Source organism: Macaca thibetana, chromosome 14, assembly GCF_024542745.1.
Source record: "Macaca thibetana thibetana isolate TM-01 chromosome 14, ASM2454274v1, whole genome shotgun sequence".
Classification (NCBI taxonomy): Eukaryota; Metazoa; Chordata; class Mammalia; order Primates; family Cercopithecidae; genus Macaca; species Macaca thibetana.
The window spans coordinates 21,646,756-21,935,113 of record NC_065591.1 but is presented as its reverse complement, the minus strand read 5'-3'; the positions used below and the strand labels follow the sequence as shown (position 1 = coordinate 21,935,113).

At 39.1% G+C, this 288,358-nt stretch overlaps 3 protein-coding genes, 1 long non-coding RNA gene and 1 pseudogene across 4 annotated transcripts in view; 4 read left to right on the top strand and 1 right to left on the bottom strand.

The window, feature by feature from the left end:
• LOC126936437 (proline-rich protein 36) overlaps positions 1-14,479 on the bottom strand; it is a 19,910-nt gene extending 5,431 nt beyond the window's left edge. Inside the window, exons 1-2 of the mRNA XM_050759231.1 lie at positions 14,051-14,479; positions 12,437-13,054 (exon numbers count right to left, since the gene is read on the bottom strand). Coding sequence (XP_050615188.1) covers positions 12,437-13,054; positions 14,051-14,479 — 1,047 coding nt within the window. The remainder of the gene's footprint in view (positions 1-12,436; positions 13,055-14,050) is intronic.
• Positions 14,480-74,011: 59,532 nt separating this feature from the next.
• Positions 74,012-96,060, top strand: LOC126935990 (uncharacterized). The gene is made up of 2 exons (XR_007719364.1): positions 74,012-74,096; positions 95,664-96,060. It is a non-coding gene; the product is annotated as an uncharacterized LOC126935990 (long non-coding RNA).
• A 2,972-nt stretch (positions 96,061-99,032) lies between these two features.
• On the top strand, positions 99,033-267,539 carry HSD17B12 (hydroxysteroid 17-beta dehydrogenase 12). Its single transcript, XM_050758246.1, has 11 exons — positions 99,033-99,457; positions 169,012-169,058; positions 172,166-172,241; positions 211,454-211,561; positions 228,322-228,386; positions 229,244-229,288; positions 243,484-243,518; positions 250,823-250,904; positions 252,476-252,541; positions 265,646-265,795; positions 266,073-267,539. The coding sequence occupies exons 1-11, from the start codon at positions 99,298-99,300 to the stop codon at positions 266,175-266,177; spliced, it is 939 nt and encodes a 312-aa protein (XP_050614203.1). The 5' UTR covers positions 99,033-99,297; the 3' UTR covers positions 266,178-267,539.
• LOC126935989 (60S ribosomal protein L23a-like) lies at positions 134,838-136,686 on the top strand (annotated as a pseudogene).
• On the top strand, positions 136,718-169,005 carry LOC126935988 (prohibitin 1-like). The gene has a single exon (XM_050758247.1). It carries the CDS (start codon positions 151,270-151,272, stop codon positions 151,963-151,965), a length of 696 nt encoding a protein of 231 aa, XP_050614204.1. The 5' UTR covers positions 136,718-151,269; the 3' UTR covers positions 151,966-169,005.
• Positions 267,540-288,358: the final 20,819 nt, after the last annotated feature.

The window sequence follows — 288,358 nt, the reverse complement described above, 5'->3', positions numbered from 1 at the left end:
TCTTGCTCCCTTTTTGACAGTCACGTTAGGTCTTTTGTCTGAGAAGGATTCCGTGTCCATCACTTAGTTTATCAGAGAATGTGTTTTTAAAGGCTCCTGAGAGCAGGCAAGAACGATTTCCCTCATCCTGTTGCTGTTAAGTGGGATATACAACCATTCTGATGCAAATCTTTTTTGGGAGAGGAAGGTTATCCAGGCTCCATGACTCTTCTATAAAAAGTTTAGGTCCTTTAATGGCGGTGACTCTAGATATTTGTGGGAAGAGAATGACTGGAAAGCTAGAACACATTCAAAATCCAAGGGCCAGAAAAATTTCAAGCTCCAGCCTCAGCCTCAGATCTCCGGGGACCAGCCCCATAAGAACCATCCATTCTAGTCCAACTTGCAAATGGAGCCCAAGAGTTGAACCTCGGCATGGGACTCAAGATGTCTTTAAAGTTCAGAAACACCCGGATTATCTGAAAGCGGAACTGGGTCCAGGTCCTGTGCTGAGGTCTCCAGTTTTCTCTAAGTAAAAGGTTTCTAGTGGAGAAAAAGCCTGTGGCCTCTGGGCAGAGATTTGTTCTATAGAGAAACGAAGGAAATGTGCAATAGAGAACAGTTTTGCTCTGGAGCTCCCTCTACTGGCTCTTTGATAGAGATCCATCGCAGTTATCCCGCCCTGCCCTCTGGGTATTAATTTAAAGCATCCGAGCATCCTGGCACCTTGAAGCAAGGAGAAAAGGTGTCCTGAGGTGCCAAGGAAGATGAAACTGCAGATACTGGCTTCTTCTGCCTCCTTTACAATTTCATCTAATGTTTTGGGGGTGCCAAGATAATGCTGAGCATTTTGTGTGCATTATTTCATTTAATACTCACCATAAACCTGCATTTTACAAATGAGGCAGCTGAGACCTGAAGAGATTAAATAAGGTCCTGGCATCACCATAGACTAGTAGACCTCCTTAGTGACCCTCATCATTCTTATTACTCTCCTGAGTGACAACTCAAGAGAAGCAAGAGTCAATGGACAATGTGAGGTTGGAAGTGGCACTTGCTCTCGTCACCTAATATAAAGAGGCTCTGAGATTGCACCATAAACTTCCTGGTCCTACAGAATTTCAGCCCTGTTTGTTTTTTTATTCTTTTATTTTATTTTATTTTATTTATTTATTTAAGATGGAGTCTCACTCTGTTGCCCAGGCTGGAGTGTGCCGTGGTGCGATCTTGGCTCATTGCAAACTCCGCCTCCTGGTTTCAAGCAATCTTCCCACTTCAGCCTCCCGAGTAGTTAGGATTACAGGCGTGCACCATCACACCTGGTTAATTTTTTCTGTATTTTTAGTAGAGAATGGGTTTCACCATGTTGGCCAGGCTGGTCTTGATCTCCTGACCTCAAGTGATCCACCCGCCTCAGCCTCCCAAAGTGGTGCTAGGATTACAGGCGTGAGCCACTGCACCCAGCCCCTGTTTTGTTTTGTTTTTTAATTCATCCCTCAAGGCAATTAATTACATGGCAAAGCTTTGTCCAATCTGCACTCTCACTGTGATGCCCAGGTTGAAGAAAGCAGGGAACTACCATAGTGACTGAGAAGAGTTTCCATGACAGAAGTGAGGCCTTTTAAAATTTGTGGAACATGTTCATGCCTCCTTTTAAAATAAAATTCCATGAGATAGGTAGGGCAGATAGTAGCCCATACATTTTACAGATTGGGAATTTAAGATACTGAGTGCCTAGTTCCAGGTTTTGTTTAGGGGCAAACGGCAGAGTCAAGGCCAGAATTGTCACTCTCAGCTTAAGTTCTGACTTTTTGGTTGGTGTTGGTTGGAACTCAGAGCCTAGCATGGGATTTTTAATTATATAAAATAAAGACTGTGAAGCTACCTTCTGTTTTACATCCAGATCCTTTCCTGAGTCTCTCTGTTTTGGGTTGGTTCATAATTGAGCTTCCTTGATATTGAGCCATTTGGGAATTGGGAATGACATAAGCCACTCATCTTATTACTGTTGGTCTCTCACCAGGTCCACATTTTAGAGATATCTAGGTCCCTGAGAGAATCCCAAATATTATTTCAGTTCTCCAGTAGCTCATGAAGCCGTAAATATTTCACCTCACCCAGGAGAATCAAAGCATTTTCACATTGGTTCTTATTGGGGAGTTGAGATATGGGTAAGTAATAGGAGTCCCATTCCTGCTTTGCCTGGGGTTTGGGTCTCCAATTTCGCTGTCAGTGTCTCTTTAAATCTACACAGTGGGACAGTGGCTACACCAGACATTACTCAGCTCCCACCCCTGACTCAAGATTTTCCACTAGCTGCCCCTTCCCCTAAAAACAGAGTGATGTTATAATGGTATCAGAATGGCACCTGCTGATAACAACACAGAGATTACAAGAGCAGACTTTCTGCAGTGCCTCCTGAGCAATTGGTTGTCATTGTCCTAAACAGAAGAGCTAGGTTAAAAAGATTTATCCATAATGTAACCTCCTGGACCTCAGCTATGGGTGGAAGCAACACTTTCTGGTTTGACCTCCTAATACCACAAACTCCACTTTGCCAGAAAAGTGACTTCTTAATGAATAGTCTGTTCAGACCGGCCAATTTGGAGTGTATTCATATTTCGCCACCTGCTGGTAAGACTGATCATCCCCTGGTCCAACTGTAGCTTTGAGCATCTGCGCCCCTGTTGCCCCCCTCCACCAGGAAAGCCAAAATGGTCTCACTGAAGAAGGGGAGGGGAGAGCCTGGAACTGAACACTCACAGGGAATTATGAGTGATGGAATGTGGATTGCTGACACCATGTCCCTTTCCTCTTGCTTGTTGTAGGAGCGTCAACGACCAAGAGGAGACCAGATGAGTTTTCAAAGCAGTCCTCACACACCCAGGACACACCTCATCCTTTGCCTCGTGCTTTCTGCAATGTTGCTGTTCATGTTCATCTTCCTATTAACATTTGCCATAATAACCCCTTATTGACCACCATTATTCCTCCATCCACCACCCACTCAGCTCCTTCTCTGAGGTGCCCTCTAATGGGCAGTGACTTTGGTCTCTATTTGGCAAATTATGTCCAGGTGGTTAACATTAATTTCTCTTTCTCCTATTTCTCCCTCATGCTAGACTTAGTCCAACACTCAGCCCCCTGTCAGGAAAACCATAGTAAATCCTACTTTCTGCCATAATGAAGTTACAAGACACTTTTCCAGAGCAGTCACACTCAATGAAGGGACCCAGAGTATATCTGAGTGTGATGTAATTGAAACCACATGGAAAGACTAGAAATACCTTGCCCCCAGTCAGATACAGTGAAAGAGCTTACTCAAGACTGGACTAAGATTTAGAATGTAGTGGAGCTAGGGAGGAGAAAGAGAAAGATCTTCAGAAGTGGATTGTCTCTGAATACAGGATGAAATCATCTAGATTTTTTTCTCCAATTAAATTTGCATTTCATTCAACCACATTGCAATGGCTTCATACTGGGCATTTTCATTTGAGACCCAGGCTTTTCTTCATGGGTCCTGAGCCACAGGTTCCTGGATGGTGAGGTAAGTGGCATTTGCCTGCACTGTCTAAGGTGATTTGTAGTGCTTTGATAAACCCTGTGCTGATGAGTCAGATCCACCCTGTTACGCCCTAAGATTTGTCCTCTATTGGTCCCTCTTTACCCAAATGCTCTTCAGGGATCCCAGCCCAGATGTAGATGTTAGTCCAGCCTCACAATGTTAATTTAGACCTCTATAAAACCAAAACAGATCCTGAGGATTGATCAAACCAGAATTTGTTGACGTCGTAGTAATCTCTTTCTCAAAGACAATCACTACTACAAAAAGTGTAGCTCTCTGAAAACCCACCATATGTAGAAGGTGTATTTTCTCCCCTCCCCTTTTCTTTCTACTTTTATAGGTAAGCTAGCACTGATGGAAGATACCAGGTTTTCAAATGTGAGCTGAAGGTCTCTCTTCTCATGACAAGATTCAGATCCAATTCATTATTTAACTAATAACCTTTCCAATAAGTATAAAAAATCTTGCCTATCCAGCAGATATGTTAGTCCATTATTTCTCTATGTCTCACAGCCTATACTTATTGGACTAGGAATTAAAGAAATACAATCCCCATTCTTTACTCTTGGCCTACCAGATACAGTGATCCAAGCTTAGTAGATGAGCAGCTAATTGCAAGGCTGCTTTAATAGTGAATGAATAAAAAGTTCTGCTAATTCAGACCTACCCAATACCCATGAATTTGTGATTGAGCTATCTCTCGACCTGCTGAATTCAGGAAAATAAACAACTGTCCTTCAACCACAAGGTTAAGGCCGAACGCATGCAGGTATCTCTAAGCATGCTTCAGATTGTTCTTTTTTCTCTGTGGCCATGCTTTCCAACCCCTGACACCTTTCTATTTAGCCTCTGCTAAGCTCAAGTGTACTGGAATCCTGATACCTGCCCCAGCCTCAGCCCCCTATCATGTGCTTGCTTTGGCTCCCCTGTCTTTGCTGAGATCCTCACCATGAAACCAACTCTAGATATCCCTGAGTGACTCTCTAGGTTCTCATTCTCCCAAATGTGCCTTTTATCACCAAGGCATGGGAAAATCTATCATCTGGTTCTCCAAGGTGTCCAGCAGTTAGAATGGCTGAGAGAACAAGGGCATTTAAGTTTGCCCATGGATAATGGGGTTGTGCGAAAAGCAGATGTTGTCTCAACTGTTCTGAAGTTGAACAATGTAACTACTTTCAGGTGAATAGACTGTTGAGACTATTTTGAGTTGTTGATGGCAACCAAAAAAAAGTGGGGGAAGGGGTGGAATTCCAACCACTTTCCTCCAGCAACCAGTGGTCCTTAAAACTTTCACCCTCAAATCTCCAAATATGCTGGCTTCTAAGAAGTGCTTCCCAAGACCGAATATACCTCTTGATCAGGGTAAGTGATGAAAATGTGTATTTAACAGGGGGAGGGGATCTTAAAATAGCCTGAATTATGCATGCTGTGGCCTATCTACCGCCACTGGGATAATGGCTCAGCCTATAAAGTTTTCAGAATCAGAAAAATGATCAGAGATGCTAGTTTCTAAAGGAGCGTTGGAGGACTAGGATAACTAGCTAACTCAAGGTGCATGTAGACTTTCTGCTGTTCTTACTTTAGGACAGCTTTCTTAGAAGACTAGACCAGGGAGTTCCTAATTCTTCCCTAGCACCATCTCAGGGGCATCCTCAGTGTGGGCGGAAACATGCTTGGATGCAGCAGCCTGAATGAATCTCAAGTTCACTGCATGTCCACCACAAACTGGTTGGTTTCAGACAAATTCCTTGAGTTTTGGATGGGACTGAACCAGCTAGGGCTTTCCTTGAAATAGGATGGAGGGGTCTCTTCTCAGAGACAGATAGCGTTGTTCAGGGGGCATCTATTGGCTAACAGGCTCCTTAGGAGGAATAGATCAGTCTCGTTATTCAGAAAATGTCTGAGAAAGTCCCAGACACCTCCAGCTCCACATGATGGGGAATAGACCTGGAATATTAAAGACCAGAGATTGGAATAGAGGCAACATGATGGAGTGGTGTGGCATGAGTGTTGGAGCCATACAGATATGAATTTGATCTGATCCTTAGTTTTGTAATTTCAAGCTCTAAGACTTTTGGAAAAGCAGCTTAAACGTTATGGTCTCTATTTCCTTAGCTTTCAAATGGGAAAAGTAACAACTGTTTTGGGAGTGATTCCTATGCTCAACAAGCCTAAGGGGTAGGTACCATTATCATAATGACACACAGAGAATTGCCTTAAGGATTAAATAAACCTTCTTATGTAAAAGTGTCCGGCACAGTGTCTGGCATATAGTTGAAGCTGAAAAACTATTGGTTTCTTCTCTCTCCTCTTTTCCTTAGGCCAAAATAGTTCTGCTCCCTGATGAAGACACCTTTAGGAAAAGAGGAATCCCTTTCCTAGACTTCCTCCCTGAGGGACTTCCCTTGGTTGATATCCTGGGAACTGGACTGTTTTTCCTTCTCCAAATCCAGTACCTTACCCAACTGGCATTTTTAGTGGTGCTTGGGGAGGAGACAGTCGATGCAGGCAGGACGTTTCTGGGCTTCGCTCACCCTGAAAGAGAGGAGACTCAGTTCTTTTCAAGGGCTTCGTGACAAGCAGCCTACTCCCACAAGCCCTCTGGGGGAGCATTAGGGGGAACGAGTCCTCTTCATGCTTGGGGTGCCCTGTAATGAGTTGGCAATGCAGAGGCGGTTTTCACCTTGGACAGGTTCCACATCAGTCTATTCATTCGCAGGGTCTTTAGCTTGACTGCTCAGACAGGAATTGGGCACCACAGCCCTTAGCACAGGATGATAAGACAGCTCAGGAAGCCAAGGTCACCAGCTCCAGCCCAGACATCCTCCAAAGGACCTGACTGAGGAGTAGGGGAAATGGAGATGCTAGCTATGGAGGTCTAACTTTCTGCAGATGTTTCTGCGGAGCTTCCAAGCCGCTCTCGCTCTGTCTTGATTACTGGATCGAGACAGAAACAAGGCAGAGAGGCGCCCTCTTCTGGGAGGGAGGAGCAGAGACATTGAATCCACCAGGAAGCCGGCGTTACACTAGCATAATTTTGGCTGCTGCCCTTAAAGTTCTGATGTGTATTTCTTCCATTTCCAACACTACCTTATTTGTTAGGACTAGATTCTGGGTTTGCTTAAAAGCTGTTAGTGATTTTAAATGAATCTGTCTTGATCTCAACATCAGACGCAATAACACTCAGCTACTATATACAGCATAGAAAGCAGGTTACATTCTAAAGTGCCCTGCTCTGTGTAGTTTAGGTAGTCCATACAGAAACCATGTGACTTCTGTGAATGTGCCCACACACATGAATTTATGCTTACACATACCTAATCTCATATCTAAAAACATACCTACTCTGTGCCTTTAAAAAAATGTTTAGCCTGACATTTTCATTAATCCAAGGAGACTTTATTGAAATACTGCCAGTGTCTCCTGTCCGTCTGGCCACATTTGATGACCCCATGTGATAAGTCATCTTCAGTGCAAGAACCAGGGCCGCCTCTCTCTCATTGATATTTCTCCTGACTGCACACCTCCCCACTGCAGCAACGTTCTCACATGCATACATGCATGCAATAGTGAGCTAAAAATAAACAGCTGCTGATGGGCTGCCAGAGGGTGTCCTCCGTACACAGCAGATGTCCTCTGTCTCCCTTTAGTAGGCACAGCTCAAGCCACAGACAGGAATTGAGGGTACTGGACGGGATAAGCTTTACCTCAAATCTCTCAGGCAAGTTACAAAGAGTAGGAGAGCTTGAAAAGGGAGATGACAGCTGAGGCCCATGATCATTCTCTCCCAGGCCTTGTGCCCCAAATCCAAGGGATAACCTCTGGAAAAGTGTTTACTGGCATCAAAGGAAACCATTGCAGGGAAGGTTGATAATTAGGGTTAAGAAACAAGATCAGCCATTCCTCCAGCCATGATTGTAAATAGCTCTCTGCTTTTGGTTTCCCCCCTTTCAGGGCAGAAGTTATCCAAGTGGATCTAGAATATGTGTGCATTTAAGGAGGATGATTTGTGTGCATGTGGTTTTCTTCACATCTTCTAATCTGTAAGAATTCTCCCTACCTCCATCACTCATCAATCAAGAAACCCTTTGTCATGCTGAGGTGTGGCATTTCTTCTGCTGAAAACCTCAGATTCAGACACACCCCACACACCCTGAGACACACACATCCACACACACATGCACACCCTTCCTCACCCTTGGGAAGCAAGCTCCATTCAAATTGGTTTCAAAATAGCACTAATCCATTGAGTTCATTTTTCAGGGACGTTATTTTAAGTAGAAAAAAAGATATCCTGGTCGTTGAGAGGGAGAAAGGGTAAACGTCATCTCGCCTTAAAAAGTCCTGATAATGTCGCTGGAGAGTAAGCATTTGCAGTCTTTGTTGAATTTTCTCCTCCACCTACCATTCAACAAAAGTTGTTTATTCCCGAATACCGTGCCATCTGGGTATTTATAGAGGTGAGTTTCCTCTTCGGGTGGAGAGCAGAAGGGAAAGCCGCAGTAGCAAGCCGGACACTCCCCTCTGGGCACTCCCCACCGCCAGAACTGACGCCTTCGAGGGCGGTGGATTTGTGAATCAGCTCCCCCTTCCCCCACACAGGGGAGCCCCTAAATGGCTGCTGGCCATTTGCAAAGGGTTGTGTGCATGTGTGTATTTAATTGCAGGCTTATTTGTTTCTGCTCTGGGAGTCTGTCCGTCTCTCTGTAACTTGGATCATTGCTCTCTGGGAAGCTGTATAGCTGGCTGATTCCGTGGGAGACCAGGCAGGATGCGTGGGCGCAGGAAACAGAAGAGGGAAAAGGAGGGAGAAAAAGAGAGCAGGAGAGAGAGAGCGGGAGCCTTAGAATCTGTTATTTGCGTCACTTGAAGAGCCGGGGCTATCTGCCCGACAAACAGAATTAATCCGAGTTATAGCTATAGCTGTCTATGCTACAGTGACCAGACGAGAAAGGGCGGGGAAAGGACGCGCGCCGGAGTCTGTGCACGGTCGAGTTTGCATTGGGCGTCTTGGGAGGGTTTGGGGAGGGGGCTGTCCTGCTGGGCACGCCCCTCGGGGCCCCGCTTGCCCGGTGCAGACTAGGCTGCAGCCTGCTCTGCAGCTGCCCAGCCCAAGCCTGGGGTGGCGCCCGCCTCGGCCGCCTCGCCTGCTCAGTGGCTGCGCCGAACACAAAGCGCTGTCTCCGAGCAGAAGCGTCTTCTCAGCTGAACCAGACCCACCAAAGAGGAGAATCTGCACGTGACGTCAGTAGCTGATGACTGACGCAGGCTGGCAAAGGAGACTCAAGGCGGCTGCTCCGCGCTGCCTTCATGAGTCTATTTTCTCCAGCCCCCTCGTAGTGAATTACTAGAACGCAAAACACACACACAGACACACATATGCAGCTTTCAAAATATACATTTCCAAAGGCGGTGTGTTGCAAACACAACGCGATTTTGCAAAGCGTGGGTGGGAAACGTGGGAAGGGTATGGTTTTTTTTTTTTTTTTTTCTCATCTGGGAATCTCCATCGTGGATAGCAATAGCTTCTAGAGCTCTCCTGGGAAGCTCCTCTGGGGAAGGGGCTATGGCCCCCACCCCCTACTTTCCTCAGCATGTAGGGAATCTGATCAATGGAGACATGCAGCTCTAAGAATACAACCACTCCGACGCCTTCTGCTCAGGGAGACTGCGAGGAGCTTGCAACAGGCAGAGACAGATGGAAGTTAACGGGAGGGAGGGAGAATATAAGAAATATTTGGGCATTTTTCTGATTTGAAAAACATTTTCTGCAGTTATGCAAGTGAGTCTGGTGGTGCAGGGAAAAAAAGTGAGGAGGGGGCGCTTAATGCACATTTAATGTTTTGGACGTAAGGTTACAGCGAAATGCCTTTGTGTGTGGAGGTTTTTTCAGTACTTGCTAAAAATAGCATCAGGGTTTGATCTTGTTCCAGAAATAAACCGAGGGCTGTACTGGGATAAAAAGCCAGCGCGGGTGGAAGAAAACCTGGACATCACCGCATTCCTCCCCCCACAACTATGTCTGGAAATTAATTGTTGGATTTTTCCTCTCCTCTCTCCTCTTTCCATCCACTTTCTCTTTTCTCCCCCTGTGTTTCTCTTTCTCTCTCTTAAGGAGTTCCCGTTTGGGTAAGTAATATTATGTCATGTGCATGCCGCAGACTGTGAGTATGAGCTGACGCTTACTTTGTGCATGCTCCGGGGTTCTTTTTTGGCTGCCTTTTTCGCCCCTTCTAAAGAGGATAGTGGGACTGAGTAGGGGGTAAGGGGTGTAGCTGTGTGCGTGTGTATGTGTATAATGAGTTTGGGGCTGCATGCAAAGAAACCGAGAGAGGGAATTCTTGCAGAGCCGGGAATCACCCTCACGAATCTCTGAATCAATAGCGGCTGCAACTCTCTCTCTCGTTATGGGTCGGCGCTGTTGAGCTTGGTTTTCTCGATGGCCCCCTCCCCTCCCCATTTTCTCTGTCTTAAAGGGTGGCCAGACACGACTTAATGGGCTATATCTCTGAGAGATTAATGGAGACTGTGCAACATAGATCAAAATTGCATGGATGGGGTTGGGTAAAGACAGGGAAAAATCTCTACTCCTTTGACAAACCTCCCCGCTGGCTCCGGTCCGGGAACTGAGGACCGCGACCCTAGTTCGGGCTGGCCCAGGACTCGGTTGCTGTCCACGGAAGATAGGTGCTGAAAATGCCTTGGTCCTCCGCGAGTTCAGTTCCGAGCGCCAGGGGGCGGGGTTGGCGCCAGCTGCGGGTAGCCCCGCCCTGGATGCAGGAGAGGGACACGGGGACGAGGGGGTTAAGGATGTTCAAAGGGGATAGTCGTGACTTCTGTGAGAGCTTTGGGGGAAAGGAGGGGTGAGTGGGAAGGAAAGGAAAAAAATTTAAAGGAGGGGGAGCGAAGTGTTAGATTCGAGGATGAGTCTAGGCCGGGCGTTTCAGGAATGGAAGGCCAATGGCTCACCGGCTTTCCCTGCAGAGGCCAGGCACTATCCGGGTCTCCATTCCCAGGATACCGCACCTTCCCGCCAGTGGGTTTGAAAGATTTCTCCTCGGTGATGGTGACTCTCAAAATAACAGGCTAATAGGTTGCTTTTTTCGGACCCTCGTCCCCTCCCACTTCATGCCCCCCGTATCCCCGTATTCTGTAATTCCCGGGAGGTGTGTAAGGTAGTGTGGTGTGACATTTTTCTTATTATTCCCCCTTTTCGCATGCTAGTCATAGAAGCCCCAAGTGAGTTGGTGGAATGAGTGAATTAGAAGCCAAAGCACAGGAGTTGTTGGTGCGATGCGCAGAGAATCCAAGCTAGGGAACATCGCGGGGCGCCTTAAAGCCAAAAGCCAAAGGAGTCTAAATCAGCCTGAAGGGAAATTGGGGAGGAGGTGTTCTCTAAGTTGCCAAATGTTATTGGGAATACCATCAACTCTCTGGGGTTGTGGGCTGGACCCAGACTGAGATTCACTGCAATCAGCTCCAGACACTTTGGCCGAATCTGTGGCCAGACAGGTGAGGAGGGAGGAAGGTTATCAGAGGCAGAGGGGGAATGAATATCACGCGCACACAAAGACATTCATGCTGATTAACTCCAGGAGAGGGAGAATAAAAGTACATCCTCAAGCTGGCCCATGAGGATGGGCTGTAGACAGTGGGAGAAATGAAGCACTCTTGCAGGTCTGCAGTAAGCTTTGTGTGCATGCAGGAATATTTTATATGTTTATTTAAAAATATAAACTTGGGACGGTGAGGTAAGTATTTGTGGTGGCTAGCCTTCAGGAGAGAGGAGACCAGGTCTCTCTGCTTCATTCACCCCTTCCCCTCTGTCAACAGCCTCTGGCTTTAGTGACCTGACCTCCACACAGGGTAACCGGGGTGCAGCCTGGGCCGGGGGATGAGAGGGTGGGTGAGTTATGTTTAGCTCAGAAACCGTCCCTCTCTCGGAAGATTCCCTGGCTGAGACTGAGTATTCAACTCATAATAGTAACAAGGGCTGTTACCGATGTGCAGAATAACACAAATAACGCTGCAACCCACACTTTGTCTTGACAATTCAGTTCAAACCAAAGCTGCTCACAGCCTCTCGGCCCACCCCTCGGCCTCCTCGTCATTCACGGGGACCTACTCCTTCCCTTTCCCAAGCCTCGCCCCTCTCAGCCCTGCAAGTTTGCGTGGTTGTGTTTACAAATTCTGCCACAATTGCAAAGGAAATAGGGGTTGGGGGAGCGGTCGGGGCGGGAGTGGTGGTAGCGCAATAAAACACTTGCAACACGTGGAGCGGTGGTTGGGGGGAGGTGTCCAAGAGTCAAGAACGGGGCGGAGGGACACCCCATGTCCTCATTTCCCCCCCCGTTCTTCCCCACCCCTTCCCATTGCTTGGCACAATGCACAAGTTTACCCCCCGAACTGGATCCTATTAAATAATTCAATGGTAGCGGTGTAATTTTGGTTGGAACCAGCACGGATTCCCAAGTCGTGACTGCAAAAAGTGAGTAATGCGCGCTGGCTGCGTCATGGCTCTAGTCACAGTTCATTCCGAACTGAGAAGGAATCGTGACTTCGCCTGGAGACGTCCCCTACATGGGAGATGGGGGGCTGGGGGGGCCACCAAATCAGTAGGGACGGGGGTGGGGGGAAGACCTATCCAATGAAAACCGCTGCCAGGGGGGCATTTGAACTCCGCCGCTTGCTGTCTCGCTGTCCCCTCTGTGCCCCGCGCACCTCGCTCCCCCCTCCCGGCCGGCGCTCGCAGTGGCGCGCCTGCTCGCTCTCCCGCTACCCGACGAGTCCTCAACAAGTTGGAGGAAGGCAGGAACGCAGGGGTTAAGCTCGGAAAGCCGCAATTACCAAGATCGTGACCCTCCCACACAGTACAGTAACTTATATACTTACCTGGAAGAGCCCGCTTTGCCGCCGGGCAAACACCCGTGGGGGGCGGGGAGGGGCCGGAGGGAGCTGGCCGGCAGGAGAGGTGCTCCTTCCAGCTGGCTGCAGTGCGGACGGGACCGGCGCGCTCCCGTGGCCCCCAGACCGAGGTAAGGAGCAGGGGGTCGGCGCCCGGGTCGGCTGGTGGTCGGTCGGCTCACTGGTAGTCTGAGCAGAACTTTTTTTTCCCAGTTGCCCCGCGCCGCGGCGGCGGCGGGCGCAGACCGCGGAGCCCCCTCCGGCGCGGCGGGCGCGCAGACGCTCGGAGGGTGTGTGCTTGCGTCTGTCCGTCGCGGAGCCTAGGGGATGCCGTGGGAGGGTGAGTGGGTCGCGGAGCTGCAGGAGGGTGATGGTTGGGCGAAGGGAGTGGGTCGACAGGGACTTGAAGACAGTGCCTCCACCGTCTAGAGATGTTTTCTCCGGGCGTGCTGGGCAAGGGTGGGAGTGTGTGTGTGCGCGCGCGCGCCCGCCCGCACGTCGATTCCAGGGTGCCAAAGAACAAATATGGCAACTTTCCCCCCAAGTTCTTGCAATGTTTGCAGTAACCCATCCTGGTGAGGTTTCCCCCACTGGGGGACTGTACTGCTAGGGAGGGAGATAGTCAGGACGTCCCTTAGCCCACACCCTGCTTAGGTACTAATGGGGGGAGGGGCAGGAGAGGACGTGGGAAGGGTGGCGCTGCACTGCGAAGAAGGGCAGCCCCTCAAAGTTTGGTGGATGGGATGGGGGAGGGGACCGAGCGGGATGGAGGAAGAGGGAGGGAGGGAGAGTGAGGGAAGGAGATCTTTCTCCCTTTTCTCTAGTCTTTCCTCCCCTCCTTTCCTCCTCTCGCAGAAGGTGGAATCTCCCGTCGTTTTGGGGTCCGGCAGTCAATGACGGGTTCGCCCCTTGTTGTTCCCCCTAGCATTCTGCAGAATGGGTAGAAAGTTGGTGGGGAGGGGAGGGCTGCAGCTTTGAAAGGGCACCTGAGGCGAATGGGCCATTAGACACCCAATATTGAGACGGTTTTGGGGGAGGATGCGGAGGGAGGAGCTTCACCTTTCTAGTTGAGCATTCAGAACTTTGGGTGGGGAAGGGGGTGTTGAGACATTCTCATTTTTTCTAGAAATAGGCTGACTAGTGTGGAGTTTGGGTTTATTTTATGTTCATCTTTGTCATTTTTCGTCTGGATCTTCTGGCTTGGGTCCCGTTGGGAGAGGTCGCTCTCTTAAACCTCTCTTTCCCAATACATCGCGCTACCCCCTCACCTGGGCTGGAATGGGGAGGGGGTCCTGAACCGCTTTTTTGTTTTTTGGCAACAACAATATTTTAACATGTTCCAATCTAGGTTTTGTTGAATAATTAGAAATGGAAATATTTTTTTCTCCCTCCCCCTTCTGAAAAAAAAGGGGGAAATGTGAGCTCTCTTCTGATTGGTGGGTGACGATTTTAGCCCGCACCAATGAGCTGGCGGCCTCGTCTGTATTTATTTAGTGCTCTGGGGGAGTTTTTCTCTTTACGCAGCGCCTGTAGTCACGGCTGGAACCTTGGCTGGGGGACTAGGAGGGATAAGAGGGGATTCGGGGGGAATCCGAACTGTACCTGTTCAGAGATCGGCGACCTTGCAGCCGTGGCTGGCGGAACTCTGATAGGGGGATAGAGGGATAGGACAGGCAGGCGGGGAGGCTCCGGGTACTGTGGCGACAGGAAAGGGGTGGAGGCTGGGCTCCGGGATCCCGGGTGCCCCTCCGCCGTCCCCTTCTCGTCCTCCACACACTTCTCTCGGGGCTGAGTTGGGGGATCGCGGACGGTCTGGAGAAATGGAGACACGAGTCCAGGGGTGCGGTGGGGCGGGCGGCGCGCGGAGTGGTGAGGCTGAGCCGCGATGGAGCGCGCTGGTGAGACCCAGCCTGTTCGGCTCCGGGGTTCGGAGACATCCTGGGCTGAAGGCGGCGGCGGCGGCGGCGAACCGAAGAAGCCGGCGTATTCTGCCCTTCGTGAATCTTTTTGCGGTCTGGGCTTGCTGTACATAACTCAATAGCCGGAAGCCCTTACCCCAAAAAGCATTCGCGGAGGGCGCACTCGTCGAGAAGACGGCAGCCATCCAGCGATCGCCGAAGCCCGCACCTTCCCGAAGCTGCTCCATCCGAGCCTTACCCGGCCCTTTCCCCGTTTTCCACGGAAGATTCGGCCCTTTCCCCCCTGTCCTTTTGCGTTCCCGGAGGTTTTGGTCACCTGTCTTTCCTCCGAGCGAGTCCCCCGCCCCCAACTTTTTAACAGACTTTGTATCACAGGGGGAACTGGAGCAGGTGGGGTGCGTGTGTTTTCGGAGAAGTGAGAAGAAGCTAAAATGCAATAAAAGTTTACAGAAGTTGTGTCTTCCCCCCAGCCCCCGCCCACACCACGAATAACCCTTCACTCAATGCAAAAAAAAAAAAAAAAAAAAAAAAAAAGAATCTGAGCGTAGGGCCAAGTCAGAACCTGGAATATGAATCAGTTTAGAACATTTTGTGGTCGTTTTTGACCCTAATGATCCGATTCTGCAATATGGGGGTCGGGAAGCCCTTCAGGGAGGGACTAGAGGCCCTTAGTATCTTCTGCCCTGGTGCGGGGGACCCGGAGGTGAGGCGAGCCGCCGTGAATTGGGAAGCTCCGAAAAAGAGGGAAAACACACAGGCACCGCCCGATCCCCGGAGTCTCTTCCTCCCGCGCCTACTTCCAACCTAATTTGGGGCGTTTTGCAGCCTCGGGTCTCCCCCTTCTCCTCTTTTTCAAAACTAAGTAGCACGGAAGGGGGTAAAACAGGCGAGAACTGGGGAAGCCCCCGCAGAGAAGGAGCTTTGGAGAGATGCGGTTGTGCCCGACTCAGACGCTTAGCAGGAGCAGAAAAGCAGCAGCAGCAGCAGTAGCCCCATCCCGGCCTCTCCAGGAGCCGGTCCTGGGGAGGGGGACAAAGCTGCAGGAGGGAAGAGTCTATGAGTCCCCCTCCTCCCCCTCCACTCATTGCAGTCCTGACCACTTCGGTCGCAAGTGGCACAAATCAGGCCTTCACTACATTCTTCTCCCCGCGTCCTTAGCCTGCTAGGAACACTGCTAGACGCCCTTGCCCTTAGGGACTGGGCCAGAAGGACACACATACACACATGAGTGCCCACAGGGACGGAAACGGGTAGAAGACGGGTCTAGAGACACCAGAGTTCAAGACCCGAGGGCTGCAAACCTTCACGTTTTCGGGGAGGGCCTGAATTTCCCCCGTATCGCAACCACCGTTCTTCCAACAAACTAAACGCCCACCGTCATTACCCTGTCCGCTGGTTAAACACCCGGACTCTACCCTCTCCAGAATTAGGAAGGGCTGCAGAGTCCGAGAGTGCTGGACAGAGTCAATCTTTTGTAGCTAAGACTCTGAGAAGGCACAGAAGGCGAGCACTCCAAACTCTAAGGCTAAATCAGAGCTTTCCTCCCCAGATAAAGGAAATTTTCCCTCCCTGAATGCGTTTCCTAAAAGAGTAAAAAGGTTCCTAAGATCTGCAAAGGAGATGGAGGAAAAAGCAAAAGCTCCGGGGATTTTCCTCCCTGCCTCTCACCTGGGGCCGTCTGTGGAGCGATAGCTTTGCGGAGGGAGAGGCATAAGAACCACGTTAGATTAAAAATAGCTTCACCCTGTGTCCCTTCAGCTCCTCTTTTGTCTTTTGCTTCTTACATACCCCTCCTCTTCCCAGCCAGAAAGCCCTCTTCTCTCCCAAAGCCTGAACCTTCACCAGATTTGGGAGAGAGGTGGCCCAAGAGAAGTGAACTTGCACAGAAGAGGTTGAGCCACCGCAGCGCAGGCGGCTCAGGGTTATTGCGACCCTAGCCCCCTCACTTCTCCCTCCGAGGCTAAGTGTGAGTTTAGGGCTCCAGGGCCCAAGGAGCAATGGCCGAACCCGGCGTCGTGCGGCACCGGAGCGAGTCCTCGCCTCGCCTCGCCTCGCCTCAGCCAGACAACTGTTGCTGCCTTGGAGAAGCTCCTGCTGCTGCAGCTGCTGCTTGGGGCGGCTGCACGCCTGGGGCTGAGGCTGCTGACTTTTGATCGGGGCTGCGAGCTTGCGGAAAGGGGTCTCTCATTCTGGGTGGGATCAAAGGAAGGGACCCCTTCCCCCTTCCCTTCACAATAAGTGAAAATAGGTGGCTTTTTGTGGCTTTTGGTGTCTTTCCTTCCCTCCTTTGGGCGGTTATGTCAGTCTGAGCCCAGTGGGAGCTGAGCTCTCCCTCTCTACCCATTTTGTCTTTGCTAAGGAAGGAGGGCAAAGTGGGGGGGGGGTTGCCTTTATGAACCCTCAAACTGCCGATGCACATCCCACTTTATAAAGCTACCTCGCCTTTTGAGCCAGGGGCCTGATGGAAACTTCCAGGCACTTGCATGTGATGCCAACCTCTGGAGGCCCTATAGGAGAGGGAGCAGCAACTCGGGACCCCTCCTCACCCCAGGCTACTCCTTCCGGGGGTGTGAGAAGTGTTCTGGAGGCAGCTGGGGAAACTTCGTCCCCTGGGCCCAGCCAACAAGCTTAACCTTTGCCTGTGGTAAAAATCAAGACCAGGGGTTATCTCTGGAGCTATGGAAGGGTTTCAGGGGACACAGAGTCCCCTCAAGGTCACCTGCCCCCAGTGGGGAGAGGCAGGTGGCTGGGCCAGGCAAGGCAGTTTCACAGGTGGTCTTTCTCAGGCCCATTCTGACCACACCCCAGGTGATCTGCTCTCCTGCCTCTTCTCCGCTCCTGGAGTCTGGAGCCAGATTTCCTCCCTTTGTCGGCCCTCTTGTCTCTTCTATCCTCTTTCCCGGACCTGTGGTTGCTTTCAGTCCTTCTGCCTTGCCTGTCTCACGTTGGAGGCAAAGGCAGAAGCGTGGGTCGATTCAGATGTGCTGGGAAGGCTTGCTATGATCTCAGACCAGGGCCGTCTTCTCTGTCCTGGGGACTTTTCAAACTGGAAGGCTTTGTGGGCATCTTTGAAAGACTGCTCTTGCATCAGCAACCATGCCTTGGTAGCTATTAGATGTGCCCCCTACCCTTTTCCTTTCCTTCAGCCTTCCCACTCCTTGATTTCCTGTGAAATGACCCAGCCACCAATCACTCCCATTCTCCTTCTGAGCCAGCAGAGTAACCCTGCCCATCTTTTGACCTTTTCAGGTGGTCAGACCTGTCCTGACACCCAGAGGTCTGCATGAGGGAAGGCCACTGAAGGAGGAGTTCTGAAAGGCCACAGGTGATGAAGAGCTTGGATGAATGAACTTAGAAGTCCCAGGTGAGTACCAAGATGTCAGCGCATGGTTTCTTCGCCTGAGCAGACCCAAGGGGCCTCCACACATACTTCCCACTTGATGATGAGATACAGGGAAGCCACAGATCCAGTGCTTGGAGACTGTCCTCAAAGGCTTAGTCCTTGGCAAAGGAAGGCACCCATCACAGAGGTTACATGAAAGGGCACAGTACCTACTGCATGAGGCATAGGACTGCATAGGACTTCCTGTCCTATCCTCTAAACAGGACTTGGGCCTGTGTGTTTAGAAGCTTCCAAACCCCCAGTACTGAGGGGTGTAGGCCCTATTCAAGGGGCCCACTGTTCCTTCTTCACCTCCACTTCCTGGACCATCTCGGGCCTCCCAGGGGCCCAGGAGATGGGCAGAGTTGAAGGGTCATTTGCCATGCCAAGTTTCTCTGAGGATACCAAACGTTGTTACGTCTCCTTAACTGGAGTTCAGCCTAGGATGCATGGGAGAAGTTTTAGGCTCTGGATATTTTTTTTGAAGGGTAAGGCATTAAAATCTAAATGCATTTACTTTTCCTATTAACCAGCAAAATCTCTTGCTATAGAGCTTTTGTTTAGCTGCCTTTCTGAGCTTCAAAGTCATACTGTGATTCTTATTGGGGATTTCAGTTCAGAGCTTGGCAGAGAATTTTGAAACCCCAGGGCTGTTAGATTTGTGAGGAAAGGAGAAACCAAGCTACCTGCCTAATCCTTGGAGGTCATGTGAGCCAAATGTGGGAAGCTGCCAGAAATTTTTAGAGGGAAACTCGAGGCTGTGGCAGAATAGAAGCACATTACATGGAAGATCTTCAGATCATTATACAATAGATCTATTTTCTATATTAATTAAATGTCTGCTACACGGATTGTTGGAAATTTTTACATTTTAAAAGTAGAACTTAAATAACAAGTAAATTGACTGGAATCGTCTATACTTCCCAGCATGTAAAGTGTGGATGAGGCCATCAAATTGTTAAATGAGTCTAACTTCTTTTAAGTTCCCCTTTTGAATATGAGGACCTGAAGTTTGCAGCATCTGTCTTTGGGCAATAGTTGTTAATTCCAAGAGTTTCACGTCTTCCTTCTCCCTCCTTAACTGATAGTTCAATTGCACTGGGAGGAAATCTAAGAAAATAATATGATGGGGGGTGATTTTCTTGCCTGAAAGGTAATCTCTTCTAAATTACGTTTGAAAAAATCCATGGATAGACTAAACCTCAAATTTAGATAGAATATGTAGCATGCCAAAGCTGGAAAGAACTGTAGAGTATATTCAGAGAGAGACTAATCTCTTCATTTTATAAATCAAACAGGTTCAGAGAGGTTAAGTGATTTTACCAAGGTCACACAGCTGGGGCTCAACCCCAGGTTGTTTATTGTGTTTTCTGGGTATTTTTTTTCCCACTAAGCATTTCCTATTACTACCAAATCATATAGATAATCCGTAAACATAATCCAGGACAACAGAACAGATTCCCTTTGAAAATGACTGGCATTTAGAATGCCAGGGTTCAAAAAAGAGTTTAAAGAAAGTTTCTTCTGCTTGCAATTAGCATTCTGGGGGCATCATTAGAAGGTTAGGTATGGCTGTCATCTCTTGTCTCTGACATGGCCTAGACCTCAGAGCATCCATGTTGCCTTGGTCTGCTGAGGAAGGCATCAGCCCAAGAAAGTTGCTGTGTCATAGAATCCCAGTATTGGTCTTTTTCAAAACATTTGCTAGCATGAAGCAGCTCCGTAAGGCATGGGTCCCTGTCTCTTATTTCTCTCCTCTGGGTGGCAGTTGATTCTCATCCTTCTTGTCTTGTGGGGTTTGACTGAGAGCTGTTAAGAAGGTAGTTTGACCCAGGATCTCCTTTATAAGCAAGAAGGCCCTCATAAGGAGGTTTCAAATGAAGTGAAGATCTGTTTGATCCTTGTCCCCAAGATACTTTTTTAGAATGCTGCAGATCACCTGCTTGTAGGACAGCTGCTTGGCCTGGTCAGTTTTAAGCTCATGATTTACTGCCAAACCCTGGATTGAACTCCACTATTTCAGCTTTACATATTTCTACCAATATCAGCCACTTCGAGCCCATATTAATCATGTCTTCAGAACATGAGAATAGTAGTCATGGTGTGTGTGCTATCACAAATAAATTATTCTGGTGGCCTTTTTCACAGTCTCTCCCTGCTGTTTGCTCCTCCTACCTCCCCGCGCTTTCTGACAACTTCTAACTAGGAAATAAGATTCATTTCTCTGCTTAAAAAGCAACAGACTGGGAGGAAGAAAAATGAGATGGGGTGAAAGATACAAATAGGTTAAAAAGCAAAACAAGGCTGACAAGCAGTGGAAAGAATTAAAAGAGCAAATTCTATCCAGTCCTAACTACTCACGTTTATGAACTTAAAGAAGCAATTTTATCCTCTCTAGGCCTCAATATCTCCATCTATAAAATTAGGTGCTTTGGGGGTCAGACCCCTTCCATTCATGCATTAATTCAACAAATGTTGAATGTTTATTCAACAAATGTTTATTGAGCTTCTGTACTACGTATCGGGTCTTATTCTAGACATTGGAGATATAAATAAATTATTCTTCCTTTGATAATCTGTTGAAAGCTATGGACCTTGTCCCCAGCAAAAAGGAAAAAAAAAAAAAAAAAAAAAAAAAAAAAAAAAAAAACCAGACATTTTATATACAATTTCAGGGAGCTCAGGACATCCCTAGGTTCCATGGACCCCAAGTTAAAGTTTTTTTCATCAAGTGTCTAAGGCCTACATTTTACAATATGAAGGTTTGAGTTTAGGTTACATAGTCAAATCTTGGTTTTTAGTTGTTCTTTTTTTTCCCCCCCAGTAGTACTTTGTTGCATTTTTATTGTGATTTTGGCCTTCCATTTTTGGAGAATAAATATTTGGAACTTAGTTAATACTGCAAGTGGCTAGAATAAATGCTGAACAGCAGCTCGTAACTGAGAGGCAAGGCAGACGTGGAGCTGAGGACAGAAACAGATGAGAAGTTTTGATGACTAATCTCAGCCTGGTCCTGCGGAATTTCAAAGAGGTAATCCATCTTTTAGGCTAAGTATTCTTGGTAAAGTCGATGGTTCCATGGAGGGAACGGAGGTTTATGTTGGAGCTGGACAGTATAAGATCACAGTGCCAGGGCTCATGGCAAAGATGGATTTCCTCTGGTGCTTTTGACTACCAGGCACAATCATAGCTGGACAGGTCAGGGATTCATTGAGAAGGAAAGACCCGTCCACTTCTGGCCCTGTTGGGTTGGTAGACTGGCTGCTTCCACGTAGTGCAGCAAGGGGCTCTATAGCAGGCAGTTCTGTTGAGATCTTCAGTGAAGGAGAAATTGGGAGGCTGAAAGGCTCAAAACAGACATAGATAGGTCTGTGTGCAAAGGTTTCACCTTAGTTCCCACTCTTTCTGAGCATTTTTCTTCCCTGCTTTCAGCATCCTCAGAATTCTTACTTGCATTGAGGAAGACCAGAACTTTTTCATTTAGGGCAAGGGGCATTTACTGACTTTAGGACTGATCAGCTACTAACACAAACTGGACTTTAGGTGGGGAGTTAGATGTTCTTATTCAGCACTCCCAGGTAAACAGCCAGTGGAAGTCACTGCTAGGAGAGGACCCTAGAAGTGAAGTGATCCATCTTTGAAAGAGCCAGATAGGAATCTGAACTTGTAAAATCTTTGTGTTAGGTTGTGGGAGGACAGGATGAAGTGTGGGAAGAAAGCAACAAGTTGCTGCTGCTGAGGCTAAAGTACAGGAAAATCCATCAAAATATAAACTTTTCATCTTCTCAATTTCCTCATTTGTAAAATGGGGATAATGATAACGCCCTTCACCGTAAGGCTTTGGTGAGGATTAAATGAGATTATACATGTGTAAAGAGCCTAGTCAGTGTTCAACAAATGTTAGCTATTATTATTATTATGGTGTTTTCTTTCCTGTCTGACAAACATAGCAATGTCATACAAGGCTTAAATCATAGCATCAGCAGCTATAGGACCAGAGCTATTCCTAGAGTGACAGATAAAAGATAATCTTTTCTGGAAGCATCTGTCCATTTGCTCCATAGCCTGCCAGTGCCCAGGATTACCCGCTGGGAGCAAATCAGAAGGGTTGATAGAAAAATCTTTTTCTCTACTTTATGTGTCCCTACATGAAGATTATCTCTTTCTTGTTTCATTCTCCTTTTAATTCCTTGCTTTCACATTCCTTTTAAAATCAATTGAATTTAATTACAATTGTTTTTGCAAATCACTCTTTTTGCCTTTATTTATAATAATAATAATTATTATTATTATTTTGATTGGTGAGAAAAAGCGATTCACCTAGGATACTTTTATTTTCAGCATATATCTAGTCCTAAATTTTCAATGTTTAGGAAATTTCCAACAAGGAAAGAAAAAAGGAAAAATAGAAGGGCAAGAATATGTAACAATATTCACTGTCATAAATGTTTTCTCTTTCCTTTTCCTGCATATTTAATCTTCACTCTTTCCTTCTTCTGACTTTACTTTTAGCATCTTATAAATCTTTTTGTCTCCTCTTAAAACACCCCCTGCCTCAAAATCTTTGTTCTCCTCCTTTTGATCCACTGAACTTGTCCTATCAGGCATTTATTTTTAAGTCTTGGCTGCAAACTGCAGGGCTGATTATAGGAAGAATGTGATATGGTCCCTACATTTTCTGGGTAATGCTAGGAGAAAACACCAGGGCCACCATTTGTCCCCTGAACCTGTTGAACACATCTGAGGCCATTCCAAAGAGAAGCAAAAACTATTTTTGTTTTTGTTTATTATCTCTTTATTTTATTCAGTTTTCATAGAAATTGGAGCCTTCCTCATGGACCTTTCTACATTTCCACTTTCCCACATTTAAACCCACAGCCTATGCATTGCTTCCACTTGGTGACTTTTCCTTTTTTCTGTCTTTTAAAAAAAAAATTCTAATAAAAGGTTCAGGGATACATCAAACATGGCCTAGATAGTGGTCTTGCTATCTCTCCTTTTAACTGTTTAAGGGCAGGATGATGAAGGCAGTATTGGAAGGAAGCAGTGAAACCTGTTGGTCAAGAACAATGGGTTTTGAAGACCATTGAGATTTAGGTTTTTTGCCTAGTTCTGCCCTTATCAGCTGCATGCCCTTGAGCAAGTTATCAGCTGCATGCCCTTGAGCAACTCTGAGCCAGTTTCCTCATCTGTAAAATGGGGATATTAAAAGTAACTGATCATAAGATCGTTGAGAAGATGAAATGAGCTGTCAGTAAATACACGTTCCAGTGCATCAGACATATAGTATGTACTCAAGCGAGATGAACTGTTATTATTGTTAAGACAAGTTCCCGCAGATCCAGGTCTAAATATAGTCCAACAGTTGCTGGAGAAGTTGAACCTTGAATAAGGAAGCAGAAAAGTGAATGTAAAATGACTAGGAGTCATGAGATAAGAGAAGAGTCTAAATAAACTCTTGGAATTTCACAAGTGTCCCAATCTTACCAAGATTTTCCAGATGTTGTGAATTGGGCTGGGGCTGAGTCTGGAGCTGAACCAATAACGACTGCATAAGGGGAGTTCGCTCAGGGGTTCCTGGCTTCTAAGTAGTAGACTCTGGTCAGTTAAATTGCAAGGACATTGCACCTTGAACTTTTAATACCTCAACTGGCAAATCATTAACATTAACCCGGTAGAGGAGCCATGATCCCCAGGGTCAACTCATCTTTAAGGCCCAGATTTTAAGTTTAGGGGAAAAAAAAATCAAGACAAGAAATAATTTTACCATTTATTTTGTGGTGGAGTGAGTGATTTTTTTTTTTTTTCTTTTGAGACAGAGTCTCACTCTGTTGCCCAAGCCGGAGAACAGTGGTGCAATCTCAGCCCACTGCAACCTCCGCCTCCCAGGTTCAAGTAGTTCTCCTGCCTTAGCCTCCAGAGTAGCTGGGACTACAGGCACATGCCACCACGTCCGGCTAATTTTTTGTATTTTTAGTACAGACAAGGTTTCACCATGTTAGCCAGGATGGTCTCAATCTCCTGACCTTGTGATCCGCCCACTTCGGCCTCCCAAAGTGCTGGGATTACAGGCCACTGCATCCAGCTCGATTTTTTTTTTTTTTTTTAATTTGAATTTGTGGCCAAGAGCACTGGGCAAAGCATAAGAAAAAGAGGACAGAAAACATGCTTGCTACAGGTGGGGGTTCTATGAACCTAAATGAAATTATCAGGAAAATTCTGTACTTCTCAGCTGATGAAGGGTCAGTAAGTAATTTGATAGCTTATCAATTAATCTCAAACCAAGAGTGAATTAGATATAGCCCTCCAAACTATCTTTCAGATTTCTACCAGCTCTGAACCTCAACACCATGTTTAAATGAAATAATATTTAAATAAAGGAGGAAAACAGTTTTCCCTCAGTTAATTCTCTTATGCCTAATTAAAAAATTTTTTTAAATAAATAGGGTAATGAAATACAGAAACTGTCATTTATAATACAAATTATTAAAGAAATAGATTTTTATTGACAGCATACTGAATTAAAATTTGCTCAGTGTTGTTTATAAAACAAACATTTAAGCAAACATTTTAGGCCGTAATATAAATAGATGTCTAATCTAGTGTTTTCATATATTTGCAGGCTTGTAAAACTCTAAATTGTAGATATTTTCCTCTCAAAGTTATCCTTTAGGAAGTTTCTCTTGAAAAAACCTGTCTTACATAGTTTTACACAAGAAATCTCTGTATTTAAATATGAAGCAATCATGAAAACAGTGGCTATCACTTTAAATAACAAATGAGATTTTAAAAATACGAATGCAAGCTTATTGCTTTTTTGAGGATTAGCTATTAGCTTTTGAGTTTATTTTTTAGTGATGCTTTAGAATTCTGAAAGGAAAATCTTTTTAAAAGAAGGAAAACCTGTTAAAATAAACTGTATAGTTTTATTTTCATTTTATAATTTAAAATCTTGTTTCTTTGTGAGCTACCTCTCAGCTAATCTGAGATTTAAAATGAAATTTTGTGTTTCTTTTTTTTTGTATTTGTTTTCTGTATACTTAACTTGTAAACACTAAAGATAATTTATTCCAGTAAAGATCATCATTTAACTAGAGCTCAACTATCTAAGAAGGTATTTTATTTATGACTATAAAACATTAACTTTCATATGACACAAAGAAAATATGACTTTCCACAGGGAGTTTTATGGTAATTCATTAATATGTTTATTTAGGGGAGGTGCACCACTTTCTTCTGCTCTTCATAAATTCATTCCTTAATTTGAAAATAAGAATTTTTTTGAGTTAATATTTTTGTTAGAAATATAGTTTTCAGTTAAAATATTTTTCCAGGTACGATTTTAAACTGAGAGCATTTTTAAACTAATTTTATTTTTAAGAGCTTATGTTTTAACACTAGGTTGATTTCATCTCAATTTTTTCTTTCTGTATGTGCTCATAGATTATAAAATGTATAGATCTTAATATAATGTATCAAAACAGGTTGTTTTATTTATAATATTTATACTTATGAAGGGATTATACATGACATTAAATAGTGACTGTTATTTATTTACTGCTTTGCTTTTTGGCAAAATTTTGTGTGTGTGTTTTTTTAATGCAGGAAGGCCTATAATAAATTAAAGTAGTAGATTCTGACATTTACTTGAGAATTAATAAAGTTTATGGAAATTTTCAGAAGTAATTCAAATTCACACCATCAAATATTAAAAATAAAAAAACCAGCATAAAAACCTGAGTCCCAGAGTTACTCCAAATTATTTTTTTCCAAAAATTTCACTGAATATTTTTTCAAATACTTCATTGTTTCTCATACCTTGCATTGTGACCACCCACCTGTTGTGTTTAAATATATTATGTGAGCATGGAAGAGAAGCTGAGACGTGAAGTGATTACAAGGATGAAATTTATTGTACTATTGCCTACTTCCTTTTCCCTGCCATTTTTCTGAGCCGACAGGCACAACCTGGGGTATAATCTTTTTGAATACATGGGTCTTTTTCCATCCTTCCTGTTGACTGTTAATATGCAAACTTATGGGTAAAATACGGCTTATAGAGCCATTTTTTTTTAATGGAGGTTTTATGGTAGTCTGGAAGGGAAGTTGATGCCTGCTAATTTTTTTTTCTCTTAAAGGGGATCAGGATCCTTTTTTGATGTCACACACTCTTAGAGGCTAAGATACGTTTACTGAGAAGAGAGGAGGGAGGCTGTGTTCTCAAAAGATCCTCACTGATTGAGGGAGAAGTATGTTACCAGCTAGGAAGTAACTTGGAGAGGACAGGGGACAGAGAGACATAGGGAGCTTATTCCAACTTCTTAGCTTAGCGATGTCATGAAAATCCCGAAATTGTATGCTCAACATTCGTCTGCATACTGTTAATTTCAAGGTCTTTCTTTTGTTTGCATATTTGCACACACATGTGCACATGCACACACAGGCACATATACTCACAAGCAAAGACCCTAGGCCAACTTTCTCACCTGGAAGGTAAAGCCATTTGTATCTGAAGCCACCCTAATGTTAGAACAGTCTCAATTGGCTCAGGCTGACCAGGGCACTAGAATATGATTTCCTCTAAGTTTCATTTCAAATCAAAGTGGAGTCTGTCTGCCACATAAATAAACTAAATATTGACAATATTTTTTTGACATGGGATAGTCTTTTAATCAAAAATAGGTTACCATCAAATCTGAACTAAAACTCAGAACGTTTTTTTCTCTCCTTAAAAAGATTGATTATGGAACTGTGCAAGTATCTGTGTCTGACAATGCTAAATCAAAATACCTTTAAGTAAAATTTTCATCTCCAGCCTTAAGTATAGGGAAATCCCAACTAGAATGGTTTAGCATCAGTATCACATAAAAAAAAAAAATGCAATTCTCAAGCTTCTAAATCCTGTGAAAAGAGAAAGAACTGATTTTATCTTCGTAAACTACCTTGAGAGCTTTAGAAGAAAAACAGTAAGAAATATAATTATAACCTTTAATGTTACTGTGACCATCATTATCTACTGATGATTTTGTGATTAAAAGGTATTGCTACTGAGCAACAAAGAAAAAAAAATCCAGGACAATTAAAGGAAAAATAATTAAAATATAAAAAGAAAAAGGAAAGAAAAAATCTGACTATGGGAAATTAAATTTAGAGGACTATTTGACATAAGTTTAAAACATACAGTATAAATATCACATGAATTTCTGTGCCACTCTGTTCTTGCAGAAAAACACATGCATAAACCAAAATTTATACAGAGGAAATATTTCTAATCGATATCAAGCTTATTTAAAATTTCACTGCTGTTAAATTTGCTACCATATTTGGATAAATATACAAATTAATACTCTCTGAAAAATATTTCTTTTTTTCCAAACTAGGAACAAGATTGAAAGGGGAAAAGGTCAATGCATCCTTCACCCTAATAATTGGATTAAGGGTTTTCTGAGTCATAACTATGGTTAACTTTTTAAAATCTTAATTACTCCATAATCACAAAATCCTTGAAAAAGTAGTAATTATTTAAAAATATCCTGAATAAAAATATACAACTTTGGGGAAGGATCTTCTTTCAGAAAAAAAAAAAAAAATTATAGCAATTTCTGCAAAAACAAATAAGAAGGTTGAATCTAATTTATGTGAAAACACATAGATTTGGAGGGAAAGATTCTCTTAGGGAAAATTCTCAGCAAATAGAAAATACATATTTGATTTTAGGAAAAGCATTCAATATAGTAAAAAAAAAAAAAAAAAAAAAAAAAAAAAAAAAAAAAAAAAAAAGTACCCTGAAAGAATACTATATATTTTATCAGGAAATTAAATTTTAAAAATATTCTATTAAATTTTTTGCTCAAAATTTCATGAACTGATTTGGTTTTCTTTTCTTTTTTTTTTTTCTTTCCTTTTAAAAATTGTATTGCTATAACAACATTGATCTCAAAGCTGTGCTGCTCCTTGTAGACTGGCTGCTAAGTCTGGCCTTCTAAGAGCTAATGAACTGACTACCTGGCTGGTCTCTTATTTCCAAAGAGCTCTCATGCTCCTCCTATGTTTGCATTAAAAATGTGTTTTACCCTGTGGAGTGCATTAGTCACTTGTTTTTCATTTTCATTTTCTTTCTGGATGTTTTCTTTCTCTTCAGAATGTCACATCCACTTGCGCCCACCCTGCCAAAATGTACCCAACCAAAAAAAGATTTTTTTTGTCTTCTTTCTTTTTCCTTTTTCTTATTTAAACATTTCTTTTTCCTGCAGAGCAAATACCTTTACATGTAGCAAACTTGTAATCCTTGTGTAGTCAGAGTCTTTTTATTGGGACCACTCTGGTATTTCTACATTTGAGGCCCATTATTATGTGGCCTTGGGTAAAACGGTCTGGGTGAAATACCAGAACTGCACAAATTTTCAAATATCTGTACTGCACAAATATTACATATAAATAAAGGTGTGAGACTGACCCTGACACTAGCAGCACCGAAGCCCCTGTTTATTCTTGGTTTTCTATAACAGCAGAAGAGTCAAAGGGCTCCGTATATCCTTCAGATCTGAGGTGGGCTCTGCCGACCTCAAGCTGAAGTTCTTGGGTTTTCATGGAGCTGTCTAAAGTGGAGTTTATGTTGCAATGTGTATATGCATGTGTCTTGTATATATGTTGCATCTTTTCACCCAGATCTGTCTGGGAAAGGGGTTAGCCCAGTCTAATAGATAGTTTTGAAAACAATAGTTGAATTCAGATCAGCTGGTAAGTGATACGCTTTCATTGATTATCTGACTAAAATCAACGGCTACATGCACACCCTCTCCCCTGCAGAAGTTGATGCAATGCTGTTGATTTATTCATTTATTTATCCAACAGAATATCCTGTGGGTGATTAGTCAGTTTTAGATGTAAATGAAGAGAGTGTACTTGTTAATGTTATTCATTGGATTCTATACGTCTGTGGATTTTTCAAGTGATCTTCAATTGTAAGATTTATGTATTTAAAATTAACCTTTATTAATTTCTTATTAACACCACCAACAACAAAAAAATGGTAACCCCCAGTGGGGAGTAACCAAGCAATGGTTTTACTATTCATGTATTTATCTGAACAAATGAAAAATAATTCTTGAACATATATGCTCATGGATTGACAGCTTTCCACCTCTCTCCCCATTGTTCATGAAGAGAAACCATTCACAGAACACACATACACACACACAGCGAGCAAGAGAGAGAGAAAGACAGAGAGATCTGCTGTCCTATTGCCATGTTTACATTATCTTCCATATTTTGGTGTTTGCAAGTTGGCCTGAAGAATGAGTCCGTTCTCAAGTCATTTTGATTACACTCATTCAACGTAGAATCTTAGGATTTTGGTAGCACTGATAGGGACCCTCAAGACCATCCAGCCCAAACTCCCCATTCTTTGTTTTGTGTTGTTTTGTTTTGTTTTTTTATAGGGACAAAGTCTCACTATGTTGGCCAGGCTGGTCTCAAACTCCTGGCCTCAAGCAATCCTCTTGCCTTAGCTTCCCAAAGTCCCCGTATTACAGGAGTGAGCCACTGCAACCAGCCTCAAACCCCCCGTTTTATAGAAGGAAAACTGAGGCAGCGTGAGAGGCACCATCTTGCCTAAAATTTGGAGAGAATTCATGATTTAGTGGCTGATCTGGGGTTAGAACTGTTCACCCTGATGAGACCTCACTCTAGGCAGAGTAGAGATGGGTATTGAGTTCTTGGGTAGGGTAAAGAAAAACAAGCAGGAAAAAAGATGGTGTGGTTTTCTGGCTGGGGCATTTTTCTTTTTCTTTTTTTTACTTTTTTGTTTTTCTCATTTGTTTTTGAGACAGGGTCTCGCTCTGTTGCCCAAGCTGGAGTGCAGTGGTGTGATCACAGCTTACTGCAGCCTCTATCTCCTGGGCTCAAGTGATCCTCCCACCTCAGCCTCCAGAGTGTCTGGGACTACAACCATACACCATGATAACTGGCTAATTTTTTTTTTTTTTTTTTAGCTATTTGTAGAGACTAGGTATCACTCTTGCCCAGGCTGGTCTCGAACTCCTGAGCTCAAGCAATCCTTCTGCCTCAACTTCTCAAAGTGCTGGTATTACAGGCCTGAGCCACCATGCCCCACTTAGGGTGTTTTTCTGAGACAGACCTATGAAAGACTAAATATCTGTCACCCTTTTCTCATGCCGTCCAACTGGGCTGATTAGTCTAACTCATTTTCTCATTTCTTTCATCAAGTCCCCCAAAGGAGACATAGTTTAGTGACTGCTCGTCTGAAGAAGTTCAGACATCAGTCTCCCTTCTCTTCGCGGAATAACACAACAAACATTTGTGAACACCTGAAATGTGTGAACACTTTGCCACATATTAGCAACACAGGATAAATTAGATGATATCTGTGGAAGTGCCTGGCTCCTACAGTAGATGTTCAGTAAACATTCATTCACTTACCACCTATAAGGACAGATTTTAGTCAAGGCAGATTTAAACAGCAACGAATTCCAGGCAAAATGAATTAAGTGCTAACTAGAGGTCAAAACAGAGTGCTGTAGCACTGAAAGGAAGGAATGCTTCATTCCCATGGGTGGTTAGGGGGTCGGGAGCGTGTGAACCGTGCCTTGTAAGATGAGTAGGATTTTGATAGAAAGATCTGAATTAGGGCTATGTCTGGCTATGAGAACTCCACAGTAAAGGTCCAGAGTGGTGGGTGCATAGTATATTCAGGAAATGTTGGTGAATATATTGTCATTGGAACATTGGGTAACGGGAACGATAAGGAGGAAAAGGAAGCCACAAAGGTAGTTAGGTGCCAGATTGTAGAGGAAGTTGAGTGCTGAACGAAGGACTTTGGACTAATTTTTGAAGGCACAGGAGAGCCACCGAAGGTTTTAGACTGAGGGAGTTGCTCTTGGGTGATAATAGTAGAATAGTTTGGAAGAGCAAGAAAAATGGAAATGGAGCTGGCAAGTGGCTCTGACTAGTCATGGTCATTAAGAAAGGCCTCCCTCTTTTTGTTTGTTTTTTGTTTTGTTTTGTTTTGTTGTATTTTGTTTTTTGTTTTAAGACGGAGTCTCACTCTGTCGCCCAGGCTGGAGTGCAGTGATGCGATCTTGGGTCACTGCAACCTCCACCTCCCAGGTTCCTGCCTCAGCCTCCTGAGTAGCTGGAACTACAGGCACATGCCACCACAACCAGCTAATTTTTGTATTTTTAGTAGAGATGGGGTTTCACTATGCTGGCCAGGCTGGTCTTGAACTCCTGACTTCAAGTGATCTGCCCACCTCGGCCTCCCAAAGTGCTGGGATTACAGGCAGGAGCCACTGCGCCTGTCCCCCTCCTGCTTTTTTTTTTTTTTTTTGTATCATTTCAAGGGGAGTCAGAAGAGTTGTGACAGTGCTTGATAGAAATTCAAGTATGATGACACCATTCATATGACCAGGAGTGATCTACTCAGTTCCCTCTAGAACTCTGGGTACCAAGTACTCATCAGTGCCCTCCAAAATACAGCCAAGTTATTGGGCATCCTGGGGTAGAAAAGGCTCATAGCTTGGGTGAAAGAATGGCCTCCAGACACCCAATGGCTTCACCCAGAGTTATGTGTTTTATGTGTCTGGTTTCCCAGGTCACTTGTGATTCTTTGCAACTGCTTCCCCAGAGAAGATACTACCCCCTTCTTCCCAAGTGAATCCCGAACCCGATAAGTGTCTGTTTATGTATCATCTCGCCCCAGGTGTGTTAGATGTGGGCCTCTCAGAAAAGAGCTGATTTTTAATCTTGTTTTTGACCCACTTTTATTAGTGAATCCGTTTCTTGAGTGGAGGTTTTTTTTTTTTTTTCCTGCCAAACTCGATCTCGGTGAAACTGATTCATTCTTCTTGCATCCCCATTGCTGTCCATGCCAGTATATATGCCCATAGGAAAGTATCTTTTTGTGGGTCTCAGAGTGGGAACTAGACCCTTCTTTTACTCTGTACATCCTGCAGCTCTCTTCTCTTCCTGCTTTGTTTTCTTGTGCTCTGTGCCTGTCACTTTTCCCCTTCTGCCCCCTAGGATTGCCATCATTGTTCCTAAGCACTCTTCCTCTCTTAATCCTCTTGGTTTCAACTGCCCCGCCTTCTGAAACTTTTCTCATTCATTCGTCTCAGGTCTCTGCTCTGACATGCCTGTGCAGTGCCTTCCATGTCAGAGTGGGGTATGCAGGTGCAGACGAGACTCAGTCAGACCTCAGGATGAGACAGGATCACCAGGCAAGCCAGCCATATATGTACCGGTGTGGGGGTAGCACTGTCATATCACATCTGCACATCACATCTGCCCAGTGGTGTGTGTATGTTAGAGAAGCAAGTATCCTTTAGGATATGGACCCTAAACCAGACGTTTAAAAAATCTGAGTTTTGTTGCCAACTCTGCCACCAATTTCTTACATCACTTTGGACAATATCATAGTTGAGGAATTAAATAGAATCTGTCTGTTAGTAAATAACACATATACTCTCCTTCTGTTTTTTAATATTATTGCTATCTGCTCAACTATCTATCCATCTATCCACTAATTCTTATACCTGGATAAAAAGTTTCTGGAACGATGTTCACCTAATGGTAATGATGGTCATTTCTAGATGGCAGGACTTGGTGTGATTTGTTTTTTTCTAACGTTCTTTTATGCTTTTCTGCGCTGCTTGAATTCCTAATAGGAAATCAGAATGCCTGGAGTGAACGTTAGCTCAGATCACAACAGCCTATGTGACCCTTAGGACTTAATCTCTCTCTTTCTCTCTCATTACCATCTGTAAGGAGATTTTGAAGGTCACATCCTTCTCCCCAAATCCATGATTCTTAATTTCTTTTTTTTAGTTTTTATTTTAAATTCAGGGGTACATGTGCAGGTTTGTTATGCAGGTAAACTTGTGTCGTGGGGGTTCATTATACAGATTATTTCGTCACACAGGAAATAAGCCTAGTACCCATTAGTTATTTTTCCTGATCCTCTCCCTCCTTCCACCCTCCTTCCACCCTCCTGCCTCTGGTAGTCTCCAGTGTCTGCTTTTCCCCTCTATCTGTCAAAAGGTTATTTCCTTATTTATATAAAAATCACTTCCTTGTTTTCACTTTTAAAGATAGTTTATGCTTTTACAAACAGTTTATGATTGTAATGATTTCCTAGGCACAGACAGAACAATGGATAGATAGATATAGACACTCAGATATTATTACTTTTACTCAAAATGGATCACACCGTACCTGCTATTTTTAAACAAAATTATTACATTTAACTTCACTTAAATTGAAATAAGAAAAGGGATTGCAGAAATTACTAAACCTCAAATAAACATTTCTTTTTTACTGAAGATATAATTTCTTAAAATATCCCTTCTAATGTTAAAAAGGGATTATGAAATACCTTAACAGGTTGTAGTCATTATCCTTTACCCTAGGTGATTCAGTGTTCGGCAGTACTGATTTATTTCCAGCTATGCAAGTTGAGAACTTAATACTCTTTTTTCTCTTCCCACCTCCGTTTCCCTCATTTAGATTTTTTACTGTTACATCACATTATTTTGTTATTGATATTTAGTTGTATTATTTTTATTTGTACATTGTCAAATTTTGTATTATTTCTATTTTTATAGGGCCATATTTTATAGCTATTGTTTAGCATTCATTCCTTTTAGTTGTATTCCTTTACCACATATTCTTCATTCTTGAGTTCTTTATTTAGGTGTATTGTTTCAGTGACTGGATTTCATTGTAAACACTTTTTTTCTTCTGAAACAGCCCATTGGTACTGTTTCATTGAGTTCTTTTAAATATGTTGCCTTTTTTTAAAATAGGGATACTATTCTTGTTTCACACTTCATTTCTGTAGTTATTTCTCCATTGTATTCCTGGCGTTAGATGTCGTGGAGAAGGCTGTCAGCATGTGGAAAAGGCTGTCAGCGTGATTATTTCCCTTTGTACATAATTTACAATTTCTGACTAAGTCTGAAAAGTTTTTTTCTTTATCTCTGACGTTATACTTTGGTGTGCGAGCTTTACATTCAGTATTTCTAGAATCCAAGGTGCACTTTTCAATAGGCAGATTCAGTTCTACCTGGCTTAATGGTATTAACTATAAGATCTTAGCAAGTTACTTAACCTCTTCATGCCTCAATTTATTTATATGCAAAATATAAATTATTATAATACATACCCCATAGAATTGTTGGAATGATTTGAGTTAATATAATATATGTAAATTGCATAGAACAGTGTATGGCACGTAATAAGGATTATTTAAGAAGTTGCTCTTGTTTTAGGAAAATTTTCTTGTGTTAGTTCTTTTAATATTTTTTCACTTTATGTGTTGAGTTTTCTGCTTTAAAGATACCGGTTATTATTATTATTGATCATCTTTATCCCCCAGGTCTATTGGCTTCTCTCTGATTTAAGTCTTTTCCATATGCAAATATTTTTTTCAATCCTTTATTCTATAACTGTAATTTATTTTACTGCATCTATTCTGTCCTTTGGTATTTTTATTTATTTTTAATGATGTTTTGGTACCCATTTGTTTCCTTAGAGCTGCAAGCTGCTATTTATTTTTTCATCTCATTCTGTTGTTATATCATCTTATGAACTCATGTTCTTATTAGGCTATTTTCTTGCTAAAGGCACATGTGAAAATGTTTTCTTCTGTTTCTTGAATATTTTATAGGGTGGTTGTTTCTGTGTCTTTTGCATGCTGTGTGTGTGTGTGTGTGTGTGTGTGTGTCTTGTATATACTTGCATTGGTGTCATTCCATTTATTTTTTCTTCATCACGCTTTAGTAGCCCTATCCATAGTATGTTTTCTACTTACTTTTATGGTGTTAGTGATGTCTTGACTCCCATTTCACAGTATCATTTGGTTTTTTCCTTGGGGTCTACAGTTAAAGAACTATCTTTTTTTTTTTTTTTTTTTTTTTTTAAAGTAGCTTGAGGGCAAGGGGAAAAGGAGGACTCACCTGAGAGCAAGGGCAGACTGTTAGACAGCTTAGGCTCAGTTCTCCTTTTGTAGCAGAGTTCACACTGTCTGGTTTGGGTGGGGTAATCTCCTTTTGATGGACAGACACCCTCTGGCTTCAGATTCATGCCCCATTCAGGACCTGATGCTGGCGTCTCCACTTCTGCCAGAGTCAGCCTCTTTGAATACTTCCTCTGTTCCTTCCAAGCAGCTGTTCAGTTATTTCCACTGCTTCCCAGTGAAGAAGAAAAACACTAGGAAATCCTCTCAGTTTGCTTCTCACCAGCTTTAGAATGTTCAGTGAGAATTCTCAGGATTGGCCTGACTTATCACCAGAGCTTTTGAAGAGTCAGGGAGCAGATGGGAACCTTGCCATTCTGTTGCCCAGCCCCACCCCAGAATGGATTTCTTTTCTCAGCTGCCCCTTTTTGAGCTTACAGTTTTGGCCATGCCCCTGTCCTTGTCAGTTGCTGCTGGTGAACTTTGCTGTTATTTCACTAGGTTTTGGGGAAGGAGTTTCTGTGAGGCAATGCTATTCTTCCCTCTTGACTCTGGGCCTTTGTCTGGGTTCATGCACTTCCATCTGTCTTGCTTCAGTCTCTCAGGAATATTGAGGAGCCGATATACACTTTAAAATTTTTTATGGAATTATATTTTGTTATAAAATCAATGCATGCTAATTGTAACCAGTTAAATAATGCAAAGATGTATAAATACAAAGTTTGTACCCCACCCCAAGTCCCCCATTTTCACTTCTGTGAAATAACAGCTTGGGAGTGGGAGGTAATGTCTTTAAAAACACAAGAACCTTTTAGAATCAATGTACAGTGTGAATCTATTGTTCCAATAATGTACGCACACAAATTTGGTCCTTTTGTACAACTCATTAATTTGCAGAGTGTTCTCAGTGTAGTCTTGGGAGACAACAATTTGAGGAAGAATGTAAACTCCGTGAGAGCAGGAATTTGGGGTCTTTTTTTATCCCCCACTGCTATGTCTTCACTGCCTGTAGCAGCTCCTGCCACATAACAGCACTCAGTACATTTTTGTTGAATAAAAAAGCAGATAAATGAATAATAGGCCTCAGATATTTTTATTTTGAAAGGCATTTATGCTATTTAAGGGCAATAGGCGAGGTCTGGAAGAGGAGTAGCTCTAGGCTATTTGAGTTAATGTATGTAATCCAGCTGTATCATCTTAGTTGTTGTAATTGTGGATTTATGCACCAAGAGGTGGATGGAAAACAGCACAGGAACATGGATTGAGGTAGAAGTTTGAATCTGGGCCTGAGTGTCCCCCTGTCAAGCAGAAGTGATCATTTCCTCTCTGGCCTAGGCTTTAGGCTCAATACTAATGTGAAAGGTCAGGGTTACGATGCAATCCTGGATAGCTTGTTTCATTTCAAAGACAAGATTCTCATCATCAAAGCCTCCAGGAAGCTGTTTTCCAGGCACAGGGAGGCTGGATGTGAGATTGTGCATGGCTTTGTGCCCACCCAGCTCCATCCAACACTGGAAAAATGATGCAGAAAAGTTGCACACATCAAGACTGGCGGAATACTAGTTGGGTGAATTTAAAGAGGTACAGCTGCAAATTGACTCCACTTAGTATTTTCTCCTGAGACTTTATTTTTTATTTTTTATTTCTTGGTTCAGAGGACAGTAATATCTGAAGTGCACTTTTGCTGTTAATCAAATTCCATATTTTCTCTGCAGGCATGAACATACATCAGTAATGAGTGAAGCAAATCTTAGTTTGGTGAATTTGAGATCTTTTTGAATGAAAAGTGCTCTATAAATGTGATTTTATTTTTATTAACCACATTATTTAAAAAAAAAAAAACTTTAGGTTGTAATTTGTTTTTTGTGTATGGTTTCCAAGCACTTTGCCTGGTTGAGGTCCTGCATTTTTTGTTCTCTTCTCAAAAATATGAAGGAATTACATTAATTTGGAAAAAAATCATTCTAAGTAGAAGAACTGATGCAGAAGGAGACATGTATGTGCTGGGATTCCTAAAGCACACATATTTGTTGGCTAACTTGAAGAAAAATGTTGTAAGTGATGGGTTATAGAAATGAATTTGGAATAATTATTAATTTATATTTTGAAATTCCATTGCCACTCTTAAAAAATAAAAGCTTCTTTTGTTTCTGTTTTGTTTTTGGTTTTTGTTGATTGAGGTTTTGGTTCTTGGATCACGTACAATCTGTGCCCCAATTATGCTATATTAAGTTTACATAAAACTTTATTTTAATATCTCATTTCTAATAAAAAATTCCTTTGAAGGGATCAGACCAGTATTTTTCCATATTTATTCTTAGCTCAGTGGTAGAGTTATATCAGAATTTAATCCAAATTTGCCGTTTAAAATGTAGATATAATCTGTTAACACAGAACAATACATATTACTGATGTACTAACCTGACAATTTTGTGGCCAATATTTAAAAATTGTGATGCTGTTTGAGAAATATTTGAAATAAATGAAATGGAGCTTTTGTGTTTAAAAGTCATCATTATGTAACATAGGCTTATTTTGGATTGTAATATTTCAACTACATGGTTCATTCTTCTTATTAATTCCCAGATATATTTACCTTATAATATGTGCTGTACCTGAACAAAATGTATTCTTTAAAAATAAAACCTAATTATGAATATTCAATAATTTCTTATTTCTCTTCTTTCAAATTATTCAGAATTTATCATATACAACTAGATATTTATTTTGGTTGACAGTTGTTTAATTTGTGATGCTCAAAGTTTTATGGGCAAATAATCTTCAGTTAAGCTAGATAGTCTTTATTTTATAAAGGAGGACAATGTTGCACTAGCATTAGTGGGTTTATATGATGAAAGGTTCATTTTATTTAGTTGTTGGAATTTTCTTATTTTGTCAGTGTAGACCTATCTGAAAATTGTGTGCTTTAGCTTGTTTTTGTGATTTTTAATGTACTTTTATTTTTTTAAGGGCCACAAAAGTGATTTGAAGGCAGCTGCTGTTGTTAATAAAATAATGATGTCAAAAACTAAAACACAAAAATGGGAAAAATAGTTAAAGCTAAGGTTTCCATCATAATCCATTACTGGCATCAAATACAGGATTCTTCTAATGAGTTAGTCTAATGCTGTGATTCCACACAAGCCTCTTGGATCTGGGATGTATACCAGCTCACACCACAATAAGAACTTGAACTTTCTGTTTTTGAATATAGTTATGTGATCTTCTTTCTACCTCTTAAATGTGATTTAAAAATTGCCTAAAATTCAGAAATTTTTCAATCATGTCTTAGTAGTTACTATGTACTCTACAATGATACAATTTTATATTTTCTATTTATTACAAGTCAAGTTACAACTGCCGTTCTGTAACCTTAGCAGGCTGCTAACTCTGAGTTTTAAGGCAGAGTGGTAACGGGCTTCCTAGAGTTACAGCCTCCTTTTTGCAAGAAGATATGAGGATTTGTTGTTGGGAGCTGCTGTGTTTGGAAGACTCCCAGGTGGCAAGAGTAATACTTGGCCAGGTTTTCTGGGGTCAGAATGGGCAGAATGTCTTGCTACAGCAAAAGCAGGTCTAGGTAACTAGAGATAATTCCCCAGGATTTCTGGGAACTGGAAGGATAAAGAGCCATGTGGGCACTAGACTGGAATTCTTTGTTCCTTCCCTTCCCATTTCTGTCTTAGGTGGTCCATGGAATGACAGGGGATTTTTTTCTGTGAGTGGCGGAAAAAAATTCTGGATTCGGCCGGGCGCAGTGGCTCAAGCCTGTAATCCCAGCACTTTGGGAGGCTGAGGCGGGTGGATCGCCTGAGGTTGGGAGTTCAAGACCAGCCTGACCAACATGGAGAAACCCCGTCTCTACTAAAAATACAAAATTAGCCATGTGCGGTGGCACATGCCTGTAACCCCAGCTACTTGGGAGGCTGAGGCAGGAGAATCGCTTGAACCCAGGAGGTGGAGGTTGCGGTGAGCCAAGATCATGCCATTGCACTCCAGCCTGGGCAACAAGAGTGAAACTCCATCTCAAAAAAAAAAAAAAAAAGTTCTGGATCAAGTATCAGCTCAGGTACTAAACAGGCTGTGTTGTCTCAGGTAACTTGCTCAACCTCTTTGTCTCTGTTTTGTCTTCTGTAAAATATCAACCATAATAATTGCCTATCTGTATCAACAGTTGCTCTGAGATCTAACAAAACAGAGTATACCAGATGATATAAAGTGCTATATAAACATAAATAATTTATTATCATTATAAGTAAAAATTACAGACTTTTTCTGATAAATTGTGTGCCACAGTTCCTTGCATTCTGAGATAAAAAGCGGGCTTGTATTCTTTGGGGAGTGTGTGTTAGAAAATACAGCAAAGAAATTAGACAGTCTTAACGAGTTGCCTTTTGTATTGTGAATACAGCTGATCTAATGGCTGAGGAGCCCAGAGTATCTAAATGAGGATGATTGGCAACACAGAGCAAAGAACTCTAATGCTACAACATCCTAGCAGGACAGAAGGAGGAAAGACCCTTTGAGGTCTTTGACATCTGCCTCTAGTCAGGTCATTTCCTAAAATATTCAAGGTGGAAGGGCCTGGTCTATTTGTAACTATCTCCACGAAGGGGCTTCTCATGAAAGGAGTAGTATAGTAGTATTTAATCAATGCAATCTACTTAGCGAAGTTCTTCCTGATGTCCGACTGTACTCATATCATTACAATTTGAGCATATTTCTGGAGATCAGGTGTTTCAAGATATGGGGGACAATTCACCTGCGTCCTAGTGGAATCTTATCCTGGGCACATCACTCCTAAAGTGGCCCTACTTCGGGGTTCCCTGAGTTGCAAGCAGGGCCATAGCTAAGGCTGCCATTTTGTGGAAGTGGAGTCGGTGATTACTATGTGATTACAGCTGAAGATCTCAGGGGAACTTTCTTTAATGAACAATCATCCTACCCGTTTATGTGGTTCATTAGGATTTATAAGATACTTTCTCAAACATTAGTGCATTTGGCCCTCACAATGAACTCACCTGTCTTTGTCTTCGCTTTGAATATAAAGAGTTTGACACTTGAGGACTTTAAATGTGATCACTGCATTCACCCAGCAATGAAGAGTCAGGATACAGGACTCAAACACAGGACTTCTCCCTCCTAGTGCAGAGCTCTAAGCAGGAGTCCCTGGAGAAGTTTCCCATATCCCCATTGATTCTTTAAGCAAATTAGGGTAGGCAGTGCTCTATGTGAAAGGGAGAGGAAGTCAAACTGGGACCACTAGAGCCTTCCAATGTGAGGCCAAGCAATCAATACGCATTCTTGTCTGTGCCCCTTCTGGAGAATTACAGGCACCCATGTGAAAATCAGATGACTTGAAAACACATACCTTTTCAGCATGGCATTGGGAGTCAATGTGAGCAGTCTGTGTGATCCGGGGTAAGATATTTAGCTTCTCCAGGCCTTGCATTATGTATCTGCAATATGGAAATCCCAGTAGTCACTACTTCAGATAATGGTTGTGGAAGTTAAATGAATTAATATATGTAAAGTGCTTAGTTCAGATAGGAGTATATTCCATATAGTATATCTTAATTATTATTGTGTTGAGACCTTTTGCTTCATTATAGAAATGTTCTAAGTAGGATATTATATCCTAAATTGTCTTGCTTCCTTTGTGAATTTTTGACTATGACAGGGATCATAGAAGAGAGAGAAGAGAAAGGAGGGAAGATGATGGGTGTGCTGGCATGTGTGCTCCTGAGTGTGTGTGTGTGTACTGTGTAGCACACCTCCTGGTATAAACGCCCAAGAACCACAAAGTAAACCAAAGTCTCCAAGAAAAGAAAATAGACCATTCAGTTAAGCTCAAGCACTTGCTTTGCTCATACAAAAGCCGCTCAAGCACTGATTCAGAACCCATGTGCTTTTATTTTATCCTAATATTTTACATGTGTGTTCTTTAGCAAACACTATTTTATATGTGCCAAATACTGGTCCAAACACCCTTACAAATAATAACTTATTTGATCTTTACAATAACCATGCGAGGTAGGAACTAATAATATCCCCACTTCACAGATGAGGAAACTGAAGCATAATAATATAAATAGAAATGCATATATTAAAAATATAAAAGGCATGTAACGGTCATTGTATCACATATCTGTGTAGCACTACATACTTTCTCAATGACTTTCACTTGCCTTTCTTTTATAAATTATTCTAAGTTTTAATTACTGAATTTCTTGGCTCACTGCAGGTTAGAAGCTGTGGGCTAGAAGTTAGGAGTGACGTTGATGGTGATGGAAGAACTGGTTCTGAGATAGTAGATAGAAAGGCTGTAAGATGCAGTCATGACAACTCAGACAGCACCCTGATCTGAGACTGTTCCATGTAGTGGAAACAAACCCTGCACATTCCAGTACATCCTGAGTGCATAGCTCCTGTCTGGACTTTAACTGAGGTTCATGCTGACAGATGGACCACCAGGAAGATGAAGTGATGGTTCCTTCAAGAGGAATATATACGTTTTTGAAAAGTAAAAATAAGTCCAGCTGCGGTGGCTCACGTCTGCAATCCCAAAACTTTGGGAGGCTGAGGCGGGCAGATTGCTTGAGACCAAGAGTTCAAGACCAGCCTGGGCAACATGGCGAAACCTCCACTAAAAATACAAAAAATTAGTCAGGTGTGCTGGCAGGCACCTGTAGTCCCAGCTACCTGGGAGGCTGAGGTGGATCACTTGAGCTTAGGAGGTCAAGGCTGCAGTGAGCTATGATCATGCCACTGCACTGCAGCCTGGGCGACCAGACTGAGACCCTGACTCGAAAAAAGGGGAAGTAATAACCTTTCCTTAATTTAAAAATCAATGCCCTTTCTTTGGAGAAAAATTAGAAAGTATACTTAATCAAAGAGAGGAAAAATAGCTATAATCCTGCCACCCAGAGATAATATCTTATTGTGTGCATCTGTGCATTTTGTTTGTTTGTTTTACAAAACCAGGCTCTTTTATGCATTTTTCACTTAAATTGAGGATAGTCTTCCATGTAATGTTTATTCACTATAATGTAATTTTAGAGTAGAACTCCAATATATGCATGTACCATGATGTATTTAACCAATCCCTTCTTGTTGGAAAATTTTCAATTTAGAATCTTTTGGCTATCGTAGGTAATGCAGCAATGGAAATATTTGTCGCTAAATCTTTGTGAACATCCCTAATTATTTCTTGGACTAAATTATTGCCAAATTGCTTTTCAGAAAACTTGTTCCAAATAGTGAGGCTCTTCTAAGGCCTCCAAATGGGAATAATAGTATCTCCCCTTACTGCCTCATAGGGGCCTTCTGAGGTTTAGAATCTCAAAACTGAGATAACATTTGCACAACCACCTCCTCTGCCTCTTTTTTTCAGACAGGGCCTCACTCTGTCGCCCAGGCTGGAATGTAGTGGTGTGGTCATGGCTCACTGCAGCCTCGACCTCCTTGGGCTCAGATGATCCTTCTACCTCAGCCTCCCAGGTAACTGGGACTACAATAGGTGTGCACCACCACGCCCAGTTGATTTTGTTTTTTTTTGGTATTTTTTGTTAAGACCAGTTTTCGTCATGTTGTCCAGGCTGGTCTCGAACTCCTGGGCTCAAATGATCTGCCCACCTCGGCCTCCCAAAGTGCTAGAAATACAGGCATGAGCCACCACGTCCAACATGCCTATCTCCTTTTTAGAACAGTGAAAAATCTTTATACGGGTAAACTATGATGAATATAATTTAGTATATATATTATATATAGTATATAATTTTATAAAAATACAAAATATATAAAATATTTATACATAATATATACAAATTATATGTGATTTTTTTAGACAGGGTCTAACTCTGTTGTCCAGGCTGAAGTGCAGTGGTGCAATCATGGCTCACTGCAGCCTCAACTTACCAGACTCAAGCAATCCTCCCATCTCAGCCTCCCAAGTAACTAGGATTATAGGTGTGTGTCACCATGCCAGGCTAATTTTTTAATTATTTGTAGAGATGGGGTGGGGGTCTTGTTATGTTGCCCAGGCTGGTCTACAACTCCTGAGCTCAAGTGATCCTCCTGCCTCGGCTTCCCAAAGTGCTGGGATTATAGGCATGAGCCACTGTGCATATATTTAATCTCCAGCAGATCCTACGCCCTGTCTGATAAAGAAAGAGGACCCCCAACTTGGCAAGAAGTCGTTGATTCTAATCCCAGATCTGCCATTAACTATCTCTGCCAGGTGAAGCAAGTCACTTTCCGTCTCTGGAACTGGTTTCTCCATTTATAAGATGAGAGGCTTGTACTACATGGCTTCTATCATGGAGAGTTTGATGTGATCCTCATTAGCAACTTTGAGATAGACTTAGAGCATAAATTATTAGTCCCATAAGGAAAACAAGATCCAGAAAAGTTAAAACTATGCCAACAATTACCTAATTCATGTTTTCATCTGCGCTTTTCTGCAAGGCTGTTAAGGCGGGATAAAATGAGGGGCGTCATGTTTTCTAATCGTTACTGGGAAGAGAAATTTGGAATATGGTTTTCCCACCCCTTTTCCCTAAAGGATTTCTTTCTGAATATATTTTTCCCTTTTAGTCACTTGAATTATTCCATTATTGTTTACTTATGTTGATTCAAATATAAATATAGTTTAAAAAATGGTACCATAGAGACCCAGCATAAAACTATGAGTTTCTTACTACATCACAGGATCTTTTAAGCCAGTTATATCATATGTATCTACATATTCCCGGAGTCTGATACAATGTTAGGCATGTAATTGGTGATTAATGATCACTGTTTAATAAGGCAGGGTGGTGAGCAGATAGGGGTCCAGAAAGAATGCCAGGTACTGTATCTGACTGCTACCAAATTTGTGGTTTCAGACAACTAGCTTAGTAGGAGTCTTGGTTTAAGACCACTAGCCCAATAGGAGTCAAGGTACTTAGAAGGAAGCTTAGGGGAGCCAGAAAAACATGGATTCAAACTCTGGCTCTGACACCAATTGAGTGGCCTGAATTTCAGTTTCCCCATATGCAAAATGGAGATAATAATGCCTATCTCATTGTCATGGATATATGTAATACTAGTAGATGGTAGGAACTCAGTAAAGATGGGTTCCACTTCATGAAAGAAGATGTACGAGATACTTTGGGGGGAACCATAAGCAGCAGGGGAGATCTTTTGTTCTTGGGCATATTTAAACTAATGCCCCCCACAAAATGATATTTTTTTAAATCATTGCTGTATCCATCAGTGGAATGTGTGTGTGTGGACCTGCATGAACATGCTGAGTATGCATCCACTCCTCAATCTCTCATCTATAGATAATACCCGGGGAATATATAAGATCTTCAAGAGGAACATGGTGTTTTTCCTTTTGCAGGCATCTTTTGGCACTCCAGAGACTGCCACCTGGCAGACCGTGAGCACATTTTCTTGGAAGTTCATTAGGGAAGTTCAGTGTTCTAAGAGTTTGAAATTCAGACTTTTCTAAAATCCAGTGCATTTAATTTTCTGTTATTTGCATGCAGACTGCCTATTTGGTATATAGTATATCAAACCATGAACCCAGCCTGTTTTCTTCCTGACACCTCAAATAATTCCCAAAAATCTTTTACATATTTTATTGGTGGACAATCTGGGAATGTAAATTATTTTAATATCATTTTTAAAAAGGTATAACAACAATAAAAATGAAGTGCCAGAAAAGTAAAACTACTTTAAAAATATGTAGGTACGATCCCAGATAGTCTGTGTTATCCTGTGCTTTTGAATTACTCATCCCATAGAAGTGACCTCATTACCCCACAGGTAAATTTTACCCATCCTTCTAGGTCTGGTGCAAATGACATTTATTTTACAAAGCCCTCCTTTTCCCCCGTTCCAGACTGGTTGATGAGCACTTGTGCAGGGCCAGTTCTGCAGCAGCAGACATTAATTTGCAAGTGAGTAAAATACACAATTAAGAATTTACTGTATAAAATTTATGTTTAGCAGAGTTGCTAGTTTTTTTTTTTTAATGTTAATCCTTCATAACTGCAGACTTCCAGACTGGGTTGGAGCCTCACTGATTCTAGCTTAGCAAGTATATAGATCTCCCCAGCAACCAAAATAGCTCTGGTCAGTCGCAGGTGACAGCTGGGGCTGGAGCCACCAGTTGCCTTTGTTGTCAAGATGCCTCTAAAGGATCTGATGTGGGTGATTATTAAAAACAATAGTGATTTTTTTTTTGTTCCTGTCACATACCAGCTACCCATAATACATTATCTCAGATTCTGACAACAACCATGCAGATTTTTACCATTTCAGAGATGAGAAACTGAGATTTAAAGAGATTAGTTTACTTCCCCAAGGTCACTGAACTGGTACATCATTGTATACTGACTTTGAGTGAACTGTATGGCATAGTCTATTTTTGCTTGGACTCATAGTAGGTTCTCAGCAAATAGTAGTTACTATTATTCTCATTATCATTATTTTTGAAAGGGATGAGCATAGGTCTTTTAAGAAATTCCAAATGTTCTTTCTACTATATCAGGGTACTCCTGTCTTCTTTCCTTTGCCTCCTTTCTGGCTGAAAATGATGATAGGAAAAGATGGTCACTCCTTCGGTGTCAAATGATGTAATTCATAGCAAAGTACTTTGAAAGCTGTATTTATGAAATTTTAGGTATTTTATAATTTGGGGTTTTTTATAACAATAATAGTTATTATTATTCCTCTTTATAATTATGAGCCCTTCTGGGTAGTAATCTTATCTTATTCTTTGTATCCACAGAGCGGGTACTTAGGTGATGTTTAATAAATATATTGCACATAATATTTAATACAATTGCATTTTCTTGCTTTGAAAGGTATATTGGGATCTGTGGGAAAGTCTGGGTTTGGTCTGGACCAACCCAGGAGCAGGCTAGTTCAATAGCAACTCAGGCAAGATATATATAGTCTGTCAGAGTGGGGCTCAATTGTTCATTCAGCAAAGGTATAATGAGTGTCTAATATATGCCAGGAACTGCTCCAGACAAAGAGGAGACAGCCATGAACAAGAGAGGTAAAATAGAGACGGGGTTTCACCGTGTTGCCCAAGCTGGTCTCAAACTCCTGAGCTCAGGCAATCCACCCACCTTGGCCTCCCAAAGTGCCGGGATTATAGGCGTAAGCCTGTAAAGGAGGAAGGAGGAAGATGATGCATAAGAAAATGACAGACTGCTTTAGGGAATGAAGAAAATGAAAATGGCTAAAGTGAAAGAGTGTTAAGAAGAAGAGCAGAGTGTGTGGCTACTTTAGATAGGGTGGTCAAGAGAGGGGGTGGCATTTGCTCTGGGACTGGGTGAGAGATGGAGTTGGCCACGTCTAGATCTGGAAGAAGAGTGTGCCAGTAATCATCAAGACCATGCAGCAGAGCTAGGATTGGCATATTCGAGGGACAGTAGGCCAGTGTAGCCTAAGTATAGAGAGATCGGAAAAGTAGCCAGGAACCACGTTCATTAGGCCCTTATTAGCCCCAGTCAAGAATTTGGTTTTAATTCCAGATCAATAAGAAAGCCATTGGAGGGTTTCAAGTAAAAGAATGATATCCTTGGCCGGGCACAGTGGCTCACACCTGTAATCCCAGCACTTTGGGAGGCCAAAGCAGGCAAATCACTTGAGGCCAGGAGTTCAAGACCAGCCTGGCCAGCATGGTGAAACCCTAGCTCTACTAAAAATAGAAAAATTAGCAGGACATGGTGGCGCATGCCTGTAATTTCAGCTACCTGGGAGGCTGAGGTATAGAAACTGCTTAAGCCCAAAAGGCAGAGGTTGCAGTGAGTCAAGATCATATCATTGCACTCCAGCCTGGGTGACAGAGGGGAACTCTGTCTCAAACAACAACAACAACAACAACAACAAAAAAAAAAAACAAAAAAACAAAAAAAAACCCCACGAATTATATATCTGACTTATGCTTAAAAACATCTCTGGCTGCTAGTGGAAGATGGATTGAAGAAAGGTAAAAAATGTAAACAGGGAGACCAATTGAAAAGTGATAACTTTATTTTATTCTTATTTTAATTTTTATTCTTATTTTTCCCAGTTGGCTTATGAATTATTATTCGCAGTCTTACTCATTGTAGCCTTCCATGAATTATGTTTTTTTGAGACAGAGTCTCACTCTGTTGCCCAGGCTGGAATGCAATGGCGTGATCTCAGCTCACTGCAACCTCCACCTCCTGGGTTCAAGTGCTTCTTCTGCCTCAGCCTCCCAAGTAGCTGGGATTACAGGTGCCCACCACTACACCCGGCTAATTTTTGTATTTTTAGCAGAGCTGGAGTTTCACCATGTTGGTCAGGCTGGCCTCAAACTCCTAACCTCAGGTGATCTGCCCACCTCAGCCTCCCAAAGTTCTGGGATTACAGGGATGAGCCACCATGTCCAGCCGCCTTCAATGAATTTATATGATTCCATTTACCTTAATTGTAAGCATTTGACAATGTGATTTTTTAGTATATTTTACTTCTGCATATATTGTAAGCCACACTTTTACATAATTACTTTTAAGGATAGCCACATATTTCTATGATGCTCTTCACTCCTTTGTTTACGCAGTTTTCATTCAGTTTCAAAGGGCTTCCTTGAACATTTCTCATAATAGAGGTCTGCTGGTGATAAATTATCTCAGCTTATGGCTATCTTTTAAAAGTCTTTATTTTGTCTTCAGTTTTTGAAGTAGATTTTCATTGGATATAGAATTTTCAATAAGTTTTTCTTTTTGTTTCAACACTTTAAAAATGTCATTCCATTGTCTTCTAGCTTTCATTGTTTCAGATAAAAAGTCATCAATAATTATATTTTTGTTCCTCTGTATGTGTGTACCTGGTTATTTTCAAGATTTTTCTTTTTTTTCTCCCACAGCACTTCTACTGTGCCTTTCTCAGATTTTTCTATATATCTTTGGAGTTTAGCAATGTGACTACAATGTGCCTTGGTGTTGTGTTTGTGTTTTTACTTCTTGAGGTTTGTAAGTTTCTTAGATCTGTGGGTTGATCTTTTTCATCAAATGTAGGGGGAAATGGTCATTTGGTCTTCATGTACTTTTCTGACACAATTTCTCTTTCTCTCCTGAGACCATTTTTTATTATTCCACAGTTCCCCAGGACTTTTAACTTTCTGTGCTTTATTTTCTTTGGTCTTTTCTGCAGTGTCCAAGCTGCTGTTAAACCCATTCAATAGATTTTTTTACTTTTAGATATCATAATTTTTTCTTTTAAAATTTTCATTTCATCCTGTTTATAATTTCTACTTCTGTGCTCATATTTCTCATTTCTTCACCTATTATGTCTGTTTTTTTTCTTTAGTTCTCGACATATTTTAACGACCTTAAATACTAATTCCAACAACTATGTTATCTCTGGGTCTGTTTCTTTTTATTGTTTTTTCTCCCCTTGGTTATGGGTCTGTTTCTTTGCATAGCCAGTGATTTTTTTCATTGTGCACTAGACATTGTAGATTCTACAATTTGCAAGACTGGATTTATTCATCTTCCTTTGAAGAGTGTTGAGTTTTATTCTGTGGTGAATTGAGTTTTATTCTGAGGTGATTACTTTACTCACAATTACCTTGATCCTTTGAAGTTTGATTTTAAAATTTGTAGGTGGGGTATAGAGTAACTTTTATTCTAGAACGAGAATAGCCATATTCATAAGATCTGCCTTTTGTGGATCTCAATTAAATGCCCAGTATGTTCAATGAGCTCTCTCTTTTCTGGCTGGTCAGAACTCCAATGTCTTCCTGCTCTGTTTAATTTCTGGAACCTCACAGTTTCTTAGTAAGTATTCTCTGCTAGGGCTCACAGATTCTTGTCCTGTGCATGCACAGTTTAGTGTTCAGCTAAACATTCAAGAAGACTTCTATGCATATTTCTGGAACTCTCTCTATGTACAGCTCTTTCTCTCCGGTGCCCAATACACAAATTACAGCCACCTCAGCAACCTTAAACTCCAACTTCTACCTCATCAGCTCTGAGAGATAATTGTCCTCTGCTTAAGCTACCCATTTCTACACCACAGAAGGTTCTTCCAGGCAGAAATATCAAGGTGATTATGTGCTGACATAGTGTGTTTTCCTTTTCTCAGGGGTCACATTTTTCCCCTGACAGTTGTCTAAAGTGTGAAAACTTTTACTTCAGTTTTACATGTGTTTATAGAAGGAGGACTAGTCTGGTACTAATTACCCCATCATAGCTGAAAGTGGAAGTCTCCAGTATAACTTAATAATTTATTTTCAATAGTTCATACTTCTCTCTTAGATGGCTATAGATTTACCTTTGAGAAATGAGATATTTCTGAAAAGGTGTGTGAAGTTACATGTATTTTATAGACAAAAAGCGTGGCCACGGCAATGTTTGTAATTCAAAGTGTTGCTTACAAACTCTAGTGTAATGCTTTTCCTTTAAGTGTGGTTGGTTGTTTTTGTATCTTTGTGTAAGTGAGAGTAACAGTGAGAGAAAATGAGGAGAAGGGGAAAAGAGACATCAAGCAAATATAAAAGAAGAGAAGACACACTGGAACGGTCTGAACCTTTACTTTTTAAAATTATATTCAGCAGGCTGGCCGCGGTGGCTCACACCTGTAATCCTAGCACTTTGGGAGGCCAAGGTGGGTGGATTGCCTGAACTCAGGAGTTCCAGACCAGCCTGGGCAACACAGTGAAACCCCGTCTCTACTAAAATGCCAAAAAAAATTGGCCGGGTATGGCGGTGTGTGCCTGTAATCCCAGCTACTCCGGAGGCTGAGGCAGGAGAATCATTTGAACCTGGGAGGCGAAGGTTGCAGTGGGCCAACATAGCGCCACTGCACTCCAGTCTGGGGCGACAGAGTGAGACTCCATCTAAAAAAAAAAAAAGAAAAAAAAAATATATTCAGCATAAAAGTCATTTAAAACTGAAAAAAAAATGTATAAACTCTTATAATATTAGCTAAAATGTTGAATGCTTGTCATGTGCCAGGCTTTGTTCTAAGTGCTTCATATACTTTAACTTATTAAATCTTCACAACAGCACTTTATGGCAGGTGCCTGCTTTATCTCCATTTTACGGATTATAAAACTGAGATGGTGTAACTTGCTCAAGGCCCATGGTTAATAGGCAGAAGTTGACATTTGATCCCAGGTGATCTGCATCCCAAAAATCCACATTTTTAACCTCTATGCTGCCTTCATATTAGAGAAGCATCTTGTTATTGTCTCCCACACCAATCCTCTGTGCCCAAACTAAAAAAAAAAAAAAAATTACCTGGGTATGGTGGCAGGCGCCAGTAATCCCAGCTACTTGGAAGGCTGAGGAAGGAGAATTACTTGAACCCGGGAGGCGGAGGTTGCAGTGAGCCAAGATTGTACCATTGCACTCCAGTCTGGATGGCAGAACAAGACTCTGTCTCAAGTAAAAATAATAATAATAAAGAAAAAGGAAAAAAAATCCGGGATAAGTTCTGTTAAACTAGACATCACTGGGATTTGGTGCTGGTGAGAGATGCTTGGCAATTAAAGAGATGCACACTCTATTGATCCACTGATTTTTCATACTGGGCTCTTTGAGCATCTTCCATTCATCAGCTTCAGTCACCAGTACTGTCTTTTGATGGTCAAGTGACTTTCAAATATAGACAAAAGTTAATGAGTGACTCAGGGAGATTTTTCAGTGCCTCGCTTCTTAGTCAGAACTGCTTGAGAAACCAGATGATGACAATTGTGATGACCCATCTTTTGGAGTTCGAAAACACTGTCTCCCTGAAATACTAGTAATTCACACCAGCAGACTTTCAGCCTTGTTGCGCTTCTGACTTTGGGACGGTAAGATTGGGAGGGCAGATACGGATCCACACGAGAGGCATGGAGTGTTTCTAGGATGTTTGTTTCCTCATCTTTAGCTGAGAGTTGAGATATCCTTAGGATGAACTTTTCCCGTGATCTTTGAGATTTCAGGAAAGAAAGAGATAGCAGATTGCAGGCTATTATGATGGCAAAATAATTTCTCTTTGGCCACCACACAGTTGTTCCCTGAGTCACAAACTACTCAATTCAGTAGCTGTCGAACTAAACTGCCTTTGAAATTCAGAGGAGAGTCTGTGTATGCCAAAACCAAGTCCCTGAGTCACCCAGCGCACAGCAGGAAGACAGCAGTGAACAGGGTCAGAAGTGGTGCCAGAATCCACCCCTTGCAGCGAGTGTGGACCTTCAAATGCCCGTTCTACAGGAATCATCCCAGGTCATAAAATCTCATGTCCTTGCAGACAGGAGATACCATTGTCTGTTCCCTCTACTGTCTGCAAGGTTCGTGATTAGTGAATCATCTCCCTAAGTATCTTTTTACGTGGACTGAGCCATGTATTATGAAGAACCTATTTTATTTGTAATATCTAAGGAAACTGCATTAGACATTATAGTTTATGAACAAAATAGGTGGTGTTTGTATTTGGAAATGTAACATTTTACTAGGAAGACCTGGATTTGAACAGATCTACCTGGGCCTATTATAGAACAAAAAACTTGGTGTCTTTTTTCTCTGGTCACCACAGTTCTGCAATTATTCTATATAATTGTTGTTTTCTTTTCTTTTTGGAAGGAGTCTCCTGTTGAAGAAAGAATCTAAAGAAATACATAAGTTCCAGGGAATTTTCCTCTAAGACTAATAACAACAAGATAGCTTTGCCTTTATTTATTTATATTCATTATTTTTTACACATGAAAAATACGTGTCTTCTTCAGAGATCCTGGGTTAGAATTTTTTATTTTCCTTGTCCTGATTGAAGAAGAATCTCAAACACTGATGCTGTTTTTTATTATTTCAAGAAGAATTTTGGATGGTGCTTGACAACTTATGCCTTCTATAAAAAGAAGAAATATTCTTTTACACTCTGTATATTAAAGATATTGTCCAACTGACATTTCACCAAACAAAGAAATTGAGCCACCTTGCGCTGTACATTTTTGTTTAAATATTTGGGAGCTATTGTTTTCAGAGTCATCCATGGTAATAATGGCCAACTCAAAAAATGTCCTACTGAAGGGTCGATTAAATATTGGCTCAGTTTCCACATTTGTAGCCCATGTCTTCCCTCCTTTTAGTTCTTCCCAAAACAAGGCAGGGTATGCCTCCCACTCAGAAACTACTTGCAAAATTCCATATCATAAGATGCTGAGCTTGAAATTACGAAACATCATCATCAGTTTCTGAGGACTTCAGAACTAGAAGTCAAACAGAAACTTCATGGTTTAGGAACCAAGGACCTGAAATACAACCTCTAAGCTGGATTGGTATTGGTTCCAAGGTTAAAAATAAAGGACCACAGTTTTATTGTCTTTGAATGTAACATATTCCACATGAACGTCAATAGGGCTCAGACATGCACTGAAGGCAGACAAAGGGTAAATAAATTAAACTGAAGTGACTCAGAAGGCACTTAAGGAGCAAAGATGTGCGGAAGTAACAAGAGACTTCGTTTTTAAGGACAACCCTATTTAGAACTCAAGGGAGAGAACCTAACTGGAAAACTCAAAGAACCATAGTTCCAAAATGAATTTAACTTACAACCTTTCTCAACAGCCAGGAAAAAGTGTGTGTGTGTATATATATATATACATATACACACACATATATATACACACACACACACACACAGATTGGTATCTATCTTTTGGAAGTTCCTGAGCACTTATGCATTCAAGCCAATGCACTTTTTTTTTTTTTTTTTTTTTTTTTTTGAGACGGAGTCTCCTTCTTGTTGCCCAGGCTGGAGTGCAGTGGCGTGATCTCGGCTCACTGCAACATCCGCCTCCCGGGTTCAAGCGATTCTCCTGCCTCAACCTCCCAAGTAGCTGGGATTACAGGCACCCACCACCATGCCTGGCTAATTTTTTTGTATTTTTAGTAGAGATGGGGTTTCACCATGTTGGCCAGGCTGGTCTCAAACTCCTGATTTTGGGTGATCTGCCCACCTCAGCCTCCCAAAGTGTTGGGATTACAGGTGTGAGCCACCACTCCCAGCCACACTTTTCCTTTCAAACCAACAGAATAGCTGGATCATGTATGCTAAGAATGTCCAGACTAAAATATGTCAATGAGACTTTGAGACCTTCCTGCATCTCACTTAACAACTTGCTTCTTGGAACATCTTCCTGTGAGGGCAATGAGTTACTACTGAAGCTCGTCTTTGTAGAATATTTTTTTTATCAGCCTTTATTTGCTTTTCAAACCTTGCTGCATTTTTCCTGTACCAGGACAAGGCCCAGTTGTCCATTGACTTTTGTGAAGGCATCCATGGGAGGTTTTGAAGTCCACTGGTTAAAAGGGAAAACTGCTTTTGTGTTTGATCAGTATAAAGGTAGTTAGAAACAATGCTGAGTCACTTTAAAGCAGCTGCATTGCAAACCAAGAGAAAGGACTTTATCATTGGCTTTGTAGTCAGCAAATCTGGGTCCTGGCCTTTGCTGCATCGAGAGCAGGCCTCTCAATGTCTGTAAGTTTCATCTACCTTTTCTTTAAACACCACCATTATTAAGCATTTACTACGTACCAACCACTATATTCAGCCTTTTATTCACTTAAACCTCACAACAACCCTATGGAGTAAACAGTATTATCATCCCCGTTTTATAGATGAGGAAACTGAGGCTCAGAAAGACTATAAAGCATGCTCAGTGTTACACAGTGAGGAAATTAGAGAAAAAAGATTCGAGTTCTCATCAGTCTGACTTCAGAGTCTGATCTCTTATCTACTCTGAAAGGGGCTAATAATAACATCATTTATTGACACTGAGGATCAAAAGAGATAATGTTTGTAAAAGCTCCAAAGTCACATACACATATAACATGTTATAATGAAATCACTTAAGAAAAGAGAAAACTAAGAAATAGTTACATGTCATGGTCATGGAAAAGTACATTCAAATGCCTATAAACCAGAACTTACTAGTTCTGTGTAAACCAACACGAGATTTCCTGAATACCTTATTTTTCTTAACAGTACCCCACTGAAATACTAAATATGATATGTTACATAAATCAGGCAGGATGGATGGCCACTTTATTTTACATTGATTCCGTCTTTAGAAGGCTGAGCAGCCTAAAAGACAACGAGAACTCTGGTCCATGTGTTACCTGTGAGCTGAGCTGCACTGGTTTGCTAATTTGCTTATGTTATAAAGACATCTGCACAGAAGTTCAGCCTTAACTCCCAGGAACAATAATGTAGGTTACCAATAATGTAGAAAGTATTGTTTACTTGTAGGGTATAAGAGGATCAGAGGCTATGAAAAGGAGACACAATGTTCCTTAAATCACCACCACAATAAAGCATGCACAATATCAAGTTAATCTTACTTTTACTGTTAGCAGGTAGTGCAATAAGTAGAAGAGAAGGATGAAGGTTGGCTGCATCAGGGAGTCAACAAGAGCCCCTTAGTCATTGGCAGGAGGGCTGTGGTTGCATGGGTCAACCAGATGGAGTCTCTTGTGCAAATATGCCTCTGGACAGAGTCAAGCAACTGACGTGCTTTTTCCTAGTTCCTATAGTACTGATGCAATGGATTGAATTGACTGATTATTTTAGGGTTGTGTAGACAGAAATGAATATAAATAAGAGGTAGAACAAGAGCAAAGGGACTGTGGTCACTCAGTACGTCTCAACATGAAATGGAAACCCATGCTGTGGTTACCAGATGTTGAACCCTTTTGGGAGGCTGGGGACTGAAAACTTGGACTTCATGCTTATATCCCTGATAAAGAAATATTTTCAGCTGGGCACAGTGGCTCACACCTGTAATCTAAGCACTTTGGGAGGCTGAGGTGGGAAGATCACTTGAGCCTAGGAGTTCAAGACCAGCCTGGGCAACATAGCGAAACCCCCTCTCTACAAAAAATAAAAAAGCTTGCTGGGCATGTTGGCAAGTGCCTGTGGTCCAGCTACTCCGGAGGCTGAAGTGGATCACTTGAGCCCAGAAGACTGAGGCTGCAGTGAGCCATGATCGTGCCACTGCACTCCAGCCCAGATGACAGAGTGAGACCCTGTGTCAAAACAAAAACAAAAACAAATATTTTCCAAATTCGTAAACTTATTCGTGACAATAATTCTCCAACTAGAAATGGAGATATTTGGGCTGAAGGATATCTTTTTTCCCAAATTACAAGCCTGTTGATGGAAAAAGGTTTTCAGAGTTAAAAACATGCATCACACTTCGTGCATGTTTAATCATTTACTTTTACTCTAAAAGAATGACATTTTCTGAAATTGAGGTTGCACTAAAAAAATCCACACTGAATGGTCTTAATCCTTATAGCTTATCTTAACTGATCTGCATCTGCTGAGTTGTTACTAAAGTGCCTCCTGTCACAGGTTTGGCTGAGTCACAGAATCGGTTATGTAGCTGATGCACCAGCTTTTTCCCCTTTTGTCCAAAAATAGGAAAGGGTTTGCACCCTAAATGATTTGAAGTGGTTTTGTAAAGCTGCACAGGCTCTGTCATTCAAGAGGGTAATATAGAGATGGATTACCCTGGGGAGAGAGACGGGATGACAGAGCTGAAGGAATTGCATCCCATGTAGGGAATAAGGAGTTATATCTTTTAGATCCCTACTGATCCCTGTTGACTTCCCAGACACTCTGTGGCCCCCAACTACGCAATAATAGGTTTTATTATTTAAAGTTGAAGTCTTACTTTGGGAGGCTAAGGTGGGAGGAGTGCTTGAAGACAGGAGTTCAAAACCAGCATGGGCAATTAAAGCAAGATCTCCTTTTCTACAAAACATAAAATAAAATAAAAAAATTTTTTTACTTAAAAACAACAGTTGGACTTTGGAGTCTCACTTTCATTTTATCAGTCAGAGTATTGAGAATTAGTTTTAGAAGAAATAGAAGAGCTATATATAGATAAAGTGATAAGGAAGGTAACCAGATTTTATAAAGAAAAGAACTACAACTAATTGATAGAATCTGCATTTTTTTTTTTTTTTTTTTAGTTTATTTCTGCTCTTTAAGAATTTGCAATTTTTTGGAAAGATGATATTGTGGACTTATTATCCCAACCTCCTGTCCCCTTGATTTTACTGGTTTATGCACTTTGAAGAGAAAAGAGAGCATGAATAAGGAATCAACACGTGAGAAATGAAGAAATTAATCCCCTTAGGAATTTTGTGTGTGGGGGATTATAAGAATACATAATCGAGGTAAGCCCAAACCAAAAGGGCTTATTAAAAAAACCATTTTCAAAAGGCAACCACATGAATTTTAACAGCGATGGCGACTACAGTTCTACAAGGTTTATGGTCAAAACTTTTTTGTTTTTTTTTTTTTAAATCTCAACTTGATTAATGATTAACAGGTCCCATTTATGATGCCAAAAAGAAGTTTTTCAGCAGCCATTTTGTGGGCCTCAATAATACCAATTACAATATCAACAAAAAGGAGAAATAATGTTGCTCAAGTAATGTTTTAAGCCCAACTGGTTAACAAAATTCAGGTGTATGGTTTTTAGATCTTGTGACTGAAACTTTGTTTTCTACGTTTGAATCTGGAGAAAGAGAAAATAATTAATTTAAAATGACTTAAAATGCAGGATTCCATGAAGGTCTTCCTTTATCAGTATAGCTTTAGTAGCTGTTGGAGAAATCAGCTAACATTTATTACAGCTTCTGATTCAATCATATTTTTAACTCTTTCTAGTTAGCCATTAGCCATTTGAAAGAATGATAAGTAAAGCCTTAAGGATTTTTTTTTTTTTTTTGCATATTCCTCAAACAACATGAGTTAAAAAAAAATAATCTGGTTTTTTTTTTTTTTTTTTTTTTTTTGTCTTGTGAAATGATCAGCAATTTTTAAAAAGGCTTCAGCAAAATATAATTGAACAAATCTTATGTTTAACAGATTAAACCATTTCTGCATTCAGTTTTCTTGTCTAAAAAGAATTACATTTAAAGAGTAATTCAGCAATGTATTTTTAAAAGCCCAAAAACATTTTTATTTCTGGCTTTTAAATTTTTGTATAAAGGGGGTAAAACACTTTTATTTGTTCATAAAAACATGAGGGGAAAAAAGAGGCAGAAATTCACATTTTCCTGCCTATAAATACCAAATTAAGAAGATCTGTGGTGAGGTTTTTAAAAAATTAAAAGTAAAGCCCTGGTAAGTTTGAAAATATGTATGTACAGCTCTGGATCACCACTGCATAAAATGCCACAGGATTTCTGGAAGCCCTCAGATGCAAGCCATCAGTGAGGTTACATGTGGAAAATAGTAAGAATTACAATTCAAAATGTAGTTTTTAAAAAAACAAACAAAAGAAAACCCAAAATGCAATTTCAAAAACGATAGTCCTCCCAAGCCTTGTTCAGCCTAGGTTCCTGTCTAGACATGCAGATCGAACTGAAGAGTTGAAGCAATTATTCAGATAATTCAAAGGAAAAAAATAAAATCTTCTCCCTAAAAAAGATTTGAGCAGCCTGCGCTACCTGACTTGTTTGTCCTCACTGATTATTAGTTCACCAGATAATTGTACTTCACCCTGCGAGTTTGAAGAGGGCCATAGGATTTGAATCAGGGAGAAATTTCATGAACTTTTGTTTTTCTGTGCATTCGACTTCAATGAAATGTGTATAATTTGAAGGAAAAGAAAGTCTCTTGGAGAATCCTTTCAAGAAAATATAAAGTTATTCTTATAAGATATGCAAACGTTACATTGGTAATGACTCTCCTATCTCCAAAGCATAAATAAATAAATGAATAAATAAATAAATAAATTCTGAAGACTAACCTTCTAAGTACCTTTCTTTTTCAGATGAGATGACAAGATTTAACACAAGAGAAAAGAGACTCATTAAGCTATCTGTAAACTGGATGTTATTCCTTGCAGTTCGGTTCACATGTCATTTATATATTCTTATGAATTATATAATTTAAATAAAGAAAGAAATTGTTACCTGTGTATCTAGTACAAACTAGGGCAGACATTGATAGAAATTAAAATAACAATCAAGCTATGAAAATATAAAGGTTCCGAAATTCAAAAGTAATTATATTGATCTGGTCAACTTAAAATAGATGATCTTTTGAAAACATTTTGAAAACCCATTATGAATACATTTTTAAAACTTTAAAAAGTAAATATTCACATAAAACTAAACTGGGCAGCAAATTTCAAGGTAAAAATCAAGTAGGTTAATAGTCCATGAAACATATCAGATATTGAAATTAAAATAAAATTTGAAATTCATTCATGCCAGAAATTACTACTGCCAAGGCCTGTCATATGTCCTATTAGAAAATTAGAAGCATAATATTTAAACCAGGAATAGTTAAATGATTATAAAAAGGGAGCTTAGAATTTATCTCCTTTGTTCTTCAAATATGGATCTGTGGTATACATTTACCAGAATAACGTTAATTTTAATACTGCTCTACATAAATGTTCAAGTACAGACAAAATTTAAAGGGCAGTTTTACAAACAAAAATATTATTAAAACAATGTTTCCAAATACCAGACATGAAACGGCTGTTTTATGTTTTAAAAAAGCCTAAACCTTGTGAAAATAGATTAACAAAATATAAGAAAACAAAATCAAAAATTAAATTTTCTCCAAATTTAACTTTTATGAGCATTTATTACAATTTTATAATACTCGAGAGCCTTTTCAAGATGGCATATTTAAATATTTTAAACTCTTAACATAAGGCTTTTATAAAGCCTGTGGTAACATACTGGTCATAATCACTAAATGCTAAACTAATAATATTGTAAAAAAATTACTTAGCAATTACTAAAAACAATTATATTTTTATGTATTTTCAGAATTAAAGTAAAAATAGATAATTCTGACATAATCTGAAAAACTAAACTTTATTAACAAATATAATTTGGCAACTGATTTATTTTAAAAGGCAGATGTGACTAAAACATTTTTAAAGAATCATATGTAACATATTGTAAGCATATAAGACATTTTATCACGTTTATTTGAACCTTATTTTAAAAGAAACAATCAAATTATATAAAAAGTATGCTATCCCTGTAAATTACATTGTTTAGATTTCTGCCAAGTAGGAATATTTTGATGAAAGCAAAATAATAACTATAGAAGTTCATTGTCAGCTTACTCTTGATATCTGGGTCTATAATAGTTCATAAAAATGTTTAAAAGACCAAAACAAACAACTGTGGTCTAATAGTTCACATATGATACTTTTAAAACCCAACATGATTCTTTATTTTCTCTCACAAAGAATTTTTGGCAATTTCTAAATTTTAATATGAAGTATTTCTAATTCATAAATATTTCTAGTTAATAATAAAACTACTGTAAACATTTAAAACTCTTATATTTTTAAAACAGCTTACATTCTTGATATTTGAAATACTAGTATTTGAATTATTGAAAGGAAGATGAAATAATTTTATTAGTTAAAAGTTTTATTTTCACAAAAAGCAATGTTACTAAGATGGTATTAATTGCTTAAGACTTTTTTTATTTTTAATTTTTTTTAAATTGAATTTTTAAAACCCGGTATTATATCTGCTTATAAGACAATTGGAAATTATACATTCTGGATAGAAATTCTATTTTAAAACATTTGCTAAAAATGAAAAGCAATCTTAACTAAATATAAAATTTTTAAAATTATTTTAGTTAAGCTATTTTTAGATTTGTAAAGCAGAAAAACAAATTTACTTTGAATGCCAATCATTTCAGTAATTTGGTATTCTGTTGTTCAGATTTTTGTACTTTTAGTTGGAATATAAACCTTCTATTTATTTCCATTTGTATATAATTCTAAATGTAGAGTATAGATTCTAGAACATGTTACATAGTCACTTGCTGGTCTTGAAAATGCCAATAAAAAAATGCATTTTTAGTTTTACACACAAATAAATGTTTTAATAGCAAGAAACAGAAACTATATGGCACATTAAATTTTTTTGCATTTTATTTTTTTAATAGATGCTAAAACAATGGTTTCAGGAAAAGGAGTATTTTTGTTTTATCTGAGACTTATAGTACCTTAAGTAATGTTTTCGAAAGAAAATAAGAATACTTTTTACAAACTTTCCATTGCAACCTTTACACAAAGGAAACAACTGCAGCTGATTACAACTTTGATGCAAATTGTAACTCAAAATGTAGTTCATAATAATATCTTACTAAATATTTACATTAATATGGAAATAACTTATGCATTTTATGAGGTTAAAAAAGATGCTACACAGAAAATAGGAACTCCTATAAAAAGAATCAATGCAAAGGACATTTTAATACAATTTTAGAACCTTTAAACTCATAGCTAACTAGTTACATTTACTTTACTTAATGAATCTCACAGTTTTAAAAGTTAAGGAGGAGCAGCTTAGTTTTGAGGTGCTGAAAGGTTACATGACTCAGCTCTATCTAACTGACGTTTACAAACATCCAGTTGCTAGACGTCACCCAGATAACATAGCCCTTTTCATTTTTTAAATTTTCATCTAGACATATTGACATTATGAAGGCACATTAATTGGTTTTACAGTAATAATATAGAACTATGACGACATTAAGAGAAATGTTAAGAATAAGCCCTGTTGGTTCCTGAATTTGCTATCTAAATGTTCAAGTATTAGTCTTTGATTTTTTTTTTTTAAAGTAACTTGATAATAATGAACTGCATTTAAGAAAAAAATACTTATGGTTCTGATTTAAAATAAAAGTACGATGATTAGGTAAAAAATTTCTAATGATACCTTATTGAATATGAGCTATAGATAAAAACTAAAATGTCATTTTACTGTTTTATTACTGCTTACAATTATTCACTCACTAGATATTTAAATACTTTTTTAATGGTGATGTTAGATCTATTAGCATGTAATTTTAAATTAACTTTTAAAAACTTCATAGTATTAGAAAATCTGTATTCTAGTCTCTTAAAGTAGTTGCCAAGATCAATGAAAGCTTAAAAATTAAATTGTTTTTATTTCTAAAATATATTTTTCAGATCTTTTAAATGGTATTCCTTTCTTCAGATTTTGATTGAAGAATTCTGAAATAATACCAACGCTTAAGATCCTGATAAATCTTTAAAAAGCTTTTATTTTGCCTGTTATAAAAAAATTTAATCTGTGTTAAAATAGTATTATGAGAGATAATTCAAATGCACTGGCAAAATTTTCTTTTTGCTACTTTTACTGTAAATAATAATAATGTTTGAAAGCTCTCAATATTGGTCCAGAAGTTTCTGTCTTCACGGCATTTTTATTATTTCTGCAAAATGCCATACAATAAGGTATATAAAATTATGGCTTAAAATATTTTGTAGTATGCCACTTTAAATAAATATTACAAAGTAATGATTTTTGTAATTGCTAGGGAAGTTGGACCCCATCTCAGTGAAACTTTCTTTCCTCTTATAAACAAAAATGGCTCTTTCCTTTCTTTTTTTTTTTTTTTTTTTGTCAGTTTCCTGTGTCTTGTTTTTAATAGTGATACCACATTTTGCTGAAGAACTTTCTATTTGTAACTTACCCCCCCATAAAAATGATTTCATTTAAGCCTTCTCAATGACACCATTATTAGTTCTTACTTGGCAGCTATCAACTGTTGTCACTTTTCCTATCCAAATGTTACAAACAAAAACAAAAACCAAAAAAACCCTCTGGTCTTGATCACTTTCCACTGTCACTATTGACTAGAATCTTTTAAAGCATTTTTAATTCTCCGGATTTGTCAAGCATTCACACGAGCAATATACAGGTAGAAAATAAATCAGCTACCCAAAAAGATGTTGAACAAATATAAATGTTAATAAAAATGGACAAGAAGACCACTTCACACATACCCTAACCCCCCAATTTTTCAGGTTACTTTGACTTAAAAACATTGTGTGCTACTACAGATTTGGCTGGATTTTGTCTGCAGAGCTGTGTTAGCTTTCTAATCTTGTTTTCTGTTTTAACCTGCATTATAGCCATGGCTAAAGAAATGAGAAACAAAGAAACGTATGGAAGCATACATTCACATATTTTTGGTTTTATATGTTATTGTGTTTGTGGCTGTATTTAAACTGTGATATTATGCCAATAATAGAGCTATCCAAAACCTCTCTTTAAAAAGTCTGAGATATCAAAACATTACATTGCATATGCCATAGATATTCACAATTATGATTTGTCAACTATACAATTTTTATTAAATTAATAATTTAATAAAATTATTTTTTAAATAAATGCTTTTTCAAAAAGCTTAGAGGTTCATCTAAGTAATTTTTCAACAAGCATTGCTGACTTCTGTGACAGCATTTGATTGCTTAATCAAAAGTGTTATGGGCTATATGATATGAGCATTTAAGAATGCCACTCATCCTAACTGATAATCCATACCATTCATCTCACTACCACATTTCAACCAATGTCTGGATCTATGTTTGTAATTGATGTAAAGCAGTTACTTGGCCAAACATGATCCCATCCGTACCAATTTTTTCCCATTTTGGTGGATTTGGATGTTGATTTCCCCTGGTGCATTTTCTAGGAAACAGGGTGATTATATCTGAAGAAACATCTTTATTCCCCTCCACAAACAGAGAGGAATATAGTTGGAATATATACAGGTCTAGTTAATGGCTGATTCTGACAAACTTATTTGCAACAGCTAGATCTCTTTGAAATGAACAACTTAGACAGACTTCTTGATAAATTATAATGATTCTAATGGGGTCTTGTAAGGACCTGTTATTCAAATTATGGCCACCTGTGATGTTTTTATTCATAAGAGGAGTGAGTCTGGTTCATTATCTCTAAATTTACCTTCAGAAAGCTACCATTACATTTTTGTTTGTCCTTTGTGTTTGTTGATTTTTCCCTGCTTCTAAGCTTTAAACATTTTGTGTGACTCTAACCAACACAGATGATTGTGGTTGTAGTCTGGAATTGTCCAATGGCAGATGGTTAAAAATCCCACAATGGTCCCATTCATGGAGTTTATTGAGCTTGCCTGGTGAAGTTCTCCTCAGGTATCCCAAAGGACATAGTACTTGGACCACAGGCTCAATAGTGTTTAGCATTCATTTTGTTTAGTAAATTCCAGGGGATTGCAGCTTCTTTTTTGTATCAAATTGTTACTATGAAATAAAAAGCCCACAGGGTTGGACTTCCAGCCACAGCAAAACCTGATGTTAGGTCCAGAAGGGAATTTATAAATCAACACATTCCCCTTAACTCTTAAGTAGGGAGGATGCAGTGTTGACATTATTTTTTCAAGGTAACTATTTGTATTTAGTTTGATCTCCAAACAACATGTGTTTGTTTCATTTGTTGAGATACTAAAGAAAAATCATAATATACAAAGTGCAAATGCTGATACTGAATCAGCAGAAACATTATTGTTTCCAGACACCAATAGGTAGAATATCTGATTCTGCCTCAGGAGATGTGACTTTGATTCTGGATCTGGCAGTGACTCTTGGTGTAAACTTCTATAGTAATTTGTCTGGAAAATTGGGCTAATACTCTATCTAGCCTACAGGGTTCCTTATACTATTAAATAGGGTAAACATATGGGTAAGCATTTTGGAAAAGTGAAATTTCAGTCCATGGAAAAAAAGAATTGAATGGGGAGGCCAATTTCAGCTTTTTGGTTGTACGACTCTGGGCAAATCATTTCCTTTCTATGGATCCCTGTCAATTTTAAAAAAGTGAAAATTGGACTAGATGATCTCTAAGTCTTCTTGTAGCTTTGACAACCTGTGTTTTGGGATGATCATTGACAAGATTCCAAGAGGCCCAGCTATACTCAAAGTGGGGATTTGTAGGGTACCTTTTTGTTTTCTGTTTACTCAGATTGATGCCCTACATTCTGTTTGCTACTCATGCCTCTGACTTTGTAGGGAATACTACCTTGAAGCGTACTCCAAAACATGACAAGCACATCTAGGTATCTCTGGTGGCCACTTTTGTCATAATGTCCAGCAGTGAGGTATCTTGCCACAGATTATACTGTGGAGGAAGGTTGGATATTCGGCCACCTCGACTTGGCTGTTTCTACGAAGTTCATCTCCTTTTAAGAACCTAGCTGCATGACTTGGTAATGAAGGGGACAAAAGGATGAAGACTCAAGTGGTTGGATATTTACTGCCTTAATTAATACGTTGCTTCTATTGAAACATTGATCTTAAAACGAGGTCTTAATAGCTTAATAATTTCTTTTTTCTTTTTCTTTCTTTCTTCTTCTTCTTTTTTTTTTTTTTTTTTTTTTTTTTTGAAATGGAATTTTGCTCTTGTGGCCCAGGTTGGAGTGCAATGGCACAATCTCGGCTCACTCCAGCCTCCACCTCCCAGGTTCAAGCAATTCTCCTGCCTCAGCCTCTGGAGTAACTGGGATTACAGGTGCCTGCCACCACGCCTGGCCCATTTTCATATTTTTAGTAGAGATGGGTTTTCGCCATGTTGGTCAGGCTGGTCTTGAACTCCTGACCTCAGGTGAACTGCCTGTCTTGGCCTCCTAAAGTGCTGGGATTACAGGCGTGAACCACAGCACCCGACCAATAATGTCTTTTTTAAAAAATGTAATTTTTTTCTATCAAAAGTCAGGGCTGTTGGTTTCTTGGACATATGGCTTGGACTACAAAGGAGACTGAAGGTTGGTGCATTCAGAAAACATAGTGGATGTTTTGGCCCTAAAAAGAAAACTAAGATTTTTTGAAGAAATATAGGTTGGGCAGAATGTAAGGGATCCCAGGCATCTCTTTATAAGTATTTAATAAGAGAGCTCTGAGATAGTAAAGGATCTTCCAAACATTTCCCTTCAGAATTCCTAAAGGCCTCTTCCAATTTGTCCAGAACATGTCCTATCCTAATAGGCACCAGCCGAGCTCCTTCTGACCAATCCTAAAAAGGAGACACTTAACAGGAATGCTGAGAGACAGTAGGTTCCTATACGAGGTGGCTGCATGAACAGATAAAAGGTATTCTCTCTCTCTCTCTCTGGCTCTGTCTGTCTTTCTCTCTCTCTCTGTCTGTCTCTCCATCCCTCCATCCCTCCCTCCTTCATTTCTTTCATTGTAAGAATTGTTCTCCATTAAACTCGTAGCTGCTGTGGTCTAAATGTATCGTGCAGTTACACATTGCAATGGGCTATGGATTCTGATAGAAAGTAACCACCCTGTTGGTATTTGATAGATAGCTGACTCTCCAGGGAGTTGGTCATTTGTTCTGAATCGCGGCTTCGGCTACAGACCAGGTACCCTCCGTTTTGCCCCTATCGCACTGTTTCCTCTTTGGCCTCTCATCCCTCCTAACAGGCCCACACCTGGGTTGGAGAGGGCTCTGGGGGCAGCTGGTCGGCTATGACTGAGCAGTGTGTGTGAGGGAGGGAGGGGAAGGAGGAGGGGCAAATGGCCCGAATCATTTTTCTTTTAAAAAGTTGTCAGAAAGCACAGATCCTAATCTCTTCGTTTGGGTCGTTATTCTCTATCACGACCCTGGTTTACTATTTGGCAGTTTCCTCTTTTGAGGTCTTTGTCAACTGTTTAAGGAGATAAACAATTCAACACTTCGCGTGGCCTTGGTAAGTCATTTTACTTCTCTTGTCTTCATCTATAGAGTAAATGAATTGAATTAGATTATCTCTGAGGACTCTTCCAACTTGAAGACCAATGGTACCAGAACTAGGCATGTAAAGCTAATCGGGAGATATTTTTTTAAATGAGTAAGAGAGGCTTCTGACATCCTGTTGCCTGAACAGTGGAGAGTCTGCACAGGATGGCGCAGCACGGAACTGCTTATCCTGTGAACTTCGTTTTAAAAGAAAGCTGATGTCATTGGAAGGGGGTAGATTTCCTAGTTTTTAGATCACCATGGATCCTCTATGGCTCTTCTTTCCTACTTATGTATTTGCCATTTTTCTTCCTTTAAAGGATTTATTTAAAAGAGTGGTAATGGGAGGTGGCCAACAAACGAACTTATTTATTGATTTTTCTGGAAAGTTCTTGGTGACTAAAGGAAAATATTTAGAACTGTCTGGATTCCAATGGTCCATGCTGCTTTTTAACCCCATTTTCGGAAGCAATTCATCTTGACTCTATATACAATTCATGTAGATAAGTTATCATGGTACAATGTAGACATTTCTACACATATTTTTGTAAATGGACATTTGGGCATGTGGCACGTCTTTTAGATGAGATTTGTAATGAAGTGGCATATAACTGAGAGTAGATGGGCATGCTTCACTCAATTCTGATACTATCAGTAAATATTTTCTACTTCATACTTTTTAAATTATAGTTCCTTTATTTAAAAAGAAAAAAATTGAGAAAAGCATAATATGGTATGTTTTGGTTATAATGTAAAGAGGAGGCGTTTTTTAATATAAATTTAAGGGGTACAAGTGCAGTTTTGTTGCATGGATATATCGTGTAGTGGTGAAGTCTGGGCCTTTAGTGTAACCATCACCCAAGTAATGTATGTTGTACCCATTAAGTAATTTCTCATCTAAAAGGAGGTATGTTTATCTTTTCCCATGCAGTTTCAGTTCAGTGAAAAAAATGTGTGTTTCCTTAACTAGCTCAGTCATATGTAAATCAATAAAATCACAATTTAAAGACAACAGGCCAGGCGCAGTGGCTCCCACCTGTAATCCCAGCACTTTGGGAGGCCAAGGTGGGCAGATCACCTGAGGTCAGGAGTTTGAGACCAGCCTGGCCAACATGCTGAAACCCCGTCTCTACTAAAAATACAAAAATTAGCAGGGCGCGCTGGCAGGCACCTGCAGTCTCAGCTACTTGGGAGGCCGAGGCAGGAGAATCACTTGCACCCAGGAGGTGGAGGTTGCAGTGAGCTGAGATAGTGCCACTGCACTCCAGCCTGGGCGACAGAGTGAGACCTTGTCTCAAAAAAATAAAATAAAATAAGTAAAAATAAAATAAAATAAAAACAACAACATAGCACACATTTTAAAGGTGGCCTTGTGGATTCTGAGAGAAGGAGAATGACTGAAGGGAGAGGTTGAGAAAGAGTGTTTTTAGCTGTTCCAAGTAATGTTCCCACCCTAAATGGTATGGAAGAGTAGCTATTAAGATAGCTTCGAGTTTCAGAGATTACAAAACTCTTGGCCATCTTCCCTTGTCTGCATCAGTTTTTGAAAGACACATGTGGCCGGGCGCGGCGGCTCACGCTTGTAATCCCAGCACTTTGGGAGGCCAAAGCGGGCGGATCACCTGCGATTGGGAGTTCGAGACCAGCCTGGCCAACATGGAGAAACCCCGTCTCTACTAACAATGCAAAATTAGCTGGGCATGGTGGCGCATGCCTGTAATCCCAGCTACTTGGGAGGCTGAGGCAGGAGAATCATTGAACCCGGGAGGCGGAGGTTGTGGTGAGCTGCGATGGCGCCATTGCACTCCAGCCTGGGCAACAAGAGCAAAAACTCCATCTCAAAAAAAAAAAAAAAAAAAAAAGAAAGAAAGACACATGTGTAATATACCTTAAGATACTTTAGCATTTCTTTAAAAACAGGTAATTTGCAGATGAAATTAAAGAGAAAAAATAACCTCAGATAGGTCACCTGTTTTCTCTTTTCTTCTGCTTGTTTCCTACCAAAGGATGAGGGACCTTTTAACCTGGTCTCTATGGCTCAGCATGACTTAAAATTTAAGTCAGGTAAAACTCTAGTCCTCCCACCAATGCCTCTACCTCTCACCGCAAGAAAAGTCCAAATAATCCAGCTCTTCCACCCCCACAAACTGCTGTAATTTCAGGTTTACTGAATTAACTAAATTGTTAAAGGAAGAATGCCTTATTTTTCCTCTTGAGCCTCAGCGAATTTGACTCTGTAGAAAATTAACACCTTTACGTATAGCACGGATTGGTTTACATAGACCAGTACTGAACTCTTAAGCAAAACAACCCCATTTTAAACTGTGTGACCTCGTTTAAGTTTTGCAGTCTCCTTTTCCCGCTCTCTTTGCTCCCCATGCACACTGATTATTGACAGAAAATATCTATTCGAAATTCCACAGGATCTTGTTTCCAGTTCTCTCCAGTGTTTGATTTAAAGTAACATCCAGAAGGGTGGGATTGGATGATATGAGGTGGTCCCACAGAAGATGGGCTTGGAGCAGTTCAGCAAGGGCATTGATTCTGTAACATAATTGGTTGGAATTAGCCACTTTAGAGATGGCTTCTATTTAAGAACGCATGTGTACTGTCGCTGATGACAGAATAAAGACTTCAGGATATTGATAAGAAAATTAGATTCCAAGTGGAAAAATTAGAATATGGCCTGGGTATTAGAGAATAACTGTTAATTTTGTAGGTGTGATAATGGCTTTGTGGTTATGTAGGAAAATGTCCTTACGTTTGAGATGTGCAAGATGAAATACTTGGGAGTAAAGTGCCATGGTGTCCGCAACTTCCTTTAAAGTACCTCAGCAAATAAAAAAAAAAAAAAAGCTGAAGAAAAGATGATATAATGTTAATAACTATGAAATAGAGATGATATAGATACATTGATGCTTGTTATATTCTTCTACTTTTGTTTGTTTGAAAATTTCCATAATAATAGTGAAAAAACTTTCAGATCCAATATTGTAATGTTAAAAAATACCACACATAAATAATAAGGTAAAATCTTATTGAGATAATATTTTTTGTGCATGCACAAGCGGGGAGCCTGTATTTACAATTTGTCCAGACTGACAGGCAGACTCAATGTTCTTAGGGTATGGTAGCACATAAACTAATAGAGAATGAAAATCCCGTGCAATAATACCACTCATTTTTTAAAATGTATTTTAAATTATAGAATTGAGTTTGTAGAAAAGCACAGGAGACATAAAAGATGAAAACAAAATCATTTTCTTATTATCACTTGTTCGGCTAAGTGCTGAAATGTTTGGGGTTCTGAACCCAGGGGTTGGAAGAGAGTACCTTGAAGATGGTCACAAACACAAAAGGGTTTGAGGACCTTGGACTCGTGCATGGGAACTTGAAAGAGAAGTTAGAGTAGCCAGTATCATGGCATAAATTAATTGAAAGTCTGAAGAGGATGAGACAAGTTTTGAGAACATAAACTATACTAAGATGATTTGATTTTAATGATCTTTGGAATTACCAGATTAATGTGCTTCTTAAAAATGCTTCTTTTGTCTTCTGAATAGTTATGACTGTAGTAGCTATGTTCTACCCAGGTAATGCAATGCTTTTTGGATATGTTGGGATAGCACTTGTTTATCACAAAATGTGTGTGTTTATGTATTGCCATGAGGATACAGAAAGGAAATATACTCAAATAGGGAAGGGCGTGTTTCTACGTAACATTCTGGGGGTACACAGCCCAGCTTCAATGGTGTTGACTTTAGGTCTTTTGATTCATTGCTGTACACAAGTACATGCCCAAATATTCTATATTAAAAATATAAGTATTACCCATATAACCCTTGAAAGTCCCACTTTTGTTTCAACAGGAAAGGACACCTTTCCTTCTGAACGCCTATTTATTTTTCAAATAATAGATATTAAATGGGCTCATTTTAAAGTAGCAAGCCTCTGGTGAGAACTACGTCGCACCAAATCAAACTTACCATGTGACCCTGTACTCAACATGGAGATGGTTTTAGTAGAGTGGAAGCCTTTAGTAGGCTTGCCCTTCCGAAACTGCTGCTGCTGTTGATTTACTGGTAGCAAAGCCGGGCTGTGTCCTAGGAGGAAAGGACAAGTGACTCCAGCGTTCTTGATTCCTTGGAGTTTGCCTTTTAGCAAGAGAAGGAGGAGCGTAGTTCAACAGTTAAGGTCCTGGACTAAGAAACATGAGATAGAGGATATATTACATTCTTAAAATTGAGGCCTGTCTCTGGAGTTACCATTACATGAATAAATGGTCTTCTCAAAAAAAAAAAAAAAAAAAAAAAAAAAAAAAAAAGCAGAAATAGGATATATTACATCTGAGTCCAGATCTAATTTTTTTCGCTAGCTGACTACTGACCTCAGTGTCTTCATCTGCAAATTAAGAGACTCCAATTAAATAATAATTGCTGACATTTCTTCAAACTTTTTACTGTGTCAGGAACTGCTTTGAGTGCTTTCCATTAAATTTTTTAATCTTTAGAACTCTATAGATATTCTTTTTGTTTGTTTAATTTTTTCAACCTACATCATTCTTTGAAGATATTCTTAATATGCCTAATTCATCCATTAGGAGACAAGACATTCTGAGGTAATCAAGTGCTCAGTAATCCGAGAATTTTAGAGATAGAAGGGCACATGGATATCACCTCATCTGGGAGGCAGTGTGTATCACTGCGATTAAGCGGGCCAGCTCCGTGCCCAAAATATGTGCTGTTTAAACTTGGATCTCATTAAGAATACACCTTGAGCAAACGGCGTAACCTTTGTTCTTGTCTATAAAATGAGGATGATAATAGGATCTGCATTATAAAGTTGTTAGTATTAAACATGCAGTGCTTAGAACAGTGCCTGTCACCTAGAAAGTTCTCAGCAAATGTGACAGCTAATGAGGACGAGACTGATGATGGTAGTGACTGGATAAGTAGACACTATTGTTTTTCCTTTTTTTTTTTTTTTGAGACGGAGTCTTGCTCTGTCACCCAGGCTGGAGTGCAGTGGCACAATCTTGGCTCACTGCAACCTCTGCCTCCCAGGTTCCAGCGATTCTCCTGCCTCAGCCTCCCGAGTAGCTGGAATTACAAGCATGCACCGTCATGCCCGGCTACTTTTTGTATTTTTAGTAGAGATGGTATTTCACCATGTTGGTCAGGCTGGTCTTGAACTCCTGACCTCACGTAATCCACCCACCTTGGCCTCCCAAAGTGCTGGGATTACAGGTGTGAGCCACGGTGCCCGGCTGACACTACTGTTTTTCTTAGAAGAATGTGCTACAGCAGTATTAACAGATCCTCTATTGGGTTAGAAACAGGTGCTGCATTATCATCATCAGTGATACAGAATGGTTTTTTAGAGAAAGAAATAATTTATGTTGAAGAAGCAGAGTTAATAGGAGACTGTTCGCCCAGAAAAATGTGTGTTAATTTGTAATTCAGCAACAAGTTCATAGAAACATAGTGTCCGTAAACTAGATAGGTGCATGTATTTTTCTGGTTGTCTTTAAAGCTGTGAAATTTCAATAATGTGTAAGAGAAAAAGTGATATGTAAATACCATCATGGGTGGGGAGGGGTTATATTTAGGTGGTTAATATTAGGCAAGCCAATGAGTAATAATTAGCAAATTATTACCATGGCCCTCTGTGCACTTGAAGGCTCTCTGGTGGAGTCAAGGATAAATCTGTCTCTGTGGCATTTGTCAGAACGCAGATTTTCAGTGAGGGCTCTGTTAAATAAACCATCAGTGTCTGGGAGGGGGAGGGAAAGCAGACTGAGAGATGCAGCAGTAACACATATAGAAATGAAGTCCAAATTCGGGTGCTTATATGGCGATATTCCAGTTTCTCTGGATCATCATAGACACATATAGAATGTTCGTGCTAAATGGGACCTTGGAGATTGTCTGGTACAACCCCCTCATTTTACATTTCACTTTTCTGTGAGAATAGAGTTTGGTGAAGTCTGGCCAGGATTTCAGTACAGTGAAATCAGGGAAGTTTGTGGTGTGTTTAAAGAGAGATTTCATGTTAGGATGAAGGGAGAGTGGACGTTCCTTCAGTTTTAGAGTGATGTCCAGGTAGGAAAGTAGAGTGGGTAAGGCAGTGAATTTTCCCAAATTAATTAAAAGAGAAAGGGGGAGAAAGGGCAAAGAGAGAATCTAATTTTATGCTAAACAGTTTTTGATTGGATTTGTAGCTAATGTTTAAAAGTTGATGAAAAAGAAAACTCTTATTATTTCTAGGAACTTGGTTTTCTTAAAGGAAGTTTGGGGGAGAGCTTAGCAGCACTGATGGTTTCAGCAAATGAAGGATCTATTTGCATCTAGTGTTGAACCTAGTAAGCAGTTTATGTTAATCCCTTACTCTTTAAGATTAATATATCTTGGTGTTTTAAATAATTACTTTTAACTAAGTTTATGCCTAATGCTTTCTTTTAAATAACAGTGTGTCTCAATAGGAACTAATGAGTCAGATTAATTTGGCATGGAATTCTGAGCAGGGGAGGGACTGAAGTCCTCTTTCAGAACACTAAAAATGCTTTGCTATATTCCTTGACAGTTTCCCGAGACAGGGTTGGGTTGGAGGGAGTCTTTCCGAAGATTTAAGGGCTCCCCACTGTGCGAGCTCCCCAGTTCCAATAGTGTCAGGTCTGAATGAGGACACTTGTGAAAGTCCGTATCTCTAGTGTGTCTGTTTACATGGAGAAAAATAAGCCAACAGCCCCAAGGGTGAATCAAAAATAAGATTTTTATGACTCTGTACCCACTTGTGTTTTATTTTTTATAAAAAGCATTGTTTACCTACCACGTCTTTAAGTACTTCAGAAAGAGGCTTTGAGTTTGCCATTGTTTTTAATTTAAAAAGGAAAACATTGCACTTATTTCTCATCTGCACTTTTGTAAGGCGTGGAGATATTAGAGGCTCTCCATATTGGACGCCTCAACCTTGCCTAACAGCACAGCCCGCCCGCCTTGCTGGGAGAAAGGCTTCCGGAAAATGAGTAGAGCCGAGGGCTGAATACCATCTTAGTTTAGGTCATTCTTCTTTTTGCCTTTTGGTTCTGCTTCCCCTGGCTGCTCCCACTTCAGCATCTGCTTGTTGTGCTGGGTAATGGAATCAAGTTAGAGATGAAGAAACTGAGGCACAGCCTAGTTACAGCCCCTCAAGAGCACAGACAAGGCAAAATGAGAGGGAGCACTCAAGCCTTTAGTCTGGGCGGAGAGAGTAGGTCCTGCTGCTTCTGCCCTAGAAATTGCTTGGGCTTGTGATTTGACATCTCTTCTATCCATAGAAGAAACCTCTGCTTAGTACTTGCAAACTTGTATCACAAAGGTTACATCCTTCGGGGGAAAAAACGAAAAAACAGAAAGAAACAAACAAACAAAAAAAACCAGCTTAGGAAACCAAAGGTTGCCAAGAATGGCATAAGGGAAAGCAATTTTTTAGCGTCTGTGCCTGGGGATTTTATACATTCTATATTGCCGGGAAGCACCAGGGTCAGTTCTGAGCAAGACACTTTTTGTGAAACGAGGGGTGGTGTCTGCAGTTGGCATTCTTTCTTGTGGTTCTCACTCAGCTGTGCTCTCCAACTTTATTCACCTGTATGAGAACCCTAAGCAGGATGCCCTGGTGAAGAACAAGAAATTTGCAGGGTCTCGTAAATTGCAAGTCCACAAGTACCTAGTAGGGAGTGAAAATTGGTTATGTTTGGAGTATGGAGAGATAAGCTTAACTAAATTGTGAGTAAACATGAAAACATAAAAATAAAATCAGAATATGCCCTCAAATGCTGGGGAGAAGAATGTTAGGCAAATTTTATTGGTCTGTTAAAAAAAAAAAAAAAAAAAGCTAAGTGGGGAATGGTGGAATCATAGATGAAATAAGTAGAAAACTGGTATAGGAAAAACACTGTGGGTGGGGTGGGGGGGAAGCAGCATAATTAATTCTCATTTCCCCCTCTAGAGTTTGAAGTAGTAGATCCTTATGGGAAATGAAGGGAATATGTAAGAAATTGGAAAATTTTCTAAGCAGAAAATAATTTTTCTTTGGAGAGGAGGCATGTGAGTTCATGAATGTAAACCTGCATTAAAATGGAGAGAAAATTGTGGGCAGAAAGAGGGAGAAGGAGAAGCAGTATAATTGTTTTTAAAAATTCAGCCTAAATTGAGTACTTAGTATTTCCATCTGAGAGTATGCAGGGTTTTAAATATCTCTGTTCGAGGAAATTGATTTGAAGATAGAAAGGCCTTTCGAAAGTTAGAAATTCTAGGGTTTAGATTTTTTTCTTTCATATGTTTATTTGAAGCTTAGACTATAGAAACTATATATAAAATAAGAATTGTTATGTATTAGGAAATATTTTAGGAAATATTTAAAAATAGATGAGGCTAGTTAATTACTTAAATATATTGAAAGTATTAAAACTATTGAGTCATTAATAAGACCCCCAAAATGTGTCAGTGGCAGGGTAAAATGCAGAAAAACTAAGTATATCAGAAACTACTATCTGTGATAAAATTCAAAATGGGGTTTTTAATTGAAGCATTAACTTAATTTAATTATATTTCAGACTTGCTACATAAAATTAGGACACAAAAAATACAAATATCTATATGCCCATCATGATTTTTTACAGAATAGAAGTAATCATAATCATTTACTTGTTTTTTTTATTTCTATAGGAAAATAGCAAAAATTTCATCTCCTGAAGAAATTTGAAGAGTTTTTTGGAGATTCTTTTAAAGGCGAAATTTTTCTTCTTTAGGTAAGAAAAGGTTTTCTATTGTTTATCCATGGGTTGAAAAGAGCATTTCAACTAGACGAAAGAAGTATCATGTACTGAAACTTTGCTTATCTTAACTGATGTAAAACGTCATGAAGATGATAGAACCAGGACTTTTAATTTAAATAAAACAAAAGTAGTTAGAAATTTTTCATTTAAAAAAGATTAATTTGTTGGGGAAAAAATGAGACAGACCCTTTTTTTGCACTTTCTCATAGACCGAATAAGAGGATTCCCATGAGTCATCTTTTAAAAATATTTAAGACATAACCAAATTAAAATAAAAGTTGTGATTCTGGCACAGAGTTTTAAAAAATATTTACCAAATCAAAAACAAGAGAATTTTCAGACATTTAAAATATTCATAAACATAGATGTAAACTAATGTGATAAAGAAACTATTTTGATAAATTTGAAAGACTGGTCATTGTTTTAAAAGCAGGCCCATGAATTAAAGTTAATTAAGATTTGTGCAGTAACAGGGAAGCATAAACTTTGGTATATACTCATATGCTGGGAAAATACTGTTTTGTAGGGTCAGAATGCAAATATAAATAATTTGTTTAATCAGGCAAGAACCTGTACTTTGTGTGTGAACTCTTTTCAGTGTTTGGTAATTGTGTTATGTTGATAACATATGAAAAGGAGACAGACTAACTTTTTAAGCCTATTAGAATATTTGCAACTCATTCTATTTTTGGCAATAATTCTATTAGTGCAGTTTATTTCCATGAACAGTATAAAATACATATGTGAAAATCAGATTTTTGAAAGCAGATTAAAAGTGCAATTAAATTGTCCAAACAAACATTTTAAATACTTTGAAGTATTTTATGAAATTAATAGAACAAAACAAGTAGTTTCAGAAATTATAGAATCTGTTGTAAATATGCAAATTCGCACATTCTAGCTTTGTCACCAATGCCACATTTGGGAAAAGAAATACATTGCAATGTTTGTCTTCTATTAACATATATATATTCTTAAAAGTATACAAAATTTTTCCTAATTTTAAACATATTAATACTGTTACATATAAATATTTTTTAAATCTTAGTATAAAGTTTAGGGTTTTAAAAAAAATACGTTAAAAATTCATGTGGTGAAATAGAATCTAAAAACTTGAGGGAAAATACTAAAATTTTTGGTATAAATTTGAAGAGTTAATTTCTAGAATAAATTTGTTTTCTTCTTATAAAGACATTTACATCAATATTAAGTATATAGATTAAGACCCACTTAAGTTACTTAATTAAAACATACTAAACTTCTAAGTTATTTTTAAAAGAATGATATGGGTAAACTGAAAAGATTATAAAATTATTTCCAATGTAATCTTTACGTAAAGCCTTTTAATATATCAATTTTTACCTCTTATATTTTGAACCATTAAAAGAAAAAAAAATGACTAATCTCCTAATGGAAAATATAATCTTATAGTACTGAGAAGAGAGTTGTAAGCACGTAATAAATATATGAGATCAGTTTCATTTCTGACTCGTTTTCGAGACTTTCTTATGAATCATCATATATTTTAACATCAGGAGAATAATATATAAAATATGCTTTAAAATATTATAGCCTGGCAGCTATTTAAAAAAACAGGGAAAAAAATAGAGCTTTGCCTAGCAAAATACTAACTAAAGAGTTAGGTGAGAACTAGAAATGTACAGATGCTAAACTAGTATAATAAACTAAAATTCCAAATATATATGAATATATAATTTTTTATATCTTGGTATATAGCATTTGTCTTGTTTAGGAAACTACATATTGTACAGGAGTGAAGACGTAAATGATGAAGTATTTTCTCATCATAGTTTACTAGATAAAAAATTTACTAATAAGCTAAATGTAATAGTAAGGGGCACATTTAAAATATAATTTTGTAGAGTTTTACTGAATACGTATCTTTCCAACAAGGCTTTAGGTTTTTGCATGTGTATTAGGATTTCTGAGTTTTGTGATTTGAAATTCATGATACATTTTGACTGCCCTTTCAAATGGCAAATTGTTTCTGTGGAAAAATCAGACATTATGTACATTTCATTTTATATTTGGGTGTGAGAAAAATAGCAGATAATTTGGGAGAATTCTAGTTGTTGCCTTAGTGCATGCATCAAATAGTAAACAATTATTTTTTTCTCTCAGTTATACGTCTGGGCATGTTACAGTTTGTACTGTATGTACAAACAGGATATTGAACTTATACTGATGACACAGTGATCTCTAAACGTGATTGTTAATCTTTACTGAAATTATGGGCAAAGTATTTCAAAAAATGCGTTTTTAAACTCTTATTTTTAATTAAAATGAGAAAAACTTTGAAGGAGTTCATTTATGAATAAAATATGTAATTGTGCAGTCGCCTGAAAGAATGAACTCTTAGTTTATTTTTCAAATTTTATTAAAATGTTTCTTTACCTGCTGCTTGTTGGCATTTTAAAATTAAAAAGTAATAAAGCAGCATTATTATATTTCTGATTATCTATCAATAGAGTGAAAGGGAAACCAAAGTATATAGACACAACCCAGGTTTTCCCCTAAAAAAAAAAACTAACTTCAAATTGAAAAAATATATTGCCCATATTTGATATTTCTTATTAGGACTTACTTGGAGTCGCATAATTTTTTTAAGACAATATATTGGAAGAAATTTGTCTTATAAAATGGAGAGATGTAGAACATTGTGGGCAGTTGTAGGATAGTCTCTCTCTTGTTGCTTCCCAGAAGTTAGAAAACAGATTTTAAATTAATAGTGTTGAGTACACGCATCTCTGGAGTATAATAATTTAGAAAAATGTTGGAAAATGATGAAGGCGAAGGGGAAGATTAATTGAAGTTAAGTGTCCCCTTTTCAAATGGGAAGCATTTGACACTATGAGGAGTGCTCTGGAGATTAACAAATGCTTCTCTGTCAGGGATAATTTTCTGGGCAGTTGAGGTTGTTTGTGTGATAAGGGAAGGCGGCCAGATAGCATAACTGTAGGTGTTTGAGAAAATTTCCGAAGTTACTTTCAGATTGAAAGGGTGAAAGTAGGTGCAACAATTGGCTGTGGGGAGGGGAAAGCGTGCAGGGCTCGCCAGCCCGGCGCCACTACAGGGTTAACCGCGGCGCCGCCCGGTGCACACTGGGAGTTGTAGGCCGCGGGCATTGTGGGAGTTGTCGTAAAAACCTGCTTTTTTTGCCGTGATGGCCGTCTCCGAAGCAGGGAGTTGAGGGTTTCTGCCTTTCGGAGGGTTTGGGGGGGCTGTCGGTCCCGTTAGAAGGCCACCAACAGCCCCCCAGGTTGCCAAGGGTCTGTTAGTTGTGTTCCTGGAAGGTGGGCGAGCAGCCTGACGGGTTAACATTGGGATTTGCCGTCGTTACAGCGTCAAGGGGCCTGTAGCGGCTACAGGGTCGGTGAAGGGTCCCAGCCGGCCGGACCTTGGTCGTCTGGCATTCTGCCTTTGAAATAGCGGGGTGGCCAGCGCCTAGGCATATGAGGGTGTGCTTTCTGTGTTGTGATTTGTAGCTTGCACCCTTCACTGTTCTTAGAGCATTTGGCTCTGTCCATATGGCTGTTGGTACTCATGGCCCAATTTGGGGTTGGACTGGGCTCTTTTTCTTGGGTCTGGTGGGACTTAAGCAAGAACTGGTATTTTGTAAGATGTACAGCAGTGTCCTGGGTGTTGTCTGTCTGGTTTGGGGTGTGAGCAGTTGCAGGAGTTATGAACGTGCCCATGGTCGCGTGGTTGGCTTTCCCTTGCATGTGGTGAACTTTCCCCTCATTTGCTAATGCTGAGAGGCAGTGTCAGGCAGTTCCTACTTGTGAAATGCCTTCTTATTAACTTGGATGTGTTCCTAAATCTTGGGAGCTTTGCAGTTGCTTGTAGAAAGATATGTGTGCAAAACTGAATTTAAAACGAACACCACGGTTGCAGGTACCTTTAGTTCTAGGGAGCCAGCTCGCCCAGGCTTCCCTGGTGCTGTGAAGTTGTTTGAGTTTATTTATGGAAATTAGGTTTGCTTTGAGCTGTGTTGCCTTACTCTTGGCCCAGAGTTTCTCTGCATGTTGGGACTCTGATATTTGATATTGGGTACTCTTTCAACACTTGAGGCTAAATCAAGCACTGTGTACTGATGTGTAATTTCGTGTATCAGAATCTCAGGGTAACAGATAGCCAAGCATGGCAGTACCTGTTTTATCTCTTTACACGAATTGGACCTCATTGTTTCTGCCACCATGTACTGCTCCATAAATTCCACCTTATTTCCATGGTCTGGTTGTTGTCTGTAAGTTTTGAAACCTAACTGGTCATGAAAAGCCATTTTTCGGGCGGTATTTAAAAGCTTTTTCCCACAAATAGAACTGGTATCTAAAACATTTTTTCATTCAGGTTTGGTAAGGTGGGAGATTTGAAATAAGGTACAACAGTGGTTTTGGAAATCAGCTATCAAGTCTTAGTTTTAGGGACCACCACGTGACAGAAATGATTTATAGAGAGAGTAAAACTTGTGTTCCATTTTTCTTGCTATTGTAGTGCATATAAAAACTAAATAAACCACTTTCACATATCATTAAAAAGCCCTTTGATGTTTTGCAATGAATGAGGTTTTTATAACTCCCCTATTGTCTGGGTTTGCTTAGAGTATAGTAATGGGGCCGGGCATGGTGGCTCATGCCTGTAATCCCAACACTTTGGGAGGCTGAGGCCAGCGGATCACTTGAGGTCAGGAGTTTGAGACCAGCCTGGCCAACATGGTGAAACCCCGTCTCTACTAAAAATACAAAAAGTTTAGCTGGGTGTGGTGGCGCATGCCTGTCATCCCAGCTACTGGAGAGGCTGAGGTGGGAGAATCGCTTGAACCCAGGAGGTGGAGATTGCAGTGAACCGAGATTGTGTCACTGCACTCCAACCTGGGTGACAGAGTGAGACCCTGTCTCAAAAAAAAAAAAAAAATTGTTGGGTGTTGTGGCAGGTTCCTGTAGTCCAGCTACGCTGGAGGCTGAGGCAGGAAAATCGCTTGAACCTGGGAGGTGGAGTCGGCAGTGAGCCAAGATCACTTCACTGTACCCCACCCCTCCAACCTGGGCAACAGAGTGAGACTGCATCTCAAAAAATATATGTATAGTAATGGTAGAGAAAGCAGCAAAGCCGGCTGGGTTTGTACATGTGATTCTGTTGAAACTGATTTCAGGTATGGATAGGCTAATATTGTTGGTTTGCTAGTCAGGTCTCAGGAAGGTATTTCCTTCCCTCTAACCTGACCTAAATGTGTCTTAGAATATTAACTAACTTGGCAATTGAAAAAAAAGTTTGAGAAATTTATTTTTAAATGATCCATATTGTCCATATTTGTTACTGTTTGTTGATGTGGTCAAATACTATTGTTCTGTGAATTGGTTTTGTATCTTAGGAAGACTGGATGGCTAGACTTTGTAGATGTGTAGAATCATTAAGAATGAACCACAACCACAGTGCCCATTTGCCTTGAAAGAAGATACATGAATTTTTAATTGCCAAGTTACCTCTAGCTTGAGTTAAACAGAACAAATACTTCATTAGAAGGTGCTTTGCATGGACTTTGAGAGTGGAAAGGTACATACTTTGTTGAGTTTAGAGGTAAACTCATCTCTGCATTTGCATAGAGCCCATCCAGACATTTGCAAGTAGTCACATCTCTACAAAGTGGTGAGGTTTTTGTGTCTAAGAACTTTGGTATTTAATCCTTTATTTGGTACTCTGCTTCCCATCCTTATCACTCCAGTTCTGTTGGTGGTATGAAATGTTTTGTGTAATACACAAAGGCAACAGATGTTTCAGAAAAAAAACATGGTAGAATCGACTTACGTTTTCTGGAGAACATGATACATAAGGTTGTGTTTACCTATTTGATAGATACGTCAAAAGTACATCTTTTTGAAGCCCAGGCTTTGCACAGTTTCAACGAAACTGTTTTCAATGAGATATAACACCAAAGGGTAACTTTCTTGACTAAGGTGTTATGAAAGCCTTTAATTCTTGTGTTCATTCAAAAAAGAAATGGAAACTTATTTCCAAATAATAGGACTTGGAACATGACCAAAAAAAAATTTTCACTTTAGTCAGTAGCCAAAATTTGGAGATGCCAAGAAGGCAACAGAGTATATCTGTTTGGGACCTTTACTCAGGTTCTTTCTAATCTCTTGTTTTCCGCATAGAACTATTCACATTGCTGAAAGTAAGCAATTCTTCATTTTTTCAGAGACAGGGTCTCACTCTGTCACCCAGGCTGGAGTGCAGTGGTATGATCATAGCTCACTGTAACCTCAAACTCCCAGGCTCAAGCTATCCTCCTGCCTCAGCCTCCTGAGTTGCTAGAACTACAGGCATGCACCACCACACTTTGCTAAATTTTTTTTTTTTTTTTTTTTTTTGAGACAGTTTCTCACTGTATTGTCCAGGCTGGTGTCAAACTTCTTGCCTCAAGTAATCCTCCTGCCTCCCAAAGGGCTGAGATGACAGGCATGAGCCACCACACATGACCCTAAGCAGTTCTTATTAATGCATTTCTGCATTTGTGAACATTTGTAAGGGTAAAACTGCATATAAAACAACAAAATCACCCATTCCGAATTTGATCTTGATTTTTCATTAATATTATTTGAAAAGGAAGAATTGTTGATTGTAGTTCGTACACTTAAATTTGGTACGTTTAGTTTTAGATTCCAGTACTCTTAAACATGGAGTGTATTTCCACCCCTCACCCTGACAGTATAGTAAGGTTTCTGAGAGAAAGAGGAATGGTATTTTTAAAACTTCTGTGCTTATTAATGATAAATTTTATTTTTTGATTCTTCCTACATGTATTTCCAGGACAGAATATATTATCTCTGCCCTGCTGGGCCCTGTGTTTTTGAAGTCAGAGTATTGGATGATTTTTATGGGCAGGACAGAGCAAACCAACACTTACTTCAAAATACCTAAGGTAGATTGAAAGATATTCATTTCCATTAAAAATAAAGCAAGATCATATGCATATGTCCTACCAGTTAAAGGATTCTGTATCTTAAAGCCTCAAAAAAAAAATCATAAATGATCATTTTGCTTTGTCCTTTGCCTTCCTTATTTTTCTTTTTGTTCAGTTTTCTCTCTCAGTGTGCCTTTGTAGGGTTCCAGAATTTAAATGACATTTTTGTTTATTTTGGACTATTTTTCAAATTATTTGCTTCAACTTAAAACCATTTTCACCTAAATTATTCATAATAACATGATTTTAATAAGTCATTGTCATATTACATTTTTATAATTAAAATGTTATAAATATTGAATTTCTTTTTTGGGAAAAAATGAGCTAGTTACTTAGACCAGATTCACAAAGTTCCAGAATTTGGCCTGCAAAAAAATCCAGGGATGTATAGCTGTAACTTCTTTTTCTGTTATTAACAGTCTTTAGACAATGAAGAGAGATGCATGATTTGGCCGTTTCAGCAGGAACCTGAAAAGCACTTCTTGCCCAACACTAAATATAATGTGAAAATTGTATTAGGACAGTATAGGGAGAAATCCTTGAATTCACATAAAAGAATTGAAGAAAGCAGTTCTATATATGTTTACCAATCTGAAATTTTTTTTTTTTTTTTTTTTTTTTTTTTTTTTTTTTTTTTAGTAAACCACTTTCTTGTTTTCTTAACTCAGAAATAAATTTATGTGTCTGGATTTGAAATTGTTTTTATGGTTTTTTGTTTTGAGACAGAGTCTCACTCTTACCCAGGCTGGAGTGCAGTGGTGTGATTGATCTTGGCTCACTGCAACCTCCACCTCCTGGGTTCAGGTGATTCTTCTGCCTCAGCCTCCTGAGTAGCTGGGATTACAGGTGCCCGCCACCATGCCTAGCTAATTTTTGTATTTTTAGTAGAGACAGGGTTTCGCTATGTTGGCCAGGCTGGTCTTGAACTTCAGACCTCAGGCGTTCTGCTTGCCTCAGCCTGCCAACGTGCTGGGATCACAGGCTTGAGCCACTGCACCTGACCTGAAATTGTTTTTAAGGAGAATTCATTTTTGGTAGGGAGAGCCATATGTTTTCAATAAAGTTGTAGTAAAAGAGTAGCCAACTTGTGTCTTTTTTTTTGAATTGTTAACCAAAGGTATTGATTATATGTAGTTTATAAGGGGGAAAAAGGGCCCATTGTAGTAGAGGGTTAAAATGAAGACAGTGATTTTTAGCTTTTCTGTGCCATTTGCTATAATTACTTTCTGATAGAATTTGAATTCGTAATATAATGGAGTTAATTTTAAAATATCTGTGATATGGCTTTATATATATCATATTAATTTTTTACACACATAGGATTCTGTAATTGTTTCATCCTAACAGATTTTTAAAAGGAAGTATATAAAGTAAATGAAACATACTCTTATTATATTCTTCTACTTGAGGTAGAAGAATTCTAAATTAAGACTTGGAAAAAACAATTTTTATAGGTGCAGAAGATTTGAGGTATGTACTATAGTTTTATACATCAATAGAAAAAAATGGAAGGGCACAGCCATGACTGGGTAATTCACAAAAGAAAAAATAAAAATGTCAATAAATAATGTGGCAGACTGTTTGCCAAAGGTGGCCACAACTGTATCTCCCAGTTCTACGTATTCTTCTCTATTGTGACAATGTCGCTTTGTCATCAGAGGGTGGAGTCTTTTCACTTTCTTGAATCTGAGTGGGTCCTTTGACTGTTTTGACCAAGAATATGTGGTAGAAGGAAGTTCCGGTTCCAGGTATTGCTCTTATTTCACCTGACAAGTTTGGTTTCCTGCCTCTTGGAAGCCGACCACTATGTAAGAAATGTGATAACCCTGAAATCACTATGTTGTGAGAAACCCAAAGGCAAGTGAAGGAGCCCTGGACATCAAGTGTAGAGGCAAAAGAGCACCAAGGAAGAGGCCAAAGAACACTAAGTGAAGAAGCCATTTCAAAAATGTATCCTCCAGCCCCAGCTGCCCTAGTTGTTATGTAAATCAGATAAATTGCCCATTGGTGCCCTTCCCAATTTCTGCCCCATAAAATCATGAGCCAAATAAAATGGTTTGTTTTAAGCTTCTAAGGTTGTGGGTGGTTTGTTGTGCCTTGACAGGTAACAGGAACAAATACTGGGGGAAAATTTTTGTTTGATAATGGATACAATTTGCTTGTCTAAATCTGGTAAGGAATTAGTATCTATGATAGATAAAGAGTTTTGTTTGTTTTTCAAAGGAAAATAAAACAAACACAGCCAGGTGCGGTGGCTCAAGCCTGTAATCCCGGCACTTTGGGAGGCCGAGGCAGGTGGATCACGAGGTCAGGAGATCGAGACCATCGTGGCTAACACGGTGAAACAGTGTCTCTACTAAAAATACAAAGAAATTAGCCGGGCGTGGTGGCGGGCGCCTGTAGTCCCGGCTACTCCGGAGGCTGAGGCAGGAGAATGGCGTGAACCAGGGAGGCCGAGCTTGCAGTGAGCCGAGATCACGCCACTGCACTCCAGCCTGGGCGACAGAGCGAGACTCTGTCTCAAAAAAAAAAAAAAAAAGAAAAGAAAACAAACACAAGAGTCCTAATAGAAAAATGCCAAGATTATGAACAGGCGTTATTTCAAAGAGGAAATCCAATAGGCTAACAACATGAAAAGATATGCTCAAACTCAGTAATTACAGGAATTCAGATTAAAGCAACAGCAAAGTATCTCTTTATCCCTAGTAGACTAAGAAAAATGAGAAAGATGGATGATGCCAAGTATCGGTGGGGATGGGGGTTAGGAACCCTCATACACTGCTGGTGAGAATATAGAGTAGTGGAGCTGTTCTAGAGAGCAGCCTGGCAGAATTTAGTTAAATGAATATAGATCTTAAATTGTTTCTGGGTATATGGCCTCAAGTCTTACAATGGCCTCTAAAGGAAGAAATGTGAGGTTGTTCATCACATTGTTTTTGATGGCAGAGTCTTAGATCCAACCTGAGATTCTTCATCACTGGAGGAATACATAAGTAAAATATGATGGATGCACACATGTAGTACAGTAGTCCCCACTTATTCACAGTCTCAATTTTTGCTGTTTCAGCTTGTGGCCAACGGCAGTTTGAAAATATTAAATGGAAAATTCTGGAAAAAACATTTAATAAGCTTTATATTTTGCACCATTCTGAGTCGTGTGAAGAAACCTTGTACTTGTCCATTAGTTACTTAGTAGCTATCTCAGTTGGATTGAAAAAACAGGATCTATAGGGTTCAGCACTATCCTTGTTTCAGACATGCACTGAGGGTCTTGGAATGTATCCCATAGGGGAGAATAATATACCATGCATCAGATAGAAGCAAAAGACTACATATATCTACCACGCATAATGTTTGAGAAGTACAGTGTTTCATGAAATAAAAAGTGGAATCTAGAAATGTTCAAAAAGGTATGTAAAACACACTGGAATGAATACCTAAAGGGCAAGGTAATGTTGCCCATGAAAGAAGAAAGGGAGAGGATAGTGGAGAGTGAGTTAAAAGAAACTAAATAAATTGAGAAGCCAATGATGATAATGTGCTGTGAACCAAGACATATTAATCATACTTTCTGGGCTGGAGGTCAAACAATACTCCCTCACTCCAAGAAGAGAAGATTATAATTCTCAAAGTAAACTGAAAAAATAGAACCATTTTTTCAGTCTGCCTCACTTGGAACAAATTTTTAAATGAGATCAGTTACAGACAGAAGTATGGTCAAACAGGCAACCTCATATTTTGTTGGATATGTAAATTGGTATGACCATTATAAAGTACAGTTGTTCATCAAAATCCTTTAAAATGCTCATATCCTAGCAATAAACATTTGTAAATTGAAGTTAAAAAAAAAAATCCATTGATTGAGACAGAGTCTCGCTCGGTCACCCCAGGCTGGAGTGTAGTGGCTCAATCTCAGCTCCCTGCAACCTCCGCCTCCTAGGTTCAAGTGATTCTCGTGCCTTGGCCTCCCGAGTAGCTGGTATTACAGGTGCACACCACCACACCCAGTTACTTTTTACTTTTAGTAGAGATGGAGTTTCACCACGTTGGCCAGGCTGGTCTCGAACTCCTGACCTCAAGTGACCTGCCTGGTCAGCCTCCCCAAGTGCTGGGATTACAGGCATGAGCTACTGTGCTCAGCGATGAAACCATTTAAATAGCACCAGAAAACATGAAATACCTAGGGATACATACAACAAATTATGTGTAAGACCTGAACACTGAAACTACAAAACATTGCTGAGAAATTAAAGAATACATAAGTAGTGAGAAAGATACCAAGTTCGTGGATTGGAAGACTCAATGTTGTTAAAATTTCAACTCTTCAAATTGATCTATAGACTCAAAGCAATCCCAATAAAAATACCAGGTAGCTTTTTTAAAAAATACAAAACTTAAGTGACTGATCCTAAAATATATATGGAAATGCAAGGGCTCTAGGGTAGCCAAGACAAGAAAGTTGGAGGACTTAACATTTCCTGGTTTTAAGACTTTAAAACCACAGTAATCAAGACAGTGTGATTTTGATTATATAAATAATCAAATTTATAAATTTATGCTTTGTAAAACAATAGGTGTGGAAAAACGAACTTTTTCTTGTGGTCTCACATCACACAATAATCAACACAGAGAAGACGTCTGTTATCAAATGTGTGGAGATTTTCCCCCTACACACCAAACAAGCAAGCAATTCTGCAGTAGGCACCAGCTGGGTGTCCTCCAATTCAATTCCGACACTATCTACCTGGAGATAGCCTCAGATTGAGGGCTCAGTCCCACAAGACTGCCATCACCCTTCAGATGCCAGTTGCAAGTCTGGGTCTCCAGAATGTCTGACCAACCACGTTCAAGATAGGGTTCCCACGAACCCCTGTTTGGGTTCAATTAATTTGCTAGCATGGCTCACAGAACATGTATGCTGGTTTAAAGGATATTACCAAAAAAAAAAAAAAAAAAAAAAAAAGACATGAAGAGATACACCGGGCGCGGTATGGAGGAAGGGATGAAGAGCTTCCATGCTCTCCCCAGGCACACACCCTTCAGGAATCTTCATATATTCAGATATCTGGAAGCTCTCCGCACTCTGTCCTCTTGTGACTTCTATGGAGAATTCATTGGATAGGCACAATGAGGACTGTGTGGAAATATGAATGGATAAAAAGAGTATGATCTAATATTAATAAGATCATACTATTCATTACTATTACTGAATGAGGAAACCCAGTAACGCTGGTCTGTTCAGATTCTTGGCCTCTCTGGCAGCATTTTTTTTTCTTCCAGGGTATGGGGTAGCATCCTTCTGAAATGAGGGTCTTATGACCCACAATCAGAAAAGTAGGGGGAGATTAGAGTCCTGCCTTGGGCTGGTGGAAGGAGGGCAGGGGAAGGAAGGTCAGAGAGAGATTCTGTTTTCTGAAGAATCTGTTTTCTTCTGAGGCTGAAAGCATCCCAACATTATAACAAAAGACTATAACAAGGGATATGGGAGTTGTGAGCCAGGAATGGTGCTGGAACAGTTGGATATCCATATGCAAAAAGATGAGTCTTGTTCTGTGCCTCATACTTTATTCAAAGATGGACTTGAAATTACTCATAAACCTAAACATAAGAACTAAAACCATAAAACTTCTAGAAGAAAATAAGAGAAAAATCGTTGAGGTCTTAGTTGATGCAAAAATTTCTTAAATAAGACATAAAAAGTAGGAAGCATAAAAGAAAATTGATAAATTAGACTTTATCAAAACTAAAAACTTTTCCTTCTCAAAATACAGTTAAGAAAATGAAAAGCAAGCTACACAAAAGGAAGAAAATATTTGCAAGACATCTGATGAAGGATTCATCTCCAGGATGTATAAAGAACTCTTACAACTCAGTAATAAAACAGACAACCTAATTAAAAATATGAGCAAAACCTTTCTTATAAGTGAGCCGAAGATGGCCTGGATGTATTGGCTTCTAGGTTGTTTATTTCATCACTGCAGGCTGAGACTTATTAGTTCAAAAGTCCACCAGTGCCAAAGTCAATTTTTTTACACATCTAATTATTTTTTTTTATGTCCAAACAAGATTTTCAGTGCTTTAGAACCTGCCTGCTTGGTATAACCCATGAAATCACTCCACGCCTGCTAGCCACATATAAGATAAGCCCTAGGACCCAAATCACTGCTGCTGCTGTCCTTCAATGTTCTCTGATCCAGAGACTCCCCTGCCATGCTACTGGAGTGTTATCACCAGGGCATGTAAACTCCCTCTCTGATTTTCCTCTTCTCCCAAGGAGTTCCCATACCCTCCCTCTGCTGGAGGGTAGGCCCCTCATTGTTAGCATCCAGAAAGTCTCATGCTGTGAATGGCTTCCTCTCTCATGCACCATTGTTCAAGAACCATTCAATAAAGCTTGCCGTGTGTTATTACTGCTTCGTATCTTTTTCTTTGATCAGCGCCCAAGTCCCTCAAACCCTCCACTTGATTTGAACAGATACTTCACAAAGTAAGATAAACAAATGTCCAATAAGACATTTAAACGTTTAAGCATGAAAAGATGTTCATTATCTTTACAGCAAAGATAATGCTATAAGTTATTAATTGAAGATTAATATGAATGAATTAACACTAAAGTCACATTGAGATACCACTAATATCAATGAGATGAAAAAAGACAATACTAAGTGGTGTTGAAGATGCACAGCAACTAGAGCAAACTGGTACAGCTACTTTGAAAAACAGTTTGGCAGTTTCTTATAGAATTAAATATTTATCATATAACCTGTAAGTTTGTCCGTCACTATTGTTTACCCAAAGGAAATTAAAGCTCATGTTCTACACAGACTTGTATATGAATGTTCATAGCTGCTTTATCTATAACAGGCAAAAATTGGGAACAACTTAAAACATTCATCAGCTGAAGAGTGAATAACAAAACAAAATACTACTCAGCAATAAAAAGGAACAGACTGGCCAGGAGGTTATCTGACTTACGCCTGTAATCCCAACACTTTGGGAGGCCGAAGCAGGTGGATTGCCGGAGGTCAGGAGCTCAAGACCAGTCTGGCCAAGGTGGTGAAACCCCGTCTCTACTAAAAATACAAAAATTAGCTGGGTGTGGTGGTGCATTCCTGTAATCCCGGCTACCCCGGAGGCTGAGGCAGGAGAATTGCTTGAACCTGGGAGGCAGAGGTTGCAGTGAGCTAAGATCTTGCCACTGCACTCCAGCCTGGGCAACAGAGCAAAACTCCATCTCAAAAAAAAATAAATAAATAAATAATAAAAAGGAACAGACTGCCAATACGCACCACAGCTTAATCTCAATGGTAGTATGCTAAGTGAGAGAAGCCAGACACAAAAGACCACGTGCTGCATGATTCCACTTATATGCATTTCTAGAAAGGCAAAACTAGAATGACAGCAGAATCAGTGGTTATGATGGGTTGGGGGTCAAAAAGGGCATTGGCCATAAGGATGCATGAAGAAACTCTTGGAGATTATGGAAGTGTTGTATATCTTGATTGTGGTGACTATACATAAAAATTGTAGATTGTATGTAAATATAATAAAGTGGACTAAGAAAGTTCTTGATAAGTGGACTAAGAAAAAAGTGTTCGTGCAATTTAACCCAGTAAGTGTATGTCTAATAACTTAATAAAAAGAGTTAGAGATGTGAGCCGGGCATAGTGGTTCACTCCTGTAATCCCAGCACTTAGGGAGGCAGAGGTGGGATGATAGCTTGAGGCCTGTAGTTCAAGATCTGCCTAGACAACATAGTGAGACCCCATTCTCCACAAAAAGGGGGAAAGGAATCAGAGATGTGTATAAAACTTACATACAAGGATGTTCACTTCAGCATTATTTATAATAGCTAAATACTTAACCCAAATGCCCAGAAAAAGGACATTATTTAAATATGATATATTCATGCACAAAATATATCAAGCCATTAAAAGTTATATTGAAATTATGATTTGGAAAAATGTTCACTACTTTAAATAGAAAGGTAGAATATAATATAGTATACACTCTAGCTTTTGTTTTTATTTTTAAACTGGCAGTTGAAAGAACAAAAATAATTCACTATCTTATTAATAAATGAGGGTTAAGTGGGATTTTTGTGACACGTAAATAAAATCTGAATATCTGGTATCTCAATTTATACTTTTCTTCTTGTGGGAAATGGATGAAATTAAAATTTTGGCCTGGGCATAGTGGTGCATGCCTGTAATCCTAGCAGTTTGGGAGGCCAACGTGGAAGGATCGCCTGAGACCAGGAGTTCCAGACTGCAGTGTGCTATGATCGCGCCACTGCACCCTAGCCTGAGTTTATTTATTTATTTATTTATTTATTTATTTATTTATTTTGAGACGGAGTCTCTCTCTGTCGCCCAGGCTGGAGTGCAGTGGCCGGATCTCAGCTCACTGCAAGCTCCGCCTCCCGAGCTTACGCCATTCTCCTGCCTCAGCCTCCGAGTAGCTGGGATTACAGGCGCCCGCCACCTCGCCCGGCTAGTTTTTTTTTTGTATTTTTTAGTAGAAATGGGGTTTCACCGGGTTAGCCAGGATGGTCTCGATCTCCTGACCTTGTGATCCACCCGTCTCGGCCTCCCAAAGTGTTAGGATTACAGGCTTGAGCCACCGTGCCCGGCCTGAGTTTATTTTTTTAACTAGAAGTTATTGCTCCTTGCAACTAACTTTACCCTTTTCCTTCTGCCATAATAATCCATTCATTCATCTAATGAATACAGATTGGGTATCCTTTATCTGAAATGCTCGGAACCAGAAGTGTTTCAGATTTTGGAATATTTACATATACATAATGAGATATATTGGGGATGTGACCCAAATCTAAACACAAAATTCATTCAGTTTTCATATACACCTTATACCATAGCCTGAGGTTAATTTCATATAATATTTTAAATAATTTTCTGCATAAAACAAAGTTTATGTTAAGTACTAATACGTGGAATTTTCCACTTGAGGCATCATGTTGGTGCTCAAAAGTTTTGGATTTTGGAGCATTTCAGATTTTTGATTTTTGGATTAGGGATGCTCAACCTGTATTTATTAAATGTATGTGATGGCAACATGGTGAATAAGACAAACAGGTCTTTATGAAACTTAAAGTATGGTTGGGACCAGTATGTGTAAAAAACCCTATGTAGGATGGACCTTGGTGCTTTTGAGGGCTATAGAGAAGGCCCTTAATTCTTGAGTGTGGTGAGCAAGGTAGGAGGTTAGGGACCAGAGCATGATACAGTTCCTTAAGGAACACACACACACACACACACACACAATTAGTTTTCAATTGTTGCTGTTACAAATTACTGCAGATTAGTGGCTGAAAACAATTACCTTACAATTCTATAGGTTAGAACACCAACAAGGATCTCACTGGGCTAAAGTCACTGCACTCTTTTCTGGAGGTGCTAGGAGGAAGTTCATTTCCTTGCCTTTTCCAGCTTCTAGAGGCTATGCACATTCCTGGTCTCCTGGACCCATGCTCCATCTTCAAACCAGCAATGTTGCATCTCTAATCATTCTCCCACAGTCACATCTCTCTCTTTGACCAAAGCTGGGAAAAGTTCTCCAATTTTAAGGACCTCCCCTGGGATTGATTGGATTAGGCTCACCTGGGTAGCCACCCACCTCAAATGTCCTTAATTTAATCATATCCTTATAATATGTTCCCACACAAGGTAACATTCACAAATATGTAGACATGGATATCTTTAGGAGGTCATTATTTTGCCAAACACATATATGTAAAGATAAATATGTAATTAATTTTTAAATTTATATAGAAACTTTTCTCAAACATTTGAAATAAAATAAACACAAATACTATGCGAGAGTTTATCCCAAAACAGAGGCATAATCATTTTGGAAAGAATAGAATTAAAAGTTTTTCAATAATATATTATTATTATATATGTTTTTGAGACAGAGTCTTGCTGTGTCACCCAGGTTGGAATGCAGTGACATGATTATAGCTCAATGTGGTGTCAAACTCCTGGCTCAGATGATCCTCCCACATTGGGATGACCAGTGTGTGCCACCATGTCCAGCTAATTTAAAAAAAAAATTTTTTTAGTGGTGGGGTCTAGCTATGTTGCCCAGGCTGATCTCAAACTCCTGGGCTCAAGCAATCCTCCATGCCTTGGCCTCCCAAAGTGTTAGAATTATAGGCATGAGCCACTACACCTGGCTGTGTATATTGTTAATATATCTCTGATGAGATATTGCCACTGATATTGAAGAAAATAAACAGAGAACCACAACTAGAGTCAACGACAGGAATAATTCTCAGAAACATGATGCTGAGTTTAAAAAAAAAAAAAAGCAAGTTCCTGAAGACTACCCAAGTGTGTGTCGGTCTACCTGTGACTTTCCTTAGGGCTGCTGCAACAAATCACTGCAAACTAGGTGGCTTTAAAGAATAGCAATTTATTGGCCAGGTGCGGTGGCTCACGTCTGTAATCCCAGCACTTTGGGAGGCTGAGGTGGGTGAATCACTTGAGGTCAGGATTTCGAGAACAGCCTGACCAACATGCTGAAACCCCGTCTCTACTAAAAATACAAAAATTAGCTGGGCATGATGGCAGGCTCCTGTGATCCCAGCTACTTGGGAGGCTGAGGCAGGAGAATCACTTGAACCTGGGAGGCAGAGGTTGCAGTGAGCCAAGATGGTGCCACTGCACTCCAGCCTGGGCAACAAAGTTAGACTTTGTCTCAAAAACAAAAAAAAAAAGGAAAAAAGAAAAAGAAAAGAATAGTAATTTATTCTCTCACAGTTCTGGAGGCTGGAAGTCCAAAATCAAGGTGCTGGGAAGGGCTGTGCCCTCTCTGCAGGCTCTCTGGAAGCATCCTTCCTTGCCTCTTCCTAACTTCTGGTGGTTGTTGGCCATTTTGAACGTTACTTGGCTGGAAACTGTATTACTAAAATCTCTGCTTCCATTGTCTCTCCCTCTGTCTCTTTGTGTTTCTCTAAATCTCTCTCTTTTTATAAGGAAACAGACATTGGGTTTAGGGCCCACCTTAATCCAGCATGACCTCATCATAACCTGATTACATCTGCAAAGACCTTATTTCCAAATAAGGCCAAGGTCACAGGTTGTGGGGTTAGGACTTTAACATATCTTTTAGGGAGATACATTTCAGCCCACAACAGTCATGTTTCCCAGGAAACAGACTTGGATATTGGGATTTGCTTGCAGGGGATTTGTAATGGAATACGCTGGGGAACAACATCCTTGAGGGAGGAAGGGAAGCTGGATTAAGCTGAAAGAGAAGTTGAACTGCACTGCAGTATAATGGAAGCTTCAGGAAATTCCACTGGGAGCTCTGAAGCTGGGAAGGGTTTTCAGAGATGCTCATAATTGAGGTAGGTGGTCCAGGCTTTTGTACTCCTGCATCATCCGGTCATTGGATGTAGGCTGCCATTGGGGAGGGGCAAAGCAGCTCCCTTTGCCCGAGGACAAGTCCCATAGAGGGACATAGACCAGGATTGTCAGCAAATGTGGAAATGAAGGTCTTGGTCCTGGAGGGAAGATCTGGGATGCCTTCCCCAGCATCCACCGTATCATGCTTTTTAAATAGAGCTTAAAAATAAGTAAAACGAAACAACATGTTATTATTTCATATATATTTGTGATATAAAGCATATATTTAAAAGCAGTAGAATGATATACAACATTTAGGGCTGTGCTTACCTTTGGAGAATGGGCTAGGGTAGGTTTTTGGTTTTTTGGTTCTTGAGTTAGGTGGTGAGTTTACAGTTTTTCATTATATTGTGCTTTATATAAACACTTACATATTTCATCTAATCTTTCGTATGCATCAAATATATTTTAAAAGATAGCAAGCGAGTCTGGCACAGTAGCTCATGCCTGTAACCCCAGCACTTTGGGAGGCCAAGACAGGAGGATTGCTTGAGCCCAGGAGTTGGAAACCAGCCTGGGCAACATAGCAAGACCTTATCTCTACAAAAAATATTAGCTGGCTGGGCACAGTGGCTCACGCCTGTAATCCCAGCACTTTGGGAGGCCGAGGCGGGCACATCACAAGGTCAGGAGATCGAGACCATCCTGGCTAACATGGTGAAACCCCGTCCCTACTAAAAATACAAAAAAAAAAAAAAAAAAAAAATACAAAAACTTAGCCAGGCATGGTGGCGGTGCCTGTAGTCCCAGCTACTTGGGAGGCTGAGGCAGGAGAAGGGCGTGAACCCGGGAGGCGGAGCTTGCAGTGAGCTGAGATTGTGCCACTGCACTCTAGCCTGGGCGACAGAGGGAGACTCCGTCTAAAAAAAAAAAAAAAAAAAAAAAAAAAAAGCTGGGTGTGGGGTGCTGTGTGCCTGTAGTCCTAGCTAGTTGGGAGGCTGAGGCAGGATGATTGTTTGAGTCCAGAAGTTCAAGGCTGTAGTGAGCTATGATCATACCACTGCACTCCAGCCTGGGTGACAGAGCAAGTCTCTCTCTCTATTCAAATTTTTTAAAAAGGTAGTAAGGGGAATAAAGGAAAGAACTAGGCAAAAGTAATAGAAACTAAAGTAGCTAGAATTTTTAGAAAAAAAGTGTGGGTAAAGATAACAAATCCTTGAACCTATTGCTAAAGTAAGGATTCAGGTAAAGAAAACGTCCTGAAATTCCATTATATTGTTTGCCGTAAGTTTGCTTGCATAACTGTCCTACAGTTATGCTGGAAATATGATGTGAGTAAGATATTATGGTTTACTTCCCTTTCACATGGTTTTATTTTATTTTTTTGAGATGGAGTCTCGCTCTGTTTCCCAGGCTGGAGTGCAGTGGCACCATCTTGGCCCCCGGGTTCAAGTGATTCTCCAGCCTCTGTCTCGCGAGTAGCTGAGATTACAGGTATGTAATACAGGCTGGGATTACAGGCCACCACGCCCAGCTAATTTTTGTATTTTTAGTAGAGACAGGGTTTCACTATGTTGGCCAGGCTGGTCTTGAACTCTCGACCTCAGGTAGTCCGCCAACTTTGGCCTCCCGGAGTGCTAGGATTACAGGCATGAGCCACCACGCTCGGCCCCTTTCACATGGTTTTAAACTGGTTTGTTTACCATGGCACTAATTCCTTTCTTTAAGTAAAAGTATTCTGAGTAAGATTGATGGAACGATTGTTAGATCTGCTGATGCGATAAAGAAAACTAGTTAATGTGCAATATTGATATGTGAAGATTTCACTTTGATATTTTTAATCATATATTATTGAGTGGAGAAAGAAAGTTGTTGAATTATTTTTGCATAATCACAGCTATTACTTCTGAAAAGTATATATGTTTATGTTGTGTATATTATATAGCTTCATACTTAGAAATGGAAATGAAAAGAAAAAGAAATGGAAGAATACTGTACAAATTTCCAACTGTTAGTGGGAATAGAAAATGGGGTGGGATGCTTTTTCATTTCATATAAATCTGTGTGCTTTTGCAACTAAAAAAGAGGTAAAATGTTAAAACTGTATTTTGTAATCACTTGTTTCAGAATGACTGATTTCAGTTTTATTTGGGAAATACGTTTACAGAGGACTATGAATGCGAGTCTAAATAGGTGGCAGAGTAGAAAGAGCCCTTCTTTTTTCTTTTTCTTTTCTTTACTTTTTTTTTTAGACGGAGTCTCGCTCTGTCGCCCAGGCTGGAGTGCAGTGGCGCAATCTCGGCTCACTGCAAGCTCCGCCTCCCGGATTCACGACATTCTCCTGCCTCAGCCTCCCGAGTAGCTGGGACTACAGGCCCCCGCCTCCAGGCCTGGCTAATTTTTTGTTTTTTTAGTAGAGACGGGGTTTCACCGTGTTAGCCAGGATGGTCTCGATCTCCTGACCTTGTGATGTGCCCGCCTCGGCCTCCCAAAGTGCTGGGATTACAGGCGTGAGCCACCGCGCCTGGCCGAGCTCTTCATTTTTAGTGCAGACATCTTGGTTCTAGAAACAGGCCTGCTGCACTAAAGTAGTCCTTATGCAAGTAGGTTAACTTAAAGAGTTAATTTCCCTGTTGGAAAAACGGGGGTGTTATTGTGATGTTTGAATGGGGTAATGTATGTGAAGTGACTTTGAAGTTGATATTGCAATATTAAAGCGTAATAAGTGTTTTTGTTTGTTTTTTGTTTGTTTGTTTTTTTAAGACAGAGTCTCACTGTGTTGCCCAGGCTGGAGTGCAGTGGTGCGATCTCGGCTCACTGCAACCTCCACCTCCTGGGTGCAAGCGAGCCTCAGTCTCCTGAGTAGCTGGGATTACAGGCACCCACCACCACACCCTGCTCATTTTTGTGTTTTTAGTAGAGATGGGGTTTCACCATGTTGGCCAGGCTGGTCATGAACTCCTGACCTTAGGTGATCCGCATGCCTCGGCCTCCCAAAGTGCTGGGATTACAGGCGTGAGTCACTGCACCCTGGCCAATAAATGTTAATCTTCCTTTCTTATGGTAATATTGCTTGTTAAACGAATTACATATTAACTTTTGGGAAACCTCCCAATTTCTAATGCTGAAGACTCAGTTTCTTTTAAATTGGTTTATTCATCACACCACTTTTTCTTTTTAACCCAGGGTTGGACAACTGAATTTAAAGGCAAGTTAAAATTCAATATTTTGAACAATGTTTAAATGAAGATGAGTGGGAAGACAGAACTGTTAAAAGGTTTTATTATACAGCCAAGTGAAGGATTCAGCTGTGTCCCAAAGGATTAAACAAGATGGTATGCTTAATAATTCCTCACTTCTATGAAATTCCCTGATTATAAAGTGTTCTTTCATTCTGTAGAACTACTCCTGATTTCATCAGGAAACTCTGATCTGAAACTCAATTTACAGAAATATTAAAAATAAATTTTCAACTAAATGGGAATGTTTGTATACTAATATGATACAATATTGTTGCTTTTTTATATTAAATACCATTCTAAACTCTAAATTTGTTAATAAATGAAGCTGAAATCTAATGTGATTGTGTCTGAGTATTTTATTTGGACAACAGCAAAATATTTCTAGAGACTCTTCTACTCGCCTTTAGTCTTTCTCTTTTCTTTCTTTCTTTTTTTTTTTTTTTTTGAGACAGGGTCTCACTTTGTTACCCAGGCTGGAGTTCAATGGCGCAATCTCAGCTCACTACATCCTCTGCCTCCCAGACTCAAGCAATTATCCTGCCTAGCCTCCCAAGTAGCTAGGACTACAGGTGTGCACCACCAAGCCCAGCTAGTTTTGTTTGTTTGTATTTTTTGTAGAAAAGTTTCGCTAGATTGCCATATTATAGTTTCGCTATATTGCCCAGGCTGGTTTCGAACTCCTGAGCTCAAGGGATCCACCCAAAGTGCTGGGATTATAGGCATGAGCCACGGCGCCCAGTCCTTAGCCATTTTTTAGATGTTGCTTTCTCTGAGCTAGTTCTGGAGATATGATTTCATAGTCATGCCTTTTTGGTTCAAATTCCAATTCTTCCACTTACTTGCTTCAAGCCTCTGTTTCCTCATTTGTAAAATGGGAATAAGAGTAGTACCTACCTCACTGAACACTTCATGTCTATCTGCTAATCACTGCTAAATGCTTAAGTAGTATTGTTCTCATTTTACAGATGTAGAATTTGTAAAAATACAAAAATTTTGTAAAAATACAAAAATTAGTTGGGTGTAATGGCGGGCACCTGTAACCCCAGCTAATTGGGAGGCTGAGGAAGGAGAATCACTTGAACCCGGGAGGCGGAGGTTGCAGTCAGCTGAGATTGTACCATTGCACTCCAGCCTGGGCGGAAAGAGTGAAAAAAAAAAAAAAAAAAGAAAAAGTGAAAAAAAAAAAAAAAAAAGAAAAGAATCAACGTTCATCCCAAAGTCTTGGGCCTTAGAAAGGGAGTAAATGACGGTATCATTAACAGAAATAGGAACGAAAAGAGGAAGAGGGTGTGTGTGTGTGTGTGTGTGTGTGTGTGCATGTGTTGAGCGCAGAGTTCTAAACATGTTAAGTTTGAAATGTCTATTTTATATCCGAGTAGAGATGCGAATAGGCGGGTGGATATATATATACACCATATAGAAGTCTGGACCTCTAAGCAGAAGTTGAGCCTGAAGAGGTGGCCCCAGCCAAAGGTACCAAATTCAATTAAAATAAAATATGATGTCAGCTCAACTCACATGGCTGAATTCTGGAGGGTAATTGATGGTTTACATTTACAGCCTTAGGGTTAGACTTAATTAATCTGACAAGAGAATGGAGAAGGGGGGGTTGGGCAGCAAGAAATAAGGCTCAAATGGAATCTTATTAAACTATAAAGTTAGCTGCAAGATATGTTGAACTGTTACCCTTAGAATTATTTTATTTTTTATTTTTTTTTATTTTTATTTATTTATTTTTTTTTGAGATGGAGTCTCGCTCTGTTGCCCAGGCTGGAGTGCAGTAGCCAGATCTCAGCTCACTGCAAGCTCCACCCCCGGGTTCACGCCATTCTCCTGGCTCAGCCTCCCGAGTAGCTGGGACTACAGGCGCCCGCCACCTCGCCCGGCTAGTTTTTTTTTTTTTGTATTTTTTAGTAGAGACGGGGTTTCACCGTGTTAGCCAGGATGGTCTCGATCTCCTGACCTCGTGATCCGCCTGTCTCGGCCTCCCAAAGTGCTGGGATTACAGGCTTGAGCCACCGCGCCCGGCCTACCCTTAGAATTATTATCCTTAAGTTCCTGCTTTACAAAAAACACTCTTAAGTCTTGAATCAGCAGCCCCCATTGGCTAAGAACAAATTTTAGGTACTTTTGTGAGCCCAAATCCACGCCAGAGAAGGGAATAAAACCTCTTGAAGAAAGGTAGAGAGTAAGTGTGAAGCACTTTATTGTTTTACACAATTTTTTAAACTTACCTTGTGGTCTTTCTCCTCTGGAAGTTTGCTAACGTAGTTCCCGTGCCTCTATCTGGACTTCACACTTCTGTGCCCCTTGGAAATACCACTCCCCCGCCCCCCAACCAAAAAAGGGAAATTTAAAAAAGAAAATAAAATTTTCTATCCTCCTTTGAAGACAAATTAAAAGATATAATCTCCTTCCAAAACTAATTGTTCAGCAAGCTGTGTTCCTATATTTTTCTTTCATCGTACAGCTCTGATGCCATCGTGTAACAGTTATTAGAGTTATTAGACTCCATCAGGTTATTTGCCTTGGACTCCAGATTGTTGGGAACTAAGTGATGTTTACTGCTCGGCTGGGAGGGAGGTCTGGCATTTAGAGGGTCCTCTGTGAGTGAGTGTAACCCGAGCTAATGCCTGCAGCGAGGAAGGCACAGACACAGAAGACTGCAAGCCTTTATCTGGAAAAGTTTATGGAAACAATGACAGCACGCTTAACAATGATATATTTATTATATAACTATATCATATATGTAAAATATATATTTATTTAATAAAGAGTTGAAAATAAAACCGTGACTCCACAGCCATTTCTTTTCTTTTCTTCTTTTGTTTTGTTTTGTTTTGAGATGGAATCTCACCCTTTCTCTCAGGCTGGAGTGCAGTGGCGCGATCTCGGCTCACTGCAACCTCCGCCTCCCAGGTTCAAGTGATTCTCCTGCCTCAGCCTCCCAAGTAGCTGGGATTACAGGCGCGCGCCACCACACCCAGCTAATTTTTGTATTTTTAGTAGAGACGGGGTTCGGATGTTGGCCAGGCTAGTCTCGAACTCCTAAGCTCAAGGGATTCGCCCGCTTCGGCCTCCCAAAGTGCTGAGATTACAGGTGTTAGCCACCGCGCCCTGCCCACAAGCCCACTTCTTACTACAATCTTTCCATTCACTAGCGGGTTCTCTGATCCCATTTCCTCTTCGAACCTGAGCTCAAACCAGCCTTGATCTGACTGGCCAATCCGAGCACATTCTTCCCCAGTCGCGAGTATGGCTGCAGCCAATGAGAGACCGGGGCGCCTCGGTGGGGTGAGACAGGGCGCTAGCAGGCGGAACCCTGGGGGGCGTGGTGACGGGGGAGTGTGGGCGGGGCAGTGGAACTAGAGTCAGCCAATTGCTGACGCACTACGCGCAGAGGGAAAGACAGATCACCAATAGCGACACGGATATGGTCCCGCGGGGGGGGTTAGGCCCAAAGTAGTGTCGGAGCAGCGCCTATTAGTGTCATCCTCACCGTCACGGCCGGCGCCCCCTCCTGGATTCATTCATTCGCTTTTTTCATTCACGAAGGTAGTGAGGCCTAGTGGAAAGCCATGGAGAGCGCTCTCCCCGCCGCCGGTTTCCTGTACTGGGTGGGCGCGGGCACCGTGGCCTACTTAGCCCTGCGCATTTCGTACTCGCTCTTCACGGCCCTCCGGGTCTGGGGAGTGGGGAATGAGGCGGGGGTCGGCCCGGGGCTCGGAGAATGGGCAGGTGAGTCGGATGCAGCGCCGCGTCTTCGCTCCTGCGGCGGCCGGGACCAGGCCTGGCCCGTGATGACCAGTTCCGGGCTCTGCTCCTGGCCTTCCCCTCCCCAGCTCTCTTCTTTCTCAGGCTCCTGCGTCCCTCGGGCCCCTCCTGGCTCCCTTGGCTGTCTTCTGCTTGCTTAGACTACTTGCAGAGTTTTAAAGTACGAGATACACTGCTCGCTCAATCCTGGGAATCTAAAGCGCAGCTTGGGGTGTAGGAGAAAACTGCCTCAAGTCCCTGGGGCTTCTGTCCTTTAAGCCATTCCGGGTTCATGGAGCCAGTCAGTCGCCCTGCTGCCTCCTCAGTTACACGCTGTCCTCCTTGGTTCGCCCCTTGTAAGTGTTTTTAAAATAAAGTTTTTCGCTTGGTTTGAATATTGGCCCTGTGCTAAGGATGCAGAGCATTCTGTTAACATGTTTGGGCTGAGGACAGAAGACGGGGTGTAGGGACACAGAATTTCAGAAGGCTTTTTGCACGGCGGAATCGTACCTCCCCAGTTACGATTAAGATAGTAATCGCATCAGGATTCGGCCTATTTCATGCAATTTACAAAGCCCCAAATTAAAAGGAATTCTCGCTAAACTGTTCTGGAGTCCTAACGAGTAGCAAGAACTATTGCTTCTGTAAAATGATAACTCATCATGTTAAAATCAGATTTTTTGTTTGTTTGTTTGTTTTGCACAAGGACGTTTGTGGGAAAGAGTATACCCATAAAGAGTGAACTAAATACTTGGAACTTGTAGTCGGAGGATTTTTAAAATGGATGACGAAGGTCAGACTGAAGAAATAGGGAAAATTATCTGCAAGGAAGTTTTTTGCCCCCCCCCCCCCGCTTTTTTTTTCTTTTTCATCCTATTTTGTTTCCTTCTTTGCTTTATTTTCGTCTCTTTTGGACTTTCTTCCCTTTAAACCAAGTGATTACTTATGGTATGCTTGTGGTCGTTCCCTGAGATGATTATTTATTTTGATGTTTTATGATCGAATGTGCACTTCCTAAGCATTTTATTGAATTTTGGGGCAGTTAGGCATTGCCTGCAGACTGGGCTCAGGTAAGATACACTAATAATGTTACTCCATGTTCTTTGTTTATTCAGAAACATTTAAACAACTTAGTAGGAAAGACATATGTTAACCTTTGGGGCTTATGTTAACATTAAGAGAAAACATCTTAGCAGTGGATATGTATGTGAAATCTTTGCACGATGTGGAGCAACATTATAATAGTGTTTCACAATCACCTATTTCTCTGAGAAAGAAAGTGTTCAGCTGGGTGCGATGGCTCACGCCTGTAATCCCAGCATTTTGGGAGGCCGAGGCGAGTGGATCACGAGGTCAGGAGTTTGAGACCAGCCTGGTCAACATGGTGAAACCCTGTCTCTACTAAAAACACAAAAATTAGCCGGACGTGGTGGTGCGTGCCTGTTGTCCCAGCTACTCAGGAGGCTGAGGCAGGAGACTCCCTTGAACCTGGGAGGCGGAGGTTGCAGCGAGCTGAGATTGCACCACTGCATTCCAGCCTGGGAGACAGAGCAAGGCTCCATCTCAAAAAAAAAAGAAAGTGAAGTTTTCAACTTGGTGATAAAAATTAAGATTATGATTTCCCAATTGACTTGCCCACATTCTTCATTGTCCGTTTTGGGAAATCTGTTTGAGGACTTTTGCTGTAGTTACACAAGACAGTTATGCCTTAGGGAATTTTGTCAAGATAAAATTTGTAATTGGTAAGCAAAGACTAATGTTAACAACTTGTTGTTTTCTTTTCTTTTTCTTTTTTTTTTTTTTGAGACAGGGTCTCGCTTTGTCACCCAGGCTGGAGGGCAGTGGTATGGTGGTGTGATCATAGCCAACTGCAGCCTCGAACTCTTGGGTTCAAGTGATCCTCCCACGTCAGCCTCCTGAGTAACTGGGACTATAGGTGTATATCACCATATAAGCTAAATTTTTTTTGGTTTTTAGTAGAGACAAGGCCTTACTGTGTTTCAGAGGCTGGTCTTGAACACCTGAGATCAAGTGATCCTCCTGCTTCAGCCTCCCAAAGTGCTGGGATTATAGGTGTAAGCCACCATGCCTGGATTTTTTTTTTTTTTTTTCTGTTTAAAATTGACCATATTGATTGATTATTCAAATAAGTCCACGTCATCTACATATGAGTCTATAGTAAAAGGCAAGTGATGTAGCATCAGAAGTAACATTTGTGTTGAAAAGATTTGGCCCCAGAGGAAGGATAATTGATAAATTAAGGGAAGTATTTGTATAAGATTTAGATATGAAATTTGAACTGGAACACTGGAACAGCAGAGGATCATAGTATCATAATTGAAGTGAAATGCTGACAGGTTCAATTTACCCTGGGTTGTTTGAATTTTTTTTTTAAGTGCTTAAGCAGAAGAAGTGATCTTAAAAGAAAATACTTCCTTTATCTTCAAATTCTGGAACTCTTCAAAAACAAAATTAAGAGCAGCTCATCTTAAACAGGTTCTTCATATGAGTTAGAGAGGTGAACTGAAATAATTTGAAAAACAAACTAGCAGAGATGACACTTAAATAATTGGAGTTGTGATTAAAAATATTGTTCTACCAAAGTTATGATTTTAGAATTGTTGTATATAAATAGTACTAGTAAGTTTTTTCCTACAAAATTACTATCTTAATCTCAAGTCTCTGTTCTTATGCAGCCTTTGAATCTACTTTCTAGTACTAATATTTAATATTTTCCTCTTTATAACCACTTATATATTTTAAGTATTTTATATTAGCATATGTTGAATTGATAGTATATTTTTATTCTTGTTATTGTTAGTCTCTTCATGCATCTTCATATGAGTATGTTTAATCTGTCTGCCTCAGATTTTAGGATCTGAGGGGCAGAAAGCGTGGATTCTCACTTTGTCTTTTCTCACAAATTGTCTCTTCTAAACTTAAGAACAAAAACTTTGGAAAAACTTGAAATACATGCATGCTTCACAATCAGTAAAAATATTCTAGGTAACGGGTTCCTTAGTGTTGTTAGACTTTGAAGACTGTCCATTATTTGGCCCAGACTCTAATTTATCTCCATCTCCTGGTCAAGAGCTGGGCCATCTCTTTTTCCTAGTTCTCGCCAGAAGCATTCCCACTCAGGTGAATCCCCTGTGTTCCCTACACCCCTAGCAGGTGGGTTTAGCCAATTTAGTAGGTAAGACTTCTTTTTCTGTCATTGTTACCTGAATACTTCCTGTATTTCTTAGGAGAACAAAAGGAGATCCTGTGAATGTGAAGTTTCAGTTGTTTGAAGGTCAGTGTAGCAAGTAATCAAAAGGAGATTGATAACAAAGGTGGTCAGTTTGTATTAAATAAAGGAAAGAACAGTCACTGCTATAGAGCAATAAAAAATGTAATCTGTAAAATGTGGTTTGAGCATAAATACATTTTGCATGTATTTGAGTAGTTTCCATTACTGGAGAGTTCATCTCAAATGATTGCTATTGAAGTAAAGTGGAGATGACAGATGCAAAGGCAAGGTAAGTAGACTTCCAATGTCAAGATATTTTGTAACTTTAAACATAAGACAGCACTCTGAGCACTTATTTTTAGTTTTTAATGAAGAGGATATTGTTCCACGCAGTGAAGAGTAAAGGATCCACTAATCAGTTAGTGAGTTAGATTTTTTAAAACAACTTTAGTGAGATATAATTAATATACCATACAATTTGCCCATTTAAAGTGTACAATTCAAGGTTTTTATGCTCACAGGGTTGTGCAACCATCATCAAATCCAATTTCAGAACATTTTCATCTTCCTTAAAAGAAACGCTGTACCCATTAGACCCTTCACTCCCTGACCCCCACCCGCTCCAGCCCTAGTCAACCACCAATCTACTTTCTGCATATGTAGATTTGCCTGTTCTGGATATTTCATATAAATGGAGTCATGCAGTAGGCATTTTTTTTTTTTGGTGAGTGGCTTCTTTGATTTTTGCATAATGTTTTCAAGTTTCATCTATGAAATCTGTACTTCATTTTGTTTGTATTGCTGAATAATATTCTGTTTTGTGGAGTAAGGTTAGATTTCACAAAAAGTCTTCAACCCTTTGTTTTGCCCTCTGGATATTTACATTAGCAAATCCCTAAGATGTTGTAGCTTCTGGTTGCTGATGGAACTCATTTGGCTTTGTAGTATTCCAGTGTTCTCCTAATTCAGTAGATAGTGAGGACTTAAAAATGGCAGGAATGGTGCAGTTCTCCTCTGGAAAAACCATTCATCAAAACATGCTTTGCTTAGCCATGCTCGAGAATCAAAGAATTCTCAAAATCACAGGTGTAATCACAATTTCTGTTTTCACATTGGTTAACTGCACAGGGTTAACCTCAAATGACTGAAGAATACTTGTGTAACTAGAGCTTGTTAATAGTAGGTGTCTTTCTTTAACAAGAGTTTGTGATATCACATAATTTGAAGAATTATATATGAAATGTTAGTTACTTAAATTGACAACCCAGAAGAATTATTAATAACTATCATTTATTGAATGGGTGCTTGAAATGTGCCAGGAACTTGAGATTATTTTTAACCTCTTTGAGCTGTGCTCCATTGTCCCCAGTGGACAGAGGAAGAATCAGGGGGTTAAGTAAATTGCTTTCATTGTCTATGGTTTCATAGCTATTAAATTGCCGAGTCAGGATTTGAAACCAAGTCATCCATTCTGCAACATTCATACACCATACGTTGGTGATGGGCCTACAGACTGGATGCGTACTTGGGAGTAGATTTCTTTATACCTACAAACTTTATTAAAAGCTTTTTGATTGGCCGGGCGCGGTGGCTCATGCATGTAATCCTAGCACTTTGGGAGGCCGAGGCGGGTGGATCACGACGTCAAGAGATCGAGACAATCCTGCCTAACATGGTGAAACCCCGTCTCTACTAAAAATACAAAAAAAAAAAAAAAAATTAGCCGGACCTGGTGGCGGGCGCCTGTAGTCCCAGCTACTCAGGAGGCTGAGGCAGGAGAATGGCGGGAACCCGGGAGGTGGAGTTTTCAGTTAGCTGAGATCGCGCCACTGCACTCTAGCCTGGGTGACAGAGCGAGACTCCGTCTCAAAAAACAAATATACAAAAAAACCAAAAACCAAAACAAAACAAAAAAATCTTTTTGATTGAAGACACACTTTCCATTTTTAAAATTTAAATTTTTGTTTTATTTTTAAGAACAATCTCAGACAAAAAGCAGGCACAATTTCAAATTTGCACATTCTTGATTTTTCGGGAAGGATTGCAAAATAGTTGGCACATTTTAGGATCAAGTAGCTTGGGATTTTCTTCAGATTTGCAACCATGAATCTTGTTGTGGTATGAGAAAATACTGGAAAGTTACTAAGGTACTTAACAAAGCAAAAGGTTTGACAGTCATCAGAATGGCAGGATTTGACTTCGAATGCTATTTTCTGTTTATCACTCTGGCATTCTTGAATGGATTTAGTGACTCCCTGGAGGCCCAGCTTGGTAAAGGTCATATGCTTGCTGTTGACATTCTACTTCTAGGGTATAGATACCTATTCTTACTGGCGAGCGGATGTTGATCACAGTAGTCATTACATGGGTTATATTTTTCACAGAGGCAGGGAAGGTGAGAGAAGGCAGAGAAACAAACTTAGTCATAAATGTTTTTGAATATTTGTTCATTCTGCCCTTTGGCTCCCAAAAGGGAGTACGTGTGCCTAAATGGAACAAGTTCTGCAGATTAGAGTTAGCAGGGCAACTTTCAAGTACTAGTGCTGGAGTCTACATAAGAGGAAACAGATGCAACTGAAAGATTAGACCTAAAAGCATATCTTTATCTGATTTGGAGGAAAAACCAAAGAGGGAGGTTTCCTGGGATTACGGATCCTGAGTCTACACTCCCTGAATATCTTCTTCCCTCACTCCCCTCCCCACCAGCCCCCATTGCTCCACCCTGTTTGTTTTGTTTGTTTGTTTTGGGTTTTTTTTCTGTTCTTTCTTTCTGTGCAACACTAACTTTCCTATTTAGAGGTCAAACCTGAACTTGGAGACCCAAACCTGGACTTGAATTCTAGCTTCCCTATAGATTTCATAGGCTTATTGTGAAGTGTAAATGAGAATACTTATTCTCTGCAAAACAGATAGTACATAAGTGCTTGATAACTTGTTATGAATAGTTTTATTAGCGTTAGTAACATTGTGCTCTGATTACCTGAGCTAATTGCCAGGATAAGGTTTAGTAAGAAAGAGTTGATACCTGGGTGACGACATTGTCAGATAACTGAGATTACCATTGCTACTTGCAACTGAGAGTGTTGAGCTTTCAAACTAATTTTTTTTTGTTGTTGTTGGTTTTGGTTGGTTGAATTGAGGATAATTTATATCTTTCAGTTTCAAAAAAAATTTGTCAGAAGACTTAGATAACAAAATTTATAAGTTTAGAATGCATGGGTAAATGGATTTGAATAGATCAGTTTCAGTGCCATTAAAAGCTATTTGTAGATAAGGATAAGTTAAATGTATATTTTAAAAATAATGCATCCTTTATTTCATTCCCTTCTTGTCACTCTTAGCAAAACAGCATGTAGAAATTCATATGCATGTCATCTGGGATGGATTGAGATTAAGGTTAGGGAGGCAGGGTGAACAAAGCCCTCACTGGGCTTGGAGGAGAGTATGACGTAACGCTATTCATTTGCCCATTTCTCCACCACAAATACTGTTGAGTGCCAACTATAGACCTTATAATAGTCCAATGGGATGGCAAACAGTAATCAAATGAATAAATTGTGCTACGGTAAGTGGTGAGAACAGGATGCACTTGGTCCTGTGAGAATCTGTGAGGGAAAGTTCTAGAGCTGCCCTGGGGAAGCGATGCCTCAGCTGAGATCTGATGGGTGAGTGTAAGTGAGCCAACTGGAGTGACAGGAAGGGCAGAGGGAAGAATGTTCATGGCAGAAGGAAGAGCAGTTGCTAAATTCCTAGGGCAGGAAAGGGCTGGGCCCTCATGAAACGAGGGCTGAGTGACTGGAGCCAGGAAAGGTCCGACATGAGTGCCATGGAACTGGAAAGGCAGGAAGGACAATGAGCAGGGCCTTCAGCCTTTATCCTGGAGCAGTGGAAAGCAGTTGAGGTGATTTTAAGCAGAAGGGTAACACTGTTGAGTTTGCAACTGTAAGCAGAATTTCTTGTTTCTGTGACTTTCCTAAAGTTATTGCGGGCCCTCTTTGAGAAAACATTGTTACACAGATACAGATCAGCGTAGGTATTTAGATAACCTCAGTTAAAACTGTCTTTTTAAAAATGTCAATTGGCTGGGTGCAGTGGCTCATGCCTGTAATTCCAACACTTTGGGAGGCCGAGGTAGGTGGATCACTTGAGGTCAGGAGTTTCAGACCAGCCTGGCCAACATGGCGAAACCACATCTCTACTAAAAATACAAAAATTAGCCAAGTGTGGAGGTGTACGCCTGTAGTCCCTGCTACTCAGGAGGCTGAGGCACCAGAATAGCTTGAATCCAGGAGGTGGAGGTTGCAGTGAGCTGAGATTACACCACTGCACTCCAGCGTGGGCAACAGAGCAACATTCTGTCTCAAAAAAAAAAAAAGTGAATATACAATAAAATGAGAATTTATGCTTTTTGTAAGGGACGCCACTTTTGTGCACTTCTTAGTTATCGTCTCTCAGAGACCATTTCTCTCTGGGGGAAAGGTCTGATAACTGTAGTATGGGAAGTTCTTCTCTTACAGGGACTACTGAGTGATGGGGTTGTTGAAACCCTGAAACTAGGTTATTGCTTTGTCATGGTAACTCCATAATACCATGGTGTGGTAGTTGAGAAGCTTGCCACAAATCTGTATCAGAAAGAATGCTTTGTTTTATTTGTTGATTTTTGTCTAGCGAAACAATGCCTTCGCCCTATCTCTACCTGGCAATTCCAGGAAAACTATCCAGTTTCTGGAAAGTTATCTTTGCCACCATTTCGTGAAGTTATTTCCATTTAAATAATCTAGTCATTGTGGAAGAGAGGAAGGGCTAGGCAGTTTAAGAACTTGAACAATTGGTGCCTCTCAAGAGTATTACATTGGGAAACAGTATAGCTAACAAACAGATTGGCTTTTGAGTCAGCAGGTGAGCTGTGCCACTAAGCTGGTTGACCTTAGGCAAAAATTGTTAACCTCTGAGCATAACTTCTTTCATTTTTTAGGGGGATGATACTTTTCAGGATTATTATGATAATTAAATGAGATGTAAATGAGGTTCTAGTATAGTCCTTACTATATTTTTATGGATATTAAGTAACATATATTTAAAAGCATCATTTGTTTGTACAGATTACTCTTATTGGATGAAAAGGGATGGTTGAAACTAAGAAATAATTGTAGTTCACTCAGCAGGCATATAGTTGAAAATCTAAAATTATGAACAGATCAATTAGGAGATGACTAGTGTTACTGCATAAAAATTCCTTGCTTGGTGAAAAGATTTACTAAGCCGTTCCTTTACATATAGATCCCCTTAGTGAGTGAATCTAACATAGGAAGGACTTTAAAAAATTTGTACAACTTTTCAGTTACATTTGTAAAAACTTTAGAGTTATCTTTAAGTCTTCACCACATACAGCCTTTTAGGAAATCTCATTAACTCTGAACTTCAAAATATCCAGAATCCAGTGAGTTCTAAGCCACCACAGACTCTTGTCCCTCTAATGACAAGTTTCCTATCTCTCTGCTTCCACCTTGGCTCTCCTGCAGTTGATTCTCACACAGCAGCCACAGTGATCCTTGACAAGCTTTGGTCAGATTATGTGATGCTCTGCCTAGATCTCTCTAGTGGCTTCTCATCCACTCAGATTAAAACTCATTATTTGTCTCGTGGCTTTGAACAAAGGTTATTTTATTTTATCCTATTTTATATTTATGTTTATTTTTATTTTTTGAAGCTGAGTCCTGCTGTGTCGCCCAGGCCGGAGGGCTGTGGTGCTATCTCGGCTCACTGCAGCCTCCGCCTCTCAGGTTCAAGCGATTCTCCTGCCTCAGCCCCCACAAGTAGCTGGGAGTACAGGCAAGTGCCACCACACCCTGATAGTTTTTTTGTATTTTTTATTAGAGACGGGGTTTCACCATGCTGACCAGGCTGGTTTTGAACTCCTGACCTCACGTGATCCACCTGCCTCAGCCTCCCAAAGTGCTGAGATTACAGGTGTGAGCCACTGCACCCAGCCTGAACAAGGTTTTAAACCCCCCGCTTCCTTCTTCCATTGACCTCTGACCTCATCTCCACTACTCTTACTCCGTTCCACCCACATACACCTCTTGCTGTTCCTTGAACAGCCTTGGCATTGTTGCCTTGGGGCCTTTGCTTTTTCCTCTTAAGGAATGCTCTTCCCCCAGATATCCATGTGACTGACTCTTCTTACTCTCCTTCAAGTCTGCAGAAATATCACCTTGTCAATGGGACCGCCCCTCCTACCTATAAACTCACAGTCCTTTCTCCCCCACCCCCACTCCTATCCATTACCCTGCCCCAATTTTCCTTTTTGTCATAGCGCTTGTCACCATCTCCCTTACTGTATACTTTGCTCATTTATGATGTTTCTGTTAGAATGTGAGCAATGTGAAGGCAAGGATCTTTGTCTTTTTTGAATCTCAAGCACCTAGAACAATGTCTGTACATAGTAAATGCCAATGTACATTTGTTGAATTAATGAAAATATCTGTTAAGTAAGGTATTCCTCTCTCTCTCTATATATATATTTTTTTTCTGAGACAGTGTCTTGCTATATTGCCCAGGCTGGCCTCAAACTCTTGGGCTCAAGCAATCCTCCTTCCTCAGCCTCCTGAGTTGCTGGGATTATAGGCATGTGTCCCAGCTGTGTCTGGCTTCCAGTCTTTTTAAGATTAAGGGATAATGATTTCTGTGAATTATCTTCTGTTTTTACATTCTCTTATCAGCTACAAATCTAACAAATATTAGCGGTTTCCCAACCTCTAAAAATGAAATTATTTAATCTAAAAATATAGAGTAACCTCAGAAAGAAGTTCTCCTAATACAGACTCTGGAACTAGATTACCGACTTTTGAATCCCAGCTCAGCTAGTTACAGTGTTATCACCTTAATCTCTGTGCGCCTCAGTTTCCGCATCTGTAAAATTGGGATAATTATAGATTGGAAATATTGATTAAATGGGGCTGAACTGATTTAATGGGTGTGGAATACTTAGACTACTGAGAGCATTACCTGACATTTCAGTAGTAAATACTATAGAAATGATAGCAGATATTATCTGATGGGATGATTCTGACTTTATCCACATGCATCTTTTCCCGACTTTCCCTCCAATTTCTAAAGACACTGCATATTTCCTTCTAGATGAGTATCAAAATCGTCAATTTTAGTATGTCTAAAATTTAGCTTTTCTACTATCTCCAGCCTGTTCTGGACTTCCTTATTTTTACTAATTATGTCATCGTCTTGCTAGTCATGTAGCTCCAAATCAGAGATGGCAAATTCTGATGCCTCAGGCAGGTAAAGTAAAATGAGTGACGTGGACCAGCTGTAATGCATGTCAAGACACTGTCCAGGTAACCAGGCATGGTCTCTAGTAGCACCCTTGAGCAGCACTGGCACAGTCCTCTCAGATTTTCACCAGCAACCCAAATCTAGATTTTCACATAGAAAGTTTCTTAATTGTTTAGAGTTGATGCAAATTTCCCAGGTTTACTCTATGGACCAAATAAATTATGTCAGTGGACAGATGCATCAAGTGGCCAGTTTGCTCCCTCATCGCTCAGATTCTTTAAGTCTTCGAATCATGCTTTCCTTGGCGCATCTAGGTAGGAAATTGCCAAATCTTGCTGAATCTACCACTACAGTCTCTCTTGCATCCATACTTTCCTCTATGTTCTCCTAATACATTGCCTCCCTACCAAATCTTACACTCACTCTGGTGCAAGTTTAATCTACCAGTGAAACCTCCAATCAAGTTACCCCTTCCTTATACCTTAGGCAAACATGTCAGAAGTTTCATAAAGTCTATGCAAATATCAGGCTCCTTGGCCCTTTTGATCTTGGCCTTGTGTCTGTTTCTGATGTCATCTCCTTTGTACCCTTCCTTGGATGCATCCTAAATGACGTCCTGTGTCCCAGACGTGCCTGTGCTTTCCTGCTTCTTGCAGCCTCCAAGGCCTTGCTTGTGCAGAGGCATTTAGTAGGTTTTGGTGGTTGTTGCATGTTGGCCTCACTCTGCCTGAGGTGCTCTTTCTCATATTCCACATTCTTCCTGTTTGTGAAATTCTACTCATGTTCCAGAGTGTCAGTTGTGACTTTTTGTGTTGAGAGCTTTCTAGATGGTAGTGATTGTGCACTTTTGGCACTCTAATGGTATTTCTTGTATTCATTCTGGTGGGCTTTTTCACAGTTTACCTTATTAGTCATGTGTATGTATATGTGTGCATGTATCACTTCATTTGCTCAAAAGTGTATTTGCACTATAATATTTCATGAGTGAATTCTTTTTTCCTTGAGGTTCTGGTGTACTTCAGTTGGGAGTTGGGTGTTTTGCTTTAGTTTTCTATTTTTTGTTCTACTTTGCAAAATAATTTGTAAACTATTTTTTCTCTTTCTTCTGAAACCTCAAGTGCTACACATCTAAAAATGCTAGATTGAAAATAAACCAAGGCTGGTTAGACAAAGCTGGTTACAGAGTTATGATAGCAGGGCTGTCATACTAGTTTGAAAGTGTATAATGCACTGAGACTAAAAAGATGTCCTTGAATAGTATTGGTAACAAGCTAACCTTTCTTCCTCTGTGGTATCAGGAAATTACAGGGAGTTACAGGGAACTGAACACTCTGCCACATTTAATAAACATTAAATATAAACTTGTTTGCATATTTATTATTCATTCCCAAATCTTTACAAAATTGTCGTGAATAGATTTTCCTTTAGTAAGAAAGATTTATCCAATTAGAGTTTTAGTAAAACCTTGCTAATTGGTAAGACTAATTTGTGAAAAATTAAATTCTAGGGTATGTTGACCAAAATGTAGTTTTTAATTTTGAAAATGTGATAAAATAAGTCCATACTTTCTGGAACCACCATTCTTTTTGGATTGTTGAAGACTCTGAACCAAATTCCCTGGAAAATCTCTTTGACAGTAAATACATTGAATAGTATGTGTATAGAACCAGAAACTGCTATAAAGTTAATCATAGAGCATTGAGTATATAGTTTATTTGCTTCATGGAAATAAATGAATACTACAGTTGGTTGACAATTTTTGCACAAGTTTAGTCAGCCATTTTGTGAAAAAACTTGAGAAAATGAAAAAAATCAGGAGGCAGAAGAGAATCATGATAGAATAGCAGAACTGGAAGGGATGTTAGCAACCTCTTCACTTCAATTATTAGGGAAATACATGCTGGAAAAGGTAATGACTTGCCCAAGATTATGCATCCAGTTAGAGAACGGCCAGACCAGACAGTTCAGTGGCAAAGGGCAGAAGTGGTGGATGCATCTGTGGTAGACTGATTAAAAGCAATGATAGCAGCGATGAGCAGCAGGCTCTGACAGCAAAGTGGAAGAGATTTGTCTGGGTTGAATTAGAGGAAAGTGGTGAGGAGGAAAAGCAGAGGTGATTAGTGGTAGTAATGAGGATGCTGGCAGAACTGGACTTCATCACACATTCCCGAAACTGGTATGAGGCAAGAAACAGTCCTCTCAATACAAAAGCCTAAACTCTTTTTTTTAATTATTATTTTATTATTCCTTTTTTTGAGATGGAGTCTCGCTCTTTTTTTTTTTTTTTTTTTTTTTTTGAGACGGAGTCTCACGCTGTTGCCCAGGCTGGAGTGCAGTGGCGTGATCTCGGCTCACTGCAAGCTCCGCCTCCTGGGCTCACGCCATTCTCCTGCCTCAGCCTCCTGAGTAGCTAGGACTACAGGCGCCCGCCACCGCGCCCGGCTAATTTTTTTTTGTATTTTTAGTAGAGACGGGGTTTCACTGTGGTCTCGATCTCCTGACCTTGTGATCCGCCCGCCTCGGCCTCCCAAAGTGCTGGGATTACAGGCTTGAGCCACCGCGCCCGGCCGAGTCTCGCTCTTTTGCCAGGCTGGAGTGGGCCGAGACTGCGCCACTGCAACCTCCGCTTCCTGGGTTCAAGCAATTCTCCTGCCTTAGCCTCCCAAGTAGCTGGGATTACAGGCATGCACCACCATGCTCAGCTAATTTTCATATTTTTAGTAGAGATGGGGTTTCACCATGTTGGCCAGGCTGCTCTTGAACTCTTGACCTCATGTTCTGCCTGCCTCGGCCTCCCAAAGTGCTGGGATTACAGTTATAAGCCACTGCATCCGGTTGAGCCTAAATTCTTAAAGAAATGACATGTACATTTGTAGCCCTTGAGGACACCATTATGCCATGCTCTTGGTACACCCTACATAGATGTTAAGACCGGGAGGCACTTGTTCATTGTATATAGTGGTGCAAGCTAAGTTAGTTGATCCAATATCTCCTACCCAGAGTCTCAGCTGTGCTTATACCCCAGACTACTGATTATGTTGATGATACTTAATTGCCAAGGAAATACTGCATTTAGTATATGTTCCTCAAGGTGGCCAAAAAAGAGTATAGTATTTTTCAGAAATTTAAATACCAGTGTGAAAAAATCCTTTAATATTCCTAGTCTGGAGAAAACTTCTTCTTCAGATTGATTTTACTCTAATGACTGGCATTAACTGCTCAACACCAAGCTAACTTCCAGGAGGAATATTGCCAGCTTTGCTTTACTGATAGCTGAGACTGCAGTCCTGTAGAAGCAGTACTCATACAGTAGACATGCTCCCCTGATCTTACACATCCAATCTTATAATTTTGCTGTGGAACAGGAAGCTACTGCTTATCTGTGTGTTCCAATGCCTATCACTGCCTGTCATGTGGAAGGAAGCGATGATCTCCTTATAGATAATGTGAAAAAAAAAAAAAGCCACCTTGGGCTAGACAGCAACATTCACACATTCTGAATTAGAGCAGGCTGATTTAATAAAATGTTACTGTAATGGTGACATTTTAATTTACAAAGCCCTTTTCAAGTATCTTGAATTATTTCCATAACAACCCTATGAGGCAGGTTAGGGTTGGTTTTGTTGTTTCCATGTAATATACCAAGACCAGATGGAGATGCGGTGACTGGTATAAGGGTTACACAGATAGTGAAGTAGCAGAAGAAGTTGAATCTAGGTTTTCTGACTAGACTCCATGTTCTTTCTAATTTACTGCCAAGGCTGCTGAATAAGGGTGATTTTAAGGCCATTTGGAATACTTGCACATGAGCTTATAAGTGGATACTTTCTCAAATGTTGCTTGAAAGTGCAAGGTTGGCCAGGTGTGGTGGCTCATGCCTGTAATCCCAGTACTTTGAGAAGCTGAGGTGGGAGGATTGCTTGAGCCCAGGATTTTGAGATCAGCCAGGGCACAAAAAAAGAAAAGAAAAGAAAAAAAAAATTAGCCGGGCATGGTGATATGTGTCTGTAGTCCCAGTTACTCAGCTGGCTGAGGTGGGAGGATTGTTTGAGCACAGGAGGTTGAGGGTGCAGTAAGCCGTGACTGTACCACTGCACTCCAGCCTGGGTAACAGAGCATGATCCTGTCTCAAAAAAGAAAAATAAAAGCTAAAGGTCTGTTTATATCATGGCAGTATTCAAACTCATCTGGATCATATGAATCAGTCCAGTGTGCTTGTTAACATTATATTCTAGGGCTTTACTACAGACCTACAGGAAAAAAAAATCTGTAAGAGAAAAGCATGGGACCATGTATTTTTAACAAATAAGATGATTCTTAAGGTCATGCATTTTGGGGGCCACGTGCAGTGGCTGACACCTGTAACCTTAGCACTTTGGGTGGCCGAGGTGGGCAGATCATTTGAGGTCAAGAAGTTCTAGACCGGCCTGGCCTGGTCTAGTAGAGATGGTGAAACCCTATCTCTACTGAAAATACAAAAATTAGCCTGGAGTGGTGGCATGTATCTGTAATCCCAGCCACTTGTGAGGCCGAAGCAGGAGAATCGCTTGAGCCTGGGAGACAGAGTGAGACTCTCTCAAAAGATCAAGCATTTTGGGAAACACTGGACTAGCCCTAGAAAAAACAGTGGATTATCCATGCAGGCTTTTTAACCAACTATCTTCTCGATACCAGGGCTTGGTTTGTAATAGTGAGCCACCGCGCCCGGCCCAGATGGCTTTTTAAAAATTATCTTTATTGGCCAGGCACGGTGGCTCGCACCTGTAATCCCAGCACTTTCGGAGGCCGAGGCAGGTGGATCACTTGAGGTCAGGAGTTTGAGACCAACCTGACCAACACGGTGAAAACTGGTCTCTACTAAAAATATAAAATTAACTGGACGTGGTGGTGCACGTCTGTAGTCCCAGCTACTTGGGAGGCTGAGGCAGGAGAATCACTTGAACCTGGGAGGCAGAGGTTGCAATGAGTTGAGATTGCACCATTGCACTCCAGCCTGGGCAACAAGAGTGAAACTTTGTCTCAAAATAAAAAAGTTAGCTTTATTATGAAATTAATATAAATGATATCTTTTAATGATGATTCTTAAAGAGGCAATAGACTAAAGAGGATGTTCTAATTAGTCTTCTTTTTTTTTTTTTAAAGTCCTTTAAATGATGAGGAAGGAGGAAAATGGGTGTAGGTTCTACCAGAAGAAATTTAGATTTTAATTGGCTATCTGGATGACCTTTGTAGTAATTCAACAGTCGGACTGGGTCATTCCTTTGGCAGATAAATAAATAAATATATTTCTAACTTTTATTTTAAGTTCAGGGGTACAAGTGCACATTTGTTACAAAGGAAAATTTGTGTCATGGAATTTTGTTTTACATATTATTTCATCACTGAGGTATTAAGCCTAGTACCCATTATTTTTCCTGATCCTCTCCCTCCTCCCACCTTCCACCCTCCAAAAGGCCCATGTGTGTGTTGTTTTCCTCTGTGTGTCCATGTTCTCATCATTTATTATAGTTCCCACTTAAAAGTGAGAACGTGTGGTATTTGGTTTTCTGTTCCTGTATTAGTTTGTTAAAGATAATAGCCTCTAGCTCCATCCATGTTCCTGCAAAGGACATGATCTTGTTCTTTTTTATGGAGCAGATAAATATTCATTGTGTGGTGATTATATGCTAGGCCCTGTGCTAGGTATGAGAATATAGTGGTGAGCAAGAAAGCTATGGTCTCAAAGGTCTGATATGCAGAATCTACAAGCAAGTTAAACAAATTTATAAGAAAAAAAAAAACAAAACCCATCAAAAAGTGGGCAAAGGATATGAACAGACACTTCTCAAAAACATTTATACGGCCAACAAACATATGAAAAAAGCTCAACATCGCTGATCTTTAGAGAAATGCAAAACCACAATGGAATATCATCTCATGCCAGCCAGAACGGCGATTATTAAAAAGTCAAGAAACAATAGATGCTGGCGAGGCTGTGGAGAAATAGGAACACTTTTACACGTTTAGTGGGACTCTAAATTAGTTCAACTGTTGTGGAAGACAGTGTGGCAATTCCTCGAGGATCTAGAACCAGAAATACCATTTGAGCAATCCCATTACTGGGTATATACCCAAAGGAATAGAAATCATTCTACTATAAAGACACATGGACACATATGTTGATTGCAGCACTATTTACAATAGCAAAGACATGGAACCAACTCAAATGCCCATCAATGATAGACTGGATAAAGAAAATGTGGTACATATACACCATGGAATACTATGCAGCCAAAAAAGGAATGAGATCATGTCCTTTACAGGGACGTGGATGAAACTGGAAGTCATCATCCTCAGCAAACTAACACAGGAACAGAGGACTAAACACCATATGTTCTCACCCATAAATGAAAGTTGAACAATGAGAACACATGGACACAGAGAGGGGAGCAACACACACCAGGACTTGTTGGGGGGTGGGAGGCAAGGGAGAGGGAAAACATTAGGACAAATAGCTAATGCACGTGGGGCTTAAAACCTAGATGATGGGTTGATAGGTACAGCAAACTACCATGGCACATATATATTTATGTAACAAACTTTCACATTCTGCACACATATCCCAGAACTTGAAGTAAAACAAACAAACAAAAAAAGAAAGCCATGGTCTCTATCTCTGCTGGTCTGACAGAAGCCACAGACATTATATAAGCAGGTCCATAAAGTGTTAATAGGAGCCGGCTATGGGGGCACTAACCTAGTTCAGGGGCTTAAGGAAGGTTTTCTGGAAGAAGCAACATTTAATCCAATATGTGGAAGAAAAGTAGATGATGATGATGTTCATAATGGTAATAAGACATAATGTTTATTAAAAAGCTTACCATGTTCCAGGTACTTTTCTAAATATCTTAATTGACTCATTTAGTCTGCATGTAATTTGATAAGATAGATCCTATTAATATCCCTGTTTTAGGAAAAGAGAGCTAAAATATAGAGCGGTCAAGCAGTTTTCCCAAAGTCACACAGTAAGTGGAGGAGCACCTGGGCTTTGAACTGAAGTCTGTCTCCTCAATTTCCTCTCTTAGCCACTATGCTAAATGGCATTGATAAATTAGAGATGGGCAGGTGAGGGGGGTTGGAGGACAGGGGACTATTTCAAGCAGTGAGAACACCTTGGGTGAAGACCTTGAGGAAACAGAACATTTCAGGAAGCTTTTCTAAAAGAAGGTTGGGAGAGCTGGGGCTGAGAATCCTGAGAGGAGAGAGGCAAGAGATAAGACTAGAGAAATGTAGGCAGGGGGCCAGATCCTACAGGCCCTTGAATCTACAGTAAGAGTTTGTTTATCCTAAGGACAGTGGGAAGTTGTTGAAAGATTTTAAGCAGTAGAGTGTCATGATCAAGTTTGTACTTAGGACAGTTTACTCTGGCATTTTGGAGAATGGATGTGGAGGCAGCAGCTCAGGAGGTGGGGAGACCAGCAGGAGACTGGTGATGGTAAACCAGGCATTGGGTGGTGGTGGCTTGGATTAAGGAAACTGAGACAGGGACTGGGAGAGGGAGTCAGACAAGAAAGAGATAGGAGGTAAAGTCATGGGCCCTTGTCATAAACTTATGGTTGTGAGGCTTAGGGAGACAGCAGAGTCCAAAAGGACTGTGAGGTGTCTGAGCTCTGGGCACTGACATAAACAGCAAGAGAAGGAGCAGACTTTGGGAAAAAATAATGAGGTTGATTTCTGACAGGTTCTATGTGGATATCAGTCTTACTGTAGATTCGCACCAAGCTGAGCCTAAGTCCTTTGGTGTAGCCATCATTTAAGTTGTTCTAAATTATATGCTATATTTTATAGTCTATAGAAAAGTTTGGTGCCTCAGCATGTAATAGTTTAGGAAAAGGAAAATGTTATTTTTTAATAAGTTGAGTGTATTCCATGTAGCACATATTGCTGTAGTTGGGTCAATCAGTTTGCTTTTTTCTCTTTGGGCAGGAGGTATAGTGGAAAAAACGGGTACAGGATTATCACAGGACCTGAGTTCATATCTTACCTTCCCACCTTTGGCACTTATTAGTGTGGAATCTTCAATCAGCTATTCTGTTTTTTTCCATCTGTCAAATGTGTTAACAAATCCCCACTTTGTCTAAGATATTAAGAGTCTTTGGAAGTGTGGCAGAAAGTACAAAGCGTTGTGCACATACAAAGGCATTGGGCCTTTTCCTCTCTTCCCCTTTCAATTCGAAACCTAAAAATAGAATTGTCTCATGAGTTGATCAGCTTGTGTGAGGTTCAGGTTGCTTCAAGATTTATTTTGGGATCTGTTGCAACTTTGCTGTGATCAACACCTGAGTCTCTTGATGTGATTATCTAATATATATCAATTTTATAACATACCTAAAACAGATTTTTTAAAGCAATTTTTGTTAATGTAAGCTTGTTTCTAAATTAAAAGTTTAACTAACTTAACCACTAATTGTATTTTAAAGAGATGCCTTAAGCTTCAACTTTATTTTTAACGTATACAAAAGGTATGTATGGTTAGTTACTACAGTGGATTAAAGATATAGTTAAATTATTGTTAGTGAAGTATCATTTCTCTATGGTATAATTGGAAGACTTTCATAGCTTGACATAACTGTTTAAAGTCCCATTATTTTATTATAAGCATTATTATGAGAGATGATTATAAGTTCCTGTCATTTCTCACTCAATACCCCACTGTTCCCATCTCATGCTAAAAGATATTTAGAGTTCTTTTTCTTTAGCTAAAGGCTTTTTATTATTCTCATTTTTCATTTTTTCCTCTAGGGAAGTGAGAAAGGAATGTTCTCATTTTTATTTAAGCTAGATTCTGATGAATTATGATGTTAATGAGATAATAGTACCTTTTAGATACCCATAGCAAAAGTATCATCTTTGAAATGAGGAAATATTTTCCAGAATGTACTTTGAATCAATTTTTTTAAAATGCTAAGGAGTATATATCCAAATCTTCTAATAATTTTGGCTTCAAAATATGTATATTTGAAAATTGTGAATCACTTTTTTTTTTTTTTTTTTTTTTCAAATTGTTTGTTAATGTTAGTGCAAATGGAGACATTTATTTTTCCCTTCTCTTGTGTTCCTATTTTAGTTTGGGTTCTCCCAGAAGCAGATGTTGAGACACAGATTCAAGTTCAGTTTATTTGAAAGGTGATCCCAAGAAACACCAGTAGGGAGGAGACAGAGAAGGGAATTCGGCCAATTTGGCCAAAAATCTAATAATCCGATCAAAAAATGGACAGAAGGTTTGAACAGACATTTCTCAAGACATACAAATGGCAAACAGGCATATAAAAAGGTGCTCAACATCACTGATCATCAGAGAAATGCAAGTCAAAACCACAGTGAGATATCATCTTACCCAGCTATGGTTTATATTCACAGGGCATTATCAAGCACTGTGGCCCACTGGAGCTTTAGCCCACACAATAACTCTGGAGCTAGAGCAGAACTCAAGTTTCAGAACTCTTATCTGAGGGGCTGGGAAGTTTGGGTATTTATACACCAGTGGCCTTAGTCACTGGATGAGGGCTGTTGATGGGAAGGAGCATGAATTCCCTAGGACTTCTAGTCTACCATGTACTTGGCATTGCTGGCTTCAGCCACCAGGGAACATCCTTATTTATTTATTTTTATATATATATATATATATATTTTAATTTGTAATTTTCGTGGGTACATAGTAGGTGTATATATTTTTGGAGTACATGAGATATTTTGATACAGCATGCAATGTGAAATAATCACATCGTGAAGAATGGGGTATTCATTCCCTCAACCTTTTATCTTTTGAATTACTAACAAAAATGTACAATTAAGTTATTATTGACTACAGTCACCATGTTGTGCTGCTATCAAATGGTAGGTCTTAATCATTCTTTGTATTTCTTTTTTTTTGTACCCATTAACCATCCCTACCTCCCTCCCAGTCCCCCACTACCCTTCCTAGCCTCTAGTAACCATCCTTCTGCTGTCTGTCCATGAGTTCAATTGTTTTGAGTTTTAGAGCCCACAAGTAAGTGAACACACAATGTTTGTCTTATATGCCTGGCTTATTTCACTTAATATATGATCTCCAGTTCCATCCATGTTGTTGTGAATGACTGGATCTCATTATTTTTTATGGCTGAATAGAACTCCATTGTGTACATGTACCACATTTTCTTTATCCATTCATCTGTTGATGGACACTTAGGTTGCTACCAAATCTTAGCTATTGTAAACAGTGCTGCAGCAAACATAAGAGTGCAGATATCTCTTAGATATATTGATTTCCTTTATTTTGAGTGTATACCTGGCAGTGGGATTGCTGGATCAAATGGTAGCTCAATTTTTAATTTTTTGAGAAAGCTCCAAACTGTTCTCCATAGTGGTTGTACTAATTTACATTCCCACCAACAGTATACAAGGGTTTCCTTTTCTCCACATCTTTGCCAGCATTTGTTATTGCCTGTCTTTTGGATATATGCCATTTTAACTGAGGTGAGATAATATCTCATTGTAGTTTTGATTTGCATTTCTCTGATGATCAGTGATGTTGAGCACCTTTTCATATGCCTGTTTGACATTTGTCTGTCCTCTGAGAAATGTCTGTACACATATTCTGCCCATTTTTGATTGGATTATTAGATTTTTTCCTGTAGAGTTGTTTAGGCTCCTTATATATTCTGATTATTAATCCCTTGTCAGATGGGTAGTTTGCAAATATTTTCTCCCATTCTGTGGGTTGTCTCTTCACTTTGATTGTATTTGATTCTGCTTACAAAGCAGAAGCTTTTTAAGTTGATGTGATCCCATTTGTCCATTTTTGCTTTGGTTGTCTGTGCTTGTAGGGTATTGCTCAAGAAATTTTTGCCCAGATTTATGTCCTTGAGATTTACTCTAATGTTTTCTTGTGGTAGTTTCATAGTTTGAGGTCTTAGATTTAAGTCTTTAATCCATTTTGATGTGATTTTTGCATATGGCAAGAGATAGGGGGTCTGGTTTTCATTTTTCTACATATAGGTATCCAGTTTTCCTAGCACCATTTATTCAAGAGACTGTCCTCAGTATATATTCTTGGCACCTTTGTTGAAAATGAGTTCACTGTAGATGTGTGGATTTGTTTCTGGGTTCTCCATTGTGTTGCATTGGTCACTGTGTCTGCTTTTATGCCCATACCATGCTGTTTTAGTTGTTATAGCTCTATAGTATAATTTGATGTCAGGTAATGTGATTCTTCCAGTTTTGTCCTTTTTGCTTAGGATAGCTTTGGCTGTTCTGGCTCTTTTGTGGTTCTGTATAAATTTTAGGATTGTTTTTTCTATTTCTGTGAAGGACATTATTGGTATTTTGATAGGGATTACATTGAATCGGTAGATTGCTTTGGGTAGTATGGACATTTTAACAATATCAATTCTTCCAATCCATGAACATGGAATATCTTCCAATTTTTTGGTGTCCTCTTTAATTTCTTTCATCAGTGTTTTATAGTTTTTATTATAGAGATCTTTCACTTCTTTGGTTATTTCCTAGGCATTTAATTTCATGGGTGGCTATTATAAAGGGGATTACTTTTTAATTTCTTTTCACATTGTTCACTGTTGGCATATAGAAATGCTACTTATTTTTGTATGTTGATTTTGTATCTGCAACTTTACTGAATTTGTCTATCGGTTCTAATATTAATAGTTTTCTCATGGAGTCTTTTGGTTTTTCCAAATGTAAGATTACATCATCTCCAAATAAGGACAATTTGACTTCTTCCTTTCCAACTTGGATGTCCTTTATATATTTTTCTAGTCCAACTGCTCTAGCTAGGACTTCCAGTACTATGTTGAATAACAGTGGTGAAAGTCAGCATCTTTATCATGTTCCAGATCTTAGAGGAAAAGTTTTCAGTTTTTCCCCATTCAGTATAATGCTGGCTTAGGGGCTGTTGAGGTATGTTCCTGCTATACCCAGTTTTTTGAAGGTTTTTTATCATGAAGTGATATTTAATTTTATAAAATGCTTTTTCAGCATTAACTGAAAGGAATATGTGGTTTTTATCCTTTATTCTGTTGATATGATGTATCACATTCATTGATTTGTGTGTGTTGAACCATCCTTGCATCCCAGGGATAAATCCCACTTGGTCATGATGGATCTTTCTAATGCAAGCTTGTCCGATCTGCAGCCCATGGGCCACATGTGGCCCAGGATGGCTTTGAATGTGGCCCAACACAAATTTGTAAACTTTCTAAAACATGAGTTTTTTTTGCATTTCTTTTTCTTTTTTTTTTTTTTTTTTTTTTTTTAGCTCATCAGCTATTGTTAATATTAGTGTATTTTATGTGTGGCCCAAGATAATTCTTCTCCTTCCAATTTGGCCCAGGGAAGCCAAAAGATTGAAGAGAATTTTTGCATCAGTATTCATCAGAGATAATTGCCTGTAGCCGCCGCCTTCTTCTTCTTCTTCTTCTTCTTCTTCTTCTTCTTCTTCTTCTTCTTCTTCTTCTTCTTCTTCTTCTTCTTCTCCTTCTCCTTCTCCTTCTCCTTCTCCTTCTCCTTCTCCTTCTCCTCCTTCCTCCTTCCTCCTTCCTCCTTCCTCCTTCCTCCTTCCTCCTTCCTCCTTCCTCCTTCTCCTTCTTTTTGATGTGCCTTTGTCTAGTTTTGATATCAGAGTAATACTGGCCTCATAGAAAGAGTTTGGAAGTATTCCCTCCTCTTCTATTTTTCAGAATAGTTTGAGAAGGATTGGTATTATGTCATCTTTAAATATTTCTAATAGTAGAAATAGAATTTAACTTCTTTAAATATTCTAATAGTAGAATTCGGTAGTGAACCCATCCAATCCTGTGCTTTTCTTTAGTGGGAGACTTTTTATTACAGCTTCTGTCTCATTTCTTGTTATAGGTCTGTTTAGGTTTTGGATTTCTTTCTGGTTCTATGTTGGTAGGTTGTATGTGTCTAGGAATTTGTCCATTTCTTCTAGATCTTCCAATTTATTGGCATCTAGTTACTCATTGTAGCCAATGAGTAACTTGTACTTATGATTTTTAGAATTTCTGCAGTATCATTTGTAATGTTTCCTTTATCATTTTTTATTTATTTGTATCTTTCTCTGTTTTTCTTAGTCTGGCTAAAGGTTTATCAGTTTTAACTTAAAAAAAAAAAACAAAACTTTTTGTTTCATTGATCTTTTGTATTTTTTTTTTTCCATTTCATTTATTTCTGCTCTGATCTTTATTATTTCTTTTCTTCTACTAATTTTGGGTTTGGTTTGCTCTTGCTTTTCTAGTTCTTTAAGATGCATTGTTAGATGGTTTATTTGAAGTTTTTCTTCATTTTTGATGTAGGCACAAAGTCCTTGGGCAAAGAGATGCATTTGGAATGTGCTCCACAGTGGTATGGTCAGAGGAGATATGGGCAAGGCACTGCTAGCTTAGCTGTAATTCCCATCGCAATATTTGCCTTAGATTTCATTTTCTTTAAGCAAAGCAACAAAGTAAGCCTGATGAAAAGGTAGAAAAGCACTTAATTCCAGGAGATAATTTTTAAAATATAGTAGATTAGAGGTATAAATTGATGTAGTTGATGTGTACTTTCTTTGTGAGTAAAGTTTCTGCAACCTCTTAGGGTAGTTGATGGATTAGCTTGTTTTAGGTATTTTCAGTAAATACAAATGACTGCTGACTAAATACTGAACGAACCTTGTAGGTTTGTGTTTGTGTTAAAGTATGAATTAATCTCTTCTTGTTTCTAATTTAATTCTGATCTACTGAATGAGAGATGATTTCTGCATGGTCTCCTCAGCACAGAGTGACTACAACACTTGGGGAAGATGTGGCAAATTTAGTTGGTTGCTAGTTGGCAGAATCCCACATTTGTATAGGTACCGTATAATCATATACTTCAGGAAAAGTTGACCAATCTTGATTAGCTTAAGCTTATTTTGGTGATTTCTTTCCTCTTGCTAGTGGTTGGTTTAGGAGCATGCATATGGCAGTTCTGGACAATGAGATGTGAGAGGAGATTTGCTGGAGGGAGAGATTCTGAGAAGACTTTCCCAGCCTTAAGAAGAGGCAGAAGAATACAAAATTAGCTGGGCGTGGTGGCACATGCCTGTAACCCCAGCTACTAGGGAGACTGAGGCAGGAGAATCGCTTGAACCTGGGAGGCGGAGGTGGCGGTGAGCCGAGATTGCGCCATTGCACTCTAGCCTGGCCCACAAGAGCGAAACTCCATCTCAAAAAAAAAAAAAAAAAAAAAGAAGAGGCAGAAGAGAGCGTGTTATTATGTGAGAATGGGATACCTGCAGCCACCTTAAAGATCAGACGGGATAAACTGGGGAAAGAACCAACACCCTGAGATCGCAGAGAAGAAAGTTGGAAAGCTTCTGGGACCTTGATGCTATTCCTGACCCACTCAGTTTGCCCACTCTGGAAGTGCCTGTTTCCTGTTTCCTGTTATTTTGTTTCCTGTTATTTTGAGATAAAAAATTCCTTTTTGTTTTTCTTTTTTTTGAGACAGAGTTTCGCTCTGTCGCCGAGGCTGGAGGGTAGTGGTGCGGTCTTGGCTCACTGCAAGCTCCGCCTCCCGGGTTCATGCCATTCTCCTGCCTCACCCTCCCCAGTAGCTGGGACTACAGGCGCTGGCCACCACGTCTGGCTAATTTTTTGTATTTTTAGTAGAGATGGGGTTTCACCGTGTTAGTCAGGATAGTCTCCATCTCCTGAACTCATGATCCACCCGCCTCGGCCTCCCAAAGTGCTGGGATTACAGGTATGAGGCACCGTGCCCAGCCAAAAATTCCATTTTTTTTTAAGGGTATTTCTGTTAGTTTCAGCTGAAAGCATCCTAAGCTACAGATTCAACAGAAAAGGAGGGAAATTTTCTTGTTTCAAATGAAATTTTATAATTGATTTAAAGTCCTGTGGGTTTTGGGTGAACCTAATTTATTGCTATTCATTTGAATACAGAAACAGATGAAAGGACAAGACTTTTGTATGGGATATGGTCGCAGGTCTCACTGAATAAATAAAGTCTCATTCCTGATTATGCTTGTTATTGAGTTCTTGTCCATATCAGGTCATTAAATTATTTTAGTGCCCAGGTGTATAGTTTATAAAACCAAAGAGTAGAGGTATGTGGGAATTGTCTGATTGCCATTATTCTTTGAGAACTATTAACAAGTGATTCAGGAATATTGGCTTTTAATTAACTTGAAGTAAGTTTCTTAGGATGCTCTGCTTTTAGTTACTCTGAATATTTTTAGCAAGTACCTGGTAATCTGGGGGACTGTGGCCCAAAGTAGTTCAATTGAATTTGAAAAGGATCAGGACTGGCTATGAAGTGAGGCTGAGTGGGTACTTGTATATGGGGATACATTACTTTCCTTTGTGCATATTTCTCTCTAATTACGTTCCAAAGCCGATAAGAAGTCAATTGTATTCATTATCCTGGGGGTATCATCTTAACTCTGCCATTTTTCCATATTAATGTGTTAAATATAAAGGTTGTGAAATCCATTTCAGATGCTCCTGGTTTGGGAAGTATAAGGTTACAGATTCAATGGCATTTAAATTTCTTTCCCTCTCTCTCTTTCTTTTTTTTTTGAGATAGGGTCTTGCTCTGTCACCCAGGCTGGAATGCAGTGGCATGCTCACTGCAGTCTTGACCTCCCTGGCTCAAATAATCCTTCCCACCTCTGCCTTTCTAGTAGCTGGAACTGCAGGTGTATGCCATCCCTCCCTGTTAATTTTTGTATTTTTTGTAAAGACAGGGTTTCACTGTATTGCCCAGGCTGGTAGATTTCTTTATTTTTAAAATAGAAATGGTGGGGAAATGTACCATCCGGGTCACTGAAAAGCTGGAGCAAAGATGTTTGGAACTCAGGGACATGGACTCTACTTTGCATCCCTGGTGGGGTGGGGCTATGTCCTTACTGATGTAGACTTTAAGAACCAGGAGAGCCTCGTGTGTGTGTATAAATATGGCTTTAAAAAAGAAGATAGAGATTGTTTATCTTTAATAGCAGTAATATAAGGCCCAAGTCTAAAAGGACTCTAGGATAAAAAGAAATGAATCCTCAGGCTGGCGTAGTGGCTCATGCCTGTAATCTCAGCACTTTGGGAGGCCGAAGTGGGCAGATCACTTGAGATCAGGAGTTAGAGACCAGCCTGGCCAAGATGGTGAAACCCCGTCTCTATTAAAAACACAAAAATTAGCCGTCATGAGGACACACGCTTGTAATCCCAGCTACTCGGGAGGCTGAGGTAGAAGGATTGCTTGAACTTGGGAGGTGGGGGCTGCAGTGAGCCAAGATCACACCACTGCACTCCAGCCTGGGCAACAAAGTGAGACTCTGTATCAAAACAGAAAAAAAAGACCTCAGTCTGTGTGAAGGGGTGTGTATGTGTGTGTGTGTGTGTGTGTGTTGTAGGGGGTGGGTGTGCATTCTTTTCCTGCCTTCTAGTTTTATAGGAGAAACACTCACTGGGTCTTGGAAAGACAACTTTTCCTATATTTAAGGTACAGTATTATGCTGACTAGTAAAAGAATCTTGATTCTTTGATAATGGGCCAAAGTCAAGTACAAGAAGAATAGGAAAGCTATTATTACAGGTTTTAATTTTGAAAGTTTTATGCCTCTTTTCCTATTTTTTTGTTATATTTTTATATTACTATCACTTCTGCCCCTTATTTGGTACTGATGCCTCATATCAAGGATATGACATATACCATAGATATATCATCAAGCGTAAGATATAACATCAGGGAAGTTATATCATCTGTTCTTAGGTTCTCTCTATACTCCCATAGTTATTTTATTTAACTGATTCAATAAATTAATTGATCACCATTGGTATGTCAGACACTTTGCCATGCCTAGGGGCATAGCAGTGAACAAAATGGGCAAAGTCTGCTCTCATGGAGCTTGCATTTTAATGAGGAAAGATGGACAATAAGCAGACATTTGGTAAGTTTGGTGGTGAAATGTACTAGGAAGAAAAATAAAGTAGATGATAGAATAATAGAGGAGGATGGAGAGGAAGTGTATATCCCTGCTTCTTTACATAGGATGATGGTTAGGGAAGATTTTCTCATTAAGTTGACATTTAGACTGAGACTTGAATGGAATTTCTTTACTCCACTCCAACCATACTGACCTCCTTGCCATTCCTTGTGTATTTACAGCACAAACTTTGTCTAATTTATCCCTTTGCCTAGAATTCTCTTCTGAGAGATAGTCACAATTTAAATAAGCAGGGAAAAGGATTGGGAGTTATCAGTTGTGTTACCAGGCAAATGGAATTCCCTCTTCTCTTAGAAGTGCAGAGGTTGGGTCTGGCAGCCATTGAATTGTGTAGAATTATGGTTTCTTTAGTGAATCACTTCTCAAATAACATGCATACTTTGTTTAAATATACATGATGTTTAGGATAATTTTTTTGGAAGACTTAATCTCACCTGTTATTTTTGCCCCATTTGTTACTTTACAAAAATTAACGTGGATTATCTAACAAAAAACTAAGTTGTCTTGGTCAGTTTGGGCTGCTATGACACAATACTATAGACTAGATGGCTAAAACAAAACAAATTTATTTCTAAAAATTCTGGAGGCTGGGAAGTCCAAGATCAAGGCTTCTGATGTCTGGTGAGGGCATGCTTCCTGGTTTGCAGATGGCTGTCCTTTCATTGTGTCGTCACATGCTTGTGTCTTTTCTTGTACGGGCATTAATCCCATTAATAATTACTTCCCAAAGGCCCCACCCCAGATATCATCACATTGGGGATTTAAACTTCAACATATGAATTTGGGGGGATGCAAACATTCAGTCCCATAGCATAAGTTATAATATTTTGTCAGTTGGCCTAATAAAACATGATATCCTGAGTAACAACATAGAGGTAATCACATTATTTTTAACACAAATAAAAGCTTGGAAAGCTTTTTGGTAAGCTGAAGATGAATAACAGTTTTATTCTAAAGCAATTTTTAAAACAACAGTAGTCTACTGTTTTACACATCTCTCTGAAAACTATACATTTATTGACTTTATCTAGAACGGCAGTAACTATGTATCTCTTTATTAATCTTTCTCCTAAACATACTGAAAATATTTTGCAGTACACCCTCAGGACTGATTAGGTTTATAAAGAAAAGGCAGCTGTGAATGAAATGCTGAATTGCAATCCCCATTGGATCAACTCTAAAATAATTATGCAAAAAATAAGAATAACCCCATTTTTGCTGAACATCTGAATTTTATCATTGCAAAAGAACTGAATGGTTCAATACCACATTCTCATGGAGATGTCTTACTGGGACCACAGTAGCTGGGTGTACTATTGTTGAAAAGGAGAATTTCTATTTGTATGTAGGTTACTCTGTGCCTAAAATGGATCATTTCTACCATTGTATTTTATCTTCCTTGTTTTCTACCTCATCTTTTATTTATACTTCATAGATAGTGATATTTGGAGCATATTTGGCTATTAGCCAATTAGTGATTATCTTTTATAATGGTTTTCAAGGATAACAGAGATAAATTCCGAAATATTACTAAAACATCATTCCCAATAGCAACTATAACCTTTCTCGCCCATGCTTTTTCTGGAACTACACAACAGACCAAATGAGATTTCACCTTTTTTTTTTTTTTAAGCTAACTGTGCCCTCCAGTGGAGAAAACACAGGGCAGTGAAATAGCTCAGGTAAGAAGGAGCAGAAAGGAGAGGATGTAACACAGCCAGGTAAAGTTCAAGCTGTGTAGCTTTTATCTACATAAAAGAAAGAAGTTGTTTTCACCCCTCATAAACAAGCCTTTTTTTTTTTTTTTTTTTTTCCCGAGACAGAGTCTCCCTCTGTCACCCAGGCTGGAGTGCAGTGGTGCAATCTTGGCTCACTGCAACCTCTGCCTCCCAGGTTCAAGTGATTCTTCTGCCTCAGCCTCCCGAGTAGCTGGGATTACAGGCACGTGCCACCACACCCGGCTAAGTTTTGTATTTTTAGTAGAGACGGGGTTTTGCCATGTTGGCCAGGCTGGTTGCAAACTCCTGACCTCAGGTGATCCACCTGCTTTGGCCTCCCAAAGTACTGGGATTACAGGTGTGAGCCACTGTACCTGGCCCATGAGCAAGACTATTATGCATAAGTCCTCTTCTTTATGAGTTTGTTGATGAATCAAAGAAGGATATATTATCAGTTCTCTGACTTAATGTCTTTGATGCAATGCTTTTCAGCCTTTTGTCCCCTCTGGTAGGATGTATTCAGTTTTTGAAACATTAGGCAAGTCTAATAAGATGTGAGTAATTGGATTTTTTTTCTCCCCTAGAATGAACTCAAATAATAACTTTAAATTTTTTAAATTTTTTGAGCAGACTAAAGAAAACCTTAAATTAAGTGGATATAAACAAGAAATGTTTTGCTGCTATTTGTATATTCAAAGCACTCAGAAAACTGTGAATTGACTACGACTCCCCCCTTTTTTGAATAGAAAAGGGAAAGAGTTGGCCTGATCTCTGTGGCTTGGGCTGAACCTGATCTCTTGGTGATCACTGGGCTTCATCAGTGTGAATGGTGACTATGTGTGACTGAGCACCTGAGAGGGTTACAGAGGCACATGTTCAGAACATGGGCTGGTACGTGTGCAACTCTGGGCTGGGGAATGGAGCCAGGGTTAGGGGATGCTAGACTGCCTGTGTTTCTGCCCTTCTAGGGAGGGAGAACTAGATCACTCAGTTGAAGCTAAAATGTTAAAGGAGGCTTGATGGTTTCATGTTGGTGGAAATTGGGAGATACGTTTCCCTAAAAGAATATAGTGGGTGATAGTTGAGAAACAGTAAACAGAGGCTTTCTTTTTCTTAACTCTTACAAAAACCCGAGCCAACTATCCTTACAATGAGTTGTCATTTGAAGTTTTCTACATACTCAAGAAATATGTTTCCTTCTTTATCTTATTTTAATGGAGCATATCTTCTGCAAACCTTTTTACAGTTAGAGTGATTATTAAAATTTAGGCACATTCGGGACAATTAGACATAAAAATACTTGACTTATAGGTTTTAAAGCAGGGATCCTTGCATGGTAGACTTTCAAAATGGTAGTATCTTTTACTTGGACCATCTTTTGCAAAATAACATAAATATCTCAGAGACACTGCCAGAGTGAACTCACTTTTAGAAAAAGCAGGATATGTGAACATTTAGCGATCAATTTTGAAATTCTTGAGGGGAAATGATATGCGATTTAAGTTCCTTAAAAATAATTCATCTATATTTTATTTTTATTTTAAATAATGAATTATTATGTTTTAAGATCTGATTCATTCTGAACTATAACTGCCTCTAGAGGGTGCTAATGAGCACTGAAGACTTCCTAAAGATTTATATTGAAGACGATTTTTATTAAAATGAAATTTCTTTGGGGTTTTAATCTAGTATTTGGAAATGAACCATATTTTGCCCTCGCAAGACAGCCTAGAGCAAAAATACTTCGTTGTTAGGGTTTTTTATTTTTTTTATTTTTTTTATTTGAGACAGTCTTGTTCTGTTGCCCAGACTAGAGTGCAATGGCACGGTCTCAGCTCACTGCAACCTCCACCTCTTGGGTTCAAGTGATTCTCCTGCCTCAGCCTCCCGAATAGGTAGGACTACAGGTGCATGTGCCACCATGCCTGGCTAATTTTTGTATTTTTAGTAGAGATAGGATTTCACTGTGTTGGCTAGGCTGGTCTTGAACTCCTGACCTCAAGTGATCAACCCACCTTAGCCTCCCAAAGTGCTGGGATTACAGGCATGAGCCACCAGACTAGTTGTCATTCTTTTTAAAGTAGATAAATAATTTACCATTGTTCTTAGAAACTCTTTGAAAATTTCATTGAATTTGTGGGATTTCTGTAAACTACCTTTAAATCATGCTTTTGAAAGCTTGTTTAATATTTCAAAAGAAAAGAACCTACTTCATGCATATAAATATAAATCTTAGTACTGGATTAGTGTATCATTTTATAAATTTAGTTACGTTTGCACAGATATTTATTTTATCTTTAGAAAGAAGCTATTCAAAAAGCACATTCTAAAGTTAGGTTTTACAGAACTAACATTCAGGTATTAGAATAATGTATGCTTCCTATATTTTTAGCAGATAGAGTACTTTAAAAACTATAGTGTGTTTTTTTCTTTATTTGGTTTTTTTTTTTTTTTTTTTTTTTTTTTTGGAGACAGGGTCTTGCTCTGTTGCCCAGGCTGGAGTGTAGTGGTATAATCACGGCTTACTGTAGCATCAACCTCCCGGGCTTAAGTGATTCTCCTACCTCAGCCTCTCAAATAGCTGTGGCTACACATGTGTACTACCACACCTGACTAATTTTTGCATTTTTAGTAGAGCTGGGTTTTTGCCTTGTTGCCCAGGCTGGTCTCAAACTCCTGGGCACAAGTGATTTGTACACCTTAGCCTCCCAAAGTGCTAGGATTACAGGCATGAGCCACCATGCCTGGCTTACAGTGTGATGTATTAATTTGAAGAAAATTTTCAGACTTTTCAAATGGGAAAGCTTTTAGAAAATTGCTGTCTTAACCCAAACTTCAAAGATGGTGATGATAAAGACACACATTGTAAAGCAAGAATAAAATTTGAAGGGTTCCCAGCCCCCTGCAGCCATCTGAATGGACTTCCTCATCAGCAACGGCATTCTAAAATTTAACCTGAAAGACTGACTCAGGCCACGAAGTAGGGGTTGGACATGCCTCATTAAAACCCTCTGGCATTAACATCAACACAGACCTTAAGTCTGATAAGAAACATTTACAATCTATTTTCTCTGAAGTCTGCTGCTTGGAGGCTTCATCTGTATGATAAAACCTTGGTCTTGGCCTGGCTCGGTGGCTCATGCCTCTAATCCCAGCACTTTGGGAGGCTGAGGCAGGCAGATCACGAGGTCAGGAGCTCGAGACCATCCTGGCCAACACGGTGAAACCCCGTTTCTACCTAAAATACAAAAATTAGCTGGGCGTGGTGGCGTGCACCTGTAGTCCCAGCTACTTGGGAGGCTGAGGCAGGAAAATTGCTTGAACCTGGGAGGTGGAGGTTGCAGTGAGCTGAGATGGTGCCACTGCACTCCAGCCTGGCGACAGAGTGAGACTCCGTCTCAAAAAATAAAAAAAAACAACCAAAAAACCTTGGTCTCCACAACCCCTTATCTTAACCCAGACATTTTTTTCTCTGATAATAACTCTTTCAACCAATTGCCGATCACAACATGTTTAAATCTACCTATGACCTAGAAGCCCCTCCCCCACACTGAGTTGTCCTACCCTTCTAGATATAACCAATGTAAATCTTACATGTACTGATTGGTGTATATGTCTTCCCTAAGATGTATAAAAGCAAGCTGTACCCCAACTATTTTGGGGTACAGCTTCTGAGGCTGTGTCATGGGTGCGTCTTTAACCTTGGCAAAATTAACTTTCTAAATTGACTGGTCTCTCTCAGATTTTGAGTTCACCGCGTTAACAAATGGTCTGTATTACAGTGAGAAAACTTTGCTAAACAAAGTGAATTATCCTTAATTGGAATATTAGTCATTTCAAAGAATGAATGTTAATGTAAACTTTTACATGATGTCAGCCTTTGAAAAAGTGATGTCTTTCCAGACTACCCCTTTGTTTAACATTTCTTCAGAAATATCACATTGTTTTCATTATTGCAGGCAGAGAATCATATTAGAAATCATATTTAAAAAATTATCTCAGTAATTTGATATGAAACCTATGTTTTACTCATTGAAGGCACTGTTATCAAACAGAACTTTTTATGATGATGGAAATATTCTGTATCTACACTGTACAGTTTGGTAGTCACCAGCTATTGAGAGCTTGAAATGTGGCCAGTGTGACTGATGAACTGAATTTTTAATTTTGTTTCATTTTAATTAAAAATTAAATTAATAGCAACATGTATCTAGTGGCTACCATGTTGGACTGCATTGATTTTACATCCTCCTGCTAGGTGATAGATGTATCGGGGATTGAATTATGACTCTGATGGTGCATATGTGTATCTGTTTAGTCCTTTGAACTTTTATAATCCTGCCTGAGGTACTATAACATGCAAGCACCTTGTTTTCAAATAGCCACATTTATGTGAAAAGAAGAGGAATTGTGGCCTGAAAATTAAGTTAAGTTTAGGTTAAACCTGAAACTTAACTTAATTTTAAAAATCCTCTGACTTTTTAACAAACCCATAGATTAAATTGCATTTGCCCTTTGGATGTGTCTCAAACCCTGAAGGTTTTCTTCTGTGCTTTTGAGTTAAAATGCAGATAGCATACAACAGGTGATTGCAAAATGGAGGGACTGATGAAAACAAAACAAGAGCAACCACAAACCAGAACTTATATCTACTGCGTACGAATTTTATTTGAAAGTTGGTATGCTTTTCTGTGTCCTTAAGTATAGCAAGTCTTCCTACTTTGAGGATAAATTTGGGTATTATAAAGAGGCAATTTGTGCTTATGTCTGGTAAATAATGATAAAATACTTGAGTAATGCTTTATAATTTGCCAGGCAGTTGCAGTTTCATCTTCTCCTTGGAATATTAGCCCCATTCTACAGACAAGAGAACGATGATTTAATCAAGGTTTTAAGGCTCATTCATTTCGCAAACACTTATTGATCACTTACTATTGATTACCTTACTATTCATGTAGATTCCTATGTTAGGAATGAAAGAACAGTTCCTCCCCTGGAGGAATTAACAATCTAGTTGGGACAGTTAAACAAAGAAACAATAAATTATACTGTATATGTATGCATATATATATATGCATAGGATGCAGTGGAAGAAGAAAGAGGAACATCTGGCATGGTGGTGAGACCTGAGGGAGTCAGGAGTTTCCCAGGTGAAGGAGGCAGGGGAAGGGTGCCCCAGAAGAGGATATGTCAGGAGTAAAGGTGAGAAAGTGCTAGTGCTCTAAATCAGAATAAATTTAGTACATAGAAGGTACCTGAATATTCAGGTGCACAAAATTTGCTAGTGGTCTTATATCATTTTGACCTTGCTTTTTTTCTAGCTCAGTCTGAAGGAAGGCTGGGCTAAAAATAGCTCCTGGTACAGTGATAAAGCATCCAAGTAATGATTTCAAGGAGAAAGTTAAGACTAGATTTAGTTATTTGGCAAACACTAACTTACAATATTGATGTGCTAATAAGAAATCATGTTACTTATTAAAGCAGATCCTTAGAGGCCTGTTTTTGTTCCTCTTACTGGAATACCAATTCCATAAGGACTTTAATTCACTGTTTTCCCAGGGCCTAGAACAGTACCTGACATATATTAGAAGCTCAGTAAATATTTGGTGTATGAAGGAATGAATCCTAGGCTGTTATCCTAAAAGTCACTGTGAATGCTTACACCATATTAGAAATGTGTTTTTTAAAAATTCAAGAATTCACACATTTCCATTATTCAGATTAGCCTTTTCTCCAGTGTCTTAGATACATACTGCTATATAATGAGCTATCCTAAAACTTAGTGATTAAAAAAAAATTATTGCTTATGATTTTGTGGATCTGGAGTTTAGGCAGGGCTTATTGGAGACAACCTTTTTCTATTCCACATGGTACTGGCTGGGGTAGAGGGTTCATGATGGCCTCACCTCCACGTCTGGGGCCTTGATACTAGTTGTTACCTAGGAAGCCTCAGTTTTCTTCCATGTGATCTCTCATTATTCACTAGACTAGGTTGAGCTTCCTTACATGGTACTGAGATTGTTCCAAGGTGAAAACAGAAGTTGTAAGATATCTTAAGCCCTTGATCTGAAAGTCATACACTGTCAGTTCTGCCACATTCTTTTTTTTTTTTTTTTTTTTTTTTTTTTTTTTTTTTCCCGAGACAGAGTCTTGCTCTGTCGTCCAGGCTGGAGTGCAATGGCACCATGTTGGCTCACTGCAACCTCTGCTTCCTGGGTTTAAGCAATTCTCATACCTCAGCCTCCCAAGAAGCTGGGATTATAGGCATGTGCCACCACACCCAGCTCATTTTTGTATTTTAAGTAGAGATGGAATTTCGCCGTGTTGCTCAGGCTGGTCTCAAACTCCTGGCTTCAAGCAATCCGCCCACCTTGGTCTCCCGAAGTGTTGGAATTACAGGCATGAGCCACTGCACCCAGCCAGTTCTACCAAATTATGTTGGTCAAAGCAAGCCACAGGACCAGCTCAGATTTAAGTGGAAGGGAAAATATTCTACCTTTTGATGGGAGAATGTCAAGTTCCTATAGCAAAGTGGCATGAGATAGAAGGTATTGTTGTAGCTATCTTTGGAAATAGTCTGCTACAGTCTGCCCTTTGAACATAACAATTCACATTTCTTCCACATGCAGAATATACCTACGCCTCTCTTAGAAGTCTTATCTCATTATGGCATCGACCTGGAGTCCAGTATCTTTTCATCTAACTAAAGTCCAGATGCGTATGAGATTTCTTAGGCACAGCTGCTCCAGTACAGCTTCTTTAGATGTAGAAATCTGTGAATGAAAAGATAAGTTTCCTGCCTCTGTCTCACATCCCCCATCCAACATACAGTGGTGAGACAGGGGCAAGAAAACTGTAGTAGTCGCTCCCATTTAAAAAGAGGAAGAATTGGAAGCACTGTTCCATAGCAATTTTGAAATTCATCTGGGCACGTGTTACTAAGTCTCTTACCCCATGTATCAAAAATATACCTTGAATAGCCTTTTCACAAGATGGCGCCGAAAGCAAAGAAGGAAGCTCCTGCCCCTCATAAAGCCGAAGCCAAAGCGAAGGCTAAGCCAAGAAGGCAGTGTTGAAAGGTGTTCACAGCCACAAAAAAAAAGAAGACCTGCACCCACCTTCCGGCGGCCCCTTCCGGCGGCCCAAGACACACACCTTCCGGCGGCCCAAGACACCGCGACTCCGAAGGCAGCTCACGTGTCTTCGGAAGAGCGCCCCCGGGAGAAACAAGCTTGACCACTCTGCTATCATCAAGTTTCCGCTGACCACTGAGTCTGCCATGGAGAAGATAGACAACAACACGCTTGTGTTCATTGTGGATGTTAAAGCCAACAAGCACCAGATCAAACAGGCTGTGAAGAAGCTCTATGACATGGATGTGGCCAAGGTCAACACCCTGATTCAGCCTGATGGAGAGAAGAAGGCATATGTTGGACTGGCTCCTGATTACAGTGCTGTGGATGTTGCCAACGAAACTGGGATCATCTAAATGGAGTCCAGCTGGCTAATTCTAAATATATGTATATCTTTTCACCATATACATGCCTCTGTCAATTTCTGGTTGGGCTGGGAGGCCATACACAGGCATTGACATTGTGACAGGGCTTGGTCAAGACTCCTGTTTTACTTATCCTTTTGGAACATTCACCTTGCCACTCCACCGTGTTTGATCACTCCAGAGATCTATGTGACTAGAGTTAGTGTTGTAGGAAAACCAGAGCTCAGAACCTGCCTCCATGGTTGAGGGTAACAAGAAGCTTTACAAGAGCCCCATCTTTTATCCCTGGAAGACAACCAATGCCCAGAGTTTGAAGGGTATTAGCCTCCATTTCGGGGAGTGTGGGTTGGCTGGCTTTCAGGTAGCATTTTGTCCTTATATACCCACCTACTATGTCCAACCGGTCTGTCTGCTTCCTTCACTCCTTGCCCAGTAAAGGACAAGGACTTCCAAAAAAAAAAAATATATATATATATATATATATATATACACACACACACACACACACACACACACCTTGAATAGTGTCCAGTTCTGGTCCTTGAGAGTTGTTCCCTAGTACATTGTTTTGTAAGACTATTAACTCTACCCTTTGGGCTCTTGGCTTTCTCCTCCTTTTTTCTTTTTCATAAGAAATAGGTCATATTTGTAGCTGAGTAGCTTTTCAACCTGCTTCTTACCTATGTGAAGTTGGGAACCCACAGATATTTTATTTCTCCTATTTTGAACTGTTTCTTCCTCTTAGTCCAAACTGGTGGTACCTTTAGTACTATAGTTTTCTTTAAAACTTTGAGAGTTTTCTATGAATGTTGTTAGGGATTGATTCTATGTCCCAGAAGCCACATTCATAATCCCTTTCCAGGACAGAACTGTCTTTACTTTGGATCTGTCTGTTGAAGAAAAGGTCATTAAGATTCTTAGAAGTTCCTTTGTATAGATGAGAAGGGTCTATATTTTCAAGGTCTCAGCAAAAGATCTTATGGACAAACCTCTGATTTGGTATCTCCCCAGAGACCATTTTTAAATTCCAGATCTTTTGCCAGTTGTAGAGACTGTTTTGGGCCCCCTTTACTTCCTCTAAATTCTGCTTAAAAATTAAACAGGTCCTTCTTTAGTTTATTTCTCTCTTCCCCGTACTTTATCATATGCAGCTAAAAGAAGCCAATTGGCACTTAACTTTCAGTGTTCTACCTGGAAATATCTTTAGCCAGTCGATAAGTTAATTAGGTAAATATTCTCTCTTATGTAATTATTAAATTAGGTAAATATTATTGCAGACAACAGTCTTGCCAAACATTCCACCACTATGTAACATGAGTCACTGTCTGTCCTGTATCTAATAGCAATTTTCTCATGGCTCTTCTTGGCCTTTGCTAACAACTGACTTTCTACTTTTTCAGCCTCTGCCTGCCATCAGGTCCCAAAACCAATGCTGCATATTTTAGATTGTTTGACACTTCCCTTAAGCAAGTCGGTCAAAGCAAGTCACATATCCAAGGAAGGGAAAATAGATTCCATCTCTTGATGGGAGGAATGGCAAATTCACATTGCAAAAGAGCATGTGGAATGGAATGACTTAACAGTCATCTTTAGAATAATCTATTGCACCTAGTAAGTTTAAACGTGGAAGATTTACTATAGGTGAGAAGTTAACAAGTGGTAGCCTGTGTATGTATCTGGCTCACAGATGTGGTATATTTGGCTTGGGTAAAGTTGGTTTTTTTTTTTTTTTTTTTTTTTGAGACGGAGTCTCGCTGTGTCACCCAGGCTGGAGTGCAGTGGCCGGATCTCAGCTCACTGTAAGCTCCGCCTCCCGGGTTTATGCCGTTCTCCTGCCTCAGCCTCCCGAGTAGCTGGGACTACAGGCGCCCGCCACCTCGCCTGGCTAGTTTTTTGTATTTTTTAGTAGAGACGGGGTTTCACCGTGTTAGCCAGGAGGGTCTCGATCTCCTGACCTCGTGATCCGCCCGTCTCGGCCTCCCAAAGTGCTGGGATTACAGGCTTGAGCCACCGCGCCCGGTCGGGTAGAGTTTTAATGAAAAAAAAAAAAAAAAAACATAATTTATCATCAAACAATTGGAAGATTTTATCTAGAAGGTTGTATATCAGGTCTCTCTTGAAAAATAGCAAGCTGTTTTTGTGTTGGGCCTTCATTTCCATATTAGCTGGAAATTGCCTGATTTACTCACTTTCATGACCTCCTGGCTCCTATAGGTATTTGAGTTTGCAGTTTTTGCTGCTGTAGATTATTAATTTATATGTTAGCTTTTTAAGGGAATATGGTGATGAGCAAGACAGTCATAGAGCTTACATTCAAGTAGGAGAAGATGGACAATAATACGAGATAAATAATGTAATTGCACATGGAAGTGGAATAAAGCAAGAATGTGGGATAGAAAGTAACTAGTAAATGGGTGGTTGGGATGGGGATATTTTAGTTAGGGTGGTCAGGAAGGCCTCTCTGAAGACATGACATTGAGTGGCCTTAGCGTGAGAAGGAGCCAAACATGGGGTAAGAGTGTTCCAGGCATTCTGAGCGTGGTGGCTGACGTCTGTAATCCCAGCACGTTTGGAGGCCGAGGTGGGCAGATCACGAGGTCAGGAGATCGAGACCATCCTGGCTAACATGGTGAAACCCCATCTCTACTAAAAATACAAAAACATTAGCTGGGCATGGTGGCACATGCCTATAGTCCCAGCTACTCGGGAGGCTAAGCCAGGAGAATTGCTTGAACCTGGGAGGCAGAGGTTGCAGTGAGCCAAGATCGCACCACTGCACTCCAGCCTGGGTGACAGAGCGAGACTCCATCTCAAAAACCAAAAAGAATGTTCCAGGCAGAGGAAAAAGCAAGTGAAATGACCCATGGGTGGACCTGGGCTTGGGGTGTTTGAGGAAAGGCAAAGCCGAGAGTATAAGAGGAGAAAATGGTAGTAGAAGAGGGGCATGAATGAGGTCATGAAAGATCCTGTAGGACATAAAAAAAACCTTGAGATCTTGTTCTGAGTAATGGGAAGTCATTGAAGCAATTAAACAGGGCTAAGGATGTGACGTCAGTTACTTTTTGCAAAGATGTCTGTAGCTGCTGTGTGGTAAATAGACTAGTGGCAAAAGGTGGAAGTAGGATGTTAAGGAGGCTTGCAGTCATCTAGGGGAAGTATAAATGAACCAGGGCATGGTACTTTTAGGAGTGAGAAGTGGTAATACGTGGTATGTGTTAGAGAGAGTAGACAGGTCTTATGGAGGATTGGATATGGGATATGGGAATGGGAGGAATCAAAGCCAACTTTGAGGCTTTTGGCTTGAGCAACTGAATAAATGGGTAGTCCCATGGGGAGTTCTGACAGAGGAGCAAGCTCGAAGTGGGAATTGAGAGTTTTCTCTTAACTTTGTGACCCTACTACAAAAATAAGGTTGAAAATGAAAATTCCTAAAATGAAATTATTTTTATCTTACAGCTCTTTATATGTTTTTTGTTTGTTTGTTTGTTTCTCTCCATTAGAAGACTTTGCCATTACTTGGATGGCAAACCAGCTGCAATGGAGGAAGTATACAGATGTATATTGGAGGATGTATTTATATTTTAATGTGTAGCTATCTGCTGTCAAGAATTAGGCAGTGAGACTAGGCACTGTGGCTCACACCTATAATCTCAGCACATCGGGAGGCTGAAGTGGAAGGATTGCTTTAGGCCAGGGATTCAAGACCAGCCTGGTCAACACAGTGAGCTCTTGTCTCTACAAAAAATTTAAGAATTGGCCAGGTGCGGTGGCTCACGCCTGTAATCCCAGCACTTTGCGAGGCCAAGATGGGCCAATCACTTGAGGCCAGGAGTTAGAGACCAGCCTGGCCAAAATGGTGAAACCCCATCTCTACTAAAAATACAAAAATACTAGCTAGGAGTGGTGGCAGGCGCCTGTAATCCCAGCTACTTGGAAGGCTGAGGCAGGAGACTTGCTTGAACCCGGGAGGCAGAGGCTACAGTGAGCTGAGACCGCGCCATTGCACTCCAGCCTGGGCAACAAGAAAAAAAAAAATTAAGAATTAGCCTGCCATGGTGGTGTGCTATTTTGAGTAATGGGAACTCACTGAAGGAATTGAACAGGGGTAGTGATGTGATGTCATTTACTTTTTGCAAAGATGCCCTGGCTGCTGTGCTGTGAATAGACTAGTGGCCGCGGGTAGAAGCAGGATGGTCATTTTTAATTTTCTATTTATTCCAATTCAGTGTGGTCATAAAGGATCAAGTGTAATTTATTATTCACATTTTATTGTTATGGGGAATTAATTCAGTTTTACTATTAAAAAAAGGTGGCATGATAGTCATCCGAATGTTCTGGGAGAATCTTCCAGAGGTTTGTAACTCTTAGAATTGAAATCACTATTTAAGACCAAGATCGTAACATAAGGCAAGATTGAATAAGGTGAATAGACTTGATGAATTACAGTACTACTTGTAAAGGATAGTAAGTTCACTTTTGCATTTTAGGTAGTAACTTTTATTGTAAATTCGGATGCAAGATGAGATAATAGAGTTTTCACCCCTTTTCAAGAGCCATTTGAGATAGCATTTTGACTAGATCTGCCATTCACATCAAATTAGAAATAATTTATAATTTTATTTTATATTTATTTTATTTTATTATAATTGGGTTGGAAGGAAATAGTCTTTTATAAAAGGTTAGTTAGTGGCATATTGTCATTACCATTTATTTTACTTGTTTAGAAAATGAAAATCATTATACTTAAATTCAGTGTATATTATGTAGAGAACATAACTGATTTATAACCATGTAAAATTTCTTGTCTTACTAACAAAACGTTCAGTTTTTCCTTCTTTGTGAAACCTTGAATCAAAATGTACGAGTGAGGATGTTTATATTCCAGTGGTGTAGCTGAACCAGACAGGTCTGCAGAGCAGTGGTTTATTTTTAGACCTGCGTTGCCATTTTTATCCTGCAAAAATATTCATCAGTGTCTTGCTGACAGGCCATCAGTTTTATAAATGTGTCACATAGACCAGATTTTGTTCTTTGTCTCATTTTCCCTCCAACTCTTCTTTTCCTTTTGATTTGTTCATACAACTATTTGGAGGAAGAGAATTTTTTTTTTTATTTCAATTCATGTATTAGATGCTTCAATTCACAGATTTTCAGCATCACCCAGTTCATTCATCTATCTGCATCTGCTTACACATCTCTGCTTACTGTCTGATATGGGAAGCTGTTATAGATCACCAAGCTGAAGATAAGGAAAAGAGAAATGCATGCACTGGGGATTCTCTTCATGGATCCAGTCAGTTTTTGACTGCCTTCTCCATATATGTTTTTACATATGTATGTGTATGCTGTGTGTGTGTGTGTGTTTTCATTTATTTACTTGTCTTGCCCAACAAGGGACTGGCATAAAATATTTTGCATAAAAAAATAGCTGCCTAAGGGCCTAGGGGTTACCATATATGGCAGAAAGCCATGTATTGAAAATAAATCCACCATTATCTTTAAATACGTAGAGCACCAGTTATTTAATTTGTTAGGAGACTGTTTTAGCCTGTTTGGGCTGCTAAAACAAAATGCCGTAAACCAGGTGGCTTATAAACCACAGAAATTTATTTCTCACAGTTCTGAAGACTGTGAAGTCCAAGATCAAGGTCCTGGAAAATTTGGTATATGGTGAGGGACTGTTTCCTGGTTCACAAATGGTACTTTCTCACTGTGTCCTACCATAGCAGACGGAGCAAATGAGCTCTCTCAGACCTCCAAAAGAGGACTGATCCCATTCATGAGGGCTCTGTCCTCGTGACCCAACCATCCACAAATGCCCCCTCCTAGTACCATCACCTTGCGGGTTAGGGTTTCAACTATGAATTTTGGGGGAACACAAACATTCAGACCATAGCAGAGGTGATGTTTTGATTCCAGATGCCTGAGTGACAAATATAACCAAAACAGAAGGAAAAATTCCTGCAATCAAGAGAAACTAGGGGCACATACTTGTGAATACAGTAAATTAATTTTTAAACAGTGTATATTCATGTCTTATTTTTATAAAAACTCAGATTCCCAGAGCAGGATTGGTATTCACTTGTCTATCTCTGCAACAAATATTTACTGAGTAGTTACTTGAGGGCCCAAAATATTAATTGCCTTGGTGGATACCATGGCTTGGAGAATAGGACTTCTGACTTGTAGAGCTTATAGTTATTTTAAGAGGAAAATACTTCTATGTATATTTCACAGACATGGCAGTACAGCATACTAGGTAAGAGTATAGGTACTGGAGCCAGAAATTTGCGTTTATAGTTTATGCTAGTCATTTCCTAGTTTTGTTACCGTGAGCAAACTGTTCAGCTTTTCTGAGCCTCAGTTTCTTCATCTATAAAATTGGTATGTACCTCAGAAATTAGTGTAAAGGTTAAAAAAGATGATGCTTATTTAACAAGCTGCTAAAAATACTGAACATCATGCCTAGCACATGGTAAGCACATAATAAATGCTGGTTAATTAATAATAACTGGAATAACAATGATGGGGATAATAAATATTTTGTGCATATTCTATAATGCTTTAATATCAGGAATGTCTTCAGCTGTAAGTAACAGAATAACAACTATGGTGGCTTAAACAGATAAGGATTTATTAATCTAACAAGTCTGACATAGACCAGATTGAATATTAATTATTCAACAATTTTTATCAATAATCTATATGCCAGGTACTGTTCTAGGCACAAAGATTCATCCACTAACAAAATGCAGTTATTCCTGTCCTCATGAAGCTTACATTCTAATTGGGGAGAGAGGCAAAAACAAACAAAACAATGTAATATGAAAATAGTAAGTTATTACTGTGTTAGAAGATGGGCTTCATAGAAAGCTTTGTGAAGGAGGGCCCATTTAAGTTAGGCCATAAGGGAACAACAGAGTTTGAATAAATGAGGCTAGGTGAGAGAAAGACACAACAGAGGAACAGATATGAGAACAATGGAGGAGCCATTTTGAGCCATCTCAAAATGCAGTTTTGGCAACAGTGCTTTGTTGGTCATCAAGTAGTCAGGAGCCATGAATGCAAGATTTTTCTAAGATTTCTAAAGTAAAACATTTCATGTTATTTTCACTTTATGTAACAGTTAACAATCAAGTACTTAATAGTGATAGTAATATGTAGTAGTGCTTATAAATCAAACGTTGTTCTAAATACTTAATACTAACGATAATAAAAGCATATGGGCTGACGCTTACATAATGCTAATTATGTATCACACTAGTCTAAGGATTTGGTATTCATATCCTAATCTCTGAGTTAAGTACTAATACTATTCTCATTTTACAGATAAGTAAATTTAGATAGTTTGGTAACTTGGCCAGGTTTATTTGTCTCTAAGGACAATAAGAGAAGAAGTAGCTGGAGAGATAGCCTCTCATTCCATAGTCCAGGGGATAGAGTGGGTGAGGAAATGGTCAGGGAATATAAGTAGGTTGAACCCCTAAAGCCCGAGCAAAGGAAGAAAGGAGAAATTGAGAGCGTTAGTAAGGGCTTGAGATGGCTCATCTAAACACAGTTACCCACAATTTCCACAACTCTGGCAGAATTTTACCATTAGATGAGATTAGGTCCAGAGCTTTATCATATTTCAGAGACAGGCTTTCCGATGCTAAGCATCATGCAGATATCTTACCCAGCAGGGACCATTAGAATCCTTTTCTCATAAGGAGAGTGTCTTTTGTTGTTTGTTTCTTTACTTGGTTATCTCTTAAATGAAAGAAGAATTTTCCAATTTCAACATGAGCTTTCAAATGGACCAAATTCTCAAGCACGTTTAGGTTGTGTCTAAATAGCTCTTATAGAACAAATATTATGATATGTGCTGCCTATTAAAATTTCTGTCTGTATTCATGTACACATTCTATCTCTAATTAGAAGCTGCCAGCCCTGTCAAAATACAAGTATGGTCCACTCTTAAAACGTGGTGTAAGAAAATATAAATTTATAAAAATAACCAAAGTGGAGGCCAGGGGGACATGGAGAGTACTTGCATTCTAAAAAAATTTTGAAGGCTTCCGTTAATTGGGAAAGTTTGCTTTAGGTAATAATTCAAAGAATACATGTTATTTATGTAGTATAAATGTGAGACCAGAGTTATCACATAAAGGGTGAACTTACTTAAATACACTTTATATTAAGGATTCAGTCATGGTACAACATTATGCTCATTTTCAGTGAAGGAGACAATTATATAGTCAGATAGCATATGATAGAAAGGACTGAGGCATCACAGGCCAAGAGGCCTCCTGAAACTGAATGTGGCCTTGCTGGTGCTGTTAGACTGAGTAGCCCTTGTCAGAAGGAATGTTAGATTCCATCAGACAATATTCTATGTAAAATATTACAGCAGTCCTTGTGATTTTCATTAGGTGTTTCCCAAGCTACTCTTACGTTATTGGGATCAGCTAACTAACCAAAGGTGGCTGTGTTATATTTAAATAAAATCTTGAGTTTAGAAGGTTTCAGGGAAGTCCCAGTTTAGAGGGAACTTTGTATGAACTTTGATTCTGTTTGAATCTTGAGCATGCTAAAAAATAACTCATGAATATAAGGCTTTTTTTTTTTTTTTTTTTTTTTTAATAGAGTCTTGCTGTATTGCCCAGGCTGGTCTTGAATTCCTGGTCTCAAGTGATCTTCCTGCCTCAGCCTCCTGAGTAGCTGGGATTATAGGCACACATCACCCTACCTGGCTTATAAGGCATTTTGTTGATATAAATTCCCATCATAGGACAAACCACCATCTCTTAATGCTGAGTTTTACAACTCTCCTTCTCCAAGTACTTGGTGTTATGGTAAAGCAGTAGGAAAAAAACCACAATAATGCACCCTCTTTCTACCCTTTAATCCATTTTGGTTTTTAATCAGAGCTTTTTCCCTCTGCTTTGCCAGTGTACTTCTTGATCTCAGGTTGGGAGAGATGAACTATGCCAGTAATGTATAGTGGGCAGTGGCCTCCCCTTTCTCCCGAGGTGGTAGAGTAGGTTTGGTCCTTTTTTGTTTGTTTCATTTCTAGAAAACTTGAGTTTATGTGTTTTTCTGTCCTAGGCTTTACATGCTAACTGAATTAAGCAGACATCTCAATTGTGGCAGTAACCACATGGGGGCTTGCATAGTGTAACTCTGTTTTTTTGGTTTTTTTTTGAGACTGAATCTCACTCTGTCACTCAGGCTGGAGTGCAGTGGCACAGTCTCCACTCACTGCAACCTCTGCCTCCTGGGTTCAGCAGTTCTCCTGCCTCAGCCTCCCAAGTAGCTGGGATTACAGATGCCTGCAACAACGCCCAGTTAATTTTTGTATTCTTAGTAGAGACGGGGTTTCACCATGTTGGCCGTTCTGGTCTCAAACTCCTGACCTCAGGTGATTCGCCCGCCTCGGCCTCCCAAAGTGCTGGGATTATAGGCATGAGCCATCGGACCCGGCCCAATTCTGTTTAACTAATATACAGAATATAATTTTATTTGAATTTTAAACTATAAAAACATTATACAAGAAATATATTTACTTATAGAAAAATTAGAAAATTCTGCTAAGTAAAGAAAAGAAAAGAAAAGAAAAATTACTTATATTCCTCTACCTAGAGGTAACTACCATCAACTTTTTGGTCTGTGGCTCTTTTAGATTCTTTACATTTTTTTCCCAATACAAAAAATGGCTACTGTACTTGTTACTCCTCCCACTGTATCTGGGAATTGGATTATTTATGAACTAGATTATTGGTAAGCTTCTTTTGACTCATCATTAGGTGATGATCCTTAGAAATTTCAATTAAAGATCTTCTGGAGAAATAAACATTGTTAAAACAAAAATAGTTAATTTTTGTTAATTTTAAAAATAATCCATTGTTTCTTCACTGGGCTGTGTATCATAGACAGTTTTCACTGCCAGTCACCCTTCTTTGGTGCCATAATTTTTGATAACTGTATTGTGTTCTGTTGTATTGATATGCTATAATATGTAATATAGATATGCTATATAATATAGATACAGATATGGGTATAAAAGATTAGTATGCACCACAATTATATACTATATCTATATGCTATTATATGTGCTATATATGCTCTATAATTACATATTATAATGTATTTAGTGGCCCCTTATGGTTGCAATGTTGGTATTGTAAACAGTGCTGCCACATACCAGCATCTTAAAGATCTTTTTCATTCTGACAAACTAAAAGGGAAAGACAATAGAGTAGTAAGTTAGCAAGGGCCAGCAAACGGCATAGAAAGTTACGACATTTAAAGAATTGTTTCAGATGTCCTTTTATCTTAAAGATCAATGACAATTTAAGTAAAACGAGGACTATTGTACATCTAATAGAATTTAATAAGATACTAAGTTTATATGTTTAGTAGTGTCCTAATCTTGTGATGGATTGAAGGTGTTTTCAAAATGCTAAATAGCAGATGGTATTAATTTTTTAATTAATTAATTGCAAAGTATGTGAGTAGGTCAGTAACAGCACAACTATAACTTTAGACATCAGAGAAGTTGTTTTTTCTCTCTTTGAGCTCTAGTCCAGACAGTGAAACTTTGTTAAATAATTTACATTTAAACTTTTGCTGGAGACCAGGAAATTTCTATGATGCGTTGGTAGAATAAAAAGCCATGTAAGTAAGTAAATGAAATCACTGAAAAGTACATAAGAGGACATTTAAATCAGACTTTTATTAAAAGTTCTACTTATGAGAGGTAGCTTCTTGAAGGGAGGAAAGTATGCTTTCTTTGATTCCGTGAAGCTCACAGTCAGCTGTACCTGCTGCCCATCCGCTGCATCTGAAAGGGTAGCTTAGCTAAGAAGTTGAATAAAACAAACTTCAAATGATAAACAGAAAGTTATTTCACCAGTCTTTAGCACTTCCACCTATGGGTTCACAGAAGAAATAAAAGTCATAGAAACTAGCCTCAAGGTTTCTTCTTTTCTTGTTAAAAGTCTGTGGGAGAGAAGGTAAAAATAATAAAAAGTGTTTTTCTTTTAATTCAGTTATTCATGTACTTTCTATTTTAAATTTTTGAAGATGAGCCAACTGTAGGCTTATTATTTTAAATCACAGCTCTAACTTGACTTATACTGTTCCTAAAACTTGTGGATGTGTGGGTTTTTGTTTTTTTTTTAAAGAAATTAAAGATGAGAGAAGTCATTACTGTGATTTTATATTCATTGTAGTCGTGGACTCATAGGGTCTTGGGTATTCATTTAGTTTGCAACTACATTGTAAAGATGCTGAAACTAAGTCTCAGAAATATCAACCACTTGTCCAGGTTGATTTAACTAGCAGAACCAGGACGAGAAAATAGATTTTCTGACTATTGGTCAATCCACCACTATTTTATGTAGCGTATAATCTCTGTAACTGAGAAAAATTGTGTTGGATTATATGAAACCCCTTTAAAAAGATTTAGTTGGAAGTGAATTTCACTGAGTGTTCGTTTTGAAAAGTCTATTAGTCATTAAGTTGTTTAACATCATTTTATTGGCAGTCTAGGGGTTTACCAAAAAGTAGAAAGAGGATCCAGCTGGATGTTGTATAACAAGAAGGAATTGTGTTGAGCTTCCATGGTTTTGACTTCTCAGGGATGAGAAAAAAAAATTAGTTGAGAATAGATGAGCGTTCTGCCTTTCTTTTCTCGCATTTGTTGTTGATGCTACCATTATTTATTTCAGTCTTCAAGATGAATAAATTGTTTATTAAACTATCTTTTGGTAAGACTGTTTTGAAGTTCTTGACCAGGCCTGAGTCAGGCATGACAAGTAAATTGACTTGATTTCTCTTAGTTGTAAAGTACCTAGGAGTGTGCTGGGCCTCAGCATTAGTATGTTTAAACACGTGCCTTTAAGATATATTTAATCCTTAAAGAAGAGGTAATTATTCACCAGGAGACTCTGGCCCAAACTTTATTATAGTGTTACCGTGATAAGCATGATGGCTTAAAAGGAGAATAGCTTTCTAAATCTCATTTCTAAATCTCTTAGTGAGGTGAGACAGAGTGAATAAAATCCAGGGTCTCTGTTTTTGGAGAATTTACCCACTTCTTATATGAAGAATATTATTAAAATCATTTTTTTTTTGTTTTTTTTTTGAGACAGAGTCTTGCTCTGTCACCCCGGCTGGAGTGCAGTGGCGTGATCTTGGCTCACTGCAACCTCTGCCTCCTGGGTTCAAGCAATTCTCCTGCCTCAGCCTCCCAAGTAGCTGAGATTACAGGTGCGCACCACCCCGCCCAGCTGATTTTTGTATTTTTAGTTGAGACAGGGTTTTGCCATGTTGGCCAGGCTGGTCTTGAACTCCTGACCTCAGGTGATCTGCCCGCCTCAGCCTCCCAAAGTGCTGGGATTACAGGTGTGACCCACCGCGCCCAGCCTAAAATCTTAAACTGGATGAATTAGGTTGAAATAAATCAAATAATCTACACTAGATCTTCCCTTATGTTTATCTATCCTGGTGGATATAAATGTGGACCACTGAAGATAAGTTAACTAGTGAAATTACCAGGTAGATCTCATTATACCTCTTTCACTTTTATTAAACCTGAATTATATACAGTATTTCAAAGGCACTTGTGTAGTAGACGCTATTGTCCTACTGGTGTGTTTGCATACTGTTTATAAGCTAAGGAGATCTTTAATGTAATCATGTCAGCTGAAGAATGAAAAGGGTCATAAATTTGGAAAGGAGAGCTTTATTTCTCATAAGTGGTTGCAGCCTGCAGGGTGGTCATCCTGACAGGCTGGGAAGCAAAGCCTCCCACCAGAAGTCGGAAACAGACACTTCCAGGGAGGGGCAAAGGGAACAGGAATTTATGCTGGGCAGAGTGGCCAAATACGTATGTTCAGTAAGCTCTAGGAGGCATCATGAATATTCATGGAAGGAGAAAATGTGCCCATGTGCAATTGAGCTTCAGACCTTTCCATGGCATGGAACCCATGTCCAAAGAATGGCAGCATTAGCATGATCTCAGGGTGGAGTTTTTGGTCTTCTGACATCAAAAGATGAAGCAGAGCACATGAAAATGTTTACTGTGCTTCCTCTGCAGACTGGCCAGAACCACTCTGTATGGTTTGGCTGTGTCCCCCCTACCTAAATCTCATCTTTAATTGTAGTTCCCATAATCCCCTTATGGGGTGGGAGGGACCTGGTGGGAGGTAATTGAATCATGGGGGCAGTTACCTCCATGCTGTTCTCCTGATAGTGAGTTGTCATGAGATCTGATGGTTTTATAAGGGGCTCTTCTCTGCCCTTGCTCTGTACTTCTTCTTGCTGCCACCATGTGAAAGAAGGATGTGTTTGCTTCCCCTTCTGCCATGGTTATAAGTTTCCTGAGGCCTCCCCAGCCATGCTGAACTGTGAGTCAATGAAATCTCTTTCCTTTATAAATTACCCAGTCTTGGGTATGTCTTTATCAGCAGCGTGAGAATGGACTATACACACTCCCTGGTTGGTGATCTCTTATCAGGAAGAAATGCTGCTGGTTAGTTGTTTCATTGAAACTGCAAAATGAGGGGGCAGCAGTCAGGCTATTGGTTGCAGTCAGTGGTGGATCTTTTTTTTTTTTAGAGACAGGGCCTCTGTCATCTAGGATGAAGTGCTGTGTGGTCTCGTCATAACTCACTGCTACCTCTTAACTCTTAGGCCCAAGGAATCCTCCTTCCTCGGCCTCTAGAATAGCTGGGACCATAGGCATATGCCAGCATGCTTAGCTAACCTTTTTTATTTTTTGTAGAGACAGGGTCTTGCTGTTGCCCAGGCTGGTCTTGAACTCCTGGTCTCAAGTGATCCTTCTGCGTTGGCCTCTCAGAGTGCTTGGGATTATAGATGTGAGCCACTGCACTCAGTTGAAGTTCAAGTTATTAATTAATTAATTAATTAATTGGCAGTCTCAGTTGCCCAGGCTGGAGTGCAATGACATGATCATAGTTCACTGCAACCTCAACCTCCTGGCTCAGGCAATCCTCTTGCCTTGGCCTCTCAAAGTGCTGGGATTACAGATGTAAGCCACAATGCCTAGCCTCAGGTTATTTAAAAAGTGGCTGATGGGAATGGGGAATAAAGAAAAATGTCATTCTCAGTGGTGAAGAGTGACTTGAGTACAATATGAAACTGATTCCCTGGCATGTTATATTTGGGAAATACCAGGTGGACCGTTTGAAATTAAAATGTTGGTTAAAGATAATGAAAAATAAAGTTGGATTCAGCATTATCAGATTAATACGGAATCCACTCTTTGGAGTATTTGTGTATGCACAGTGCATTATTGCTAAATGTGTCTGTTATAGGTAGTTCCTAGTTTATAAAGAAATATTGTATTGTGTCGTTGGGTTTATGTTGTGGTGATCAGATTATGATGTCATGAGTGACAAGTCATTTAACCTCTCTGAGATTGTCACTTCATCTGTTAAATTAGATGCTTTAATCAGGTCTTATTATCTACCACCCTCCTAGGGTTGTTTGGGCAACTACTGATTGTACCTCATAGAGTGTTGGGACCATTAAAACAGACATTGTAAAGTATCTGCTACTGTGTTTGGCACCTGTTAGGCACTTGATACATTTAGATTTAAATTTTAAAAGGCTGTTCTACCCATAGAAGCAGCCAAAACTTAGGTTTCTCTGTATTCTGTAGTGTAAATTGAGTGATATACTGATTAGTTTTACTTCCCAAATTCAAGGAATGATACACCAAGCAAAACAGCAATTTCTGTTCCTTTCCTTTTCTAGCCTTTGATAAAAAGCTAATCTTTAGTAACTTTTAAAAAGAGGTTTAGGGGGAATTCACATGGAGGTCAGAGTGGAAGCAGGTGTGAGAGGGCCCAGCAGAAGAAAACATCGCTGCCAAAGTGTTTGAGTCCATTGGCAAGTTTGGCCTGGCCTTAGCCATTGCAGGAGGTGTGGTAAACTCTGCCTTATATAATGTGGATGCTGGGCACAGAGCTGTCATCTTTGACCAATTCCATGGAGTACAGGACATTGTGGTAGAGGAAGGGACTCACTTTCTCATCCCATGGGTACGGAAACCAATTATCTTTGTCATTCTCGACCATGTAATGCGCCAGTCATCACTGGTAGCAAAGATTTACAGATTGTCAACATCACACTGCGCATCCTCTTCCGGCCTGTCGCTAGCCAGCTTCCTCACATCTTCACTAGCATCGGAGAGGACTATGACGAGCGTGTGCTGCTGCCCATCACTACCAAGATCCTCAAGTCAGTGGTGGCACACTTTGATGCTGGAGAACTAATCACCCAGAGAGAGCTGGTCTCTAGGCAGGTGAATGATGACCTTACGGAGCGAGCAGCCACCTTTGGGTTCATCCTGGACTATGTGTTCTTGACACATCTGACTTTCAGGAAGGAGTTCACAGAAGCCATGGAAGCCAAAAAGGTGGCTCAGCAGGAAGCAGAGAGGGCCAGATATGTGGTGGAAAAGTCTGAGCAGCAGAAAAAGGCGGCCATCATGTCTGCTGAGGGCGATTCCAAGGCAGCCGAGCTGATCACCAACTCACTGGCCACCGCAGGGGACAGCCTGATCGAGCTGTGTGAGCTGGAAGCTGTGGAGGACATCGTGTACCAGCTCTTGCTCTCGGAACATCACCTACCTGCCAGCAGGGCAGTCCATGCCCCTCCAGCTGCCCCAGTGAGGGCCCACCCTGCCTGCATCTCCACGGGCCAACTGGGCCACAGCTCCGATGATTCTTAACACTGCCCTCCTTCTGCCCCCACCCTAGAAATCACTGTGAAATTTCATGATTGACTTAAAGTGAAGGAAATAAAGGTAAAATCACTTCAGAAATTCAAGTAAAATTCTCATTACATAAAATTAACCATTAGCCACTTTGCAGTGTACGATTCAGGGGGCTTTAGTACATTCACACTATTGTGCAACTTTCACCTCTATCTAGTTTCAAGGCATTTCTATCACCCCAAAAGGAAACACCATATCCACTAAGCACTCTCTATCCTGCCTTGCACAGTCCCTGGCAATTGCTAATCTGCTTTCTTTCTCTATGGACTTACCTATTTATTCTCGATGTTTCATGTAAATAGAATACAGTGATGACCTTTTGTGTCTGGCTTCTTTCATTTAGCATGATGTTTATATATAAGGTTCATCCACATTGTAGCATGTATCAGTACTTAATCCCTTTTTGTGGCTGAATAATATTCCATTATATAGATATACTACACTTTGTTTATTCAGCCATCATTTGTTGGACATTTGAGTTGTTTCTACCTTTTGGCTATTGGCAGTGGTGCTGTTAGGAACATTCATATACAAGTTTCTCTTTGAATACAGGTTTTCAGTTTAGGGGGCTATATACCTAGGAGTGGAATTGCCAGGTCATTTGGTAATTCTGTGGATCTTTTTGAGGAACTCCCAACCTGTTTCCCTCAGTGGCTGCACCATTTTACATTTCTACTAGCAATGTACAAGGGCTTTAATTTCCCCACATCCTCACCAACACTTAATTTACATTTTTAAAAATTACGGTCAACCTAGTGTGTCACTGTAGTTTTGATTTGCATTTCCCTAATAATGTCGAGCTTTTTTCTTATGCCTGTTGGCCATTTGTATATCCTCTGTGGATAAATGTCTATTCAAGTCCTTTGCCCAATTTTAAAATTGGGTCGTCTTTTTGTTACTGAGGTGTACAAATGCCTTATATTTTCTGTATACTAAACCTTTATTATATAGATGATTTGCAAATGTTTTCTCTCATTCTATGTGTGGGTTGTTGCATTAGTCTGTTTTCACACTGCTGTAAAGAACTACCTGAAACTGGGTCATTTATAAAGAAAGGAGGTTTAATTGACTCACAGTTCTGCATGGCTGGGGACAGCTCGGGAAACTTATAATCATGGTGGAAGGCGAAGGGGAAGCAAGGCATGTCTTACATGGCGGCAGGAGAGAGATCGAGGAGGGAACTGCCACATGCTTTTAAACCATCAGACCTCCTGATAACTCACTATCATGAGAACAGCATGAGGGAACTGCCCCATGATCCAGTCACCTACTACCAGGACTCTCCCCTAACATATGGGGATTATAATTGGAGATGAGTTTGGGTGGGGACACAGAGCCAAACCATATCAGTTGTCTTTTCATTCTCTTATAATATCTTTTGATGTACAAAAAAAATTTTAGTTTTGACGAAGTCTGTTTTCCCTACTTTTTCTTTTGTTGCTGTAGTTTCATAGCTGACCTTAGTTAGCTTTTTCTCTGCCTTCTGTATCCCCTCTACTTTCTAGCACACCTTGTCTAATTGCTAACATTTATTGAGAATTTCTTATGTGCCAGGTCTCATGCTAAATACATTACATACATTGTTCCATTTAATTTGCAAGGAGTCCAGTATGGTGGGTGCTACTATTAACATTTAATTGAATCTTTTTTTTTTTTTTTTTTTTTGAGATGGAGCCTCACTCTGTCACCCAGGCTGGAGTGCAGTGGCACAATCTTGGCTCACTGCAAGCTCTGGGTTCACACCGTTCTCCTGCCTCAGCCTCCCGAGTAGCTGGGACTACAGGCACCTACCACCATGCCTGGCTAATTTTTTTGTATTTTTAGCAGAGACAGGGTTTCACCGTGTTAGCCAGGATGGTCTCAATCTCCTGACCTCGTAATCTGCCCATCTCGGCCTCCCAAAGTGCTGGGATTACAGGCATGAGCCACCACGCCCAGCCCAATCGAATCTTTACAATGACTCTATGGGACAGATAATATTGTATTCACTTTACAAATGAAGAAACCAAGACAATAGTGGTTAACTATTGCTAGAAATTAACTAGCCACAGAAGTTAAATAGAGGTGGCAGAGTTGGGATTTGAATCTACACTTGAACCTTGCTGGTTTGATTTTAGTGTCCATGTTCTTCACCACTTCTCATATTGTATTTGCACTAAAATAGCAAAAGCCTTTCCATTGTGGTGACTTACCAGGCCCTGTGATTCAAATGTTACTCCCACATTTTGGGTATTCCCAAAGGAAGCCACAAAGTAGTTTGAATCAGTTAGATCACACTGAGGCATAAAGATTGATCACCTTTTAATTCTTATACATGGGTTTGCATTTTTAAAGAGGATGTGGCATTAACCAAAATGAATCATTATTTGGAAGGGGTTTTAGTTAACCAAATAAAGTGAAAAAATCAGGCAGAAGCCATTTTGGGGTTATGGTGCCACCAGAAAGAATTCCTTGCCTGGAAGTTGGCCCAGGGGAGCAACTGCCTTAAGCAAGTCTTGCTTTTCACAGTTTTTGTTTGTTGGTTTGTTTGTTTGTTTTTCTGTTCTGGACCTATAGATGCTTTGAATTTTTGTTATTGTTGTTTTGGTTTGCCAGTTTTTTAAGTGGCAAGCAGAACAGTCTCCAGTGTCTGGTTGGGTCAAAATAAGGGGAGTAAAGAGTCGAAGAGAGGGCTGCTTAGTGGGGAACCTGAAAGGACTCAGTGGGAAAAAGGGGACTCTATATTGGGACAGGACATTTGTAAACTGGGCATTTTCTTTCTATAGCAATCTACTGTTCTTGAAGAAAGACGTGTGCTTCCTCATACCATGGGGTTTTGGAAAATGCCCACAATATCTGGGTGTATGCATAAACTAATATTTTTCTGTAAAATTATTTTTATAATATGATTAGGAGAACAAGTTAGAGTGGTCTTATATTGCATCGCTTTCACTGTTTGTCTTTAATAAAAATGGAGGAAGTTGCTGCTGTTTTATTAACTTGCACCCTGCATGCTTCTCTTCTTTGTTCTTTGTCAAATATGAGCTGGCGTGTGTTAAGACTACGTTAGCATTTGCTCTCAGGGACTTCTGTGGTTTCTAAATTCAGCACTGCTAAGCCCCTACACTGTTTGCCTGAATCAATTGAGACTGCTATTTTTAGCAACAAAAGGGGATTGAAATAGCAATTTTCTTTCCATGTAATAGATTCCCAAGAGGAATACTGATGCAAGCTCTCTATCATTTTCTATTCCTACCACCCTCCTCCCAAAACCCTCAGAGGAAAGGCAGCTGTCATGGATTGCGGCAGTATTAATCTTTAATCAATCGAGTGTTTTCTGCATTCAGGTTTTCGGGGGGAAAAAGGGGGTCACAAGAAGGAAACTGCTTGGAATAACTAAGCTCTTAGGCACAGACTTTACAGTCAGAATTTTGTGGGTAGTGGCAGGGAATAGGCAGAAGAGCTAAAAATAGTGAGTTTGCTTCCAGTGTTGCTCTAGTCTATTTTTGATGTTTGATTTTGATAAGGTTGATTGGGTTCTTACTAAAAATATCTGTTCCTAGCAAGTTGAGGACAAAAAGAGTAGAATATTTTTAACCTACACAAACTAAAGTATTTTTGTTGACTGTATAAAATCTGGAAGTGGAGCCCTGGTCAGTTGCCAGTATTTTATATAATCTGTAGCAAGCTAGACGCTTCTGGATGCCAAGTTGGTCTATTCTTTATAGTTGTCAGTTTCCATCTTCTCAAAGGCTTGTAAATTTGGGTTCTGGTGTTATATTTGTATATGAAGACATAAGCCTTTTTAAAAAAAATCTTCCTTTTTCTCCTTTCCTTCTTTTCTTCCTCTACCTTATAGTGCTACCCGTGACTGTCATCTGTACTGTCCCAACCCACATGGTTCTGGGTGATACCATATAGCTTTTTTCTGTGTATTGTTAAAAACTACCCTAACTTATCCGTGTATTTCATAGCAAAATGGAATCTGAGGACACCAGTGTTAAATGAAGAAGCAAATCTTAGAGACAAGAATATGAACTGTCAGGCCAGGGATGGCTCACGCCTGTAATCCCATCACTTTGGGAGGCCGAGGCGAGCAGATCATAAGGTCAGGAGATCAAGACCATCCTGACTAACATGGTGAAACCCTGTCTCTACTAAAAATTCAAAAAATTAACCAGGCGTGGTGGCGGGCGCCTGTAGTCCCAGCTAGTCGGGAGGCTGAAGCGGGAGAATGGTGTGAACCTGGGAGGCGGAGCTTCCAGTGGGCAGAGATTGCCTGGGTGACACAGCCAGACTCTATCTCAAAAAAAAAAAAAAAAAAAAAAAAAGAACTGTCACTACTTTGGTAATTTAACATGTTTTCACATGTTTCACTGGCACATTATGAGTGAAGTAGTTCTCTCTAGCACTGAAAATCATCACTTTTCTCTTGTTTTTTTCTTCGACTTTTAAGTTCAGGGGTCCATGTGCAGGATGTGCAGGTTTGTTACATAGGTAAACGTGTGCCATGGAGGTTTGCTGCACAGGTCATCCTGTCACCTAGGTATTAAGCCCAGTGTCCATTAGCTATTCTTCCTGATACTCTCCCTCCCCCACCCTCTCCCCCTCCAACAGGCCCCAGTGTGTGGTGTTCCCCGAAAATCACTACTTTTCAAGGACAGCCTCAGAATTCTGTGAAAGTGCAAATCTACAGATTTATCATAACATTTATGTTAAATTTCTTGAAAATTTAATTTAAAATTTCAAGAAATGTGAATTTCTTGAAAATCTCACTTTTATATAATTGATTCTTGACATTGAGAGGAGGCTGAAGAGTGTAGGGGTTGTGTAATTATTTCTAAATAAGGTGGGGAAAAAGCAGTGGGTAGGGTCATAAAAGGTTAGTTTTCCTTTTATAATCTCCCTTCATTCATTCACTCATCCATTCATACAGTAAAACCTCATTAATCACCTGCTTTTTGCCAGGTTCTGTGCTAGCAGTTAGACTGTGATGACCCAGGCAGACTCTGCTCTTACGGAATCTTGTGTGATGAATGTCATGACGATGTTGTCCAAAGGACCACCAGGATGGCTAGATAGTAGGAAAGAGAGTTTTATTGGCAATATCAGTTTGCAAAGCAGAGAGTCTCCAGCATGAACCAAAAGCACTTTCTCCAAAGCAAAAAGAGAAAACTAGAGGTTTTATAAAAAGGAGAATGTTACCTATTGCTCTTTGAGAAAGTTCACTGGCTTTGGGTAAGGGTTTGGGGAAGTGGCAAGTCCTGATTGGTGAGCAACTGCTATGGACAAAATTAGTTCTAGAGTTGCAGCAAGCATAGATAAAACTGCTGTCAGGTTACAACCAGCAGGTTCAGCAGTCAGGCTGGCAGAGAATTACATTCTTGGAGCAATGTTTTGTACCCTAAGGACTTTTCCCCCTGGATTCTTGTCTCTGTTTCAGTCAGGTATGACAAGAATGACCCAACTGGCATGATCAGCTTTCACAAAGGGGGAGTGCAGAGTACTGTGGGGCAGAGATTTCTGTATGAGGTTCTAAGTTAGTCTACAGGTCAAGGAAGGCTTAATGGTTTAATTGGATGGTTTAATTGGAAAACCTCAAGGATGGGAGGGAAACACAGCTAGAAGTGTGTTTTAGTTCATTGTGCTGCTGTAATAAAATACATAAAGAACAGAAATGTATTTTCTCACGGTTTTGTGTGCCAGGAAGTCCAAGATCAAGGTGCCTGCAGGTTCAGTTGTCTGGAGAGGGATACTGTGTGCTTCCAGGATGGCACCTTGTTGCTGCATCCTTGGAATGCTGTGTCCTCACAGGGCAAAAGGCAGAAAGGCGAGATGGCTGAAGGAACACTTCATGAAGATTCTTTTGTAAGGGGCTTAATTCCACTCATTAGGGAGGAGATCTCATGGCCTAATCACCTCTTCATGTCTCCACTTCTTACCACTGTCACATTGGCCCTTAAGTTTCAACACCTGACTCTTGGAAGGGACACATTAAAACCATAGCAGAGGGTACGTTGGAGGTGTAGGGAACATTTGCGAAGAGAAAGCATGTTACCTTGGAGGAACTGGAAAAATTTCAGCACAACTGGGGAATGCTTGAGCGGAAGGAGGAAAGTGGTAGGAGTAAGGTCAGCTCATGGAAGCCCTTATAAAGAATGAGGGGAGTGGGAAGCCAGTGTCAGGTTTTAGGCAGGGAAGTGAAGTTCAGATTTGCACTTTGGAGTGATTGTTTTGGCTACAATATAGAGAATGAATTGGAGAGGAGTAAGAACGGGACCAGGTGAATGCTGGCTGTTAACAGTAGTTCTTATAGGAGATGAATGATGGTAGCTCTTGGTGGTAGCAATGGGAAGAAGTGAATGAATTTGTGTTTCAGTTTTTATATAGTTGGCAAAAGGGAAATGTAACTTCTTGGCAGGGAAAAAATGGTGTTTGAGAAAGATAATTTTTAACTGTGCATAGCATGAATTGAGTGAGGAGGGATGAAAGATTCCTCGCACAAGTCCTTGTGTTTGGGATGATAGCGTAGATTGGGGTAGTAGTTGTGAGAATTAACTGGATGATATCAGTGACATGCCTTGAGCAAATATTCTTATAATGATGTGAATATTATTTTGTTTTCATAATTTATTTTATTGACAGTTTACACTTGCTTTTCTGGGCCTATCATAGTTACTTTAATAAGACAGAAATTTATTTTTCACCCACTTTAAAGACTGGAACTTTTGTATATGTTTGATTTCTTATGATAAACAGTAAAAGAAGAAATGATTGGGATTTTAAAATGGTGTGGTAATTCAGTAGTGTTATCAGGGACCTTGATTCCTATGATTCTGTTCCATTATCTTAGCCCATGGCTTCAACCCTAAGATTACTTCATGGTTCAAGAGACTGCTGCAGCTACAGCCATCACTTCAGAACTCGCTAGATGAAGGGCAAAAGGGGCCTCTCTCTGCCAAGTCAGCTTCCATTAAGCAACCTTTTTCAAAGTCCTTCACAACCTTATTTCATGTTGTTCCCTGAAATTAATCATATGGCCGCTGCTAGCTGGTAGGGAGGTTGGAATATAAGTCTTTATTCCAGGCCACAATATGCTGGGTTAAAAATCAGTATTCTTGCAAAGGAAGAAGGGTAGAATGGGTATTAAGGAAGGCAACCAGCAGGATCTGGTCCAGATGTGCATTTAACACATGAAGGATGGCATCCCCAGGGTAGTTTTTGCATATTGTATCTTATCATTTCAGTGTTGCTGTGAATGCTTAGTTTTTTCATTTTAAGAAACCACAAAAAAACAAGCAGTACTTCTGATTTGGATGACTTGGAACTGGTCTTTGTTTTATTTGGTTTTCATTGAAAATTGGTATTATAAGGGTGGGAGTGTTTAGATCAGTGTTTCCCAAAGATCAACTAAGAGATGATCTTAGGTACCACATTGATTAATATTTTTCAAGTTTGACATTCATATGTTTTTTATACTAATAGTCTATGTTAATTGAAACTGATGGTCCTTTAAAAGTAGTAATTAAACAGTAATTAAGTAATCAAGTTTTCTATTAAATTTTAAGAAAAAAAAATCAGTTTTAAGAAAACTTAAGTGGCCTTGAGAAACACTGATTTAAGCAATACTACCCTGATTTTGGGAAATTGGAGTAGATGAGTTTGCTGGCTCAGTTTACACCGTTTTTCTATTCATAGTAGCAAAGGACTTAAAAAAAAATGCAGTACATGTACATGGTTAAAAAAATGCAAAGAGTTAAAATAATGATAAGAAGTAATCTCTTTCCCATCTTTCCCTAATCCCCCAGAAGCAGCTATCAATAGACTTTTGATTTGAGATGTTATGCTTTGGTTTACCTTTCTAAAATTTATGATGATGAATTGACTCCCCAGATAATATAGTTTAATTTTTAAATAGTGAAAATCACACTATTATTTTATAAAAATAAAAAATTATTGAACGTAACTCAGGAATTTTCTTTTTTTTTGAGACAGAGTCTCGCTGTGTCGCCCAGGCTGGAGTGCAGTGGCGCGACCTCGGCTCACTGCAACCTCCGCCTCCTGGGTTCACTCCATTCTCCTGCCTCAGCCTCCCAAGCGGCTGGGACTACTGGCGCCCGCCACCAAGCCTGGCTAACTTTTTGTATTTTTAGTAGAGATGGGGTTTCACCTTGTTAGCCAGGATGGTCTCGATCTCCTGACCTCATGATCCGCCCGCCTGGGCCTCCCAAAGTACTGGGATTACAGGTGTGAGCCACTGTGCCCGGCAACTGAGGGATTTTCTATCCAACTACAGCTGCTATCTCTGCTACTACTGTTGGAAGATATATAGCTTTAAGGCAAAGGAAATATCTTTTTTTTTTTTTTTTTTAATTGAGACAGGGTCTCACTCTGTCACTGAGGTTGGAGTACAGTGCCACAGTCGTAACTCACTTCATCCTCAACTTCCTAGGCTCAGAGGATCCTCCTGCCTCAGCTTCCCAAGTAGCTGGGACTCTAGGTGTGTGCCACCATACTGGCTAATTTTCTTGAGTTTTTTTTTGCAGAAACGGGGTCTCACTGTGTTGCCCAGGCTGGTCTTGAACTTCTGGGCTCAAGCATTCCTCCCACCTCAGCATCCCAAAGTTTTGGGATGAGCCACTGTGCCCCATGAAAATACCTTTAAAACCAAAAGCAGGACAATCCTTGTTCCCACTGTCTTAAACAAATTTGAATTTTTTCCATGTTTGTTGAGTAAGAGTTGTTCTTTCATAATTGGCTTGAACTTGGGTATGTTTGTACGTTATTGCAAATATAATACATTACCCATCATGCAACTTGTAGATCTACAGGCTTTGTCATTTCCTTTGCTGGGGAAATGACACTTGGTCTCCCATTACCTGACCACTGTATATAACACTAATTATTGTAGAACTACAGTGGTGCTATAGAGATGCCTAAAAGAGGCCCTGGATTTCCAGTTTTGCTTTTTTTTGTGTGTGTGCCTATAAATAATTTTTGCACTTTTCTGTTTTCTCAGAAAAATATTTACTTGTGAGGTAATATTTGACTTACATGTAACTGGGCAATGTTGGATTTGGTTTTGAGAAGTATGAGAAAATGGAAAAATGATATTTTTATCTGAAATATCAGAGGTTATATTTTTAATATTTGTACGATGTAATCATATTGTTTCTGCTTATATTTAAAGTCCTAACCATGAAGTGGGTAATTTATAGAATATCTAATATCGAATGTGAACCATTGTATTCTTGATAGTCATACACATAATAGTTTCTGAAGGCTTTTAGTTTCATTTAAATTTGATAGTTGCTAACAGGAGATAGGAAAAAATGTTCTTGCTGGGCATAAATCTTTCTAAGTGTGTTTAGCATCATTCTCAACTAAAGTTAGTGTACTTTGGTATAATATGCTTAAGAGGAACCTTGGGTGCTTTTAGTTTTAAAATGATGAAGTAGCAATACTTTTGGCCTTTCTTCTCTTGGAAATGTTCTCTAAAAGTTAGATGAATAAGAAATGGAAAGCTCCATTTTGATGCAACTAGGGAACTTCTGTCATCCCTCACCCCCAGTCACAGCTATTGAAGGTGGTGGAGTGGTAACTGACTTCCAGAGCAGACACCTGAGTCCTCATAGTGGGGCCACCATTGGGAAACAAGCAGGTTTGTCCCTTGGATCCCAGAACAGCACAGGAATTGGAAGTATCAGGTACCTCAAAAGACAGGCGTGGGGCAGATGTGCTTGAAACTCAGGGAAATTAAGCAGCAGAAGCCCTAAGATGAGACACCTGACTGAGAACAGAGGATAAGTAAAACACCTGCAAACTAATAACTGCCCAGCAGCCGGAAGACTGGAAATTAGGGAATGCTTTTTAAGAGACACTGAAGGGCCCCCAGAGAAGAGACACATACTGACTTTTGTGGATTCCCCAACGAAAAAGCCGACTGGCCCATTGATTGAGTTGTATTGAGGGCCACGGTGTAATCACCTCACCTATGAACTTTAATCAATATTTTAATGCAGCCAAGATGAGAGTGACCAAAACAATCAAGAAGGAACTTAGAGGAACAAAATATAAAGAGTAGAAGAAAATGTAAATGTGTAAACAAACTGTAATTAATATCCTCAGAGATTAGATAATGGATCTATAATAAGAACAAGATGCTGTTAAAAGCGAGAAAGAGAGTGAGAGTGTGCAAAAGAGCAGTCAGAATATGGAAGATTCTTCAAAGCAGAAAAATTGACAACCTACATTTAAAAAGTGCATAGATGGTTTGGAGATAAAGTTGAAGAAATTTATGGGAAAGTAGAGCAAAAAGAAAAGTAAGATTAATAGAGAAGCTATTAAGTCCAAATTCCGATTTATAGGGATTCTAGGAAGAGAAAAATGTGAGGCAGATATTATCAAACAATTAACATAAGAAACTTTGCAGAACTGAAGATCATGAATTTTAAGACCCACCAATGCCTAGCACCAGTGAATGGAAAAACACCCACTCATTTGGGTACGTTTTCATGATGGAGTCCTATAGACTAAGTAATAATTGTAAAAGCCCCAGTGACAAAAAAAAGCAGGTTACTTAGAAATGGTGGGAAATAAGAATGGTGAAACATTTTAAAATGATACTTTTGTTAGACGACAACGGAGAGTTGTCTAAAATTTTTTTGTTAAAAATGATTTCCTGCTTAGAATTCTATACCCAGTTAAGCTATTATGCGTGTGGTTAGAAAATAGACTTTTTATAAAAAGATATACACAATTTAAAAATGTTGTCTTTTAAACTGTCATATAAGGAGACGTGATGACTAAATGTGGTATGATATTCTGGATGGGATCCTAGATCAGAAAAAGGACATTCAGTAACAAGTAAGTAAATCTGAATAAGATATGGACTTTCATTAATTGTATCAATATTGGTTCACGTGAATGTGAGGTGTATTCAGGAATGTTCTCAGGCATAGCACCCGTGAGGAAGCAAAAGAAGCAGAATTGAGCAGAGGGAGAAGTCGAACTGTGATGCAGTTGTAGCAAAGGTTGTAGCTGATACCATTGGCCCTGCATGTAGGATGGCTCTAGAGAGATGCCTAAGTGAGGTAAGGGAGCCCAACCTTTGTCCCTGAGTGTGGCCTCACCAAGAGACATGTACTGCCCAGGGGAGCAAGGCAGCCCCCCTTTGGCTGAGAGCAGTTACTGGCAGCAGTTAACACTCCTGGCAAGAAAGGATTGATTGAGTACCTCTGTGCCAGAAGGGAGGATCTGCCTGGTGCACTAACAGTATCCATTACAAACTCCAACAACTGGAGAATCAGGAAAAGGAAGACAATATACATGAGGCAGATTTCAGAATCTCTAGACCTGGCATATTCTGGCCTTTCTAAGACTGTTTTTAGTTTTATGGTATGCTGGTTTTTAGATCAGCCCAGAGTTGGCAATTTTAAACATGGATACACACGTGCAACAGTTATCTGTCTTCTTTTGAAAGAGATTCCAGTCAAATTTTTAGATGCACAGTACTGAATGACTTTACATAGTTTCATTCTTCAGCATATTCTCATTAAGAGATTTCTGAGCCCTTAATCTGAGAATTCTGATGATACTGCCATCAATTCATTGCTGTAATCATATATAGTCATATGTCACTTAGTGATGGGGATACATTCTGAGAAATGTGTTGCTAGACAATTTTGTTGTTGTGCAAACATCAACAGAGTGTACTTCTACAAATCTAGATGGTTTAGCCTACTGTACATACCTAGGTTATATGGTATGGCCTAAAGCTCCTAGGCTACAAACCTATATATAATAGCATGTTACTATACTGAATAGGCAGTTGTAACACAGTGGTATTTGTATATCTAAATATATCAAACATAGAAAAGTACAGTAAAAATATGGTACAAAATGTTAAAAAGGGCCAAGGATGGTGTCTCATACCTATAATCCCAGCCTTTGGAAGGCCGAGGTGGGAGCATTGCTTGAGGCCATGAGTTCAACATAGTGAGACCTGGTCTCTACAGGAAAAAAAAACAAAACAACAGCTGGTCAGGTATGGTAGCATGTGCCTGTAGCTACATGGGAGGCTAAGGCAAGAGGATCACTTGAGCCCAACAGTGAGAGGCTGTAGTGAGCTATGATCACACCATTGCACTCCAGCCTGGGTGACAGAGCAAGACCCTGACTCTTAAAAATAAACAAACAAAAGTTTAAAAATGGCACATCTGTATAGGACACTTACTGTGAATGGAACTTGCAGGACTGCAGTTTCTCTGGGTAAGTGAGTGAGTGAGTGGTGAGTGAATGTGAAGGCCTAGGATATTACTGTACACTACTGTAGACTTTATAAACACTTAATACTTGGGCTATACTGAATTTATTTAAAAAATTTTTCTTCAATAATAAATTAGCTTACTGTAACCCTTTTACTTTTTAAACTTATCTTGCTTATCTTTTGGACTTTTGTAATAACACTTAGCTTAAAAAAGAAACACATTGTATACTGTACAAAAATATCTTCTTTATATCCTTATTCCATTTTAAATTTTTAAATTTTTATTTTTTACTTTTGAAGCTTTTTTGTTAAAAACAAAGATATAAAACATACACATTGGCCTGGGCCAACACCAGGTCGGGATCCTCAATATCAGTGTGTTTTACCTCCACATCTTGTCCCACCGGAAGGTCTTCAGACACAATCACACACATAGAGCTGCCATCTCCCATGGTAACAGTGCCTTCTTCTGGAGTATCTCCTGAAGGACCTGCCTGAGGCTGTTTTACAGTTAACTTTTTTTTCTATAAAGCAGAGAGAGTATACTCTAATGTGAAAAAGTATAGTATTATAGTAAATACATAACCCAGTAGCATAGTTGTTTATTATGATTATCAAGCATTATATGTTATATATAATTGTATGTGTTCTACCTTTCTATCACTGGCATAGTAGTAGGTTTGTTTACACCAGCATGACCACAAACACATGATTAATGCATTACGTTACCACGTTATGACAGCTACAGTGTCACTAGGTGAAAGGAGTTTTTCAGCTCCATTGTAATCTTAGGGGACCAGAGATGTATATGTCGTCCTTCGTTGACCAAAACATTGTTATGCAGCTGCTGACTGTATGTGGTTTGCTTGCTCCACAGTTGTAGGCTTAATGCAGAATAATCTAGTTACCAACAGGATTTGTAAATAGGTCAGTGGCTAATAGGTGTTACTGTAGGAAAGTAAAAGATACTGTACTTGTAAATAAAGACTTTTGAGAAACCAGGTTGTCAGGAAAACAATCCAAGTCTTGCGTGTTTTGCAATGTTTTAGACCAACTAAATGCCAATCATCATTCAAACACTCAACAAATGTCTACTGAACACCTACCTTGTGCACGTTGCCTAGCAAGGAGCCTAGAATCTTACAGAAGAATTAAGACATGTAGATGTTAGGAAATACAATTCAAAAGAGAGTGGTAAAGTGCCATCGACATAAAGATGTGTCAAGTGTTGTGGGAGTTTAGAAAGAGGAAGTTTTCTTTTGCGTAAAGTGATCTGGAACAGTGGCGTTGATGGATCTTCAATAAGGCTTTGATGGAAGAGGGTAGGAGGTGAGGTTCTGTGTTGGGAAAAGGGCTTGTGGGGTGCCTGCATAAACTGGCTATAAAAATATGGGACAATAAGTTGTGGAAAGCCACAAGAGGCCTCTGAGGAGGAAAGCCTCCAAATTGCCATTATGTTCCCATGCTCAGAGCAAGACCTGCTCTCTTATCTGTAAACACTGTGTTCAAGGAGAAAGACACTCCTTTGAAACATTGGAATGTGGACAAATATGCAGGCTCCTAGTTAAGCCTGCTCCCACCAGCTACTCTCAGATAAGTTAAAGATATGCTGTTTGAGCACAAAGGAGATTCACTTAAACCGCCACTGCTAGATTACGCGTATGACGCACTGCCTCCCTTTCACCGCTTCACCCTGAACATCTGCTTCTTAGATTTAAGTGATTGTACTCAATAAAAAGTGTGGAGACCAGAGCTCTGAGCCTTTTGCAGCCTCCATTTTGCAATTGGCCCCCTGGCCCCCACTCTTTATGCCCTCTTGGCCTGTCTCTTCTCATTCCTTCGTTGCCACTGGACTTTGGGTACCCTACAGGTGGTGTTGAGGCTGGTCCCCAACAGTTCTGGGATCTTGGAGAGGGGAGAAAAGTTATCACAGAGAAAAGGAAGAGGAGAAAATTGGAAACAATTAGAATATGTTTATCCATCACTTATGAAACGTTAGTGAATCAATAACAAGAATACAGTATAAAATTTGGATTCCTGTGCCTCTAAAAATAGTCAGGAGATGAAAAGTTACAGAAAATTATGCTCATTGCTACACTATTCACAATACCAAAGACATGGAATCAGTCCAGGTGCCCATCAATGGTAGATTGGATAAAGAAAATGTGGTACATATACACCATGGAATACTACACAGCCATAAAAAAGAATAAAATCATGTCCTTTGTAGCAACATAGATGAAACTAGAGGCCATAATCTTAAGCAAATTAACACAGGAACAGAAGACCAAATACTGCATGTTCTTACTTATATGTGGGAGCTAAACATTGAGCACACGTGGAAATAAATGTGGGAACAATAGGCACTGTGGTCTACTAGAGAGTGGAAGGAAAGGGGGCAAGTTGAAAAACTACCTATTGGGTACTATCCTCACTCCCTGTGTGGTGGAATATATACTCAAAACCTCAGCATCAAGCAATATTCCCATGTAACAAACCTGCACATGTACCCTCTATATGTAAAATAAAAGTTGAAATTAAAAAAAAAAAAGAAAAAAAGAAAAACAAAAGTTACAAATTGATCATGAGGTTGGAGGAGATTTCATAAGATGCTCAGTTTTCTGTAGGTAGGTTCTCCCACAAATATTTAAATCTGTTGGTTACTAATGTTTCCTATAAACAGGACAATAGTGACAAAAACACATGGGTTACCTTTGGAAGATGCCAGAGTACCAATTTTTTTTGAAAACTGATAAAGGCAAAAAAAAATTTCCAACATTTATCTTGTGTTCTTATGCAATCTATATATCATGGTAACTAACTAATGAGGAATAATTTGTCTCTGGAAATATTCCAGCTAATAGATGAAGATTAATGATTGAACTCTAATACCACCATTTTGCAACCCCTAATGAAATAATGGATCTCAGTGGTGACCAGCAGTGGCTGCTAATATAACAAAACAAAAGATAACCAGACATATGCTTCTTGATGTAAAAATGCATTATCCCTTATGAAGTACTCCTACCAGAAAAACCGAACCTGAATTTGATCAATATCTATATCCAACCACCATGGGACAGAGGAACATGTTGAATGATATCGAGGACAGGCTGAGAAAGCACAAACCTATGACCTAATATCTTAAACCAATAAATTGAGAGGGTGAAGGGAAGAAAGGGGAGAGGGGTTATAGACATGGCTAATTGACATACTAACAAATTTTATTATGGAACCTATTGAATTCTGATTGGAACAATTGTTAAAAGTTTTTTGAAACATTTGGCAGAATTTATAGTGATTACATATTGGATGTCAAGGAATTGTTATAATTTTAGGAATGAGATAATGGTATTGTGTTTATTTTTAATAGCAGAAACATACTGTAATAGTTATGAATGAAGTGACATAATGTTTTTACTTCAAAATAATCCAGTGTGAGAGGAAGCAGGAGGACATGTTAGATGAAGCAAGGTTAACCTCAAGGTGAAGCTGGGCTATGGATACCTAGGGGTTTGTTATACTGTTCTCTAGATATTTCAACTTTTTTATTCTTTTTTTTTTTTTTTTTAAATTCTGGAAAGATATCAGCTAAGCAAGAACTTGGTGGAAATCTATAAGATTCTGAGAGATATGGCTAGCGAGAATATGAATGATATTTCTAAATAGTAAAATTAGGGACCATCTTGTATAATTTGAAAGAAGTGGACAAATACAAGAAAATCCTACTTTACACCCTAACTTGTTTTTTAAAATCTGTAAATGTTTTGGAAAAACTCATATTTAGAGAAGCAGACATCTGTGCTTTGAACGTGTAACGTGATTCCAGTATTCCAGAGATATCATGGTATAGCCTGCCCTATATAATTTTCAAATGTTTCTGCTACATAAAGGTTTTGAGGTTGTAAGGTAAATATGGTTTCTCATAGAATAATTAAATCATTTTCTATTTACTTTTACTACCCTTTGTTTTAAAAAGCAGCTTATGAAGATACATACAGTAAGTATGTACTTAAGTGTACAGCTCAGTGAATCTACACACACACAGTGGTAACTGCCACCCTAAAAATATACAGAATATTTCCTGTATCCCAGAAGATTCCTGTATTGCCCTTCCCTGTTATCTATTCCACTATCCAGAGGTAACCAGTATTCTGACTTCTATAACCATAGATTAGTTTTACCTTTTCTTGAACTTACATTTTTATGGCAGGCTTTTGTAATGTCTTAGAGATTCATTCATGTTTCATGTTTTGCATGTATCAGTAGTTCTTTTTTACTGCTGTTTAGTATTCCATTATTTGTCTATATCTCAATTTACTTATTCTTCTGTTGATTAATATTTAGTTGCATTTACCTACTATGTATTAACTAAGCTGCCGTGAACATTCTTTGGGTAGATATTAATTCATTTCTATCTCTTGAGAATTGGTGGGTTAAGGTAGGCATATTTTTAGTTCTGAACATATTGGCAAATAGTATTTTCCAAAATAATTGTACCAATTTACAGTGCCACCATCAATGTGTGAGAGTCCAGTCACAACACATTCTTTTTAACACTTGGTTTTGAAGTCTTTTTAAAATTTTAGCTATTGCGGTGTGTATTCAGCTTTAGATTTGAACCACTGGTATTGTTCTGTCTTTTACATCAAAGTATCACACTGGTCTTCTTGTATGTAATTGGTGGGTCCTAACTATGACCAGTTCTTCATTGTAATTCTTAGACTAAACTATTGCTTTTTTCCCTTTCCCAGTTGTCACAGGTGGTACTGATGGAATTGGAAAATCATATGCAGAAGAGGTAGGTGATTTTCAAGATCTTTCCTTTTGATATAAAAAATAAGAATAAATATGGGATGATTTCTTACAGTAGTTTTGATTTTTGAAGTAAAAAACACAAATACAATGTTGTGTGGTACAATAGATGCTTTTTGTTTCTACCTTGTTGGAAATACCGTATTTGCTTAAACAGACGCAATTTTTTGAAACAAATTTCGTGTAAAATAAGTATAAAACTTTCTGATTGTACTGGGTAGTTGGAACTGGGAACAATTCAGTGTAATTTTATTTTATATCATGTAAGTGTGTACAATCTTCAGATTTGAAAGTCAATTATTTTGAACTATTTTCCAAAAAATGAAAATATTATTATAGGTGGTTACATTTCTAGGCTAGTCCATGACATCATTTTCACAAAAAGGACTGTGATTAACAGACAGGTATTGATAGACACAGGCAAAGGGTTCAGATTCTCTGCAACGAAATTAAAGAACAGGAGAGCATCATAGTTTGAAGACCGTTGTACAAAGCAGGAGCCGGGGCAGTATTCTTTAGGCAAGTTTCTCTGCCTTCTGGTCCCTGAGAAGGCACCTACAGCCTACGGTGAAATTATCTGGAACAGTGGGGTGATTCTTATAAAGATCCCAGCAGATTCACTGGATCTTCCATTTCTCATTCTCAAAAGGTCTTTTTGTTAATTTTAATTTTTCCAGCTTTTTATTTGGAAGAATATCAAAACTACAGAAAAGTTGCAAGAATGTAACAAACACCTGTATACTCTTCACCTGGATTCACTAATTGTTAATATTTGGCACATTTAATTTACTTTATTATTATTATTAATTATTTCGCTGGACCATTTGTAAGTTAGTTATAGACATAACAGTTCACCCCTAAATATTCCAGGATGAATCTTCTAAGAACTAAAACATTCACCCTTACAACCCCAATACATTGGTCACAATAGGAAGTTTAACGTGACACAATACTATTGTATGACATACAGCCCTTATGCAGGTTTCCAGTGGCCCCAGTACCTCCTTTTAAGCTCTTTTTTTATTGTTGTTGTTCCAAGATCCAGATAAGGATTATGCATTGCATTTGGTGTCATGTCTCTTAGTCTCCATTCATCTAAAAGAATAAGTTAGCCTTATTTTTCTTTTATAAGAATGCCATTTCTGAAAAATCCAGGTTAGCTGTCTTGCAGACAAATTTGGATTTGTCTCTTTGTTTTCTCATTAGATTCAGGAAAAACATGTTTTCATCGGGAAGGCTACACAGGTTTATCCTTCTGAGTTCATCTTAGTAGGAGGCACAAGAAGTCTCATTTGTCCCATTATTGATTATAAACGTAATTAATAAGGAATATGTGGAATGACACTTTGAGGCTGTATAAATATATTATTTCCCAAGAATCTTTTATCCAATGGTGTTAGGATTCATTGACAGTTTTTGCCTACATTGATTATTACCATGGTGGTTAAAAAATGGTGATTTTTGGCCAGGTGTGGTGGCTCACACCTGTAATCCCAGCACTTTGGGAGGCCGAGGTGGGTGGATCACCTGAGGTCAGGAGTTCAAGACCAGCCTGGCCAACATGGTGAAACTCCATCTCTACTAAAAATACAAAAATTAGCTGGGCGTGATGGTGGGTGCCTGTAATCCCATTTACTCAGGAGGCTGAGGCAGGAGAACCACTTGAACCCGGGAAGTGGAGGTTGCAGTGAGCCGAGATCATACCGTGGCACTCCAGCCTGGGTGACAGAGCGAAACTCCATTTCAAAAAAAAAAAAAAAAAAAAAAAAGTGATTTGTTTCTAATGCTATCTCTCCTACATTTATTAACATGGTATTTTTCTGTAAAAGCTTTTCCTTATCGCTCTTCCCCTATTAATTTTTTAAAAGAAAGTATCAGTATGGGCTAATGGTTTTTTTAGTGGTGTTATAGTAGATTAATTTTGCAAATCATCACCAACCTTTTTATTTTTATAAAAAATGTTCTTCCATAGCTTCATTTGCAATATCACTCACTACTTAATAAACCCTGACTTTAGGATTTAAGACTGGAATATTAGTTTGCTAAATCACTTTTAGTTCATAGCACCTAATTTATTGCTCATTTATATTCTGTCTAGAATATTTCACTAAATAGTTTTGTGCAGATTAGTGCTTTTTTTCCTCTACTACTATATTTATGTGTCCTGGGATAATAACCACATTTGTGTAAATCTTTTTCATTATATACAATATTTACACATGCTGGGTATGTACACAGAAGGTGTTCCTCAGGAAATTCTTCATTAATTTATTCAATTAACTTCTTTAGTTTGCCATGGTCCATAAAGTAAAATGCTCAACTTAAAATTTTAAAAATAATTATATTTTTAGGAATTTTTAACATTTTAATAGTGTTTCCTTTGCCAGTCCTCTGATGTTTGTTTTATATATCCATTCTGTAGCAAACCTTTTTTTTTTTTTTTTTTTTTTGAGATGGAGTCTCGCTCTGTTGCCCAGGCTGGAGTGTAGGGTGGGTGCAATCATGGCTCACTGCAGTCTAGACTTCCTGTGCTCAGGTGATCCTCCCACCTCAGCCTCCTGAGTAGCTGGAACTACAGGCATGTGCCACCACACCCAGATAATTAAAAAAAAAATTTTTTTTTAATTTTTTGTAGAGATGGGATTTTACTATGTTGCCCAGGATGGTTTTGGACTCCTAGGCTTAAGCAATTCTCCCGCTTCGGCCTCCTGAAATGCTGGGATTGCAGGTGTGAACCACTGTGCTTGGCACAAAAACTTTTTTAAAGCTAATTTTTAAATTATGGAAGTAGTAGACACTTAATGGTTTAAAAAACCCAAACAGTATAGATGGTATAAAATGAAAAAGCAAAAGTCTCCCTCCTTCTAAAACCCTTTGACATTGAAATACTAGCTTGATTTAGAAAGGTAACTTTTTAGGGAATTTTTTTTGGTAAAATCTCTATTTTAGATTGTGTCTTCATTACACTTGGGTTTATATGTTTTTTATTTTGAACTATAATCTGGACAGGTTTTCTTAAAATGGAGGTTATAGCTCATTAATGTTTTTCAGTGACATGCACAGGTGTGATTCAAATCTCCTTTACTGTTTCAGTTAGCAAAGCGTGGAATGAAGGTTGTCCTTATCAGCAGATCACAGGATAAACTTGACCAGGTTTCCAGTGAAATAAGTAAGTTCTCACATCAAACAAAAGGAATACATAGCTAATTAATGTTTTCAAGCAGTTATCTGGTACTGACATAGTTATTTCTAGTTCAGGAAACTTCTTTTTCAAGGAGAGATATCATGAAAGAGCATGAAAAAGCATAGAATGCTTTAAAAATGGATCATCAATTTTAGGCTGGGTGTGGTGGCTCACGCCTGTAATCCCAGCACTTTGGGAGGCTGAGGCGGGTGGATTACCTGAGGTCAGGAGTTTGAGACTGGCCTGACCAACATGGTGAAACCCCATCTCTACTAAAAATTTTTTAAAACTTAGCCAGGTGTGGTGGCAGGCACCTGTAATCCCAGCTACTCAGGAGGCTGAGGCAAGAGAATCTCTTGAACCTGTGTGGGGGAGGTTGCGGTGAGCCCAGATAGTGCCATTGCACTCCAGCCTGGGTGACAGAGGGAGACTCTGTCCCAGAAAAGAAACAAACAGAAAAAGTTTTTTAAAAATTGTTTTAGGGTGATTGTAATTTGCTTAAAATATCTTTTACTAATTTTTTTTTTGTCTTGTCAGTAGTCAAATTATCTGATTTTTTATCATATTCTGCTGAAATGTCTAAATTTATTTGCTATGACTTCATTTCAGTATTCCCGAATGTTTTTTTGTCTTTTCTTCTCAGTATTTCTAAATGTCTAACACATATGTTTTAGGAAAAACAGAAAAGATAGCAATACCCATATGTCAGGGAAAATCTTTTGAACTTTCTTCTTAGGCATTTATGCTTGAGACCTGAATTACAATATGGCAAAGACTCTTAACTAACTTCTAGTTAATCAACCAGATGGATAAACCAATGCTGTTCATTTGTTTGGTAAAACATACTAACTGATGTCCCCAGTTTGCTGACCATTTGTGGCCAGAAAGCTTCTTTGTATAATGCTTATATACTTTTATCCTCACAAATCAAATTGTTTACTTATTAAGAGTCAACTGTGTTTGTTTCCAAACTTATATTGGGTATATTTTTTATTAAATATTCTGTGCAATGATGAACTATTAGTGTAAAAGCTAGAGTTAGTTCTATAAAAACTAAGTTGAATGCTCTGAAAAAAAGTGAGTAAAATTACTTCTTTAAAAAATTGGCCATCAAATTAGTGTTGAACAAAGACAAATGTAAAATATTGGAAGAACTTACAAAATGTAAGAAATCTGCTCTCCTGATTGTTTCATACACATTGAAATTTGTGCTGTACTTTACTAGAACTAAAACTGCAATCATAAATTATAGAATGTGGGTGTGATGCATGCAAGAAAGACTGGAATTCCAGTCTGCAGATCCAATCTCAAAGACAAGGTCTTGGCCCTACACAGAGGATTGGTGAATGAATTATATTTATACATGGTTTAAGTGAAAAATAAAATGATTACCATGTGTATTTATCTCTATGAGTTCTTGTTTTAACTAACTTCTCAGCTAACAGATTGTCCAGATTCTTTCAGTGAGAATTGATGAAACAGGATTTCTTCTATATTTTGTTACTAACACTACCACCTACTGCTAACATTTATATAGTGCTTTATTATTTATTTATTCTCTCACATGTATTATCTCCTTTGATTCTTCCAACTTACTTATGACGTATATATTTTTGTTACTATTTCTCTTTAGATCATAGCTGGCCCTATTGGACAGATTACATATAGCTTCACTTTGTATTAGTCTGTTTTTCACGCTGCTGATAAAGACATACCTGAGACTGGGTAATTTGTAAAGAAAAAGAGGTTTAATAGATACACATGGCTGAGGAGGCCTCACAATCATGGCAGAAGGCAAAAGGCACATCTTACATGGTGGCAGGCAAGGGACAGAATGAGAACCAAGCGAAAGGGGTTTCCCCTAGAAAACCATCAGCTCTCTTGAGACTTATTCACTACCGTGAGAACAGTATGGGGGGACCTGTCCCCATGGTTCAATTATCTCTTACCAGATCCTTCCCATAACATGTGGGAATTATGGGAGAGACAATTAAAGATGAGATTTGGATGGGGGCACAGCCAAACCATTCACAGTGTCTTACGGGAGATTCCCAATATTAAGTATGTTACATCCTTTTTTTTCTTTTTTTTAATTATTTTAACCTTGCTGAGAGTACAGATCTTTACAAAGCTGAGCATGTAATATACAGATATACAATATATCCTTGTCATTTGAAGAGTCTAACATTCAAGATTTCAGCTATGTAAATGCAACCCCAAAGGGCCAAGAGATACAGTATTTTACAGTTTTGCTGAGGTCTGAATCTGAATAAAGCCGTGACACTAATGAGCCTGAGGTAGTTACTGAGATAGTAGGTGAATTTAACATACTGCCTGGATCTTAGCACTGTTTCATTCTTAGCTTCTTGGAATCTTGTATATAATAACTCTTAAAGTGATTTAAAAAATGTTGTGTCTGTGGGTGTGTCTAGAAATTGGCCCTTAATGAATGCACCTACTAGTTGCTAGAAGTAAAGGTTCATAGGGAGAAAGTAGATGCTTTTGACTAAATGGAATGTTGCATTTTGAAATGCTGTGATATGAGTGAATCTACCATCTACTCGATACAGAAACAAGAAAAGCTACCTCATGACACTTTGAGCAAGTACTGCAGCCTGTACAAAAATTGCTCAATGACTCAGAAGATGTGCTTTAATGATATTTGAGAATTTGGTTAACTCATGAGATGAGGTGGCACGTGACTGTTGGCAGAAATATGATTCTGGAGAAAGACAGGATTCTGTTCAAACATTTTCATGAAGGAACAGATGGTAAAGATACTGAATTGACCTTTATTAAAAGGCATGAGTTTTTATCCTTGTTACAAATTTTGAAAAATGTTTTTCTGGGCATAATATGAATTTAATAGGAGAGGTGATATCAGCAGACTATGTCTTCTGTTCTAAGCTGAAAAAATACACAGAGGAGATTTATAAGTTAAGACAGATTTTTAACTGAGATGTAAATCACCTCTTTGGGAGGATAATGTTTGCATGAACATATTTATTTCAGGAGAAAGAAGGACCAGTATTTAATTTTGTCAAAGAAAGACTAACTCGGCATTTCTTTGGTTATGCCTTTAATACATCTTTATTGAATGCCTGTGTACCAGGTACTGTGCTAGGCAGTGAAGACACAAGGGTGAACAAGGTGGCATGCAGTCCCTGTTCTCAAAGAATTTAAGTGAGGGAGACAGTAAAAACAAATAGGTAAAAAAACAAACAAATCGAACCAAAAAACACACACACAAAAAAGACAAATAAATAATTGCAGTCTATATTGAATGCCACAAAGGAAACAAAGGGCTAGACAAATAACAATAGAGAAGTTCTTATTTTGTTGCAGCATGGTGAGTCTTGCGATTGGCAGGGTGATAAAATGGCCAGAATAATGGCCTCTTGCCCATATAACAGCAATCCAGTAATGAAACTGGAGCTTTACTGAAAGACCTATCCTCTGGGCCCATTTGGAGGTATAATGGTGGAGGGATTGTGTATGTGCAAGTTGCATAGGTACATGCACTAATGTTTCTATTTTCTTAAGCCTTGTTGTGCGAGGGAATTTATGATCTCCCAGTCTCATTAAACTGTAGCCTATCATGGAGTCCAAGTTCCAAGTTCCAGTCAGCCACCCAAGTCAACCAACTATGTGAGCTAAACATTAAATCCTAAATCTCTAGTAAGTGAGTCATAAAAATATTTGGCCCAATCCGGTATTATATTGTTTTCTATTGTGGGTGTCCGTGAGGGATATTTGAGCTAGGTCTTGAGGAGAAGAGGAACTCTTTTGCTGGGAAACTGCCCGTACTGTTATGGCGGGGTTATTATAGGATCTTCAAGCCAGAGAACACCAATCTTGGCAGACACAGGCAGAAGAATAGACTAGTACTATTTCCACTGGAAAGGGAGGTTCAGAGTAGCTTGAGAGTCCAGGATTCTCAGTTTCAACTGAGTCTGCCCAAATATCCCCATCCCAAATCTCAAGGTCATACTTTTTCTCATTCAGTGCTTTCAAATGAGACTAGGTGTCTGTGGAATTCAACTTAAATTGTAATTCTGTAACTGGCACATTTAAATCTGATGTTAGCAAGGTAAACTCCATGGCTATAAAACATAAAACTTTTTACTGGGGCTACCATGCAAGTTCTCTGGTTCTCTCATGGTAAGTGTGAGCTGACAGTTTAGTGATCTGAACTTGTCGTTTTTATTCTGTAAGTGTTCCAGTATATTCAGAAGAAGCCACATCTTAGCACAGTCTTTGTATGCATCATTTCTGCCAAACTCAAATGTAGTCACCATTTGGTCACTCAAGGCACTTCTCCAATGGGTACTTCATTACAATTAACAGCCAGGGTTAATTTGATGGACTGTTGTATCACTTACTGCATAATGGATTGCTAGTGTCCCATTTCCCTATTGGGAAGGGGCTTAACACTGTGTCTAAGCCCAAGACACAATCAAACCAGTGCAAAAGTCCTTTGAGGTTTATGTCTTATGATCCTACTCCTGAAACTAATTCCTGTATCAGGCAGAGCCCAGTCAGGAAACAGAAGTCACACAATTTAGTTTAACTGGGATAACTTGTCTCTTCTAGTCCAACACTTAAACTCACTCCAGTGGGTTAAACTCATCGTTCTTACTTCCCTGTGTGACTGAAACACAAAAAGAGGAAATGAGGGATTGACAAGGAAATTACTTGACAAGTGAAAAAATTCGGGGACATTTTTTGGCTGCTCTCACCTTCGAAATCTGTCATCATATAAACTTGGGCACTTTATATGAAGAAGTAATTCCTTATGAATGTGGAGGGTAGCCTACTCATCAGTGTCAAAGTTTTTAAGAAAAAATTTGAATGGATTATATGTAGTTTAGTAGGACACTAAATGTTTCACCAACAATGGATACGTGCTTTGTCAGGATTGACTGCTTTGATGAAATTATAATTCTTTGTAAGGATACCTGTCACCCTTTTAATTAAGACAAGCTGAAAGCCATCGCACATGTAATAAGCTTATTTTATTATCATTCTTAGCCAGGATTATTCATATATTAAATATTTTTGCCAATTTTGATTCATCAAAGAAAAAAACTAGACAATTTTTTAACACTGAGCTGAATTTTTATTTTTAATAAAGCATAATAAAAAGGAGACTAGCTTTCAGAACAACTTGTTGGTTCACAGATTGTAGAGATGGCAATATTTATAATTCACATTATTATTTTACAGTCCTTCCTTCCTTCTTTTCTTTTTTTGAGACAGAGTCTTACTTTGTCACACAGACTGGAGTGCAGTGGCCCAAATATGGCTCACTGTGGCCTCAACCTCCCAGGCTCAAGCAATCCTCCCACTTCAGCCTCCCAAGTAGCTGGGACTACAGGCTCGTATTGTGCCACCACACTTGGCTGAATTTTTTAAATTTTTTTTTATTGAGACAAGGTCTCACTCTGTCATTCAGCCTGGAGTTCAATGGCGCGATCTCGGCTCATTGCAACCTCTGCCTCCCAGCAGAGAATTCAAGCAATTCTCATGCCTCAGCCTCCTGAGTAACTGAGATTACAGGCATGTGCCACCATGCCTGGCTAATTTTTGTATTTTTAGTAGAGATGGGGGTTTCACCATATTGGCTAGGCTGGTCTTGAACTCCTGGCTTCATGTGATTCACCTACCTCGGCCTGCCAAAGTGCTGGGATTACAGGCCTGAATCACTGCTCCCAGCCTAATTTTTTTTTCTTGTATTTTTTTGTAGAAACAGGGTTTCACCATGTTACCCAGGCTCCTCTCCAGTTCCTGAGCTCAAGCAATCCTCCCACCTTGGCCCCCCAAAGTGCTGGACTTACAGGTGTAAGCCACTGTGTGCCTGGCCCACAGTCAGTATTTCTGATTGGATGCAGTTTAATAAGCTTTGATTTTTAAAACTACATATTTCTTTCTTAGATTTAACAAAATCAAACCATGAGATTTCTCTTTTTTGTAACTTATCTCAGGGTGTAAAGCTTTTGGATGGTCCTATAACTCCATAGCTTTATCTCTTGAAATGCAATGCTTTTTTAGAAATGTAAATCTTACTGGTCTATAGTGAACAGAGGATAAGGTAAAAAATGTCCATTTCACTTTTTCAGGCCTTACTTGGAATTAAATTTGTATAGTTAAGCTATGAATTTGACCAAATAAGTTTGTTCCACAATTTTCTGATGCAGTATCATAAATATGATGCCTTGTTATATTTAGCTTGTTTCATTTTCATAAGGACAACAGGAGGCATTAGTAAACACCTATAGACCTTTTTGTTTTATGTCTAATAAAACTAAAACCACATGATGTTAGGATTAGAGAGTTAATCTCATCTAGCCCCATGAGTCATATTTTTAAAACTGCTTCTTTAATGCTAGAAATATCTCTGTTGCTTGTAGAGTTTATATGTTACAGGGCCAGGAATCAAAACCTATCAATTTTGCCTCTACTGGTTTTGCCTGTAGTACCTGTAACTGTAGAGATATTCTTTTACTCCAAGATCGCCAATTTTGTCAATGTTCCTGGCCGTCCAGAAAATGATGTTCTGTACTACCTGTAAGACAGACTCCACAAGGCAGTGAGCTAGTCCCAGGATAGTTTCCTGAAAGGTCTTTGAAGCATTGTTTCCACATATGAGAATCCTTGTTCCTTACTAGTGGGCTTGTCATGCTTAATTAAATGAAATTTACCATTAAATGAAACATTTCTGGCATGGTCATGGTTACAAAATTGCTTTATCTAATTATATCCTGATAGGGAGAAGGATAGATTCTTACTGAGACAATGCAAATAATTACATTGTCATGTAAAGTAAAAGAACTCAATAAAGGCATGTTGTAGAATATTTGGCCATTGCTTTGATTAGTTTTACAGACAAGATCAATCAATATGTGTTGTATTTGCTATGTAATTAACATCTTTAAATTTATCTAATAATTTACCAGTTTATATTCCAGCTACTGTTGTAGCGTAACAAACCACCTCTGTGGTAAAGGAACAACCATTTTAGATGCTCACAAGTTTTTCTGGTCAGGAATTTTGTCAGGACTCAGACAATCCTTTTGTTCCTCATGGCATTACTGAGGTCACTCAGTGATACGTTGCTGACGGATGGTCTGGTCTGGAAGATCTAAGATGGCTTCTCTTACAGGTCTAGTGACTTCAGAGGGGATGGCCAGAGGCTGGACTTAGCTGGGAATGTTGACTAGAACACCTACATGTAGCCTCTCTAGCATAGCCATCTCAGGTTTACTGGACTTCTCACATGGTAACTATATTCCCCCAGAGTGAACATTCCAAGAGAACCAGGCAGAGGCTTATATCTTTGTTGCCTAGTCTCAGAATTCATGTAGCATTATTACTGCCATACTCTGTTGATCAAAGCAGTCATGAGTCTGCCCAGAATTAAGAGGAGAGGAATAAACTACCATTTGATAAGGGAGTGGCATGGTAACTTTGGCAAAGAACATATGGGATAGAAGATATTGTTGGAAAATACGATCTGGTTTTGGAAAATACAATCTGCCAGTTTATAAGCTATGTTAAAGTTTCCCAGAGAATACTTTTCCTGAATTCTGCGGGATCAGTAGGAAAAACATAGAATTCCAAGAGTGTTTGTTGCAATTTGCCCAAGTATCCCTAACTACCATGAGGGTTAGTGAAAAGAAGAAAAAAAAAAAGATGTTTTCTCAAAATATTAAGTTTTTTCTGGTTCTATTTAGTCTTACAAAATTAATTTTTGTTCCATTGGTCAGCAGCATGCTTTTACAAAATGTTTAATTTTGGAATATAGTGTCCTATAAATACTAACTCAATTTCCTGGTTCAATTTGTCAGACCGTCTGCTTATGTGGCAGTGTTGGGTTACACTGAGCAGGAAGCCGGTCCATGAGTTGATTCTCTGCAGCATCAATAATAGCCAAGAGTCCAGATATAGCCCTCACTGAGGCTAATTAGTCTTTTGATGATCTTCCTAAAGACTCTATTTTCTGACATTCAGTTTATGACCGGGGCCTTTAGACAAGCTTGAAGGAAAAGTAGCAACCACCTGTTAATAAGACTGATGGTTAATTTATTATAATAATTACCAGTGTCAGAATGGAATCCCCTAGTGGGATATAATATGAAACTAATTAATATGATTTAGTCAGTGATTATCCTGAGGGCATGAGCCTTATCATGGGCATTAGAGGAATTGATACCTCCAGAGACTTTCATAATGTGTGTTTTTAAATTGCCAACAATTAAGAGTATTTTGAACTTGTTGATAACGTAATCTTATCAATCAATTTGTTCATAGTTGTGCCAGAGTTTGCATAGAATCATGAATATGTTTCTATTCATCCTGAAAAGTAGTACATGTTGAGCCATATTTATTATTGGTTACACCTTGCCTACACATAATTGACCAGGGTGTTGAGCTTCTCTTATTGATTTAATAGTTCTTCCCATATCATTCGCTTGATAAACAAAGCAGGTCTCATAAGAGAGCTGAACTAATTAAAGATGTGGAGAATATGCTATGTATCTAGTTACTCCTAATGTCCTCCTTGTGCAATAGTGCTACATAGCAGTTTATCAAGAAGCACTGAAGATAGTTTGGGTGTAAAATATATCTTAACAATTTTATTTTTCTTCATCTGAGGCCCAAATTCGTGAAGAGACTAGTCGTTATACTGAAATATAACCTAAGTCTTCGGTACCCAAGACAAGAAATGATTACAGTGTTAGTTTGGCATGACAGTAATTAAAGCATAGCTACAAGAAATAATAATTATTAGCAAATCTAGCATATACAGAAACAAGAAACATTTGTTAAAAAATCATTCAACAACATGACAAAAGTCAACACAAAAACTCAAAAAGTTAACAGGCTCTTAGGAAGTGAGAGTATTCTAAGGCGATAAGGAACCTTTGCTAGCCAGGCTGGATACTGAGGCACACAGTAATTTTTACAGCCTTATCATTACGAGAAGACTATATTCGCAAAGATCAGTTTTCTTCTCAACAACTGGTTCCAGACAGTTTAATTCATAAGCTTTCTTTGTTGATTTCAATTTATTTTATACCCTTACATATATATATATGAATTTCTTTGTGAATGTTAATCTTTAGAAATTGTCCAGGGTAACCAAACAGTCTCTTTATTTCACTCGCTATGATATTTGTATAATATTTTAAGACCAATTAAGAATTATAGATATTATATTTAAGTTGACATGGCAGAGCAACATGATCATTGTTGATACCACATTTGTCCAAGAGGTGACATTTGAAAGTTTTCCACAGATGGCGTGAAGAGTTACTTAGTTTAAATGATTTGGGGAATGTCTGAAGTTCACAAGAGTCAAGCCTTTTATTAAGACATCAATCCTCAACTTTAAATGGTTTGTGGAAGCCATGATACCTAACTGGTAAAACCTATGTAGAAAATTTAAACTCCAAGAATGAAATGTCACACTGGCATTATATTTCATACCGTGATAATATCAGAAGATATATAGCTGTTTTTAAAATTAAAGTTATCAAACCAGTTTTAATTTGGTTACGGCTTTACCTTAATTAGGAGTGTAATGTGAAACTTGGATTCTTATATAAACTCTGCATTTATTTACCAATATTAGAAATGTTTCAGAAGTTTATGTTAGTACATTTTAAAATAATGACTAGTTGTTAGCCAAAGATCTGAATTTTAAAAACTATCACTGAGCTGGCCATTTCTGTGGGGAGTGATTTTTCTGAGATTGCCAGCACATTTACAGCCTCAGAAGTTTTGTCCTTGTCTAATAAGTTTTTAGTTTTTTTCTTCTTAGATTTAAATAAGCATTTATTAGTCTCTATAAGCTATCCAGAACAGGGGCTCTTCCAAATTTAAAAGAGAGAATTGATGGGCAGTATTGTTCATGTCTTCTGTATCCTTATTGATTTCCTTTCCACTTTCTCCATCAATTATTTTGAGAAGGGAAATGAAATCACCAACTATAATTATGGATTTGTCCTTTACAATTTTTCTCTTTCTCTGTGAGTAGGTATATTAACATTTAGAGTTGTATGTCCTCTTGATGAATTCGCCTTTTATCATTATGGAATGACCCTCTTTACTCTTGATAATAATCTTTGCTCTGAAATCTACTTTGACTGAACTGTACTTTGTCTAGCTTTATTTTGATTAGTGTTAGTATGGTATGTCTTTTTACTTTTAATCTATAAGTGGTTTATATTTTAAAGGGTTTTTTATAGAGTTGATCTTGCTTTTTTATCTAAATTGATGGTTTCTGCCCTTTAGTTGGGGTGCCCATACCATCTGTATTCAGTATCATTGTTCATTGAGCTGAAACCTACCAATTTGCTTTTGTTTTCTATTTATTCTGTTTGTTCTTTGTTCCCTTTTTCATTTTTTCTGCCTGCTTTTGGATTTTTTTTATGCATGCTTTTAGAATTCTAATTTTATTTCTATCCTTGGTTTGTTGACTGTGTATCTTTTTTTTTCTTTCTTTTAAAAGTCTTTTATTTACATGTGTATTAACATTTCTGATGCTTTTCATTCTTTTATGTAAATGATTTCAATCAGGAATCTTTTTTTTCCCCCTTTTCCCCTGTCTGAAGGACTTCCTTTAACATTTCTTGTAGGCTAGTCTGCTGATGATTAATTCTTTTTGTGTATCTAAAAAAAAAAAAAAAAAAAAAACCTTTACATTTGAAAGGTATTTTCTCTGGGTGTAAAATGATAGATTGAGGGTTTCTTTTTGTTTTCCGGTACTTAAACTACTTGGCTTCACTGTCTTCTGGCTTGCATTGTTTCTGATAAGAAGTCAGCTGTTATTCTTACCTTTTTATCACCATGCATAATGGGAGGTTTTTCTCTTTTCTGGTTACTTCTAAGATTTTTCTCTTTATCACTTACGTTTTTTTTTATTTATTTATTTTTATTTTTTTTAATTTTGCCTCTTGTTATAGTTTCCCTACTTGGAGTTTGTTAAGCTTAAATTTAAGTGTTTATAGTTTTCGGATAGTTTCTTCATCTCACACACTTTTTCTGGGACTTTAGATACGTATATATTAAGTTGGTTGAAGTTGTCTTAACCCACTGATGCTGTCTTCAGTTTTTATTTGAGTTTCTTTTCTCTCTGTGTTTCATTTTTGGACAGTGTTTATTTATATGCCTTCACATTCACTAACGTTTTTTTCTGCAGTGTCTAATATGCTGTTAATTCTTTTAGTGTGTTTTTAATCCAGACGTTGTCTGCTAATTTTATATCTTCCTCACCTTTTCTTAACATGTTCATTCTCTAGTTTCTTGAACATATAGAATTGATCTGTAATAATTATTTTAATGTGTTTAGTGTTTTGTCTACAAATTCCTCCATTAGTAGACTGCTAATTAGTAGACAGACTTGACTGCTGGGCTCTATTTGAATTCCTCTTCTCCTCATAATGGCCTAGAAAATCTCTCCAGACTATAAGCTAGGGCCATGATAGGGCTCACCTCATTTGTTTTCTTTCTCTTCGGGACTGCTGTCATGCAATGTCTGGAAACCATTGCTCCATATATTTTGTCCATTTTTGTTCAGGCTGGTCAAATGATGTCTAGTTTTTTAGTTTAAGGCCAATGAGTAAATCTAGTCTCTGTTACACCATCATGGCCAGAAGCAGAAGTCCCTCTCCCTTCCTTTGTTAACCATCATAGATTTCCTGGTAAATACAACCATCATTGCATGTGTCCATAAATGTTTGGTCTACATCACACGTTTAAAGAGAGACAAGGACACAATTCTTTTGTATTTGGTTGTATCAGGCCTAGCATGGTTTAGGGGGTATGGGCACTTAGTATTGTTTTGGTGACTGAAGAACTGCTATGAAACTTCCTCATATTCTTACTCTCGCACAGAAAGATACTTTTGAAATTTAGCTTATGGTCCAATTTTGGCACACATGGTTTTTTAAGCCAATATGAGACCATGTTGTAAAACTGTCTAACTAAACATTTTCTCCAAACGTAGCTAATTCCACTTCATTACTGTTTGTTACCAGTCGTTTACTCTGATAGAGAAAAACATCTGTAATATGGGTGGATATTTTGTTAAAAATGTAGCGTACCTACCAATTAGTTAGCCCAGCTAAATTAGCATGTGTTGGTCTGCATCTCCAATTAAGGCAGCTGCTTGAATGTTGCTGTTCTACAGCTGGCATTAGGGATGTGGGAGTGTACTCCACCATGACCAGACACTAGCTGTACCTCTCAATTAACATATTTGCCTATGTTTGTATGGTTTCTTTAAAATAGTAGGGGGTCTTTCCAATTGGATTATTGATGGTTCAGTGACTTTTGTGTAAAAAAAACAACACTTTTTTTTGGTTGGGAAATGTGGGACCAAGGTGTTATTAAATGAGTACCATTTAAGTAGAGAATGTTTCTCCTCCCACTTTTAAATTGTTGGTTGTTGTTCTAAGTGGATAATTGTAATTTGAGGTAGAACCTTCAGCTATAGAAGAATTTGTAGAAAGGCATATTCTTGGAAACATTTATAAAGTTTAGTAGTTTTATGTGGGGATTGCTTCCTTTTTTATCATGAAAAGAAAGTACTTTGAAACTTATTGAAAAGGTTCGCTTTAACTTGATTTTTCCATCAAGTGAAGTTATATATTTTATGATCAATTATCAGTTGTTTTGATAATCTTATTTTGCCATTATTTATTAAATGTGTATTTTTGTTACATGCTAATCTTTAAAATAACTACAAACCAATTAGTTAGGTAATTTAAATGACCTAGTATTATGTCTAATACCAGAATCAAAGAGAAGAGGAATTCATTAACACCAAAAGGAATTTCCACATATTTGAATTATTTCATTTCTTTGCTATTAGAACTAGACTAATTGCAGGTCTAGTTCTCATTCCACTCCTAGGTGATGTTGATATTTCTAACTGTTCACCCTCTTCCAGTTTTCCTTTATGGCATTAATCTAGAATCTCAAGACCTCTTGAATGTATGCCATTGCTTTTCAATTAAGAATCACTTAAAATCAGTGTTTTCAACTTCTATTTCTGAAGTGAAGAAATAGAATGGAGGATGCTGCTGTCACTACCCGTTTCTAGAAAGCCTTTCTTCAGTCTTTGTGTGCCTTTTACTAGTGGTTTATGTGCCTGGATGCTAGACCAGCAATGTAGGGGCCACCCTCATATGTGAGTCTCCAGCTTTCCTCCTGCTTCAGTTTGGCCATTTTGCTTTGGTCAGTTTTGTAAATTCAGTTTTATATTCTTTTGATAGAAGGGCCTATTGCAATAAAGTTTGAAAATCATTGCTTAGAAAACGCTCCACATTTTCTCTACCAATCCTTATTGCTTCCTTCCAACAAAGGACTTACATTATTCAAAACATGTCTCTATGTGCCTAGCCTTCTATCCTCAGAGAAAGAAATGCCATCTTCTCTAAAAGCTAACTTTTCCCTGGTATCTTGATCCCCAGTGTCTTCCTGGTTCCTTAGGGACTTGTTCCCATAGCATTCTTCTCCATCTGATATGTCTCAAACAGTTACACTATAGACAAATTTTGTTGAGCTGATTGTTTGTTTTCAAAATCAGTACATTTCACTTACATAAATCTTAATTTATATTTTCTTCTGAAAATTTAAAGGATCTGTTAAACCTGGGCCCAGCATTCTTGCAGGGCAGCAATCTACTGGAGCTATGAACCAGTTGTCCTTTAGATGGGATTGCTCCTGTCAAGTTAGCCCAGCCCACTTATACAGTGCAGCACCTACCTGCTTTTATTAGGACCTCTCCACTTGCTTAAGTAATGGACTTGGCACTGATGACATTTAACTTGCAATCTCTGCCAGGCACAGTGGTTCACACCTGTAATTCCAGCACTTGAGGAGGCCAAAGTGGGAGGGTGGCTTGAGCCCAGAAGTTCAAGAGACCAACCTGGGCAACATAGGGAGACCCTGTCTCTGCAAACGTAAAAAATACAAAAATTAGCTAGGCTTGGTGGTGTGCACCTGTGGTCCCAGCCAGTGGGGAGGCTGAGGTAGAGGATTACTTAAGCCTGGGAGGTTGAGGCTACAATGAGCCACTGTGTTGTCACTGTACTCCAGCCTGGGTAACAGAGTGATACTCTGTCTCAAAAGAAAAAGAAATACAAGTTTGCAATCTTTATTATCCTTTAAGGCCTCTTAGCCTTACAGGACATCTAAAGAGAAATTCTATTTTGTTTGCAAGCCATTTAAGAATATTTGTAAGACACATAGAATGTTTTAGCAATTGGATTTGCCTGATTTTCAGTGAAATTTATTTCTTCTATTATAGTATATTTATAAATATTCTCCACGAATTTTGCTTTTGTCACATAACAGAAATATCTATAAATATGAATACTAAAACAAGGTAAACTTAGGACATAGGAAAATCACAAAAATACGCATGTACAGGTTAGTGAGTGATTAGAGAGGGAGAGAATCACATGCTCCCTACTACTTTTTTTTTTTTCTTCCCAGAGGGAACCACTATCTTAATTTCTAACATTATCATTTAATTTTGACTTCTTGGACTTTATATAGATTGTATGATACAGTATATTTTCTTTTGAGTTTTGGCTTCTTCAGCTCAATATTAATGTTTGTGACACTCATCCGTATTTTTACATGTAGCTATAAATAAATCATTCCTTTTAATCGCTTTATGAATGTATTGCAATTTAGTTGTACATCCAATTGTTGATGGACTTTTGGATTGCTTCCAGTTTCTGGCTATTATCAGTAATGTGACTGAACAATCCTGGACATGTCTTTTGGAGTACATATATACATTATATACGTTCATTTCCGTTGGATAAATATGTAGGAGTGGACTCATATTCTTTTTTTTTTTTTTTTTTTTTTTTTTTTTGAGACAGAGTATTGCTCTGTCACCCAGGCTGGAATGTAGTGAGGCAATCTCAGCTCACTGCAACTTCCACCTCCCGGGCTCAAGTGATTCTCCTGCCTCAACCTCCCCAGTAACTGGAATTAAAGACACACACTACTATGCCCAGGTAATTTTTGTATTTTTAGTAGAGATGGGGCTTCACCACGTTGGCCAGGCTGGCGTTGGACTCCTGACCTCAAGTGATCGACCCACCTCAGCCTCCCAAAGTGCTAGGGATTATAGGTGGGAGCCACTGTGCCTGGCCTCATATTCTTGATAGTCTCTTTCTCATGTATAAGGCATTGCTGTTTCTTTCATTGCTGTTTCTTTGGTACCGAGATACCAAGTACATTTCTGAAGATCATATTACAAATACGGTAGCAGACTCAGAATTTCCACCTTCGTTTCTTCTGTAAACTGTCACCTTAAAAACAAAACAAGACAAACCAAAAACATTTATTGAGACCTGCAAACCTGTTTTCATTTCTTTTGGTAGTTTTTATAAATTTTAAAAGTAATTGTGTGTGTGTGTGTGTGTGTGTGTGTGTGTGTGTATATATATATATATATATATATATCTTGAAAGCTGAACATCCAACCTTTTTATTTAACTGCTTTTTAAAGTTTTCAACATACAAAATTTTATCTGTTGGTTCATGTGGAAGTTTGCCTTCATTTAGCATGGTTCCAAGTGTTGAGTCGTTAATAGTGAGGAGACATAAAGTGCATTTTAAAGATCCTGTTGATGGAGAGTAAATATGCTGTAGCTTACTGTGTTAATTGGAAAATAAGCCACCATAAAATCCCCCTACTCCTGTTTTCTCTTAAAAGTTCATTCTTGAAAATGTCATAGAACAAATAGGTGCGCTCATTTAAGTTGGCGTGCACTATCTCAGCAAATGATGAGTTAAACATTTTTGGTTTTGGCATTGCCTTCTTTCCATCACCCCTTCACACACAGTGCTAAAACATTATTAATTGAATTTTCTCTTGGCACAATTACAAGATGACTTCTACAAGGAGGGCTTAATGTTATTTAAATCATCATTTTACATAGCAACATTGCCTCTGGGACTTTTATACAATGCAACTGCTTTGGCAGATGAAAGAAATCAAGTACTGCTGCACAGACTTTTAGGAGTGTTAATATATTTAAAAAACAAGAAAAATGCCGATGTACTAGCTTGTGATCCAGTATGAATGGAAAATAAGTCCATGAGAGTGGTTACTTTTTCTTGAATAGAACAGAGTATCATGGGAATGTGAGCTATTTCTAATCTTTTTTTGTGAATGAGTTTTCTTTAGATTAATAGATTTTCACCTGATTTAGGGGGAAAAGCAAAAGCTTTCGGCTAGGCATGGTGGCTCACTCCTGTAGTCTCAGCACCTTGGGAGGCCGAGGTAGGTGGATTGCTTGAGCCCAGGAGTTTGAGACCAACCTGGGCAATATAGTGAGACCCCATCTCTACTAAAAATACAAAAAAAAGCTGGCTGTGGTGGCACGTGCCTATAGTTTCAGCTACTTGGGAGGCTGAGGCAGGGGGATCGCTTGAATGTGAGAGGCGGAGGTTACAGTGAGCAGAGATTGCGCCACTGCACTCCATCCTGGACGACAGTGAGACCCTGTCTCAAAACAAAAAACTCCACAAACTTTGAAGCCATTTTGAAAATGTCCAGAAATTTCTTGAAGAATATTTTATTAAGAACATTTTGTCTTACTAGATTTTAAAAATATTTTGTGGTTTATTCATTTTTAAAATAGAATTTAAAAAAATTTTTTTCAGAGATAAGGTCTTTCTTTGTCACCCAGGCTAGAGTGTAGTGGTGTGATCATAGCTCACTGTAACTTTAAACTCCTGGGCTCGAGCAGGTCTGCCTCAGCCTCCCAAGTAGTTAGCACTACAAGTGCACGCCACTATGCTAGCTAATCTTTAAATTTTTCATTGAGATGGAATCTTGCTTTGTTGCCCAGGCTGCTCTCAAACTCCTGACCTCGTGATCCTCCCACCTTGGCCTCACAATATGCTGGAATTACAGGAGTGAGCCACTCTACCTGGCCTAAAATCGACTTTGTTTCTTAGAGTAGTTTGAGTCCACAGCAAAATTCAACAGAAGGTAAAGAGACTTCCCAAATACCCCATGTCCCCATATGTATGCAGCCTCCCCTACTATAAAAATCCCACATCAGAGTGTTAGATTAGAACCTATACTGACCATCATTATCACCTAAAGTTCATAGTGCAGTGTAAATTTTTCATGGCCTTGGAAGGAATACATTTAAATCTCAAGTTTTTGTTGTATATACTACCTATAAAATGTTTTTCCTAGATGTCTGCATTTTGATTCCTTAGCTTATTTCTCCTTTGACTTTTTGAAAATGGAACAGAAAGTATATTTTTTGCTTTTTGCCCTTTTATATTTTTAAGTTTAACATTAAATGTCTTTGGAAAATATGTTTTACTCGATGCCTCTCTTTTCTGTTTCTGTTGTACATTGGGCATGGCCTGAAAGGGATCCAGGTAGATGCTAGGTCACATATGTGTATGCTTATAGAAACCAGGCAGGTGATAGGAATCATCCAGGTGGGCTGGGGTGAAGCAAGACTGAACACATGCCCCATGTAAACGTGTCAGCTTTAGCTGACTGTTACCAAGCAGCAGGGCAAGCCCAGGGGTGCCACATTTTCCAATTATTTTTGAAGAATTTTTAAAGAAAAACAAGGTGTTTTATGTAAGACTTCGTAATTTTTTTTTGTTTGTTTTTTGTTTTTTTTGAGATGGAGTATCCGTCTGTCGCCAGGCTGGAGTACAGTGGCGCAATCTCGGTTCACTGCAACCTCTGCCTCCTGGGTTCAGGTGATACTCCTGCCTCAGCCTCCCAAGTAGCTGGAATTACAGGCACGCGCCATCACGCCCAGCTAATTTTTTATGTTTTTAGTAGAGACAGGGTTTTACCATGTTGGCCAGGATGGTCTTGATCTCTTGACCTCGTGATCCGCCCTCCCAAAGTGCTGGGATTACAGGCATGAGCCACCACGCCTGGCCAAGACTTTGTAATTTTACATCAGCCCTAATTGGAATCAAAGAAAACTGAGGGTCCAACAACCCATTCATTTATTTATCTTTATCAAGTCATTATTTCTATAACAATTAAATGTGCTGGAGACTCTTCTAAGAGCTTTAGAGAAATCAACTCACTGATCCTTGAAAACCCCTTTGAGATTGGTACTTATATTTTTCTCATTTGAGACATGATCCAAGTAAGATGCAGAGGGGTAAGAATTCTAAGCTAGGTGGAATTCTAAGATGTTTCCCAAGATTCTCACCTTCAGGTATATACACCCCATGTGATTCCCTGCCCTTGAGTTTAGGTGGGACTGGCGAGCATCATGGATGCCATTCTTGTGATTGGTTACGTTATATGGCAAAACTGATGGGAGTTTATAGATACTATTAAGGTCCTAATTAGTTGACTTTGAGTTAAGGAGGAGATTATCTTTGGTGGGCCTCACCCAGTCAAGTGAGCCCTCTAAAAAGAGGGCCCAAGTGGAGACTTGAAGCAAGAGAAATCCTCATCTTTTGACCTTGAAGAAGTAAACTGCCGTCTTGTGGGGAGGGTTATGTGACGGGGAATGGCAGGTGGCCTCTAGAAGCAGAAGACCCCGGTCTTATAACTGCAAGAAACTGAGTTGTCAGCGACCAGTGAGCTTGAAAGTGGCACCTGAGCCTTAGATGAAATTCTAGCCTGATGAGACGATGAGCAGAGGAGTCAATTACACTACAGAAACAGAGAGATCATAAATATATATTGTTCTAAACAGCCAAGTTCTGTGGTAATTGTGATGCAGCAGCAGTGGAAAACTAATACGTAGTCCTAGGTTCACATTGCTGATGAGTGACAGATGCAGGTTTTGGATCCAGGTGCCCAACTACAGAGCATACTGTCGGGGATCGTTTGGTGGCTCCTGATCCAGAGAAGTTTTGAACAAATAATTTTAAGATGTTGTTTTTTTTTTTTTTTTTTTAGATTTCAACTCTTTTGTTAACACAAAGTTTATATTCCATTCTATGAAGTTCTACTTTGTAAATCCACTTTTATTTGCAACTCAAATTTATTTCTTAAAGTTTTTCTCTTTACAAGTATACATACCATGTAAAAATTAGTTTATTAAAAAATAATATATCTTTTGTATTGTGAACTAATTTTAATATTTATAATCTCATAGGAATGAAATGTTAAACACTGAGCATTTTAGAATATGTATTTACTGAAAGCTTTTTGTAGTATTGTAGAAACTTTATTTTCTTTGATTCAAATTTTTTTAAAGATGATGTAATATTTTAGAATTTGGCAGTTCATTGAGGTTCATCTGAAATATTTTGACCTTCAAAATTTATGGCTTGCCTTACATTTTAAATCATGAGATAGAATTTATCTTTTTTCACTTTATCTTCATCTAGTTTCAAATATGTGGATGTGAAATGAAGCCTGCTTAAATTAGTGGAGAGGACATGGTGTGGAGTATAATCTACCAAGTGGGCAGTAAAAATTCTAACGAAAACATAATAGGCATTTATCAGTTCTTCATATAGGCATTAATTTGACTGAATCCTAGTTACTAATTATTAAGAATTACTAAGATTCTGAAATTGCCTGAAATCTGGGCTTAAAAACAATGTTCTATTTTGGAATGGGAAATAAACTTACAACATTAGTTTTATGCAGCATGTTCTTTAAAATACCAAGAGCTGTTACCGGAGCATGATGCTGTGACCATGGATTAGTCATTAGGAGACCCAGATTCATCTGCATCTTCCTCTGTGGATCTTTGTGGCCCGAGATACCTGGCTGTCTATTGTACTTTGTGTAAAACAGATGTGACTGAATTCACACTGTGATTGAAGACTGTGTGTTCCACATAAGTGAGAAGATTGTTTTAAGGATCAAATGAGAATGTATTGGAGAACATTTTGAATGTAAGGCGAGTTTAACTTGCAGTCTTTCCCTTTGCTGGTATAGTATGTTCCTTGCTTTAATGGGCCAAAATGAGAAATAAAACTGCCACCTGCCCTGAACAGTGTGCAAAATATCTTCCACATGATGCATTACTGCTTTCCCATTGGGTAGGATGTTCAAGGAGAGTTACTGAATTTCGTTCATCTTACTGCTGTTTATCATCCTAGTATCTAGTACCTACTGATAAAGAAAACTTGGCTTCTTTTTTCATTTTTTATCCTAAGTGGCTGCAGAATTATTGGTAATCCATTGGCATTTGCAAAATAATTTTTCTGGCCTGGATATTTGAGATAGTCTCTGAGATTTCATGGGAAGTATTGGTAGCAGGATGCAAGTGATCTGCTCCCTCTCATCCCCCAGTGTCCTCTCCACTCCCTGTTACTGCGTATCATATTACCTCACACGCTCTCTGCTGCTCAGGATATCATCTCATGCATATGGTATTCTTATTTTTTCTTTCTTTTTTTTTTTTTTGAAACAGAATTTCACTCTTGTTGCCCAGGCTAGAGTGCAATGACGTGTTCTCAGCTCACTGCAACCTCCGCCTCTCGAGTTCAAGCGATTCGCCTGCCTCAGCCTCCCAAGTAGCTGGGATTACAGGCATCTGCCACCATGCCTGGCTAATTTTTTTGTATTTTTAGTAGAGACGGGGTTTCACCATGTTGGCCAGTCTGGTCTCAAACTCCTGACCTCAGGTGATCCGCCTGCCTCATCCTCCCAAAGTGGTGGGATTACAGGTGTGAGCCACTGTCCCTGGCCTATGTGTATGATATTCTTATCATACATATGTTACATATGTAATATATGTGCATACCATACATATGTTACATAACCATACATCAATTAGGCCGCTCAGGATATCATCTCGTATGTATTGTTTTTAGTCTTTCTAAGGAAAATGTTTAGAAGCTAAATAAAGATTATTAGAACATGACTTATCACCTGTCTTTACCATTGCCACTGGGATAAAATAGGTGACCAGGGTTCACAAATACTCCAGAATGCTCCGCATGGCTCTTTAATGTATTACTCACATTCTTTTCTTTATGACTTTGTGCCTTTCGCTGTTGCCTGTGGTACATCTTTTCTCAAATTCTTCCTGCACCTTTCCACAAGGTGGCCTTAACTAAACTATATGTGGCCCTGCCTTGGATTATGATTTGTTTTACATACTTTATTTTTTATATATATTATAACAGATATGTATATTTTATAATAAAAATGTTATATCTTTGGCATGAGAAGGAATCCCAGAATCTGGGGCATATGTGCATGCAGCCTAGTCGCACCTATAACCTCTTCTCCTCAAACTGTGTTTTTGGCTTTGGTGGTAACAAATATAAGCATTCTGCAGTTTCCCCATTCTTCTATTGTCTTCCCCCCAACACCTCCTTATAAGGTCTTGGTGACCTATAAAAGTTCCTCTGAATTCACCAGCTTCACCTATTCTGTTGCTCTTAACTTTCCATGATACAATCTCCTTCTCCAATACAATGAATTCTTCCTTTGATCTGCACCCCTAACACTATGTTTTTGATGCCTGATTAAAGAAATTATGGCATAGCTATTCTATGTAATATTATGCAGGGATGCTATGAAATCATTAAAAATGTTTGTCGGTATATGCTGACGTGGAAGGTCATCTTTAGTGAAAAAAAAAGCAAGTTGCAGAATAGCATTTTTAGAGAAAGTCTGGTCTGTCTTTTGTTTTAAAAAAAGAGTACTCCACATTTATACAAATGCCAAAATTCATGAACTAATTCTGTTTGTAGATAACATGTAGATACACATCAAAAAAAGTCTGCAAGATAACAGCCCAGACCTTTCACTGTGGCTATCTCTGGGCAGTAAGAAAACCAAACTTACTTATTATTTGAGTGTCATGGACCTTCTTGTGAAAACAAATGGTAAAACGTCTATTCCTACAAAAATATATGTATATATATACACACAGAATATTTTGCCAACAATTTTAGGAACTTTCCTTACTGTCCAAGTCATTCTGCTGAATTTTAAAAATGAAATTTTATTATATATTAAGTGTAATTAACTAATGCATTTTAAGGCCAAATTTGTGATCTGATAGTCACAGTTTTATAAGCTGTTTATATGCTTTATAGTTATTGGATCCTTAAGACAATTAGTATTTGGGAACATAATTTTACTATTTTAAATTATTCTAGAGACTAACGGTATTATATATGTGTATGTTATGGTTATTAGGTTTAACTATGATTGATTTAATAACAAATTCCAATTATAAAATTGTTTCTGTGGGCACATATGATCTACTTTTCAATATGTGTTTGATACACTTTCTGGGAATGCTTTAGGCAAAGTATGGAGTTACCTATATATCATCAGCATGAAACTCAGTAAGTATGAACAACTAAGAAACTGTTTTGCCCTTACAAAGCTCACATATTTATTTAGACCCTTTATCCACCAAGTAAAGGTCACAAATAAAACTCTTCTCAAATCAAGGCTTAAATTACAGCATTTAATCAGCCTGTATTATGCAGCATATATGTCAAAGATACTTGAAGGGATTCCCACTAACCAGCTTGAAGGGACGCTTTCTAACCAAACCTGGACAAATTGCGCATTAAAACTAAAATGATGGAAACAAATTTTAATCTGTCGATTAAAATAGGAAACCATGGCCGGGTGTGGTGGCTCACTCCTGTAATCCCAACACTTTGGGACCCCAAGGCGGGAGGATTACCTGAGGTCAGGAGTTCAAGACCAGCCTGGCCAACATAGTGAAATCCCGTCTACTAAAACTACAAAAGTTAGCTGGGTATGGTGGCACGAGCCTGTAGTCCCAGCTACTCGGGAGGCTGAGGCAGCAGAATTGCTTGAATCAGGAAGTGGAGGTTGCAGTGAGCCAGGATCGCACCATTGCACTTCAGCCTAGATGGCAGAGACAGACTCCGTCTCAACAACAAAAATAAAAAGGAAAGCATGAGCCCACCGCCCATCATAATAATGATAGGTGAATGAATGAAATGAAATTTTTACAAGGAATGGGATTTAATGTAGTCTCAAAGTATCTTCCCACAGGATACAAAAAAAACTTGCAAATTAAAAAGGGAAAAATAGTAACTTTTTAGTGGAGGAAACTGGCAGACACTACCTTAATAAGAGACTAAAGTTATCATCATCAGTACTGGGACAAATCAAAATGATGTGCCACCTGATGGGATGCAGTGAGAAACACAGCATCACTTCTGTGATATTCTGGCCAAAAGTGCATATCCTGAGTCTAATCATGAGGAACTATAGAAACCTAAGTTGAGGGACATTCTACAAAGTAATTGGCCTGTAATCTTCAATTTGTCAAGGATATGAAGATCAAGGAGAGACCAAAAGACTGTTCCAGATTGAAGGAGGCTAACCAGAATGGTAGCTAAATGCATCAGTTGATTCTGATTTGGATCCTTTTGCCGTAAAGGATATTGTTGGGACAACTAGTAAAAATTGACAGGCTCTGAGGATTACAAGATAGTAATTATTCATCAATACTAATTAGTCATAATGTTAATTTCTTGATTTCGATGGTTGTATTGTATCATTTAGGAGACTGTAGTAAGTACATACTAAGGCAGCATTCTCAAACTTTTTAGTCTCAGAGCCCTTTTATACCCTTAAATATTATTGAGGACTCCAAAGAGCTTTTTTTTTTTTTTCCACCTTTTTTTTAATTATACTTTAAGTTTTGGGATACATGTGCAGAACATGCAGGTTTGTTACGTAGGTGTACACGTGCCACGGTGGTTTGTTCTACCCATCAACTCGTAATCTACATTAGGTATTTCTCCTAATGCTATCCCTCTGCTTGTCACCCACCCCCTGAACAGGCCCGGTGTTTGATGCTCCCTTCACTGTGTCCATGTGTTCTCATTCTCATTGTTCAACTCCCACTTATGAGTGAAAGCGTGCGGTGTTTGGTTTTCTGTTCTTGTGTTAGTTTGCTGAGAATGATGGTTTCCAGCCTCATCCATGTCCCTGCAAAGGACATGAAATCATCCCCAAAGAGCATTTGTTTACATAGGATACCACTATCAATGTTTATCACATTATAAATTGAAACTGAGAAACTTAAAAATAATTATTTAACTCACTTAAAAATAACAATAAACCCTTTACATGTTAACACTACACATTTTGAGGGAAAATAACTATATAGTCTGAAACAAAACAAAATGTAGTGAGAACAATCACATTGTTTTACATTTACAAAATCTTTTTAATATCTGGCATTGTAGCAGGATGAGTTGCAGACAAAACTCCTCAGACACCGGATTAAAGAAGGAAGAGGCTTTATTCGGCTGGGAGCATTGGCAGACTTGCATCTTAAGAGCTGAGCTCCCTCAAAAAGAAATCATTGGCCCTTTTAAGGGCTTACAGCACTAAGGGGTCCGTGTGAAAGAGTCATGATAGATCGAGCAAGCATGGGGAATGTGACTGGGGGCTACATGCATAAGCTAACAGGACAGAAAGTTTTGCAATACTTTTTCATACAATGTCTGGAATTTACAGATAACACAAGTAGTTTAGGTCAGGGATTGATATTATTATTATTTATTTATTTATTTATTTATTTTTTTTTTTTAACGACCAGGGCTGGGTGGTGATGCCAGGCCATCTGGCTATTTATCTTACTTCTGTTTCTTTTTAACTTTTTGCTTTTTTCTTTTTCCCTGTCTTATAAACTAGGCAAGGGCAGGTGGGGGTGGAGGGCAGCAGGAGAAGTGGTGGTCTCCTTGCTTATTCCCCACCTTTGAGAAATCCACTTATTAGTGGAAGCTCTCACTTTTATTTTTACTTTCCGAGTCTCTTTGTGAGACAGAGCAATAGTGATTCGTGTAATACACATGTGCTGAAGTTTTCTGATGAACCAAGGTAGCAATAAAACCTTTTATCATTAGAAGGAGCAAGGGTAATACACAGGGAAGCAGCAAGCAAGTTCTTATTACTAGCAGTATACTTATAATAAGGGTTTTAAATCTTCTTATAGCTGGAAGTTGTTTTTCTAAATAAACACTTAGGATTAAACCTGTGCTAAACCTGTACAGGCACATGTTCCAACTTTATGATGTCCTAAGCAGGTTAGTTCTTTTACTGGGTCTTAAAAGCCTTTTTTTAGCGAGCAACATAATATTTCTTAATAATAGAAGTTTTTAAGAGTCAGATGCTTGAACTTGTGGGCATCTGTTTGGGGAAAGAGTCAGTTAAAGTAAAATTATTTCGAAGCATTAACTTTTTTGCTTCTTAAGGCTATTGGTCTCTCATGTTAGCTTTTCTATAAACATAACATAAGGAAATGCTTAGGCTGCTGACAGTGTTTTCAGCCAGCTGAGTAAATAGGTTTTTTTTTTTTTTTTTTTTTTTGCTAAAGGAGGAGGCTCTGGTAACTTCTGGTTTATATGCTTAAAGAATGACTTAAAGACTCAGAATTGTTGCTGGGCCAGACGGGTTTGGATTCCTTGACCAAGTAGTGTGTATACAGTGGGAACACCTTTCTTTCTTTTTTTTTTTTTTTTCTTATTTTGAGACAGAGTCTCACTCTGTTGCCCCAGCTGGAGTGCAGTGGCATAATCTCAGCTCACTGCAAGCTCCGCCTCCCAGGTTCACGCCATTTTCCTGCCTCAGCCTCCCGAGTAGCTAGGACTACAGGGCTGCCACCATGCCCGGCTAATTTTTTGTATTTTTAGTAGAGACGGGGTTTCACCATGTCGGCCAGGATGGTCTAGATCTCCTGACCTCCTGACCTCCTGATCCGCCTGCCTCAGCCTCCCAATGTGCTGGGATTATAGGTGTGAGCCACCACGCCCAGCCGGGGACACCTTTCTACAGATAGGTGTTTCTTCTAGCATGGTTAAGGGGGATAACAACAACAAAGCAATGTACAGCATATTCCTATCTAGCAAGGGCAAAAGAGGTCCTTTCCTGGGAAAAGCAGTTAATATTACAGGAAAACTATTAGTCTTAAGATTTTTAACTACATGTACTTGCTTGAGGAGTCCTCAAGCTTCAGCTGTGCGTAGACTAGCCAGCTTCCAGGATGTGACTAGAACAGAGCTTGCTCTAGTCCAAACATAGTTTAGTCTAAAACATAGTTAGATTTGCATATCTACTTCTGCATTCAGTCTACTGCAATTTGTTATTGTGGTTGAAGTAGGAGGAAATCTGGCTTTACATGGATGCGTAGTTGGAGAAGAGAAAGCTATTTTAATATCTTCTTTGGATGATTGTGGATATTCTTTTGGTACATCAAAACATTCTAAGTGAAAGCTTCTTAAAAGTTAGTTGCAATATGAAATCTGAAATTATATCAATTTTTTATACTCAGTGACATTAAAATATTAAATTCATTGTTCTACCTCACAGTCTGAATAGGTCTTTTATCCATCATGACTTTGTAACTTTATCTCTTGGAAAATATTGGTTCCTGAATTTTGCAGATCTTCCAAATGTTGACACAGTATCAAAGATAATCACAATTGTTAATATTACCTCCAATCTTATCAGAAAAGTTTTTTCTCTTAAGCTGATGGGGGTGGATACAAGTTTTCCAAAACTCTTATTTTCATTTAAAAACTCAAATTTTATCATGGACAGCAAATATTGTTGCTTGTTTTCCTTGAAGTGACAAACTAACCTCATTCATTTTTGAGAATATGCCTGCCAAATTCAAATAAGAATCGTTTTTCTGTCAGTTGTTCTTTCATATAAAGTGGTGTTGCGTGAAAAAAAGGGGCTAATTCAGCTCACGACTCAATTGCACAAATGCTTTTCTTCAAGACAGCCATTGTATTAGGAACACAGAAAAAGTGCTTCATGCAAACCTTCCATTTTGTCACACAGAACATTAAAAAGATTTGTACTCAAATAGAGATTTAATAAAAGTAATGATTTTCACTGCTTCATCAAGGGGTATTTTTAAATGAAACTGATTTTTTTCTTTTTTACATGTGAAGAATACAATGACTTCCAATACAGCAAGGTGCCACTGCTTTGATTCTTGTTTAGGTTGTAGCAGTTTTACCCACCCTTGCTTTTCTCAATATAGTGAAGAGGGCAGAGAATATCAGTATTTTATACTCTTCAGGGATCATGGATCACATTTTGAGAACCACTACATCAAAGTATTTTTGGGTGCTGGGCATCATGTCAGCAATTTAATCTAAAATGATTCAGGGGAAAAAAGTTACTTGTAGAATATATGCAGCTTTCCTGGTTTGAGATTATTTCAAAATTTAAAAAACAACATGACCTTTCAAGTGTTGAAAACTGATATTTGTGAGAATAATTATTTTAAACTTCAGCAATATACCAGTAAGTTCTTGTACAGATTGGATAACTTAATGTTATTTAGTAGTATTCTTGGCATATAGTCGATGCTCAGAAATTGATAACTGTATTATTACTCCTGTTTTGTTGGTAGAATGTTAACTATATCTCTATACATTTTATATGGTATCTCTGTGTCTTTTAGGGAATCTTAGGGTCAAAATGACTTGTGTCAAGTTCTTATTCTTTGTTTGTTTGCTTTTTGAGACAGAGTCTTGCTCTGTCGCCCAGGTTGGAGGGCAGTGGTGATCTTGGTTCACTTCAGCCTCCACCTCCTGGGTTCAAGTGATTCTCATGCCTCAGCCTCCAGACTAGCTGAGATTACAGGCGTGTGCCACCACGCCAGGCTAAGTTTTGTATTTTTAGTAGACGCTGGATTTCAGCATGTTGGGCAGGCTGGTCGCGAGCTACCGACCTCAGGTGATCCACCTGCCTCTGCCTCCCAAAGTGCTGGGATAACAGGTGTGAGCCACCTAGCCTTGCCTTCAAATTCTTATTCTTTGTTCTGAAAGTATAGGAGAACAGATTGTGTATCAACTGCCTTTGCTTTTATTTTGTATTAATATGTAAAAACTATGCTATTTTGATACATGAGGGTGTTTTCTGTGTTGAACAGAAAGATTGTTATACTCTTGACAAAATATTGTTGAACTATATCTAAGTGTAAATGGCAATGAAGTAAATACCTGGCTGGGTGCAGTGACTGACACCTGTAATCCCAACACTTTGGGAGGCCGAGGCGGGTGGATCACCTGAGGTCAGGAGTTCAAGACCAGCCTGGCCAACATTGTGAAACTCCATCTCTACTAAAAATACAAAAATTAGCCGGGCATTGTGGCAGGTGCTTGTAGTCCCAGCTTCTCGGGAGGCTGAGGCAGGAGAATTGCTTGAACCTGAGAGGTGGAGGTTGCAGTAAGCCAAGATTGCACCACTACACTCCAGCCTGGGTGACAGAGCAAGACTCCGTCTTGGAAAAACAAAGATACTACTACTAATAACAAAGTAAATACTCATTTCAATAGCTATTTTAAATTTTATGGTGAGTTTTCTGCCCCAAAGTTCCCTTTTTTTAAAAAAAAAAAAAGAAACAAAATCAACTGTTAAGCTTCTTTTTTCTAACTACCAAAGTGGGAGATCCAGACCTTTGAAAAGAATGCTTTTTTCCTGTGGCAAGATTTTACAAAACCAGAGTGGAATCTCGTAAGAACAAAGTGACAGGTTAAAATAAAAAGAGGTTACTTTAAAAAAAAATTAGCTCAATCAGCATTTTTAAAATAAAGGTACTGTGTGATATTTGACTTCTAATTAACTTTAGCAATCTTTATGCGTGAAAGAAGAAGGGAGAAATAGTATGTTGGGTTACAAGAATATCTCTTTTTGCTTTCTGACTTGATTTGTAGGTCACAGTTATCCTGCATGGAAAATTGGTCAGCTCTGGCCCAAATCTTCGTAGTCATTTCCTTTTTCAAGCTAACAAAGAGAGAGAAGCAACTTACCTCAAGGAAAGACTCGTTTTACTAAAAAATAACAGAGAGACACATTTCATATGATTAAAAAAATGCTGGGACATAATCACAGGAGCATTGCCTCATATGCAGAACTAGAAAGACTGTTTTAGCTATAAAATGTGACGTTTCATTAACTCAATTTCTAAAGCAAATGTATAAAACCACTGTGTTCTCTCTCTTCGTAGAGCTGTTTGTCTGCTCAGTTGTAAAGTCCTGCAGGCTGTCACTCAGAAGGCCCTCCCAGCCCAGCCTGCCTTCCTCTTCCCACTGCTGTCTCTCTCTCCATGGGACCCTCCTCTCTCACGGGACTAATGAAGCAGCTGCTTTGTTCTCTGCCTGCCACCTGTCGCTTTTTATAACAAGCTGTGTATCTTCTACTCTGCCACTGTCATTTCCTTCCTCAAAAAAAAAGAAGTGTGATCTTGTAACTTCTCACTGTAATAACCTCTCCTAAGTAATTATAACACACAGGAGGAAATAGAAACTTGTTATAGGGCTGATTCCATAGGCCTGTGACTTGAGCATTTGCATGGGGCCCCATACTTAGAATGGTCCATACTTGGTTTACTGCTCTGCTGTTGCCATCTTGAAATTCTTAATAACTTTTGAACAAGGGTGTCCTACATTTTTATTTTACACTGGGTCCCACAAATTAAGTAGCTAGTCCTGTTTGTTATCTTGGACCATACAACCTCCACCAACTCTCATCTACAAATTTTCTTTCCGCTTCTCTGTGTACACCACATATGCCATCCACGGAGATTCTTAAAATATGCTATTCGTTTTCTGTGCTTTCTGTTTTTGCCAACATCTGCCCTTTCTTGGTAGGGCCAATTCTTACTCTTCACCAAAAACTCCACACAAATGTTACCTACTATGTAAAATAGCACTCTGCAAGAATGAGTTGCTTTCTCTTTGATGCTTTGTTTATATTTATTAGAGCAGCAATTGGATTTACACATATCTCCTTCATCCAAATATAACCTATTTGAGGGTATTTGTTATCGTCCTCAGGGTGAAGCCTGACACATGGGCACGACTTAGTATGTATTTCTTGAATTTACTCAATCAAAACATTTATTGAGCTCCTATAAAGTACCAGGTACTGTTGGGCTTTGAGTATACAGTAGTAAAGAGCAAAAAACAGGCACAGATCCTGCCCTCATAGAGCTTACAGTTTAGGGAGTGAGATGCTTTGCCAGATTGTAACTGGCCGTGCTCCTGATTAAATGAATGAGCACATGGGCCTTGGTTTAGAATGGGAAATCTTTTTGTCTCTTTGACTACCAGTGGTGGTGGAATATTATGATCCCTAGAGTACTGGGAATTTTGCATTTGGAAGCTGACCCAGGTCATTTGGTGACATTAAAGAGAAGGGTGGGCCAGTCATGGTGGCTTCACACCTGTAATCTCAGCACTTCGGGAGCTCATAGCAGGCAGATCACTTAAGCCCACGAGTTTGAGACCAGCCTGGGCAATATAACAAAACCCCCAAAATTAGATGGGCATGGTGGCATGTACCTGTGGTCCCAGCTACTTGGGAGGCTGAGATAGGAGGATCTCTTGAACCCAGAAGGTCCAAGCTCTAGTGAGCCATGTCCACACCACTGCACCGTAGCCCGTGTGACAGGGAGAGACCCTGTCCTACTGCCCACCGCCCCCTCCTCCCAAAAAGAGAGAGAGAAGGGTGACTGTCAGCAAGGTTCCCAGGCTTCTTTCATTAAATCTGAGATACCATTGATCATGAAGCAACGATGCAGCTTATAACCACCAAGAAGGAAAATTCACCAATTAAACTGACTTGCCATCAATTATGAAACACCTTGATTTCAGAGATGAAAAGTGAATTAAAATGTACACCTTGGAATAGATAACATACAATAATTTAAAGGTTAATTACAAGCAAATTGAGTCAAGGAAATACTTGGACGCTAAAGGCAAGGCTAAAAATAGTACATCATGACCATTGATTCCACGGATGATATGGTAATGAATCACTTTTTAAAGCAGAATCAGATGTTCATGTCAGCTTGAAAAAATATGCAGCTGATGCAAGGAGGTAAGAGTTAACAATACAGATTATACCTACAGCAGCCTATGCTATTAAGGAAAAAACAACTATTTGTAAAGCAGCCATCTTTGTAGATGTTGCCAGATAGAGAAATGCCCCCGTGTCTGCAGGGGATATGTCACAAGATCCCCAGTGAATGCTTGAAACTGTGGATAGTGCTGAACCCTATATACCTATATATGCTCTTTTTTTGATCTGATAACCAAGAGAGCTACTAAGTGACTAAAGAGTGGGTGGTGTGTACAGCATGGATATGCTAGACAAAGGTATGATTCACACTAAGAGCACGACAGTGCAAGATTTCATCATGCTAATTAGAATGGCGTGCAATTTAAAACTTATGAATTATTATGGGCCAGGCACAGTGGCTTACGCCTGTAATCCCAGCACTTTGGGAGGCTGAGACAGGTGGATCACCTGAGGTCAGGAGTTCGAGACCAGCCTGGCCAACATGGTGAAACCCCGTCTCCAATAAAAAATTCAAAAATTAACGGGCCGTGTTAGCAGGCACCTGTAATCCCAGCTACTCGGGAGGCTGAGGCAGGAGAATCTCTTGAACCCAGGAGACGGAATTTGCAGTGAGCCGAGATCACGCCCTTGCATTCTAGCCTGGGCAACAAAGAAAAATGCCATCTCAAAAAAAAAAAAAAAAAAAAAAAAACCTGTGTAGGGTGGGTATTGTTTTTTGTGGTTTTATAGGCTAAGAAATGGTATTCTTGAAAGTTCAAAGGCTTGAGTGAAGGGCCTTAGGCCAACAACCAGTTGAGTTGGCACTCAAGTGCAGGGCTTCTAACTGCATCCCAGGCTCTTCCAGTGAACTCTGCTTTCGTATCGCTAGCAGTAGCATCTTGGAATCTTAAGTGTTGTAATCTTAAGAATGATGTTTTGGGCCGGGAGCAGTGGCTAATGCCTGTAATCCCAGTACTTTGGGAGGCCAAGGCAGGCGGATCACCTGAGGTCAGGAGTTCAAGACCAGCCTGGCCAACATGGCAAAACCCTGGCTCTACTAAAAATACAAAACTTAGCTGGGCATGGTGGTGGGTGCCTGTACTCCCAGCTACTTCGTAGGCTGAGGCAGGAGAATCATTTGAACCTGGGAGGCGGAGGTTGTAGTGAGCTGAGATTACGTCACTGCACTCCAGCCTGGGTGACAGAGACTCTGTCTCAAAAAAAAAAAAAAAAAAATATTTTGCCTTTTTCTCCCCTCAAAGATAAAATTCAGATACTTCTATGGACCTTTTGCTTACCAAGTGCAGAAAAATCAACATTGCTATATGAAAATTTCTTCAAGAGTGGTTTGTCCAAGAGTTTACAATGCCTGGACCAACTGTAGAACTCAAAGCTTTCAAAAGGGTGGGGCCTATTCACGTCCTATCAATAGAATAGTTTCACGCAGCATAAGGTTTTTATTTATTGCAGGTGTTTGTTCTAGTTAAAGAGGCTATAATGAAAAAAATATAATAACCTTGGCTTAAAATAAAGAAATGCTTGGTTTGAGTTAGAATCCTGATGAGCTATGATTAATTTTTTGGCTTGACTGAAAGTGGGTCTCTTCATATGAGATTAAAATTGTCATGAATATTTTTCCAAGGGCAACATAAAAAAAGGAAATAGACCATTATTTGTGTAGCATCTCTGTTAATTGTAATTAAATGGGCCTTTAAAAATGGAGTCAGATCAATTATTCCCTTTTAGGACACAATCACCTTCTCCAAAGCCATATTAGGCAGGCTTTCTTTGTTGGGGGTTGTCTCACCCCAAGGGATAGGGATGTAAGGATAGGTAAGGCCTGGGAGTTGTGGGGAAAAGAAGACAGGAAAAGAAGGGAAGTGGAGAGAAATTGGTTAGGGGACTTCATTTTTTTCTTTTTCCCCTTAAAATTAGAGAAAGTACAAAAGACTTGTCTTGCATCTTTTAAATCTCTAAATACTGTAAAACATAATTTTATGTGAAAATGGAGAGCTTTTTTTAAAAAAAAGGGTGCGAGACATTTTTATGGTTACAAACTGAATTTTATGAATTTAGATTTAAGATGCTAAAATTGGTACGCATTGAATATAGTGCTATTTCTCTAAGAGTCTCCTCTCCCCAACTCATTATCTTTTTCCAAGACTGGAATAAGGGAGATTGGTCCGTGACTAAAATATCCTCAACCTTCATATATGTGCCCCTGAGCCAAGCTCCTGGAGTATTTTATTCGTGAGATGGGATGGTTTCTAAGCTTTCTTATAACTCTAAAATGTTTGAATTTATATGAGAATGATAGTCCAGACCCATGTATGACAGATGGAGTAACTGAACTGTCTCTCAATTTGTCCTTTTTTTTTTTTTTTTTGAGAGCTGGAGTCTTGCTATGTTGTCCTGGCTAGTCTCAAACTGCAGGGCTCAAGTGATCCTCTTGCTTCAGCCCCCAGAGTAGGTGGTACTACAGGCGTGCACCACCGCACCCCACTCTAGCTTACATTTTAATATGCCTAATATTCTGTCTTATACATACATTTCTTACCAGCATGTAAGAAATGTAATTTCTGTAGGGAGGAATTCAAGAAGTATTGAGAAGATGATTTTAATGAATCTGCCGTGTTGGCCTAGCTTTATTTACTCATTTAACAAACATTGAGCAGAATGACCTCTGCTTTATGCCAGACATGGTGCTAGCTGCAGGGAATACAAAGATGACAAAGAGTGCTCCCTGTTTAAGAAACAGACTCTTTGCTTAATATATTAAGTGCCTCGTAGGGTTGTATAGAAGGTCTCTAGGAGCACAGCAGAGAGTGGAAGTAGCTTTACCTTGGAGGAAACGGGAATAGTGAAAAATATGTCCACGGATGCGGTAACATGACTTGAATCTGAAAGAATGTTATAAGAATGTTATAATAGGCCGGGCGCGGTGGCTCAAGCCTGTAATCCCAGCACTTTGGGAGGCCGAGGCGGGCGGATCACAAGGTCAGGAGATCGAGACCACAGTGAAACCCCGTCTCTACTAAAAATACAAAAAATTAGCCGGGCGCGGTGGCGGGCGCCTGTAGTCCCAGCTACTCAGGAGGCTGAGGCAGGAGAATGGCGGGAACCTGGGAGGCGGAGCTTGCAGTGAGCCGAGATCGCGCCACTGCACTCCAGCCTGGGCAACAGCGTGAGACTCCGTCTCAAAAAAAAAAAAAAAAAAAAAAAAGAATGTTATAATATGGAAAAAGTGAGGAACGGTGATATGACAGGAATTTCATAATGGATAGTACCTGAAACTTACAAGGGAAGGCAGGCTGTTTATTTGGAGCAGATATAGGGACAAAGGAGTGTCAACATATATATTTTGGTTTTATTAATAGAAAAAAAAAAACACAAATAACACACAACTGTATATAGATTAGACTTCTTTTGTAACATTCCCAGATTAATATCCCTAGCCACCTAGGGCAAAAATTTGAGGAAAGTCCTTCTAAAATCTATAAAATTATTCTTACAGAAAGAGAAATTTAAAAGGAGATGCCAATTTGTTGAGCAAAATGAAAATGATAATGGCCAGAGCTGGAAGTACGATAAACCTAAGGCCATTCTGAATATATTTATCACCTTTCTTGGCTTGCACCTAAAAGTGTGTGAGTTTTAATATTGAGAGGTGTTTCAGCAGCATCTTGAGACTATTGCAGGGTTCAGTTCCTTTTCTGTCAATTCCAGACTTGACCTTGAATGAATTCTGAATACTCTGTGTCGTAAACGGCAGTGTGACTGTAGGAGTGGGGCACGTGCTCTTGCAGGTGATGGAATGGTTTGAGGCCAATGACAATATTCATTATTCTATGGCACTATTGTTGTAAATAATATTTGCTTTCTGCTTTTCCACAATTGTAGTTATCTGGTTTTCAGTGGAGCAAGTAGATAGAAAGGGAGTGAATAGTATCAGTGTAGCTTAGCTTCATTCCCCGCTTTTCATGCCAGAGTTGCATTTCTGCCTCCATTTCTAGTTAGTTGACTGCCTTGAGTAGTTCATACCAGCTTTTTTCTTCTTGGTGTTTGGTCTTAGCCACTGGGCTGAGAGGCAGTTGGTCAAGACCATCTGAGAATTATTTTCATCTGAAAATAAAGTTGGGATGGGTCATGACTGTATATATGTAACCACAACTGTAAGTAGTGGGATGCCAGCTCATACAATTTCAAATACCGACAGCTTGTCAATAGGCATCAATAGTACTGCATATCTGTATATAATGGTGTGTACTATTCTCATCATGGAATTCTTTAATTCTTTAAGAATTTGCAATCACAAGATTTTACTGTGAGACATTTAAACAAAACATTTGAATAAATGGAGAGCCCGGAGGAAATGCCACATTGTCATTCTTTAATTGAAATGTTTAATGCAATCCCAATCAAAACAGAGACTAAACAGGTGAGGATAAGCAATAAATTTTTAAAGAAGAAGAACAACAAAGTAGACTTCCATTACTAGAAACATTAAAACCCATTATAGATCTAGAATAACTAAATCTAGGGCATTGTGAAAGAACAGAAAAATAAGATAATAAACAGACTATACTTCTGGAATCAGAATCTTGTAGGTACAAGCTGTCCAATCATTTTAAACGTTCACCTGGATCAGCCATTGGATGAGGATGCTATGGAAAGAGCGTGATCCTGGACAAGGCAACTCTGCAGCTGAGGCTGACACCCAAAAGCTTTCTGCTGGTGATGCTCCCACAATTAGGGCAACATCAGTTTCATTGAAGGGGCGATTGTGTGGCTCATCTCATGTTCATTGCAACCTCCAAATCCAATTGTTTGTGCATCTTTATCCCACACACTTGTAGGATATTGATTTTAACTTATTTCAACTCCTACTCTGGAAAACAGAGAGAGGCTGCGTCATTTCTTAGACCTTTGTAGTCAGTCAAGGATCAGAGTTCCAGAAGTACTACTCCAAAAGCTTTGGTAAGGTGCTTATTCTTCCCTAGTGGTGGGCTGTTGGAGAGTGGTAGACTAGTGGTTTTATGAAAAAAAACAGGTTGGGGAGGTGTGAAGGTGGAAATGAGGGCTGTGTTATGGGTATCTGGTATCTACTTCTGTTTCAGGTGCTTAATTCACCCTTGTGCTGATGTTTAAAGTTAGAGGATTCTTGTCCATTTGTCTTGCCTCCTGTTGGCAGGGTCACGTGCAGGGTGATAGGCTATGGGAAGGGGGAAGATGCCTAGATTTACTTCTAGGCTGGTCTTCAAGCCCCAAGTTCAAGTCTCCTGAGTAGCTGGGACTACAGCCACACACCATCGTTCTCGGCTTTTCCTTTGTAACATAGGCCAGCTACCTCCCACCTTAGCCTTCTAGAACCCCCCATTATAATTCTTATTCAATTGCCTTGGCCCAGAAGGAGACAGTTCCTGTCCTATTCTTATATATGCACATCTATCTTTGATTGACAGAACTCGATGGTGGAGGTGGAGGCAGTTCATAGATTTCCGAAAGCCCACCCACCCATGCCCCTGGTCAGTAGCATGCACGTACCATAATCCTTGGAAAGGAAACGTGGTGGGAGTCTGCTGGATTCTTCTGGGGAAATTTTCTCTCTATAAAAGGGACATATCACAGAGACATACGATTTCTGCCTCCAAACACTGTTGTTTGCATGCGATGCATGGAATGGCAGTGGCCTTCCAGAAAAGGAGCCAGCCTAAGGGAAAAAAGAGGAGGGTGGAAAGATCCCAGATCATTTGTGCCATTGTTGAGCAACTAAACAAAACAGAACCAAGTCCTTGTCTTCTTGAAGCTTAATTTGAGTCAAGACGTATAGACAAGCATGTACATTATTAAAATACACTACCTAGCATATTAGAAGGTAGTAAATACAATGGAACAAAATCAAGCAGGGAAGCGCATGAGGAGTGCTGGGGAGATGGTTGCATTTATTAAAGGGTGGGCAAGGCAGGCTTCTCTGAGAAGGTAACATTTGCTCAAGGACCCAACAGAGACAAGGGATGTGGAAGAGCATTCCAAACATAGGGAATGGTAAGTTTACGTTCTGAGTGTACGTGGACAACATTCTGTATCTAAACAACTGCTAGGATCCCCTATGGCTAGAACTGAGGAGCAACGGGGAGAGTAGCTGGAGGTGAGTTCAGTAAACTCACGCTGTTTATTAGGCTGTTGCCAACGCCTTTTGGCTCTTACTCTGAGTGAGATGGAAATCTCTGGAGGTTTGTGAAGAGGTGGGTATCATGGTCTGACCTATGTTAAATAGGAAAAGCCGGGAACGATGGTGTGTGCCTGTAGTCCCAGCTACTAAGGAGACTTGAGCCCAGGCTTGAGACCCAATCTCTTAAAAGAAAAAAAAAAAAAAAGGAAAGGCTCACAATAGAGGCAGTGAAGAAAAGTTGTTTTTTAAAAAAGGCAGTGTTCACTTTTCAGTTAGATTTTCCAGAATCTATGATTCTGGGAAATCTAGGTATGAATTCAGATATTTTAATTAACCTGAAAAACTTGTACCAGAAGCCATTTGCTTATCCTAATGTGAATACAAAGAGCTTGCTTTGTTTCAATACTAAATAACATTCTTTGTAAAAGTGTCATTGAATCTTTTTAGCAACATATCTATACAAAACTCTACAATGTAAGTATGTACATTCATCTAATCCTGTGAGATGCAGAAGAGTGAATTTGGTTCAGGAGTTGTGAGGTGGCTTTTATTGATAGAAAATTTCCTGAATGTCAATACATAATACTAGTATGGAAAAATGCTTTGCTTTTCAAAATAAATAGATAAATTTACGTTATGTTATTCTCGAATGAAGTTTTTCATTTAATCAAAGGTATTTTTAACCTTTTGTTTTGGGGCTTTTTGTTTTCCCTTGTGAATCTGTGGCTGTAACAAAATCAGCATTCTTTATTTACTGGTGGTAAATTCTGTGAAATGTTAAAGTAGACATATTAGACCAGCTATTGTGAAATTATAGCTCTGTGTCTAATTTCCCACTACATGAGCACACATATAACTCATTTTTATTAGAACAGTAAGTATACCTTTAACACCAAATAAGGTATTTTCTAGGTCAATTCTTCTTTTCAGTTTATTCGTGGATTTCTACCTAGGGTCAGTACTTTTCACTGAGTCTGACTAAGGATCAGATCTCTCATGAACCAGCTCTTTAGTTTTAGACAGAAATCCTTTTAGGTCAAGAACAGATACTTCCTACGAGGATTAATCCCGCATACTCTGTGATGAGCTGACACTGACTTTGACTGAAGAAAGATTTATTTTTGGAAGCAGGATTTTAAAATTAATTCTTTTGAATTCTCTGCAAGTTCTAAAGAATAAGCATTCCTAGCTCACTGGACTTGGCTAAGTAAACTGAGTGGAGATGGTTGAGGAGAGAAAGAAAGTCTAGCCTTTATGGACTGCCTTCTGTGTACCATAGGTATCATGTGAGCCTCACGTCATTGGTTAGGTAGAATTATCTTCATTTTCGCAAGAGGATGCTGAGGCTCAAAGAAGATGTGTGACTTGCTTAAAGTCATTTTGCAAATATGTGTGGAAATGAAATTGGTGCTCATGTCTGTGTGACCTCAAAGCCTGTGCTATCTCTTCACAGGGGCTGACTAGTGAAGGCAAAAGTAAATACTGTACATTAACTCAGATGAGTTTTGTTCCTCAGGGTCTCATTTCTGAAGCTATTATTTTCATCAGCACTGTTTGGACCTTAATAGACTTGTGTAAAGTAGAACACTGAGGTGTTTCTTGGGTCACTTTATGTCTTTATTACTGTGCATTTTGTGTGGATTTTAAAATGTAGTGATTATTAACTATTAACCAAGTTCCCAAATTATAATAAGATCCTCTTCATTTTATTTCCGTTGTGATAAGATAGACTTTTTGTTTTAATGTATCACACTTTAAAATATTTTACAACATGAAGACTTCTTCCTGAAGTTATAGAGCACCAATTTACAATTAAAATCACAAAGCCAGTGATATTTAAAGAGTATATAACTTTATGATATGAATCATGTTTTATTATTTGTACCTAAGGGTCTAAAAGTAGTTCTCATTATTGATTTACAAAAGAAGAACTGATTAAGGAACATTGAGCCAGTTCTCTGTGACGACACTGGAATTTTTATTGCAGGACTAATGTGTTGACCCTATATCATCTCTCATGGTCCTATATCTCTCATGGCCCTATATCATCAATCATGGTCTCATGATTGCTTAAATTTATCCTGGTCTAAATTTTGTATCAAATTGGGGGGGTGGAAACGTCTGAAAGGATAATGCTATCAAATGCCTTAATCTTCACTGCCATGTACTAATTTTCCTTACTCTCCCCATTTGTGTTTTCTTTTTCCCTAGAAGAAAAATTCAAAGTGGAGACAAGAACCATTGCTGTTGACTTCACATTAGAAGATATTTATGATAAAATTAAAACAGGCTTGGCTGGTCTTGAAATCGGCATCTTAGGTTTGTATTTTGGCCACATTTATAGATTCTTCTTATATTTATTATTTGACTTTATGACTTTGGATGTTAAGTGGTAAAATGACTAGTGAGAAAATTGTATTATGATTACCTAAGACATTATTAGTGAATAATATCACTAGATGACATGATACGTTTGAATTTGTGTTTTTAGTTCTGTATTGACAACATACAATTTTGGTTATTTTCCTTGTTATTTCTGTTATTCTCTGTGTATATTTAGATATACAGTTGTCCCTTGGTATCTATGGGTATAGGTTCCAGGACCTCTGCAGATGCTCAAGTTCCTTATATGAAATGCCTTAGTATTTGCATATAGCTTATGCACATCCTTCTGTATATTTTAGATCATCTCCAGATTACTTATAATACCTAAAACAATGCCTACACATCACTTCATTTTCACTTCATTTGTGCAGATTTAATGTGTAGACACGCTGGTAAACTCAAGTTTTGGTTTTTGGAACTTTGTGGAATTTATCCCCCCCAATTTTTTGATTTGTCTCTTTTCTCCCCAATATTTTTGACCCGCTGTTGGTTGAATCCATAAATGTGGAGCTCACAGATAATAGGACTGATGGTAGTTATAGTGCAATAATCCTTTAAGGTGGATGGTGCTGACTCATTTCCATATAGTTGAGGAAATGAAGGCTTAGAATAGTTTATTCAGCCTTTTGTTCACTATTACCCCCCGAGAAGACTTTTTAGAGATTTCTCCTAATCCAACTCTCATGAAATTTTAATACCAAAAATACACTGTATATCCAATAATGTACTATATGTATATCTCTGCTTTATAAAAAAAAAATACAAATAAGATTCCCACTCCACCCTGACCAAATTTCATCTGCTCTGTGGAGCTCTGCTCCAGTTGAAAACAGATTGTTTAGAAGGGAAGGACACATAAAGATTGAGTGATTCAGCTGGGGTTCAGTCTTGTATTTTTTTTTCTTATACCCCTTTTTGTTACATCTCAGCTACCTTGCTCTTACTACCAGAAACAGATGCTTTTATTTGGATAATCATATTATTGAACTTTGTTATGGAAACAATTCAGAAAATTGCATAGGAAAAAAAAAAAAAAGGGCTTTGTTAACTTTCCCACCACTCTTTGAGAGTCATTTCTAGAAAGAAACAGGGCATCTAGTTCCGAAAAAAACTAAACTTCCTCATTAAATCTGTTTATCCCATTGCCAAAATTGGTGGGAACCAACTAATTGCCATTGTTTGTTTAGTTGGGCTATAAAAGTCAGATAAATTAAGATAATTTTTAAAAACATTTTCTAACATTTCTTTAGTCATAAAGACCCCACCTCCCTTCCTCATTCTATAAAAGAATGGTCTTTTACATAATTTCCATAATAGATAAGACAGTTGTTAAAAATCAATTAAACAAGTATAGCCCCACATACTACTGTTGCACCTGGGGTTAACCATGGCTTTCACATGCTATCCTTTCCCAGCTCCTGCCTGGTCCATATCACACATCACCATGCCCCGTATACTGACACCACTATTCCCTCACTTATAGGAAGACCAGTAGGCAAAAATGAATGAGAACACAGGTCTGGTTTTTGCCTTTGTGTCTGCATGTTCTTAAATATACATATTGCCGGGAGTCCTTCACAATTTCCTCTTCCTTAGCCTAGATCTGACATACATAAAGCACCACTGACATCTGTAAAAAATCTTGACTTCCTCAGCTTAGATCTGGAATGCATAAGTCACCACCGACATCTGTAAAAATCCAAATCAGCAATCATAACTTAAGGTTAGTATGGAAGCTGTCTTACTTCTCTTAACCTTCTTTCAAACTAGCGGTGGACTAGGGGATACAGGCTAGCTTAGGCTGGAAGGGAGATTGAGAATCCCTAATGAAAAGAGACTGAGGGAGAAAATTTTACTGCTTCTCTTGAACTTGTGCTCTTAGAGAATGACTTGCTTTCAGAAATAGTTAAATTCATCACAATTGTGTTTAGTTTTACATAAACTTTAGCTGCTTTTCACAGAAACTGCAGATGCTCTGGGACTATGGCATTGGCATTGGAAAATGTTGGGCATCAGGTTGCTGCAGGACTGGAGGGTTGTACAAGGAACTCTTTAGCTGTTCTTTCCTGCCCCCTATATGGAAAGGCTTCAATATGAGTTTAGGCATGATAGATCTGTTGAGGATGAGCATACAGGACACATGGTCTCTAAACTCTTTTCCCCTGTTTCTAGAATCCTAGCACTTGTATCAATGCATAAGCACGGATATTTAGACATAAGGACTGATATTTTCCCAGGCCTCATACACTAATGAACCATTGTTTTGATAGCCTAGTTCCTTAGTAAGTTGCTGTGAGTTAACAATTTGTGCCCCTCCACATTCATTCATTCATTCATTCATTCATTCTTTCTTTCTTTCTTTCTTTCTTTCATCAGTCAGTGAACTAGAGATACAACAATGAACAAGATAGCTACACTGGGCTGGGCACAGTGGCTCACATCTGTAATTCCAGCACTTTGGGAGGCCAAGGCGAGTGGATCACCTGAGGTCAGGAGTTTGAGACCAGTCTGGCTAACATGACGAAACCCCATCTCTACTAAAAATACAAAAGTTAGCTGGGCAGGGTGGCGCACATCTGTAGTTCCAGCTACTCAGGAGGCTGAGGCAGGAGAATCTCTTGAACCTGGGAGACAGAGGTTGCAGTGAGCTGAGATCGCGCCATTGCACTCCAGCCTGGGTGACAGAGTGAGACTCTGTCTCAAAAAAAAAAAAAAAAAAAGGAAAGCTATACTGCATTATTTATGTAGTGTAATGTTCTAATAAGAAAAATAGTTATCTATGGGATAAATGTTTTGAGTAGGGAAGGACAGGGTGTAATAAGAGTATGTGGGGGACAGGGGAGTTGATACAGGGAAAACTAATGGTAGCTTGGCCTAGCCAGTGGGGTAGGAAAGAGAAGGATTCCAGAAACATTTATAAAGGAAGTAGATGAAGCAAGACTTTGTAAGAGATTCCAAGTGGGAAGGAGAAGAGAAAATTTATGGATGCTTTCAGGTTCTGGCTTGAGCATCTGCATCAACACTGCCATTTACTAAAATGAAGAATCCTTGAGGAGGAGCCTTTTGGGGAGTCAAGATCATTTAAAACTGGAAATCTGGGGTTCCTCTAAGATGTCTAAGTTGGCTTGTTAAGTTGATAGTTGGAGATATATATATGTGTGTGTGTGTATGTATATGTATATATGTATCTAGATTTCAGTAGAGCTCTGTTCTACAGATACAGTTGGGCGATTAGTCATCTATGAGTAGTAATTGCATTGAAGCAGTGGGCCTGGAGATCATCCAAGGAGAATGGAGAGAATGTAAAGAGAAAACTGAAGACAGAGCTCTTTTGAGTTCCTTCCTTCTCATCAAAGGCTGCCTGGAATAGATAGCATGAAGCAAGCGATAGTTTTCTGCATGAACTCAGCACTGTTCAATAGAAATGTAACACAAGCCACATAGTAATTTTAGCTTTTCTAATAGCCACATTTTTTTTAAAGTAAAAAGAAACAGATGAAGTTATTTTTTTTTTTTTTTTTTTTTTTTTTTTTTTGAGACGGAGTCTCGCTTTGTCACCCAGGCTGGAGTGCAGTGGTGCGATCTTGGCTCACTGCAAGCTCCGCCTCCTGGATTCATGCCATTCTCCTGCCTCAGCCTCCCAAGTAGCTGGGACTACAGGCACCCGATACCACATCTGGCTAATTTTTTGTATTTTTAGTAAAGACAGGGTTTCATCGTGTTAGCCAGGATGGTCTCGATCTCCTGACCTTGTGATCTGCCCGCCTCCGCCTCCCAAAGTGCTGAGGTTACAGGTGAGCCATCGCGCCTGGCCCAGATGAAGTTAATTTTAATGTATTTTATTTTAGCCTATTATATCTAAAATATTATTAATATTTCAATATATAATCAATACAAGAAAATTTTAAAATATTTTGCATTCTTTTTTAATACTAAGTCTTTGAAATCTAGTATATGTTTTCCACTTAACAGCATGTCTCAATTCAGACTAGCCACACTTTCAGTGCTCAGTAGCTACATGTGACCAGTGGTTACTGTATTTGACATCTCAACTCTAGTTCACCTTGGCCATCTCTCATCCTCAGTTTGTATGAGAGAATTGTAAGTATAATTTCTTGATTTTTCTTAGCATTTAGCAGTGGTTCTCAACCAAGGACAATTTTGCAGTGTATGACAATGTTCTGAAACATTTCTGATTGTCCTTCTTGGCTAGGGGAGGGTAGTTCTACTGTTCCCTAGTGGGTAAAGTTCAAGGATGCTACTAAACACACATCCTATAATGTGTATAGGACAGCCTCCCACAGCATAGAATGATCCGTCCAAAATGTCAGTAGTGCTGAGGTTGAGAAACCCTGCTTTAAAGTTATACTGCCCTTAAACAGTTCAGATTGGATACTTATTGAAAGATACTCACACAACTTTGATTTTGATTTCTAGTTGGTTGCAAATCAATAATAAAAATAATTATAGTTAATGTTTACATAAACCTTTAAAGTGTATAGCTGAACTTTTGCATACATTATCTCATTAGCTGGGCTGTAAGTTTAGTTTTCTTCCTACTCTACCACAAATGTCTCCTTAATCATAAGATTTATGTAATTATTATTGACATTTATTAGCAAATATTTTACACTTGGATTATAATTTTAATTTCTCAAGATTTTTGATGGAACTATTAAAATACTTCTGTGAGTTAAATTTTATTACTAGGTCATATTTCAACTCCATTCTTATGGTTCTTTCACTAGTGTGGGTATAACCCTCTAGAACTTGTTGTGGGGAGGTCTGATATGTATGTTTTCTTACTCTTATGATTACCCGAATTTCTAGCTCCATCAACTTTCTTCTCTCCCTCATCCCCATCCAGATCCCACCTACTCTCACCTCTGTCTAGTAAGGGCAAAATAACTTAGTCTCCTTCCTTTGCTTATGCAATTCTCACTTTTATAACATTCCTTAAAATATTCTATGTATAGATTGATTTCTAGTAAGACCTAGGAATCCATATTAAGTCATAGGAAGGAATTTTTTTCTACCAAGTTTTAATGAAACTAGTAAGGATAATAAGAAAAATAAATCACCAGGGTACACCCCATTTGTTTGAATAATGTTAAGCACCAAACAGTCAGTGCTTAATAAAGAAAATTAATATTTTCAGAATTACAAAGGAAAATGCTAAAGCCCTTAGTCGTGAAAGAAACATTAAGTTTTTAGTAAGATAAGTGGAAAGAAAGCAGCCATGAATTGTGAGAATTTATCCTGAAAGGTCACCATAACTTGATGAGACTATAAATGCTTAAGGTTGAGAAGTTGGATTCTTAACTCCATTACGTAAAAAAACTAAGCATCTACTGTCTTCTTTCAGGCAAATGCCAAGAAATACAGATTTCAGAAAGCTTATAAAACTTTGGCTATTTAGAGAAAATGACATCCTTACTGCTTTGAATAAGCAAACAATTGGTTAACAAAGTGTGATTGCTGTAATGCTTACTTGATTCCTTAGGAGAGACTCTCATGTGTGCTCCAGATTGGTTTGGAGGACTTTGCACAATACATCTCAGGGAGGCGTAATTTACCAAGGCCAAAGGAGTAGGCTTGGATTTGAAGTATGCCACAGACAATACTTTTTTCAAATTCCACTACTATGACTTTTTTAACTTCGTGAGATTCTGTATTATAGAAGGAGAAAGAAAGGTCCTCTTGGAAAAATATACTTAGTTTGCGATTCATTTAAAAAATCAACCAAAGCTTTATTCAAGCTTTTAATACATTCTAGACAAGAATTTCCCCATGCCAGATGCTCTCAAGGCCTTCTCTGCCCATAGTGTTAATGGCGTATACAAGTTGTAGCATCAAGAGAATCAGCTGGTACAAGGTGACCTGTGTTGCACTACTGGCTTAGTGCATTCAGGACTTTTGTCATCCGTTGACTTTTTTGATTCTTTCCATACGCATTGCTCATAATTTTAAGAAGCCTCATTTTAACAACAACATGTGTAGATAATAAAGGTCAGTTGATTGCAAAGAATCATTGATTGCCAAAGCTGGAATAGAACTTATTATTCTCTTCTCTTCCTGTGCCCTTTATAAGTGAACACTTGCTCCACTAATGTTCTTGGTGAATTATTTTTTAATTAGTGCCCTTCCTTTTTCAGCTGAATGCAAACTCTTTGTTATCCTTCCCTGTGCAACCACTTTCCTCATTAAACCTTATGGATTTGGGGAAGCAATTGTGTTGTATTTTTCTCCCGAAAACCTGATGTTTCCCAGAAGGTTCTGGGATAGATAATAGTTGAATATAAATATTTTATTTTCTAAACTAAAAGATAGTTTGAGCAAAGATACCCATCAGAGTTAAGATCAGAGTAACTCTGTCTCTGTGTATACTTATATTTTCAAAGTTTCTTAACAAAAGACCCAAGAGTATTATTAGCTACTTGGGGAAAGGACTAGTTAACTTCCAAATGGCAAACTCCCAGTTAATTGGTTTGGGATCCAGAGATGGCTTCCTTATAATTCAGTCCCCAGAGAAGCAAAGGAAGAGGAATAGATGTAGGCCTAGGAGAGAGAACCAAAGCACTACAGGAACAGTGCTGAGGAAAACTTTTCTAGGATTGCTTGGAAGGAAGGGAAATGGAGCATACTAGGAGTTTATGCAGCTTCCTGCTCCCTGTTGATTAAGGAAGTCACAAATAAAAGAGTCTTATTTCTTTAGAGGCTTTAGAAATACATAATGCTACAGATTCTCTTCTTGCTGTTCTCAGTGTTACAAATCGTTTTCAATTGCTCTCATTTGAAGTGTAAATACCTCTAAAGGGCTAATGGCACCTGTCATTTCATTCTTATTGGAACTAGTATATTCAGTTTATTCCTTGTCTACTTCTTGCTGGGTCAGTTGGCTATTTTAGTTAGTGAAAGACATGGAAAAGTCATTTTAAAATGGAGAACGATAATCTTAGGAAACTATGTGGTAGGTTGATAGTCAGTGGGGTGCAGAGATGTAGACACGCAGAAGGACAAAATAAAATGTTGAGAGAGGTAAGTTTACCAAAGGTAAACTTCATGTAGTTGGAATTATTATCCCCTACCCCCAACCCTTTTTTTCTGTCACCCAGTATATGAGGATCAGGCTTAAGAAAGGGCAGATGCTATTATTCTAGGTATATAGGAAAGGGTTATAGGAGGATCATGGGATGAGAGTTTGGGGAAAGGGCAGGATATAACTTTTGTGCTTTCTAAGGGTATAAAACACTTCCAAAACTTCCCTTTTGTAATACTGCAATCACATTTTGTTGCTAACCACCCAGAGTTACTGCAGACTCCACAGGTTCAGGAACACAGCCCCCAACAAAACTGCCCTCACTTCACATACTAGCCACAAGTTTGGAGATCTTCAGACTATCTATACATTTGATCAACTGGCTACAAATTCATGGGTTCCTATGACACCCTCGGGTTCAATAATTAGCTAGAGTGATTCATGGAACTCAGGAAAGCACTCTACTCATGATCTTGTAGTTTTATTATGATGGACAAAAGTCAGGATTAGTCAAATGAAGAGACACCACAGGGCAAGGTCTGGGGGCAGTCCCCAACACAGAGGTTTTAAGCCCTGTCCTGGTGGAGTCAGGACACCTTACCTTCCAGGCACATCCTTGTGTTCAGCCACCAGGAAGCTCTACCGGGCTTTAGTTTTTATAGGTGGTTTTATTACCCAAGTAGGCATGATTGATTGAATCACTGGCCATGTGGTTTGACTTGATCTCCAATCCTCCTCTCTTTTCTTTAGGTTGGGCTGGCCTAAAGCCCCAGCCCTCTAGTCACAGAGTTGGTCTTTCTGGTGTTCAACCCCCATCCTGGGTTATGTTGATTCCACTACTGAGTATATATCAAAAAGGAAGAAAATCAATATATTGAAGAGATATCTGCACTCTATGTTTATTGCAGCACTATTCACAGTAGCCAAAATATAGAATCAACCTAAGAATCTATCAGCAGGTGAATGGATAAAGAAAATATAGTATATGTACACAATAGAATATTCAGCCATGAAAAAAAAAAAACTGGAAATCCTGTCATTTGCAGGAACATGATGGAACTGGAGGTTATTATGTTAACTGAAATAAACCAAGCCCAGAAAGGCAAATATCACGTGTTCTCACTCACATGTGTGAGCTTAAAAAGTAGATCTCATGAAGATAGAGAGTACATTGGTGGTTACCAAAGGCTAGGAATGGTGGGGTGGGAATAAAGAGAGATTGATTAATGGGTACAATTGTATAATTAGATGGAAGAAATAAGACCTGGGTTAGATCATCAGGATGACTATAATCCATTGTATATTTCAAAATAGCTGGAAGAGAATAATTCAAATGTTCCTACCAAAAGAAAAGATAAAGATTTAAGGTCATAAATATCCCAGTTACCCTGATTTGATTATATGAATGTACCAAATTATCACGTGTACCCTGAAAACTTGTACATTTAACATGTATCAGTTTTAAAAATAAAAACACAGATGCGATCCAAGGGCCTGCCATGAATAAGAAAGACACTCTCATCAGGAAATTCCAGTGGTTTAGAACCGCCATCCTATTAACAAAGATCAGACAAAATGTTAACTGTACAGTACCTTTTCTTTCCTTTTTGTTGATTGATTCATTCAATCAACCGTATACTAATTCTTTAAACAAGTAAAATTCCAGAGCTATAACAGTAGACAAAAGAAACACTGTTTCTGCTTTTCTGGAAGATAGCCATGGAACAAGTGGTGGGAATGTGTTGCATGTAATGAAGGAGTATGTTACTGAGAAAGCTAAGGGTGTCACAGATAGTATCCCCGAGAAAGTCATATTTAAGTGGAAACCTGAGGGCTGAATAATACTGGGAGAATAGACATGGGAAGGGTTTCCAGGTGGAGGAAACGGCATGTACAAAAGGCCTGAGGTGAATGTGCTTGGTGTGTCGGTAGAACTGACAAAAGCCCTGTGAATCCAGAGCAGAGGTTTCAAAGGGGACAGTAGCAAGAGATGATTCTGGGGATTAAGCAGACCCAGATCATGAAAGTCTGAGAAAAGCAAGACCATAAGTTTCCTACAATGGGAAACCATTTTAGAATTGTAAGCATGACTTGACAACATATTAGAATTTTAGAGAGAAGCTGACTCCCACATGGAACAAGACAAGAATTGATAGGAGGAGGCCAGTAAGACTATTTCAGCAGTGAGACATGAGATGATGATAGTTTACATTAGGAGGATAGCAGAAGTGAACTGATGAAGAGGGGTGTTTAGGAAATAGAAATAGCACCAATTTCTGATGAGGGTCCTCATCGGAGGTCTTGAGTGAAGAAGAAGGAGGAGGAGGAGGAAAGTAGAAGAATGGTTTTGTGTTTTTTAAATCATTATTGCCAACATGTATTGAGCACTCTTTCATGCCAGCCACCATGCTAATGAATTTCATTTAATCCTCAACAACGCTATAAGGTAGATATTGATATTTCTATGTCCATTTTACAGAGAAGAAACAGTTATAGAGTTAGACATCATCCAGAATTAGATGACTAGCAGTTAGCAACTTCCAGGTTCTGACTTGAGCGACAGGGTACCGTTTCCCTAAGACAAGAAACCCTGGATCAGGAACAAAGTCTGTTGAGAAAAATGATGATTTCACTTTGGGATATGTTAAGTTTAAGAGAGTGGTGAGAAAGCCAAGTAGGGATTCAAGTAGTTGAGTCGCTGGGCACACATGCCCTTCCTTGCTAGAAGGGAACCTTCTTTGTGTTAAATGTTGAAGAAGCCTGGTGTAGACAATCATGGCAAACAGAATAGGTGTATGGATTTTTTTTTTTTTAATGTGCTAGGAGACTCATCAGGAACATTATCAGACTAAGTATAGTGCCTTGTAGTTCCATTAGATACGTTGGCTGAGATTGGATTTGTAAAGTGAGCATAGGACTTTTAGAATTCATGTTTATTTCCGTTTACTTGAAAACCACTCGCTAATGGTATTAATTAAAGCAGAACCTTTTACTTAAAACTGGGTAATTAGCTCTGTTATTTCAGAAATATAAATAGAACTGTAAGTCATGAAATTGATGAATGTTCTTCCCACCAGCTAACATTTAACTACCAACCTCATGTCATCTTTCTTCATTCCCTCTTCCAATTTTATGTATAGCAAATCTTACCTAGTTTTGTAATGAAGATCATGTAGCAATTTATAATTAAACAGTAGAAGTGAAATGTTCTATTGTTGCTTCTGATTCAGTCTTAATTTTTCAATTTCTGATTAAAGCACTGCAAATTTAAAGTCTTGTAAACTCTCTCTTATTTGGAAATTGCTACTCACAAGTGTATGAAAACTGTAAAGTTTGCAAAATGTTTTACATGGTGTTCCAAATATCATCTGTCAGAGTATGAACATGTGCTAGCTAAAGCAATATGTTAAATAAGGCAAAGATGGAATTTACTTTGCATCACTTTCCAAACTCTCTCTATAGGCTGTAAGAGTGGATCTAATTGAATGAAATAAAGAGGGTAGAGGAGCAATGAGGATAAATGTAATCAGTATAAAGAGCAGCAGCTCTGGTTAACTGATGCCCGGAGTCCACTCTCTCAGAAGGATCTCTCCACTTTGATGCTGGTCATACGTAATAAAAGCAGGGTAGTTTGGGCTTGGGCACAAAATAGGAGTTGGATAAATTTTTGTTGAATAAATGACCATACAACAATAACAACTCTTCCTCTTCCATTTATTAACATATTACTGTGTCCCAGGCATTGGGTTAAAGATTGTATGTGTATGATCTCATCTAATTCTTAAATTACTATCCCCATTTTGTGTCTAAGGACAATGAGGCAATCACTAGTCTCTTGTTAGGAGCTGGTAGTAGTGGAGCTGGGACTGAAACCTGGTTCTGTTAGGACTCTGGGGTCTGTACTCTTTTAGCTCAAAAATGTAAGACAGGAAGTTTCCCCCACTTTTGGTATATACACTGCTAGTAAAGTGTCCGTTTTAAAAATTCAGTTTGTTTTGAAATATAGTGAGGAAGCAGCATTTTTAAAATCTAAATCTCTTTTCATTAACTCTGAGTGCTGGAACTGGATTAGCATTTATAACCACAAATGTTACTGAAATATAAACTTTCTGCTTTGATACAATGAGAAGGAAACAGGAGGGGATACTTTGCATTATTTGATGTATGTTGGGAAGCCCGGCCATTAGGCAACATATTTGTAAACCACCTTAATTTCCTATATCTCCGATTAATCTGGAAAAAGAAGCAGGTTGAAGGTGATCTGTAGAGGGCTACCTGTATCTGTTAGAATTGTTTGTTCAAATGGATTTTTAATTTCTAGTAATTTATTGTTTGCTCCTCTCTCACGCCCAACCCAGATACCAAAAATCTAATTTTCTGATGACATCATTATATCTCTATAGCAGCTGGCTTTGAGAAAGGATTCTAAGTTCAGTGAGATCAGCAGCAAACGAACTTAGAAGAAACAGAAATCTTGTAAATATTCTTTTTTTTAAGAATGTGAAATTTGGAAATGATTTTTAAAGCAGTATAATTTAGAAATTATATATGTGTGTGTGTGTGTGTATGTGTGTGTGTATGTATGTGTATGTGTGTATATATATATATACACATAAAATTCAGAATTACTCTGTGGATTTCCTGTGTCTTTAAAATGCAACACACAATGATATTAGTGTTTTTTGAGGTTCTGGATGGGGGCCCAGGAGAGCGTAGCTAAGCATGGCCTCTGTCAGTTCTTCTTTGCAAGGATCGACTCTTAAGAGGATGGCTCCTCTGCCCTCCACCACCTTTTCTTTCCACTTCCTTTGGTGTTATTCTTAGTCTGTTTTCACCTCTGTTCTCTGCCTGCCTCATCTCTTCTGTTGAACTCTTCCCAGTCTTAGACCTCTAGTCAGAAACCAATGGGAAAGATTTTGTTGCTGTCCAACACCCTACAGTGACTGGGATGGTGGTGGGAATTCCGTGATGACATAGCTATCTATTGTTTCCTGAGAGGCATCATGTGTTGTTACACAATAAAAAGGTTTTTCGGGTCACTGAAAAAAATGTTTAAATCTGTCTCTGGCGCCTCACTTGAAGAATTCAAGAAAACTCACTAATAAACATGTATAATGCTAATTTAAGACGCAACCATTTAGAAGGGATTTTCAACTATCTGAATAATGTTGGAGCAACATGTGCCATTGTTTGGTTTGGCGAATCCTATAATGAATCCTGTAATATGTAAAGATGGCATTGCGTGAACCCATTCTTAATGAGACTAAATTATAATGGGAGTATTTCCATCCTTCACTCCTACTCAAAGCCTGTTCTTTCTCTTCCTTTTGCAATTCCCTGAAAGCTTTTTGCCTGCTGTTTGGTTATTGCTGCCACCTGATGTCTCAAAATAAAATTGCAGTGGGTTTGCTTTTTCCAAAAGATTCGCACTGTTCTGCATTTTATGGAAATAAGTATTTGAGAGCAACAGTTTTTCTTTTTACTCCTAAATAAGAGCATTCTGAAGTGATTACCTGTGGTAGGGAGATCATGCATATCATTCATTCCACAAGCAAAAGGTGGAACTAATAGTGCAGGAGGGAATGTAGGAGTCCTAATCCCTAGAATAGGACAAATTGCCATTGTGACCTTGGTGTGTACTTCACCTCATAAAATTGGACTCAGCGCTCTTAACAGCCTTATTCTGGCTTTAACGTTGTTTCATTGTGTGTACTTTTTTTATAAAAGCATAGCCCTTCTCCACGATACTATTTATTTTTTTGGACTAAAGTTCTCAGTGTTGAACAGGTTTTCTCTTTTTTTTAACTGATACATACTATTTCTACATATTTATAGGGTACATGTGATATTTTATTACATGCAGAGAATGTGTAATACCATGTCAGGGTGGCTGAAGTATTTATCACTTTGAGTATCGTTTCTACATGTTGGGAACATTAGAAGTCCTCTCTTCTTGCCATTTTGAAATATACAATATATTGTTGTTAACTATAGTCACCCTACTCTGCTATTGAACATTAAAACTTATTCCTTCTATCTAACTATATGTACCCACTAACCATCCTCTCTTCATCCCTCACCTACCCAAACACACCTGCCCCACCTTCTGCTATCTATTATTCTACTCTACCTCCATGAGACCGACTTTTTTTAGCTCCCACATATGAATGAGAACATGCAATATTTGTCTTTCTGTGCCTGGCTTATCTCACTTAACACAGTGACCTCCAGTTCCATCCATGTTGCTATAAATTACAGGATTTTATTCTTTTTGTGGCCAAATAGTATTTTATTGTGTATATATACCACATTTTTCTTTATCCATTTATTTGTTGATGGACACTTAAGTCAATTCCTTATCTTTGCTGTTGTGAATGGTGCTGCAATAAACATGGGGGTGCAGGTATCTATTTGATATACTGATTTATTTTCCATTGGATAAATACTAGTAATGGGATTGTTGGATCATATGATAGTTCTATTTTTAATATTTTGAGAAACCTCCATACTGTTTTCCATAGTGGCTATACTAATTTACATTCCCACCAACAGTGGATAAGAATTCCGCTTTCTCTGCATCCTTGCCAGCATCTGTTATTTTTTGACTTTTTAATAACAGCTACTCTAACTGGGGTAAGATGATACCTCATTGTCATTTGGATTTGGATTTCTGTGATGATTGGTGATGTTGAGCATTTTTTCATTTATCTGCTGGCCATTGGTATGTCTTCTTTTGAGAAATATCTATCCATATCCTCGGCCCACTTTTTAATAAGTTTACTTGATTTTTAAACTGTTCAGTTGTTTGAGTTCTTCGTATATTCTAGATATTAGTCCCTTGTCAGATGGATAGTTTGCAAATATATTCTCCCATTCAACAGGTTGTCTCTTCACTCTGTTGATTATTTCCTTTGCTGTGCAGACGCTTTTTGGTTGAATATGTTTTCTTATAGAGCTATGTTAAATAGATGTTCACATTTTCATTGTTTGCATAGATAGCTTTGATAGCTTTCCTTTGCTCAATTATCAGAGACACAGCTGAAGACTCTATTGTTTTTTTGGATTTTTTTTTTTTTTTTTTTTTTTTGAGACAGAGTCCCACTCTGTCACCCAGGCTGGAATGCAGTGGCGTGATCTCGGCTCGCTGCAACCTTCATCTGCTGGGTTCAAGCAATTCTCCTGCCTCAGCCTCCCAAGTAGCTGGGACTACAGGCATGTGCCACCACGCCTGGCTAATTTTTTGTATTTTTAGTAGAGTCGGGGTTTCACCCGTCTAGACCATGTTAGCCAGGATGGTCTAGATCTCCTGACCTCGTGATCTGCCCGCCTCGGTCTCCCAAAGTGCTGGGATTACAGGCATGAGCCACCACGCCCAGCGACTCTCTATTGTTAATACAGCCATAACCAGAATAACACTTCTCTTCTTGCTTAGTTATTCAGGGACTTCCTTTGCTTAACTTTGTACTTATAGTACATATTAAGATTACAAAGTCAACTGTGCTGCTTGCAAAGTTCATAGATTTTTTTTTTAAAAAATGAAATCTGGATTTTAAAAGATTTATAATTACACTGTTCAATTTTCCTTTGCATTTTGAAATATAGCATTAATATTCCCATAGGTTAGAGGGAAATCTAAAGAAAGTTTTCTTGATATGGAGAGTGAAGGGAGATAGTTTACTGTATGTCATGAAATTTTTTAAAATTCTGATGAATATTACAACTTGGCAAAGCCTTTCCTGGAAGATTCTGTTATCTTAAACTGATGTAAAAATATTTTGTTTATGTGCAATATTTTAGCAGATATTTTGGGTTTTGCTATTTCTTTTAGTTGTATTGTAAATTATTCATCCTTTGTAATTCTGTAAGTGGTTAAAGCAAAGTCAAGTGAACATGAAGCCTTACCTTCAACTAGTTTTGGCCTAATTGTTAACAGATCTTTATAGAATTGAATCTTGGGGCGCCTGGTGGGTGGAGAACCTACTGAATAAAATAAAAATGGATTTGGACCTTCTGTTATTAATTATGTTTAGATACTATCCCTATTCAGATGAGTATGAATCCTAATTTAATAAAGTTTGCTTTGTCATTGTCTTTTGCTTACATATTTTCTGACAGGTTTCAGTGGGATTGTTGTAAAATCTTGCGACTTACAGCCTCAAGTGATTGGCTTATAATTAAATATGAAACCCTTACTGAGTTCCTTTGAAACTATTAATTTTGTTAGACTATTGAAAAGTTATTGTTACTACTATCAGGTTTATCTGGCATATTTCCTTATAAGCTGTAACAGACTGATCATAATGTCATCATCTGCTTGCAACTGAAACTTCTCTTTTTTAAATACTTCATAATTTTATTAAGCATTGCTATGAGATTTTTGCTTATTATTCAGTTTTTTGTTTTTTGTTTTCTGAATTGAATACTGCATAAAGGTGTATGAAGATTTTAACAGAGTGGTTAAAAGCCTAGTCTCTGAAGCCAAATTTCCTGAGTTTGAATCCTGGCCTACTTTGCTCTATCACCTTGGGCAATTTATTTAACTGCTGTGAACTTCAGTTTCCTAACATGTCAGAGGAAAATAATAACAGGAACTACCTAATAGGGTTGTTGTGATGATTAAGTGTAGATAGGCAGATAGATAGATCATCTATCTCATGAGTTATTTATTTAGCTAAAATAAATTCTAAGATATTTTATTTATTGATTGATACCTGGAAATGTTCCTTATTCTGGGATTGTCATTGTCTTTCCAGGTCTAGGGAAAACCATAGGATATTCAAGTATTAAAATATTGCATCTACATATATATAAGTTTATTCATATGTTGTGAATTGTCTTATAGCCCCAACTTTAGGTGATTGGGAAGGTAAGGGGGTGCGGTAAAAGAAAAATTAAGACATGACCTCAACTTTTGACAGATGGTTTATTGGAGACATTTAGTGTGACCCACTCCCTTGGCCACCAGAAAGAAGCCTTCCCTCACTTTCCAGTTGAAGGCAGGCTCTGCAGAAAAGGCTCCCATGGCACTCTGCTCTGTCATGAAATAATTGTTTCTTTCTTTCTTTTCCTACTAGATTGTATGCTCTGTGATGCCAACATTTTCCCCCCCACTTTTTAAAGTTCCTAGCACATGTCTTACTCAAAAGTGTGTGGCACATATTTGTTGAATTATTAAATGAGCTCTCATTCTGGAGCAGAACAAAATGTGATGCATATTGTACATCACATGTTTTCTGAAAACTGTTATAACTAGAACTCAAGTTTCCAGTATCCTGGACAATGGTACTTTTTCACTCGTTCTACTACACTCTGAAAATTTAAGGTCTAGAGAAGAGTTAAGTAATATCTCCAAATAACAGTATGATAGATGCAGAATATACAAATCCCAAAGGGCTATGGAAAGTGAGAGGCAAGTATAAGTTCTGTCAGTTGCTGGATGGTAAGGTAAGTACAGGAAGGTTTAATGAAGGAAGAGACGTTTGAGTTGGACTTTTAAGGATAGATTTTGGATAGAAAGGTGTGGAAAAGGTTACTCTAGCCATAAACAGTATTTTATAACATTATATATATCATATTAGTCTTGATATCTTTAATGTCATTAATACATCTTTAAATATACATATGTTACTCAGCTAATGATCTTGTTCTATTTCAGTGAACAACGTGGGAATGTCATATGAGTATCCTGAATACTTTTTGGATGTTCCTGACTTGGACAATGTAAGTCTTTCTTTGTATATCATGGTAACAAAAAGAATGCATGCAGGTATTGGTATAACAATTCACACTATGACACTGGAGTCCAGCTGCCTGTGGTTCACACCCTGGCTTTTCTGCTTACTACCCGAGTTCCCTGGGTATGGGCCTAGCCATGCTTAGTCTCAGTTTCCTTGCTCATAAAATGGGCAGCTTCATAGGGATATTAGAAGGATGGAATGAGAAAATATTTATCACCTCACTTATACAGTGCTAGATTCAAATAATAGCTCTAGTTTTGTTGTTACTCTTATTTTTGTTTGTGTTATATCAAAATAGCTCTGTTTTAAGTTTTAGGACTCTAAACATCAACTTAAAAATTGCAAATATGTTAATATACAGCACCATGATTGATTCAGGTAAACCAGCTCTACCAAAATGAAAGTGACATCCTTGATGCATGCATAATCCTTTACTGAAAACGAGAAAAGCATATCATTGAAGGACTATGTAAAAATTTTAAAATTATTGAAAATCCTAGGTTCAGTGATTTCTATGCTCCATACTAGCAGAAAGGAGATTGCAAAGTATTCTATTTATTTTAGATTTAATGTGTCTTTTTACTTCCAGATTTTACTTGCACATATACTTTGGATTCTGCATGTTAGCATCACTTATCACCTTAGTTAGGAAAATATAACACTGAGAGTAAAATAAAATCTGCCTCTCTACCCCAGCTCTTGTCATTTTTCCAAAATCTCTGCAATATTTGGAGAAATGTTTAATGCTTCTCTAGATTGCTTCTCTAGATTGCCTAAGTAGATATTTAATAGGGTCACTTTCATCATCAAGTATATATAAAATTCTCAATTTTTTTGCAGGTGATCAAGAAGATGATAAATATTAATATTCTTTCTGTTTGTAAGGTAAGCAGCCTTGTTATAAAGATGTCATCCTTTTTTGGTTCTTTCTATTTAAAAACACTGACATAATCAACTTGTTCACCTGCATCTACTCTTGTTTAGATGCAGATACATGTATTCCAGATAAAAGTGGTCTATTAAGTTATTTCTTAAGAAAGTATAAAGAACTGAAGGTGCTTGTATGATTTGACTTTTCATTTATTTTTATTTTATTTAATTATTTAATTTTTATTTCCATAGGTTATTGGGGAACAGGTGATGTTTGGTTACATGAGTAAGTTCTTTAGTGGTGATTTGTGAGATTTTGGTGCACCCATCACTTGAGCAGTATACTCTGCACACAATTTGTAGTATTTTATCCCTTACTCCCTTCCCATCCTTTTCCCCTGAGTCCCCGAAGTCCATTGTATCATTCTTATGCCTTTGCATCCTAGTAGCTTAGCTCCCTCTTATGAGTGAGAACACAGGATGTTGGTTTTCCATTCCTGAGTTACATCACTTAGAATAATAGTCTCCAGTCTCATCCAAGTTGCTATAAATGCCATTAATTCGTTCCTTTTTATGACTGAGTAGTATTCCATCATATATATATATGTATATATATGCCATATATATATGTATTTATATATATATATATATATATATATATATCTCTCTCTCTCACAGTTTCTTTCTCCACTTATTGATTGATGGGCATTTGGGTTGGGTCGACGCTTTTGCAATTGCGAATTGTGCTGCTATAAACTTGCATGTGCAAGTATCTTTTTTGTATAATGACTTCTTTTCCTCTGTGAAAACACCCAGTAGTGAGATTGCCAGAACAAATAGTAATTCTACTTTTGGTTCTTTAAGGAATTGCCACACTGTTTTCCATAGTGGCTGTACTAGTTTACATTCCCACCAGCAGTGTATGAGTGTTCCGTGTTCACTGCATCCATGCCAACATCTATTATTTTTTGATTTTTTAATTACTGCCATTCTTGCAGGAGTAAGGTGGTATGGCATTGTGGTTTTGGTTTGCATTTCCCTGATCATTAGTGATGCTGAGCATTTTTTCATGTGTTTGTTGGCCATTTGCATATGTCTTTTGAGAATTGTCTATTCATATCCTTAGCCCACTTTTTGATGGGATTATTTGTTTTTTTCTTGCTAATTTGTTTGAGTTCATTATAGGTTCTGGATATTAGTCCTCTGTCAGATGCATAGATTGTGAAGATTTTCTCCCATTCTGTGGGTTGTCTGTTTACTCTGCTGATGTTCCTTTTGCCATGCAGAAGAGTTTAGTTTAATGAATGAAGTCCTAGCTATTTATTTTTGTTTTTATTGCATTTGCTTTTGGGTTCTTGGTCATGAAATCCTTGCCTAAGTCAATGTCTAGAAGGGTTTTTCCAATGATATCTTCTAGAATTTTTACAGTTTCAGGTCTTAAATTTAAGTCCTTGATCCACCTTGAGTTGATTTTTGTATAAGGTGATAGACGGGGATCCAGTTTCATTCTTCTACATGTGGCTTGCCAATTATCCCAGCACCATTTGTTAAATAGGGTGTCTTTCTCCACTTTATGTTTTTGTTTGCTTTATTGAAGATCAGTGGGCTGTAAGTGTTTGGCTTTATTTCTGGGTTCTCTATTCTGTTCAGTTGGTCTATGTGCCTCTTTTTATACCAGTACCATGCTGTTTGGTGACTATGGCATTACAGTGTAGTTTGAAATCAGGTAATGTGATGCCTCCAGATTTGTTCTTTTTGCGTAGTCTTTTTTTTTTTTTTGGCTATGTGAACTTTCTTTTGATTCCATATGAATTTTAGGATTGTTTTTTCTAATTCTGTGAAGAATGGTGGTGGTATTTTGATGGGAATTTCATTGAATTTGTAGATTGCTTTTGTCAGTATGGTCATTTTCACAATATTGATTCTACCCATCCATGATCATGGGATGTGTTTCCATTTGTTTGTGTCATCTATGATTTCTTTCAGCAGTGTTTTGTAGTTTGTTAAATGCTTTTTGTTTATTAAATGACTTCTATATGCAAGTACTGTGGTAGGTATTGGGACTACAAAAACTTAGGCTGGTGACTTATTTTTACAAAGATTTAATCTGCACGCTATTTGTCACTGATAAATTGTTTCCATTTTGTCTTCCCCATGGTTTTCAGTTGAGGAACTTAAATGTTGTGATAAAGCATTGTGTGGGGAATATGGAACTATAAAGTAATGGGTGTGATTTTTAATAGTCACTCATAATAACTTGTCTGGTTGCTAGTTGCTAAGCACGTGTTACAGTCATGTCACATGTATGTGCCAACAAAAAACAACAAGCCAATACCTGCCAAAGGAAGGAATACTTAGCGAGTGTGAGCATCTCAACACCTTTTTTTCTTTTTTTTTTTTTTTTTTTTTTTTTTTTGAGACGGAGTCTCACGCTGTTGCCCAGGCTGGAGTGCAGTGGCGCGATCTCGGCTCACTGCAAGCTCCGCCTCCTGGGTTCACGCCATTCTCCTGCCTCAGCCTCCTGAGTAGCTAGGACTACAGGCGCCCGCCACCGCGCCCGGCTAATTTTTTGTATTTTTAGTAGAGACGGGGTTTCACTGTGGTCTCGATCTCCTGACCTTGTGATCCGCCCGCCTCGGCCTCCCAAAGTGCTGGGATTACAGGCTTGAGCCACCGCGCCCGGCCTACACCTTTTTTTCTTATATTGTATTAGTAACTATAAAAATATACTGTACCTTGGTTATACATACCAGAGCAGTGAAAAAAAATTGCCTGAGGCAGAATTCTCATGGGCAGTGTCAGATACTTGAAATTTGAACATACTCATAGAAAGCCAAATCCATTTTCAATAACCATTTATACTAGTTTAAGGAAATTCAAAACATGTTTAACTCAATGTTTAACTTTACTGTTATTAGCCAAGTTTTTTTCTCATATAAGATTCAGTTTAAGTGAGGTAAACTAATTACAAGTGGACCTGTGAGTGAGTCTGGAGCAAGACTCTCATGCACAAAATTGATGCTTTTAAAACATGGCTAATAGGAATATATCTAATAGTCCCAAGATCATTATAAGGGCTCTCAAAACGTTATTGTTGTTCTTAAACTCAGAGCTGATACAGATTTTGACAATATGTGGAACTATGACTTTATTTTTTAGCAAGCAAAGGTTTTTGATCAAAGTTAATATCACTTCTAGTCTACAACTTACATATTTTATAATTTTTGCCTTTTGAAATGACCAATGTGTACTATTATTTTGATATACCTTTTCTGGTACATTTGGCCAAGTGCTTGAAAATAATAAGTGTTAAAAACAATGTACATGTGTTTCATAATATCTTGTGCTGAGTTAATGATAAAATATGTTTGTTTCAGTTTTATTTTCTAGAATTGTTAAAACTAATTTCAGAGTAGTCTTCTGATAATTTTAACTCCTCTGTCAGATAAACCATGTAAACCATTTACTTTAGATCCATTAGTATTTTCTCTTATAACCTCCTGCTTGTCTACACTGACATGTTTGTATACTTTTATGGTGTAAAACCCTGGCCTCTTCAGTCTCCATGAACATGCCATCCCTTGGCTCGCAGTCTGCAGAAAACTAATGATAGAAAGCCAAGGTCCTGGCCTTAATCTGTGAGAATCAGTCATCCTGCTGTGCTTCATGGTCACAGACTTTATCCTTCATGCAGCATCTGAGCACAGATCAGCATGGTCAGTGGTCATCACGGTGAGTCTCTGCTTAAAGACCAAATGGGGGAAAGTATGGATAAAACAGCACAAATCGAAGAGCACCATAGAGTAACTTTCAGCGTTTTAAATATAATGGTGAAATAAACATGAGATACGATTTTTAATGTCTTGACAAATTATGAAATGCTTCTCCCACCTCTTCATCCTTCCTCCTCTTCATTCTTTATTGACATTGGCATATATACTTGTTCCCATGAAATGATTTAGTGGAGACAAATGCTAATTTATTAAACACTTGCATGCCATATTGATGGTAAGTATCATTGGCAGAACTGGATATCTACTTACAATTTTTATACATAAGCTTTCTTTTGCAAACCTAATCCCATTTAAAAAGCACTAAGGGAGTTTGCTATTTAAAGCACTTCTTCATGGAGCCAAATAAGCATCCCTTCATTCATCTTTAGTATGAATCTGAATTTTCCTGTTCCTTTGTGATATGTACTTCTAATAGAAAACAAATCAAAACTCTCAAGGTATGGAATCAATGGATCAGGGAATTAATATCATCTGGAGGCTTGGCCAATTAGTTTTTGTTGTACTATATGCAGAATCAATGTAGTTGACATCTCTGAGCACAGTTGACTGGTGACCATTCAGATATGGAAATGACTTGACTGGAGCAGTGGGAGGTGAGTGGTGTGCAGTGGCTAACCAGCAGGTAAGAAGAGGAAGTTAGGGCATGATTGTGCAAGTCCTTGAGTGCTGTGCTTAACAGGCTAGAGAGCCACAGAAAGCCTTCAAGCAGATGTAAGGTGTGATCTGATCTATGTTTTAGGCAGTTCTAATGGCAGAGTGACTTGGTAATAGGTGTTTTATGATGCATGTGTTTTTCTTATTTTTACTGAGAGAAAGGCATTCACCTTGACGAAATTTTGTGTGTAACGCTCCCAGGTTTAGGGCTGTTTGATGCTGCTGTGATTTGCCCTATAATATATTTGGATGAATTGTACCTATTGTTCTTTAGTTGACTGTGTTACGTTGCCAGGGACAGGGCCACATTTTCAGTAGCAATGGCTGTTTGGAGCCCTGGGGTAACTTAAAAGAAGATGAAAATTGGTGCAGCTACAGAATCTCCAAAGGTTTTATTGTGGCTGGACATCAGGGGAACTGGGGCATGGATGTCTGCAGCCTAACGCCACAATGACTTTCTCAGAAAAGACCTGTATAAGGAAGAGAACAACCTCTTCTCACCATCAATGTTGGGCCAGGTTTTATCTCCTCATTAAACTACATGACAGGGAATAACTGGCTGAGGAGTGTTCCAGGAGAGATTGGTGAAATCAGCTTGGCCTTGTGACTTTGGGCTTGTGTCCCTACTTTGGAGATGTTTGCTGAGAAGGGCCCCAGCATCTTATTGTAAGGTCTGTAGTGTGCCATGAACATTGAATGACCTGGCTTTACACTCCTTCAGATCCATATATTTATGTTCTGGATCAGTAGGTCAGATGATTGTAAAACTCCATGTTGTAAAATTTCCATGTTTCAATAGAGGAATGAAAGAAGTGAAATATCCTGAGACCAAAGAAATTGCTGGTCACCACCAGATAAAATGGTAGTAATGTGGCCAGAAAAATATTGAGGAAGAAATATTAATCAGAAAGTTTTGACTATAGACCCTTGATGTTTAATCATAAGCAGTTCTTCCAGGCCACTTAGTTCTCCAGTTTTGTCTGATGGTTTTACTTTTCGATCTTGTCCAGTATTTTGAGTTTGTTCCTTTCTTCCCTCTCAGTGGCTCACTTCAATGGGCTTTCCCTTTACGAGGGATGTTTCGAAGCCTTGTTGCCTGCTTTTCCAGTTTTACTCTTAAATCCTTCAGGGATAAATTTAGTCTTGTTCCTGTTCCCTGCCTGCATATAGTTAACTGATGTAGAAACTCTATATGTAGGTAACCAATATGGCAGGTAGATCAGTCTCAAACTGTAAGAGAATTCCTACTCGACAGGGCTTTCTTCTGATTGCAGATGCTCTGTGACTAAAATCTAAGATACATCTTATTTCTCATCAAGAACAATGACCTTTATCCCAGAAACGGTGGAGTTTAGAGACAACTGAACCTCAAGACATTGAACCACACTTTTCTAAAAATAGTTCTAGTTTCATACCTGAAGGGATTTCCATCCCAGAATACTGAGAGAGTTTGCAAATGAAATTATTAAACTGCTATTGATTGCTATTAGAGAAATCATGGAGAATGGGAGAAGTGCTGCAACTCCAGAGGCAGACAAATGTAGGTTTCATTTCAAACAGGGTGTACACTGAGCTTCACATCAGTCCAAAGACAGGTTCTAAAACAAATATTGTGCCGTTTGTTTCTGATTTGAGATCTCTTGTTTTAACAGCTACCAAATTTGGGGTTGCCTTACTTTTCTGGATCAGATTATTCTTTAATTCTTTTATTCACAATTTTCAAACCTCAAGAGACCCTAGACTCTTCACTCCCTTTCAGATAAGCACTGCCCAAACAGTATTACCTGAACTGCCTGTGGCGCCTATGGAAAGGTGGGAAAACCATTCCTTCAGGTGATGCTGGACCCTAAAACTGCTGCTGCACTTAGTGAATGAGGTGGAAGCTAGAGAATGGCCCTGCCTACAGCTGAACCTCTGAGGAAATGTCCAGGCCACCATTCTGACAAATAGAGAGGATGTTCTGACCTTCTTTATTACCTTTTTCTTAGAGCAGAGAAGGAAATGGATGGGGGTGCGGCCCAAAGTGAAATATATTAACAGCCTCCACATATTGTGAAATACTGTTGTGTTTTGTTGTTTGTTTTATTTGGGAATGGGGAAGAGCATCTCAAGCAGGGGTTATGTATTAATTTCTTTTTACTTTTTTTAAGTCAATTTGAGATTTAATATTTTTATATTAATTTAATTTTTTACTTTTTTGAGGGGGTCAGTATAAGACTTAAAGCAGAGGCTTATCATTTAGTTCTTCCTTCATCAAACATTCAACCAAGGTGGGGGCTTGAAACCATTTCTTATTAGGGGTGGATGTGGGTAGGGTGCGTTTCTGAACCCTCCGGAGTGTCACGTGCCCACTGCTTGTCTTCCCTTCACTGAGCATTTCATTTTTAGACTCTTTCTTCTTTCTTTTTTTTTTTTTGTTTTGTTTTTGTGTGTTTCTTTTTTTAAGACAGGGTCTCACTCTGTCACCCAGGATGGAGTGCAGCGACACTATCATAGCTCACTGTAACCTCGAACTACTGGGCTCAAGCGATCCTCCTGCCTTAGCCTCCTGAGTAGCTGGGACTACAGGCATGCACCACCATGCCTAGCCAATTTTTAAATTTTTTATAGAGATGGAGACTTGCTATGTTGCCCAAGGCTAGACTGGAATTCCTGGCCTCAAGCAATCCTCCTGCCTCAGCTTCCCAAAGTGCTGGGATTACTGGTGTGAGTCACCATGCCTGGACTAGAGTTTTTCTTAGATTGAGTCTCTCTTTCAGTTTAGAGCCTCTCTACAGATTGTAAGCACCATGAGGGTTGGTATCATGTCCTTTTCCTTTCCTGCTGAATCCTACCCTGGGCCTCACATACGTCAGGTGCACAACACATTTTTTTTTATTCTAAGAAATAATAATAAATGAATGCTTTTTTTTAAAACTGAAAATTCTAGTTTTAGTTCAGGTTCTTTGGGAATAAGGGTGACACTGATTTTATGTGGCCCTAGAAGGTTGAACTTGAATCATTCGGTATTTATACTAAATTGTGAGAACTTCCTAATCTTTGAATCTGCCAGAAGTGGAAGAGGCAGAAGGTAAGTATGCTGGGTCAGAGGTTGTAAACTGTTGGTCTGTGGGCCAGATGTGGCTGACAAACACATTTTGACTGGCTCAGTTTTCAAAATTCGGAAATTTTACACCCAGATTTCTAACTTCTCTTGGGAAAAATCTGAAAATTGGGTAACACAGACCTGAATTACTACATGGCAGCAAGTGACTAGAGCTGAGTAGTTTTTGGATATATGCAGTTAGTTAGGCCTACAGCTCTCTAGATTGCCACAGTCCCCACCAGTCTCTATTGTTTGACTTCTCTCACTCATTTACATTACCTCTCCGACCCTTTTAGGCACTGGAGTCTGGGTTCTTCTGTTCCAGGTGACTCCAAGTGTTCAATCTATTCAAATGGAATAACTGCTTGGAGAAATTGAAGGATTAGAATGACATCGACTAAATTAATCTCTTCTCTCTTAGTCCCTTTGGGCTGCTCTAACAAAATGCCTTAGACTGGGTAGTTTATAAAGAGCATAAACTTCTTTCTCAGAGTTCTGGAGGCTGGGAAGTCTAAGATCAGTGCCCCACCAGGTTTGGTGTCGGGTGAGGACCCCATTCTTCATAGATGGAGCCTTCTTGCCATGTCCTCATGTGGCAGAAGAGGCACACAAGTTCCCTCAGGCCTCTTTTATAAGGGCACCAATCCCATGTGTGAGGGTGGAACCCTCATGATGTAATCATTTCTCAAAGGCCCCACCCTCCTCTTAATGTCACCATATTGGGGATTAGGTTTCAACATACAAATTTTGGAGGGGCAGGGGTCGGGTGCCGTGGCTCACACCTGTAATCCCAGCACTTTGGGAAGCTGAGGCGGGTGGATCACTTGAGCCCAGGAGTTTGAGACCAGCCTGTCCAACATGGTGAAACCCCGTCTTGGCCAAAAATAGAAAATTTAGCTGGGCATGGTGGCGTGCGCCTATAATCCCAGCTACTCAGGAGGCTGAGGCAGGAGGATCACTTGAGCCCAGGAGTTTGTGACCAGCCTGGTCAATATGACGAAACCCTGTCTCTACCAAAAGTACAAAAATTAGCCGAGGGTGGTGGCTCACACCTGTAGTCCCAGCTACTCAGGAGGCTGAGGCAGGAGGATTGCTTGAACCCAGGAGGCAGAAGTTGCAGTGAGCCAAGACTGTGCCACTGGACTCCAGCCTGGCTGGCAGAGCAAGACCCTGTCTCAAAAAAAAAAAAAAAAAAAAAAAATTTGGAGAGGGGGGACACAAACACGTCTTCTACCCCATGATTCTCTGAAATAAGAGTATGAGACCCTTTGCATGGTTTTTGAAAATATGTTTTTTCCTTTTTATACCACAGTGTATTGATTGTATGTCACTTAGCCAGAAGTGCATTATGCGATGCACTGCCCATGGAGTAGATGATAAAAGTTTAGATGAATGGACAGATGGGTGAAAAGCACAGAAACATTTGTTTTTTTCACCTGGATTTGCCTCTGGCATGTGACACAATGCCAGTAGGGGGAGCCCTCTATTAATTCGAAAATCCATGAGACCAGTCTCCGTTCAGCAGTCTAATTGTATTTAATTTAGGGTTTATGTTAAGGATGCATCCCGGCACCCTGCCTCAAGAATTTAACAGCATTAGGAATATGATAAATTATGGGAAGGAGAGTAAAACCCTCACCACTGATCTCCATCCACAGCTTTTCTAGATGAAGGCGTTCCAAGTTAATAGCTAGTCTTAATTCATTTTGAAATTAGTTATCATTATGTTCCTAAAAAATTCCAAATTATTGGATACATTTAGTCCTTAGAGTGTCATAGTAACAGGCTGCTTCAGGCATAACTACAAAATGATGGTTTTGCCAAAAGGCACAATAACCACTCTGCATTGTTTTCTTCTTTCAAAAATGAGGGAGTAGGTATAGATTGGTACTGATGTTCTTTTCAGCTCCAAATGAAACTAGGTTATAGGATAAACGCCTTATATGCGAATGAAAATGAAAAATCTCTGAGAACTTTAGAAATTATTTTCTCCTCCCCAAACCTGTCACTTGTGAGAAGTTAGCTTATTTTGGAAAAATTTAGGTATTGGAAGCTCTTAGCATACTATAGTATGTGAAACTCAGAAACTAACTGTGTATGATGGTATACGCATTTTTTTTTTTTTTTTTTTTTTTTTTTTTGAGACGGCGTCTCACTCTATTGCCCAGGCTGGAGTGCTGTGGCGCGATCTCGGTTCACGCAAGCTCCGCCTCCCGGGTTTACGCCATTCTCCTGCCTCAGCCTCCCGAGTAGCTGGGACTACAGGCGCCCGCCTCCACACCCGGCTAATTTTTTGTATTTTTTAGTAGAGACGGGGTTTCACCATGTTAGCCAGGATGGTCTCGATCTCCTAACCTCGTGATCCGCCCGCCTCAGCCTCCCAAAGTGCTGGGATTACAAGCGAGAACCACCGCGCCCGGCCATATATCCATTTTTTAAAAAATTTTGTTTAGAGTTTATAAATTACGGCTTTGGAATCATTATTAATTGGCATGGAGCTCTTTGTTCTGAAAAGTTCTTTCTCTTTTGATAAATTAATGTAGATCAAACCATATTTATTACAAAAGGAAAATTTTTGTTTTGAATGATATAGTGTTGAATTTAAGGTTAAGTAATATGGGGCTGGGAAAATGGCAAGGGGGGCTCTTAACTTTCACAAAAACTTAACGTTAATATAAAGGAAAACCAAATAATACTTGGAGATCTCAAAGCACTTTTAGAAACTTTATCTAATTAAGCTTTCCACCCCCTGTGCAGTAAATATTCTGTTAGCTATACAGGTGAGAGTCTAAGAATTTCTAATTAAGTTGTGTTCTTTTTTACCAAGGTGCTCAAATTATACAGTTTGCCAAAGGAAATGTGTGCTGTGTCTTTGTAGCATGATTTTCAATGGAGTTACCATCTAATTTCTCCAAAACAGGCATTGTGTAACACTGTTGTCACTTTCTGTAATTATTTTCACTGGTATACTGTGATTTTGAAAAATTACTGTTAATGATTACAGTTGAAAACTTGTTTAAGGTATTTGCATCTAAGAGATGGTTTTCTTCCAAATTGTGTGGGTACGTTTTTAGTTACTTGAATTCAGATCCTATTCATGGTAAGCAGGTTTCTTTGGGGTAGAGGGAGGGCAGAGGTGGACAAAGTGGCTATTTGTGGTATCCTAATTCCGGGTATGAATAGCCTGGATTCCTGGGGCTTTACCTGGATTCCAGGGTGAGTTGTTATACTTTATTCTCTACATATATATTATGATAATACAGGTGATTAAAGCATCTTGAATTTTAATGTAATCTTTTAATTTGAGCTTTTGATTGTCTTTTTGAACATTATGCAATCATATTTTCTCGTACTGTTCTCTCTTAAAAATGACCAAATGCCAAAAGTTATGTGACACAAGAATAATTTGCTTAAATTGGATCATTTTTCATACTAAATTAATGAGTGGGAAAATCTACATTGGCTCCTGGGTATAAAATAAAGTTCCTTCTACAAACTGTTTATTACTGATATTACAGGAGTAAAAGAGAAAAAGTTTTATTCAAATTAGGTTTTTTTTAGAAATAAGATTGTGGGGGCTTTTCTAATTGTAAAAACAATGCAAGATTGTTGACAAAAGTATGAGAAATATATACAAACACTAAGAAGAAAATAAGTCACTTTTAGTCATAACCACAGATGGTTACATTTTAATATAATATTTTCAAGGATTTTCTAGGCCAGCCAATGCCTTGTTGCTGAATAATCTAATTATCTAAATAATCTTAATCTAATAGTATTGATTTTGATTTTGTATGAACTAAGCCTCTTATTTACTTCCCAGCCAGAATATACATTGCTGTACCAGTAAATACTAGTAAATATTTTACTCTTGACTTTGAATCAAATTCTAAATTTAACTGTCATCAAGACATTCATTTTTCCTCATATATTTGTATACTTTTTGACTTGCTTGCATATAAAGTGATAACAATACCTTAAGTGTGATATAACATATATATTAAACTATACCCTTTAGATTCTAGGCATCTAGGATTTTCTTGTAGTGAGGATTAATGATACTGTCACTGAAAATATATATGTATATAAATAGTAAACACTTTTCCTGCAAGGACAAGGATTTCACACTCTCATTGTTGTAGAAGCACTATTGTAGAAACTTTTGTCTACTTCTTAGGAAAGAATTAAATTAAAATTTGTTTGCTGTACACTTTTGGAAACAGTTCCACAGGGAAGAAAATGGGTCTGGAAATCATGTTTACTATTACTTGTCTAATATTCTTAACCACTGAACTTGCAAGTTACGGTAACCTTTTTTTAGAAGTATGTTAAGAGGAACAAAAATTTTTCTGGTACAGCAATTATCACCTACAGATGGCCTAAAATTAGCATTGAGTTAACTCCAGAAACAGCTTGTGAGCTGTGAAATGGAGTTCAGATAGATAGTGAGATTTCACAGAAATGCCTGGTATATTTGCATAAATAACCAAATATCAAGATACCAACTGATGCATACAGATAACTCTGCTGATAGCTTAGCTAAAAATCCTACAAAAATTTGGTGTTAAAGAAAATTTAATTTGATCTGAACATAATGAAGCCTCTTAACTAATGCATAGACTATTAATGATTTGTATATATATACTCAAATAAAGAAGGCTTGAAATTGAATTTATTGTGACATAATCTGATTAGAAGGAAAGATAATTTCAATATAGATGAAGGCATTGATCAATTTGATAAAAGCATGCAGAGTTCAGGTTAACTTTTCTCAGGCTTTTCATTGTTATTATTTGACAGATTTTAAAAAGATGTTACATTTTATGACAAGGAGAGAGAATTTAGAGTCAGAATGTAAAAGGAGGAGCTCATGAGCTATGAGAAACAAATTAACTTTTGCAGGGGAGAACTTGTGTCTTTGCTGATGAATCATCTAGTCATTGGGCGTTCAACAAATATTTCTGGCCTTTAATAGCCAGGCGTTGAAATCAGTGTTTATGTCAAGTTATTAAAACTTCTTGAGTTTTAATTCATATACATAAAGAATATATTTTGAACATGTCCCTACATAAAAGACCTCTTGACGAAGGAAACATTTAATGTTTAGCATGCCATTGGTATAATTTTGTAAGTATGGTTTTATGTTACGGGGTTTTGTTTTGTCTCATGATTTTCTAGGTAACTTTAGGCATTCAGAAAGCAGACATTTAATATATACATGACATGCATATGGTATAAGGGAAAAAATAGCTCCTGATATTCCCCCATCTCCCTGCCCCCACTATTCCAACTAGAAATAGAAGAAAGCCTGTTTAAGAGAGCCTAACAGGCAGTGGACACCCTTTCTGGACTCCACTTAGCTGCTTTGTAGTTAACAGATCTCATTTCCTTAATACCTTAGATCACCCCCACACCTGGGTAAAGACATTTTTATTACCAGTCTCCTTCCTCATTCTGTTTCTGGTGATCTCAGGACTTTGGAGAACTGAATTATAGCTTCCCTTCACAAAATGCTGGGGGAACTCTTTATAATATTTTAGCTAAGCGTTATGGTCCCTGATGAAATGTGCTAAATTAAAAAAAAAATGTTTTCAAATACTGTTAGGGTTTTGTATAATCTATCCTTTACAATAAAATACTCCACCACTGTTAATATGCCTGATGTACATCTGTCTGTACTACCATACAAAGCTGTTCATAATACATCTGGATTGGATGTCCACATAGCAGAATTTACCTTGTCAAATCTGGATGGCATTTTCTTTCTCAAAATATTTCTAGGAAAACAAAATTCCCTTCTCATCAGAATGCTATCTACTTTAATTAATACGAAGTATTATTCAAGATAGAAACAACAGAATTTCTAGGCGTAGCATGCATTGAAACCTTATAAAACAGCATCTGTTTATTAGAGAATTGATGATATCTGGGAGTCGGGAATTTATGTTACAACCTCAGTATTTAACTATGAGGTGATTTTGACTAAACCATTGGACTTCTGAACTTTTCTTGGTTAATAATGTATCAAAACAGAGTTTAGAAATAGCCCCTCTCATTATATGTATTTAGTCAACAATTATGAAGTCCTTAAAAAATGGAGATGTCACCTTTTCATTGTTGGTTATTAGAGATCACATCTTAACTCTCTTTAAGGATGAGTTTTACTTACAGCTAACTAGAACAACAAGAGAAATGAATATGAAGATATACTTACTCTTTGCCAACATATCACTTTATGGCATTCTTTTAAAGACTTTTTGGCTGGAAAAGTTTATGTGAGCTCTTGAGATTAGAAAGCTTAAGTCATCATGGTAGGCAGGATATTTCTTCTGATAACATATATTCTTTTCTGAGAATGCATTTTGGGAAATGTAGATTTTCACTGTAAATCCTTCATTGTTTAAAGAACTCTGTGCCAGTATTACATTTCAGGCAAGACTAATTTTAGCCAAGTTCATTGGAAGTATTCCCTGTGTTCTCTCCAGTAATTTCAGCTGGTTCCTTTTTATGCCCTCTTGACACGGTCACATTCTAGAGTATAGAAAATAACCTGCTATCTGTAGAAGGGGTGAATGGTTTCATGATTCTCTTCTTTTTAGTGTGGGTGAGTTTTCTTCACTCTTTTCCTGTTGCCTGCATCCTCGGCCATCATGAATGTTTTGCTTTCTCTCTTGCAGATGACACAATTGGTACTGCCTGGCATGGTGGAAAGGTGAGTCACAAGCTCACACACAAACACTGTGGAAGCAGAGCTCATGATTATTTAGAGGGAGAATCCTTGCTTTGAAAAAATCACTGAAGTGACTAATGAACCAAGCCTCCATGTCTTAGCCACAGAGTGATGTGCCAGGCGAGTCACAGTAAAGCATGAGTCATTGGTGGTGGAGGCCTTTTCCACTCGATTCCCTTTTTATTTCTCTCTCTAGGGTTGTAGTGGTTCCTTTAGATCAGGATGAAAAAGCCTGCCTGAGTCACCATCACTAACTCAATTGCCTGCTATTCTGAGGGGGTGGATAGAGTTCCTGGGATATTCCCGGGAATACCTTCTTAAAGCTGTATTCTCTCAAAGCCAAAATCAGTAGAGTTGGATTAAGCAAGACCTCTTCCTCTGGTTTTTCACTTTTAACTGGCCGAATGGCTGTATGAGGAACTTAAGCATGTTATATAAAGTGATTATAAGATGTCAAACCAACCCTTGGAGGAAAAGGCAATGTCCACTTGCCCCATCTTTGTTCCAGTTTGAATTGGTTCTGCTAGTACGTGCTGAATGTCTTCATTTTGATTGAGAAATATGTTGTAGAGTTCTGTTATTTGAAATAGCATGAAGTGTAAAATTGTAATTAAGCTCTTTCTTCCTTGGAAAAACCTGAGTGATGTCTAGGCCTTCAAAGAAAAGCTGCTAAAAAGATTTGGGCTTGCATCCTGAGCTAGCTCGATCGTTTGCTGAATTTAGGGCATCGTAGTCATCTTTTTTTCTGCAAAATAACTATGAGTTTGGAAGAGGCCCAGAGGAATCACAGCTTTGAAAAGAGAAGACCCAAGGACCATACTTCTGTTAGGAAACTTCTATGACCCACTCCAGGCAGGCATTACAGCTTATGTTTATTGAGTATATAGTAAGTGCCAGGAACTTAGTCAGTGTTAACTCATTTAACTTTGATAGCCTCCCACCATTGTACAGGTGAGGAAACTGAGGTTAGGAATCCGTTTGTTGAACATCTACAGGGACTGGTTAAAAAACGGTTTCTCAGCAAAGGTCCTTATACACAATTTTGTGTATTTTAATTGTTTTATTTTAGTAACACTTCCCTTTAAAATCTTCAGACTGCCTATTGTTAGGTGCCAGTGGGAGTGGATTCCCGATGGTCAGCTACATAAATGGCAGTGGTTAGACCAGCCCAGAACCCTACAAGATAGTAGAGTTGGGGCAAAGTAGAACTCAGGAGAGATTAAATTTGGGCCTCACCTTAATCCTAGTTTTGACATCTGCAGGTAACATGGCATTAATTCAGAATAGTAAATCTGTCCATTAAAAAAGAAACACTTATAAACCACAGAGGTATTGTGAAAGGAATTTTTAATTGTATTGAAGAAAACCATATCAAAAGAGATAATGGTTACAAAATCATTTTACAGCATAAAGTCTTAGAGTCAAAGAGTCATAGAAATCCAGTGCATTAAATTAATTGACAGTAACCTCCCTCATTTGACAGATGAAAAAATAGAGGCCCAAAGAGATGGAGTGCTATGAAGCTATACAGTTAGTAAATAATACAAAACCAAGGAGCTGGGAACTTCACTGCTATCTCTGTAGACCTGACAGCCATGATCACAGCTGGAGCATTACATAAAAGCAATGCAAAAAAAGAGAGTCCATCTATTCAATAGACATTCATTGAGTCAAGTGTATCGTGGATATGTTGGATCCTTGCCTTTTAAGAAATCAAGTTGAGGCTGGTGCAGTGGTTCATGCCTATAATCCTAGCACTTTGGGAGGCTGAGGCGGGTGAATCACTTGAGGCCAGGAATTCAAGACCAGCCTGGCCAACATGGCAAGACCCCATCTCTACTGAAAGTACAAAAACATTAGCTGGGTGTGGTGGCACACAGCTGTAATCCCGGCTACTCGGGTGGCTCAGGCACGAGAATCACTTGAACCCCAGGAGGCAATGGTTGCAGTCAGCCAAGATAGCACCACTGCATCCAGCCTGGGCAACAGAGCAAGACCCTGTCTCGAAAAAAAAAAAAAAAAAAAAAAAAGCAACGATCAAGTTGATTTTTAATTGAGGTTAAGAAATGGTGGAGTTATCAGAAGCTATGACTGAACCTGACAGCACATTACCATTTTGATACTTGTTAAGAACTAGTGAGAAATATATGTGGATTTTATGAATCAATACTTTTGGTTAGGAAAAGGAATGTCTATGTCTACTTGAATTAAAGAACTTAGTTACTAGATATGTCAGTCAAGGTAAGCTACCTGCTGAAACACACCACTCCCAAATCTCAGTGGCTTAACACATAAAGGTTTACTTTTCCCTCCGCTCTCTACCTGTCATTCAGGGATCTGCGGCTCTTTCCATCTAGGGGCATCATAATTTTCTGGGATCTTGGAGTTCTCTGCATCCAGCTGACAGATGAAAGAAAAGAGAGTAAAGATGGTTTTAAGGGAAGTTTCACTTCTACCCACATTTCATTGTGCAGAACTCAGTCATAGGCTACAACTATTGCACAGAAGGCCAGAAATGTTAGCTGTGTGCCCAGAGAGGAGAGAAAAACTCCAAGTTAGCACATCATCTTGAAAGCATTCTTACCTTACACATTATAAATGGTTTCATTATAGCCTGCTCTTTACACCATCCCCAAATCGCTTATTTCCTATGGCTGGTTTCCATAGCATTAGTATCTCCATTGAGTAACAGCAGAGTCCTTTATCATGATCCTTTGTTATTGTTTTCCTTCCACTGGTTCCACCTCTGATGTATGAGATTTTCCAAACCCTCTAGAACTATAGCCTAGGGCCAATTGACTATCACTAAACAAGTATCTATAATCAAACTAAGGTATTGTTACGATAGATGTAGAAAGTACATAATTACATTATAGAGGAAAGTTGCTCTTTTCACTTCCCTGGAATTATAAACATTGTGTACAGCTGGAGCCAGGAGGTGGTTGCCATAACAACCGTGGGACAGCTAAAAATAGCCCCTTTCATAACTGTATTGCTTAAGGTGGAATTATGACATGTTATGGTGTTTTAAGGCAGGTAATTCTCTTTCATGTGCTAAATGTTTGCAAACTTTCTTCCACAAAGCAATATTTGTACAATGTAAGTATTTGGATTGCTGGTTCTAATTATACACCTGACCCCTGTGTTCCAAGATTCTTTTTGACATAGATCTCTATTTTTATAGGTTTCTCAGTCTTCTTGAGAGTCTGTTAGAGAACTGTCTGTGCCAATTTCAGTATTATGTTTAAGCTTTAAAAAATATATATAATGACAACCCTCCCCTTCAAGAGCCTGCTTTTGTACTACTTGATATGAAGTGGAAATGTGAAGAATTGGGATGGATTTTTTTTTTTTTGGTACATTCTTCCTTGCCTACCATCAAATTCTGTATGCAGTTAGCAGTCTCCACTAGGACTGACCCTGCAGTTTCGGTTCCTCACAGCAGCACATCTCTCTTCCCACCTGCACTGTGGGACAGTGATGAAGTTTCTGAGGAAGGTAGAAAACAGTGACTTACTTCAAAGGAGACCTATTATGTCCTCTATGACAGTAGTATTTTTACAGAGGTGCGGACAAGGATACCACAACAGTCTGATAGAATATTAAGGCACTTATAAAATAAAGGCTTAGCAATTTTTTTAAAATCCAGGTGACAATTAAGGGAGTCTTATTGGGAATTTCACAGGTCTGAGGGAATTCCATGAGAGAGCATATCTATAAGAAGCTGTAAGTGCGAGGTACTGAGTTTTAGAGTTGGGCGAGTTTAATGTCTGGCTTGTGGGAGGACTCGTAATTAAAGAGAATATGTTTATAGGAAAAGGTACTTTCCTGTCAGCAGTTGGTGTTTTCTGCTTTGGGTTTTTTCACAACATTTTAGTTCTGGTAGATCCTCAGTAATTTGTACCACCGATACACCATTGTGTGGCTGCTAGCAAGTAAGCAGTATGATGAATTAAGAATGTTGCATCACGGAAAACATTGCTTGACTTGTTTATTTGGATATTTGTCATAACGAACTAGAAAATGCACTGAAGTATGAGCAATATGAGTCTTCATTATAGAACTTCAGCAAAAATTCTTGATGTACCTTCCAATCTTAGAATTGTTCCCAAGTCCCCAGAAAATGAGAGATTAACCAGGGTTTGGTTTCATGTTTGTTTCTGTGTGCAATTAAGCACAGCCCATTTTGTCCTTCTGCTTGATATAACAGAGTTGTCATGAGTCTGCTGTGCCATGGAAACTGGTTTGACGTCACTAATTCTGCTTAGATGGAGGATTAGAGCTAGACAATGTGGTTGATTTTAAGGGCGAGTCTTTTGTGCCTTGCAGTCCCAAATGCTCAGCCCCATTTCTACATAGAGAACAGATACTGTATACAGTACAAAGATTAAGGCAGGCTATACCAGTATATTATCTATGATTCAGACAGAACTAAGTTGAATATTATTGCCCTTGGAAAGAAAGAGCGAGAGAATTTTACACTGTTGTGTGTGGGGGTGTGGGAGGAAGGTTTTTGCTAGACAAATATGTGAGCTTAATGGCAGGACAGAGATTTGTAGAAGGGCTATTTTCTCTACTGTCACTTTGGTACCATTATAAATGCTACTCTTTTATTTACTTAGGTCGAGTGCATTCTTGCTTTAACCTTTGTTAATCTTAGATTTGTTTTCATATGTTTTAGCATGCAAATAGTGTATTTTGTATGAAGTACCCTCAAACTCTGACTTTTCACTAATTCAAAGCAACTCCACCTCCTAGAAGTTTTCAGTAGGATTAGAATACTTGAGAAACAAAATCTTAGTTGCCTCAAGGAGCAAACAAGTAAGGGAGCATGACTGCATGAATGTGACATCGGATAATTGATCTGTATTGTATTTTAATATGGGAAAGAAACTTTTATTAGCTTTAAATGACTTTTCCTGTATTTAGATCATTGCTTTGGTGAGTGAAGTTTTAAGGGTCTGTTTTGATCAGGTCAAGATTTAATTTTTGAAGTGCACTTGATAATGTTACATTTTACCTTTTACAGATTTTTAAATTGCATTTCGTTAGTGAGAAATGGAATTTAAAATGTAAGGTTTCTGTTCAAGGGCACATAAAACCACCCCAGCTAACTTGAGCATAATGGAGCATTTAATCCAGCTGATAGGCCAAGCACTGATAGGTTGCAGCTTCACTGGAAAGCCTCATTTTTCTGCATCTACTTCAGACTGGTTGTGTCTTCACTTGCTGTGAATGAGTTTGGACATAGCTGTTCCCAGTTATATGAGAAAAGGTGAAAATAAAATACTACCCATACCTACAAGGATGCTTAGGATACAGGAGGGGGGTTGACTTGTCAAGATTGAGGGTTACTTCTTAGAAAGCCTATTGTGTTACATGCGATATGATCGTTTTCACTTGATTGGAATCTGCTCCCAGCTTAAAAGTGATACGTTCCAATATGTCATAAATATTTTTCTTGCTCTTTTCACAGATTTGTTGAGATAAATTTCACATACCGAACAATCTACCCATTAAAGTATACATGGTTTTTATACTTTAATGGTTTTTAGGGTATTCACAGAGCTGTGCAACCATCACCACAGTCTAATTTTTGAACATTATCAATACCCCAAAAAAGATAAAGATATTTTAAATATTACAAATTAATACTAAATTAAAAATCTCCTGTAACAAAAGTGGTCTTTCTGTTTTCATCAAAGGAATTTCTCACAAATATAGATAAAATGAAAGGACTAGATATTCATTGCTAATTTACCAGTTTTTATGTTAGAATTGTTGAGTTCTAACTCCTGATACAAACTCTTACCTTAAAATTTAAAAAGAAAAGACTTTTCTGTTTCTGAAGAAAACACAAACAAAAAATACCAGAATGATATAATTAAACCATTGGCTACTTATTTCCAACTTTATTCAAAACCCTACTAATATTTTTAAATTTGAAATGTAATTTTTATCATCAAAATCTTAATGGATTTCACAGTTTAGGAAGGCACATAATACTAATAAGGACTTCTGTTAAACAACAACAACAATTTTTCCGGTGATACACACTAAGCCGAGTACTCCCACTTCCCTTTGATGGTTGAAGTGGCATCTCGCCTAGCGGCTGGCAGATGAAGCGGGTGACTTTTGGGGATTATTTCCTTTAAGATTTATGTCTGAAATAACTTAGATGCCATTTAATCATGTATTCTTTATTATTTTGCATAAAGGGGGTCTTTATAGTCCCTTTTTTGAGCTAAAAAGGTGTTGGAAGTAAATTCAGACAAAGAACAATGAGAAAGTGGGTTAAGAAAAGGAACCTAATATGGGAGACAGGAGGTGGGTGGGATCAGGTTGCAGTGGCTGACAAAGGGGAATCCTCTGAGAAGAACGGATTTGAGAGGAAGAGTTGGTAGTTGTGACATTCCTAAACCATAATTCCACACTTTACCTAACCTAAACATACTTTTCAACAACTGGTATCTTTATAGCATTGCTTTTCTCAAGCTAATTTTCACTTTTTTGTAGAATTAGAAATTCCTGGTAACTTTGATTTTTTAACTTTCAGTAGTCTCTAAAAGTTACAATAACAATTGAGCTTTGCCTTTTGGCAAAAGACACAGTTTGATGAACTAGAGAGTAACATAATTTTCCAGTCAACTCTTTGTTGGTGCCCAAGTCTCTATAACCCAGGAAAAGTAGAAGTCGAAAGTAGAAGTGGAATCTACAACCCAGGGAAAGGATATAGCCATTCACTCATTGCCAGAAAGTTTTATTAAGTACCTGTTAGTTATGTGCTCAGTACCGTGTGGAATATTTTGAGGGAAAGTAGGCTATTATATACAGAAGCTTATGGTTTTGTTGGGACGAGGAGAGAATGTTTATATACATAGAATGATTAAATCCTACAGTAAAGTAGTACATGATGATATGCTAAAAGAAAGGTGCATGCAGGGAGTATAAGAGATCTGTAAGTAAAAATTCTTGGCACTGTGGCTAGAGAAGACCTCAGAGGGTAGAGATCAACTCGAGGAGACTGGAGATCTGATCTGGTCATGCCCTGGATTACTAAGACTGGGAAATGAGCTAATCATGAAGAAGAGCTATTTTTAGTTGATTGAATTATGTCTCATTTACTGACCGAGCATAGCACGTACTGATGAAAGGCAGGGAGAGATGTGTGTTAGAAAAACAGCTACGTTATTCTGTTTCAAATAATTATATATCTCAATCTGTAATTCACAAACAACTGCATACTGTGGTTTCACTCCTTTTACATGGTACATTTTCCTTTTTAGATCCAAAGGGGCTATTCTGAACATCTCATCTGGCAGTGGCATGTTCCCTGTCCCACTGTTGACCATCTATTCTGCAACCAAGGTAAACAGTATTTTCTTAAATCATGTCAATATAGTAATAAGGAGTAATTTTTGATCTGAGAAATTAATGTAGATTTAACTTTCCTGAAGTTCTATTCTTGGCAGTTTTCCAATAGACTGAGAAGAAAAGGAAAATACCCTACTTGAGTTTCAAAAGAACCCGAGTTGGAGACATACTATATACTTACAGTAAACTTACAGATGGGACCCCAGGATATCAGATTCACAGATGCTGTTTTTCTCCCCCTAGTACTTTACTGATTTTGAAAGTGATACTTGTGCCTTCCATAGAGAGATGACCTAGGCAGTTAGCTTAGTTAATTAGAACATGATGTTAATGAGTCTGAGATTAGAGATTTGATATATGAATGAATCCACTTCACACAGCATAGAAGAAATGCATCCAGTCAATGTGTAAATGTACATAGTAGGCACGAGATAGGCTGGGTGAGAGTGTATTTTGCCATGTTGTCCAGAATTCATAGATATTCTTTGTCACCTTTGGGGTGAGACAAGAATTTTCCAGAACTCTGTGGACAATGTCATAATTTCATACAATATCACCATTAACCTCTTCACATTACTGCTAGGAAAGTAATTTAGAATGTGTCTCCTACTGCCTGCAGGTCAATGGCGTCATCTTTAGATACATTGTTGAGGCATCGAATACATCTCTGAAGGGAAAATGATCACTCAGATGTTGAAATTAAGCAGACTTTTAGGGAAAAATAAACAAAAATATGTACAGTAAGAACTTGAAACATTTCAGGGAAGGAAAAAAGCAAAACCTCCGACTTCTTTTTCATGTGAAAAAAGTCACTACTGTCTTTTGAAAAGCTTGGTACCACCTCCCAACCCCTACAATCTACTTTCTGTGTCTGGGAATATACCGTAGGCAAGTTTAAAATGAATGCCATGTTTCCTGAAGGGATTCGTGATCTTCAGCTTACCTGTTCTACTCCATGGGTACAAAACTATGACTAATTAGAACCCTTGAAAAGTCACTTGATTCTTTGCATTTCTAGTCTGAGGTTGAGTCCACATTTTACAAATAGATTTAAGGTTGTATTATCAGAAGAAGATGGGCTGTCACATTCACCTGTGTATTTCTTGGATCTTGTCATCCCAAAGCACCAAGAGGATGCTTGTTCTGTTCTTTTTAGCAACAACAAAATCCCCATGGAACAGAGTTGAATGGACTTCATGTCATGTTTCTGTTTGAGTGGCAAGTGGAGAGATGAAACGCATCCTTTGTTATATAAGAGAAAAATATTTTTTCTTGGAAAGTAACTTTCTGGGGGGAGAAAAGCATAAAAAGAATCTTTTCCAGTTAAATCAAAATTTGATCTGGATATTATATTTGGTAATATAATAAATACTTCATTTAGTGGCAGATAAAAACCACTGGAGGTTTTGAGGTGTTTTTCTGAGTTCTCTTCTGCATTTGAAATGAAAAAAAGATGAGAAATTATAGCATTAAATGATTAGTTTATTATTTTTGTTTCCATGGCTACAAATCAGGCAGATTGATGTAATGTGTGTGTTTTCTTCTCACTCCCACTCCCCTCCCAGACTTTTGTAGATTTCTTCTCTCAGTGCCTCCATGAGGAGTATAGGAGCAAGGGCATCTTTGTGCAGGTGAGTGGAGTTTGTTTCACTTAAGTATCCCTGTTTTTGTGTGGTTTCCAACAGCAACTGTTGCTGTCTTGGCAACAACAACAAAAAAATCATATTCCTAAGTAACTGAATGTGACATTAGCACACCATTAAAAACATGGTTTCTTTTTCCTTTATGCACTTGTCTCGATTTTTAAAAAATTATCCCCTAGAATTTCCAAGTAGGGATACTTAAAGTAGAACTAAACATAGTATAAATAGCTGAAGCATATTTTTTAGTTCTTAGGGTTTTATTTTGAGAGACCAAGACTATCAGCATCTCTCTCTTTTTTAATTGTGGTAAAATAAACATAAAATTTACTATTTTCATCATTTTTAACATGCAGTTCAGTGGCATTAAGTCCATTCACATATTGTGCAACCACTGCCACCATCCATCTCCAGAACTTTTTTCGTCTTCCAAAACTGAAACTCTGTACCCATCAAACATGAACTCCCCATTTCCCCTTCCCTCCGGCCCCTGGCAACCACTGGTTGATTTTCCATCTCTATAAATTTGACTACGCTTAGTACCTCATATGGATGGAATCATACAGTATTTGATCTTTTGTGACTGGATTATTTCACTTAGCATGTCTTCAAGGTTTAAGTTCAACACGTTGAAGTATGTGTCAGAATTTTCTTCCTTTTCAAGGCCGAATAAAATGCTATTGTATATAGACCACATTTTGCTTATCCATTTACCTGTCAGCGGGCATCTGGGTTGTTTCCACCTATTGGGTATTGTAAATAATACTAATATGAGCATGGGTTTACAAATATCTCTTGCAAACTCTGTTTTCAGTTCTTTTGTATATGTATACAGAAGTGGAATTGCTGGGTCATATGGTAATTCTGTTTTAAATTTTTTGAAGAACTTTGCCATTTTCCATGTCAGCTGCACCAGTTTACACTTCCACTGGCAGTGTGCAGGGTTCCAGTTTCTCCACATCTTCACTAACACTTGTTATTTTCTATTTTGTTTGGTTTTTGTAATAGACATCATAACGGGTATGAAGTGGTATCTCATTGTGGTTTTGATTTGTTTTTCCCTGATGATTAGTGATATTGAGCATTTTTTCATGAGTTTATTTGGTCATTTGCATATCACCTTTGAAGAAATGTCTATTCCAGTCCTTTGCCTAAGTTTAATAAAATCATGTTGTTTGGTTTCTTGTCATTGTGTTGTAGAAATGATCTATATATTCTGGATGTTGTCCCCTTATTAGATACACGATTTGCAAAGATTTTCTCCCATTTCATGAGTTGCCATTTTATTTTGTCTTTAGTCTGCATAATGCCTTTTTATTCACAAAAGTTTTTAATTTTGATGTAGTCCAGTTTATCTGTTTTTTTCTTTTGTTGCTGGGGCTTTTGGTGTCAAATCCAAGAAATGCTTGCCAAATCCAGTGTCAGGAAGCTTTCCCCCTGTTTTCCTGTAGGAGTTTTCTAGTTCTAGTTCTTTGATCCATTTTGAGTTAATTTTTATATACTTTTGAGTTTATTATGTAGCCAGCAGATACAATGCTGTGAAAATACAAAATATGAGAGAAAGCAAATATAGGAGTTTTAATGGGTGGCAATTTCAAATTAGCCATTCTTCAATTGAAAGAAATAATATTTCTGTGCTCAGGCAGTTTTTAAAAATGTCTTGGGAGAAGCTGCAATTTGTACCTCTTTCCTGCTCCTGCCCATCAGCTACCCCACCTCTATGCATGTCTGGTGTTTACTGTGGCTTCCGTTCCTGTGAGGCAAGTATTTCACTTTTTGTACCCTGAAGCCCCAAATGATCGATCAAAATAATAATAGTGAATATTTGAGTGGATACTTTTCAGGTACAGTGCTAAACACTTTTATATGTATCATTTCACTGTATCTCATAACAATCCCATATGATGGTGTGATGATGACTATTATTATTTTTGATTGCAGAAATTGGGGCTTAGAGAGGGTAAGCCACTTGCCCGTGTTGAACTGGTACTCAAATCTGGGTCTATTTGGCACTAAAGCCTTTGTCCTTAAACACTGGACTACTTGCTGCAGGCCTGTAGGTCAGCACTGAATACTTTCTGGATCCATCTGTGCTCAGGGAGTGATAGAACCAGAAGGTGGTTGGTTGGTTAGTTCCATTTCCTCCTTTATGCCTGTAGACCATCAAGATGGGCCTAAATGTCATGTAGATGTAGCTTCTAAACCTTTTTATTGAGTAGATACTGGTGGGAGCTGAATCACCTACTGTGAGATAGAATGGTAATGAGAGGAAGCAGGGATGACTGTTTCCTCATCTTCCAAGATCAACTAAGAGCCTGCTTCCTCCAAACCCTGACCTGAGCTTTTATCCTAGGGAACCTTAGAGGTCATAGCCACTTGGCGTTATTTCCGGCTTGCAGCTTCCCATATGTATAGGTTTCATTCAGAAGGACATGTTTTCGAGAATCCTGGATTTTATACAAAATTACTGTACTCTCTTTTTCTTCTTTCCTTGACACCAGTCGTTTTAATGTTAGTAACGCCAATGTTCTATGTAGAATATGTTGTATTTTAGTGACAAGGAAACCAGTAAAACATTCGTGAGAAGCTATTACATTCCATGAGAAGGTATTCGTGGGAAGGTATCACATGCCATGCAATGGTATACCATTTTCTTTCTGATGAATCTAATTGTAATCACGCTATTAACTGAATAGTTTGTAAACACCTATTGTGACTAGGCAGGAATCCTAAAAAGGTCCGTTGGTGATTGACCTATAAGCAGAGTGACCAGACGCTGTAAGAAGCAGGCCTAACCAAATGCACCAAAGGGCTGAGAGAAAGATTTCCAGGGCAGGCAAACTGTGGCCCAAGCCTTAAGAGAGGGACAGGGGCCATAGGGCTCAGGTGCAAATGGGGCTGGGAGAAGATATGGTGAGTAGAACTGGAGAGGAGTTGGGGAAGGGTTGCCAACAGAGGAAACAGTCATGAGCATTTCAGAGGGCAGAGCATGTACTAGACACTGGGATGTCCACTCTGGCCTGAACGTGGGGGAGGACGATGGAGTGGCAAGAAAGGAGATGGCCTTGTGGAGTTCAAATTTAATCCTAAACCCTATGGGCAGCCACTGGAGGACTAGGAAGGAAAGCAACATTATCTGATTTGTATTTTAATAAGATCACCCAGGAAACATGTGTGGGCTGGAGTACAAGGCAGAATCAGCTGATAAATACTCCTAGTCCAAAAAATTTGTGGGCATAAAACACCACCAAAGAAAAGCCAATCATTTTTAACTCTGAGCTTCATTTAGACTACATTTTTTTTTTTTGCCCCTTTGATCAGAATTAATAAGAGGTTCTCTTTCTATTCTTCTTCAACATTCTGATGTATTCACACAGAATGACGACTGTGCCTTCCCTCACAACCATTTGAGTCTTTATTTTTTCATCAAATTCATTCAGAGTTTAAACCTTGAATGAATTCATGTGACAAAACACAATGACGGCTGAAATGACTGTTTATAATTCATTATTAGAGAAAAACAAAAGTTCATCAAAATAAAATATTTCAGAAGACAAATGCTAATGTGTTTTTACAGTAGCTTCTAGTCCCACCAGATTAGTAGGTGGGAAATCTGGAGAAAAGATCTTTGAGGGAAACAAGTTGTGAGAATGTGAGAGGAGACAGTCTTGCTGGTGGCACTTGTTGTTTGTGGTAAACGGGAGACCTGCCTTTTCCATGGCATCACAGAAAACTCTGGTTGTGCATGAAATTTCAGCCTGTTTATCAGAATGACTTCTAGTCCAATGCTGTGTGGCTATGTTTCCGTTTTTTTTCTAATCCTTGCAAAGAACGCTATCTTTTTAGGTCTACCTCCATGTGAATGTACATCAGATTGCTCTTTTGGGGAAGGAAGAGGGTATATTGTTCAAATTCTAGATTGTTTCCTATTACTTCTTAGTAGTTTTCTTTTGCATTTCTCTCCCCATCTTTCCTTCAACTTCTTAACTTCTTTTCCATAATTTTATAAGATCATTTAAAATTGCCTTCAAGAATTCAGATTTGCCATTATATAATCATTTCCTGGAAATGCAAAAACACAATAACAACAAGAAGTGATGTAAATGCCCTGGAGGTGAATGATGGGCCTGAGAGACTATTTGATTTTGAACAGAGGATGAGAAGCACATTCTCAAGGAAACCTTATCATAAGTGTAGTCTGTTGATGAGGACTGTTTGTTCTCATTACCTTATAATTAAAGTCCAGTCAAAAGAAAAGACACTTGTGTCTTTCAAAAGACAAAATTATTATAAGCAATTTGACTGGCTAAGTAGTGGGCCCTAGCCCTGGGCTGCTTCTGTCTACCCTGTACTGACTACCAGTTAATACGGAGCAAGCAGGAAGTAGCTAAGACTAAGACTAAATCGTAAAACTATACCTCTTGAACTCTTATTCTGCAAAATTTTCATAAGCCTTCTGGTTTAAAAAAATTATTTGGAAATAATTTCAAGTCTACAGAAAAGTTACAAGAATAAAAATAGTGCAGACAAAACTCTGATGCCCTTTGCTTAGATTTACTTACTGTTAACATTTTACCACATTTGTTTTATCGTTGGAGAGTAAGTGCAAACATTATGGTCCTCCAATTCTAAATTCTTGAGTGTGTACTTCTGAAAAATAAGGAGTTGTTTGTTGTTTGACAGGTTCTCACTCTGTCACCCAGGCTGGAGTGTAGTGGAGCTATCACGGCTCACTAGAGCCTTGACCTCCCAGGTTCAACTGATCCTCCCACCTCAGCCTCCCGAGTGGCTAGGACCCCAGGCATATGCCACCAAGCCTAGCATTTTTCGTTGAGACAGGGTCTCACTTTGTCACCCAGGCTGGTCTCAAACTCCTGAGCTCAAGTGATTCTCCTGCCTTGGCTTCCCAAAGTGCTACGATTACAGGTGTGAGCCACCACACCCAACCAGATAAGGATATTCTCATATATAACCACAATACCCCTATCAACTCAGATTTAACAGTGATACAATAATTTTATCTAATGTATTATTTGTGCCCAATTTTTGGTCTTATAATATTCTTCATCCTGTCCTCTTCCTCCACTAAAGAATGCAATCTATGATCAGGTGTTATATTTAGTTGTCCCGTCTCTTTTGTTTCCTTTAACCTGGGATATATCTAAAACCTTTATGTTTTATGACAGTGACTTTTTTAAGAGTACAGTATTCCTCCTTTTTAATTATACATTCCTCATTTGGGGTTTCTTTGATGCTTCCTTAGAGAAACCCAAAAGCAAGATTCGGGTTATGCTTTCCCGGCCAAAATATCACATATGTATGTGATGTTGTGTCCTCAGGGCCTCATGCGGGGAGACACACGAGATCCATCCGCTCATTGGTGGCCATGTTTCTGACCCCCCCACTCCAGGTGTTACCCAACTCCTCTGCCATATAATTACCATTATTTCCCTTGCACTAAGAAGCAATCTGTGGGGAGACCTAAAACCGTGCAAATATTTTGGCCCTTATCAAAATTTCCCCTAGATATAGCATCAGTGATGTTTCTTCACAAACCTGCCTCATAAAGAGATTTTTGATGCTAAAGAATCCCTGAAGCCCTGCCTGTATATTTCATCATTTCAAGATGAAAAGTCACAGCTAAAGCATGGTCACAGTGTCCTCAGTCCAGGCTGTGGTTTTATGAAAATTGCATTGGTCATCAGTGTGCCTAGAGGCAGAGAAGAAAAGACACTGAGCTTGGAGTCAGTGGACCAAGGTTTGAGTTCTGCCTTCAACACCTGGTGATCATCTGACCTACAGAAAGTTGCTTCATTACTTTACACCTTAATCTCCCCTTCTAGCAAGTGGGATAAATGATATGAGATAAAAACACTCCAAGCTGGGAAATGATATATAAGAGTGAAGAAGAGAGGAAAGAGACTTATATTTATTGGATATCTGCAATATGCCCATGTTTTCACCTTTGTTTTCTCATTTTACACAGATATTAACCTAGTCCCATTTTACAAATAGGAAACAGGATCAACAGGAGTCCTGTGCTGGGCGCGAGGGCTCACACGTGTAATCCCAGCACTTTGGGAGGCCGAGGCAGGTGGATCACTTGAAGTCAGGAGTTCAAGGCCAGCCTGGCCAACATGACGAAACCCATCTCTCCCAAAAAAAAAAAAAATTAGCCAGGTGTGGTGGTGCGTGCCTATAAACCCAGCTACTCTAGGGGGCTGAGGTACAAAAATTGCTTTAACCTGGGAGGCAGAGGTTTCTGTGAGCTGAGATCGCACCCCTGCACTCTAGCCTGGGCAACAGAATGAGACTTTGTCTCAAAAAAATGAAAATAAAGAGGAGTCTTGAAACTTGCTTAAGGTCAGTTTAGTTTATCAAACAGCTTGTGCCTGCTTTTACCAGGTCGTTGGCTAGACATCTAGGAAACAAAGGTAAATAAGACCCAGTCCCTGTCCTGAAGGCACACAGAGAAAAAACAGATATTAAACACATTATACCCACAGTAAGTCCAAACTAGAGGTATATATCATGTTCCACATGTCTTCAGTCAAGAAATATTTAGAAAGCATCGAATAATCTGGCAAAAGACAGACAGAGCCTCTGCTGTGGTTGAATTTACATTTATCGGGAGGGAGACAGACATTAAACAAATCCACGAATAAGACAATTGTATAGAGTGATATGTTCTCGAGAAGAAACTAAAAAACAGTGATATGTTCAAGAACATGGGGAAGTGTAGAGAATGTACCAGTCTTGGTGTGAGTAACTCCGTCTGCAAAGAGGTGTTGCTCAGTCATTGAGTGTTTTGCTCAAGATCACACAACTAGTAAGTGGTCAAGCTGGAATTCGAATCCAAGTTGGTCTGATTTTAACCAGTGCTGATTTTTTTTTTTTTTCCTATTACCCTACCACCTCTGTTTTCACATCCCAGACTTAATCCTTTAGGAAATCCTTGCAGCATACCCACGATTTGACTACTTCTCATGACCTCCACTGCTACCACTCTATCTGAGCCACCATCATAGCTTGTCCTGGACATTTTGCAGTATCTTACTATCTGGCCTTCCTACACCCATTGTGGTTTAACAGCCCCTACAGTCTACTTATAGCAGCCAGAGTGATCTCTTTAAAATAAAATCCAGCTGGGCACAGTGGCTCACACCTGTCATCTCAACACTTTGGGAGGCTGAGACGTATAGATTGCTTGGGCTCACTGAGTTCAAGACCAGTCTGGGCAACATGGTGAAACCCTGTCTCTACAAAAAATACAAAAATTAGCCAGGCATGGTGGTGTGTGCCTGTGGGTCCTTGCTACTTGGGAGGCTGAGGTGGGACGATGGCTTGAGCCCAGGAGGTGGAGGTTGCAGTGAGCCAAGATCGCACCACTGCACTCCAGCCTGGGTGACAGAGCGAGACTGTCTCAGAAAAAAAAAAAGAAAAAAAGAAAAAAAAAAAAATCCAGTTACTTCACTGCTATGCTAAAAATTCTCCCATGGCTTCTCATCTCTTTCACAATGAAACCATGAGTTCTTATGACCCTCAATGTTCTGATTTCAAACTTCCACGTTATCATATTCCCTCCCCGCCTTCCTACTTCCTTGCGGTTCTGGAAATACCTTGAGGACGCCTTCACTTCAGGGCCTTGCACTTGTGCCTTCAGTCTCAAAGGCTCTTCACCCAGATATCCTTTTGGCCAACTCCGTCTCTGTTCAGATCTTTGGTTATAAGTCACCACATCAAAGGGGCCTTTCTTGAGAACCCATCTGCAGGCTCAGCCTCTATCAGCTTTTACCCAGGTATTTTTTTCATCTTCCTTTTTTATCATCGCCTGCCAATACTGTACACCTTTTTGTTATTATTATTTGTTTGTGGTCTATATCCCCCTACTGAAATGTAAGCTCTGTAAGATGAGGGACTCTGTTTTTATTCACAATGAATTTTATTCATTAAGTTCCCATTGCCTAAAACATTGTTCTAGTAGGTGCTCAGGAAATAGTTTAGTGTTAAGTGAATGCCTTTTGTGAGATTACACTGTTTTTCTTTTTGTTCCTTGAACGTTAACATACAAATTCCACATCTTTGGAGGTAGGTTATTTACAAGATTATCAGCCAACATTTATCAAGGATCTTTGTGTAGAGCACCATATTTTGAACTCCTTCATTTTGGATTTTGATGCTAAGATTTATATGTATTGTTATTACAGGGCCTCTTTTCATTGCTGTGTAACCAGGGATCTCTGTACCATCAGAACGATTCCTTTTTCCTGAAATTTCTAGAAAGTCTAAGGGTTTCTGCCAAGTAGATAATCAAGGGCCTTTATGTGGAAAAGCTAATTTCATGCTCTGCAAGTAAAGTAATACACACTCCAAAACTAGAATATAGGTGTATAATTATTTAGGTTTTTGTATACCAGAACCTGAAATAGTAGATGAATACACAGATTTCAGGCAAAGAAGTTTTCCTAATATTCTTCATAGGAGCCCCAGCTTCTGCCTTAAGAGTGTGTGCTGGCTACACGGTTGAATTTAATGCTCAGTAAAGGCAGATGTGACACCATGTCTGAAATCTCATACTGTGCAAATATATTAGACCCTGGTGTCTTCTGGGTTTACATTTTCCCAAGTCATTGTCTTGTGATATTCTGGTCATTTTTCCGTTGAAAAGCATGTTTAGTACACAGATGATGACACCTGAAAGATGCCCTACCATGTTAAGTTCCAAGGTTCAATCCCTGATTCTTCAATACTGCCATGCAGTTTCAGGCATCTTTCTTTCCACTACTCCATGGCCATAAGCATTCCTCTTCTGAATCAAGCACCCCTGAATTGTACTATGAAGTCCAGTTATCTAAGCAAGCTTCTCCAGTGGGTGAGAAAAAAGATACCAAGTTGTCGGGCCTGGGTGTGGTGGTTCACGCCTGTAATCCCAGCACTTTGGGAGGCCGAGGCAGGCAGATCACCTGAAGTCAGGAGTTCAAGACCAGCCTGACCAACATGGAGAAACCCCGTTTCTACTAAAGATACAAAATTAGCTGGGTGTGGTGGCAGGCCCCTGTAATCCCAGCTACTTGGGAGACTGAGGCAGGGGAATTGCTTGAACCAGGGAGGTAGAGGTTGCAGTGAACCGAGATGGCGCCATTGCATTCCAGCCTGGGCGACAGAGCGAGACTCCATCTCAAAAAAAAAAAAAAGATACCAAGTTGTCTCCAGTGATTTTATTTTTTTTTATTTTTATTTTTTTAAATAGGCTAAGCAAGGAAGCACCAACAGCTATGCTTTATGGCCTAATTAATTATTTGCCATTTGGGAATTCTAAATCTGAAGACCAGGATACTTGCCCACACCTGCAGCTCTCAAGGTCAGGTTGTTTCTGAGCTGGCAGTATTTGTAATGGGAAATTGTTGAGCTTGAGCAACTTGAAAAATGTGTTCTGCCCACAGTTTCCTATAAAAGTATGAGTATCTTCTTGACCTGTTTCCCATAATGTTTTCCTGAGTAAGCAGAATAAATCAATTAATTATCACTTGTTGGGGTTTTTTCTTTCTTTCTTTTTTTTTTTTTTTCTTTTTTTTTGAGACGGAGTCTCGCTCTGTCGCCCAAGCTAGAGTGCAGTGGCGTGATCTCTGCTCACTGCCAGCTCCGCCTCCTGAGTTCATGCCATTCTCCTGCCTCAGCCTCCTGAGTAGCTGAGACTACAGGTGCCCACCACCACGCTCAGCTAATTTTTTGTATTTTTAGTAGAGATGGGGTTTCACCGTGTTAGCCAGGATGGTCTCCTGACCTCATGATCCGCCCGCCTCGGGCTCCCAAAGTGCTGGGATTACAGGCGTGAGACGCCGCGCCCAGCCACTTTTTGGGCTTTATTTAACAGTTTAAGGGTGTACCTAGATGGCTTTTTGATATCTAAGATATTTCTTTACCTTCACATAACTTGGAATATTTATTTTTAAATCATTGGCAAGTAGCAATAAGTATGCCTGTTTAGATAGGTGGTCTTATATATGCTTCAGAAATTCTAAAATTTTGGCTCGAATGTTCATATTATCAACTTCTTGGTGTAATTAATTTTCTGGATCATAGCAGTGGAAAGAGACCCCAGTACTCTTCTTCAGTGCTGTCCATAATGAAGTGTCTTTTGCCAACTCATTCAATAGATATTAATTGTGTCCCTGCTATGTACCAAGTACTGTTCTAAAGCATTAAAAATATAGTGGTGAATATGACCAAGTCTTCATGGAGTTTGTGTTCTAGAAATGGATACACAGCCTGGTGAATGGATTCAGTTTTCTGTACCGTTTTGCCTCCCTCCTGCCACTCTTCACACATTTCCAGCATTTGAACCATCCTGAGCTATGCAGTTCCCTGAAAAACATCATGCTCTTCTGTGGCTCCGTTTCTTGGCTCCTGCTGTTCCCTTATTTGTTTACAATCAGGCAAATTCTTGCACTTCATTTAAGACTTAGCTCAAATGCTGTTTCATCTTTGAACCCTCCACTAGGCCATAACTGTTAACTGCCTTGATTTTAAACCATTGTGGAAATAAATATCCTTTCTAGAAAAGAATTTACATTTCTTAGCTGGAAAAACATAACCCAACTTGGAATTCCTGAGTATGCTTCTCTTGACCCCACCCCTTGATCTGGGGGTTCTCTAGACTATCTCTGTGGTTTAGCTGCATGAAGAGTTAACTTGTGGCACCACCAAGTGGTTCCGTCAGGCAGTGCAACTTAGTTCTCCTACAAGATCAAAGAAGTCCAATTTATACCATGTACCTATGAAGGGAGGGAAGAAGATGGCAGAAAGGATGGAAGAAAGGAACAAAGAATTATAATGCAATTGAGAAGTGTAATGATTGGACCATCTCTACCTCTAGAAGCTTAAAATCTTACAATACCTTTAGCAGGCTTGCGATCTATATTTGGGATTTTTTTTTAAATCTTCACTATTTTGTGACCTTTAAACCTAACACATAGAAATGAGAAATGGTTTGCTTATGTTCCTTCATTATGTGAGACCAGAGTATTTGCATATACTCGTTTTTTCCTTACTACTCAGCTTTGCTCTGGGGAATAACCTTTTCTTTACTGACCCATTGTGAGAGCCTCATTGAACTCTGCATTTCCTACTCGGTCTGAGTCTGAGATCTCACCATAGCATGTGCTCTCATAGACTATATCCTTGTGGCAAAATGGTTCTTAAAAGATTTGACAAAAAAAATTTTTTTTGCTAAGTGAGGGATAAATGTATAGTGATAATCCCAATAAACAAATTCTCAGAAATCAAAAGTTACCTAATCAAAGTTGGCTCAAATATTGAAGTACTTCAGTGAAATTGGTTTACTTAGTATGAGTTCATGCCTGCAGGGACAGGGAAACAGAAAGATGGAGAGTGACAGCACTCCATCTGGGGTTCTTGGTTCTAATGGGGAGGCTGAGGTTTCATCTAACCTGTCAAGGAGAGTGGGTTGCATTCCTTGACTTACACTTTGGAGTGGGAAAAATGCAAAGCACACACATACACACAAATCCAGAGATATGAGACCACTCTTTCTAGGTCTCAGCATGAAGCAAATCCATAGAATGGAACAGATCTCAATTTGATTGAACTTTTAAGATTTTGACCACCATGTGTTAGAACCATTCCTTTTCTTTAATAGAAGTGTCATTGGGCCAGGTGTGGTAGCTCACGCTTGTCATCCCAACACTTGGGGAGGCTGAGGTGGGAGGACCACATGAGCCCAGAAGTTTGAGACCAGCCTGGGCAACATGTTGAAACTTTGTCTCTACAAACAAATTTATTTATTTATTTATTTATTTTTTATTTATTTATTTTTTTTGAGACGGAGTCTCGCTCTGTCATCCGGGCTGGAGTGCAGTGGCCGGATCTCAGCTCACTGCAAGCTCCGCCTCCCGGGTTCACGCCATTCTCCTGCCTCAGCCTCCCGAGTAGCTGGGACTACAGGCGCCCGCCACCTTCTACAAACAAATTTAAAATTAGCTGGGCATGGAGTTGCACGCCCGTGGTCCCAGCTACTCAGAAGGCTGAGACCGGAGGATCACTTGAGCCCAAGAGGTCAAGGCTGCAGTGAGCTATGATCGTGTCACCACACTCCAGCCTAAGCAACAAGCAAAACCCTGCCAAAAAAAAAAAAAAAAAAGAAAGAAAGAAAGAAAAGAAAAAAGAAAAGAAGTATCATTGCAATGATACTTCACACATGTGAGATAAACAATACATTCACCCTTTGTTGAACTACCATGCCCAGGTTATTTCAAACTATGGAAGGATCTCTTGTATCATGACTCAGGACTTGTTATAACAAGGTTTCCTTATACTCTGTGTTGAATCACATCCAAAATGCAGAAAGCATAAGCAATAAAGAACCTAACATTATTGAAGTTCCTCTAAAGGTCATGTCCAGATTTGTCACCCCACACCCATCCAGTCAGGTGTCTTTTAGTTACTCAAATGGTTTCCATATTGTTAGACTGTGTTCCCTCTAAAAAAGAAGAAAAGGGGAGGTGGTTCTGTCTTTTATATCAATAAAATTCTTCATAAAACTCAGAAGTAGAATGGTGAGAAACTAGGGAAGAAAAGTAGTAATGCAAGGCTGAGAAAATAAGATGTCTGTTTAAGAAGGATCAAAGCTGACAGAACAAACTTAATTAGCCATGAATTATAGAGAAAGTTGGTATTATCCCGTTAGGAGAGTAAAGTATCAAACATCTCCTACTTGGTGGTTCTGTCTCAATGTTCAGTTTACTAAGTGGAAAAAATATCCTATCCTGAATCTGTGCTATCTAGATTATTTAATGCTTTCCTTTCTAAAGATTCAAAAAGGTAGATTTCTGCTTATTTTTAATACTTTCTCTGGTCTCAAACTCTGTTTTATGGAGAGATTGGTTTGTTACAATTTGTTTTATGGTATCATATGTTCTATCACGTTGGCTTTAGATAGCCACTTCTCTTTTCTTCTCTCTCTGTAAAGATACAGATGTTTCTGCCACTAAAAGCAGTCAAGCACCCCTGTACATTCTGAGTTTGTGGCCTGACTAATCAATGGCATGTTTTCTGGGGCGGGTGTTACCTTTCTAGAGTGTCCTGCCATACTTCGTAGCTACAAAACTGGCTAAAATCCGAAAGCCAACTTTGGATAAGCCCACTCCGGAGACATTTGTGAAGTCTGCAATTAAAACAGTCGGCCTGCAATCCCGAACCAATGGATACCTGATCCATGTTCTTATGGTAGGTAGATTGTTTGAGTCGCAAATCAGTACTTTCTGGCTTGGGGTTTCTTTCCCATTGAGTTACAGGATAGTATGTAATAGATTAGCATATATACATTGTCCAGCCATAGTAACAAGACATCTATGTCCTGTTATAATCATAATGGTTGTATACCCAAGAACTTTACAATCTACCTCTAAATAAAAACAACACTATAATAAAATGTTAAATCATATGCTTCAATTTAGCCCAAATTGTAGGCTATAATTACGTATCTCTTGCATTGTTTCCCTAGGGATGGATAATCTCAAACCTGCCTTCTTGGATTTATTTGAAAATAGCCATGAATATGAACAAGGTTACACGGGCTCACTATCTGAAGAAAATCAAGAAGAACTAAGCATTGATAACTGCATTGTAACTTGGCCAGATGCTCCAGCATATGCACGTTCACTGCAAGGCACCCTACTGATTTTGAAAATCTGAAGTTGTCATTTCAATAGTTATTAACGTGACTAAATGTTATCTTAACTAAGAGAAAAACAGAAGTTGCTTTTAGGGGTTTCTGACATATATTCTGGATACTACCAGAGGTAATTTTGAAGTTTAATATAAATGCTCATATCAAATGAATATAGAATATTGTTGAGAACAGCTAATAGGAAGAAATACTATTATAGCAAATCACAGAATGATAGACTCAAACATAAAACTCGGCAGTTTTATCTGCTTCAAAGTGCCATTGACCATTATTCCTGTATTTTCTCTGAAGCTGATTATAAAAACCAATGTCCAGCTACTCTTTTGTGTTTGACACTTTGAAGAAATGGAGATTGATTTGATTTGTTTATAAGCAGACACACTGCAATTTACAAAGATCTCTTTAAGGTTTTATAAAATTATCTTCCAGTTTGTACATTTATATGGAATTGTTCTTTATCAAGGGTAGCTAATGACGTGAAAATAATTGTGAATATGGAGTTATTTCTGACACATGAAACCCACCAAACTATGCTTTCTTATAATGCATATTTCTTCTCAGTTTAAATGTATGTAAATATCAAAGCTATATGGTATGATTTATAAAGATAAATGGGCCAAAGTGCACATTGAGACTGGCACCCATCTATGGTACCACTGAAACCCTGACCCAGAAAAGTGGCTTGCTTGGACACCCAGTCTTCTTTGTTTCTGCATTTAACCAATATTGATCACACATGTGACACAGGCTAGTCCTATGAAAGTAATGACTTCATAAAAATGGCATTATAATTTTTAAATTGATACTCTGTAGGTAGGTGCTGATATAATTAGTTTTAATAAAACATGCTGTAACCATGGTATACAACAAAAATACATTTATTTGGTGATTGAAATTAAGGCCATATTTACAATGACTTAATATAAGGCTGACTTTTATCCTGCTTCATAACTTGTACGGGGAACTCACCAAGAAAGAATTCAATACTGTGAAATATGCAACAAGAAGATTGGCCTTTACCTAGGCTGTGGTTCCTAAGCTCTGAGTTTTAAGCACCTGTAGATTTGTATTAAAAAAAAGAAAAAATGGGGCCTTAGTTTCTGGCTTTTAATTTTGCCAGCTAAGGACATAAAACAAAAACAAACAAGCAAAAACAAATAACCATCTGCTATCAGCATCATTATGTAAAAGAAAATATATTTTAGCCCCTAAAATTAGGAAGAATGTAATCTCAGAATAAAGATTGTCCTTTAAATTGAATAAACATAGCTTTATGAAAAACACATTGTTTGCCCTTTTTTCCTCTCATTTTATTGTAGAAATGGTGACACCACAATGACGTGGGTGGTATTGTATCTGCTTTCACATGTTGGTTGGTTGGTTGGTTGGTTGGTTGGTGAGTTGGTTTTGGTGTAGTAGTCGGTAGTGGTGGTAGATAGAGGAGGGATTCGTTTGCAAGTATATAAAATACTTTTTCTTTTATCCCAGTTAGAAAATACTTGTAGGCTAAGCACAGTGGCTTACACCTGTAAACTCAATGCTTTGGGAGGAAGGCAGGAGGATTGCTTGAGCCCAGGAGTTCAAGCCCAGCCCGGGCAATATAGCAAGCTCTTGTCTCTACAAAAAAAAAATTAAAACATAAAAAATTAGCCAGGTGTGGTGGCACGCACCTGTAGTCCCAGCTACTTGGAAGGCTGAGGCAGGAGGATTGCCTGAGCCCAGGGATTAGAAGCTACAGTGAGCTATGATTGGACTACTGCACTCCAGTCCTATTGACACAGTAAGACCCTCTTAAAAAAAAGAAAAGAGTTATAATTCTGGCTGGAAAATCCCTTAACAATTTCAAAACTTCTAAGCTGTGGCTTTGATTGCTTCAACTTGGCAAGCACCCACTTGTATTTGACATTCAAGGGTGAAGATGATGACATAAAAATGTATTTTTCTAGGCACATGAAAAGAAAAATTATGTTAAAAGAGAAAACAGTATACTCCAAACCTTCAAAATAGCGAAGTAAAAATTTTAGACTTAATTTTATGTTGACTTGATTTTATGTTCTAATGCATACTAGGTAAGATTCGAACACAGATGGGCCAGGCGCAGTGGCTCACACCTGTAATCCCAGCACTTTGGGAGGCTGAGGCTGGCCGATCACGAGGTCAGGAGTTTAAGACCAGCCTGGCCAACATGGTGAAACCCTGCCTTTAAAAAAATACAAAACTTAGCTGGGCGCAGTGGTGCAGTGTAGTGGGACTGGTGTAGTCCCAGCTACTCAGGAGGCTGAGGCAGGAGAATCCCTTGAACCCGGGAAGCAGAGGTTGCAGTGAGCCAAGATTGTGCCACTGCACTTCAGCCTAGGCAACAGAGTGAGACACCATCTCAAAAAAAAAAAAACAAAACAAAACAAAAAAAAAAAAACGATTTGAACACAGAAAGACTAGAGTAGACAAGAATCACTTCTCCATTCTTGGTTATATTTCATTATCTTTATACACTACTGAAATCAGTTTGTTTCAAGTATTTTACTTGGGATTCTTGCATCTATATGAAATTGGGCTGCAGCCTGCCTTTTTTACACTTTTTTGGTCAGTTTATGGTGTCAAGATTGTAACTCCATTAAATGAATTGGAAAGTGTTGCCTATTTTCCTGTTCTCCATAAGAATTTGTAAAAGATTGGAATGATCTGTTTGTTAAAAGTTTATAAAGCTGTCTGGCCTAGTATTTATTGGTGGGAAAACTTTAACCACTGTAATTAGACTATTCAGGAATTCTATTTTTTACTTGAGTAAATTTTGAAAAGAAAAACTAAGCATTTACCCATTTTACAATTTATTAGCATAAAGTAGCTTAAGGAATTTTCTTATTTCTAAACCTCTCCTGGATACGCATACTTCCTTTTCTGATACTGTTTGTATCTTCTTTCTTTTCCTTGGCCATTTTACCAGAAGTTTGTCTATTTTATTTTTTTAAAGAACCAACCTCATTCTTTCTTTTATGTTCTGCTTTCTGATGGTTTGTTCTGTTGTTTTTCTCGTTCCATAAATTGGACATTTAACTCATTCATGTTCAAGGTTTTTTCGATTTTTAGTAAGTATCTGAGTTTATTTGAATTATATCCTTTGCTTCACCCCATGATTGAGTGTATGCGTATATACAAACATGTATATCCAAATTTTTATTGATTTTCCATTTATATCTTTACATTATGATTTATTTGACCTGTTAATTATTTTAAAGTATTTTAAATGCACAGACTTAAGAGTTTTATAAATGTATTTCTTTTTAAAAAAATTTTTGTATTGTTAATATTACTGTCAATAAGACAATTTTACATTTTGTGAATCCTGATAAAATGTGCTGAAGACACAACATTAATTATGTGATATTCCTGCCAAAAATGCATACCATGAACATAGTAGAGAGAAATATCAGAAAAAGCTAAAATGAGGAATATCCTACAAAATTACCAGCCTATACTTGTCAAAAATTTCAGGAGACTAAAGGGACGTGACAAGTACCTGCAGCACGTGTTTCTGGACTGGATCCTGGTCAAGAAAGCATTTTTTAAACTTTTGTTCTTTCGGACATTTTTGAGACAACAGGTAAAATTTGAGTAAGGTCTGTAAATTATTAATAGCATTATATCAGTGTGACTTCCTGATTTTGATAATAACGTCATGGTTACTTGAAAAAGTCCTTGATTTTTAGGAAATAGACACTGGAGCGTTTAGGGTTAACAATATTGTATATGCAACTGAATCACAAAACGTTTTGGAAAAATTATAGAGAGAAAATGGTAGAGTAAATGGGGTAAGATGTTAACCTTTGCAAAATCTAAGTGGAGGTATATGAATACTTTGTACTGTTTTGCAGATTTACTGTAAATCTGGAATCATTTCAGAATAGAAAATTTAAAAAAAGCTTTTGTTGTTGGTTCTAACTAATTGCATGTGGTCAAAGAACATGTGAGTATGATAAAGTTTGGGCATGCCGGGCGCGGTGGCTCAAGCCTGTAATCCCAGCACTTTGGGAGGCCGAGACGGGCGGATCACGAGGTCAGGAGATCGAGACCATCCTGGCGAACACGGTGAAACCCCGTCTCTACTAAAAAATACAAAAAAAAAACTAGCCGGGCGAGGTGGCGGGCGCCTGTAGTCCCAGCTACTCCGGAGGCTGAGGCAGGAGAATGGCGTAAACCCGGGAGGCGGAGCTTGCAGTGAGCTGAGATCCGGCCACTGCACTCCAGCCTGGGCGACAGAGCCAGACTCCATCCCAAAAAAAAAAAAAAAAAAAAAAAAAAGATAAAGTTTGGGCAAATTATTATAACGTTTCTCTGCCTCAGCTTTGCCATCTGAAAAATGGAAATAATGTCGGATATTGTTTGAGAGGAAGTTAAGACATTTAGTGTACTGAGAACTCATCCAGGCACAAGTATATAAATATATGTTGCAGTGGGCTGAATAATGGCCCCCAAGACATCAGGTCCTAATCCATGAACCCTATATTACCTTACATGGAAATGAGGTCTTTGCAGATGTAATTAAATTGGAGATCTTGAGAGGGGGACATTTTCTTGAATTATCTAGGTAGGTCCTAAATGCAATCACAAGCGTCTTTAATCAGAGGCAGGGAGATTGCAGACAGAAGAGGAGAAGGCAATGTGATCATGAAGGCAGAGATTGGAGTGATGCAGCCACAAACCAAGGAATATCAGTAGCCAAAAAAAAAAAGGGAATGATCAAAGAACAGATTTTCTCCTAGAAATTCTGGAGGATGAAGCATCCCACCAACAATTTGATTTTGGTGCAGTAATACTCATTTTGGACTTCTGGCCTCCAGGGAACTGTGAGAATAAATTTCCGTTGTTTTAAACCACTGAGTTTGTGATAATTTGTTCCAGCAGCCCTAGGAAACACAAATGTAAATTGTATGACCTACTAGAGGTTTTGTTTGTTTAGTGTCAGGGTCGCCCTCTGTTGCCTAGGCTGGAGTGTGGTGGCGTGACCATGGCTCACTGCAGCCTTGAACTGCTGGGCTCTTGCAAGTGATCCTCCCTCTTCAACCTCTTGAGTAGCTAGGACTATAGGCACTGGCTTTTTAATTTTTATTTTTAAAGATGGTGGTCTCAGTATGCTGCCCAGTCTGATCTTGAACACCTGCCTCTTGGAATCCTGCCTCAGCCTCCCAAGTAGCTAAGATTCCAGGCATGAGTCACCACACCTAGCTGGAAGTTTTTTTTTATGTCCAGGTATGGCCACTTTTTTTATTGTTTGTCTCTTTCTTTCTTTCTTTCTTTCTTTCTTTCTTTCTTTCTTTCTTTCTTTCTTTCTTTCTTTCTTTCTTTCTTTCTTTCTTTCTTTCTTTCTTTCTTTCTTTCTTTCTTTCTTTCTTTCTTTCTTTCTTTCTTTCTTTCTTTCTTTCTTTCTTTCTTTCTCTTTCTCTCTCTCTCTCTCTCTCTCTCTCTCCCCCCCCCCCCCTCTCTCTTTCTTTCTTTCTTCTTTTTTTTTTGACAGAGTCTCACTCTGTCGTCAGGCTGGAGTGCAGTGGCACGATCTCAGCTCACTGCAACCTCTGCCTCCCGGGTTCAAGTGATTCTCCTGCCTCAGCCTCCCGAGTAGCTGGAATTACAGGCACCCGCCATTACTCTCAGCTAATTTTTTGTATTTTTAGTAGAGACAGGGTTTCACCATATTGGCCAGGCTGGTCTCAAACTCCTGACTTCATGATTCGTCCACCTCGGCCTCCCAAACTGGTGGGAGTACAGGCATGAGCCACTGCACCCGCCCATGGTATGCCAGTTTTTTAAGTGTTTCACATATGCTTCCTAATTGTTCTTAGTTTTCTTTATTTTTCTTTATTTTTATTTTTTCTTTATTTTTTGAGACTGGTCTCACTCTGTCCCCTAGGCATGTACAATGGCACGGTCTTGGCTCACTGCAGCCTCAACCTCCTGGGCTCAAGCAATCCTCCCACCTCAGCCTCCTGAGTAGCTGGGTGTGTTGCCCAAGCTGGTCTGGAACTCCTAGTCTTAAATGATCCTCTGGCCTTGGCCTCCCAAAGTGTTGGGATTACAGGCGTAAGCCAAGGCACCTGGCCTCTAATTGTTGTTTTCTACATATGTGGCAATGCTTGTTAATTGTGTTGTTCAAATCTTTCATATCTTTACTAACTTTTGTCTGACCTATTAATAATTGGTAAAGGTATTTTGAATTATCTTACTATAATGGTAGATTTGCCAATTTCCCCTGCTTTATCAGTTTTAACTTTGTACATTCTATTGAGTGAATGAAGTTTAGAATTCTTGTGTTGTCCTGGTGAGTTGAACTCTTCTTGTTATGTAGTGACTTCCTTATTGCTGATGCTTTTTGCCTTAGCAAAAAAAAAAAAAAAAAAAAAAATCTGTTTTCTGTGATCTCAATATAACTTGGGTTGGTATTTAGCATATATCTTTCAATCCTTTTACCTCCTATCTTCCCACGTGTTGATGTTTAGTTTTGTCTCTTGTAAGTCAAATAAACCTGGATTTTGGTTTTTCATTTGGCCATCTCTACCCTTTAGTAGACAAGTTTATACATTTATATTTACATTTATTATAATTCTTAAAACATGAAGACTTCTATCATGTTATTTTGTACTATTTGTTTCTCTTTCATGTGTTTTTTCCATTACTTCTTGATTGACTGTTTGGTTTTATTATTGTTATTATTCCATTTCTCCCTCTGTACTAGGTTTGAAGTTTTACATTCTATTTATATTTTTCTTGTGTTTACTCCTGAACTTTTTCAATGCATACTCAATACAATCTAAAGTTATCTGGTATCATAACCCCTTCTTTAATAATAATGGACTTTGGAACATCATAAGCCTGATCAACCCTTCCCTACTTACATGCTACTGTAGGCCAATATTCTAACCTCTGATTTTTATTATTATTATTTTGACATGGAGTCTCGCTCAAAAGCAAGAGTGCTGTGGCACAATCTTGGCTCACTGCAACCTCCGCCTCCTGGATTCAAGCGATTCTCCTGCCTCAGCCTCCCGAGTAGCTGGGATTACAGGTGTGTGCCACCATGCCTGTCTAATTATACTTTTAGTAGAGATGGGGTTTCACCATTTTGGCCAGGCTGGTCTCAAACTCCTGACCTCAGGTGATCCATCCACCTCACCTGCCTGTAATCCTGCCTCCCAAAGTGCTGGGATTACAGGTGTGAGCCACCGTGCCTGGCCTAACCTCTGATTTTTAAAACCCCATAAGTTAGACAATTTTATCTTATACACATTTTTGTATCAAATAAATTACCACCTGTTTATCAAGTTCCTTGTATACTTTTACTTCTTACATTTGAGATATTCTGGTGCATATCATAGTTTGACATTACTTTTTTTCTTTACTGATGCTGTGTAAAATAGTGATGTGATTTAGCATTGATGGCAACTTAAAGTTAATGAAATACTGGATCATATTACTGACTTCTGGCTTCCATTATTGGTTTTCAGAAATCAGTATGCCACTTTTTTTGGTAGGTGATGTATCTCTGGCCTCTTTTATGATACCTTTTGACTTGGTGTTCCTCAGTTTCATGCCAAGGTGTCCAAGTGTGGAACTCTTTATTTATCCTACCTGGTTTACAGTATGCTTCCTATATCTATGAATTCATGCCTTTTGTCATTTCTGAAAATTTATCAGGCATTATCCCATTGTCTCTATCTGAGACTCAAGTTACAAGTGTCAAGTCTTCATTCTGTTTTTTGTTTTTTTGTTTGTTTTGAGACAGTGTCTTGCTCTGTCACCCAGGCTGGAATGCAGTGGCACAATCTCAGCTCACTGCAACTTCTGCCTCGTGGGTTCAAGCGATTCTCCTGCCTCAACCTCCCGAGTAGCTGGGACAACAGGCACCCACCACCATCCTGGCTAATTTTTGTATTTGTTTTTAGTAGAGATGGGGTTACACCATGTTGGCCAGGCTGGTCTCAAACTCCTGACCTTAAATGATCCACCCACCTCGGCCTCCCAAATCATGCTGGGATTACAGGTGTGAGCCACCGTGCCTGGCCCATTCTGTCTTTTAATCTTACATTTATACTTTCCATCCTTGTCTCCCTGAGCTGCATGCCACATCATTTCTTCACATATATATTCCATTTCTCTAATTTTCCTGTCTTTTCTGCTGTTAAAACCATTCACTATAATTTTAATTTAAAATGTTTTTCATTTTAAAGAGTTCTATTTGGGGTCAGGCACAATGGCTCATGCCTGTCATCCCCGCTCTTTGAGAGGCCAAGGTGGGAAGATTCCTCGAGGCCGGGTTTTCAAGACCAGCCTGGGCAACAAAGTAAGACTCCCATCTCTTCAAAAAAAATTAAAAATTGGCCAGACGTGATGGTGCTCACCTATAGTCACAGCTACTTGGGAGGCTAAGGCAGGAGGATCACTTGAGTCCAGGAGGTTGAGGCTGCAGTGAGCTACAATTGCACCACTGCACTCCAACCTGGGCGACAGAGCAAGACCCTGTCTTTTGGGAGGCCGGAGGGGGAAGTCTGTTTGGTTCTCACTTAAACCTGCTTGGTCAGTCCTAATAGTTTTTAATACTTGCTCATTTTTAAAATATAGTGCTAAAAGTTTACATAACTATGTAATACATTGGTATTTTATGGTCCACATCTGATGATACCAATATCTTAAATTCTTAGGAGTCTAAACCCATTGTATTTCTGGTGGCTATCACTCAAAGCGCTTTACTTTTCTTCTTTGTTTGGTATTTTATTTTTTGAGACAGGGTCATGTTGTGTTGCCCAGGCCTGAGTGCAGTGGCACAATCATGGCTCACTGCAGCCTTGACCTCTTGGGCTCAAGCAGTCCTCCCACCTCTCAGCCTCCCAAGTAGCTGGGACTCCAGGTGGGTACCACCGTGCCTGGCTAATTTTTGTATTTCCTTTGAGATGGGGTCTTGTTATGTTGCCCATGGCTGTTCTCGAACTCCTGGGCTCAAGCAATCCACCTGCCTCGGCCTCCCAAAGTGCTGGAATTACAGATGTGAGCCACTGCACCGGGCTGGTGTTTTTATTTTGAAGTCCTGTTTGTTTTATTTTAATCTGGGGAAGCTAATTCTGAGGGCTATACTGGGATGCTCTTCTTCAGATACTGACTTTCTTTTGTTGCTTTCACCAGCCTGGAGCTGCTACCAGGCTGGCACTGCTCTAACCCCAGTGCGGGAGTCTCAGGCTTGGTTCTCTTACCTTCTAGTGATTTCAGTGGGTTTTGCCAGTATCCCCAAGGGGCGACCACTGATTTCCTATTCTTTTACTGCTCACTGCCTCAAGTTCTGATTTCAGGGTTTTTTCCCTTTTGTTTTGTTTTCTTGTCCTTGGAGAATTTCATTTATATCTTGTGAATTCAACCTTGCATTAAAAATGTATAGAGTGGTAACAGATTAATTATGCAGGAGTTTGGCTCCTGAGCTAATTATTTGTTTTGCATTTTCCTAGGTAGGGATTCAGTATAGTATCAGCTAGATGATAAGACAGCATGGGGAAAATTGAAATTTCTACAGAGAACAGAGGAGAAATACAGATAATTTCTCACTAGCATACCTAGGGTATTTGTGGCCACTCTTCATGTTTATTCTAATTTAGCTGGAATCTAGGATTTCTTAGCTATACTGCCGGAAGTCTCCACGGTTTTCTTTTTTCCTCTCTGTGCTTTGGTTTAGATAGTTTCTATTAACTTTTTTAAAAACAAATTAATAAATTGTACTGTATTTTAGAGCAGTTTTAGGTTTACAGAAAAAAATGAGCAGCAAGTATAGAATTCCCTAACCCTAGAGTTTTCTCTATTAATTATCTTGTATTAGTGTGGTACATTTGTTACCACTGATGAACTCACATGGTTACATTGTTAACAACTAAGTACACGGTTTACATTAGGTGCCATGCTTTTCTGTGGGTTTTAGCAAATGCATTCATGTATCTGCCATTTTAATGTCAGAATAGTTTTACTCCCCCATACTCCACCTATTCATCCCTCTCTTTTCCTCCATCCCCAATCCTCTGGCAGCCACTGATCTTTTGACTGTCTCTACTGCTTTGCTTTTTCCAGAATCTTAGATATTTGGAATCACACAGTACGTAGCCTTTTCAGACAAACTCCTTTCACTTAGCAGTATGCATTTAAGATTCATGGCTTTTTAAGGTTTGATAGCTCATTTCCTTTTATCACTGAATAATACTGCATTGTACAGATGTATCACACTTTGTTCATTCACATCTTGGTTGCTTCCAGTTTTGGAAGGACATCTTAGTTGCTTCCAGTGTTGGCAATTATAAACAAAGCTGCTGTAAATATTTGTGAGTATTTTTGTGGACAAAAGTTTTTTTAAACTCATTTGCATAAAGACTAAGGAGTATGATTATTGGATCGTATGGTAAGAACAGTTTAGCTTAGCTTAGTTTTCCTTATTTTCTACTATGTATCTTTCAAATTCACGAATCCTACTAAATTTAGGGTATACTCTGCTGTTAAATCCATCTAATGAGCTCTTAATTTCAGGTATTTTATTTTTCATGTCTGGAATGTTCATTTAATTCTTTTATATAAATTCCAATTCTTGGAGGCCAAGGCAGGTGGATAATCTGAGGTCAGGAGTTCAAGACCAGCCTGAGCAACATGGCAAAACACCGTCTCTACTAAAAATACAAAAATTAGCTGGGTGTGGTGGTGCACACCTGTAGCCCCAGCTACTCGGGAGGCTAAGGCAGGAGGATCACTCGAACCCAGGAGGGGGAAGTTGCAGTGAGCTGAGATGGCACCACTGTACTCCAGCCTGGGTGACAGAGTGAGACTCCATCTCAAAAATGAATGAGTAAATTCAAATTTTCTATTAAAATTCTCCCTTTTCACACATTTTGTTCTTTTCCTCTATTTTCATAAATTTTCCACGATAGTTGTTTTAAAGTCCTTGTCTGATTACTTTTACATTTGGATAATCTGTGGGTCTGCTTCTGTGGTTTTTTTTTTCTCTTGATCAGTTACATTTTTCTGCTTCCTTGCATGTTCCATAGTTTTTTTTAGTGTACGGCAGACATTCTATTTTTAAAGAACCATAAAGACTGAAGTTGATCGTATTTTCCTCCATAGAGGGTTTGCCCTTTCCCTGCTGAGTAGGGTAAGAACTCGTCACTTCATTAGGAATTGAACTGAGCTAGGGCTAGGAAGCCACCTTGATTAGATTCAGTGCTCTATAGTTTCAAATGTCTACAGAATGAGGCCTGCCATGTGTTTATTGTGGACTTGTCTTTCTCAGAATTTTGTTTCCAAGCATATCAAGACTATGAAAGGGGCCAGACTCTGTGGCTCACACCCATAACCCCAGCACTTTGGGAGGCTGAGGTGGGCCGACCGCTTGAGACCAGAAATTCGAGGCCAGCCTGGGCAATACGGTGAAACCCTGTCTCTTGTAAAAATGCAAAAATTAACTGGGCGTAGTGGTGCATGCCTGTGATCCCAGCTACTCAGGAGGCTGAGCCTGGAGGATCACTTAATCCTGGGGGATCAAGACTGCAGTGAGTTGTGATTGCACTACAGTACTCCAGCCTGGGTGACAGAGTGAGGCCCTGTCTCAAAAAAAAAAAAAAAAAAAAAAAAAAGACTATGAAAGGTTTTACCTTGTCTTTCTTGTCTTCCCAGCCCCACCCTCCACCCTTCCATGCTGCCCTAGTACTCAGCAAATGCCCCATAGGGCAAACTGGCCATGCATTTGTGGGATTTTCTAGATTCCAATCCAGCATGCCATCCCAATGGCTGTCAAAATGTCTGTTGGATTCTCTTTCCTCTAGTAAAGATTCCAGTACTATTAGCAGGCCCAGTCCTCAGCTATCACGTTTGAAAAATGTCCTCAGAGAACAATATGGCCAGCTCACTCAGGAAATGTTTTTCCTTCTTAAGAATTTTAGGTAAGCTAAGTCATTGTTTACATAGGTCTCCAGTGTCTTCAAAGAAAAAAATAGATATAATGTACTTATAAGTTATGGTGGAGTAATGGCTTGCTGTTGCTATGTCCAAAAAGCAAAAGCTCCATTAAGTTTTCAATTTTAATTATTATATTTTGATGTTTTTCAAAAATGCATTATTTGGTAGTTATGAACTATAATTATGTTTTAAGTGTTTTCCTTTATTTATGTAAACACATCAAGCAGCTTTATATTCTGTATCTGATAGTTCCAGTAATCCAATAATCTTTACAAATATTTCTATTGTTTCTGCTGACTCTTGCTAATGGTGCTTTATTCCCCTGTATTTTTCATGATGTGTATGTATGTGTGTGACTTTATGCTCATTATAACTATATGCAAATTATTCAAGGCCCTAAATGTAAATTCTTCATGGGAGAATTCATGTTTGTTTGCATCAGCCATGGCGACACTACCAATTTTGATCTTTAAATTAAAATTCTCAGCTTACACAGTTGCTGGGTTTTTGTTGTGTGTTGGGTATTTATTTATCTATTTATATTTTGATGGATGGGGAAGAGCATTGGGCAAATGGAGTTAGTTCAGTCCCCACACCTATGTAAAGACGTGGGTCACCATGAATTCCTGGGGGAGACTTTCCCCCCTCACCCTGAATTAAACTCAAGAGAGAAAGGGTTTTTTTGTTTTCTTTTGTTTTGCTGTTTTCCTCTTTGGGCTTTTTCTCTCTTTTTCTTTTCCTTTGTTTTTTTGTTTGTTTGTTTGTTTAATTTTTCCTTGGTTCATCCTTTGCACGTGTAGCCCCTTCCTGGGTCCCGGCTTTATGCAGAAGGTCTCTGCTATGATTCCCCTTCATGGGTTTTGTCTCCTGTTCTGTCCCAATTCATCTACTTCCATCTATACCCAGGAATATCCAAGCAATTAGGCCACCCAGGAGCAGTACATGTCCCAGCTTATTCATCTCTCTGGGCTCATGTTTCTACATTGTCCTGATATCAGAAGAAATGTCTTTTGCACAGGCTAATTCATTTAAAGGGGTATTTTATCTTTCATCTGGAGGTGTTTTGTAGAAGACAGCCTTCAAGATCTCCAACTTATCTCATTTCTAGAAGTAGAAGCTCTGTGTGCTTCAATACATCAGCTCAGATTCTCCTACCTAATCTAATGTATTACCAACTAGTTCATCATTGCAAAGCCATGGTTCTGTCCCTGGGAAGACAATGGTGCAAGACCTGGAAGAATTTTTTCAGACTTACACCTTATAAATGTTGTTTCTGCCCAGCTAATGGTACTAGAAATCTTCTGAAAGCTATAAGGCCACTTTCTTTCTTTCTTTCTTTCTTTTTTTTTTTTTTTTTTTTGAGATGGAGTCTCGCTCTGTTGCCCAGGCTGGAGTTCAGTGGCTGGATCTCAGCTCACAGCAAGCTCCGCCTCCCGGGTTCACGCCATTCTCCTGTAAGGCCACTTTCTTAAATGCTCAATTTATCCAGAATGTATGGGAATAATTTGAGCTTATTGTGTTTCTTATTCATGCATCCCTGCTTAGTGCAGATGTTGGCTGCATTTAACAATCGGACAAACCAGGCTGGGCGTGGTGACTCACGCCTGTAAATCCCAGCACTTTGGGAGGTCAAGGTGGGCAGATCATGAGGTCAGGAGTTCGAGACTATCCTGGCCAACAAGGTGAAATCCCGTCTCTACTAAAAATACAAAAAAATTAGCCAGGCATGGTGGCGCATGCCTGTAATCCCAGCTACTCAGGAGGCTGAGGCAGGAGAATTGCTTGAACCCCGGGAGATGGAGGGTGTGGTGAGCTGAGATCGCGGCATTGCACTCCAGCCTGGGCAACAAGAGCAAAACCCCGTCTCAAAGAAAAAAAAAATTGGACAAATCAATGGTCATTAATGCCAAGCACCACACAACCTATGGAAAAGCTGTAAACGGAAACTCAGATGAATATCGTATTTCACAGCCATGCTTTCTTTGGTTCTTTCAGTGCAAGACAACCTAGGCACATTGATTTAGTTTTCATGCTTCTCAACATAATGACTTTGCTTCCAGAAAGTGGATAATTTACTCTCAAGACACAGGAAGCAATGGTCGTCTAATCATTAACTTAATAGTTTCAGGTACTCTGTTATTTATTCAGTAAGAAGCTTTTATTGAATATTTGCTGACAAGCATCCTAAGCACTGGAAAGAACAATCCCTGCCTAAGGTACACACCTAAAACAAATGAACTTGACAACAATGTCCAAGTGACATCATTCTATGAGACGGAAAATAAGGGGGAGTGGGGAGAGTGAGTGTTCAATGTTCATCACACGGCTCCTGTAGTAAATTAACATTTACTACACTTGGTCTCAGCCAAAAGGCCAAGAAGCAATTAAATTAACTTTTACTGTTTAGTGCCTCTTAACGCCTGCATGGTGTGGCTTCTTTTTACCCCATTTCATGACTCATTTCCTCACTCTCTACTCCCACAGAAACCCCTTTCAGTTTCTCACTGACTGTGGCAGACTGATTTCAAAAATGGCTCTTTCTACTCTACTCTGCTCTTCCCAGTATTTGTGCCCTCTGTGATGTGATGTTGCAACAACTGCAATCAAGAGATGAAGTCAATTTCCCCACTCCTTGAACATGAGCTGGCTCGCTTTGGCCAATAAATGAAGCGGAGGTGATTTCATACCACTTCCATACCTGGGTTTCAAAAGTTCTTGTGTGTTTGTATGCATGACCCCCTCCTCTACCCACTTCTCTCTCTCTGCCACCGCTATTAGAACATGCCTGGTGAGCTTGTTCAAAGCTGAGGGACCCCATGGAGTCAAGGCTAGTCTAGACCAGCCAGCTGTCAGCTGCTGACCTCCCAGCTGAGCCTGACCCAGATCGGCAAAACTCCCAGCCAGCCTAGGACTCAGCACACAGTGGGGATATGACTCCGCTAGGTTAGGTCCCCCATGGTACAGCCTCATAGCAAATATGGCAACTGTAATATTTGCTTATTTTAAAAATGTCTACCTCCCCTCCCCTGCTAGACTATTACCTCCATGAGGGCAGGAGCCAAGTCTGTCTTGAACACTACTTTGTCCCTAGCATCTGGCACACTGCTAGCTGCAGTCAGTACTCAGTATGTGCAGATTAAATGAATGAATGAATGTATGGGTGAATCTTCACACAGTCTAACAGACGAGGAAAACTGAGTAACTTGTTTGAAGTTATCTACCAATGGAGTAGTGAAGCTGAGATCTGAACCAAGTCTTATCTGACATCATAGTTCAGAGACTCAAAACTATGCCATTCCCATGGTTCTGAGGACTCAGCAGCTCTACAGAGCAATCTGCCAAGCTCTCCAGATAAAACCATCAAGAATGCTTGATAACTCAGGAGCTGCTGGATTACACTGCTACCAACTCTTCTTTTTTGAAGTCACTGAAAGACACCAGCAATGAGGTCCCAAGAAATGGTTCATATGTCATTTTAGGAATAGTCCTATCTTTCCTAATTTGGCTTTCATTCTGGCATGTATTTGCAGAGAAGTGGCACAGTGGAATCATATGGCATTGCGGTTCAATCTTCTTTGTAAAATGGGTCTAATAATAATAATGCCTGTGTAACTTGGTTCTTAGAATTAGATCAGTGTAGGCACATAAGTGACTGGAACAGCACTTGGCATGTAAGAAGCATTCGTGAAATGTTAACTAATGTTATTATTTGCTATTTTTTAGAAATAAGAATGTGTAAATGTTGCCTACTCTTTTTAGGGGTTACGTAACTATCAGAATATCTTCAAGCTGTCTGAATGCTACATAATTTAAAACCTTGACATAATTCCCTACACTCCATAATGACTTTACTAATGACTATAACCTCTAGTGATCTCTTGTTCCCCAGGTTTTTGTCTGCCCTCCATAATTTCACATCCAATTACACTGTTTTTTAATTGTATCTCACAACAGTTTACCCTGTGGTTCACTGGAAGGAGATTTGACCTCCTGCAGCATCTACAATCGTGCTGGGCATTGAACAGAAGGTATTCCTGTCTGGAGTCTGGGAAAGTGTCCTCTACCCTTCAACGTTGTTGAAAGTTGGCAGAGAGCTGAAAGCCTCATAGCAAACATGCCTCAGGTTGGCAGGTTCCCTTCCCACCCTCCTTGCTCAAGCTGGGAGCTGCTAAACCTTTGGCAGTGAGACATGGGATGGGAATTTCTCTATGCAGCACCTTCACTGAGAGCTATTAGCATGATGTGCCATTATTTTCCTTGGGTTAGATTTTCTCAGGAATACAGCAGCAGGTGCTCCACAAGCTGCACATGATTGAAACAGGGAACGTTTGGCAAGAGCCTGGTGTGAAAATCAGCAACTGAAAATAGGCTAGAGGGTGTAGCTCACTCAGAATCACTGTTAAGAGTTACCAGCACTTAAAGCATCTATCAGCTTTGCCATCCAGGGTATGAGATAACTGTTGAGTGGGAAGTGATCACCTCTGGAAAACAGAGGGAAAGGGTACAGAGAATGGTGCAGGTACCTGCAAAATGGAACAAAGCATTGTTAAAAATACACATTACTACCAGACGTGGGTGGCTCACGCCTGTAATCCTAACACTTTGGGAGGCTGAGGCAGGCAGATCACCTGAAGTCAGCAGTTCGAGACACAATGAAACCCCGTTTCTACTAAAATACAAAAAATTAGCCAGGTGTGGCGGCCAGGAGGCTGAGGCAGGAGAAATGCTTGAACCCGGGAGGTGGCAGTTGCAGTGAGCCAAGATCGTGCCACTGCACTCCAGCCTGGGTGACAAAGCCAGACTCCATCTCAAAAAAAAAAAAAAAAAAAAAAAAAAAAAAAAAAAAAAAAAAAAGCACATTGCTGGGCCCTGCCCCAGACCTACTAACCCAGAATCCTAATGTGCATTTTTAACCCAGAATGTGCATTTTTGCAGCATCGCCTAGTGATTCTCATGCAGTTACCCTTCCAACCACATGCTAAGAAATGCTGGCTTCAAAGTAGCAAGGCAACCAGCAACATCTACTTTAGGAGGGCAGTCTTGGGTGAGGACAAACTAGAGAGAGCAAGAAACACAAGAATGATGGGCTAGGATAGCAAGGATCCAACTCAGAGGCAAATCAGTGATGTACAGAGGCCAACCTGGGGCCCAGAGAGTTAGCCTTTGCGTTCAATTCCTGATGCCGCATTCCTACTGAAACCATCAGGACTCAATCAGGAGACAGAAGCTACATAATCATTTGGACAGGAAAGAATTAGGCTGGGTGTGGTGGCTCACACCTACAATCCTAGCACCGTGGGAGGCCGAGGCGGGTGGATCACTTGAGGTCAGGAATTCAAGACCAGTCTGGCCAACATGGCAAAATCCTGTCTCTACTAAAAATAAAAAATTTAGCTGGGCATGGTGGTGCACACCTCCCAGCTACTTAGGAGGCTGAGGCAGGAGAATTGCTTGAATCCAAGAGGTGGAGGTTGGAGTGAACTGAGATTGCACCACCGTACTGCAGCCTGCCAGCCTGGGTAAAAGAGCGAGACTCTGTCGAAAAGAAAAAAAGAAAGAATTATTAACTGTAATAGGGGGTTACTGACAAAGGGAAAAAGAGAACTCTAAGAACACAAGTGTAAACCAAAAAGTATCCGAGATAGGTCTCCATCAATTTAGACGTTTATTTTTGCCAAGGTTACGAACACATCTGGAAGAAAAGAACATGGAATCACAGAAAGTCTGTGGTCTGTGCCTTTCTCCAAAGATGATTTTTGAGGGCTTTAATAGTTAAAGGGGAAAAGTGGGCTGGAGGGGAAAGAGAGAGGGTCTGGTGATCCATGACACTAGAGAAAAGGAGCAGGTAGGGGAATAGTCAATTATGTATTCATCTTGCACCCAGTAAATTGGCATTTTACATTAGATAGGGTGAACATAGAGGGGCTACCCATGGAGATATTTAACCTAAATCTGTAGCTCTCTGTTGGGGAACAAAAGGAAAGGCAGCTTCTTGCATGACTCAGCTTTGAGCTTTATTTTTCCTTTTGGCAGAGTGAATTAGGGTCCCGAGATTTTATTTTCCTTTCAGACGGTGTAACAGATGCAGGGAACAGCCTCTACCTCTAGTTTGAGGCAGAACAGCGAGGAAGAAACAACTCTGAAACAGCTCCCATCTGCCAGGGTTAAGGATCCAAACCTCACTGGAGGAGACATGGTGGTGTTTTGCTGGATGGCGAAATTTGCTGGCGTGCTGCACCAAGAGAACTCACTGTGGTGCTGGGAAGATGCCCAGAGGAGGTACCGAGCTCTGCTGGCCATGGTGCATGGCAGAGCTGGCTGCAAAGATGTGTTCGTGTCTTAGGGCTGCCATAACAAATTATCACAAATGGGGTGGCTTAAAACAACAAAAATTCATCCTCTCACAGTTCTGGAGGCTGGAAGTCCCAAATCAAGGTATTGGCAGGGATGTGCATTCTACAGGCTCTGGGGGATGATCCTTCTCCACCTTTTCCAGCTTCTGGGGCTCCAGACATTCCTTGGCTTGTGGCAACATCCCTCCAAGCTCTGCTTCCACCTTCACATGGCGTCCTCTCCTGTCTTTCTCTGTCCCTCTGTCTCCAAATCTCCCTCTCTTTATGAGGACAGCAGTCACTGGATTCAGACCTACCCTAATGCACTCTGCCCTCATCTTAATTTGATTGCATCTGGAAAGACCCTACTTCTGAATAAGGTCATGTTCACAGGTTTTGAGTGGACATAAATATGGGGGTGGATATTATTCAATTTAGTACAGAGGAACTCACAGGAACTATGAAAAAGAGCTTCTTCTGGTCAGGAGTTTGAGACCAGACTGGCCATATGGTGAAACCCCATCTCTATTAAAATATGAAAATTAGCCAGGTGTGGTGGTGCACGCCTGTAGTCCCAGCTACGCGGGAGGCTGAGGTAGAATCACTTGAACCTGGGAGGCGGAGGTTGCAGTGAGCAGAGATCGCACCACTGCACTGCAGCCTGGGCAACAGAGCTCATGCCTGTAATCCTAACACTTTGGAAGACACAGCGAGACTCTGTGAGAGAAAGAAAGAAAAGAAAGAAAGGGAAAGGGAAAGCGAAAAGGAAAAAGGAGCCTTTTCCTCTTTTATAAGGGCTAATTTTAAAAAGTTTTTTAAGAGCCCCTTCCTCCTTCAGGGTCTCTTCAGGACTATTGACTAATGAAGCTTACTATTGAATCAGCTAGCAAGGGAGAAATGTTCCAGTATAACAAGCAGGCAATAAAGGGTGGGTTTGGAGCTGAGAGTGCATAAGGATTGATGATTCACAGAGTCCACTCCTTCAGCTACTCAGTTTCCATATGCACCAGCCTTCTACATACATTTCAACTTCTGTAGGATCAACACAGCATCTCTGTTTCCACCTAACAAGATACAGCTATCCTTCATAGAAGTGAATGTGTTCTCATTGTTTCCCCCCAAATGAACTTCCAACAGTCACCATATCTACTATTGACCGCATTAAATGATCTTCAAATTCAACCATAATCCTACTGAATGTTCTGCTACCTAGAAACTAAATTGTAAATGTAATCTCCAACTACATGCATATAAAATGGAGAGAGAAGAACATGATTTGCATATACAAAGGCACATACATATAACTAGCAAAGAGAAAACATACAAAGCTCAAACAGTCTTTGTTTCTGTTACTGGTTATAACATCACAGGTGGCTTCTTCCACTACTTCTTCCATATTTCCCTTGCCCTTAGCCAGAACCTCAGTTGACTGATTTCTTTACCTGATGGTACAACACAAATCTTCATTCTTAATCCAAGTTATTCATCATTCTGTTGTTTTCTTGTTGCTGCTTTTGTAGTTTTCTTTATGTTTTTTTTTACTGGACACAAAGTACCAGGAGGCACCTGCGAAAATACTTTTGGTTCCAGACATAGTCCTTGTATAAGCACTCCCACCCTGAGGAAGCAGACCTTCAAACCAGCACTGCTCAGTGTTGCTGGGACAGGAAGCAAGTGGGTTAATAATTATATGACTGAAAGGGGTCACTCTCATTTTCCCCTCATTCCCAGCATCATGTATTCTGGTTAAGGGAGAAAGAGCACCATAGTTTGATCTCTGATTCAAAGCATAAACTGCATCCAATAATACAGAACTCTAACCTTTCAGAGGTTGTCTCCTGATTGGGGCCATAACTAAGTCTTCAGTAAGCCATTCCATCTTTCAATTAGCCAAACTGTTTCCAATGGGTGAGAAGTTAAGCCCATTGATGTACTTCCTTTACTGTGAAATGAGTTCCTTGATCAGGGAATACCATGAAGGGGAATAAGACATTTGGTGGGTCCACAGATGGTGTGCTGGCCAAAGCAGTATATACAAGGAAGATAAATAAACCCATATCCAGAATATGAGTATATTCCAGTGAAGATGAATCTCCACCCTATGATGGAAAAGGTCCAATGTAATCAAACTGTTACAAGTGGCTGGATGGTTGCCTGATGAATGGTGACATATGGAGAGCTCAGTATTGGTCTTGGCTATTTGTAGGGTAAGTATGCAGCAGTAGCGTTAGCCAGGCCAACTTTGAGAAAAGGAAGTTCAAATTGTTGAGCCCATGCCTATCCTCCATCCCTGCCACCATGACTACTCTGTTCATGGGCCTATTGGCCCATGCATAACATTACAGGTATAAGCCACCACACCTAGCTCACACATGTCTTACTAAAGCATCTAAAACACTTTCTACCTTCTGTTCACCATATCCTATCAGCACAATGTCATCATTATTGTTGACTAGTGTAATGTTTTGTAGGATGTCAGGATAAGAGGTGGCCCTATACTATGACAGCAGAAGAATTGAGGTATCTCTGAGGCAAGACTATGAGAGTATACTGTTTTCCCTGCCAAGTAAAGGCAGAATGTTCCTTTTTTTTTTTTTTTTTTTTTTTAGACAGGATCTCACTCTGTCACCCAGGCTGGAGTGCAGTGGCACAATCTCAGCTCACTGCAACCTCCACCTCCCTGGTTTAAGCAATTCTCCTGCCTCAGCCTCCCGAGTAGCTGGGACTACAGGTGTGCACCACAATGCCTGGCTAATTTTTTGTATTTTTAATAGAGATGGAGCTTCACCATGTTGGTCAGGCTGGTCTTGAACTCCTGACCTCAGGCGATGTGCCTGCCTTGGCCTCCCAAAGTGCTGGGATTACAGGCCTGAGCCACCGCGCCCAGCCAAGGCAGAATGTTTCTTGTAAATTAATATGGAGAAAAAGGCATTAGCTAGGTCAAGAGCTGCATACCAAAGGCAAAAGGTTATGTTAATTGCCTCAGTCAAGATAGCACATGTGGGACAGCAGCTGTATTGGAGTCATGGAGTAACTACCTGATTAAATTTACAACAGCCGACAATCATTCTCCAAGATCCATTTGATTTCTGCACAGGCCAACAGTAAATTAAATGAGAATGAGAATGTGATGGAATTATCATCTGATTCTTTCAAGTCTCTGATTGTGGCATTAATCTTTGCAATTCCTCCAGGAATGCAGTATTGCTAGTCTTTACTATCTTAGTAAGGAGGGGAAGTTCCAGGAGTCTCCATGTAGCCTTTTCTACCAACTGGCCCTCACTCTGTGGGTCAGAGAGTTCAATCTGGGGATTCTGCCAGTGCCAAATATAACTAATCAAACTATAGACGGTCCCTGACTTATGATGGTTCCATTGATTTTTTGACTTGACGATAGTGGAAGAGTGGTACACATTTAGTACAAACTGTACTTCAGTACAGTATTCAATAAATTACATGATCGATCAACACTTTATTATAAAACAGGCTTTGTGCCAGATTATTTTGCCCAGCTTAGGCTAATGTAAGTGTTCTGAGTATGTTTAGGGCAAGCTAAGCTAAGTTGTGATGTTCCATAGGTTGGGTGTAGCAAATGCATTTTGACTTATGATATTTTCAACTTACAATGGGTTTATCAGAATATAACCTCATCATAAGTCAAGGGAGCATCTGTACACATTCAGGAACTGGGGAAGTAACCACTGGATGGATCTGTGGACAACTGGGTCCATTGTGAGTCAAACTTGAACTAAGATTCCATCTATCACCAGAACATCATGAGCCCTCACTTTCATTCGTGGGCTA

Excerpts from the sequence above, each read along its gene's own strand:
- LOC126935988 (XM_050758247.1), top strand. The coding sequence starts at position 151,270 with ATGGGTACGGAAACCAATTATCTTTGTCATTCTCGACCATGTAATGCG.
- HSD17B12 (XM_050758246.1), top strand. The coding sequence starts at position 99,298 with ATGGAGAGCGCTCTCCCCGCCGCCGGTTTCCTGTACTGGGTGGGCGCG. Across the intron at positions 228,387-229,243 it reads ATGTTCCTGACTTGGACAAT|GTGATCAAGAAGATGATAAA; the intron begins GTAAGTCTTTCT and ends ATTTTTTTGCAG. Across the intron at positions 265,796-266,072 it reads ACCTGATCCATGTTCTTATG|GGATGGATAATCTCAAACCT; the intron begins GTAGGTAGATTG and ends TTGTTTCCCTAG.